The 276,085-nt window shown below is 43.4% G+C and overlaps 2 protein-coding genes, 3 long non-coding RNA genes and 1 other non-coding gene across 14 annotated transcripts; 4 read left to right on the top strand and 2 right to left on the bottom strand.

The window, feature by feature from the left end:
* Nucleotides 1-86,429: 86,429 nt before the first annotated feature.
* Nucleotides 86,430-165,127, bottom strand: GK (glycerol kinase). Of its 7 annotated transcripts, XM_030306081.1 has the most exons (22): nucleotides 164,933-165,127; nucleotides 153,565-153,638; nucleotides 151,303-151,409; nucleotides 142,211-142,288; nucleotides 132,454-132,537; nucleotides 128,008-128,084; nucleotides 125,922-126,059; nucleotides 123,583-123,692; nucleotides 123,117-123,183; nucleotides 121,996-122,013; nucleotides 120,289-120,324; nucleotides 119,609-119,676; nucleotides 113,726-113,768; nucleotides 112,574-112,654; nucleotides 100,160-100,238; nucleotides 99,291-99,387; nucleotides 98,650-98,734; nucleotides 97,303-97,423; nucleotides 97,036-97,179; nucleotides 94,351-94,431; nucleotides 89,781-89,867; nucleotides 86,430-88,016 (listed from the first exon to the last, which is right to left on the bottom strand). In XM_030306081.1, the coding sequence occupies exons 1-22, from the start codon at nucleotides 165,008-165,010 to the stop codon at nucleotides 88,006-88,008; spliced, it is 1,764 nt and encodes a 587-aa protein (XP_030161941.1). In that variant the 5' UTR covers nucleotides 165,011-165,127; the 3' UTR covers nucleotides 86,430-88,005. The 7 variants fall into 7 exon arrangements, with proteins under 7 accessions (XP_030161941.1, XP_030161944.1, XP_030161942.1 ...); XM_030306084.1 differs by lacking the exon at nucleotides 89,781-89,867 and having other exon boundaries at nucleotides 164,933-165,126; XM_030306082.1 differs by lacking the exon at nucleotides 121,996-122,013 and having other exon boundaries at nucleotides 164,933-165,126.
* Nucleotides 165,128-165,456: 329 nt separating this feature from the next.
* On the top strand, nucleotides 165,457-175,993 carry LOC116737906. Its single transcript, XR_004343247.1, has 3 exons — nucleotides 165,457-166,062; nucleotides 172,097-172,157; nucleotides 174,345-175,993. It is a non-coding gene; the product is annotated as an uncharacterized LOC116737906 (long non-coding RNA).
* Nucleotides 175,994-176,059: 66 nt separating this feature from the next.
* LOC115507641 lies at nucleotides 176,060-178,960 on the top strand. The gene is made up of 3 exons (XR_004343254.1): nucleotides 176,060-177,253; nucleotides 177,648-177,714; nucleotides 178,520-178,960. It is a non-coding gene; the product is annotated as an uncharacterized LOC115507641 (long non-coding RNA).
* A 9,918-nt stretch (nucleotides 178,961-188,878) lies between these two features.
* On the bottom strand, nucleotides 188,879-210,300 carry LOC115507211. Of its 2 annotated transcripts, none has more exons than XR_003966581.1 (3): nucleotides 210,193-210,300; nucleotides 204,351-204,353; nucleotides 188,879-188,889 (listed from the first exon to the last, which is right to left on the bottom strand). It is a non-coding gene; the product is annotated as an uncharacterized LOC115507211 (long non-coding RNA). The 2 variants fall into 2 exon arrangements; XR_003966580.1 differs by lacking the exon at nucleotides 204,351-204,353 and adding an exon at nucleotides 203,167-203,170.
* On the top strand, nucleotides 196,154-196,256 carry LOC115507958. The gene has a single exon (XR_003966869.1). It is a non-coding gene; the product is annotated as a U6 spliceosomal RNA (small nuclear RNA).
* Nucleotides 210,301-239,346: 29,046 nt separating the features above from the next.
* On the top strand, nucleotides 239,347-255,363 carry TASL (TLR adaptor interacting with endolysosomal SLC15A4). 2 transcript variants are annotated; one of them, XM_030305690.1, is made up of 2 exons: nucleotides 239,347-239,563; nucleotides 254,283-255,363. In XM_030305690.1, the coding sequence occupies exon 2, from the start codon at nucleotides 254,284-254,286 to the stop codon at nucleotides 255,172-255,174; it is 891 nt and encodes a 296-aa protein (XP_030161550.1). In that variant the 5' UTR covers nucleotides 239,347-239,563; nucleotide 254,283; the 3' UTR covers nucleotides 255,175-255,363. The 2 variants fall into 2 exon arrangements, with proteins under 2 accessions (XP_030161550.1, XP_030161551.1); XM_030305691.1 differs by lacking the exon at nucleotides 239,347-239,563 and adding an exon at nucleotides 252,109-252,255.
* Nucleotides 255,364-276,085: the final 20,722 nt, after the last annotated feature.

Raw genomic sequence — 276,085 nt, 5'->3', positions numbered from 1 at the left:
TATTATCAAATATCCAGTGTTAAGTTTTCCAAGGAGCCTCACAATGGTTTTTTCAACAAGCATATTTAAATTAGGGCTTGTGTAGAATACTTGAAATTGTCTTTTCCATCTTGAGTCTGCATACGTGTTTTGTCTGCGTATCTGAAATCCTAAGGAAACTTTCTCTAACTATGTACTTACCTTCCCACCACATCTTCCAGTACAGTAATGCATAGAAAGAACAGCAAAGTTAACTTTAAAAGCAGCATATACACTATTTTTTTTATCCCCCTTTCTCATGATTTCCCACAGCACAGGTTGTCCCTTTTAAATAATGGATTTAGTGGGGTGCCTAGGTGGCTCAGTTACGTGTCCGATTTCGGCTCAGGTCATGATCTCGAGGTTTGTGAGTTCGAGCCCCACATCAGGCTGTCAACATGGAGCCCGCTTCAGCTCTTCTGTCCCCCCCCCCCCTCTACCCCTCCCCCACTGGTTCGTTCTCTCTCCTCTTTCTCTCAAGCTTTAATAAATAATGGATTTGTTTTGAAATAGAAAATTACTTCAACTGTGTTAACAACACTGATTCCTTACAGTGCTCGTTTTTGGAATGAAGAGGCATCTGTGAGAATTACACTGTAATCCCACTCTTGGTCCAAGCCTCTCCGGGTATGGGGGAGCTTGGTTTCCCACACAGAAGGGACACGGGGCACCTGGGGTCCGTCTCCCCTCTGCATTCCTCCAAGGACTTCTACTTAACCTTGGCTTTTTGGCCATTTCCTAGGACACTGCCCCGGTCACGTTTTGTGATAGGGGTTTCATAGGGTTTAATAAAGGTATATAAATACATGGATGATATTCTGATTCACCAGTTCCAGGGTCTCCCATCAGGCAGACCACCTCCCCTTTTTCTGCCCCTTAAAGGGTGACGGCTCGCCTTTGACCGCCTTTTCCTGACCTTCTGCTGGTTCAGAAATACAGAATGTTGGGGGGAAATCGGGTCATTTTTCCACAGCCTCACTTCCTCCAGTTTTGCATTGTGGTTTGCCAACCAAGTGCTCACTATTCTCTATTACTGTGCTTGGTGTTCACTGACCTGTGTGTGCATGTACCCTCCTGGGGACACAGGTTGTTTTAGGTAGTACGGTGCCTCTGTTCAAGAACCACGAACACAGCCTTTTTAAAAGCCCATCCTCTAATTTTGATTTCTTTTAAATCGCTAAGAATGGCCTGCCACCTTGCGTTTATTTATTCAAAAAAAGATCTTTATTTGAACGGCGTTTCGGGTTGGGAGGGGAAAATTGGGTGAAGCATACCGAAATCGCTTCCATTCCCTGTACGCTCTGACAAGGAATCAAATGGTCACACGGGGCAGGGGAACGACCTTAAGATGACAATTTGAGTGGTTCTTCCCACCTTGTAAAGTAGGTAATGAAAACGTCTTTAGTGGCTGAAGAACGGGGAAAGGTTGTCGGGGTCAGAAATGACAGGCACAGATGGGGGCACGCTGAAGGTGGTAAGCCATGAGTATGAGCCAGCCCACAATTCCGGTCACGGATGAAAGCCATCGAGGAAAAGTGGCAAAGCAGGGCCGGGGGGTTCCCCAGTAGAGCCTGTGCAGACCCCCAAACCCTGGGCAGAACACAAATGGGAGAATGCTTGTGCTGGACAGGAAGCACGGAGACAGCAGCTTTTGTCTTTCCCTCACTTGCGGCATGGCTCATTCGAGAAGCCAAGGCCCCTGGGTGGCTCAGTCGGTTAAGCGTCCGGCTCTTGGCATCGGCTCAGGTGATGATCTCGTGCTCGTGAGATCAAGCCCCTTGTCAGGCTCTGTGCTGACAGCGTAGAGACTGCTTGGGATTCTCTCTCCCTCTCTCTGCCTTTCCCGGGCTCCCATGCTCGCTCTCAAAATAAACATTAAAAAAAAAGAAAAAAAGAAAAAAGCAGCAAGGCCCATAAAGGCGTGGTTTGGTCCCTGAGATAAGGGGCAGGACGCATTGAGTAACTTCAAGGTCCCACGACCAACGTGGGGGAAAACCTGGTGTGGCCTCGCTAAGGATTCCAGCGAACAATTTTCAACCTCCCAGTAAACACCTAACGCGGTACCCGTGCTGCTTGCCTACTGAGTGGCTAGAAACAAGTGCCTAGGAGAACAGGAAACTTCCTGAACTTTCCCATACTCTGTAACCAAGCACCTTCTCATCAAGGACAATCCCCAGGAACAAAGGAGAAAGCTCTGAGCTTCGTTTTTCATCAAGGATTAAGAGGTTAGAACAGTGTGACCCACATAATCTTTTCTAAAACTCCTTAAAAATGAGTAACCGTATGGAAAGATACAGCCCTCTGAAAGAAGGAGTTCATCCTCCAGAATCGGAGCCCAAGAGGCAACCTGAACTTCCGACGTCAATCCCAAACACAATCGACAGCAATGAAGAGCTGACCCACAACAAATGTGAAATCCAGACCTCGGAGAAGAAGTCGTTAAAAACGCAAGACGGAATGAACAGCAAACCAAGAAGCAATACATAAAAACGGGGGGGTGGGGCAGTTAAACAAACACCTCCAGAGATGAACGCACGTGGTATCAGAATCGTCCCACATTTCGGTACAACTTGAACGGGACGAAGTTTGACGTGCAAAACAGACAAAACGACGTATGGGAGTCAGCTTAGTTCCATCTCCATACGATAAAATTACCTAGCTCACGTGAACTAAATGTTCTTTCCAATGTTTGCCGATTCTTTTCAATCGAGAGAACCCCAATCTTTCAAACACTCAGGCCCCATGGTTCTGACTGCAAGACACGGTGTCTGAAAACCAATCAAGCCACCAGAAAGAAAACGAAAAATTCTTCTACCCAGCTCTTGATGAAGAGCTGGAATTAAACCAGATTTAGAGGAGGCAAATCCTCAACAAGGGGCGTGAGGCCAGATGGTGTCTCCGACTGACAAGGCGGCCTTCAGGTCCCAGAAAACGGGGCAGAATGAAAGATGACACCGTCTCTGTTTCAGAGAACGCACCTGTTGAAGATCTACATGCAAATCAACTGTCCACACCCGTAACAGAACCAGTCGCACCAAGACACGATCATTCCGAACTCAGTGAAAGACATTTGTGGCACAAGGCGTCTTGGTGGCGACTCTTAACAGCCAAGGAGACATGCGGCAAGTCGCAGGTCGACTGCGCTCTGAAAGAACGCGCTGCATCTAATGTGACCAGTGTCGGGAATCCTGAGGAAAAGCCGGATCAGAGTCCAGTTTTCCTACGAAAACCTTTGCAAGCCAAGATGGCAGAGAGCAAAGAAGCGGCATTTCTCGGCAACGGTTTTTGAGCCCTCCCAGACCCCCCCCCCCCCACCCGCCCGGCACCGTCTCCCAAATAACATCTTTTAAGGTTCTTCTGATACCTTTCGGACACATCTTGCTAACAGACGCACAAAATAAATCGGGATCGAGCACAGGTGCTCCCACTTTAAAGCTATGGTTGGCTCGACTCTGAGCTGCTGAGTGTGGTTCCCAGGAAGGGGGCTTGGTGGGGCCCCTCTCACCACTTGGGTTGCATGCCAAACACTTGGTGCTGCCTTTTTTTTTTTTTTTTTTTTTTTGATCAGAGTTCAAGTCCTCTTCCCGATTCTTTCCGTCAGCAAAAACCTGTATGAATTTTTTAAAACCGAAGCGGGACATTGCACAAAAGCCAGCGATCCCCATATTCCAAGGCCAGGCTGATGCATAACATATGGCAAAGTGTTTATACAAGCCCAGAGCTTGAGAAGGTATGTGAATAAATACAAAGGAGTCACATTCTATGGCTGCCACGTGTGTGGAAAGATAGTCACCCATGTAACCAGCTCAAAAGTCATGTCACGAGCCAGCCATACACTTGAGAAACCATACGAAAGTGAATTATGTGATCAAGTCTTTGCTAAAAAAAGCTGGTTTTTCGGGGCGCCTGGGTGGCTCGGTCGGTTAAGCGATTGACTTCTGCTCAGGTCATGATCTCGCGGTCCGTGGGTTCGAGCCCCGCGTCGGGCTCTGTGCTGCCAGCTCAGAGCCTGGAGCCTGTTTCGGATTCTGTGTCTCCCTCTCTCTCTGACCTTCCCCCCCGTTCATGCTGTCTAAAAAATACAGAAACTGTAAAAAAAAAATTTTTTTAAAAAAGCTGGTTTTTCATCCAGAATCCAAACATTGGGGTGAAAAAAAACCCCCATAAATATGATGTATGTTATCTACAACTTACAACTTCTGCTAATCTCAAAATTCATGCAGGGACACATGGCAGTAAGAAGCCATAGGTCTATGACAAAATATGCCCACGCCAGCACACTGGCCTATCAGGTCACAGGAATACTAGACGGAAGCCCTTCGTGTGTCATACCCACAGACAGGCATGTGTTGTCTCTAGTTTTCCTCTCACACACATATAGGAAAAAACCATAAATAGGCGATTATCTGTGGAAGAACTTCAGTTCCACCAAAACCACTGATCTCATCGCCAAGAAAGGCTCGGGGCCCCGTGGGTTAAGCGTCCGACTCTTGGTTTCAGCCGAGGGCCTCGTCACAGCCTGATACCCTGCACTGGGCTGTGCTGGGGGTGGAGCCTGCTCGAGAGTCTCTCTCTCTCCTTGCCCCCCGCACCCCAGCATGTGCTCACTTGCAGCGCGTCCTCTTTCTCTTTCTAAAAAGAAAAAAAAAACAGAGAAAGAAAGAAAAAGAAGAAAAAGGAAAAAGAAGAAAGGCTAGACTGCGGGGAAAGATAGCAGAGTAGGAGGATCCTCAGCTCATGGCCTCCTATGGACACAACGAGACACATCCATGTATGTGCCTAACTCTGCAAATGACCTGGAGACTGGTAGATCTTCCAGTTAATCGTAGAGAAGAGGCCGCATCAAAAAACACAGGAATGCGGAGACGCAGCTGGGAACCCAATCCACGGTAAGACCAGCCACCAACAGGAGAGACACCACAAGCCCACACCACCAAGAGCAGACCCCACACCTGGGGTGCCCCCGCCACTGGGGACCCACACTGGGAAGATGACTCCCCTTAACATCTGGCTTTGAAAAACAGTTGGTTTTTTTTTTTTAAACGTTAATTTATTTTTGAAAGAGAGAGAGAGAGCACGAGCAGGGGAGGAACAGAGACAGAGAGGGGGACACAGAATCCGAAGCGGGCTCCGGGCTCCGAGCTGTCAGCACAGAGCCTGACGCGGGGGCTCGAACCCACAAAAGCGAGATCGTGGCCTGAGCCAGAGTCGGGCGCTCAACTGACTGAACCACCCAGGCAACCCACCCCCCCCTTTTTTTAATTATTTGTTTTTGAGAGAGAGAGAGAGAGAGGGAGGAAAACCAGTTTGGTTTGAGAGCTTTAAAAATCAGAGGGCTTACCTCCAGCAGAACAGGAGGGCTCTAAGAAACGGAGTCCCTGCCCTTCAAGAGTCAAATAACTGCCCCCGAGACACAGCACAGAAGCGGCAGTTTGAAAAGCGCGTGGGGCTTATGTGAAGGAGAGGTGTTGACTAATCCTAGAACATGCTGGAGGGGCAGGGATCTTCGGGAAGTATCTCCAGGAAGACAAGTGCTAGTGGGCGCCATTTTCCTTCTCCTCCCCCAGCCTAGATAGCTGGAAGCCCATGGTCCCACACGGACTCATCCCATCCCACCCACGTGCCAGAGTAAATGTCCCCTCCAAAGCAGCTCCTGCCCTGCCACAACCTCAGGCAGCCCTAGCACGGACCAGTGCCACTCCCAAGTGACTCCTGCCCTCGGGAGAGGTGGTACAACCCCACACGCCAGAAGTTTCCGCAGCCTTGCTTCTTAGCTGGCTGCCCAGGGAGCAAACCCTGATGGTTGGTGCATCTGTAACTGTGGCCTAGAGGCTAATTACAGACACCGGGGCGGACTGCCAGCCTTGTCCACCGAAGAGCTCACGGTGGCCTCAGACCTGTCGACAACGCGGGGACCAAAGCCAGGGCAGTGCACCCATAGCCGTCGAAGGAGCTCACTGCAGCTGGCTCAGCCGAGGACGATCAGGGCCCAGCTACCACAGTATTGTCTGTGTAGCCCACAGAACGGATACCCCAGGGAGCACCTGATTCTGCCGACTGGGGGGTGGGGGATGGTAGGCCACAAGAAACAACAAGGCCACTGCTTTCAAGAGACCAACACCGAAAGAAAGACCACACAGAGGCGGAGGAGTATTTCCACAACAAAAGAACAAGACAAAACCAGAGTAAAAGAGCGAAATGAAACGGAGATCACCGATGTGCCTGGTCCAATTCAGAGTAACGGTCAATGGTCATCAAGATACTCACTGGACTGGAGAAAAGGTTGGGAGATCCCAGCGACAACTTCAGCCACGAGACGGAAATGTAAAGAAGAGCCAAATGCAATTAAAAACAATACACGAGAAGGACTGGACAGCAAATCAGAGGATACAGAAACAACCGGGCGGCCATCTGGAAGACGGGGGAATGGAAAGCAACCGAGCTCAAGAGCAAAGGCCAGGCCAAGAATGCAAAACGGGAACGCGGCGAGTGAAGTCAGCAACGTCATCCAGCACAGCCACGTCTGCGTTACAGAGGTCCCAAAAAGAGGAGCGGGAAGAAGACTTGCTTCAAGAAGTAATACCTGAAAACTTTCCAAATTACCGCGGAAGGAAAAAGACCACCAGATCCAAGGGGGAGAGAGAGCCCTCGATGAAATCAATCCCAGGAGGTCCACACCAAGACACGTAACAATGAAAATGGCAAAGAGCCATGATCGAGAAAAAACTTGACAAGTGGTAAGAGAAAAGGGCAATTCCATCGCATACAAGGGAAAGCCCCTAAGGCCGTCAACTGCTTTTTTTTCAGCGCTTTGCCGGCCAGAAAGGAGCGGCAAGATATATCCTCTGTGCTGACAGGGAAATACCTACAACCAAGAACACTCTTCCGGGCAAGGTTATCACTCAAACTAAAAGCAGAGAGAAAAAGTTTCCCCAACAAAAAGATGAAGAGTTCATCATCACTAAACGAGCCTTGTAAGAAATATTAAAGGAGATTCTTTGAGGGAAAAACCCCAAGTAGAAAATTATGCAAGGAAAAAAATTGCACACGTAAAAGCAAACATAAAGGTAGGCGATTAATCACTTATAAAGCCGATAGGGAGCATAAAACACAAAAGTAGCAAAATCAAGAAGCCCTACAAAACGTAGTCAAGGAATACACACAAGAAAAGATGTAAAACGTGACATCAGACTGGTAAAAGTCAGAGGGGGGAGTAAAAACGCAGTGCTTTTCGGGGCAACTGGGTGGCTCAGTCGGTTAAGCATCTGACTTCGGCTCAGGTCATGATGTCGTTGTTAGGGGTTTGAGCCCCACGTCGGGCTCTGTGCTGACAGCTCAGAGCCTGGAGCCCACTTCAGATTCTCTGTCTCCCTCTCTCTGTGTCCCTCCCCTGCTCCCACGCTCTCTCTCTCTCACAAACAAACATTAAAAACATTAAACATAAAGCAACTGAATGCTCCAATCAAAACACTGAATGGTTAAAAAAACCAGACCCACGTATAGGCTGGCTAGAAGAGATTCACTACATACCTAAGGACACATACAGACTGAAAGTGCAAGGTTGGAAAAACATAGCATACAAATGGTAGTGAAAAAAAAAAGGGGGTAGCAGTACTTAACATCAGGTAAAAAAGGAGAGCATTATGTAACAACAGAAATATCAATCCATGTACAGAACAGAGGAGCACCTAAATACATAAAGCAACTTTTAACAGATCTAAAAGGACAGAAGGAGAAAATGACAGTAATAAAGTAGTAATAGGGGACCTTCGCACCCCGCTTACATCAATGGATAGATCATCCCAATATAACATCAAGGCAACGGTGGCTTTGAACGACAGATTAAACCAGATGGAGCTAACAGATATATAGAAATATTCCATCCGAACGCAATAGAATGCACATTCTTTTCAAGTGCACGTAGAACATTCTCCAGGACAGATCACATGTTAGGACACAAAACAAGCCTCAATATATTTAAGACTGCCATCACACCAAGCATCTTCGGCAACTGCAACAGTATGGTACTAGAAATCGATTACAGGGGAAAAAATCCGGAGAAAACACAAATGCATGCAGACTAAACATGCTACTCAACAACAATCAGGCCAACAATGCGATCAAGAAGGAATTCACAAAACACATGGAGACAAATGAAAACGAAAACATAAGTGTCCAAAATATTTGGGATGTAGCACACGCTGTTTTAAGAGGAAACTTTATGGCGAGACAGGTCTACTTTAAGAAACCACAAAAACCTCCAACAAGCTAACCTTACACCTGAAGGACCTGGAAAAAGAAGAATAACGCCCAGAGCTAGTATAAGGAAGGAAATAATGAAGATCGAGCGGAAATAAATACAGACTAAAAAAAAAACAATACAGAAGAGCCATGAAACCAAGAGCTAGTTCTTTTGATAAATGAATGACTGATAAACCTTTAGCCAGGCTCATCAAGAAAGAGAGAGAGAGGACTGAAATAAACGAAATGAAGGTGGAGAGGGGCGCCTGGGTGGCTCAGTTGTTTGGGTGTCTGACTCCTGATTCTGGCTCAGGTCATGATCTCATGGTTTATGAGGTCAAGCCCCAAGTCAGGCTCTGTACTGACAATGCAAAGCCTGCTTGGGATTCTCCCTGCATCTCTCTGCCACTCCCCTGCTCACACTCTCTCTCTCTCTCTCTCTCTCAAAAAGAAAATAAGTAGGGGCACCTGGGTGGCTCATTGGGTTAACCGTCCAATGTTGGCTTAGGTCAAGATCTCACAGCTTGTGGGTTCTCCCTCTCTCTGTGCCCCTCCCCGACTCAAGCTCTTTCTCTCTCTTCTCTCTCAAAAATAAATAAACGTTAAAAAAAAAGAAACATTAAAAAATAAAAAAAGATAGGCTTTGAAAAAAACGAAATAAATGTGGAGAAATAAATAACAATGGCTACCAAGAAATACAAAGAATTGTAAGAGGATGTTATGAAAAATTATATGCAAACAGATTGGACAGCCTAGAAGAAGTGGATAAATTCCTAGGAATGTACACTCCTTCAAAAGTCAATCAGGGAGCAATAGAAAATTTCAACAGACCAATTGCTAGTAATGAAACTGAACGGGAATAAAAAAACTCCCAACAAACATAAGTTTAGGATCACATGGTTTCAAAGGTAAATTCTAGCCAACATGTAAAAAAGAATACCTATTCTCTTCAAACTCCTCCAAAAAATTAAAGAGGAAGGAAAATAGCTAAATTTGTTGTGTAAGGTCAGCATTACTCTAATACCAAAACCAAAGACATTACAAAGAGGAAAACTACAGACCAATATGCCTGATAAACACAGATGCAAGAATCCTCCTTGAAATAGTAGCAAACTGAATTCAGCAATACATTAAATCATCATTCACCAAGATCAAGCAGGATTCATTCCAGAGATACTAAGGTGGTTCAAAATTGATAAATCAACGAATGTGACGCATCGCATTAGCAAGAGGAAAGATGAAAACCATCTAATCGTCTCAATAGATGCAGAAAAACCACTTGACAAAATCCAACATGTACTTATGACACAAACTCTGAGCAAAATGAGTTTAGAGGGACCGCGCCTTAATGTAATCAAGTCCATACCGGAACTGTTGTTATTTTTAATGGGCATTTAAGAGTTTCATTCTAATTAGTATCAAGAAGTGTACGGAAAAATGAAGAGGTGATGTGGGATGGGACTGTCCTCGTTTAGGAATCTGTGAGACACCATTACAGGACCTACCCAGATGATCAAGCAAATGGTACCTTTCCTACCTTACTAAATCTCGTCCATTTTATTTTTAATGCGATAGGGTAGTTCTCTAGGGCCCAGAAAGTTACAATTTCTGACGATCTATCCCAGAACATTTTCATCTCAGAAGTGAGTCAACATGCTAGTTTCCAAGAGCAAATACGAATTACCCTTAGGATTAACGTTTAGGTACAAAGAACCGAAGCGTACCCGCCAAACAGCTATGATGAATCAAGCATCGCATTCATGCCTCCATTTGTGTTTGCTCTCTAAAATAACCATAGTCCTCGACTTACAAGCACACAAACTGTATATATCGATTTGATGCCACACAATTTCTCCCAATGGTGTTTTGTCTTTGTTAGAGGATCTTCTCCAAACTGCTTTGGTTCATTCAAGCTCAGTCACCTCATCTGTGAAATATGCATAGTAACAGCACTCCATTTCCTTGGGTTGTTGCGAAGAGGAAATGAATTACTGTATTTGAGGCCCACAGAATAGTTCCTAGTATAATCTAAATCCTCAAAAGCTGTTGGCTATTATCATTGTGTCATTTTTACTTTAAAAACGCTATTCTTGGGGCGCCTGGGTGGCGCAGTCGGTTGGGCGTCCGACTTCAGTCAGGTCACGATCTCGCGGTCCGGGAGTTCGAGCCCCGCGTCAGGCTCTGGGCTGATGGCTTGGAGCCTGGAGCCTGTTTCTGATTCTGTGTCTCCCTCTCTCTCTGCCCCTCCCCGGTTCGTGCTCTGTCTCTCTCTGTCCCAAAAATAAATAAATGTTGAAAAAAAATTAAAAAAAAAAAAACGCTATTCTTATTATGAAACCTATGAAGCAAACTTTCAGAACCAAAGGGAGAAATCGTTCAGCAAACAGTTGGAGACTTCAGTCCAACATCGTACGTTATGGATAAAACATCCAGACAGAAACTCAATAAAGAAATCGAGAAAAGGAACAACATTATCAACTATCTACACTTGACAGACACAAAGAACACTCCATCCAACAGCCCTGGAAAATATGGTCTTCACAGGTGCACATGGAACCTTCTCCAGGATGGATCATATGTGAGGCCACACAACAAGTCTCAATAAATTTTAAAAGACTGAAACCACAGAGAGTATCTTCTCCAACCACGATGGAGTAAAATTAGTCATTACATTTAAAAAAAAAAAAAAAAAAGGAAAACTAGAAAATTCACAAGTATGTGGAAATGCACACTCTTCAACAACCAGCGCATCAAAGAAGAAATCACAACGGAAAAGAGGAAATCCTTAGAGATGAATCGAAGAGAAAATACAACTACCAAAGCTTTTTTTTTTTTTAACAATTAAGATTTGGGGGTTTTGGGTTAAGCAGCCAAAGCTGATACAGTGACTTGGTAGTTGTATTTTCTTTTTGATTCATCTTTAAGGATTTGGAGGAAGTTAGAGCCATCAGTACCTGTCTTAGGAAAAAAAAAAACCTTGCCAAGATCTCAAGTCAGTAAGCTAAATTTCCACTTTCAGGAATATAAGAAGAACAAACTAGATGAACAGCTTGCAGAAGAAAGTAAATAATACAGACCGAAGCAGAGATAAACCAAGTAGAGAATACAAAAATACGTGAAACGAGACCAAAATTTGGCGCTCTGAAAAGAAAAATAAACTTCAGAAACCTTTAGGTGTAACAACAAAGGAAAGGAAAGAAATCCAAGTACGTAAACGAAGACATTAAAGACACACAAACTAACGCAAAGACATTCCATGCTCACGGACTGGAAGAATTACCATCACTAACGTGTCCGTACTACCCAAAGCCACCTCCACTTTCAATTAAATCCCTATCCACATGCCGACATTTGCAACAGAACTAGAAGAAATAATGCCACAATCGGTATGGGACCAATAAAGACCCCGAAGAGCTAAAGCAAACTTAAGACAGAACAAAGCTGGGAGCATCACAATCCCAGATTTCACGATATACTACAAAGCTGTAGTCATCAAAACAGTATGATACAGGCACAAAAAAGAGACACGTAGATCAAAGGAACAGAATAAAAAGGCCAGAAATAACCCCATGCTTATATGATCAATTATTCTACAACAACAGAGGCCCGGTTAAAACGGGGCACCTGGGTGGCTCAGTCCATGAAGCGTCTGAGTCTTCCGCTCAGGTCACGATCTCACGGTTCGTGAGTTTGAACCCTGCGTCTGGCTCTGCCCTGTCAGTGGAGCCTGCTTGGGGCTCTCTCTCTCTCTGGCTCTCAAAAAACAAAGAAAAAGAAAAAGACAAAGAAAACTTAAAGTTGCATGCTCTCCCAACTTAGCCAGCCAGGCGCCCCTTGAATAAACCTTTCTACAAAGAAAAGAGACAAATGGCCAGGAAGCACATGAAAAGATGTCCGACATTACTGATTATTAGGGAAATGCAAACTAAAATCACAGCGAAGATACAACCCTCAAACCTACTAGGATGGCTATTTACGAAAAACAAAACAAAAACAAAAACAAAAAAACCCCAGAAAATACCAAGTGCTGCTGAGAATAAGGAGAAATTGGAGCACTTGTGTTTGCCAGCAAATGTCCACCGGTGCAGCTGTGCTGGGAAACCGTCTGGTGGGTCCTCGGAAAGCAAAACATGGAGGCACCTGGGGGGCTCAGCTGGTTGAGCAGCCGACTCTTGATTTTGGCTCAGGTCATGAGCCTCCGACGGTGAGGTCGAGCCCTGCGCCTCGGGCTCTGCACTGAGTGTGCAGCCTGCCTAAGGTTCTCTTTCTCCCTCTGCCCCTTTCCCCTACTTGTTCTCTCTCTAAAAGAAAAAGGAAAACACATAAAATACACTATGACCCACCAAATCCAGTCCTGGGCACGCATTCCAAAGGAATTGAAGAGACACTCAAACAGTTACTTGCACACCAATGATCCGTGCGGCATTATTCACAACGGCCAAAAACACGGAAACACCAGCAGAGGAATGTGGTATATCCATTCAACAGATACTTCGCCCATTGCTTTTAAAAAAATTTTTTAAGGTTTTTATTGTTTATTTACAAAATTTTTTTAAACGTTTCTTTGTTTTTGAGAGACAGAGAGTGAAGGAGGAGAGGGAGACATGGAATCCGAAGCAGGCTCCAGGCCCTGAGCTGTCAGCACAGAGCCCGACGCGGGGCTCGAATTCACTAACCGCGAGATCATGACCTGAGCCAAGGTCAGACGCTGAAGTGACTGAGCCACCCAGGCACCAACTCACCCGTTTTGTTTTGTTTTTAAAGGAATGAGGTTCTGATACATTCTACAACATCGATGAACCTGGAAAACGTTATGCTAACTGAAATAAGCCAAACAAAACGGCAAATATCGTATCGTTCCAATTACATGAAATACCTAGCGTAGGCCAAATTAATCAAGACACAAAGTAGACTTCATGCTACCGGGGGAATGCTCAAGGATTACAGAGTCTCCATTAAAAGTGAGGAGAATTTTTGGAAACAGTGATGATGGCTGCACAGCAGTGTCAATATTATTAATGTCCCTTAATGGTACACTTCAACATCGTTAACAAGAGGCACCTGGCTAGCTCAGTCAGAGGAGCATGATCACAGGGTTGTGAGTTCGAGCCCCATGTTGGGTGTAGAGATTACTCAAAAATAAAAGCTTAAAAAATGGCTAACAAGGTCAATTTTGTTACTTTTATCATGATAAAAGATGAAAAAAAATTAAAAATGCAAATAATCAGGTCCCACTGTCGAGAAGGCTGACTGAGTATATCTCAAGAAGGGCCCAGAATGTTCATTTTAGGAAGCCGCTCTTCCCCAAGCGATTCTGATCCAGGGAGCACAAAGATCTCACCGGGAAACACGCTACTATTTCCTCTGTCGTAAATAGCAGCTGAGTCCCTTGGCCCATGGGACTCGTACCTTTGCCTCTTCTACCGAAACTTCTTATTTCAATGTTAAAAAGAAGGAAAACGTATTTTTTTTTTTTAACATTGATTTATTTTTCGGAGGCAGAGACACGGAGCGTGAGCAGGGGATGGGGAGAGGAGAAACAGAGGGAGACACGGGATGAGAAGTGGGCTCCCAGCTCTGAGCTGTCAGCAGAGAGCCTGATGTGGGGCTCGAACTCATGAACAACGAGATCATGACCTGAGCCGAAGTCGGACCCTGTACCGACTGAGCCACCCAGGTGCCCCCGTACCTTATTTTTATCAGAGATGATAATTTCTTAACATTCTACCAAGTTCTATTTGTTTAAAAGAGTAGAGAGTAACCAATAATGGTCTTTTGATGCCCTTTTCCACTTCCCAGAGATCACCACTGTTACAATATATGGCGTGTCCTCCAGAGAAGAAAAGGAAAGTCCTCTGCTGCAGGCCTTCTCAGAGTATTGAATGTGCTAATTTGCACCAGGATTCTCCAAAAGATGGGGACGTGGGGATCTCTAAAGACTTCTGGATCACGAGTCCTATTTCTTCCTGATTGATATGCGCAGAATCAGTGTTCCATGAATTACTCTTTGGGACAGGCTAAACCAAGTATCCTATACACATATGGTATTCCCAAGGGTATATGCGTTACTTCTGTCCCAGATATTGCCAGATAGCACTCGGCATTTTTTCCGTCCCTTCTCTATCCCTTCTTCTCTTATAAGAACTTGATTTTTTATTCAACAGATAGCCTTCCATTAAGGCAGTGGATGCAATTCCCCTTTAGCAAATTCATGTGGCATTTGGATGGCTGAGGAGAGAGAAATCTTGCAGCGGGGTGGCTCAGAGTTTCCAGCACGTGTGAGTTTTTGCAGTGGCCAGATGCCACGCATCACTGTTTACACACCAGCTGTGCGGGGAGCAGGCTGTGAAATCTAGATGCTTATTTGGCATCTCCTGGACTTTCATTTCTGGCGCGCAGTTGATCTAGAAGATGATGCAGACCCTCTGGACTTCCACACTTCCAGCTCTCCCAATGCGCGTGTGAGCATCTAACTGCCTCTATGAAATAACTTTCGGTTGGTGTCACTCCAGTGGTTGCCGTTTCCAGCTGCAATGCTACAATTTCTGAAATACTCATTTCAGAGCGTTTAAACTTTTATTATCTAGCATTTCTTTCTTTCCTGGCAAATTCAACTTATCTCTAGCAATAACTATTTCAGGTGATACATTTCAAAATGCTAAGGAAAGCAATATATATATATATATATATATATATGCATTATACATATATATTATATATATATAAAAGCAGGCTTTGATACAGTCCAAAATAAGTCAATACCATGATTTCTTTTCATCAGAAGAGATTTCCTCTGTCCTATGAAAGTATTTTTTTTTCCCCTTGATCCAGACTATGTCCCAAACCCCAGCCAGAGGCGTTGGCATACCACCATCCATAAAATGCTGACATCAGCTCCGTGAAAATCCCCGATGTAAAAGATGTGTCTTTAAAATATGGTTGGAGGGGCGCCTGGGTGGCTCAGCCGGTTGAGCATCTGACTTCGGCTCAGGTCACGATCTTACAGTTTGTGGGTTTAAGCCCCGCGTCGGGCTCTGTGCTGGCAGCTTGCTCAGAGCCTGGAGCCTGTTTCCGATTCTGTGTCTCCCTCTCTCTCTGCCCCTCCCCGGCTCATGCTCTGTCTCTCAAAAATAAATAAATGGTAAAAAAAAAAAAAAAAAAAAAAAAGCAGTGAATGAAAACCAAGTTCACTGCATCCTTACCGTATAAAAATAATAATAAAATAAAATATGGTTGGAATTACCTCGAACTCTCTTGGTTACATAAAAAGGTAAAGCAAATGATGGGTTCTAAACTGGGGACATTTTTTTCTACCAATTAGTAGGGTTTTCCTTCCTCCCCTTGCAAAATAAATGCACAGGTCATACCAACACGTTTAAAGGTTCAAGTTATGGAAAACCATGGATTTAAAAATGGAAACATGCTTCCCTAGGACCTTGATGGTTGTCAGTTTCTCTTTAACTTTTCTGGTCCCTATCAATAAGGTCTCAACATCCATAAAAGGCAAATTTAAGATGTCTACAGAATAGATTATAAACTAAGATACTGGAAATCTGACCTCTTTTCACCCATCTTGTGGATAGGTTGCTTTGCCAAAATATATATACTTCAATTAAGCCGATATCGAGTAGTGAATATAATGATTATTTATACTGAAATATTAATCTATAGGAGTGTCATTAGGTTTTAAACTGTCACATCATCTTAGAAGAGCACAGTTTATTCTACAGAATTGAATGTCTTATGACATGACTTAAGGATTATCACGTTAATTATAGGCAACCGGATATAGAAGACATTCAACTAAAATTCTGAGGACAGGGGCACCTGGATGGCTTAGTCTGTTAAGCCTCCAACTCTTGACTTCAGCTCAGGTCATGATCTTGTGATTCCTGACTTCGAGCCCTGCATTGGGCTCTGTGCTGGCAGTGCGGAGCCTGGTTGGGATCTGTCTCCCTCTCCCTCTGTCCCTCCCTGCTTGTTCTCTCTCTCAAAACGAAACAAAACAAAGAAAAGCTTAAAAAGAAAAAAAAAAAGGAAACAGAATGCTCTGTAATGCTGACTTTCAAAACTCTTAATTAGACCCAAGTGAATTTCATGTTAATACAGGGAATCATAAAAATTTCCATGCCAATTTAAAAAAAAATTTCACTTATTTTGAGAAAAAGACACAGTGCGATCAGGGGCGGGGGAGAGAGAGAGAGAGAGAGAGAGAGAGAGAGAGAGAGAGAGAGAATCCCAAGCAGGCCCCACGTAGTGCAGAGCTGGACGCGGGGCTCAAACTCACCAAACTGCAAGATCATGAGCTGAGCTGAAACCAAGAGTTGGACGCTTAACTGACTGAGCCACCCAGGTGCCCCTCCACTCCAATTTCTAAAGTTAATAACAGATATTTCCTACTAAACGACATACTAAAATTATTTCATTACTCCTTTGTCAGTTCTAACGGTTTTTTTCAACTAAGGTGCTTAATCCCACCAGTAAAAAGAAAGAAAAATTATGTACCACTACAAGAGCAGTCTTATTACTATATGTAAATGTATCAAAGTAAATGTAAGTAAATGTATCAGAGACCAGAGCCTGCTTCGAACTCTGCGTTTGTCTTTCTCTCTGCCCTTTCCCTGTTCGTGCTCTCTCAAAAGTAAGTAAACATGAAACATTTTTTAAAAATGAATTAAAGATGTGAACATAAGACCTTTAACCATAAAACTCCTAGAGGCAAAGAGGAGATAAGCTCCTGGACGTCGGTCTCGGTGATGATTTTTTGGATCTGACACCAAAAGCAAAGTGGGACCCGCCTCAGACAAAAAAGGGAGCCACCAACAAAATGAAAAGGCAACCTACTGAGCGGGAGAAAATATTCGCCAATCATGTATTTGGTGACGGGTCAATAACCAATATATATATGAAGAACTCCTTCAAGTCAACGGAAAGTCAATAATCCAAGTTAAAAACGGGCACACGTGAAGAGACATTTTCCCACAGAAAACATGCAGATGGCCAGCAATCCACGAAAAGACGCTTGCTGCCCCTCATCATCAGGGCAATGTCAATCCAAACCGCAACGAGAACTTACCGTACACCTGTCCGGACGGCTAGAATCAAAAGGACAAGAAATAACAAGGGTTTGTGAGGGTGTGGAGAAAAGGGAACCCTCGCGTGCTGTTGGCAGCAATGTAAGTGGGTATAACCACCGCGGAAAACAGTATGAAGCTTCGTCCAAAACTTAAAAAACAGAACTACCATATACGACCCGGCAACTCCCCTTCCGGGCATTTACGCAAAGAAAATGAAAACACTAACTGTAAGATAGCTCCGTCCCTCCATGTTCGTTGCAGCATTATTTACAAGAGCCAAGACAGGAGAATAATCTTAGTGCTCACCGACAGACTGGTGAAGAAAATGTGATGTATATGTACAATGAAATATTACTCAGCCATAAAAAAGGAAGTCTTCCCATTTGCAATAGCATGTATGAACCTTGGAAGCATTACGCGGAGCGCAATTAAGTCAGAGAAAGACAAATACCGTGTGATCTCACATGTGGAATTACGAAAGGAAAAAAAAAAGCTCACATACAGACGACAGATTGGTGGCTGTAACAGGGTCGGGGAGGCAAACGGGTAAGGGCAGTGAAAAGGCACAAACTTCCACTTTAAACTAATTCATGGGGATGTAAAGTACACAAAGGCAACTATACTTAATACTGTATTGCGTATTTGAAAACTGCCAAGAGAGCAGATCTTAGTAATTCTCAAGAAAAAAAAAATCTGTTATTATGCGTGGTGAACTGAACTTATGGTGATCACTGCAAAATGTATATAAATATTGAATCATTAATTGTACCTACCCTGATAAAAAAACTTTTTGAGAGTGGGGCGGGGCACAAGTGAGCAAGGGGCAAGGGGGACTCACTCAAGGCAGGTCTTGAGCTCACCGGAGGTGGGACTCGAACTCACAAACCGTGAGATCACGACCCAAGCTTAAGTGAGATGTTTAAACGACTGAGCCACCCGAGCACCCCCTGCTAAAAATTCTTACAGACTATGCCTTACTTCCCCACTTGGCAATTCATTCTTTCACACGCTCCATCCCGGGGAAGTGAAATCGGAATGAAGCCACTGTCCTCACTTAAAATGTGTCTGGATTTTTAGGGCCTTTGAATTGTTTCACCCCCCCCCCCTAAAGTTTCTAATTCTAAACCTTGGCTGAAGTCCATGGTTTAAAAACCAGGCAAAAAAGGATTATAATTGTTTACAGGAGGGGGACTGGCAGATGACTTCACAAATGTGTGAAGTTAGGACTATCCAATGGACTGCTTTTTCAGGTTTCTGAGTTCGATCTAACTCTCACACGTGAGTATTTTGACAAAACCATCTACTGATGTCATTTCTGCTCTCTAGGTCTCCTCTGAGGGAGCCCCATGTCTCATCTCCAGCAGTGGAATAGAACTGGCTCATCTAGCCTCTATGAACTTGACGAGATTAAGTTTTGCCCCGTCTACTTTGCGCAGATGACCTTTGTCCTTGGTGGGGTCTTTAAGGATGTCTGCCTGGAGCATGATAGCTAATGATTATGTCTCCTAAGATTGCTGGACTTAGGGAATTTCAAGTGATGAATGGATTGTTTTATTCCTTTTATTATTTTTTTATTAAAAAATTTTTTTAATGTTTAGTCATTTTTGAAAGACAGAGGGAGACAGAGCACAAGCAGGGGTGGGGCCGAGAGAGAGGGGGACACAGAATCCGAAGCAGGCTCCAGGCCCTGAGCTGTCAGCACAGAGCCCGACGTGGGTCTCAAACCCACGAACCGTGAGATCGTGACGTGAGCCCAAGTCGGACGCTCAACCGACTGAGCCACCCAGGCGCCCTTATTAGCTTTTTAAACGAATGTAGACAACTCTGATTTATTCCCCAGTCATAGAAGTCACAGTGCTGTTCTCCAGGAACACCCTAGTGTGCGTGAACCAGAAGTTATGAATGGTCGGGCCCAGAAGTCAGCATTTTAACAAAACTCCAAGGGTAGTTCTACTTTCCAGCCAAGGATGAGAAACGACTAGACTAGGCTAGCCTATTTAGAAAGTCTGAGCACCAGCATTTTATCCTCCCGATACATCGCGTATCTCAAATACCTGAGATCTAGTGAAATATCAGAGATCCTGTGTGCACGAAGCAACGGTCTCGATAATTTGACTTCGCCGCTTCTGTGCGAGTGAGGCTTACTCCCTGCGAGACTTAAGTGTATGTTCATCGGAAATAAGTCATCGACTTGGTTGAATCACAGGCTTATCAGAACATATTTGGCCCAAAGTACCTTTAAACCATTAAGTCTCTTTTTCAACTCTGACAAATTCTGCTGTTTTTGGCACAAGAAAGGGTCAAATTCAGAGCACTCCTTCTTTCTCCCTTTTGTTTCATGTACACACACACACACACACACACACACACACACACCGTTTTTAATTTTACCTTCAGAATCCTGGCTTGGTTTTTGATCATCAGTTATTGGGACTGCTATAAACACGTTACGTTGAAGCAATGAACAAGCTCTCCAGGGGCGAACATTCTAGATTTTCTCTCCCTTACATGAAAACGTAACTGAGCATTTGGGCTACCTTGGGGCTAGGCCTTCAAGCTTCTCCTGGTTAGGTAGATTTAAGCAACATCTCTCTACCGCCTAATTTCAGGCCCTGATTTACATACTGCAGAGGGAACAACTCAGGACTAAAGAAAAACTCAACCAGGGTCCCCAGAGGTGTTTTATAGACACATATACCTGTGCATAGTGCCCGGCAACCAAGAGATGCTTAATAAAGACTCGGGTCAAAGATTGTCAAGGATATTTGCGTTAATGAGTGTAGCCAGCTTCCGGGAGTGGGGGTAGGGAACGTACAATAACCATATTTTATGAAGGAACATCAAGACCACGGAGAGACTGTATCACAAGGGACACAGAAGCTTGGGATCACCAAGCTGGTTGCAGATAAGGGTTGAAAGGAAGCGATGGCCTTGACCCTCGGGCTGAAAGGCAGGCCCAGGGCAGCCCTGGACTAAGCCACCAAGGAGGTATGCTGTCCCCTGACAACGAAGGGGGCACGCGTGAACTAAACTAACAGCAATGTTTTCAGGCGCAGGCACCCTCGTATGGGGTCACCCTCCTACTGAGAAAAACACAGACACAGAGAGTGTCCTGTGCCTTTTTTTTCCAGAACCTCAATGGTGGGAGCAATGTTTAAGTCACCTGGCAGAACTGTGGATCCTCGGGAGGGGTCTTGACGATTTCCACAAACATGTGGTCGGCTAGCGCCCTGTAACGGTCCCACCGGATTCATTTTCTATCTCTTCCATGGTTATAGAAACCCCCGAGTTCAAGTTTATGGCAAAAAAAAAAAAAAAAAAAAAAAAAAAAAAGTGGATGGCTTCTGTTTGTGGTAGGTACCAGGGGTTTTATCGTCTAAAAGAGATTTTTTTTTCTCCGCACCATTCCCACCTACTTCAGAATTTCTACCATATTACCACATCAGGAATTTTACTAGTGTGCTATAACGCAAAGCTGAAGAAAAGGTTTTGATGTCAGTCTTGATTTGAAAACAAACGTGCACAGGTCAGTAAACACAAGATTAAGTGGAACAACCCTCGAGAAAGACCAGTAGGCGCAATTCGGACACTATCTACCCAAAGACAGCAGAGGGTCCCACAGATCAAGAGCTCCGTCCCGAAACGATGCCCTGCCCCTTCAGACACCTGTCCCAAGTCCAACTCTTCACGCACGACCGGCCGGCCGTCGGAGGTTCCCACGACCCGCTTCGGAGATTCAATTAGTTCGCCAGAGCAGCTCCCAGAACTCAGACATCTTCCTTCCCACACGAGCAGTGTGTTAAATAAGGACAGGACTCGGCACCAGCCGGACGGAGGAGACGCTCCGGCCAGCACACGACTTTCCCTCAAGGTCCAGCTTTTCACCAGTTCAAAACCTCTCGGAACCCCACCTTTCGGGTCTTTACAGGGGCTTCTTTACATAGGCAGGAATGATTCACTCATTGGCCACTGAACTTCAATCTCGAGCCTTTCTCCTCTCCCCAGAGATCAGGGGGTCAGATTGAAAGATTCAACTCTCCCATCGCCTGGTTGCTTCCCCCTGGCGATCGGCTCCCTTCTTTAGGGGCTTCCCCCCAAATCACTTCATTAGCATAACAAAGTGCTCTTATCACAGGAAAGTCCAATGCTTTTAGGAGCTCTGTACCCAGAAAGGGACAAAGACCAAATACGTAGTTCTCACGCTAAATCAAAATATCACAACTAGTAAGAAAATATTTTAATATTTTCGGCCCGTTGGCCGATTTATGTTAATGATGGTATGTAAAAGTACATAAATCTTCAGTGTACAATTGGAACAATTCTACATATATAGGCATTCAGATCATCACCAACCACATCAAGAGACGGAACGTTTCCGGCACCTACGAGGCTCCTTTGTGACCTTTTTCTGTTCGTTCTCCCTCAAGGGTCATCATTATTTTATTATCATCGATCGATCTTTCCCATTTTGAATTTCATATGAAGAAATGATACGGACTGGGTGTGTGTTTTGTTTTGCTTTGTTTTGTGGAGAGGACAGTTTTTTGTTTTTTTTTAACGTTTATTTATTTTTGAGACAGAGAGAGACAGAGCATGAATGGGGAGGGTCAGAGAGAGGGAGACACAGAATCTGAAACAGGCTCCAGGCTCTGAGCTGTCAGCACAGAGCCCAATGCAGGGTTCGAACTCATGGACCGCGAGATCATGACCTGAGCCGAAGTCGGCCGCTTAACCGACCGAGCCACCCAGGCGCCCCATTGTGGAGAGGACAGTTTTAGCTAAGAATACTGTAGCCCAGAGAACATGACATGGGCTAGGCGGGTGATGGGTAGTAAGGAGGGCACTTTTTATGTTGGGCACTGCGAGTTACGAATGAATGAATTTCACTCGTGAAACCAATAGGACACTGTAGCCTCCCTAACTGGGATTTAAAAAATTCCCCCCAAAACCCTTCTCATAGCAGGTAAGGAAGACACTCTGCTTAGTTGAAAAGAGGGATTTAGTTACAACTACAGGCTCATCGGCCGAAAGCGACTTTTTAATATTTCAGGGGGATATGGATGTATCTGCAGAAATAAATGGGATACAAGCTAGAGCCATTAAGACAGTTGCTCTGATTTGTGACTAGAGACCGGAAGCTTTTATGATCAAAATGCCCAGTCTGCACTGACGGGTCCCAAGGGTTTAAAGCGATTCTTGGTGACCGAAGGGAGGAAGATGGTAGAAAAGAAGGTCCCCGAGCTCAGCTCATCCCACAGACACAAGGGAACAGCGATACCGAGATGGGCCACCAAGGCTCTTCTTTCCAGGAAGCAGCCTTATTCGTGCTGGAACCGGCTCAGCAGGTTAAGACCCCAAAAAAGGCTGAGCCCCGGATGCAGCAGGGCGTAGCCTTTTACACAATTTCTACCTCTTTGTCTCCCCTATACGGTGACACATGTCGTCTGAGTAGACACGGTCCAAGTCAGGGTTGTGTCAGAGTTATGCCATCGTGTATATGAGCTGATGGGGCCAAGTGCACGTTGCCTTCCTTTGTGCTAGGAAGACCTCCACCACGTTCCTTAGGGAGGGGCTCGACTACACAACTAACTCTAAAAAAGACCTGAAGACTGGGGGGGGGGGGGAGGAGCTTCCACAATTACAGGATGATAGATAAACCAGCAGAGAAACGGCCTAGAAGCCACAATTTATTTGTTTATGAATGTGATTTATTGTCCAATTGGCTTACCTCCGACACCAGCGCTCATCCCGACAGGTGCCCTCCTCCCTGCCCATCACCCAGCTTCCCCTCTCCCCCACCTGCCATCAACCCTCACTTTGTTGTCTGTATTTAAGAGTCTCTTGTGCTTTGCCTCCCTCCCTCTTTTCTCCCCCTTCCCCTCCCCCATGGTCTTCTGTTAAGTTTCTCAAGATCCACACGTGAGTGAAAACGTAAGGTATCTGTCTTTCTCGGACGGACTTATTTCACTCAGCACAACACTAGAAGAGCCCTTTAAAAGGTACTCAGGGTAAGGGTGCCTGGGGGGCTCAGTGCATTAAGCGACCGGCTCCTGGTTTCAGCTCAGGCCCTCTCCTGACAGCGTAGAACCTACTTCGTATTCTCTCTGTCTCTCTGTACCTCCCACATGCTCTCTCTCTCCAAGTAAACAAACTTTAAAAAAAAAAAAAAAAAAAAAAAACGTTTTTCACAAGTACCTGGGGTTTATGTGGAGGACACTTCATTGCCTTAGAACATGCCCAGGAGGGGCAGGGATTTCCAGGAGAAACTTCCAGGAACGAAAGTGCGGGCAGGTGCCCATGTGTTTCCCGTCCAGAACCAGTGCAAACTCTCCACCTACCTCGCGAGCACCGTGGGACCGCCCCCCGGGTCCGATCCACCCACACGGGCACGTGTCCCTCCAAAGCAACGCTGCCCAGCCACACCCCGCAAGCCGCCAGGGCGGGGACCGGTGTCATTCCAGACTGACTCCCGACCTGGGGAGAGGTGGGGATAACCACACACCCCACTGCGGCCACAGTTCCAGCAGCCCCGCCTCTCGGCCGGGCACCTGCAGGTGTCGTGCAGAGGCCGATGACAGACACCGAGGCGACTGCCACCGACGAAAGCCTCTGGGGAGGGCGAGTAGGGGTAGCGCCCTGCCGTTCAGGGCACAAAGCGAGTCAGCAAAGCGGACTGGAGACGAATGGGGCTCAGCCATGGTCGCAGGAACCACGCAGCCCACAGAGGAGACACCCCTAAAGGGCCCGGCAACAGAGAGCAACACACACGGGGTTAGACAAGCTGAGGACACAGAGGAGTTTTTGTTTTTGTTTTTTTTTTTCCAATAAAAGAACAGGACAAAATCCCAACAAAAGAAGCTAAAAGGAAATACAGAGAAGCAATATACCTGATAAAGAATTCAAGGCAGGGGCGCCTGGGTGGTTCGGTTGGTTGAGCGTCCGACTTCGGCTCAGGTCACGAGCTCCCTGTTGGGGAGTTCGAGCCCCGCATCGGGCTCTGTGCGGACAGCTCGGAGCCTGGAGCCTGATTTGGACTCTGTGTCTCCTTCTCTGTCTGCCCCTTCCCCTGCTCACACTCTGTCTCTGTCTCTCTCTCAAAAATAAAGAGCTATTGGGGCGCCTGGGTGGCTCAGTCGGTTAAACGTCCGACTTCGGCTCGGGTCATGATCTCGCACTCTGTGAGTTCGAGCCCCGCGTCGGGCTCTGTGCCGACAGCTCAGAGCCTGGAGCCTGTTTCAGATTCTGTGTCTCCCTCTCTCTGACCCTCCCCCGTTCATGCTCTGTCTCTCTCTGTCTCAAAAATAAATAAACATTAAAAAAAAATAAAGAGCTATTAAACAAATTTATTTTAAAGAATTCAAAGCAATGGTCGTAAAGACACTTAATAGACTTGAGAAAAAAGTGGAGGATACCTTCAACAAAGAGAAAGAAAAAGAAAAAAAAAAAAACAATCAGAGAGGAAGAATTCAGTAACTGAAGTAAAAAAATACCCTAGAGGGAACCACCAGCAGCCTCAATGATGTAGAACATCATCGGTGATCTGGACGACCAAGTAGTGGAAAGCAACGGAGTTAAACAGCAAGAAAAGCATCTCAAAATGAGAAGAGGTTAAGGGAACTCAGCAACATCAACCAGCCAAGTAACATTCGCATTTAGGGACCCCAGAGGAGAAAGGGGGGAAGGGTGGCCAACATAGGTGACGACCTATGTGAAGACCATTCGTAGCTGAAAATTTCCCTCATCGGGGGAAGAAAACAGACATTCACGGCCAGGAAGCACAGAGAAGCCCTTAACAAGATTAAAACCAAACAGGTCCACAGCAAGACACGTAATAATTAAAAGGGCAAAAGGTAGTGATAAAGGGAGAATTTTCAGGGCAGCAAGAGAGCGGCAACTGGGTGGCTCAGCGAGTTAAGCATCTGACTCTTGATTTCGGCTCAGATCGTGATCTCTCGGTTTGCAGGTTCGAGCCCCTCATCGGGCTCTGAGCTGACAATGTAGAGCCTGCTTGGGATTCTCGCCCTCTCTCTCTGCCCCTCCCTTGCTCTCTGTCTCAAAAATCATCAACCAAAAAAATAATAACAATAACCAAAAAAATTTTTAAAAGTAAAAGCACCAAGAGGAAACACAACAGTTACATACAAGGCTATCAGCTGATTTTTAACAGAAATTCTGTAGGCCAAGAAGAAGAGGCATGATATATTCCAAGTGCTGAAAAGCAAATACTGCAACCAAGAATACCCAGTAAGATGATCATTCGGAATAGAAGGAGAGACAAAGAATTTCCCGGACAAAAATTGAAGGAGTTTATCATCACTAAACCAGGCCTCCCAGAAATATTGAAGGGAATTCTTTGAGTACAAAGAAAAGGCTGTAGGGGATCCTGGGTGGCTCAGTTAAACGTCGGACTTCAGCTAAGGTCACCTTCTTGTGGTTGGCGAGTTCGAGCCCCACATCAGGCTCTGTACTGACAGTGCTGAACCTCCTTGGAGTTCTTTCTCTCTTCCTCTCTCCTCTCTCTCTCTCTGCTGCTCATGCTCTCGCTCTTTCTCTAAAATAAATGTTAAAAAACTTGAAAGAAAGAAAGAAAAGGCTGTAACTAGAAGAAAATTAGGAAAGGAAAAAATTTCACAAGTAAATGCACACATCTAAAGGGAGGAGATTCATCACAAAACCAGTGTGGAGATTAATACACAAAAGCAGAACAAATAAGTATTAGCTTAAATACATCAGTCATGAGATTCACAAAACAAAAGTATGTAATGTATGACATTATGTACATAAAATGGGGAAGGGGAGTAAATATTTAGTGCTTTTAAAATGGGTTCAAACTTAGTCACCATCAACTTAAAATAAACTGCGATATGCAACGCATAAGAGGTTATATATGAACCTAATGGTAACCACAAATCAAAATCCTATATAGATACATACAGGAAAAAAATAAAAAAGAAAGGAATCCATGCCTAACACTAAAGAAAACCATCAAACCGTATGGGAAGAGAGCAAAAGAGAAGAAAGGAACAGAGAGGAATTACAAAAAAAAATGTTTGTTGGGGCGCCTGGGTGGCTCAGTCGGTTGAGCGTCTGACTTCGGCTCAGGTCATGATTTCACGGTTCATGGGTTCGAGCCCCGCGTCGGGCTCTGTGCTGACAGCTCGGAGCCCGGAGCCTGCTTCGGATTCTGTGTCTCCCTCTCTCTCTGCTCCTCCCCTGCTCACACTCTTGTCTCGCTCTCAAAAATAAATAAAGATTAAAAAAATTGTTTTTATGTTTATTTTGACAGAATGTGTGAGCAGGGGAGGGGCAGACAGAGAGAGAGGGAGAGATTCCCAAGTAGGCTCCACAGTGTCAGTGCAGGGCCCAAGGTGGGTTATGATCTGAGCCAAAATCGAGAGTTAGATGCCTAATAGACTGAGACATCCGGGCACCCCAATCAATAATTACTTTCTATTTGAACAGACTAAGTGCTCCAAGAGAAAGACACAGGGTCACATGGATAAAAAACAAGACCCATCTATATGCTGCCTACAAGACACTCCCACGAGACCTAAACAGACATGCAGACTGAAAGGGAAAAGATAGGACAACATTTACCATGTAAATGAAAGCAAAAACAAAAACAAAAACAAAAACCCAAAAACCAAAACAAAACAAAAACTGGGGAAGCAATACTTGTATCAGAAAAAACAGATTTAAAAATTTTTTGAAATGTTTTCTCTATTTTTGAGAGCGAGAGAGACAAAGAGCATGAGTTTATTTCACTTTTGAGAGAGAGAGAGACAAAGTGTGAGCAGGGGAGGGGCAGAGAGAGAGGTAGACACAGCATATGAAGCAGGCCCCAGGCTCCCAGCTGTCAGCACAGAGCCTGATCCGGGGCTCGAACCCATGAACCGTGAGATCATGACCTCAGCCGAAGTCGGAAGCTTAACCGACTGAGCCACCCAGACGCCCCAGAAAAAACAGATTTTAAGACAAAGCCTATAGAAACAAAAAAAGGCACTACACGATGATAAAGGGAAAATCCAACAAGAAGATATAATAATGGTCATTATTTAGGCATCCAAGATGGGAGTACCTAAATACATAAAGCAACTATACAGTAAAAGCAGAGAACTTTAACACCCCACTTACATCCATGGATAGATTATCGCAAAAGAACATCAATAAGGAAAACAGTGGCTTTGAATAACACATTACACCAGATCAATCTAACAGATATATACAGATATTCCCTCCAAATACAGCAGAATACACATTCTTTTCACAAACATTTACCAGAATGGATCCCATGTTAGGCCGCAACGCAGGTCTCAGCAAATTCAAGAAATCTTATTATGCACCTCTTCCGACCACAATGATATGAAACTCAAAATCGATTCTAACAAAATATCTGGAAAGAACATCAGTACACTGGGGCGCCTGAGTGGCTCAGTTGGTCAAGCGTCTGACTTTGGCTCAGGTCATGATCTCGCGGTCCATGAGTTCGAGGCCCGCGTCGGGCTCTGGGCGGACAGCTCGGAGCCTGGAGCCTGCTTTGGATTCTGCGTCTCCCTCTCTCTCTGCCCCTCCCCTGCTCGTGCTCTGTCTCTCTCTCTCTCTCTCTCTCTCTCTCTCAAAAGTAAACATTAAAAAAAATTAAGAACATCAGTACACGAAGGCTAGATAACAGGCTAGTCAACAACGAATGGGTCAACCAAGAAATGAAGGAGCAAATCGCCCAATGCACAGAGGCAAATGAAAATGAAAACACAATGGGCCACCATCTTCTGGGGTTGTCGCAAAAACACTTCTCTGAGTAGAGTTTATAGTGATAGAGGCCTACCTCAAGAAAAAGGAACAATCTCAAAGAAAATACCTAAGCCTTACACCTAAAGGAGCTAGAAAAAGAAGAACGAAGCCCAAAGCCAGTAGAAGGAAGGAAATAAAGATTAGAGCAGAAATAAATGAGATAGAGAAAGTACATACAATAGTACAGATCAATGAAACCAGGAGCTGGCTCTTTGAAAAGGTCAGCAAAATAATAAACCTGTAAGGAGACGCATCACGAGAAAAGAATACTCAAAATGATAAATGAAAAGGTGGATAAATAGAATTATAAATAAAAGGGTAGAAATAACAACCAACCTAACAGAAGTACAAAGAATTTGAAGAGACTACTACAAAGAATGATAGGCCAATGAGCTGGACAACCTAAAATAAATAGGAAAATTCCTAGCACCATAAAATACCCCACGAGTCAATTAGGAAGAGACAGACAAGGTGAACACATGGATTATTAGTAATGACATTGAATCAGTCATCAAAAACAACTCCCAACCAACAAAAGTCCAGGACCAGATGGCTTCCCAGGTGAATTCTACAAAACATGCAAAAAACAAAACAAAGACAAAAACAAACGAACAAACAAAACATTCTTCTCCAACTATTCCAAAAAACAGAAAAGGAAGTAAAACTTCCAAATTCATCCTAGGAGACATTACCACGATAGCAAAACCAAACAAAGACTATAAAAAAAGAGTAACTACAGGACGTTATCGCTGATGAACATAGACACGTAAGTCCTTAACAACTTATTAGTAAATTGAATTCAAGAATACATTTTTTTTTAAATCACTCACCACAACTAAGCAGCATTTATTCCTAGTATGTAAGAGTGGTTCAATATTCACACATCAACATGATGTATCTCATTGACCAGAGAATAAAACCCTATGGTGATCTCGACAGAAACAGCAAAACACAGTACCTATTCCTGGTAAAAAACTCTGACAGTAGGTTAGAGGGAACACTCCTCAACCGAGTAAAGGCCATAAATGTCAAACCCACAGCTAATATCATTCTTAATGGTGAAAAAGAGTGTTTTACCTAAAATCAGGAAGAAACAAGGGTGCCCACTCTCACTGGTTTTTTCAACATAGTACAAGTCCTACCCATAGCAATCAGACAGGAATTAACAGGCATCCAAATGGGTAAGAAAGAAATCAAACTGTCACTATGTACAAATAACCTGAAGTATATAGTAACATAGAGATCAACGTAGTAATCAACGTAGAGATCAACGTAATAATAGATCAATACTAGTATATAGTATATAGAATATACTAATATGGACAAAAACCGAGTGACTCCACGAAAAAACTAGTTCTGATATATGACTTCAGTGAAGTCACAGGATACAAAATGCACAATATGTTGCATTTCTATACATAAATAACAAAGTATGAGAAAGAGAAAATAAGAAAACAAACCCATTTACAGGTACATTAAAAAGAGTAAAACATCTAGGAATAAACTTCACCAAGAAGGTGAAAGCCCTGTACTCTGAAAACTGTCAAAAAAAAATTGATGAAAGAAATTGAAGGCAACACAAACAAGTGTAGATATCCCATGCCCTTATATTCGAAGAATTACTATCAGTAAACTGTCCATACTACTTAGGGCAATCTACACATTCAACACAATGCCTAGCAAAATATCAACAGCATGTTTCACAGAACCACAACAACTAGTCCAAAAATTTGTACGGAACCACTGAAGACCCAAAGAGCCAAAGGAATCTTGAGAAAGAAGAACAAAACAGGACCCATCACAATTCCAGATTGCATCATATTCTACAAGGCTATAGTCGTCAAAAGAATATGGGACCAGAACAAAAAGAGAAACAGAGGTTAATGGAAAAGCACACAGAACCCAGAAACAAACACATGCTTATAAGGTCAATTAACCTATGACAAGGGAGACAAGAAAATACAATGGGAAAAGAGGGTGCTCTTCAAGAGCTGGTGCTTTAAAAACAAATGCATACAAAAGCTACACGCAAAAGAATGAAAATGGGCCTCTTTCTTACACCATACACAAAAATAACCTCAAAATTGATTAAAGGCTAAAAATGTGAGACCTGAAACTATAGAACTCCTAGAAGAAAACATGACATGAGCCATACAAACATTTTTCTAGATATGTGTCCTCAGGAAAGGTAAACCAAAGCAAAAATTAAGTATTGGGACTACATCAACATAAAAAGCTTTTGCACAGTGAAGGGAACGTTGGACAAAACAAAAAGGCAACCTACTGAATGAGAAAAGATATTTGTAAATGAAACACTTGGTACGAGATTAAAAATCTAAAATATATCAAGAACTTACACAACTTAACATCCAAAACCCCAATAATCTAATTAAAAAATAAGCAGAGGACCTGACGAGCCATTTGTCCAAGGAAGACATCCAGAAGGCCAACAGGCCCACCAAAGAATGCTCAACATCACTAATCATCAGGGAAACGCAAATCAAAACCACAGTGAGATAGCACCTCATGCTTGTCAGAATGGCTAGAATCAAAAAGACAAGAAATGACGACCACTGGTGATGATGTGCGGACAAAGCGAACCTTCGAGCACTGTTAGTGGGAATGTAAATTGGAGCTGTGGAAAACAGCACGGATGTTCCTCAAACAATTAAAATTAGCGATACCATATGACCTGGTAATTCCACTACTGGGTATTTACCCAAAGAAAATGAAAACACTCATTTGAAAAGACATATGCACCCTTATGTTCACTGCAGCATTATTTACAATGGTCAAGATACGGAAGCAACCATGTGACCATCAACAGATGGGTGAAGAAGATGTGGTATATACGTACATGGCGATACTCTTCAGTTATAAAAAACAATGAGATCTTCCCATTTGTGAGAAGATGGACGGACCTAGAGGGTACAATGCTACGTGAAATGAGCTCTACAGAGAAAGATATATTCTGCATGATCTCACTCACATGTGGCAAATATTAAAACAAAGAAACAACCCAAAAAACAGACTCTTGAATATAGATAAGCAACCGGTGGTTGCCAGAGGGGAGACAGACATGAGTTGCACCAAATGGATGAAGGAGAATGAGAGGCAGTTTACAAACTTCTAGTTATAAAATAAGTCCATCATGGAGATGCAAAGTACAGTATAGGGAATATAGTTACTAGGATTGGTTGGTGAGAGATGGGGTATACACCTAGTATGGTGAGCAATGAGTAACATATACAATTGTTGATTCATTATGCTGTACACTTGAAACTAGTAAAATACTGCATGTTAATTATACTTAAATAAAATACACACACACACACACACACACACACACATCATAAAAAACAAGAGAAGCAAAGAAGAAGAAAAATTTAAAAAAAAAAAAAGTGCACCTGGCTGGCTTCATCGGTAGAACATGCAACCCTTAATCTCAAGGTTGGGAGTTCAAGACCCACATTGGGTGCAGAGATTACTTAAAAATAAAATCTACAGGGGCGCCTAAGTGGCTCGGTTGGTTAAGCGTCCAACTTCAGGTCACGTCATGATCTAGCAGTCTGTGAGTTCGAGCCCCTCGTCGGGCTCTGTGCTGACAGCTCGGAGCCTGGAGCCTGCTTTGGATTCTGTGTCTCCCTCTCTCTGCCCCTACCCCGCTCACGCCTCTGTCTCTTTCTCTCACAAGTAAGTAAACACTAAAAAAAAGTAAAAAAAAAAAAAATCTTTCTAAGAACAGTTCAATTTAAAAGACCTAAAGACCAAAAAAGTGGGAAAGAAAGGGAAAAATAGTTGTGTTCCGACAAAGTATTGATGAGGCTACAGATGTAACATTTGACAATTATGAGCCATATTAATACTGATTTCCTTGACCAAGGAACTTGTCAAGAGGAGCAACCATCAACTACTTTTCAGAATGGTCAGAACATTTTTTTTATTTATAATATACAATAGGTACCATAACCAAATGGTACCATAACCATAACATCATCCAAATGTTACAGAAAAGTCTAGAACAGAACATTGTCTTCTCCACCGCTGGCCCTCACCTGTGTAGCTCTCCCCAGTGACAACTTGCTACCAGTTTTGGAAGGGGCTTTAGATTTTAGAAGGACTAAAGTAAAAGAACATGAATGATCTATGAATCAGGTCTATAGTTTTCGATCAACAAATTAATGACATGCCTGCCCTTGGGATGACTCCTGCTTTGTACGATACTTTTGGGGTGCCTGTCTGGCTCAGTCAGTAGACCATGGGGCTTTTGATCTCAGGGTTTTGAGTTCAAGCCCCTCGGTGGATGTGGAGATTACACAAAAATATTATCTTTAAAAACAAACAGCTTATAACTTAAAGAGTAAAAACAATAGCTTGATAGTAGAGAAACCCATCAGACAGTGACTTAAGTGATCCAAGTTAACATCAACAGGAAAAGGTCTACCTGGCATGAGGTGGCTCCTGATAAGAAAACATCACTCACATGGTATTCTTGCCACAACCGTACGACTCAAATCATCAGTAATTATCAGAGCAACCCAGTATTATGAGACTTTCTGCAAAATAATGGTCACAAAATATTAATGTTATGAAAGACAAAAGAACCAGAAGAACCATTCTATAAGGAATAGAAATCGTAACTTGGGGCACCTGGATGGCTCAGTCAATTGAGCGTCCAACTCTTGATTTAGGCTCAGGTCGTGATCCCAGGGTTGTGGGATCAAGCCCTGCGTCAGGCTCTGCTCTGAGTGTGGAGCCTGCTTGGGATTCTCTCTCTCTCTCTCTCTCTCTCTCTCTCTCTCTCTCTCTCTGTCTCCCCTCCCCCGCCCCACCCCACCCCCTGTTCCTCTCCCCTGCTCTCTCTCTAAAATAAAAAATAAATAATAAAATCTTAAAAAGAGAGACATTGCAACTCAATGTACTGTGTAAGATCTTGAATTTGCTCCCAGACCGGGAAAGTTTGCTATAAAAACGTTATGATGAAAACTGTTAACACTTGAGTATGGAACAGGAGTTATATAATAATATATCAAATCATTTCCCAGATTTTGAAAATTATACTGGCTTTTTTAAGAAGATGTCCAATTCTTATGAAATATATACTTGAATTATTTAGTGGTAAAAAAGAGGGTATCCATGTATTTTCAGATTTTTTCAGAACAAAAATGATGGACAGATGTGTGTGTATACCTACGAGAATGATAATGCAGACGAAAAAAAGGATTTGGAACTTTGAAATCACATCCTTGTAAGAAGTGATCCTCCCCAAATCTTCCAGAATAGGAGTTCTGAGTCGTTGAACAAGCACACTTCTTTAGCTTCTCACCATCAGGACTCCATTAAAATGATAATAAAGGGGTTAAAAAGGTACAAACCCCCGAAACACTCAATCAACAGAAGGGGGGTTATTGAGGGACAAGAGTTGACAACAAATACCGGTAGGTAGTTAAGAGTGGACTGACGACAGCAGTTGGGAGGAACCTGCAGCCTACAGTCTATGAGGGGGCAGGTGACCTGTCCACCAAGTGTAGAAGACGTCTTGGGTTCAGTCTTGAGGTCCTGGAGATGACAGGAGGGAGAAGTGCAATGGAAAACCATCATATCCCTGCCATCTCCACCCAAAAGTCAGCTCAAAAAACTGCTTATGACCACGTGTTTCATAGTCCAGCAACGAACAGCAATAAAATGGAGGATTTGGGGCGCCTGGGTGGCGCAGTCGGTTAAGCGTCCGACTTCAGCCAGGTCACGATCTCGCGGTCCGTGAGTTCGAGCCCCGCGTCGGGCTCTGGGCTGATGGCTCAGAGCCTGGAGCCTGTTTCCGATTCTGTGTCTCCCTCTCTCTCTGCCCCTCCCCCGTTCATGCTCTGTCTCTCTCTGTCCCAAAAATAAATAAAAAACGTTGAAAAAAAAAAATAAAATAAAATGGAGGATTTTTCTCCAAAAAAAGGGGAACAATCTGGAGCTACTGGTAGCTTCCTGCCAACTCACACTGACAGACAGATAATAAGTCCCGTGTCCCGTCAGCCCTAGAACAGCCCCAACAATCAAGGATCACCAGGCAGTTGAATAAGCCTGCAACTCAAAACAAAGAGAAATAACTAACTCCAGCAAAAAACCAAAGATAATTCAGGGATAAAAGCAAGCTTACCGGAACAATCTCATTATTTCTCTAAGAGAAAGAGGAATGGAAATTGTACTCATGAAGCTAAAACATGATGCTGTAACATCACGGAATAACTACCAATAGTACACCTTCGAAATTAAAAAACACTATGAAAATAGTAAGCATCTATATAAAAGCTGTAGTTGAAGACCTTTCCCAAAGGTGCAGCTCAACTGAAGGACAGGGAAAATAGGAGAAAAACTAAGACATCTATAGACTCAATTCAGGGGGCTCAATCTCCAAATACTGAGTTCCAGAGAGATAACGGAGATACGGAGGGAGAAACTTATCACAGAAAAGACACTAGAACATTCCTAGAGTTTTAGGAAAATACTAGGGTTGACTCCGTGATATTCAAGATACACAGCGTAAGACTTGCACCACTCACAATGAACTTCCCCAATGAGGAGACTCCTGGACAGCTGGGTGGCTCAGTGGGTGCAGCATGCAACTCTTCATCTCCGGGTTCTGAGTTCCAGGCCCACAGTGGGCATAGAGATGACCTTAAATACAGTAATAGGAAGACCCAAAAAGCTTTCAGGAAGAATAGACCCATCGCTTTAAAAAAAATAACCACCGGCCTGGTTTGAGAATTCTCAACGTTAATACCTCATGGGTTTTCATCCTGAATTTTGAGTAAAGGTGAGCTCCAAATGAAAATCAATTGTGGAAGAAAAGAACAAAGACCTTTCTGGTCAAAGCCACGATGCAACAGTTTACCTTTTCCATACCCTTTAAGAAATTTCTGGAGAACATGCTCTGGCAAAATGAGGGGGTAAACGAGAAGAGGAGGAGGAGGAGGAGAAGAAATGCTAACTAGGAATTAGACGGTTCATCGTAACAGAGCAATCAAAGAAGCCCCTGGAAGAAAGGTACGTTGAGGCAACCAGTTCAGATTCCAGCAGTCTCAACTGTGAACACCAGGCTCCAGGAGCGAAGTGTTCTCGTTTCTTAGAAACTCCAGGAGGTAACGCATTAATATCCAATGTGGTTTTACAGTTAATAAAGCCATAGCAATGTGAACACTACTGATGCTTAGCTGGGAGAATCAACCCGGAGACAAAGTCAGAAGGAGTGCACGGTGGGTAGAGGAAAGGGTGTAAATGTTCTCAATCTGGTCAGCGTGCAAGTGTATGGACATGAGCAGGGAGGTGGAGTAGTGACGAACAGAAAGCGGGCATTAGCACTGATGTCCCAATCCTATCAAGTGGAGAGACAAAGGGTACCAGCTATGTTGGTGACCTATGCAGAACTCTATTGCACAGGATTAAAATTTTCAGAGACAATGAGGAAGTGAAATAGTAATCGGACTGTACTGGGAGGAGAGGGGAGAAGAGGTATAGGTGTGAATGAGTGAAATCTTCATCTATGGAAAAGGAAAGTCACCAGTTATTATCACAAGTTGGTAGGTGAAGAATTTATATCAACATACGATTTACAAACGTGACACAGGACAGAGAAACAGTTACGAGTGTTTACCTCTGGGCACAAGATGGGTGCTTTTCCGTAGTCATCCTTCTGGATCATCTGAACCACGGGTATGGATTTTTTTTAAATGTACTTTTGAACGTCCCAAACACTAACTCCTCTTCTCTCTCTGCCCTGTTCCTTTCACAGGGACATTCATAGCTTCATACCAGCTTTGTGCTCTTTCCCAGCGACTGATCCCTCTGCCAAACTGCCTGCACAAAGTGATTTTTAAGTTGAGAATGACATGGTCTCAGGCCTGATCTCCCTTGACCTTGTGATGTGAACCACTTCTCCTTGCCCTCCCTTGGGCTGGCCTTTAGGACCTCCCTGGTTTCCTTCTACTATCAATGATTTGCCAAGTCTTCTTCCTAGATGCCTCCTACCCTGCCCACCATATTCATGTTGGTAACACCGGGTTTAACCACTGGCCCTGTTTTTTGCCTTTAAAAAAAAAAAAAATTTAATGTTTATGTTTTGAGAAAGAGAGAGAGACAGAGTGCGACTGGGGGGAGCGCAGAGAGAGAGGGAGACACAGAATCGGAAGCAGGCTCCAGGCTCTGAGCTGTCAGCACTGAGCCCGATGCGGGGCTCAAACCCAAGGACCACGAGATCACGACCTGAGCCAAGGTCAGATGGTCAACTGACTGAAGCACCCAAGTGCCCCTCTTTCCTCCCCCACCCTTTTGGTTTTCCCCTTGGATAAATCCACTCACTGCCCTCAACTGTCATTCAGGCACTGAAGACTCCTATCTCCCTTCATCTCTCTTCTTGAACTTCCTCTTAAACGTCAGGACAGTTTTCAACTTCCTATTGAAACTGCTACATCTAAACATCCAATCAATACCTCAAACTCAACACATTCAAAAGTGAAAGATATCAAAACTTATGGGGTGGAGCTAACCCAGGGATTAGAGGGAAGTTTATAGCTATAAATACCTATATTAAAAAATAATAAAGATGTCGAATCAATAACCTAATTTTCCACCTAAAGACACTGGAAAAACAAACTAAATCCAAAGCAAACAGAAGGAAGGAAATAATTACAGCTGGAGTAGAATTAAATGAAATAGAGAATAGAAAAACAATGGAGTAAAACCACTGAAAAGTTAGTTATTTGAAAAGATGAGCAAGGGGAGCCCGGGTGGCTCAGTTGGTTGGGCGACTGACTTTGGCTCAGATCATGGTCTCATGGTCCATGAGTTTGTGCCCCACAATGGGCTCTGTGCTGACAGCTCAGAGCCTGGAGCCTGCTTCCGATTCTGTGTCTCCCTCTTTCTCTGCCCCTGTCCCGCTTACACTCTGTCTCTCTCTCCTCCTCTTTCTCTCTCAAAAATAAACATTAAAAAATAATAAATAAAATAAAAACACTTACCAGAATGACCAGAATAAAGAGATTAAGAGAATTCAAATCACTCCATCAGAATTAAAGAGGGGCCAACACTACTGAAATTACAGAATTAAAAATGGTTATAAAGGACTATTATGAACTATAAGCCAATCAATTAAGAAACTTAGACGAAATGGACAAATTCCTAGAGAAACACTAACTACTGAAACTGACTCAAAAATATATAAAAGCTTAACAGAAGTATAAGAAGAAATTCAATTACTAATTAAAAACTCACAAAGAAAATTCCAGGTCCAGATGGCTTCATTAGAAGATTCTACTGAACATATAAAGAATTATTACCAATCCTTCACAGTCTTTTCTAAAAAAGAGAATAGTAAACAACCCTGTCAACTCATGCTATGAAACCACTATTACTCTGACATCAAAGGTAGACAAAAATACCACAAGAAAACTATAGATCAATATCCTTTATGAATACAGACACAAAAACCCTCAACAAAATACTAACAAACTGAATCCAACAATATAGAGAAATGATTACACCCTACAACCAAGTGGGATCTATCCCAGGAACGTACGATCGATTTAACAACTGAAAATCAATGTAATACATCATATTATTAGTGCAAATGACAAAAACCACATGATGATCTCAATGGATGCAGAAAAAGCAGCTGGCAAAATCCAACAGAGCTTTGTGATAACACCACTGAATAAAATAAAAATAGACAGGAACTTCCTCATTGTGATAAAGGACACTTGTGGAAAACCCATAGCTGATATTATACTTAATGGTGGAAGACTAGAAGCTTTCGACCTAAGACCAGGAACAAGACAAGGATTCCCACTCACCACTTCTATTCAACATTGTACTTGAGGTTCTACCCAGGGTACATAGGCAACAAAAAGAAATAAAAGGCATCTATATTACAAAGGAAAAAGCAAAACCATAATTATAGACAACATGATCTTGTATACAGAAAATCCTAAGGAATCCAAGAAAAAAACGATTACAGGTCATAAAGGAGTCCAGCAGTGTTGCAAGACAAGACATCAATGTTGGAAATCAATCGCATTTCTAGACACTAGCAATGTGCCATATGAAAATCCAAGTAAGGAAACAACTCCGTCTATAATTGCATCAAGAATAAGAAAAGTCTTTTTTAAAATGTTTCTTTATGGGGCGCCTGGGTGGCTCAGTCGGTTAAGCGTCCGACTTCAGCTCAGGTCACGATCTCGCGGTCCGGGAGTTCGAGCCCCGCGTCGGGCTCTGGGATGATGGCTCAGAGCCTGGAGCCTGTTTCCGATTCTGTGTCTCCCTCTCTCTCTGCCCCTCCCCCGTTCATGCTCTGTCTCTCTCTGTCTCAAAAATAAATAAAGGTTAAAATAAATAAATAAATAAATAAATAAATAAGCAAGCAAATAAATAAATAAATAAAAATGTTTCTGTATTTCTGAGATAAAGAGTATAAGCAGGGGAGGAGCAGAGAGAGAGAAAGCGACAGAAAGACAGAATCTGAAGCAGGCTCCAGGCTCTGAGCGGTCAAGACAGAGACCGACACAGGGCTCAAACCCACAAACCGTGAGATCATGACCTGAGCCGAAGTCGGCCACTCAACCAACTAAGCCATCCAGGAACCTAGAAAAAGAAGACAAGTCTTAGGAATAAAATTAAACAAGTCTAAGACCTGAACATTGAAATCTTAAAAACATGGTTGAACGAAGTCATAAATCTAAGTAAGTGGACAGACATCCCACTGTGTATGGATTCGAAGACTTAATATTGGTAACATGGCAATACTCCTCAAGATGATCTACACATTCCATGCCATACTATCAGAATCACAGCTGATTTCTTTGCAGAAATTGACAACCTGATCCTAAAATCCTTATGGAAATAAATGCAGGTTACCAGGAGCCAACACAATCTTGAAAAGAACAGCAAAGTTGGAGGATTAATACTTCCAAATTTTGAAGCTTACCACAAAGCTGTAGTATGGTAATGTCATTAACATAGACATGTAGATAGATCAGTGGGTTAAAATTGAGAGTCAAGAAATAAACTCTCACGTTTACGGTCAAATGATTTTCAACAACAGTACCAAGACAATTCAATGGAGGGTCTTTTCAATAAATGGTGTTAGGAAGAAAATTCAACCCGTTCCTTATGACATACACAAAAACTAACTCAAAATGGATCTTAGACCTAAATGTAAGAAACTCTTCGAACTCTTAAAAGAAAACATAGGAGTAAATCTTCCACCTTTGGATTAGACCACTGTTTCTTTTTTTTATATATTAAATATAATTTATTGATAAATTGGTTTCCATATAATACCCAGAGTTCATCGCAACAGGTGCCCTCCTCAATGCCCATCAACCACTTTCCCCTCTCTCCCACCCCCCCCCATCAAGCCTCAGTTTGTTCTCAGTATTTAAGAGTCTCTAATGGTTTGCTTCCTTCCCTCTCTAATGTTTTTTTCCCCCTCCCCTCCCCCATGGTCTTCTGTTAAGTTTCTCAGGATCCACATGAGTGAAAACATATGATATCTGTCTTTCTCTGTATGACTTAGTTCACTTAGCATAATACCCTCCAGTTCCATCCATGTTGCTACAAATGGCCAGATTTCATTCTTTCTCATTGCCACGTAGTATTCCGTTGTGTATATAAACCACAATTTCTTTATCCATTCGTCAGCTGATGGACATTTAGGCTCTTTCCATAATTTGGCTATTGTTGAAAGCTCTGCTATAAACATTGGGGTACAAGTGCCCCTATGCATCAGCACTCCTGTATCCCTTGGGTAACTTCCTAGCAGTGCTATTGCTGGGTCATAGGGTAGATCTACTTTTCATTTTTTGAGGAACCTCCACACTGTTTTCCAGAACGTAGGCCACTATTTCTAGATACAACACCAAAAGCATTAGCATCAAAAGAAAAATAGATCAATTGGATGCCTCAAAATCATTAACTTCATTTTCTTGATGGTATTGCTTATAACACAAAGGAGACTCTAGGCAAAGATGGCAAGGCTCATGAATTTCTCTACTCCCACAGATGCATTGAATATACAGCTCACACAGACCAGTTCCCTCGAAGAGAAATCCACAGAGTAGGTGAGCAATTCCTACACATCACACAACTGAGCAAATGCCCACATGCAAACAGGTAAGAAGGCTGAGACTTGCTGTCACCCTAATTCCTTCCCCATGCCATGCAACTGGGAGGAAATCCCCAACTTCCAGCTTCTCCCTGAGGAGTGAGGGGTTTGGACTATGCACCTAATGCTTCAACTTTTAAGGATGCTACTTTAAGGATGAGTCCCCAAATCACCTACCTCTGAATGCAAATGGGGCTTGTAATTACAAGTCCCACAGGACTATCTATTTTTTGAAAAGCTGTTATTTAATAGGCCAGCTACCAGAAGTGCCCACCTCCCAGGATTTCCCTGCAAGGGGCTTGAAAGCATACTCTCCAAGCTGCTGAGGGTTCAGCTTCTCAACAGTCTGCATCTAGGTGCTAAAAGATATCCTCCCCTGTGGGACACCGATGGGTCTTGGCACACCCTCAACTACCGGGAGGCATGGAGAACAAAGATTTCAGAGGCAACCAGGAGCTCTGGCCAGGCCGACTGATGAGGTCCATTTGATGACAACACCAGCCTTGTGAAGACTGGCAGGGGTTTCAACAGAAAGCAACACAGAGAATCAAGAGCCAAGAAGAAACAGGGATATGTTCCAAAAATCAATCTCCAGAAACCAATCTTTATGAAATGGAAGTAAGTGATTTACCTGACCACGAGTTCAAAGTAACAGTCATGCCCACTCAAGTCAGGAGAGCTACGAACAAAGTAAGAATTTCAACCCGAGACAAAGAACATAAAGAAGTACCAAAAGGCTGTTACAACTATTGGTGAATTCAGCTAAGTGGCAAGATACAAAATCAATTGCATTTCGGTACACTAACAATGAGCTTTGCCGAGAAATTGAGCAAATAATTCCATTCACAATAGCATCAAAAAGAATAAGATACTTTAGAAAAAATCTAAGATGGCTAACGATTTGTATACTAAAAGCTGTATAAGACTAACCAAACAAATTGAAGACACAAATGGAAAGATACATGCTCATTCATTGGAATGATTAGTATTATTAAATTTGTCCATACTATCTGAAGTGACCAGCAGTTAAGTGCAATCCGTAACAAAATTCCAATGGTGGGGTGCCTAGCTGGCTCAGTCAGTAGAGTGTACAATTCTTGATCTTGGGGTTGTAAGGTCGAGCCTCAGGTGGAGAGATGACTTGAATATACAATCTTTTTTAAAAATTCCAATGGCATTTTTCATAAACACAGAGAAGACTTCTCAATTTTGTATGCAATCACCAAAGACCCAGAAAAGCCAAAGCAATCTTGAGAAAGAACAGAGAGGCATCACACATATCCTGATTTCAAACTTTATCACAAGGCTATAGTCATCAAAACAGTGTTGTACTGACATAAAAACAGACACATACATCCACTGAAAGGAATATAGAGCCCAGAAACAGAGCCGTGTATATGTGGTCAGTTAATTAACAACAAAGGAGCCAGGAATAAACAATGGGGGAAAGTGTAGTCTCTTTAGCAAACGATGCTGAGAAAACTGGATATCCACATGCAAAAGAATAAAGCTGGACCACTACCCTGTATCACACACAAAAATTAACTCAAAATGGACTAAAGACTTGAAGTAAGGGGCGCCTCAGTGGCTCAGTCGACTGAGCGTCCGACTTCAGCTCAGATCGTGATCTCACGGTTCGTGGGTTCGAGCCCCGCATCGGGCTCTGTGCTGACAGCTCAGAGCCTGGAGCCTGCTTCGGACTCTGTGTGGGTCTCTCTCTGCTCCTCCCCTGCTTGTGCTCTGTCTCTCTCTCTCTTTCAAACATCAAACAAACATTAAAAAAATTCATTAAAGAAAACTTGAAATGAGACCTTTCACCATAAAACTCTGAGAAGAAAACATCAGCAGTCAACTCTGTGACATAGTTCCTGGAGATAATTTTTTGGATTTGACACTGAAGGCAAAGGTAACAACCATCACAATGAAACCAGTAAGCACTGCTACCTAAATCTTAACATCTTCTGTAGAACAAAGGAAACAACCAACATAAATGAAAATACAGCCTAGGGAAGGGGAGAGATGATTTGCAAACTACATACCCATTAAGGGGTTAAGATTCAAAATACACAAGGGCCTCACGTAACTCAATAGCAAAAACCTAAATTACCCAATAAAAAATAGGCAAAGGACCTGGACGTTTTCCCAAAGGAGACACGCAAATGGCCACCAAGTATAGGAAAAGGTTGGCAGCATCACTAGCCATCCAGAAAATGACCTTCTGGGTAACCTTACATCACTGTGGCCCATCTGCGCAGTAAGCCTGTGGAGTAAGGATCTTTCCCGCTCCTGTGTTCTAGGCCTCAGGGGAATAAGGGAGCCCAGGGCGGGAGGTCCCCATCCCCAGATGGCTAGGTAAGGGGCCATGAGAAGCCATGATACGCCTCCAGGCCCCACCTCCTCCTCCACAGGTTCAAGGGTAGCAGACCACTGTAGGGACTGGACAGACCCTCAAGAAAATTGAGTGGACGGAAGCCAGAAGGCTCTGCAGCCCATGACCTGAGAGGGAGCAACGTGGCCGGCTCACATCTGCCTCTTCCTGTGGCCTCACCCCCACCCGCCTCCACTGCAAACTGCCCTGAACGCTTTCCACGCAGGACACAAAGCTCACAGGACCGGGCCAGAGCAAGATGTTCTGAGGACCGTCCCCTCGGGGTTGCCGAGTGACAGCCCCCAACTAGCAATACTCAGTGGGGCCTCCGGAGGGGGGTTGCGTGGAAAGGGCTACAGGGGGAGAGTCCGCCTGCCCGGTTCAGTTTCTACCAGGCTGCCCCTCAGGGCCCAGGCTGCAAGGAGTCCCCAAAGGACTTTCTCTGGACCAAGCAGAGCTCACAGCCGGGCAGGGGTTATACCCGTCGAAGCTCCTGGATGGCAGCTTCAAGAATAAATCTGTTCTTGGGCACCTGGGTGGCTCAGATGGTTAAGGGACCGACTCCCGATTTCAGCTCAAGTCACGATCTCATGGGTTCGTGAATTCCAGCCCCACATCAGGCTCCGTGCTGACAACGCAGAGCCTGCTGGGCATTCTCCCCCTCCCCCTTTCTCTCCCCCTCTCCACACTAAAAAAATAAAAAATAAAAAAATAAAAAAAAAAGAGGGGCACCTGGGTGGCTCAGTCGGTTAAGTGGCTGACTTCAGGTCAGGTCAGGATCTCGCAGTTCACAGCCTGGCCATCGACACGGGTACCTGGCCGGCTCACGTTTGTGAGTTTGAGCCCTGCCTCAGGCTCCCTGCAATCAGTGCGGAGCCTGCTTTGGATTCTCGGCCTCTCTCTCAAAGGTAAACATTAAAAAAACAACTACCAAGGTCATTCAGCTTAGTATACTAGCGGTCAGCACTTTGGCCTGGTCTCAACAGGGAGCATCTGACGCTGGCTTCACACGTTTCTGTAGTTGATGGCTAGGCTGACTGGGGGGGGGGGTGAGGGGGGGGGGCTTGTCCTTGGTCTTGGCGGGGGGGACCTCGGCTAAAAGAACTTTACTCTATTTTGTCACATCTAGCAAGCTAGTCCTGGCTAGATCGTATGGTGGCGGAAGGGTTCCAACAGTCAGAAGAAAGCAAAAAAAAACCTCTACGACCTCTTCAGTTCTATGCCCAGGATTTTGTCTCTCGTCCATTACATGTATCAGAGCTCGTCACTCGCGCCGCCTAGAATCAAGGGGGAAGGAAACAGACTTCATTTCTTGGCGGACACAGTAACAGAGTATGGCAGACATTTTTGCAATTTACCACGTGAGCACAACAGAAAAACAACAACAACCACCACATGTGTGTAAATACGAACTTTACTATGTAACAAAATTATCTGAACTGACCCAGACAAAGCAAGTACTCATTTCGTACGGTTCAAGTATATAAGCCATGGGGTGCCTGGTCGGCTCAGCCACTAAAGCATGCTGTCCTTGATCTCAAGGTCATGAATTTGAGCCCCATCGTGGGAGATAGAGATGCCTTAAAATCTTTGTTAAAAAAAAAAAATAATAATAATAAGGTATAGAACCCAGAAAAAAAAGTTATGGTTACATTGTGGTACATTACACGGAGGGAAGAAAAGTTTAAATTACAAGAAAAAGTCATAAGCTCCATTTTGAAAAGGGAAGCCTCCTATGTAAATGCAGGGACCAATGGGTTTTAGACTCAATACCAGGATCAATAAAATTGTTAGCCTACCATCCAACTCCTGGTTAGTCATAGGATGTGAAAGTGACACGTTCTCCCAGAATACAAACGAGATGGGAGACGAGGAGCCACACTAATACTTGGCCTATCATAAACATAAAATGAGAGTATTAAAAATATGAAACCATTTATTTTAATTATAAAAATGACGGGGCACCTGGGTGGCTCAGTTGGTTAAGCAGCCGACTTCGGCTCAGGTCATGATCTCGCGGTCCGTGAGTTTGAGCCCCACGTCGGGCTCTGGGCTGACAGCTCAGAGCCTGGAGCCTGTTTCAGATTCTGTGTCTCCCTCTCTCTGACCCTCCCCCGTTCATGCTCTGTCTCTCTCTGTCTCAAAAATAAATAAACGTTAAAAAAAAATAAAAAAAATGAAACCTGAGAAGTTTAGACTATTTATTAAAAAAAAAGACTCATTATTCAAAGGCTTGCTAGGATATTTTCTTCAAAAAAACCGTTCTCTACTCAGTTTTTGTCTAACAACTCTATTCTTTAGAAGGAATATTAACATGTCATTCCTACTTACATCGTGAACATGTTACCTTCCTTTCTCAGTTTTTTTTTCCTAGTCTCGAATTCATTAACTTATAATAAATTGCATAATTATTCCAAGATACCATATTGTCATTAAGTCAATTGTTATAAATATCTTAATTTTTTTCATGTTTCTTTTTGAGAGAGAGAATGCCGGCAGGGGAGGGACCGAGAGAGAGAGGGAGACACAGAATCCGAAGCAGGCTCCAGGATCCGCGCTGTCAGCACAGAGCCCGATGCGGGGCTCGAACCCATGAACTGTGAGATCATGACCTGAACCGAAGTTGGTCGCTTAACCAACTGAGCCACCCCGGAGCCCCGATCTTAGTATTTTTATATTCTGATTTCCTGACATTCCCATCTGTGCCATTGATGACCTAGATTATCAGATTTTGATTAATTTGCCTCCAACTCTCAGATTTATCCCTAGCTTTCGAAAATCCTCTCTGGTCCTTTGGATGCAAAAAATCTTCCTCCAAATGTTTAGGCTCAATTGTGTCACTATTATACAAGGGTAGTTTTGATCTCCTTATGAAAAGAAAATAAATACAGTGAACACCTAATGAAAAACAGTTATTCTGAATTGGGGCCAACTGAATAAATTTCAATTAGCATATAGCTTCTAAGTCATTTATGCGGGAGCCTGGGTGGCTCAGTCAATTAAGCGTCCGACTTCCGCTCAGGTCATGATACTGTGGTTTGTGGGTTCGAGCCCCACGTCAGGCTCAGTGCTGACAGCTCGGAGCCTGGAGCCTGCTTTGGATTCCGTGTCTCCCTCTCTCTCTGCCCCTCCCCTGCCGGCATTCTGTGTCTCTCTCAAAAACATTTAAAAAATAAATGAAAAATAAATAAATCGTTTATGATTTCATACTGGATCACGTATCTGGGGGAAAAAAAAAAACAACCACCCAAAACCTCAGCCTTCGCTGAGGCAGATCTCGGTTGATTGCACGTCCCTCTTGAGATCATGCACATAAAATACGTATGGAGTATGGGGATCAGTGTCTCCCTAAGAGAATGACCACATTGTAAACTGGTCTCAGCATGCCAGTTAAGACTGTTAAGTTCAAGCATGCGATCTTTTTGATTAGAGGCACATGTGACTTTAGTCGCACATCTGAAAGGTCCCCTCAAGTTCATCACATGGCTAAAATCCACCTGGCTGCAAAATATTTCTACCAAGCCATAGTTGTCTGTGGCCTCCTAAGGCTATGGCCTTATGGTAACGATAATGCCTGAGCTGTGGCAGACATAGTCCTCCCGGGACAGGGAGACCACGGTAGGAAAAGGAGCTCTCCTCACGATGCCTATTTCCTTCGTGGGGGGAGGGGCATCTTTCCCAGGAGACACCTCTAATTTCTCTTGTACCTGATTGCAAAGGAGACAGGATTGAGGATTTGGCCTTTTCAGCCTCTATAGGGACACAGGCAAGGAAGGAGGGGGTTGGGAATGGCAGTCCGTTAGGCAGCCAAAAGTCTGCTACAATCCAACTCCCCGGTTTTACACATGATGAAAACAGGTCTAGAGAAGGGAAGTTGACTTGTACCAATTGAGCGTTAGGGCCTGAATCTGGAAACTTTAAGCTCCGACTGTGCACTTTCTTAAAAATATGTTTGTTTTTGAGAAAGAGCATGAACAGGGGAAGGGCGGGGGGCGGGGGGCGGAGGGAGAGAGACACGGAATCGGAAGCAAGCTCCAGGCTCTGAGCTGTCAGCAAAGAGCCCATAGCGGGGCTCGAAACCACGGACTGGGAAATCATGACCTGACCTGAAGTCAGATGCTCAACCAACAGAGCCACCCAGGTGCCCCTCCTACTGTGCAGTTCTAAGCATCCCCCACGAGCCACAGACGAGGCAGCTGACTAGATGCAATTACCCAGCAATGTATAAATTGCCATTAATTAGGCACTTAATATATTGCATGCACTGAGCAAGGGGCAGGAAACACACATTTAAGAAAGAAGTGGTTACTTCGCTCAAAATCTTAATGATCTCTAATGTTCCAGATTCACAGAGGACAGAATTGTCAAATAATGTTTTAAACAAGAAAATGATTGGGGTGCCTGGGTGGCGCAGTCGGTTAAGCGTCCGACTTCAGCCAGGTCACGATCTCGCGGTCCGTGAGTTCGAGCCCCGCGTCGGGCTCTGGGCTGATGGCTCAGAGCCTGGAGCCTGTTTCCGATTCTGTGTCTCCCTCTCTCTCTGCCCCTCCCCTGTTCATGCTCTGTCTCTCTCTGTCCCAAAAATAAATAAACGTTGAAAAAAAAATTTAAAAATAAACAAATAAACAAGAAAATGATTACAGGACCCATTCCGAGCACAAGTTTGCAAAGTACATGTAAATCAGAACATATCACAAGCCGCTTATATAATTATCTGAGGCAGAGGTTAGCCAACAGCAGCCTGTGGACCCAATCCAGCCCCCTGTTTGGATATAAACGAAGTTTTATTGGAACACACCCATACCCGTTTGGTTACATACCTTCTAGGACTACCTTCCCGTGACAGTGACAGAGTTGAGTAGTTATAACCTAATTCAATAGATGCGATGGAAACTGCGTAGCCTTCGAAGTCTAACATATTCCCTACTGGACCTTTAACAGAACAAGGAGGCCAACCCTTTACTCAAGAGAAATACTATTTACATGAAATATCAAGCAACATTTATCTCATCAAGTTCTCCAAACGTTTTACCTGCATTGACGCTCTGGTTCCTGGCTTCCTACAAATTCAGCCACGAGCAAATCCACATCGGTAATGATCTCCCAGCAATCCAAACTGCCATGATACATTGGATATAGAATTAAGTTTTAATTTGTTTAAATGGAATGTGTGTATGTATGATTGCGCAAGGCACGTCAGAGGCAGCAAACTCCAATTTGCTTTCTGATCTCCCCCACGACCCTGGGGAGCCCCGTTCGTCCTGGCGGCTGGACAGCCAACCGCGAATGGTGGCCAATGCCTCACAGGCGACAGGTTACCACCTCCCCGCAATTCATCCCTCCATGTTTGTTTTTTCCTGTTCGTTCTTGACAGAGAGACCAAGTGTGAGCAGGGGAGGGGCAGGGAGAGGGAGAGAGAGAATCCCAAGCAGGGAGGAGCCCCGGGCAGGGCTTGAGCTTTCGAACCCTGAGGTCATCATGACCTGAGCCGAAATCCAGAGTCGGTCGCTTAACTGACTAAGCCGCCCGGGTGCTCCAAACCCTTTGCAGTTAGTTACTTGAGTCATTAGATATTCCTTTCATCTGTGTGAAAGGTAGCAGGAGCCGATAGGTGGTTATGATATACAATAAAGAAAAACCACCATTTCATAGGGACCAATATCCAATCCATGTTTGGTCACCGTATCCGTTTTTTTGTTTTGTTTTGTTTTTTTTAAGTAAGATTACTTGCTTCCTCAAGATTACTATACCCAAAGCGGGGCTTGAACTCCCGACCCAGAAATCAAGAGTCGCGTGCTCTCCTGACTGAGCCAACCAGGCGCCCCAAGTCGCTGTATCAGCTTTTGCTGCTTCACCAAAAACCCCCAAATCTTAATCATTAAAAAAAAAAGGGGGGGGGCGCCTGGGTGGCTCAGTCGGTTGACCGTCCAACTTCGGCTCAGGTCACGATCTCGCGGTCTGTGAGTTCGAGCCCCGTGTCGGTCTCTGTGCTGATGGCTCAGAGCCTGGAGCCTGCTTCGGATTCTGTCTCTCCCTCTCTCTCTGACCCCCCCCTCCCCCGCTCATGCTCTGTCTCTCTCTATCAAAAATAAATAAAACATTAAAAAATTAAAAAAAAAAAGAGCTTTCATTGCAGCTTACAGTTCTGGGGAGCTGCTGGCTGGAGGGGGGGGCTGGCTCAGCTGCTGTCGGGGTAGTTGATCTACTAGGTCTCACCTGGTATAGCCCACCCCCCCCAGCTCTCCAGGTGGGTTCCTCTTCCAGGTAGGCCAGCCCAGGCTTCTTCACGTGGGAGGCCCATGGGCCCAAAGCACAGCCAAGGCGGCCGACCCTCAGGGCACCACCGCTTTTCAAGCCCCCCATTGTTTCTTTACTAATGTCCCGCCGGACAGGGCAACTCACGAGACCCAGCGTCAACGGCGAATCAAAGGACATAATGTGCTTTGGGGCCGATGCCGCAACAATGTAGCCCAGCTACCGACTGCTTATGTGCCAGGGGTCAAGTTATTTCCCCCACTCAACTTCAGTTTCCTGAACCACTAAGCACATGGCCTGTTTCTATCGGGGTTGGGGGGGCCCTGGCTGGCTCAGTTGGGCGAGCGTGCAACTTGATGTTGGGGTTGTCAGATCGGGCCCCATGTTAGAGATAGACACTACTGAAAAGAATAGAGGCGAATGTTTACAAAGTAACTATATCAAAGTCTTGTAAATACAAATAGGTCAATTCTTTACCAGGATCTACAGGCTCACTCTCCCTGTAGCTCTACGAGCGCTTAGTACCTTACCTTACACTTACCCCCTGTCTTAGGTTACCTTACTACGAAGTCTGCTGGATATTAACAAAGGGTGTCAGTGCATATCTGGTTTTAGAAGCGAAATGATGGCCCTGAGAAACGGACTGGTTTTAATAGGGTTTTTAATCATCGTCTCTTTCCGTGTTAATGTCTTTTTCTTCTGATTTTGGGCTTTATCCTCAGGGGGGAAGAATTTAAGTGCCCAGAGCAAACCAAGTAAAATGAACGGAAATCCCATTCGTGAGAGAACCCGTCAACATCTCAGACTCCTCCTCGACCTTGTTTTCTACGGATGTTTTTCTGGAGGCTTCCATCTTGGTAACAGCTTTTCATTTTCAAACATCGTCCGACAAGAGCAAATGGATTTAACTATCCCCCAGTTTAAAAACTTATTAAAAGCATTTCTGGGTTGGAACAAAGACAAACTCACTGACATACCGTTTAGTTTTTGTTAACAGGGCTCCAGGAATGGAGACAGAGATCACCAGGAGACAGAGAAAAACATACTTGGTTAGCAGCAAACAAGAAGTCACAGCCATAAAACTCGCAGTTACTGGCAAGTTATAAATAAGTATGCCCTATTTTCTTTGTTCAAAAAATTCCTCACATAATCAAAAACACTTCCCTCACTTGACTCATTACAACAGCCGTTAGCCAAGAGTACCTCTCGTGTTCACGGGTGAACACCAGCGCCCCTTTTTGAGACAGAGTTTTCTTTTTTTTTTTTTTTTTTAAACACACTTTCTCTTCTTGAGCCATTTTCGTTCTTTCGAGTGCACCTTATCTCAGCACTTGGTTCCCCTGATCAATTTCCAATGGGCTTTCTTGTTGAACTTCTACCAACTGTACCGGTCGGTCCTTGGGGTCCTTCACATTTCCAATTGCTACAAATACACGAGGCCACATGAACGCAATTTAAATAGTCTCAGTCTACCAGATTTCTACTTCATTACAGAGACGTGACACATGATTAAAAAAAAGTATTGCGGAGAGCTGTGTGGCTGGCTCAGTTGGTAGAGCGTATGACTCTTGATCTCGGGGTTGTATGTTCGAGTTCCACATTGAATGTAGTGATTACTTAAAAATAAGGTCTTTAAGGGGCGCCTGGGTGGCTCAGTCCGTTGGGCGTCTGACCTTGGCTCAGGTCATGATCTCGCGGTCCATGAGTTCGAGCCCTGCGTCGGGCTCTGTGCTGACAGCTCAGAGCCTGGAGCCTGTTTCCGATTCTGTGTCTCCCTCTCTCTCTCTGACCTTCCCCCGTTCATGCTCTGTCTCTCTCTCTGTCTCAAAAATGAGTAAATGTTAAAAAAATTTTTTTTTAAATAAGGTCTTTAAAAACAAAGTATTATGAGCAAAAAGAACTTTAATCATAAATCCATCAGTGAGGTAGTGACCTGCTACTAACCTAAGAAAATAATAGAGGCATTACATGCCTTACCAACTTACTGGAAAAAGGACGATTTAAGGAAGAGAGGGGAACAGGAGGAAGGCCTAGTGAGTGAATTCTAACGTGCCTATCATGAAAGTTCAGGTCATGTTTCTATATTATCTATTTCTATAAGCATCTTGTTGCAATCAATTCTGAAAGGTTACCCAGCGAGCTAGGGTTCCTCAGTTCAAGTGTCATCATTAGGATAGAAGAAGTCCAAGGAGCCCAGAGAGGCTAAGGTATAGAATCACAAGTCAAGATTGATTTTAGAAGGGATGGAGAAAAAATTGGAACAGGGACACCATGTCGATTATTTGGATGGGGCAAGGTTACACATAAATTTTCACAACGCAAAGACATTGGCTGAATAGTCACCAAATCTTGACTTTATGTTAATCATTTTCCCTCATCAAGGTATCTGTGATTAAGTGAGGAGCATTGCCCAAAGTTTTTGTGCATGATTTTTTTAATTTTATAATGTTTATCTTTGAGACACACACACACACACACACACACACACACACACACACACACACACCATGAGCGGGGGAGGGGCAGAGAGCAAGAGAGACACAGAATCCAAAAGCAGGCTCCACGCTGTCAGCACAGAGCCTGACACAGGGCTCGACCTCACCAACCGTGAGATCGTGCCCTGAGCCAAAGTCGGACGCTTAACTGACTGAGCCACCCAGGCGCCCCTATACACTGTTATTTTTAAAAAACAGTTTCGGGGCGCCTGGGTGGCGCTGTCGGTTAAGCGTCCGACTTCGGCCAGGTCACGATCTCGCGGTCCGTGAGTTCGAGCCCCGCGTCGGGCTCTGGGCTGATGGCTCAGAGCCTGGAGCCTGCTTCCGATTCTGTGTCTCCCTCTCTCTCTGCCCCTCCCCCGTTCATGCTCTGTCTCTCTCTGTCCCAAAAATAAATAAACGTTGAAAAAAAAAAATTTAAAAAAAAAAAAAAAAAAGAACAGTTTCAAGTGAAAGCCCGTATGCTAATCTCTCCTGCCCAGTTTTATTCCCATCCAAAATATACGTGATTTGGTTCACTCTCTGAACCTTTCTGGTACGCTTTTTTTCTTCTTCCTATTTTTTAGCTCTCTGTTCAAGGGTCATTTTACCAGGAGCGTACTTGGCCACAGGGGAAGGGAGCTCCTGCTCAACTACATTTGCTCAAAAAACACCACCTACAGGATACGGATTTTGGGGTTATGTTGGTATTTGTTGCACGGATCAATTTTTATACATTTTGTGTTTGCAAAGAGTATGTACTTTACCCCTGTTGAGTGGAATATTTCCATTAGGTCCAATGGGATTAGGTGGTTCAAATTGGCTGCATCCTTAATGATTTTTATCTTCTGGATATATTAAACTACAATAAATTGCTATGTCCCACTAGGCTTGTGGATTTGGCTACTAACCCTTTACCTGCCAATTTTTGCTCTATGTATTTGGATTCTATTAACACATGCATGTAAATTCTAGCGAGGACTTCTTGGCATGCTGATACTTACAAAGATCATTAAAAAAAAAAAATCTTTGAAGGGGTGCCTGGGTGGCTCAGTTGGCTAAGTGTCAGACTCTGGATGTAGGCTCAGGTCATCATCTCCCATCTCGGGAGTTCGAGCCCCTCCCTGCCAACAGTGCGGAACCTGCTTAGGACTGTCTGTCTCTCTCACTCTGCCCCTCCCATCCTTGTGCTATTTCTGTCAAATAAACAAACTTAAAAAACAAAACAAAACAAAACAACTGTGGAAAGGCTTTTTTTTTTTTTTTTTTTTTTTTGCATTGTATGCTATTCTGTGCCTTTCGATCTCTTGGCTCACAACTAGACCATAGATAATAAATGTTCTCCAGATCAGATCTTACTCAAACAATGATCCTTTGCAGGAGCTGCTCCTCCCTCACCAAATCCAGTCTTTTCTTAACCTGCCCACGAAAGTCTCTCCTTCCTGTTGTCCACACTGAGGAGTTTGAGGGATGGGCAACATGGCCTCACCTGGGGTAAAGTTCCTCCTCATACACTGCTGGTTGGTTACGGGAGACGGATGTCGGCTTCACCCTTTCCCCCTCACCCTCACCCCTCACGGTAAAGTAGTTTGATCTGTCCGTTGTTTTAACTGCGTGTATTCACTGCATTCATGAAATACTTTAAACGGTGCTCTGGAATATTCCGGCCAACGAGCACGGAGTACCAACCAAGAGCTGTCCTCGGGATATTCATTCTTCTAAAACATGACTTGGAAAGAATGCTTTTCTGTTTAACAACAAAAAGTATTCATGCTTATAGGAATTCAGTGATAAAAATCTTTGAAATATTTAATATACCTGGGTGTAGCAGTGCAGGTCATTTGTACTTGAAATAGACCGGACAAAGACTTGAAAAAAAATAAATTTATCCCAAGAGACCGTTATAAGCTAATTTAAAAAATATTTTTATGAGTTTATAAATGACATCATTACTTTACCACTTACATAATAGCCACGGGGCGGGGGGGGAACCAGACTCTGGGAACAGTGATGCCTAGATGATATGAAACAAGTTTCTAAATAAACTGTACTCAATGTATCCAGGAGGCCCAAGTTTAAGTTATTAGTAGCATAACATATGCCAACGCTCAGGAAAATGTCCGATGAAGCCAAGCTGCCCATTTTTACAAGGACACATCTATTGAGTGAATGGATCATCGGTAATTTCAAACTCTACTCCTTAGCCAATACGGGCATTTTTTGACGTCAATATGGAAAGCAATCCAATGCTTTGTGTGAAACAGCTATTCAGTACGTTAATACATTCCTAGGGTTACACTTTTTATTTTTAATTTTAATTTTTCAGAGAGAGAGGGAGGGGGGAGCATGTGTGCACACACGAGCAGAGAAGGGGGCGAGAGAGAGGCAAAGAAAGAGAATCTTAAGCAGGAACCACGTTCAGTGCAGAGCCTGATGTGGGGCTCGATCCCACGACCCTGGGATCACGACCTGTGCTGAAATCATGAGTCGGATGCTTAACTGAACTGAGCCACCCAGGGGGCCCTACAGTTTTTAATAGACAGATTTCTCTTTGGGGCACCTGACTGGCTGAGGCAGTGGACCATGTGACTCTTGATTCCAGGGTTCTAAGTTCAAGGCCCACGTTGGGTATAGAGATTACTGAAGGGGTGCCTGGGTGGCTCAGTTGCTTAAGTGTCCGACCTCAGTTCAGGGCATCATCTCATGGTTCGTGAGTTCGAGCTCCACATCGGGGTCTCAGCCCACTTTGGATCTTCTGTCCCCCTCTCCTTTTGCCCCTCCCCTGCGCTCTCTCTCAAAACTAAATTAACAAACATTACAAGAAAAGCTCTCGCTTTTTTTTTTTTTTAATTTTTTTCAATGTTTATTTATTTTTGGGACAGAGAGAGACAGAGCATGAACGGGCGAGGGGCAGAGAGAGAGGGAGACACAGAATCGGAAACAGGCTCCAGGCTCTGAGCCATCAGCCCAGAGCCCGACGCGGGGCTCGAACTCACGGACCGCGAGATCGTGACCTGGCTGAAGTCGGACGCTTAACCGACTGCGCCACCCAGGCGCCCCAAGGCTCTCGCTTTTTTTTTTTTTTTAATTTTTTTTTTTTCAACGTTTATTTATTTTTGGGACAGAGAGAGACAGAGCATGAACGGGGGAGGGGCAGAGAGAGAGGGAGACACAGAATCGGAAACAGGCTCCAGGCTCCGAGCCATCAGCCCAGAGCCTGACGCGGGGCTCGAACTCCCGGACCGCGAGATCGTGACCTGGCTGAAGTCGGACGCTTAACCGACTGCGCCCCCCAGGCGCCCCCCAAGGCTCTCGCTTTTTAACACACAGTATCCAAATCAAAAGTAATTTACTAAAGGAAATAAAGACAACTCCTTGGTAAATGTGGGGTTAACAAGCATTTTTTGGTTCTTCTCTATGGTGATTGTACATGACCATTTATTTATGAGCTCGGTGTTAATATTCTAATGATTCTTGCTTATCATCACCTTCTCCCTCTCCTTTTTTTGGCGGGGAGGGGGCTTCTATTTTCTCTCAATGCCAGAGAAAAGGGATCAAGAGAAGGAAATTAATTGCCAGACTCGAGGTAGCCTGGAGTATTGCTTCATTCGGTTTGTGCCATTAGAATCCTTTTAAGTTAACTGAAACCACGGAAATCTAGGTCATTTGTTATTTGTAATCCACTTAAAGCAATACTTCCATTAAGTTATTCAAATCTTGAATGCATGAAATGAAACTTTCACTTTTTTTACTTTTTTTCTTTTTGCATCAGCTTTCCGATACAGGCACACTTTTTTTCTTTTTTATTATTTTTTTTTTTTTAAAGTAAGCTCTCTGCCCAGCATGGGGCTTGAACTCACAACCCCAAGCTCAAGAGCTGCGTGCTCTACCAACTGAGCCAGCCAGGCGCCCCAGGCACACCTCGTTTTATTGTGCTTCACTTGATTTCGTTTTGCACCAATTACGTTTTGTCAGAATCCTCCGTCGGTCAAGTTTATCAGTGTCATTTTTTTTCCGACAGCGTTTTCCACTGTGTCTGCTACGTTTTGCTAATTGTAGCCGTCTTTCCAACTTCTGCTATTCCTCTATTTGTTAAGGTAATCCGTGTTGAGTGATTACAACCTGCTGAAAGTTCACATGATGTTCGGCATTTTTTTTAGCAATAATTAAGTATACACATGGTTTCTTTTAGACCTAATGCCATTACACACTTAAGAGATGACAAAGTAATATAAATTTAACTTGCACACGCTGGGAAACCCGACAAATTCAGCTAGCTTTATTCCAGTATTTGCGTAATTGCAGCGGTCTGGAAACAACCAAAGTGTCTGAGGTTTGCCCACGCTTTTTGAACAGGCAGGAACATGTCCCAGAAGTAATCTTCTATAAACCAACGTGAAAAGTAATTTAGCAGTTTTTAGCTGGTTTTCTACTCGCGGGTTTGCTATTCATGGCAACCAGATCAGTAAGAAAGCAAGCTTTGAGGTAAAGGACGTTATTCTTTTGGCCTAAGTCCTCTCTTCCCAACTTGCTCATGCATTTCTATCATCGGAGGGTAAGCCAAGTGTCTACAAAGGCTGTGAACCTCCACGGTATTATTAGCCAGGATTAGCCAAGGTATTATGCTGTGCCGACGACCCCTCAATCTTAGCTGCTCAACACAACTGAAGTTTATTTCTGGCCTCTGCTCCCGGCAGGGACCTCAGGGGCCAAGGCCGAGGGACACTTCATCAGGAAATTTGCTTCTACAATCACATCAGCAGGGGGCCAAGAGGGACTCATTTAATGACCAGTGATAGACATGATAACTAAGACCTGGGCCATTGCGGCAGTCCCCGTTTATACCTGATGGTGATCCCATCCGGGCTACCATGTAACCCTAAGGCTCAAAGACCTTCCCGTCCTTGGGGTCCGAGGTAGAACCTGAGGGTTATTCAACAAGTGCATTTGTTCCCCTTTAGCTACAGCTAGTTTCTGTTGCTTACGACCCAGGGCTCTGGTCCTGAATCCAAGCATCTCCTTACCAAACGCCGTGAGCTGCTGTCGTAGGCAGCTCGGAACAAAATGAATCACGTACAGATGCAGGTACCTTTTTTTCTCTGAACTATCTTAGTGTATTTTCTTACAGACCAGGCACTTTCCCCCTCAGTTTCAGAGAGCAGAGCTTCTGTCATTAGTGCCCAAATTAGAAAGGTAGCTGAATGTACTGCGTATTTAGTGTTCCGGGCCTTTTGCTAAGTGCCTTACGGTTAGACTACAGCTGGTGAAGTCCAGTGTCCCAGCACACTACGGTGGCATAGGTCATCTTGAATTACGGTCTTCTAAATCTCAACCTACCGTAGATATCTGCGTCGGAAAACTGAAGATGCATCCATTTTTTTTTTAAGTTTATTTATTTTGCGAGAGAGAAAGAGAACAGGGGAAGGGCAGATAGAGAGGGAGAGAGAGAATCCCAAGCAGGCTCTGCACTGTCAGCACAGAGCCCGCTGCAGGGCTCAGTCCCATGAACCGTGAGATCGTGACCTGAGTTGAAATGAAGAGTCGGATGCTCAACCGAGTGAGCCACCCAGGCGCCCTCACCCCCCCCTTTTTTTTTCTTTTCAAAGATTTTATGTTTCAGTAATCTTGACACCCGACGTGAGGCTCAAACTCACAACCCCCCAGGTCAAGAGTCGCATGCTCTACAGACTGAGCAAGCCAGGCGCGCGACAGACGCATTTCTACGTTCTCCCCGGTAAGACTGGTTTTTATTAAGAGATTTCAAAGCATCGTGACTCTGTAACATATTCCTCCCTTCTGTTCCCCTTTTCGAAGAAATCGAGGGGTCTCCAAGAACACAAGCGCCACTGTGAGAGTTGTGGGACCCAGCACCACAGACCAAGGTGCCCCGAAGCCTCCCCGACCGCAACATCCAGGAGAAGGAAGACACCCTCAGGACTGGCGGGAGAACAAGCAGACAGCCACTGTGTCCCAATTCCTCTCGTCGCAGTTCAGAAAAAAACCCGGAGAATGTGGACCTGGGCCGATTCCTACCGACAACGGAGAACTTGTTTAAATCCAGTCTTCCCAACGCGAGATTCCGGCCTGCCATCGCAGGGAGAGGAAAAAAAACTACCAGTTTGGATGCAGAGGACGCAGTAAGAAGTTTACCAGCGCCGTCCCTCCCAGCATCCTTCCTCCACCCCAAGCCAACGCTGCACAGAACAGAAGCATCAGGCGAAGCCTTCCTCTCCCCCCAGCTCTCTCACGGTGCAGGAGGGCGGGGAGGGAGGGCCCAGCTATTCCAGGGGTGTGGAGTGCAGATGGACCGTTCGATTTATCTCCAGCAGGACCGAGGGTACACGAGCGGAAGGTGTACACGTGACGGGGAAGAAGGTAGAGTAGAGCCAAGAGGCAGGTGAGAATCCCCCAAAGCATGAGAGACACGGTTTCCGCAGAGGACGTTCATCCCGAGTCCACCCCTGAGCCCTGGGGGGGTTGCCACACTTGGGGATCTCCCTCCCAGGTCAGAGGATACCCACCACGCCCCGAGGGGCAAACACACACGTTCTCCCGCTCTGCGACTGGTTTTGTGTATACGGTCCCGCGTGCAGTACGAGTGAGCTCTGGTAGAGAGGGAGTGTGCTCAGAAACCAGGTTCCTGTCAATGTGCAAGGGAGAAACCACAAACTTCAACTACAGTGCCACCTTCTGGGAAACGAGAGGTTACCAGTAGCTAGTCCCGTGAGTTCTAAGGAACAAAGACAGAAAACCTTAACGATTCTGCTATAAGGAGCAAGAAGAATGGCTCAGGTATGTTGATATAGGAGGAGAGAAAATGCCAGGTAACAGCACAAGCCAACACAATAACGCACCTGAAGTCACCTAGCAAGGATTAAAGGTGTCTGCTACCTCAAATGTGCAAGCAGGGGTCTAAAACGACAAGGGACATAGAGAAATTAAGGAAATAGTTCATTGCCACGAGGTCATTCTTCAGTAGCCAAGCTCTAAGGCACGGCATTTTATCACGTAGGTGATCAAGAACACACAATAGCTGTTTTGAAGAAACTCCAGAAAACTCAGAAAGGTAACAAAATCACCACAATACTCAAAAGGAAACATGTATCAGGCAGAAATCTTAAGGAAAAACCAGCCCAAAATTCTAGAGCTGGAAACCTCAATGAATTAAGTGAAAGATACGACGGAAACCATCTGCAATAGAGTACAGCAAACGGAAGACAGCGTAACTGAGAAAATAGGACGTTTCAAGTAATAAAGATAACAGAGTCAACAATTTTAAAAGGAGAAAAAAGCTTATGTGATCTGTGGGATTCCATCAAAAGAACACGTGAGACTCATCCGAGTTCTAGAAGAGAGAGAGAAGGGGAAAAGAGAGCATAAAGCTTACAGAAATAGTAGCTGAGCACGTCCCAAACCTAGGGCATGAACTGGACATCCCAGTTTATGAAGGTAATAGACAACCCTATTGTCTCAGTGCAGAAGACCTCTCCCAATATTGTAATGAAACCGACATCAAAAAGAGACAATCCTCAAAGCATCCAGGGAAAACCAGACTGTCATCCACAGAGCAAGTCCCATTAGGCTATCAGTGGATTTCTCAGCAGAGACCAGAAGAGAGCGGAATGATACTTTTAAAATGTTGAAAGAAAAAAAAAATTGGCCAGGAACACTCTAACCTGCAAAGTTATTCATTTTTTTTTTTTTCCAATGTTCACTTATTCTTGACAGAGGGAGAGAGAGACAGAGCGTGAGGGGTAGAGGGACAGAGAGAGAGGGAGACACAGAATCGGAAGCAGGCTCCAGGCTCTGAGCTGTCAGCACAGAGCCCGACGTGGGGCTCGAACTCACAGACGGAGAGATCATGACCTGAGCCCAAGTCGGACCCTCAACCGACTCAGCCACCCAGGCGCCCCTGCAAAGTTATTCTTTAGGTATGAAAGAGAAATCACCAGTTTCCTGGACAAGCAAAAGCTTAAGGAGTTCATTACCCCTGACCTTGCAAGAAATTCTGAACAGAGATCTGCAAGCCGAAATGAAGATACTGATCAGTGACATGAGAACATATGAAAGCATTTAACACACTCGTAAAGACAAATAAATATGCAGCGAGACTTCGAAAACTACGCAACAGGACGGTGTATTAACCACTCAACTGTATTAAAAAGGCCAAAGTATTAACATTTACAGATACTATAATGTGTTAATGAATAAACAATATAGAAGTAAATAATGACCTCAAAAACGTAAGGTGGGAGGGAATACAAGAGTGAAACTTTTGTACATAAAGGGAAGTTGCTGTTAGCTGAAGATGAAGATTTTATTCATGGGTTCCCGAAGCCTCCAGGTAGCTACAAAGCAATACTTAAGAGCAGACGCATAGATGGGGCGCCTGGGTGGCTCAGTGGGTTAAGCATCCGACTTCAGCTCAGGTTCTGATCTCGCGGTTCGTGAGTTCGAGCCCTGCACCGGGCTCTGTGCTGACAGCTCGGAGCCTGCTTCAGTTTCTGTGTCTCCCTCCCTGTCTGCCCTTCTAAGCTCACTCTAGTACGCTCTCTCTCTCTCTCAAAAAGAAAGAAAGAAAGATGCATAGAAGATCAAGAAAGAGCTAACAGACCTTATCACCAAAGGGGGGAAAACATCACTCATTTACAAATGTAGACAGAAATGATAAACACAATAGAAATACACAACAACTGAAGAACACTGAGAGCATTCAAGTTTGTACAACTAACGATTGAATTCTGCAATCAAAAGGCAGAGTGGCTAGGTATATGATAAAGAAAAGAAAGGTCCAACTATATGCTGCCTACCAGAAACTCACTTCAGCTTTAAGGACATACAAAGGTCCCAAGGAAAGGTAGGGAAAAGGATATTCTATGCAAGTAGAAACTAACACTGTGAGCACAAGTAACTGCTTGTATCCGCCAAAAAGGCTAATGAGAAACAAAGGATCAGTCATCACAAATATATACATACAATCATAAATATATAGGCATCTAACATCATACCACACACATATATTAAGCAAATACTATCAGATCTGGAGGGAGAAAGAGACAACAATAAAGTAATAATAAGGGAGCTCGCTACCCTATTTTCAGTGATGGATAGGTCAAGACAGAAAGAAAGTAAACATTGGACTTGAACGATACGTTAGACCAAGTTAACGTGACATTTATTGAACATTACATCCAAGAGCAAAATACATTCTTCTCAAGTACATGCATAACATTCTCCATGATAAACCATAGGGTGACAAAAACAAAGGTAACAAGTATCAGTAGAGTGAAGTCATACTGGGTGTCTTTTCCATCCACAATGGTAGGAAACTAGAAATCACCAAAGGAAAGCCAGAAAAAAAAAAAAAAAACTACCAGTATGTGCAAATTAACCACACTCTACAACAAACTGTCGCTCAAGTAATACATGTTTATAAAGGATCCAAAAAGAAACCCAAAGATAAACAAAACACACCAACACTTACGGGATGCTGCAAAAAGTTTTCAGAGGGAAGTTTACAGGGATAAATGCATTTATCAAGCAAATAGGAAGATCTCGAACAATCTAACTGTCTACCTCAAAGAGCTAGATGAAGAACAAAGCCCAAAGTTAGGAGGAAGGAAATTACAAAGATCAGAGTGGAAAGAGAAGAGATCAGAAAAATAGAAAAAAAAATCAATCTGGTTTTTCAAAAAGAAAACCGACCTTTAGCTAGACTAAAAGAAGATTCAAATAAAATCACAATCGATAAAACAGAAATATAAAGGATCAACATATTATGAACCATTATCCGCCTAGAAACAGGACAAACTAGAAAAAATGGATCAATTCTTACTAACATACTACCTATGAAGCCTAAATCAGTAAGAAACCAACTCTAAAGAGACCAATTGCTAATAAGAAAGTTGAAACAAGAGCCAGAGATCTCCCAGCACAGAAAACCTCAGGCCCAGATGCACCTTCACGGCCAAGTTCTACCCAGCATTTAAAGAAGTCCTACGAATTCTCAACCTCTACCAGACAATTCAAGAGGGAAGACTTCCTAACTCACATTACCAGGCCACCATTACTGCGGTACCAAAGCCAAGTAAGGACACCACAAATAGAGGCCAACATCCTTCATCGACACAGATGCAAAAATGCTCAAGGTATCAGGAAACAAACAACTTCAGAAGGGTTATATACCATGACCAAGGGGGATTTATCGCTGGGATCCAAGGCTGGTTCTACATACACAAATCGATCAAAGCGGCCCAGCACAATAAAACGAAAGGTAAAAATCCTTTCGTTTCAGCGGGAACACAACGACCGCTTCACAAAATGCTAGGTCTCCTCCTGATAAATGCCTTCAACGGGTTGGTTACAGAAGGAACACGTAAAAGGACATTAAGCACAAGACCCACGGTTCATATTCTGCGCCAGGGTAAGGAGCTAAAAGCTTTTCCAACAAGGCCAGTAAAAAAAAACAAGGACACCCACTCTCCCTCATCTTCCTGCACGTAGCCCTGGAAGTCTTAGCTTGAGGAACGAGTCCAGAAAATACAGTAAAAGGGAGGCAGGGGAAGGCCGTGAGCTCCCATCCTCCACCAGCCAACGGGGGCAACGACCCCGTGTAATTCGACACACTCTGCCAATGCCTTCAAGACCATCAGCTTCTTCCACAACTAAATACAGAGAAGGTCACAGGGACAAGGGCAGGAGGGGCACAGATGCGGTGGGAAACCACACGCCTGACTCAGCAACCCACAAGAAGGGCAGGGACGTGGTGGCGGGGCAGGGATCTCCCAAATGCAGGGGCGCGAGGGCATCAGGCCTGCAAGCCAGGCACCCTCGGCCCCAGGGGACTTGCACCAGGGAGACGTGCCCCTAGAAGGTCTGGCCTTGAACATCAGTACAGCCTGACCCTGGCCGAGCTGGAGAGTTACAGGAAATTGTCTGCTTACTCTTAAAGGACCAGGACGCTCTAGGACCTGGTCCCCGACCCAGCAGAGGAGGAGCAGTTTGAAGAGCACCTGGGTTGTGTGAGAGGGACCTTTAGGGACTCATTTTAGGATCTTTGCCGGAGGAACAGGGAAGTGCTGATGGCTGGCTGACATTTTTCATTTGTATTTTTCTTTTTTATCTTTTTTACCTTTTTAACGTTTATTCATTTTTGAGAGACAGAGAGACAGAACATGAGCAGGGGAGGGGCGCAGAGAGAAAGGGAGACACACAGGATCCGAAGCAGGCTCCGGGCCGTGAGCCGTCAGCACAGAGCCCAGGGCAGGGCTCGAACTCACGAACCGCGAGATCAGGACCTGAGCCGAAGTCAGACGCTCGACCGACTGAGCGACCCAGGTGCCCCAGCACGGCATTTTTCTTGCCCTACTTTAGCCTACCAGTTGGCACCTGTCCACCTTGCTCACACTGCTTGCCCAACCCCCGCATGCCCGTGTGGACCCGCCCCACCCAATCCACCCACCCTCCCAAGCAGCTTCTGCCCCACCACACCCAGTCTCTGTCAGGACCAGTGTCTCCCCGCCGTCCCTCCGGTGACTACCTCCCTACCACACCCAGCAGGTGTTGGATCATCAGGTTGTACACCCAAAACTACTAGAATCCTGTAGGTTGATTATATTTCACTCAAGGGAAAAAAAAAAGTAATTGAGCCGAGGAACTGAATATACTTTTTCTTCCCACCCCCAAGACCTACAGAGGGCCCGAACAGGCACATGAAACAATGCTCAACATTACTTACGGGAAAAACGTAAATCAAAATGACCATGACCTGTCACCGTATGGCAGTCAGAATGGCGACTATCAAAGGCCCACTTGACATCCCCAGCCACAGTGGAAGGCAGTACGGAAGTACATCTTAATTACATGTCAACTATACTTCCATTATAAGAAGAAATAAAAAGCATTCAAATTGCAAAGGGAGATCGTTATTATTTGCAGAGGAAAGTCGAGAAAACCCTCGAGACCCAAGAGAGTATGTTTCGAACTAATCAAGGATTTCAGAAAAGCTGCCGAAGACATGTAGAATATCACATGATCGCTATTACTTACATATGGAAGTACAATAGAACATCAGTTATGTTTCTACACGTTAATGATCAAACGTCTGACACTAAAACTAACCCATTTATAATAGCATCGAGAACAGGGCTTGTGGGGGGGGGGATGCCTGAGTGACTCAGTCAGTTACGCGTCCAACTCTTTGATTTCCGCTCAGGTCATGATCTCAAGGTCACGAGATTGAGCCTCCACATCCAGCTCCGTGCTAAGCTCCCCAGCTTACACTTGCTAACACTCTGAAGAGATAGAAAGCAACAAAGAAAACCGTAAGACTTTGATGAAAGGAATTAAACGCAAATAGCAAAATACCCCAAGCTCATGGATTTTAAGAATGTGGTCACGAGGTCCATAGACCCCAGACCACCTGTCAATTCAGTGTCATCTCTATTAAAACTCCAGGGGCATTATTCACAAAAATGGCATAAACCATGTTAAAATCTGGAGAGATCCACCAAAGACCCCGAGGAGTCAAGGTAATCATGCAAAAGAACCCACTTGAAGAACCCGTCCTGATTTCTAACTGTATTGCAAAGCTATAGCCATTTCCACAGTATGGGACTGGCAGAAACAGACATATGATCAATGGGAGGGGTTATTTCTGGGTACTCTTGATCAGTCAACTACTATTTGACAAGGGAATACTCAAAGGGCCAAGTACAGTTTCTTCAACAATGGTGTTAGGAAAACTAGGTTAACTCCATGTTGAAAATTTAAGTCGTACCCCTCCCTGTATGACACCAGTTATAACTAGGAGCAGATACTGTAAAACTAGAAGAAAACTTAAGGAAGAACTCCCTGACAGTGGTTTTGGCATCGATCTTTTTTAAGGTAAGACGACGTAAGCACGAGCATTCCAACTACAAAGTGGTACTTTATCAAGTTAAAGAACTTCAGTACAGGGGCACCTGGCGGGCTCAGTAGGTTGAGTGTCCAACTTCGGCTCAGGTCACGATCTCGCGGTTCATGAGCTCAAGCCCCGCATGGGACTCCGTGCCGATGCTTCAGAGTCTGGAACCTGCTTCGAATTCTGTGTCTCCCTCTGTCTCTGTCTCTCTCTCAAAAATAAATAAGCATTAAAAAAACCCCACTTCATGACAGCAAAAAAGAAACCAACAAAAATTAAAAGGCAACCTATACTTAGCATCATAGCCTCTAGGTTCACCCACGTTCCAGCAGATGTCAAAATTTAATTTCTCTATGGGTAAGTAATATTTCATGGTGTATGTGTCTGTCTCTACCCACATACATTGTATCTTTATCCATTCATCTACTGATGGACACTTGGGTTGCTTCCATACTTTGGCTGTTGTAACTAAGTCGGAGAAAGAAAAACATCATGTGATTTCAGTCTTATGTGAATTTAAGAAACAGAGAAAAAAGAGACAAACCCAATAAGAGACTCTTAAATACAGAAAACTGGTGGTTGCCAGAGGGGAGGTGAATGGAGTGATGGGTGAGGTAAATAAAGGAGATTAAGAGTACACCTCTCTTGATGAGCCCCAAGAAATGTATAGAACTGCTGAATTCTGATATTGTACACCTGAAGCCAATACAACTCTTTAATTATATTTAACAAAACAAGGCAACCTCTTGAATGGGAGAAAATATTTGCTAACTATTAAATTAGGATTTCATATCTAAAGTATACAAAGAACTCCTACAACTCACCATAATAATAATAATTTTATTTAAAAATGGGTAGAGGACCTTAATAGACATTTTCCAAAGATATACAGACAGCTAACAGATACATGAGAAGATGCTATCATTCATCATCAAGGAAATGCAAATCAGAACCATAATGAGCTATCACCTCACATCTGATAGAACAGGGATCATCAAGAAGAAATAAATGCTGGCAAACATTTGGAGAGAAGGGAAACCTTTCACACAACTCCTAGAAATGTAAATTGGTGTAACCACTTACATGGAGGTTCCTCAAAAAACTAAAAATAGAACTACCCTACGTCCCAGCAATGGCACTACTAGGCATTTATCCACGGGATACAGGGGTGCTGTTTCGAAGGGACACATGCACCCCCATGTTTAGAGCAGCACTATCCACAAGAGCCAAAGTATGGAAAGAGCCCAAATGTCCATCGATGGACGAATGGATAAAGAAGATGTGGTATATATACACAAAGGAGTATTACTCGGCAATCAACAAGAATGAAATCTTGCCATTTGCAACTACGTGGATGGAAATGGAGGATATTATGCTGAGCGAAATTAAAGACAATTATCATATGACTTCACTCATATGAGGACTTAAAGAGACAAAACAGATGAACATAGGGGAAGGGAAACAATAATATACAAACAGGGAGAGGAACAAAGCTTAAGAGACTCCTAAATATGGAGAACAAACAGAGGGCTACGGGAGAGGTTGTGGGAGGGGGGATGGGCTAAATGGGTAAGGGGCACCTGAAATCACTGTTGCACTATATGCTAACTAATTTGGATGTAAATTTAAAAAGTAAAATTAAAAAAAAAACTTTAAAAAAAGATGTCATACACACACACAATGCAGTACTACTCAGCCGTCCATAAGAAGGAAATCTTGCCATTTGCAAAGACATGGATGGAGCTAGAATGTATTTGCCAAGGGAAATAAGTCAATCAGAAAAAGACAAACACCATAGGATTTCATTCCTATGTGAAATTTAACCAACAAAACTCATGAACATATGGGAAGGCAAAGGAAAAGAAGAGAGAGGGAAAGAAACCACAAGAGGCTCTTAGAGAGCAAAGAGAGTTGATGGACAGAGGGGGGAATGGGCTAGATGGGTAATGGGTACTAAGGAGAGCACTTGTTGTGATGAGCACTGGGTGTTGGATGGAAGTGATGAATCACAGCATTCTACTGCTGAAACCAATATTGCACTGTAAGTTAACTAAAATTTAAATTTAAAAAACCCCAAAATTTAAAAAAAAAAGGAAACTCATTGGAGCAGTGCTTGGCTGCCGCAGCCAGTAAGGAATGCAACTCTTGATCTCAGAGTCTTGAGTTCAAAGCTCCATCTTGGGCACAGAGCTTACTAAACAACAACAACAACAACAACAACAACAACAACAAAGCATTCACAACGGAAGTAAACGCACTTTTTCTTAAAAAAAAAAAAAAAAAAAGAAAGCAGAGAGAGTAAAAGCTATCCGCAGTCCCATGTTCATTGCAGCACTATTCAAAATAACATATGAAAACGCCTTACCTTTCTATAAAGGGATGAACGGATAATGGTCATGGGACGTATATATACACAGTAGATTACTCAGCCGTGACAAATCAAGAAATCCGACCATTTAAGACAACACGGATGGATCTTGAAGGCATTATACGGAGGGAAGTCAGGTAAAGACAAAGGATAAAAGAACTCTAAAAGAGCCAAACTTGTAAAATCAGAGTAGAATGGTGTTCACCAGGGGTGGAGGGGGAGAGAAATGGGGGAGATGGGGTTTCAGGGGACAGATGCCACTGATAGACAGGTCAGTCCCGTGCACAGCATAGTGATTATAGCCAGTCGTATCCTATTATAAACCTCTCAACTGCTAGGACATTAGCTCTTCCATGTTCCCATCACAAAAAAGAATTAGGCGATAGGATCACGATGTTATACCTGTTGTTAGTCATATTGCAACATACACATATATGAAATCAACAAGTTGTGTCCCTTTATGTTCATCAGATTGCGATATACAGATGTATGAAATCAACACGTTGTAGACCTTAAACTGACCTCGTTATAGGTCACTCCTATCTCGGTAAAAATAGATTAAAGAAATTACCGAAGCCCCCGCTCATCAAAACAGTCACTTTTACTCATTAGTGTGCATTACCAATACAAGTTTTATTTTCGCCTTCTGAGGCAGTGCCTGAAAGCATTGTCCTTTTTTTTCTTTTTAAAGCCCATGTGGCCCACGTAGTGACTCGTATGTATTAAAGAAGATCCAAAGGAAACAGTCGGATAGGCCCAACAGCTTCTGCAGCAATCATCTATTTGCCTTTGCTGAAAACTCAAACCAGCTTCAGGACCCCAAGGTGGTCAAGGTTGCAAGTGCGTGCTTGAGGATGTGCATGGTGGGGAAAGGGGGCAGAAGGAGGGAAGGAGTGAGAAACTTAGGTTAGGCTCCACACTCAGCATGGAGCCCGAGGAAGTGGGGCTCGATCCCACAATGCTGGGAGCATGACTTGCACCCAAGTTCAGAGTAGGACTTTTAACCGACTGAGCCACCCAGATGCACCAGGCAGGGACTATTTTTAAAAGCGGATTTGGACTTCTATTTGGGTAAACACTGGAGGGCTTTATATTATTATTGCTTACCGGCTACCTGCACCTTTCAAAGTGATCTTCATGCTAAATGACAATTTTATTTCGTGTTGACATTCAAGCCCTTGGTACTGGTTGTTCCTAAGGCTCAAGTTTATCTTGTTCTTCCCTCCACTTCCTTCAGCCTCAAAACACACAGGAGTCGTCCAATGCATCTTTTTTGGCTGAAGCTACGCAGCAGTTAGTTTTTACTGCTTAACCACGGCCCAAGTCAGCAGCTGCAAGCCAGCATTTATTCAGCTCCTGGGACTGTGGGGTAGCTAGATGATCCTGGGCTAGGCTCCCTTTGTTGGTTTCACTTGCTTTCACTCATGCGGTCAGCTGAATGATCTAGCAGAGGATCCCCGCTTAGGTCCGGCAGGTGGATGGCTGTTGGCTGGGGTACTAGGTTAGTGACCGGGCCACATGGTTCCTGGTGCCCCCCACCCCCCGGCCAGCCTGGGCTTCCTCACGTGGCATTGACAGGTGAAGTCCAAGAGAGTGCAAGCCTAAATTGTGCCAACCGGTGGCTGCATCACATTGATCGCGTCCCATTGTCCAAAGCAAGTCATAGGGCCAACCCCGCTCCAAGGGATGGATACATTACACGTCGTGAAGGAAGGAAAAGGTTTTGGCCACATTGGCCATCTACCATAGCACTTCAGACTGTGTTTCCAGCATCCTAATTGGGTTCCTATCCATCGCTTGTGATCAACTACTCCCTAAACGCTAATTTTTACCAAGTGTTACTGTGGGATAACGTTTACACTCTTATCTCCTTAACATAACTACCACCTCACTAATCCGGCAAACTTTCCAAGTGCATCTCAAAAAGAGAAACCCACAGTGACTTCAAAGCCACCCCCGGCTGGCATTTTATCCGGGCAATCCCATTTCCAAAATCTTTAGTTAAGACATTTAATCATCTTGGCGACCTGGGGATACAAAAACAGTTTGAGGACGATGTCGGTTTAGGCAGTAATACTCCCAAGCGCTTTGCGGCTAGCAGGCAAGGAGGGACAGTTCCATCGATTGCTGTTCGTGGCAAAGATACTAACAGCTCCCTCATCCTGTGGCAAGAGAGAGCCGTTTTGATTACTTTGTTACACTTGGTGTGCGTTTCCCCAGAAATGCCTGCGGCCTCGATGTAAAACCCCTCCCAAAGCGGTCCAAGTGGCTCAGCACGTATTATTTCATCTTCCGGCTCAATAAAACATTCCTATTTCCTCAAGCACTGATGAGGCCATCTGGAGCCCAGAATGACCAGACAAATGGCAACATTGGTTACTACTGCCTCTCCTCAAGGAACATTAACTAAAACGTCCTTTTAAAGTAAAGCATCTGGACCTATTCATCACTGTTTAACAATGGGAACCGGGCTGCGTCCCAGCCCCAGTGCTGCACCGAGACGCCGAGTGCGCGGTGGGAGGAAATTCAACTCGAAAGGTCTGCTTCCCTAGGACTTCTCCCTCTCTGGGAGTGCCGTGTGTGGCAAAAAAAAAAAAAAAAAAAAAAAAAAAAAAAAAAAAAAAAAAAAAAAAAAAAAGAAAGAAAGAAAAAGAAAAAAGAAATCCCCCATCCCGGATTCCTCATTTGAGAGTTTTTGACATTTAAAAACACGCTGAAAAGTTGTTCCTGTATTAGACTATTCCCAAGTATATGTCATTTCATGGACACCCGGCCTTTCGCGGACCCACTCAAAGACAGAGACACACACACACTCGCACCCGATTTCATGGATGAATCTTGAGTTTTCTTCTGAGAAGCCTCCTCATCCAGTGCCTGACCCCTCAGAGTTGAGGACTCCTTTGTCAAGGCCACTAGTGAAACTTGAAGGCCTGTGAGTAACAGACTCACCTATCAGGATCATGTTTAGAGAACGGTGAGGGCGGCAAGATTGGGCCCATTAGCTTTGACTGTGTAGACAACCCCCCAACACAGACTTGAATCAGCCATTGTTTTATGCTCATGATTCTGTACACAAGACAAGTCACCTGGCCATGCACTCAGTGCACATGGGGACCCAAGGTATGGATACGGGAAGGTCTGACGACACTGGGGACGGTCAGGGGCCATTCCTGCAGCTCCATACGGCAGAAGGTTGCTTTCCTCTGTGAAGGACTTCACACCTTGTGGACCTTCTGTGACCCCTGTGATTTTTTCCTAACACTTGTTTTCCTCCCCTTTTAAAAAACGTTTCATTTTATTTGAGAGAGAGAGAGAGAGAGAGAGAGAGAGAGTGTGTGAGACCTCGAGCAGGGGAGGGGCAGAGGGAGAGAGAGACAGGGGATCCAAAGCAGGCTCTGTGCGGACACCGGAGAGCCCGATGCAGAGCTGAAAGTCACAAACCCTGAGATCATGACCTGAGAAGTCGGATGTGTACCTGACTGAGCCACCCAGACGCCCCCTCCCGCCAACCCCCCGTTTTTTTTTTTTAAAACGCTCCTATACATTTGAGAGAGGGCACTTTCGACAAGGTCAATAAGGAGGACCATCAGGGGACAAAACAGTATTTACCTTCGGTTTTGATTTCGACTTGTATTTAAGAAAAGGGGACTTCAATTTATGCTCATTTTTCTACTGGTCAGAGTTTAGTGTTATACATACCAAGAGAATTCAGAGAGACATTCAGGAATTATCATCACCAGGTATTAGCCCAGAGAACTTCACCACTGTTTACAGATCCACATCCACAGAAATACACATTTGAATTTGTTGTTTACAAATTAGTTCCCCAGCTACACAAAGGAAACCACGTAATTGATTATTTCAAGGATAAAGGAAACCTTCTTGTTCTTTCTGTCCGTATTCGGATTTATCCCTTCCCAATCCTCTAATTAGGTTACTCATTCATTCTAAGAAGAGTTGTTCAGCTATTACGTGCAAAACCCTGCAAGGCATCAAAGATAGCATTTTCCCATTTGCTATCCCCTCCCTATCCAGGCTTACTCACTCAGCAGCCCTTCACCCAAGTACGTACTGAGTAGAGGTCATCCGCCAAGTGCAGTGCTAACTCTGCCTATCAAACTCACCCAATCAACAAATACATTCGAAGCGTCTGTTACATGGCAGGGACCGGGCTAAGACATTAAGGCGCCAAGGGGAGCACAGTTCAGCCTTCCTGACTTTCTGGAGTTTCTAGTGCAGCTGGGAAGAGAGGCAGTCACTTTAGACACGGCACAAACCTGAGTCCGCTCAACCACCAACTGAGAGAGGAGGCCAGCCCCATCAAAGAGAAAGAGGATCACCTGCTTTAGGGCACCCGAAGAGCCTTCCCTAAGCAAGCGATGCTTGAGGGGAGGGGAGAGGAGCAGGTTGGGAAAAGTCAGAAGGAAGACACGGCCTGTTATGTTAACGTAAATGAGTGCGACTGAAGGAGTTTAAGAGTGGGGGCGGGGGAAGCATTGTCCCATTTGCTTGAAAATGATTGTTCTGTCACACGGGACAGCAGATCTGAGTGCGGCCAGGGGCAGGGAGAGGAAGAGGGGGAATCCCTGTGTCTGCTCAGGGCGAGCCTGGACCAGGGGGCGGCCTTTGCAAAGCAGAACCGGAACAGGGGATGCATTTCAGATTTCTAGCAAGTAAAAACAAGAGACTTTGGCCATGGATATGGGCAGGCTGAGGGACAGGAAGTCACCGCAGCAGACGCACAGATCCCCAAGTGGTTCCATAATACCTCTAATAAGGACTCTATCTATGACTCTGCACCCAATTCCCGCGTGTGGGTTCGCCCCCCTCCCTCACGCTACCAAGCGGTTCCGCGATACCGGCTGGGCGTCCTACAGTTCAACTCAATTCTGACGAGTATCTACCGACAGAGGGCATAACATCTCCCAGGTGAAGGGTCAATCCCACCAGACCGCCACCCCCTACCCCGCCTTCAGACGCCAATCACAAATCCAAGTGGTCACCGAGCTTCTCAGCGACCAGCTACAGATGAGAAATTTCTGGAATCCCCTCCTCAGGTTCAATTAATTTGCGAGAGCGGGCCCACAAGACGCCCAGAAACAACTTACTCACCGGATCGCTGGTGAATTACAAGAGGATGTGACTGAGGAACAGCCACATGGAAGAAACGTGCAGGACAAGCCACGTGGGAAAAGGCAGAGAGCGCCTGAGCTCCTGGAGCGCGCCTCTCCGCGCTGCACCTCTGGGCCCTCGCCACTTCGGAAGTTCTCGGAACGCCTTCCTTTCGGGTTTTTATGGAGGCTTCGAGATCCAGGTGTGATCGATTCAATCACTAACCATCGATGACTGAGCTCGATCTCCAGTCCCTCTCCCCTCCCCGGAGGTCCGGGGGTGGGCCTGGAGGTTCCCAGCGTGTAAGCACATGATCGGTTCCACCGGCAACCCCAACCCCGTCTTTAAGTGTTTCCCCCCCCAACATCACCTCGTTAACATAATAAAAGACACCTTTCCCAGTCTCCTCGCAGGAAATTCCAAGGCTTTTAGGAGCTGTGTGCCAGGAACCGCATATATTTGTCTTATTACAAGACACATTTCCTCTTGGATAAGACTCGCGCGGGCCATCCATGAGGTTCCTCCCGTGGTGCGTCGGTTAGCTTTTACTGTGTCAGCAACCGCTCCCCTCCAATGTCGTGGCTTGAAACCACCATCACTTATGCACTGACCCTTCTGGGCTACGCCGCAAATAGGTGGTCCGCTACCGCTGGCCTCTGGGCTCTTGCTTGTGAATGCAGTCGGCTGGCAGTTCCCTTAGCTAAGTGCCCTTGGCCGAGGAGACTTACTGACTGTACCACCTCTTACTGTACCACCACTTACTGACTGTGATCTCCTCTGGGGCAGGCGAGCCTGGCTGGCTGACATGCGGATCTCGAGGTTCCGAGCAATAACGAGAGAAGATACCCCGAAGCGCCATCGCTTTGCCCAGCTTTTGTTTACACCCCTTTTACTGTTGTCCCATGGACAAGAGAAGTCACATCGTCAAGCCCAGCGTCACCGTCCAAGAGGATCACTCAGGGCCTCGGACAGAGGGAGAGGGAGCTGTGACCGAGTTGGCAACAATTACAGAAACAGCCAACCGCACATGATTTTGAGGGGAATGAGAAATTCGTTCTCTACCCTCCAAGTCTTCCGGCCGGACTAAGAATTAAATGTATGTGACACGCATTACCAGGAGAAAAAACCCAAAGCTTTACTCTGCGCACAGAGGCCCGATGCTGAAATTGAGACCTAAAGAAATGACCAAGGCGGGCAGTTGTTTATCCTTTTTTTAGAGAAAGACACGATAAATTTGTCAAGGATTGACAGGACAGAGAAAACTTAGCTTTGGGAATTTTCAATTACCAAGGAATTCCAAACAGAATTTGGACTGTGGTAGTAAATTAGTAAAAAGGGATTTTTTTTTTTAAACATTTGACATTAAAAATTTTTAACATTTCAACATTTTTAACATTTAAAAATTAAAAAAAATAGATATATTTAAAATAGATATATAGATATAAAATTATATATATATAAATATATATATTATATATATAAATATATATATTTATATATATATAAGTTTATATATAGATATAAAAATAGATATATTTTTTTTTAATTTTTAAATGTTTATTTTTGAGAGAGACAGAGAGAGACCGAGTGGGGGAGGAGCACAGAACGAAGGAGACACAGAATCCTAACCACCTCCTGCTTCAGGCTCTAAGCTGCCAGCATAGAGCCTGAGGCGGGGCTTGAACTCATGAACTGTGAAATCATGACCTGAACCAAAGTCCGATGCTCCACTGCCTGAGTCACTCAGGCACCGAGAGAGAGAGAGAGAGAGAGAGAGAGAGAGAGAGAGAGAATTTACGCAGGCTCCACACTCAGCACAGAGCCTGGCGTGGAACTCGATCCCACAACCCTGAGGATCGTGGTCTCAGACGAAATCGTGAGTCAGGTGCTCAACCCCCTGAGCCACCCGGGGACCCCACCTTAAGTAAATATTTATTTCGGATCATCAATATGCCGAAGTGGCCCACCTTGGGATGGCATGCCCTTGGCTCTACAATTTTATGGTTTTAACCCGGAGTGACTTCAGAACTTGTGGGAGGATTTACTATGATCTCAGGGATTTATTGACATTTGTATAGAGTCAATACATTATTATCGAGAGCTCTTCTCCTGGATCACCGTGGCTTTGATGCATCGATTCCTTAGCAAGCTCTCCAGCCTCTGCACGATCGCTTCTGGCAGACATTACGCTTCTAATGTGGACGCTTGGAATGGTTTTTTGGGTCTCCATTATCTTGTATTTGACTGAAGCTGTTTCGCGGATCACTATCCGTTTGCTTGTGTAAGCTTTGCGTTTAAAAATGTCCTTTCTTAGGAGCAAAGGGGCCTAATATTTCCAACTCACTTCCAAATGGTTCAGAAAACTAACATTTTATATCCATACCGTATTTGGAGAGAAACGATAAGGCAAATGAGGCAAATATAAACAATTAATGGGCTTTTCCGAAGGTTTGAAATTCTAGAAAAATCAGGAGTGCTAGAAACAGAAAAATATAATGAAATAAAAATGTCCTTTCTAACAGACACCATGATCACGACAGTCAGCTATTGGTATGTAATAACCAGTGGGTAAGAAATCTGTTCACTAAACTAAGTTATCAAGTGTATCACTCGCTGTGCCCTTTTTATCCCAAGTATATCAAGACATTCTCTCCTTTTCGGGCATTATTATTCACAGAGGAATGATCACCTTCTGTCCTTAACTTTAAATGAAAGTTCTAGACGTTTATCCAATATCCAGCACTTTCAAAGGCTGCTCAGGCTATTTTGTTCTGAAATCCCCCCAGAGAATCAGTGATAAAAAAGTGAATTAACTCCTGGAACCCATAAGTCTTCTTCAGTTGATGGAATAGGAATTTGCTAATTTAGGATCACCTACTTAGGTACAATTACGTATGCTTTATGGATTAATAATAAATATTAATGGCAGAGGTTACTGAAGTAGAAAATAAAGGCTTGCAAGCAAATATACTTGCAAATATTCATCATGGCAACTTTATGGAGTGAAAGCGGGCTGCATTTCCAGGAAGCAAGCCTGTGTCATAGACAGCAATACGGCGTCAAAGTGAACCCGGTAGGATTTCAGAGCAGACAGCTGAATCGCACATACCCATCACCTGTCCCGCTACCATTTCTTGGTAACATTTCTCAATATATACATTTGGGGCCCAGGAGTGCATGTGGCAGGACAACAGTTAATCATGATCAGAAGAGTCAATGATGCTAAAAAGTTCAGTAGAGTGGTGAAGAGGTTTACCTTTAGACTCTGCCACACTTGAGCTTGAATCTTAGTTCTGTTACTCGTTTGCTCTTTGACCTTGAGCAAATCATTTACCTTCTCTGGCTGCCTCTAAGGATTCCAAGTGCTTGTCTCTTCCTACGGAAGATTCCACCATCAGCCTCCCTGAGCACCACCCTGCTACCCGCTCCTCACCTACCCCAGGTCTTGGTAGGGAGAAAAACCTGAGTCTTCCCTCTTGGGGAGACTCGGGGTTCGGCCCCTTTGATTTCCTTTCTTGCCTCCCTGGCCTTAGAAGCATTTATATTTTTTTCCTTCTCTCAAGCACAAAGTCCTCCAATCATTAAAAGGAAAAAAGCATAGAGGGGCGCCCGGGTGGCTAAGTCGGTTGAGCGTCCCAGTCTTGATTTTGGCTCAGGTCATGTTCTCACGGTTCATGAGATCGAGTCCCGTGTCAGGCTCTGCACTGACAGCACAGAGCCTGCTTTGGGGATTCACTCTCTCCCTCTCTCTCTGCCCCTCCCCTGCTTGCACTCTCTCTCTCTCTCTCTCAAAATAAACTTAAAAAAACATTTTTTTTAAAGGAAAGAAGCATAGAGCAAGGAGCAAGCACACTCTAATAGCTGAATAAACTATCTCATAGAACGGAACTAGTATTAACTAATTTAAAGGGTATTTATGAGAATTACATGTGACAAAGTATGTGAACCACTTAGCTATATGGGAACAATTCCATAATAATTATTGTGATTATTATTGCTTACCTATCATCATCATCTCACGTGAACAACATTTTATTAACCAGAACGTCAACGCTTTATGTGAAACCTCTTAGGCATTCAATATTTTTCAGGCTTTAGTCACCTACGTCCCAAGAGCTTCTGAATTTAATGTAGTCTATTCTTAGGTCCCAAGTGTCTACTTTATATGAGTAGGGTGGTGCTAATTAAGATATTGCAACAGGGGCCAACAACCCCCCACCCCCATGGCAACAATCCCCACACAGGCAGCATATGTGGTCTCTGTTTCTACAGAGCCCGGTCTCTCCCTGCTTGCTTTCCTTCTTCCTGCTCTACGGTTTTTGTCTGGCGTCTCCGGGCATTTGCCATTTTGCCATGGGCACAGGGCACGAAGGGACCGGCTTCCTTTGTAGGCTCTCTTCCTTTTATCATACCCTACCTTTACTATTTTCCCTACCTCTTAAATGATAATAAGAGTTACCATTTAGTGAGCATTTCTTCCGTGACCCCCTTGTTCTAAGCAATGTGTATTATTTAATTGAAGCCTCATAACTCCAAGAAGCGAGGACTGCTATCTTTCTTTTCTACATGAGGGACTGATGCAAACAAGTTGAACAATTAGTCGAAGGCCACCCGACTACTGACTGTGGGTCAAACCCAGGCAGAGAGCCCAAGATCTTAACCAGCATGCCCCTTCCCCCATTGCCTTCCTCTGATGTTTTCAGAATGCATTCTTTTCCTTAAAGATTCTTGCAAGTTGTGATTTGCTTTCAATATCTCCTCTGTGGTTGTAATTCTTTTTTTTTTTTTTAAGTTTATTTATTTATTTATTTATTTAAAAAAAATTTTTTTTCAACGTTTATTTATTTTTGGGACAGAGAGAGACAGAGCATGAACGGGCGAGGGGCAGAGAGAGAGGGAGACACAGAATCGGAAACAGGCTCCAGGCTCTGAGCCATCAGCCCAGAGCCCGATAAGTTTATTTATTTTTGAGACAGAGAGAGACAGAGCATGAACGGGGGAGGGTCAGAGAGAGAGGGAGACACAGAATCGGAAGCAGGCTCCAGGCTCCGAGCCATCAGCCCAGAGCCCGACGCGGGGCTCGAACTCACGGGCCGCGAGATCGTGACCTGAGCTGAAGTCGGACGCTTAACCGACTGAGCCACCCAGGCGCCCCTGTGGTTGTAATTCTTTACTAAACCTTTTAAAAACTCAAATACTACACAGGTATATACAGTAGAAGTGAAAAGTCCCCTTCCCCACGGTCCCCTAGGAAAGCCCTGTTAAGAGTTTACTGTAGGCCTTTCTTATGAAGTCCAGTGGTATTCGCTGACATCACGTGGCCAAAGCAGGAGAAAATCAGTCTCACAGAGTTTATAATAGGATGCGTGTAATATGCAGGAACTGTGTTCGGACCTGCTCTGAGTTCTGATCATTTCTGTTAACCTTTCTCACTTTACCTCAACCCTTAAGGGAACTGCATAAGCAGAAAAATGACAGCAGACGCTACTCCTAGGGGACAGAATGGCCCATGGGCCTTCCTTCACGCCAAACTCCGTGGGAAGCCCAACACTCCAGTGACTGATCACCAGGTACGTGATGAAAAATCATTATCTAAGCCACCGGGAGGCCCATCATTCATAAAGTGGCATTTGAAGATGGCCATTCCCAGCCCGGCAGAACAATAGTCTCTCCTGTAGCTAAAGGTTAATTCTTAGAACGCCGCTCATTTATTCACTGATTCAACACATATATATTCAGCACCTAGCATGGAGGGATTAAAAAATAAATCCAAAAAAAAATCCCAGTGTTCGGGAAAAATGCATTCCAGATGAAGGTAAGGGAAATGGGGGATGACGTCATCTACCAAAATACATCACGTGTCGGATGGTGATAAGTGCTATGAAGGAAAAATATCAGGGGAGACAGGAAAGAGTGTGATTTTTCCCCTTGTGCTTTGTTTTTCACTGAAGATGTTTTCTTCCGCGGTCCGTTAGATATTTTATATTTTTAGCCTTTTTTATTGTGAGAAATAATGTACATACAGAACAGTACATAAAACATAATACGTAGCTGAACTGATTAAGTATCACCATGAAGTGAACATCCAGTCACGAGCCGGCATGGCCATCATCGTGGAAGCCACTGACCGCTGCACACCGAAGGTTTGTATCCCTCCTAAATTCGTATGTGAGAGCCTAATCCCCAGTGCGATGGTGTTTGGAGGTGGGGCTTTGGGTCATGAGGGTGAAGGCTTGGTGAGTAGGATCAGCGCCCTCATAAAAAAGATCCCTGGGCTTCCTTGCCCCCCTCTGCCTTGTGAGGACACAGAAGTGTCTACGAACCAAGAAGCAGGCCCTCTCCAGAACCTCATTCTACTGGTGGGTGCCTTGATCTCGAACTCTCCGGCCTCCAGAACTGTGAGAAGTGAATGTTTGTTCTTGAAGTCACCAGTCTAGGGTATTTTTTGTTACAGTAGCCTGAATCAACTAAGACACTGCCCAACCACAAGCCCCTCCACACACGTCCCAAAGTAACCACTGTTCCGACTTCTATGTTAATCACTCCCTTGCATTTTTAAGTTTTACCACCTATATACGCTTCTCTAAAAAAAAGTACAGCCTTTTGGATTTCCTCTTTGACAGTCTCTCATGCAGCAATCGATAACTGATACACCCAGCTCACTCCCAAAAACCATAACTACCGTAACTGAAACGTCCATGTTGTGGACATTAGTGAAACCGTCACTAACTTCATTTTTTTGTCATTCATTATTTTGAGAAGATATTCATGTACAGTTCGGTAATAATCGAAGTATATTTCACTTTAGTAATCAAACATTTAATGGCAGAATTGGATTTAAATTTTTTTCCCCTTCGATTTCAGAGAAATCTTTAAGCATACATGGTTAGAATGGCCAAGTTCATTTGGATATTCTAAAGTCAAGAGATCACTAAAGCATGGCAGGAAGAGCCAAACCTGCCTTCCTCCAAACCTTTTCCCCGAGTGGACTAAGACGAGCTCCGCCAAAAGCAATTTTAGAAACAAAACTCATTATTCCCTAACCTAGAAACCTGAGGGCAGAGAAAGGAATAGTGTAGCTCTGAGGCCATTCACTTTATTTCAAGTTAACATGCTACTCACCTGTTTTGGATAAAAACCTTTTCAATGTCTTTCTACGGCACAGCTCCAAAAAGAGCGCTGGGAGCAAGATGGTCTTTCACTAGGTTTTACTGCTTATATATTTTTAGCGTCTATATACCCACAACTGGATTGTTAATAGTACAACGCAAAGCAAAATACATTACTTCCCTCGGCTAAAAAATAATTTGAAACGCGCAATTGCAAAGTTGTGTATGATCCTTCCGAGAGTAGTTTATTCGAATAAATTTCTTTCAAAAATATTTTATACAAAAAGAATTCAATTTAAAATATATACTTTCTTCGGTGCGCCTGGCTAGCTCACTTGGTGGAACTCTTGATTTCAGGGTTGTGAGTTTGAGCCTCACATTGAGCGTCAACAAATAAATAAAATTTAAAACAAAAACAAATACACTTCACTCAAAAGATGCCAAAGAATTAGGATGTTAAAATTGTTGGCTCAATAACTGTTTTGTGATTAAAGGACTTTAATCCTATTTGCAGCTGATTAACATTGATACGAATCTAGAGCGTGATTGGTTTTTCAAAGTAAACCCTTCAGTCTCATGCAACTGTGGAAAGGTTTTTTTGTTTTTTGGGGTTTTTTTGCTACAAAATATGCTATAAATTTGATTTTTCACCATTTTCTAAATTAGTCGTTTTATTTTAGTTGGATGCTAAAGTGCTTATGGTGCTTAGAACAAATGATCTAAATGCGGATGGGTTGCAGTGATAAAGAACATTTTCTTAATAACGTTGTAAAGCTTACTATGTTAAAAGCTAACGACATCCACAAGAGTTAAAAAAGATTTGTTTGGCATTGAGGCAATAATCATATCAACATACGGTACAATTAGCAACCTTTGGTCTTGATTTGATCATGTTTGTGGACTGTTATGAGATTGTTTCGTTATAATTTTCTGGAACCAAATAGGTATAAAACAAACAGAGTAGAAGAAAAATGAAAAGCAGTTGGCTTGGTGTTGGGAAAATGGGGGCACGATGATTCTACCATGTCACTCCCAAAGCCAATTATGAATGGCCACGTTTGAAAAAAATAGCTTTTAAGATAACGGGTTGTAAGATCTTTTTGAATAAATTTAGCAAAAGCATGTAACGTGTAATTACCAGAGATACTCCAGTTTTTAAATAATTGATACATGTTAAACCATAGATTGCGAAGGGAATTATAAATCTAACTTTACGGTGACCTGAAAAGACTAAGGAAAATCAAAGCTGCAGGAAGTATACATGAATTGACTTCGTTTAAGCCTTTGGTTTCTGTGATCCCCGCACGAAAGCGTCACGGACATCTCCCGTGGTCCCAGTGCTGTCATTTAACTAGGATTCCGAGCGGTCAGTAGTACCCCAGCCAACTTGTGCAGTACACATTACAGCTGATGGGAAAGAGGCCGGAGAAGACAGAGAAGCCTGACTGTGGAGAGCAGCGCCACCTAGGGGTTAAATTTGCTCCTAACAAGAAACAGCCCCAGCTTTCCCATAGATGACCAGGCCACCGGATCCGGTTCCGCATGGCTTTTAGCAACCTGATCAGAGGGTGAGACTACAAGTCATGCACTTGGAAAAGACAGGGGAAGCTTGTATGCTACACGTGGCTTCATAAACCGTGACCGGATGTATGAGACGTTTCAGGAGAGATGTCCATGTTATAATCCCTTCATGGTGGCATTAGGGTGTCTAAAATAGAACTCAATAAAAAAACCATTATGTTTGACATCCTGTCTTCTATGATCAGGTGAAAGAAATCTATGTGGACACTTGTAGCTTCACCAGTTCTTCTTCCAGTCGTGGGAAACAAATCTTTCGTTTGGCCCAACCAAAGAACCTGCATGTGAAGGGAGGATTTTCTTTCCTTGGTTTTGAAAGGCAACCTTCGGGGCGCCTGGGTGGCGCAGTCGGTTGAGCGTCCGACTTCAGCCAGGTCACGATCTCGCGGTCCGTGAGTTCGAGCCCGGCGTCAGGCTCTGGGCTGATGGCTCGGAGCCTGAAGCCTGTTTCCGATTCTGTGTCTCCCTCTCTCTCTGCCCCTCCCCCGTTCATGCTCTGTCTCTCTCTGTCCCCCCCCCCCCCCAAAAAAAAAAAGAAAAGAAAGGCAACCTTCTTCCTGGGACGCCTGTGCAGTTGCCAGGGAGGGCAGTTCAATTAGCCAGCTTGCACTAATGGACACGGAGGGATGGGCTTAGACACATACAATTAGGAGGGCAATACGCCTTAAACTATTTCAAGCACACAGAAGAGTCGAGAGTAAATACGTGTGTCCGAAGTGGCAGAGCTTAAGATTTTTCTATATCAGCTTTAGCTCTCTTAGGTTTTCAAGGAAACACAACTTTGCAGGTTCCCCGATTCCACGGTCTCCCTTCCAGAGGTATTTACCATCCCTATGCAAGTTTTAGATTTCTCTGGTTCACCTGTATGTGTCCATACACACGACACCTCCTGTTGTTCCATGTGTCAACATTTTTACATAAAGTTTATGAACATTCAAGATCTATGAACACATTCACTGAAAGTTTGGGAAAAAAAAATAACCAGAGGCATCATTTCAGGATTACTGATTATTTCCTACTCTTCTTTCTAATCTATTTTCCAATTTTTCTAAGAGCAGTATTATTTCCAAAAACCTAGTTGATCCAAAAAAAAAAAAAAAAGCACAGGAATGCTCAGAGTTTTTTTGTTTGGTTTTGGTTTTAAGTGTTTTGTTTTTGTTTTTGTTTTTTACTAGAGAGAGAGAGACAAAGAGAGAGAGTGAGCAAGCACAGGGAGAGGACCAGCGGGAGAGAATCCCAAGCAGACTCCACACTGAGCACTGAGCACGACCTGGGGCTCGATCCCACAGCCCTAGGATCTCAGCCTAAGCCGAAGTCAGAGTCACATGCTTGACCAACTGAGCCACCCAGTCATCTGTTTCTTCTCTCTCTCTCTCTTTTTTTTTTTTTTAAAGCAAGCACTAGGCTCAACTTGGAGCTTGAACTTGGGACCCCGGAATCAAGTCACGCGCTCTACTGACTGAATCAGCCGGGTGCCCCAAGGAATGGTTTTACAAGGAGCTCCCTGGGGGGTGCCTGGCTGGCTTAGTGCAGCATACGACTTTTGATCTCGGGGTCGTAGAGTTTATTTAAAAAAAAAAAAGAGCTCTCTAGGCAGAGAAACCATTTAGACTGTAACCTGGCAAATATTCACTGTCCTCTGAATTAGATTTATATTTAATTGAATAGGTAGATTACAAACAGACCTACTGTTTCTTCCTATAACGTCTCGAGTAAAGAAAAATGTGGTGGTAAAACCACGGGACCCCTGGGAAGGTGAATGGAAGGCCAGATCTTTTGTTTCATCGTAATCTTTTATGTATTAGTAACTAAAGAATTTTCCTTATTTCCAGTATTAGATGCCTGAGAAAGTAAATGAAAGTAGAACGAAAAGGAATTAAATTTATTAACCTCCATTTTTTCAAGGAGCCTTCCTTCCGAGGGCTCCTTTTAGAGATTATAAACTCACGTGCCATCAGGGACTGGTCATACGCCGATTTAACATAAATGCAAATGAAAAACAATTCTGCTGTTTTAAACAAGCCTGCAGGCTGAATTTGGCCTGTGGGTCACTAACTTATGCCATAAATACACCCCCTTTAAAGTGTAAATTCAGTGATTTTTAGTATATTCACAAAATTGTGCAATCATCACCACGGTCTAATTCCAGAACATTTTCATCCCCCCCCCAAAAAAACCCGTTCCCATTAGCAGTTGATTCACATTTTCCCTCCTTCCAGACTCTGGCAACTACTAACCCACTTTCTCTCTACGGAATGGTCTATTCTGGACATTTCATATAAATGGAATCATACAATATGTGGCTTTTTTTAATGTTTACTTTTTTTAACGTTGATTTATTTTTGAGACCGAGAGAGACAGAGCATGAACAGGGGCGGGGCAGAGAGAGAGGGAGACACAGAATCAGAAACAGGCTCCAGGTTCTGAGCTGTCAGCACAGAGCCCAACGCGGGGCTCGAACCCACAGACCGTGAGATCATGACCTGAGCCGAAGTCGGACGCTTAGCCGACCGAGCCACCCAGGCGCCCCATTTAATGTTTACTTTTGACACAGAGAGCGCACGCAAGCTGGGGAGGGACAGAGAATCTAAAGCAGGCCCTGTGCTGACAGCATTGAGCCCGGACGTGGGGCTCAACATCGCAAACTGCACGATCGTGACCCGAGCCGGTCAGACGCTCAACCAACTGAGCCACCGAGGTGCCCCCACACGTGGCTTTTAAAGTTTCTTTCCCTTTGCATAGTTTTCAAGGTTCTTCCGTGTTACAACATGAATGTATCAGTGCTTTATTCATGTTCATGGCTGACTAATATTCCACTTGATGGATATACCACCTTTTGTTGAGTGGATATACCACTCATCAACAGATAGACGTTTGAATTGTTTCCTCTTTTTGGCTACTATGAATAGTACTGCCACAAACATTCATGTACAAGGACCTCTGAATTTAAGCTAAAAATTTTCGATTTATAAACAGTTAATACATGAGCTCGGTTCAAAACTACACATATGAACAATCATATATATTTAAACTAGGTTAATTGCTCTCACACACACCCCGAAAAGTTGTTTTCTCACCCTTGTCGCTCACCTGACCAGTTATCACTGCTTTCTTTCCCAGTAAGTGAACACTATCAAAGGCTTCTTAGTTGTTCTTGCAGCATGGGCAAACCTCCTAGTTTTGTTTTGTTTTTTTAGTAGAAAGAGAACACGCCTAGGTACTCGTCTTTTCACTCTTCCTGGATAGCTTGCCATGTTTCTACAGTGTCATTCTTTTGTCATTGTTTTGGTGACAAACGAAGGAATTGGATACTTATGAAATCTACCTGTAAACTAGTTAGACAATAAGGAAGCAATGAGAAAAATACCAGGTTTCATAATGAGGAATTTAAAAAGCTACTTAAGTGTAATACTGAACAAGAAAGGACAAAGGCCTGAGGCTACTTTTTAAAACGAAGTATTTAGGGGGTGCCTGGCTGGCTCAGTCGGTACAGTGTGAGACTCTTGACGTTGGGGTTGTGAGTTTGAAACCCATGTGGCACGTAGAGGTTCCTTAAACAATTTAGAGAGAAAAAGAATAAAAATATCTTCATGCTGTCGGCTATTATGCTGTTAGATAGAACTAGTTACCTGAACTAGGATGAAAACTGGCAAATAAAGATATCCATCTAGTTGAACAGCTCGTTATTTTTTTAAAAGATTTTATGTTTTAAGTAATCTCTATACCTTACATGGGGCTCGAACTCACAACCCCAATATCACGAGTCATGTGGTCCACTGACAGACGCAGCCAGGTGCCCCCAAAGTCACTCAGGTTTCTATTATATGACCTTATGAAAGTTGTTCGGTTGCAAAAAACAATGGATCAAGAAGAGTTCGTTATTTAAATATTTTTATATAAAATAAGCTATAAAACTTCAGTTAAAAATAATTTTTGGAACCCTTGCACATGGGTGGCAGCAATGTAAAATGGTGCCTCCGCTAAAAAAAAAAAAAAAAAAAAACAGTAGGGAGGGGCGCCCGGGTGGCTCAGTCGGTTGAGCGACCGACTTCGGCTCAGGTCATGATCTCACGGTCCGTGAGTTCGAGCCCCGCGTCGGGACAGAGAAAAATGTGGTACATACATACAATGAAATATTATGTAGCCTCAAAAAAGAAGGAAATCCTACCATCTGCAACATCATTGGACCTGGAAGACACTGTGCGAAGTGAAGTAACGCCAGAAACCGAGAGACACATACTACGTGATCTCACTTACATGTGGAATCTAAAAAGGAAAGAAAAACATCGAACTCATAGTAACAGAGAAGGAGCTGGTGGTTAGCAGGGGATGAGGAAAGGGGGAGCTGCTGTTCAGTAGGTAAGAAGTTACAGTTACACAAGAAGAGTAAGCTCGGGGGCGCCTGGGTGGCTCTGTTGGTTAAGCGTCCGATTCTTGGTTTCAGCTCAGGTCACGATCTTGTGGTTCGTGAGTTCAAGCCCCGCATCGGGCTCCACGCTGATAGTGTGGAGCCTGCGTGGGATTCCCTCTCTCTCCCTCCCCCGCTCGTGCTCTCTCTCAAAATAAATAAATAGATAAACTTAAAAAAAAATTTTTTTTTTTTTGCAGGAAGAGTAAGTTCAAGGGATCTGCTGTATAACGTCTATACAGTTAACAGCACAGTACCGTGCACTTAATACGTTGTTAAGAGGGTAGATCTCCTGTTAAGCATTCTTACCACACACACACAAAGCAGAGGGAAACGAGGAAACTTCTGGAGGAGGTGGATATGTTTATTCCCACGATTGTGGTGATGGTATCGGGGGTGTTTGCACGCATCCAAACCCGTCCAACTGTATACATTAGAGATGTGCGGTTTTCTGTGTGTCAATTACACCTCCTTAGAGCCGGCAACAAATTTTCTGTACTTCCATTTACTATTGGGTAGACACCGTGAGTTAAATACTACCTACCCCACTGTCAATGCTGCTGGTTTCTGTGCTGTGACACCTCTGGCTTGTCGGTTTGTCACAAGTAGCTATCACTCCTCATTCCCACACGAGAGAAAACACTCAGAAACCCAAGAACCGAGCTTGGGCACCGCAAAAGAGACACTAAGACTTCTAAGATGTCCTTATAGAAGCACAGGTGTATTACTTGTCCTCCTGATTAACCAGAGAACAGAAGACTGGGGCACTGGCTGTCAGGCTGAGAGAACAATGACATACTGGATGCCAACGGCCAACCCAGGTAGAGAGAAGAGAATGAATGAAGCTGGCAGAAAGGCATGGTGAACCGCGTGAGACCCTACTGATGACTGCTGACCTCACCGGGTATTTTCTGGATGCTGACGTGGAACAGGGAGTCCTTTTCCCATACGATGATTAAGGTGCCCTTCATTCCAGAAACTACTTTGTAGGCTCTTGGTTCATTCTTCAGAGTGTGCCTTTTCAAGGGCTAAGAGTGGAGTTGCGGGTTTCCTGAGACATCTTTCTCGATTTAACTCTGATCTAAGTTCTAGTCTATAAATGAGAGATGCAAGTAAGAATGAGGGGTCAATTTATTTTAAGTCAATTTATCATTCAATATCAATGTGCACACCTTCAAACATTTATAAATATTGCCATTTCTAGAAAATTAACGTCATCTTAAAATTATTTGAACAGCGATTTAACAATTATGTACAATTAACTCAACCTACTTTTGTAGAAACAGAATTATGTGTAAAAGTGCCCTCACCACCCAGTAATGATTTCACAGTACCTTTCCATAACACTTTGTCACGAGAGCGGCGGCTGCATTAATGGAATCCAAGTAGACTCCCTAATTTAGCAACGGCGCAATCAGGACCGCAAATGCAAGCGACCGTTCATTCCAAACAACACCTGCTATGCTAATATATACATATTTGCCCATTTTCGGCACTGGGTGAGGAAAATAATTAGGAGGCAGTTATTTTCTTATTGGTGGTAAGCAGAAATTACTTTCACGATTTAAAAAACTGACATCAAGAGGCTAGATTATGTTGGTTTTTATAACATGTAATACTACATATTTTAAGAAGTTCTTGGTTTCATTGGCAGCCGTTTCTAATTGTAAACCTTACTTCAGTTGTAATAGGACAGGAAGTGGAGATATCTCCCCGGGATCTCAAATAGAAATTATGATTGCTTACCAGCAATGAATCACATATTTGGATAGAAAGAGAGCCTTGGCTTTATTCCTAAAGTTTTTTTCTACTTACGTGTTTAGCCTTTTTTCATATCCCCTCAAAAGAATCCCAAATATGTCTAAAACTATGTCAAAGGAAAGTAACTTTATATGGACTAGAGCTTGTGTTGGAAAACAAGGTTTACCATAGCATTCCATAGCTTTTCTCTTTTTTCCTTTTTAAGGAACATATCCAGCCAAAACAATGAAATAAAAAGGTAAGGTAGAAGAAATATGGGTGAAGTCATAATAAAGTACATTTTCTTTTATTGACATAGAACATATACTTAAACTTCAAATGCTGGCTCTTTAAGAAAAAGTTTCTCCTGGTAAATATGCATAACTGTTGCCCAAAAATGTACACAGTGTTTTCCCCAAAATATTTATACACATAGTGGTCCACTTAAGACCAGTCCCATTATACCGTACTGGATACAATGTGCTCTTAATTTATAAATGGGCTACCCTCTGTATATAAAATATAAAGGCATGTATGTTATACATACAAAGTAAGAAATATAAAAAGGAGATGGAAAGAAAAAAAAGTGTTCTTCCCTATAAGATCCAGACAGAAATTCAGTGTAATTAGTGAGATCGTGTAAAATGTACTCTTAATTTATAAATGGGCTACTCTCAGTATATAAAATAGACAGGCATGTATGTTATACATATAAAGTAAGAAATATAAAAAGGAGAGATGAAAAAAGAAAGAAAAAAGGGTCCTTCCCTGTAAGATCCAGACAGCAATTCAGTGAATTAGCAAGACCACGTAAAATGTCTGAAGAGTTTCAGTTTTGGCCAATACCTTTCCGAAAAATATCTAAGCTATGAGAGCACTAAGTTTCCATTTCAAGAATTTAGCAGAGGTTTCCAGTTAAACATTCAGTGAAGATGCTGTGGTCTCCTTAATGTGCAGAAAAGAGGCCTTTGAGGGTCTGTCAAACAGAAACAAACAAAAAGCCACTCATTTGTAGCTGGTTAGTTATCACCTCTGAATCAAGTGTGTGTAGTGCAGAGAATCAAATCCCAGACCATCAGCGTTTGAATATGTTTGATGAAAGATTCCAATGAAGGGTCTGAATTCTTCCTAGATCTCAGAGGGGATGGGGCAGGACGTGATGGCAATCCCCAAACCACCCCAAAGGTGGCTGGTCCAATCTTAACTCTTGAAGTTAAAAAACACACCAAATGTTTCTATAGCATTCTTTCTGCTGCATTTTCTTTATTTCAAGCCACAGGTCTACTTGGAGGGTCATGCAGCAAGTGGCTTATAAATAAAATCAGAGTCTATGAATAGTGTCATCACATTAAGAGACAATTGTTGGATTCTCTCATTAGGCAAAGAGCTCGCATCTTTGGAATCCATGAGTTGGTATTATTTATGGGATACCTAAAACGGGGGACAAAAACCACATATATCAATAACAACATACATGCAGTTCAAGAATTAAGGCAATGAAGACTATTTAATCATTTCTGGAGCTACCAATTCCACATGATTTCTAACTACTGCTTCAGAGTTAAAAGGTAACAAATATAACTAGGCCAATTCCAAACTCAGCAAATATTAACACTATTGCTAACTGTTTACCAAGGCAAACAACCCCCAGTGTTCTCAAATCTCAGCATATGTTACCAAGAAAGAACCTAAAGGTGGTAACCTTATCTCTTTGGAAGCCTAAGAATTCCGCAAGTAACGTACCCCCTAACTTAGAGATAGGCTATATGTCTCAATTTTCAGGGAGAGCAGGCATTTTTGTCCTGTCACGGTACCAAGAGGCAAACAGGAGAAACAAAAAAAAAATCAGTGAAAACATTCAGTTGCAATATTTTTCTCCCTTTTCCAAACCATCCAGAAAAACTGAGGATAATGAAACAATAATAGAGCCTTTCCTAAAATAGCATCTCAGTTTCTTTATAAATCTAAATTATAGTTCCAGGGAATAGGTAGACTTTTCCACCAAACATTCACAAGAAGCAGAAAGAAAAATGGACACCTGCTAATTCCGTAAAGGCTTAAGTATATCGAAGCCCTTTGTAAGGTCTTCTAGAGCACTAATACCAGTATGAGGCATTGTTTTTATGAAAGCAAAAGATTTGAACACATTTATCCTGGGTAGGAAAAATATGGAAAAAAGGTAATCTAGTTTTAAGTTCTCATGCAAGTAACCCGTATTTTTATCATTAACAGGTAACCTCATGTTCTGCTGATGTCAGTAATTTTCATCCCATATTTATATACAGCTCTAAACTGAGGATGCCCAGTGGAGTTAAGGCTTGTCTGATTTCTACAATCTGGACATTCCCTCCATATCAGTTAACTTTACATTTTGTACGTGAAACCCAGGCCACCATCTAATTCGGAGAAATCATTCAAGTCTTTCCCTAATTATGAAACTTTAAGAAACATTTCACTTTCTTGGTAACATATGGAAGAAGTCATTGCCATCTAAGCCCTTCCAAAAAGGATTATTAAATTCAACTTAACCCAGGTGATGCAATGTATTTTACAACATGCTGAGCAATTGTACATTTCTAAGAATATTCAGAAGTTAATGTGCAAAAAATAATTCGGCTTTAATTTCAACTCCAATTTCTTTTAGCAATAATTTTTAAAACTGCAGTTCACAAAACACAGTCTTGCAACTAAAATAAAAGTCACTATCAGGTTTCCCCAGTTCTAGAGTTTTCCGGAGACTCTGCTCAGACATACTCTGGATGAAACTCTTACCAGAACTGAAATATTAAGACTCGCAGAGCAAACTTTTTGAAGCGTGACCAACTTCTGGACGTTTGAAAGCCAATGCAATGCAACGTCAGAAGTATACTTAAACGGTCATCTGTCACTCTGGAAAGTCCTTCCATTTAAGCATTCATAAGACTACTTTCACATTGGCTTTACTGCTGCAGCTGCCGGCACAAAGTACCCCCCCAAAGAAATTGCCGTTTACTGCAAATAAAAGAATGAAGCAGGGTCGCAGACCTCAATTCTGACCGCCTCAAGGATTAAGTGGTCTAACTAATTAGACCTTTCGTGGATTTTCCAGGTTCCTACGCATAGGGAGAATGAAAAACACTGAACATTTTCTGCTGAGTTATACACAAATACATTAGCGCTAACTAATAAAATTGTCTAATTTAAAGAGTAACTGACCTGAGATGTACCTTGCTCCGATTAACATTACCATGCTACTCACTATAAAAAAGCCCAAGGGTAGACTACAGAAGATACTAGGGTCACCTGTGGTCATCCAAGTAGAAGGGGATTCCAGTCAAGCAAACCAAAAGAGAGACACATAATTACAATATTTGTGTTAAGAATCACATGACAGCAAAACAAAATAAGTTATAAAAATAGTATATTCGTAAAAGCTAGCAAAGAGTTATTACTTTCAATCAAAAATATAATCAATATCGAAGGCTTATGATAGTTAACAAACAATACAGAGAGCATGCCGCAAGTAGCCAAGAACATAATACATATAGACCCGCATAAGCCTTCTACTGGCAAAGCAAAAGAGAGGTGATGGAGAGAGAGCTTTTTGGGAGGCTGTTGATTGTAGCTTTCCGGACTCTTCCCCCGGAGATACTCAATGCGCAATCCAATTCCCCCAAGGTTCAAATTTACAGATCCTTTAGCTATCAGAAAAGAGTTATAGTGCTCTGCTGAAAGTGAACTTCGAACCCTACTTTATGCTAAAATATTCGTTTTGTTTTCTTTTTTCTCTTAATTTATTTTTCATTTAAATCCAAGTTAGGTAGCATACGGTGTAGTAATGATTTCAGGAGTAGGACTTAGTGGTTTTGTTTTCTTTTATACATGGAACTTTCTGTGTGTAAGGAAATATACCTGACAATATTACTGTAATTATACACTAAATTGTATGAGCCAATCAATCAATGTATTGATCTAGCTTTTTATAATAAACCCTACACCCAACACGGGGCTCAATCTATCTGTTTATTCATAGTAAAAACTCTACACCCAACATGGGGCACAAACTCATGATCCCAAGATCAAGAGTCACAAGCTCCACCGGCTGAGCCAGCTGGGTGCCCTGTGATTTTACATTAAAAAAAAAAAAACTGCCGGGGCGCCTGGGGGGCTCAATCGGTTAAGCGTCCAGCTCTGGGTTTTGGTTCGAGTCATGATGTTGCAGTTTCGTGAGTTGGAGCCCCACACCGGGCTGTGTGCTGATGGTGCGGAGCCTGCTTGGGATTCTCTCTCTCCCTCCCACTCTTTTTTTTTTTTTTTTGATTAAAAAAAATTTTTTTTGACGTTTATTTATTTTTGAGAGACAGAGATAGAACACGAGTGGGGAAGGGGCAGAGAGAGAATGAGACACAGAATCCAAAGCAGGCTCCAGGCTCTGAGTTGTCAGCAGAGAGCCCGACGCGGGGCTCGAACGCAGGAACCGTGAGATCGTGACCTGAGCCGAAGTCGGACGCTTAACCCGACTGAGCCACCCAGGCGCCCCTCCCTCCCTCTTTCCGCCCCTCCCCTACTCATGCTGTTTCTGTGTCTCTCAAAATAAATAAATGAATAAAATTAAAAAATTAAAAAATGTATATAAAAAATAAATAAATTAAAAAAACTCCCCGTGGATGCCTGGGTGGCTCAGTAGGTTAAGCATCTGACTCTTGATTTTGGATCAGGTCATGGTCTCCTGGTTCATGGGATCCAGCTGTGTCTGGCTTTGCACTGACAGCACAGAGACTGCTTGGGATTCTCCCTCCCTCCCTCTGTCTCTGTCTCTCTCTCTCCCTCCCTCTGCCCTTCCCTTACATTCATGCATGCTCTCTCAAATAAATAAAGTTAAAAAAATAATAAAAAAATTGCCGGAGAATATGGTTGTTTTGATATTTCCTAACCTGAATTCTGTCAAAATCCCTTCCGTTAAAGAATATTCTTTATACACATATGCTTTTCTTGAATTTAAAAATTATGTTTCTGTAATATTTAATGCTCTTTATAAAAGAAGCCTATTCAAAATTAACCTCCAAATGTTAAGGATATACAACCACTGGATTGTCATTTCTTTGCCTTTTTGGGAGAGGATTTTTTTCCCCTTGCCTTGTATTTCTCTCTCCTTAGAAGGTAGATTAAAGAGGGATATAAACCATTTTTCTTCATTTTACCATTGCTCATGTTATTTTCCAGATAAAAACAAGGTTTCTTTTTGTTTCCACATTTGTGGAGGCCACATTTTAACCTGATTTTAGGAAAGGGAACATATATTCTAGTTCTTTTAGAGCAAGCCATCAGTTATGCTAGGTGGTTTTTCTTGTTTGTTTGTTTGTTGTTTTTTTAGTTACGCTAAGTTCTGAGAACTGCTTTCCTGACATGGCTACAGTGAGTTCTAGTTTGCGAAGAAGATCGTGAGCAGGGCCTGCATTCACAAGTCCGTACTAATTTAGGTGGCATGGATTTAATGGAAATGTATCCTTTTTGGTGACTGACCGGTATCTCCACACACACGCTGGTTATTTAATAGCTGTGTGCATTTAAACACATTTAAACCAATGTGAACTGTTTCCAAAATGTTGTTTTGGCGTGTCTGGAGTGCAAACGCGGAGTGCAAAGCCAAGCTCATCATTTATGATAAGCTCTCTCCAAAAAGTATCAAATCTCCAATCACTTCTACATTTTAAAGACACACAAATGTATACTAAAAATTGTTTACGGTATATTCAAATATAGTTAGAAATAAGAAATATGACTTCTTCGAAAGTGGCAAACTGCATCAGAAATTAAGAGAACATACTATTTTTTCCAGAATAACAGCTTATTGATATATGGTTATATGGCTTACACTGCTTAAAGAAATACAATTAGCATGTCATTGGCTGAATATTATTATTCTGATTTAATGTACTGCTTAGAGACTCAACATATTATATACATTAGAGTGATTTTCATAAATCGACTTCACAACATTTACAAACTGGCTTAAACGCACTGCGGTCTAATTGTAACAAAAAAAAAACAATGTAAAAAATCTACAACTCTCAAAAAAATCAAATTACTTTTCTCATCAATGCTGACAGCAGAACTAAAGAAATCATGTAATTTTCTTTCATCAACTTTTTCTTTCATTTGAAGTTTATTGACAGTAAGGTATGCAAACAAAGTGAAAGGATCAACTGGTCTTGTGGTAATTTTGCAATTAAAATTTTATCTTCAACTGCTACTAAGAAGTGAGTGTGTGTGTGTGTGTGTGTGTGTGTGTGTGTGTGTGTCTCGCACTGTGGTGCAGGGAGGGACACAGGGATGATTGTGCTATTTAAAAAAAAATCCAGGGGCACCTGGGTGGCTCAGTCAATTAAGTGTCTGACTTCAGCTCAGATCATGATCTCGTGGTTTATGGGTGTGAGCCCCGCATCGGGCTCTGTGCTGACAGCTCGGAGCCTGGAGCCTGCTTGGGATTCTGTGTCTTCCTCTCTCCTCTGCCCCTCCCCTGCTCACACTCTGTCTCTGTCTCTCTCTCTCTCAAAAATAAATGAACATTAAAAAATGAAATAAAATAAAATACGAGTCAGAGAAATCATATGACTCAACTTCTCATTAGCCATTGATTAAGGACAACTAGAAAATAAAAGAAATCAGGGTGCATGTATGTTATATCTTGCACAGCAAGTAGCACTGTGCTAGGAAAATACTTATGATTGAGAGGTTTAATTACAAAGGGTCTCAAAATTGCAAAAGGTATAGTAAGAAAAGCTTTGCCACCACCTTATAAAACGAAGTGTGTCTAAGAACAAAAGACTTAAAGAAAAAGGATATTAAGCTTATTTAGGAGAAAAAAAAAAAAGCTGCAGGTAGGAACGCCCAGGACTGAAAATACAGATCAGTGATCTGTGGTAACACATGGTTTCAGGAAGCATTTCCTAAAAGCCAGATACATTGAAAGTGGATCTACGCTCACTTTTTGGGTTAGAAGGCAGGTAATATTTCATTTATAAACTCTTCTCTCTTAAAGTATGTGCTTCAATATATTACTGGACATCATTCTATTCATGATGTTCTAAATCTTGCATTTAGCAAAGAATTAAAATATTATAGCACGTTAAAGATGTGTTCAAGCCTGTTTAATGATCGAGCGCATAGTAACAGCAGCTTAAGTCTGTTTACAACTAAATGGTTTACTTAAGCCCAATACCTGCCTGCTTAAGGGACTGAAAAAAATGGTCCTGTATTTTCTGCCAAGAGCATTTCCCAATCTGTTATGACACTTCTAATTTACAGTTTGGTACATTTCCTCCTCTCTAGCCCAATGTACATTCGCTAAGAACTTGGAATCAGCCTAGGAAGTAGTGACATAGATTGAGCAATTAACGTAAGTTTTGGTTGGTTCAGGTCATGAAGACAGCCCCCCAAAAAGATAAAAGAAGACACTAAGTGAAAAAAAGAAATAAAAAGAAGAATCTAGTTGATTTTCTTTTTCATTGAGGAGAAAGAAATCATTTTACTTTTAGAAAACTAAGTTATCCACTGAAGTCCCAGGAATAAACTTAATAAGGAAAAAACAGGCAGGACACAATTAACTATGTATATATCAACCTGATAACCTACATCTCTAAAGTGTTCTGAAAATGTTAGAAACTCTGGACAGAAGCCACTGATTTTCTTCATAGCAGCCTTGCAAAGTGTAAACGGTTAGACACTTAAATAAGTTATTTAACGCACTAAGACAAAGCGGCAAGAATAATAAAAACATTTTTACCACTTTCTGAAGACTGAGTTGTGACCCAACCCACTGACTTCATCACAGCTTTCTTCCACGTAGAGTACCGAATTTCACTTTCTAGAAATAGAAGGTGGGAAACACATAAGTCTGAAAGTAGTTTACTGAGCTATTCTACACACCATACTCGTGTTCACTCAGCATTTTGAACAAATTGTGACACGTATTAAAGTAAAGCCCCTCGCATGGGGGGCTTTACCAGAACTCAGACTCAGGAGAGTACGGGTGCTGGCGACGGCCAGGGACTGGGAGAGACGCACGCTTGGAAGGTTAAGGGGCAATTCAAATTCAGCATGGTGTGCAGGTGGAGGGAGGCTGGGACACAGGCTATCTGGGAGGACCAGGCCACTCACAAACAAGTAGTGACGAATTAGAAAGGGAAATCCCATTTGACGTCTTTTATCTTTTTTCAGGGGGTACGGTGGAGGGGGGGGGATGTGGGATACAGGGTATACTGGAATATGTTAAGACTAGAAGGAGAATTACTTTTGGTCTAGCCGAAGGACTGAACAAGTATGGATTTCTCACAAGATTCAAATTACATTCCTGTGAGGCAGGGTTTCTGTAAGAAGGAAATCCACGATAAGAGAACTAAACAAAAATGGCCACCGGTGCGTCCCTGTCAGGCCTCCCAGCCTTTCTGTAGCACCTGAAGCCTGTGACACCTGGGCGACGCTGCTCAAATATCACTTGCTTTAGAAAGCTTTCCAGGGCCCCACTATGCCCCTCCTCTGTCTTCCCACAGCAGTTCACACTTCAGGCTGTCAGCTGACCACAGTCAACTGTCATGGCTTTGTCTGCCTCTCCCAAGATCCAGGAGTCTCCTGAAGGGCGAAGACTTGCTCTTGTTCAGCTCTATATCCCCATGTCGCAATTTCTGGCCTGTACTCAGCTCTAAAAAAAAAAGTTTCCTGGAGAATGAACTGTTTATACGTAGATGCCCATCACGCACGTGTGTGTGTGTGTGTGTGTGTGCGCGCGCGCACGTGCATTGTTTGCTGTGGGGAGAGGAGTAGGGCTGGCGAAGGGAAGGACAGCTGACCTAACTGACCCACTCTGGGCCAAGGCCAAAAAAAAATAGCAAAGAAGGCTCTCCTCAGAAAACAAGAGACTCTCTGGTCAAAACTTCCTTGCTAAAGAGTGGGATTAGCATCTCGAGGCCTTATACTCACTCTGACGACTGTTTACTCAAAAAATGATTTTGTTCAGAAGTAGAAAAATGTTTTGAACTCCACATTTCACGCAATGTGAAAAGTTAAAAATTACCTACATATAGAACATCAGATTTCGAAACACATTTCTACACTGAGTTATATGGTACGCCGTCTGACTATAAAATTACTAGTGTTACAATCCATTTTCTCATCTGTGGAAAGGAATAAAATTCAGCAGCGCTGGCTTAGGCTTCCAGAAAATTACACACAGGTACATTTGGAAGCTTATTTCCCAGTAGTGTAAAAGCCACTTGGATGCTCTATTACACTAAGTTTTTAAAAAAAGTTCTAAAACCAAATTCAATATTGCAGCAGGATTCTCGCGCAGAGAGTCATGACATCGAGGCTTTTCTTCCCAGGAAGCAACTTGACTCATGCCAGCACCGCTCAGTTGGGGTAGTACCCGAAGAACTGAGCCCCGAATGCCACGTGGCGTAGTTTTTTATATATTCACTTCTTTGTCTCCCATATATGGTAACACACAAACATGCAGTCTGATGAAATGGTTTCGTGTTACAAGGTCGCGAGGGATGTTGTCACATACGCATATAACCAGGTTGCTTTGAGGCTTTTTTGTTTTCTTTCTTTCCTTAGGGAGGGGATCCTGCCACAATATATATAAAACCTTATCTTTATACTCACGTTTATTTCAACCTGAGAGATGCACCACTATATTTTACTAAAGGTGTCGGTCAGAGCTTAGTTTGTTATAAGAGTGAGTCAGGTATTTAGGTATTTAAGGCTCACTTATTTACATTGTTGCTACTTTTGTCGGGCTAGGCCTGCTGTGCTTAAGAGTTACCAGAATGGCCCTTAGCCTAGCTAATCATGTCCTAAAACTAGACCCCTGGCACCAAAAGATGGTCAGTTATCTCCCTTCTTACTTTTAAAAAAGGCTGTTAACAAGTTAGAACTGATAGTTTGGCTGTGTTATCCTTCTGCATGAAAATATTGTAAATAGAAGTGAATGGCAAAAGAAGGGATTCTGGAAGGTTTTTTTAATATAAGGAACTTCTGGGGTGCTGGGGTGGCTCAGTCGGTTGAACGTCCGACTCTTGATTTGGGCTCAAGTCATGATCTCGGTTTGTGGGATCGAGCCCTGTGACGGGTCCCGCACTGAGCATGGAACCTGCTTGGGATTCTCTTTCCCCCCCTTGTGTCCCCCCCCATGTCAAAATAGATAAATCAAGATTTTAAAACCATAAGGAGCTTTTTCTCTCAGCCATACCCAGCGTAGCCAATCTAACACAGTGGTGTTTGCTATTTTACTTAGTGTCTTAACCCACAACAAACACAAAGGCAAACTCTCTCTCACTAAGGTCCCCTCCACAGGATACCATTACATTTTCATTTTTAAAAACGATTTTTAAGTAATCTCTACACCCAACGTGGGAGCTCGAACTCACGACTGCAAGATCAAGACCCCTAAATTTCCATCTTTTACACATACCCTCAGCATTGATCTGGGGTTCAAACCGCTCCATCGTAACCGCTGACAAATCCTCGGGCTCGAGGCTCCAAACACCAACTCCTTCCGCAGCCCCCGCTGCCATGGCAGCTCCCAGGGCGGTTGTTTCGGGCATCGAGGGCTTCACTGAGGGAAGAGGGCAACAGCAACAGCTTTCATCAGCATCTTCGCAGCTCCCTACGCCTAAAAAACCCGTTCTTGCAAAAGAAATACTACTTTTGGCATGTAAAGGACCCAACGCTTACTGACCTACTGGGATGTACAGAATGTCTGCTTGTAGCTGCATAAGGATTTTGTTGTTGGTCATCCCTCCGTCTACCTGCAGGTGGCTGAGTGGTATTCCACAGTCGCGGTTCATGGCATCCAAAATCTTAAAGAAACCAACGCAAGGAACATAATGAGCATAATTAAACTGCTACTTCGTAGTAACATCTCTGAAAATGGCAGTCTTCTGATCAAGAGCTTCCCAAAGTCTACAGAATAAAATTTAGATTTCCTGTCAGAGAAAGACAGATATCGTATGTTTCCACTCGTATGCGGAACTTGAGAAACAAAACAGAAGACCATGGGGGAGGGGAAGGGGAAAAAAATAGTTTCAGAGACGGAGGGAGACAAACCGTCAGAGACTCTTAAAAACAGAGAACAAACTGAGGGACGATGGAGGGGTGGGGGGGGAGGGGGAAATGGGTGATGGGCATTGAGGAGTGTACTTGCTGGGATGAGCACCGGGTGTTGTGTGTAAGCGATGAACCAGGGGAATCTACCCCCAAACCAAGAGCACACTGTATATACGCTGTATGTTAGTCAACTTGACAATAAATCATATATATAAAGAAAATGTAGATTTCTTATTTTGGTCTTCCAAGCCTTCCTTGATCTAGACACACCGATCTTTTCCCTCACTACACCTCTGCCCTCACCCTTAGAGCCAGCCATGCCAAACACCTCAATTTTGCACCCTGGTTTCCTGCCTCGATGCCTATGTTTGAGCTATTCATTTCCTTTGCCTAACATGTACCACTCAGCATCCGCCCCCCACCCCCCGCAAGGGTCAAACACCCAGCACCTGGCGGATAATAGGAATTCCAAAGGTTATGGCAGCAGGGCGCCTGGGTGGCTCAGTCGTTCAAGCACTGCATCAGGGTGTCTGCTGTCATTGGAGAGCCTGCTTTGGATGGTCTGTCTCTCTCTCTCTCTGCCCCTCCCCTGCTTACACGCACTCTCTCTCTCTCTCTCAAAAATAATAAACATTTTAAAAAAGGTAATGACAGCTAAGAAAAAGAGGAAAAAATTTGCGAGCAGGGGAGGAGCGGGGGGGGGGAGAGAGAGAGAGAGGGAGAGAGAGAGAGAGAGAGAGAATCTCAAGCAGGCTCTTCAGGGTCAGTGCAGAGACCGACGTGGGGCTCAAACTCACCAAACAGTGAGATCATGACCTGGGCAGAAATCAAGAGTCAGGTGCTTAACCGAATGAGCCACCCAGGCACCTCTGATAATTTAATACATTTACGTTATTTAATAAACGTTCAGCATTAATATATAATTTGTTTAAGAGTGACAAAAGCACATTAAGCACAAGAAAAAAGCCCATATTATTACCTCCCGGGTTTGGAAACAAACAGCTTCTAATGCAGCAAAAGCAATATGGCATTTATTGGTGAACTGAGTGAGTCCACAGATGATCCTAAAAACACACACAAAGAGTTGTAAGATTAAAAAAAAAGACTTGTAAGATTAGAGTGGAGTAAACGAGTCACCAATCTGAAATGTCCTGAGTATGGAAAGGTTGACCTCGGTAGATACAGATGTTCAGGGGGGAAAAAAAGCACATAAAAAAAAAAAACGGACATAAACACGGAGCAGCTTGGAAAAGTCATAGAGTCCGCAATCCTGTATCCACATAGGAAAAAGTCCAGGATCCAGATGAACAGATGACAATAACATAACACCAAATCAGAATTCATTTGGACGATGTCCCTTGTGCGTAGCTTGCAGATGCCTTGAAGATAAATGATCACAACACTGACATGAACATGGACGTGGCAGGCAGGGCCTTATTGTCAGATGATTTGTAACCTCTCGGAATTTAAAGGTTCTGAAGTTATGCTCTCCAAACAGAAGAGGTTTCCTCGACACTTTAAAATCATTTGAAAATAGATAGGAAACTAGGAACTAAGTCATTAGTGACTTTAGTAAATAAATCAAGACCCACAAAAGCATACCTCGCATGCAGTTCTTACCCTCTGGCACTGGGCTCCCAGTAAGGCGCATACAGCCCTGAAAACGCAGGGACGAAATAGCAGCCGTAAGAAGTACCTACTTCTTTAGCGAGTTTTTCTAACATTAAAAAAAAAAGGGGGGGAGAAAAACAAAAATTACTCTAATATATTCTATTATTTTAGTCAATAAACACAGCTGTATAAAAAATGAGGATAGGGCTTTTGATTTCTTACTCACTAGTGCGGCACAATGTTCCTAATTCTGGCACTAAGCGAGGAGGGGCGAGAACCAATTTGCCCGCACCGCACCGAGAAGTAAAGGAGCTGGATTGCTTTCATTAAGGTATCGTAACTCATTTCCACTCTTTTTAAGGTTGTTGACTAGGAGATAAAAAAGCGGCCTCCAGGGCGTCCCCAGTCCACAATGTGTTTCTGATCGTCCCCCCCTTCGGGCTGAAGTAAACAAGTAGATGAAAGAGAGGGTAATGAGATCACATAATTATCCGTAGATGGGAAATTGCCATATTACTACTTAAATGATAGGCACTGGGGTTTTAACGCTCACTCTAATCTCAGAGGTAAAGCTCCTTCTCATCAGATAAATTTAAATGGACCACTTTACCTGCAGATTCTGGCAATCTTTGCTGTTGGATTTTACACTTGGGTAGTTTTTATGCCCTACCTTGCCAGTTTATGAATAACCATCACTATTTATGTCAATTTGTTGTTTTATAAATCTTCACAAAATAGTCTTTTGTGTATAAATCAAACTCATAATAGGAATTCATTTCATTTAATGTCACATATGGCTCAAATCACAAGTATTCACACAAAGCAAAGGTAAAAATTTCCATTATTTAGATCCTAATCCTTTGTTGGAACATACTCACCGATTTCCTCTGAGCTCTTTATAATTCCAAGATTATCCCTCAGCCAGCGAATAACAGCACCAGCTATGGCTACAGAACCCTACGAAAGAAAAGGAATCCGAGAGAGAATTTATATTTTCACTATAAAAAGATTTTATTAGGTATTTCTCTATGTATGACAAGATGGACACAATTTAAAAGTTTCGACGTTGGGGCTCTTACAAATATCATAAACTAGGTCTATTAATGCAAACATGGTTTCATACAGGTCATTACCGACATTTTTCATGAGCTAGGGAAAAGAAGTGAGCCCCCCAGTACACCCTTGGGCCTCTACGATCTGTTGTTCTATGTACTGTTGCTAAACTATGAGGTATGTTATCACCCCGAAAACATTCCCGCCTTATCCACTGAGTTATCAGGAGAGGCCACATTAACAGGATTTTTCAAGCCCATTTGCTGTATCTAACAGTATATTAAATCAAGCAACAATAGCAAAGTTAGCCAAGAAACTACAAAGTAATAACTCAACAAAACCACTAAGGGACGGAGCCAGCCGGGGGAGGGAGAGGGGGCTGTGGCAACAAGGAAGAAAACATGTGCTTTGGAGCCGGACGAACAGGCTTTGGGTCCAAGTTCGAGCTCTTAACTGCTGTGCGATCTTAGGCAAATTAGGCTTAGTGAGCCTCCTCTCCGTCACCTAGAAAATCATGGTGACTATACTAACACCTGCTTAAACTACGATGAGGCTCGATAGGAGAATGCAGGGGAAGGTTAGTACCGAATGTAAATATTACCTTCATCATTTGTTTCTGTGTTGAAAAAGTATAATCCAAATTCCACTGATTGATGAATGGACAAATATAGTATATCCATACAATGGAATATTACTTGCTCACACAAGAAGGAATGAGGTTCTACTACAACATTAAGCTTGAAACTATTACGCTAAGTGAAAGGAGACGGTCACAAAAGACCATAAAGTGTATGATTCCATTGATGTGAAATGTCCAGAATAAGCAAATCCACAGAGACGAAGAGTAGATTAGGGGTTGCTGAGGGTTGGGGTGGTGGGGTTATTCTTTGGGGTGATGAAAATGTTTTAATGTTGGATTGTGGTGACGGGTGCGTGACCGAATACACTGAAAACCAACAAACTGTCTACTTTAAAAGGATGAATCGTGTGATAGGCGAATTATATCTCAATAAAGCTATTGTAAAAAGATCTTGAGGGGCGAAAAAATGACCAGCACAAACCGTTAGGAATTCCAAAAAAAGTTCTTTGGTTCTGACTTTTCATTTCATTCAGGCTATTAATGTAAATTTTTTCCACAGAGTTACCCCAAACCCAAGTATCAGGTGATATTAAGTGCAGGAAGCAGAATGTTTTTATCTGTTGCCTACGACCCTGCCTCCAGTTTAGTTAAGTGAATTACAAATGGTCACCCCCTCTTGCTGTCAATTTCCAGGCTGTAAACAAACGAGATGTAGCGTACGTTGATTCATTCTGTCATTCAGAGCATCTATGAGAGTAAGTCACTACATGTTACTGCAAAACTGCAGAACACTGCTACTGTCCTCTTTATACACTGGCTTTTTAGCTATAAAAAATTGCTGAGGAAGAGAGTTGACATTGATGTGCAAATTTAATCAGGTTTTGAAGATGGGGAAAAAATTCAACACATACCAAGGTAGGTGAGGTATGTAAGACTCTAACCCACCGTCTCCCTCTGGCAAAGTTTTCGATACACTTCCTAACTTTGATACGTTATATAGTTAGGTCCTTAGTGGAACCATCAAGGAAAACTAAGTGAATTTTTTTTTGCTCAGAGAGACTTCAGAATTTACTCTCGAATTCCCTTCAGGAGCAAAAAATTCAGAGATAGTAGTTGCTAAAGACAAGTAAATGCGTAAGATTTTCCAGACCAACGAGGTTCGGAAGAAATACAATGTGAGCCACGTATGTAATTTAAGTTTGCAGTTACCATATTGAAAAAGTAAAATGAACAGGTTAAATTAATCCTAATACATTTAAGCGAATATATTAAAATATTATGACTGCAACGTGGACTCAATATAAACATTACTGAGGTATTTGATATTTGTTCACGAAGTCTTGGAAATCAGGTATGTATTTTACGCTTACACCACATCTCAGTGTGGACTAGCCACGTTTCAAGGGCTCAATAGCCACCCGTTCCCAGTGGACCACACTGTTGTACATCTGATTGGAAAAACAGGTGTCCTCCTGATACTCTCAAAAGACACTGGCCGCACATCATATCTGACCAAGAAATGCATACATTTTCAATAGTTTCAGGGAGTAAACTATGAACTTTAAACAACTACTGTGCTTAGAAGTCTAGCGGAGGGGTTTTGGGGCCGTTAGCTAGCGGAGGTTCATACGTTGGGAATCCAAATGCCGATGTACCTCATTTCCATGGAAAAGGCAGGATGTTATAGGCTTGAATATTTTTTGGTTTTTTTTTTTTTTTTTTTGAGAGGAAGCAATACGGTTTTAGGAAAAGGACTGTCAAGGTTTTAACAAAAAGAACTGGTTGTGGACCAGAGGGCATTGCTTAGATTGAAACCAAAGGAAAAAAAAAAATACAAAGTTACTATCAAAGCTCCAGAAGAACATTATTTTAAATCTGGTCATCAGGGGGCGCCTGGGTGGCGCAGTCGGTTAAGCGTCCGACTTCAGCCAGGTCACGATCTCGCGGTCCGTGAGTTCGAGCCCCGCGTCGGGCTCTGGGTTGATGGCTCAGAGCCTGGAGCCTGTTTCCCATTCTGTGTCTCCCTCTCTCTCTGCCCCTCCCCCGTTCATGCTCTGTCTCTCTCTGTCCCAAAAAAATAAATAAACGTTGAAAAAAAAAAAAAAGATAAATCTGGTCATCAGGAACGTACAGGGCTGTTTAGTTGTAAGTGAAAAATAAATGTAATATAAGAAAATAAGAGGTAGGTTGAAAACACTTATCTGAAAGAAGAATATCGTTTTGGTGCCAGGATAGAATACATGGTATTCGCTGGCCTTCTAAAGAATTAATTAAAAATGAGAGAAACCTCCACACTGAGCAAAGATGTGGTCTTTCGCATTCGGAGGCAGGGGATAAAGCGGAAGGTGCCGTAATGCTTTCGAGATGGGCGGGAAGAGGAGCACAGGAACAGAAAGCTAACACGACAGATAGAAGGCGACTGTCTGCTTGCTATCAATTAAGTTCCGCTCAGTCATGTCCTACATATAAAGATTCAGTACTTCAGAGCATCATCTACAGATAGGAATGCACTCTAAGATATGACCTATGGGAAAGGTGCACGCAAGCCGGTCGTACCCTAAGAAAGACATTAACAGAGATGAGAGGGTAGAAAGAAAAATAAATGAAATGATGAACAGGACAAGAGGAATAAATCTTGATACTAGATACATAGCCTGGAAAGTGGAAGCTTAAAAAACAGGCTACGGGAAGAGGGAATTAAGAACAATGATGTAGGGGCGCCTGGGTGGCTCAGTCAGTTGAGCGTCTGACTGCTGATTTTTGGCTCAGGTCATGATCCCAGGGTCATGGGATCAAGACCCGCATCAGGCTCTGTACTGAGGGTGGGGCCTGCTTTAGATTCATTCTCTCTCTCTCTCTCCCTCCCTCCCTTTGCCCCTCTCCCCAGCTCACATGTGCTCTCACTCTCTCTAAAATAAAGAATTAAACTGTAAAAAAAGTAATGAGGCAGATCTAATATAGTGTCATAGCAGACAAATATACTTCTCAAGAGCTCCTCGCCATGCATGCCATAGCCACGAATAGTATCTGTGTAAAGGACACATTTCAGGATGTGAGGCAGTTATGGCTAAAAACAGAGGGTATGAAGAAAAATTACGTGAAATTAAGATTATCCATAAATCGCTTAAAATCATCCATTAGGCACAGGAAACAAAGCTTTCTGTATGCGACAGTAACACGTATCGCTACGTACATAATTTATAATGTGCTAATTTGTGTAAGATCACAAATGCAAAATCTAAGTCCACAGCATTTTTAATTGCGTAGAAGAGAGAACGGGAACCTAGAGGTAAAGTGGGGGAACAACATCATTTTTAAAATGTAATCGATACTATTAATGCTTCAGTAACAAGTTAGGGAGTTAAGATAAACAGCGTTTACGGTTCAGAAAGTATACTTCCCAAGAAAGTACGTTACTCAAGTCCGGAAACAACGTTTCCAGGCCGTGGCAGGCAGATTCTTAATGAAGGCGGCCTCCTCCACCGTCCCCCCCTCCTGGTGCTCGTGCTGGCGTGCGATCCTCTCTCCCTGAGCACGGTGGGACTTAGGACATGCTTCCAACCAGTAGTGCGCGCCAGAGGCGACTGGATGCGTGTGAGGGAAGTGTACGGGAGGAAGCCAAATAAGATTATCAGGGGTCCTCTGGTGGGTCTTCACATGAGAAGAAACTGCAGGCGGCCTCTAAGAGCCGAGGGCAGCCTTTGGCTCCCAACTACCAAGAAACGGAAGCCCTCAGCCCTACAACCACGAGGACCCGAATTCAGCTGATAATCCGAGTGAGCGGGCCTGGAAGGAGAGAGAGTGTTGGACGAGACCATAGCCTCAGCCGACTCCTTGACTGTAGCCTTGTGAGACAAACGGGTATGGTTGCAAGCCGCTTATATTTGTGATTAAATTGTTATACAGCAATAGAGAAGAACACAGGCTCATAACACAAATGATTATCTGGCGTTAAGAAGGCTGAAAGAGTCTAAAACAGAAGTCTCCACACTATCATCATAAATCGTACGAAAGAGATGGGACAGGGGACATTTAAAGAAACCAAGGGGGGGCATACAGGGAAGCCCTTTTCGAAGCTCATACTTATTTTAAGATTTATTTATTTATTTTGGAGATTCTCCACGTCTAAAGTTTCCATGCTCAGCCCGGTGCCCGATATGGGGCTCGATCCCACGACCGTGACGTCATGACCTGAGCCCAAATCGAGAGCCAAACACACAACTGACTAAGCCACCCCGGTGCCCCCGAAGCTCATATTTAAACGGAGAAAAAATGGCCTAAGATTTGGTATGTCGACAATATTGATTAAGTATCTCCTACGTGGCAGTCCATTCCAAGAGATGGGGAACCAGACAGGCATCGCGGCCCCGGGGAACTGGCATCCCGGTGACAGAGTACAGAACAGGGAGGTCTCAGATCCTAAGCGAGATCAACCTCAGAAATACTAAAGGCCCCCGAAAGGATTTTTTTTGTGTGTGTGAAATAATACTTGGAAGAAGATAAACGAGGAAAGAGAGAAGCATGGCTTAAGGCAGGTGGGTCCTATGAGCAGGTGGCAGAGAAAGGGCAGAACCACACAAATGCTCCGGTTTGCTTCAGCCTCTCCCGCCACCAAGAAAAATGTTCCAGTGGGGGCGCCTGGCTGGCTCAGTGGGTGCAGCGTGGGACTCTTGACCTCGGGGCTGTAGAGTTTGAGCCCCACATCGGGTGTAGAGATTGCTTAAAAATAAAAAATCTTTAAAGCAAAGGGAAATTTTCTAGTGAAAGAGTGGGACAAATTAAAGCGGTGTAGTAGGAGTTGAAAGTTTTAGAACAACTCAAGGATCACGTGCCCCAATTCCTTTGCACCAATAATGAAAATTGGAGCTTAGAGATGGTAACACGTCGGGCCTGGAGGCGTCACATGCCAGGGAGCAGGGAGAAAGAAAAAGAATTCTCTTGGTGATGTCCACATCAGAAATGGTGAGTTTGCACTTTAAAAATCTCCTCTCTCTGTTCTAGACACAGAGGATAACAGGGCAAAATGTAAAAAGGGAACACCAAAACAGCATGTGCTGACTCAGATGCAGAGCGGCGGTGGATGTGGACAGAAAGAGAAATGCACCAACTGCACGGGGCTTGAGACCGCAAGGTTCTGCTTAAGTTTTCTGTATGCGTCAGGAGGCAGGAGTGGTGGCCGGGACCCGGCTCCTCCAGAGGAAAAGGGTCCCAAATGTCTTGAGTGACACAAGGAGTAGCATCGGCTTCAGTGCCTGACGCCAAGGGCTAGGTGGCGCTCTCCCGCTTGTGTGGGGAGAACTACGGGCTGACAAAGGCTGTGGCTTTAATACATGAGACTAGAAGTAAAAGTTTCAAGACACACGAAGAAATCTATTATCAGGAAACCAGCAAACTAAACTTAACAGCTGGAAAAGAATTCACCCCACTCTGGGGCGCCTGGGTGGCTCAGTCGGTTGAATGTCCGACTTCGGCTCAGGCCATGATCTCACAGCTCGGGAGTTCGAGCCCCGCGTCGGGCTCTGTGCTGACAGCTCGGAGCATGGAGGCTGCTTCGGATTCTGTGTCTCCCTCTCTCTCTGCCCCTAAACCACTCGCATTCTGTCTCTGTCTCTCTCAAAAATAAATAAACATTAAAAAAATTTAAAAAAATTCACTCCACTCTGACAAAGACTTTAGAGTAAGTGCTGAAAGCATTCAAAGAGATAAATTAAGGCACGATTTCTATGTTAAAAAACAGCCATTAAATTATGAATCAAAAGAAAAGACAAGCAAAATAAAATCAGGTGGATATGAACAAATAACCAGTTAAAAATCTTGGAGGGGCTTGGGGTGCCTGGGTGGCTCTGTTGTTTAAGCGTCCGACTTCGGCTCAGGTCATGATCTCACGGTTTGTGGGTTCGAGCCCCACGACAGGCTCTGTGCTGACAGCTCAGAGCCTGAAGCTTGCTTTGGATTCTGTGTCTCCATCTCTCTCTCTCTCTCTATGCCCCTCGCCCACTCACGCTCTGTCTCTCTCTCTCAAGAATAAACATTAAAAAAAAAAAAAAAAAAAAAACAACCCGGCAGAGCACCTGGGTGGCTCGGGTGGTTAAGCATCTGGCTCTTGGTTTTGGCTCAGGTTGTGATCTCACAGTCTGTGGGTTCGAGCCCGGAGTAGGGCTCTGTGCTGACAGCTCGGAGGCTGGAGTCTGCTCCGGATTCCGTGTCTCCTGCTCTCTCTACCCCTCCCCCAGTCTCTCTCTCTCTCTCTCTCTCTCTCAGTCTCTGTCTCTCTCAAAAATAAGTATTAAAAAAAAAAGAATGTAATAGGTGGGATCAACTCTAGAATAGACGGAAGAGAGGAGGCAGCGTTCCCATACACTGCCCATGACAGTGTAACTTGATGCCTTTGGTGTGAAAACTGGTTTGCGTTTATCTACTCAGAGGGAAGATACTCGTAATCTACTGCCTACAAATTCTACTCCTACAGAAATACGTACACAGGAGATGTATACAAAATTGTTCACGGTAGCATTTTTCATCATAGACGAAAACAGAAAACAACTGAAAGGTCGTCGACAGTTGGATAAATACTAAACCGTGGCATTTTCGTTTGGTAACAAAAAGGAGTGCTATCACAGCTCTGTGTAACAACGCGGACGAGCCTCACAGGTGTGATACTGAGCGCAAGAAGCCACATCAAAGGATACATACTGTATGACTTGATCTCTCTCACTTTCTCTTTTATATTTTTTAATATATAAAGTATTGAAAACACGCAAAACTCAACTTCGGGGTTCAAGGTTGCGCATAGTAAGTGTCGGAACTCTAAAGAAAAGTAAGGAAGTGATTGTAATAAAAGCCAGGACGCTGGTTCCCCTAGGGGACAGGGAGAGGCTGGGGGTGGGAGGGGCGCACAGGGGGTCCTGGCTGGGGGCGGTGTTCTGTTTCCCGACCTGGGCCTTCTCCTTATAATCATTTGTCAAGCTGTACTTTGGTCTGTTATGCATCCTTCTGTACGTGTTTCATATTTCACAATAGAAACAGTTCTTGTTTTGTTCTAAAGAGAGGATTTGGAATGTAAGGTAGGTAGTGAGTAGCTCCCTGGAGATGCAGCGCAGAGAAGCCAAGGGATGAAAAATACGTAAAAGAGCGGTTCAGGGACATCGAGGCTGGGTTGAAGGGTTCCAACACCCATACGCTAGCAGTCACAGAAGAGGGCAGTGGCAATGGTAGAGTAGCAGTGTTTAAAAGAGACAACTGCTGAAGATTTCTCAGACCTCGAGACAGACTTGTATCCAGTTTATCTAACAGGATGAGTGAAATCAAATCCAAACCCAGGCACATCATAGGAAAACCGGAGAACTTCGATGATGTTACACGTTCAACGGTGTTCAATGATGTTAGAAAGATGTTGGAGAAACAAGTCTTTCGTCTAAGATTCTGTTGACCCACCCCAGAGAGAGGGCAAAATAAAGATAAACTTGGGGCGCTTGGGGGGCTCAGTCGGTTAAGTCATCCAACTCTTTTTTTTTTTTTAATTTTTTAACGTTTATTTATTTTCGAGGGAGCGAGAGTGACAGTGGGAATGGGGAAGGGGGAGAGAAAGAGGGAGACGCAGAATCTGAAGCAGGCTCCAGGCTCTGAGCTGTCAGCACAGAGCCCGAGGAGGGGCTCGAACCCATGAAACGCGAGATCATGACCTGAGCTGTAGTTGGACACTTAACTGACTGAGCCACCCAGGCGCCCCAAGCATCCAACTCTTGATTTCAGCTCAGGTCCATCTCACAGTCCGAAGACTGAGACCCAGGTCGGGCTCCGGTGCGGAGCATGGAGCCTGTTTCAGATTCTCTCTCTCCGCCCGTCCCCCACTCACACCTTTTCTCTCTCGCTCAAAATAGATAAACGTTAAAAAAAAATACAGACAAACCTAAAAGGACTAGACCTTACTACCTCAGATTCTGAGTAAGAGAACTACAAAAGGATGGCCCTCTGCAAGGAAAAAATGGGGGTAGGGCCACGAAAAGTTTCACCCCAAAGAAATGACAGTGGACACAGAAAATGATAAAGTAAGCCAATAAGTATGATATACAATGGACTAGAAAGAAAACAGAACTTATTCCTGCATGTTTAAGAAAAAGGGGAAATGAAAACTTTACTAAGCTCAATGACATGATTGCTGTTGGAGGTGACAGAGGAAAAGCATTCAAGGTCATCATCATGGGTGGGACGTTAAAAATAAATACTAAACAACTATAAACACAGTTAGGAAAATATATAGTTAAGTAACATCTTAAAAATGAAAAGGTGCTGGGGCGCCTGGATGGCTCAGTCAGTTGAGCGTCTGACTTCGGCTCAGGTCAAGTTCGAACTTCAGATCCTCTGTCTCTCTGTCTCTCTGTCTCTCTGTCTCTCTCTCTCTCTCTCTGTCCCTCCCCTGCTCATGCTTTGCCTCTGTCTAAAAAAATAAACACTAAAAAAATTTTTTTAAAAAGTTTAAAGGTGCCCACAAAAGAAATGAAACCCAAAACAACAAAAGCACAGAGAAATGCATTATGTTCCTTCCAAATCAGCAGAGGGACAGTGGAAGACTAAAAGATGTGAGGTACACAGCTATCGTTTCAGTTTTTAAAAAATGCAAAGTGAAATTTTTTTTATAGATTTTTTAAATAAATTTTTTTAATGTTTATTTATTTTGAAGGAGAGAGAGACAGAGTCGAGCAGGGGAGGGGCAGAGAGAGAGGGAGACCCAGAATCCGAAGCAGGCTCCAGGCTCCGAGCCGTCAGCCCAGAGCCCGGCACAGGGCTCCAACTCACGAACCGTGAGATCGTGACCCGAGCCGAAGTCGGACACTTAACTGACTGAGCCATCCAGGTGCCCCACAAAGTGAAATTTTAATACCTCAGGTCGCCAAGCCTAACAACAATCTGTCAAATTAAAGCAATGATCATCAACTATATACTCTGTAAGCACTTACGAAACATGGAAGTGGTGTGACCCAGTGGAATTAGCAGGAATGTAGTGAGAAAAAGTTTTCCCAAGGTAGCTTTCTCCTTTGCCCTCTCATTTGGTCTGCTTCAATGTTTTTACATGTCTGTTAACTGAAAAGAAAGAAGACACAGAAAACAAAATCCTATCTACTACTGTGAACGTGTGTGTGTGTGTGTGTGTGTGTGTGTGTGTGTGTGTAAGTGTACATGTTGTGGCTCAGGCTGCTAGGTTAGGAGACGAAAGAAGTGACCTGAGATGCAGTGAAAAGAACACCGGACTCAGGAGAACGGCGATGGCACAGTGGGTGGCCCAGGGGGTCTAGATTTTGACGTCTAATAACCTGAATTTGCATCCTGGATCTGCTACTTACTAGCTTTCAAAAGTTAATTTGGCCAAGTGACTCCGATTTCACTTCTGACTCTCAAATTCCTTGTGAGGGGGTAGGGAAGCCTGTTGTCATCTGATCTACTACTGGCCATGTCAGCTTTCAAATTCTCTGAATCTTTTAAAAAAAATTACACGGATTGAAACAAAATCATAAAGCATGTGCCTGTTAAGTCTCCAGATGAGGCAAAGCTGGAAAAATAACAAAGAGTGAAAAGGAACCCACAATGTCACAATAGGCTGAAATCACTATCATGAAATTTAACAGGAAGAAGCAAAGACCTGAATTCAGATTAACAAAAGATCTGCAGGGACGCCCGGCTGGCTCAGTCATGAGAGCATGTGACTCTTGATCTCGGGGTCTGAGTTCAAGCCGCGTGTTGGGTGTAGAGATGACTTAAGGAAAAAAGCAAGATCTGCCCAAATACGGAATGGAGAGGACTTGGCTTGATAAGGAGTCATTTGAGAAAGTGCCAGATATTTTAACATCTGCTCCCGGAGGCGATGATATGGTGGGGTTATTAGACTAAATGAATGAACTCTCAGGTTAGAGTGGCAAAAGCAGGGTTTATGGTCAGAGAGGAACAAATCACACTAGTGAGTACAGGTCTGACTACATGCGGAATATTCTATTCCATTGTGGAAGATGCCGACAAATTGGAATGCATCTAATGAAGGGAGTCCAGAACTAGAAAGGATCCAGAAACTGTATGACATCAGGGCACTGGAGGAGTTTATCCTAGAGCAAGAAGACCCAGAAAAACCAACAGGTGCCTGTTAGTATTTGAATGCTTTTGACAGCTGATCTACGTCTAAGGAGCCTTTTTGGGTGCCATCTTCAAACAGAAGTTGGAAGGCTATCGGTGAGGGAAAGAAGATTCTTCATATTGGGAGGGAAGTTGAAACCAGGTAAGCCCTACCGCAGCATCCCTTTCCAGGTCTAAGGCATCTATAATTCTAAGCGACTGTCTCCAGTATAAGGGGAAAAGACTCTTTAAGCTGTTCGGCTTACTTAATTGCTATAGGGTGACATTTATCAGATAGTACATATCTGATGTGCCCAGCGCTGTACAAATAAGCACTTTGCACAGCAGGAAACAGAGCAGAACAGGGCTTGTAGGAATTTAACTTCTGAGAAATGATACGATACCGTTATTATTCCTAAATGTTTCTATTATCCATAGAAAAGGGGTTGGGGGAGAGAGCACAGTGCTTATGCAGGGAGGGGGGGCAAGAAAAAACCCGAAAATTCTTTGTGCTCTAGGCATAGCAACTAATACAATGTTTGAACTCTAAACAGAAGTCTAACGCTTGTGACCAAATTATCATCAGATCCTTTAGGAAAGAAGCCTCAGTAAATCTTCAGATCCATTGTATATTTATACATTACAAGGGAGCCATTTACAATGAACTGCAGGGGCGCCTGGGTGGCTCAGTCGGTTAACTGTCCGGATTCGGCTCAGGTCATGATCTCACAGTTCGTGACTCCGAGCCCCATGTCGGGTTGACTGCAGTCAGCCTGTCAGCGCAGAGCCCGCTTCAGATCCTCTGTCCCCCTCTCTCTACCTCTCCCCTGCTCACACTCTCCCCTAAATAAGTAAGTAAGTAAGTAAATAAATAAATAAATAAATAAAATCTTTAGAAAAAAAGGAACGTACCTGATTTTATAAAAAGAGTACTGCTTCTTCGACCTTATCTAGAAAAGTTACTAATGTTCCTAATACAAATTCACCATGCCCTACAGGCTTAGGCTGATATATTCCTACTAGGATTGACAAATGTATTCGGAAGAAACGCTTCCACTGAAAACTGGCATCAGTCTCCTCACTTTCTTTCCCACGTCAAAATGTGAGACAAAATTTATTTTTATGGGGAGACACATGGAGGGAATTCATCTGCGTTTGCCCCCGGTGGTGCTCTTTGGAACACCGGGGCACTGCAGTTACAAAAAACACAGCATTTTCCAGCTGACGGGAATACTGGCGAGCAAGTCAACACCTGCACTGAACTTCACGGGCAGAAAATCTTACACCGTGCCAAGCGGCTGCAAGGTGCCTCAAGTGACCGGCAAAAGATCCAGGAGCCGACGTCCTCCAGATCCCCTGGGAGTGCTGACCCCAGCTCACTGCCAGGTTCCTTCCACTTAACCAAATGCCAAGAAAAAAAAAATGAGGTTTTTTTTTTTTTTTTTTTCCCAGTCTTATCATCTATGAAAATTTACCAGAAAAGGTGTTAGGAAGCACTGTGACTCTCCCTGGCTGTGACTGTTCGTCATGTTATCCACACTGATTGAGAGGTACTTACTTCCAACGCATAATACACCGGCTTGTCTCTGCCGAGCTTGTAAGCCACTGTGGTCAGAAGGCCGTGTTCAGAAAACACACACTGCGGGACACAGAAAAATACTTCAGCCGCCAAGAAATTAACAGGTTGGCAGAAGACTATTTGGAAAAGCTAAGAGGAACCAGGTAGAAAACAATTCAATAAATATGTAACAATTAAAAAAATAAATCTAAACAGCTAAAATTACTAGTATTAAGGACAGTACACTTAAAACAGTATAAAAAGCTTATCCCTTGCTCCAGATTAGATTTGCATTAAGAGTCTGACAAGGTCAGGTCCGAGCGTAGCTATCCCACCACAATTAAAGACACACATGTAAAATTCAAAGAACCTAAAATGATTCTTACTAGAGCCACTGAAATTTAGTGATTGTCGTCATTTTTATTGAGCTCTAAATTAAACCCCAATGAAGAGTTAATAACCCAGCAATCGCACTACTAGGTATTTATCTAAGGGATACAGGCGTGCTGTTTCGAAGGGGCACACGCACCCCAATGTTTATAGCAGCACTATTGACAATAGCCAAAGTATGGAAAGAGCCCAAACGTCCATCGATGGATGAATGGATAAATGTATATGTATACACACACACACACACACACACACACACACACACAATGGAGTCTTACTCGGCAATCAAAAAGAATGCCATCTTGCCATTTGCAACTACGTGGATGGACTAGAGGGTATTACGCTAAGCGAAATCAGTCATTCAGAGAAAGACAAGTATCATATGACTTCACTCATATGAGGAGTTAAGAGACAAAACAGATGAACATAAGGGCAGGGAAGCAAAAAGAATATAAAAACAGGGAGGGGGACAAAACATAAGAGACTCCTCAATATGGAGAACAAAGAGAGGGTTCCTGGAGGGGGTGTGGGGGAGGAATGGGCTAAATGGAGAAGGGGCACGAAGGAATCTACTCCTGAAGTCACTGTTGCACCATATGCTAACTTGGATGTAAATTAAACGATACATAAATTTTTTTAAAAAGCAAAGATTAAAGAAAATCTGCAGAATCCTAAGTAACTTAATAGCAAATTATGCTCAAGCACTACTGATATGAAGTTAAAGAAGACTTTCAGCAATCTTTTAATCGGAAAAAAACCAACCTTACGGCCTGTATTACACAGTAAGAAGCAGCCTGTTCCATACCTGTAGTTAGGAGAAGAACGAACAGCGTGACAATTTTATTAAAAATACATCATGAAAGAATAATACAAATCATTCAAAACGACGTTTAACTCAGCACGATAAAAGTCGTCATCTTCAAGTTTTAGAAAAGTTCCCAAAGTTAAGAAGCATTACATACTCCTTTTGGAATAACGTTTTAAAGATAAGTCTAGAAGAAAATGTACTTAGTGAGATCCTAATGGAAAAATGCAAGCATGGTCTTTAGTACTTAGTCATGGCCCAGGACCGTGTTTCTAAAATATCAGCCAATCCCAACAAATTCTATGTCCAGTCACAGTTACATTGCTACTAACCCACATGGAATGAGGCATTTCCCTAAGCGGGCTGCTTAGGTCCATCATTAGCACAGTCGGGAAATGAGACACAGGGCTATCTCCGGGCACGGAGGGGAGGCTAGGTCCAGAGTGCAGGGAAGTGCAGCTGGACCTCGGTGACAGGAGTGGCATGGAGGCACATATATCCTCTCTGCAGGATAGGGCATTCTAAACAGGTGGCAGAGACAGAGCCAGAATGGGACACCGCTGACGTGAAAAAGTGCATTTATTTTATGGCAGCCTTATTAGCATAAGCCTTGCACTCGGCGACAAGTGTGGCATTGGACGTGAGTGAGTGGTTATGACTTGGGCCAGGGAGAGAAATTATCCAAACTGATACCAGCAGGGGTCACGGGGAAACAGTTGGCTGCGACTATCAACCCTGGCTCTCCACGAACAGGCCTGCCCAAGCTTGGGATTCCCTCCCCACGGGCAGCAGGGCCCTGCTGCTGTGTTCTCTGACATTCCAGCAGGTGGGAGAAGGGGGGAGCATGCGGTCCCGGGGCGGCCAGAGGGATCCCAGCGGAAGCTACTACCAGTTAGCACTAAGTCAGCAGACCTTATCGGCTGCGTTTGTCGTGCGGAGAAAACAGAAACCGAGGGCAATTTTTTCCAAAAAACATTTTTCCACGCACCGCTGTCGTGAAGAAGAATGAACCCGAGACCTTCTATCCCTTCTCACTCGAATATATTCTCTGACTGTACGTGAACAGTTAACACATTCAAGGAGCGTGTGATAAATGAATTATCTACATTTTTCCAAAAGATTTTATTGGAGCACCTGGGGTGGCTCAGGCATTTGAGCATCTGACTCTTGATTTCAGCTCAGGTCAGGATCCCAGGGTTGTGGAATCGAGCCCGGGAATGGGATCCACACTGAATGTGGAGCCTGCTTACGATTCTCTCTCTCTTTGCCTCTGTCCCTCTACCCCACCCGTGCATTCTCTCTTTCTAAAATAAAAAAAAAATTTAGGGGCTCCTGGGTGGCTCAGTCAGTTAAGCATCTGACTTTGGCTCAGGTCATGATCTCATGGTTCCTACGTTCGAGCCCCGTGTCGGGCTCTGTGCCGACAGCTCAGAGCCTGGAGCTTGATTTGGATTCTGTGTCTCCCGCTCTCTGCTCCTCCCCCACCCACACTCTGTCTCTCTCTCAAAAATGAATAAACATTAAAACAATTTTTTAAAGTAAAATTTTCAAAAAGATTTTACTGTTAAGTAATCTCTACATTCAACACGGAGCTCGAACTCACAACCCCAAGATCAAGAGTCACATGCTCTACCAACTGAGGCAGCCAGGCGCCCCAGCGAATATCTACATTTTTTTTTTAATTTTTTTTAACATTTTATTTATTTTTGAGACAGGGAGAGACAGAGCATGAACGGGGGGGGGGGGGGGTCAGAGAGAGGGAGACACAGACTCTGAAACAGGCTCCAGGCTCTGAGCTGTCAGCACAGAGCCCGACACGGGGCTCGAACTCAGGGACCGTGAGATCATGACCTGAGCCGAAGTCGGCCGCTTAACCGACTGAGCCACCCGCGAATATCTACATTTTTAAAGACACCAGTCAAATAACTAGGTACAGGCAATAATAAACTTACGAATTAAAACACATAAATCACCACACCCTTTTACTACCACAATGCTGAAAAGGCTATATATTTTAAATGAATCTCCTTTAATAATTATTATTTTTTTTTAAATTTTTTTTTTTCAACGTTTATTTATTTTTGGGACAGAGAGAGACAGAGCATGAACGGGGGAGGGGCAGAGAGAGAGGGAGACACAGAATCGGAAGCAGGCTCCAGGCTCTGAGCCATCAGCCCAGAGCCCGACGCGGGGCTCGAACTCACGGACCGCGAGATCGTGACCTGGCTGAAGTCGGACGCTTAACCGACTGCGCCACCCAGGCGCCCCAATAATTACTCTTAAAAATGGAAGTTAATGACCGGTTTCATGCTTTTTAAAGGAGAAATCTGTACCAATTTGGCCCCCATATACGCACTCTGTATACCAAACAGTAGTGTACAAATCTTAAAGTACCAGAATGATGCAAAGGCTCGAGGCATTTAATAAAAGTGAATTCTTCAGTTAGTATGCTTAGTAAATAATTAACGAACCTTATCAGTGTATGGAGAGACTCTTGCTACACAGAGGCCACAGCTTTCAAAACAGGACACAGGCAATTATTTTTCTCTTAAATGTTATTATTTCTTCTTCCCAGTCATTAAACATATATGGAGCTTTCAGCATTTATATGGTATACCTATCCTTTCTCAAGATCGTGCTGCGTTTGAGCATCCCAGAAAGATGTCTGGCTTTTCTAACCTCTGTGATGGTAAAGGCTGCCTGCTGTCCCTCACAGAGGAGGGCGCCCTCTGAAAGATGGCGCCCAGGAGGAGGAGAGGGGCCCTGGCAGAAGCTGTAAAGGAGGTGAAAGGCCTCCTTTACACTACTTAATGCCTCTGGGGAGAGAGGGCATCTATCTTAGGTTCTCGCCCTGAAGAGCAAAATTTAAAGTTCAAATAATCCCTGTTCATTCAAGAAAAAGTAGAAAATTTGGAAAAGCTGAAAGAAAAATGACTATCACCCATAATCAGTTCCTCCACATCAAAACAGAGATGGGCTTTCCACCGAATTCGGAGATGGCGGTCATTTGCTCCCTGCTGAGGTTTGAAGGGACGGACTCACTTGACCCCACTATCTCCAACCTCTCAGGACTTCATTCTGCCCATCACTTATCTCTCAGTCATTTTCAAGTCCCAAATGCCCTCTACTCAGACTCCAAAGAAACATTCTCTGGTCTTGCTCGAACTTAAAAACACAAACGCCCCAAACTTGCCATGATCTTGTTAAGTAACAAACCGTCTACTTTGCCCACCACTTCTGGATGGTCATTTTTGCAAAGTACATTCAGTCTGGCTGTCCCTGTTTTCCACCTGCCCACGTCTCTTTTGGCCCTGTGCCACCTGGCTTTCGTCCTGAGCATTCTACTGAAGCTTCATGCCTAGAAGTCACCACTGAGGACCTACCTTCTACGTAGGATGGTTGCTTCTCATCCTCGGCCTCCGTGACCTTTTTGTAGTATTTTGTACTGCTGGCCGAGCCTCCCTCTTAAATATCTCTACCCTGGGTTTCCACGTGAATGAGTGAATGGCCCATCCCTGGGTCTGTTACTTGTCCTAAGTATCTCCTGTACCTGTATACTTTTTCTTGGCATATCTATTTCCACTGCTTTAAAAATCACCTCTAAATAAGGGAAGTTTAAAAGCCCTATTTTGATACTGAACTCATTCCATATTCACAGGTGTGTGCAATGCACAGCCTACCAGGACCACAGACAGGTCCCAAACAGAATGCATACTATTCAGACCAGTTTCTTACTTTGGCTCAGCCTACCCACTGGGCCCAGGTGACTAGACTCAACACCTATTTCCTGTCTCTCGTCCTTCTCCAGTGCCACGGATATCCACCTACAGCCTCCTGCTCCGTCCCCACTCTTTTTCGTCCTTATCTTCGTTATCGGGATGCCTACGTGGCCTCTTGGCGTTTAGTTTCTCCTCGCTTTGGGCAAGGACTTCAGTGTTATCAACGAATGACTCTAGTCACTCTGAAAACCAGTTCATAAACCTTCAGAGGTGTCCCACTGCCTAATCAGGAAAAAACTCCTCAGTCTGAAATTAAGGGCGTCACGACACGATCCTAGCCTTATTTTCTACCACTGCCCTACCCGAATGCTCACTACATCCTCTAAACACAGTCTTCCATTTCCCTCTTTGCTACTAGTTCAGTGTTCTGTGCGCTTGCCAATATAGCTCATTCTTCAAAACATCTCATTATTAACATAATCTTCTGTGATTTTCCTCCCCTTCCTTTGGAACCCAACAACAGGCTTTCAAAGTTTCTTAACGGCGCAGAAGTTCTGATCTGTAACATGATGAACTGTGTACTTCTGTTCTTTCCCCCTCAGGAAGAGAAATACGGGCCCGGAGATCTTACCATTTGCTATTTCGCGTCTCCAACCGGCAGTGGCCGGAGAGGTACTCGCTAAGCCCTCCAGCGCTTAAATTCATCATTTTAGGACTTGGCTGGTTAAGGCTTACGCGGGAAGGGAGTAGAGAGGAGGAAAAGCAGACGATTTTATCGGGCACCTCCCACGTGCTCTACACTCGGTTAGGGACTTGACAAATAGAGTCAAGTATTTACCAGCGTTAGTGTGCCTGGCAGAGCGGGGAAGGTGGGGGAGAAACAGCCTAGTTGTCTATCATTTCTCTTGGTTCCTGATGCAGCTGCCCGGAACCCCGAATGCAGAGCGTGTTTCCAGACCCACGCTCAGTCAGGCTCTCTTGATCATACCCACAGGACACCATGACCTGCAAAGATTTTTCACATCTCTTCTCTCTCCTCCAAGAAAAAACTCACACAAATAATGTCACACTCTCACATGGGGACTGCTGACCCTGCTAGGCTACAAAATATTTAATTACAAATGTGAGACATTCCATTATTCACAAAAGAAGAACATAACCACTGCGGTTAACATTGATGAGAGAATTAGGAAATTCCCTACAAAAGAAGAATTCACCGTAGAGAGTCTCCTGCTGGGTCTACGGGAATCTTCTCTGCATGGGGTACGGTAACACAGAGAGGTTAAGAGCCCCGGCTAAGTCCAATCCGATCCACCTGGGGTCAGAGGTGATGTCTTTCACTTAGTAGCTTAACCACTCCTGAGCATCTGTTTTTTCATCTGAAAATGTGAGAAACCTTATCGCTCTGAGATATGGCGCTGGTTGCAGACTCCCCACGTATGAGTAGTAAGGAAAAACGTGCACCCAATCTCTACTTCCATCACTGCTTCTGCTTCTTGTTGAAGGAGAAACTCCCAAGTAGTGAAGGGGGTGGGGGGAAACACAATGCCAGGAAAACAGCACGGAAGATCCCACAAAAACATAACTTTATAGTTATAGTGAGCAAGTCTAAGATAGGGACGGTAGGTTGAAAAATATAGTCTATTTAATTAAATTTATTTAATTTTTTTAATTAAAAAACATTTAAAGTAATCTCTATACCCAACGTGGGGCTTGAATTCATGACCCCGAGATCAAGAGTCACATGCTCCACCAACGGAGACGGCCAGGCGCCCCGGAGAAATGTAGCTTAAATCATGGCTCTGCCTCCCCTCTGCTCTGCCCTCCTCCACGCCCCACCATGAATACTTTAAACCAAAACTTAGTTTCTGGATGGAATATGTATCGAATTGTATAAATTAAGGCTTTACAAGCCTTAGCAGTGTGTACATACAGCATACATAGAGCATAATGTATTTCATTTGAAGGAGATAAAGAAAACCAAATGGCAAAATCTTAATGGAACTCTTAAGCTATTGATTTTCAGCCTGGATGAACTTCAACGGATTTTCCTCAAAGCACCAAAGGGAGAAACAAACAAACAAAACACCATCGGTTTTTTAATTTATTTCTTAAACTCACGTATTTTTGGCTTGTCCATCCTGGAAGCACATTTGTCCCACCAATGCAGCAGACTGGTCCCCCAAACACTGAAAGTATAAATGACAATAAAGAACACTAAGACAATATTATTAATTTTCCTTTTAGAACAACCATAGGATTTATTTTTCCTTTTTTTTATTTATCAAGGAATTAATTGTCTTCATTTTTACATTGCTTCTCTTTGGTCTTTTTTCCATTTCTTTTTTTTTTTTTTTTAATTTTTTTAAATGTTTATTATTTTTTTGAGATAGAGGGAGAGCGGGGGAGGGGCAGAAAGAGTGGGAGACACAGAATCGGAAACAGGCTCCAGGCTCTGAACTGTCAGCACAGAGCCCAACGCGGGGCTCAAACCCACAAACTGCGAGATCATGACGTGAGCCGAAGTCGGACGCTTAACCGACTGAGCCACCCAGGAGCCCCCATTTTCCCATTTCTTAAAGCCCCTATAAGATAGTATGTATGGGAACGAAGAGCTAGAATTTAATCCAAAGATTCTCAGTGGCCCATACTGTGCCACATAAGAACAAGAACCAGCCAATTTTGCGGCTTTTATTTGTTTTCCATAGTTTAGGATGGGGGAGACTGATTCAGATATAGGAAGAAACCCATGACATGGAAGGGGACTAAGGTTGGGGAGGTAGCAGGAAGATGAAACTTACCCCCGATATTGGCACACCTTCCAAGGCCCCAGCTTTCTAATAAAATTTGGGAAAAAAGGATTATGAATAATCACAAACTATTGTCTCTAACAAAACTGCAACAGGAATGAACACGAATAGCAACATGCCAGAGCATGTGGGCAGACAAGACAAAGCAAGTGATTCAACTACATATGTGGTTCAGAGACAGACACTAGACATTTCTAGAATGACAAGAAGAGACACGGCATTGGAGAATGGACGTCAAACACTGGACTCGGACTCAGGAGACGGGGGGTCTACTCTTGGTTAGTCAGCGTTAAGCCACTGAGCAGGCCGCTGAAACTTCTCTTTGCCTCAATTTCTTGATCTACAAAATGGAATCTAGGTAACAAGAAAGCCTGGGTCCGATAGTTCTTTCTATTATTGCCGTTCATAAGGAAAACGAATGCATCCTTTAAGATGAACATACACATAGCTATCAAACCAGCACGGAACATTCTCGTTTTGGAAGGCTGGATTTTACCGACTATCCTTCCTACCCAAACTACTCGAGAGAAGAAACACAAGCGCGTCTGGGTATTGGGTATTATTTGTTTATAGAGCCAACATCATTCTTCAAGTTTAGCTAAGCAAGAGTTCAATTTAGGTCACGAAGAGCGGTTTTTATTTTGATCAAATATGGCCAGCATTCTAGAACAAAAATGAGATATAAGTGGCTGTGTATGTTACAGAACTTATTTTAAAAAAAAAAAAAACATATTCAACTAGGAAGAGCGCCAAACAAAAGCTTTGGACTGACTGACCCCTTAGTCTGCCCTTTGGGAGCCAGTCCCCCAGCCTCCGGGAGCGTAAGGTTCCCTATCTGCTCGAATGAGGGTAAGAACGGAAGCCACCTCACAGGGCTACAGTGATAAGGAAACAACAGCGTATATTTTTATGCTTCACTAAATAGAAAACATCTTCTAGATGGTGGATATTATTTTATTTCTTTCATGCTTTCTGCTTAATTCAAGACCTGCCATTTTTATGTACTGTATACATTCTTAGAAAATCTGGACCTGGATAATAAGTGAAGGCTAAATTTCGCGAAGAACACAAAGTGAATCTGTAGGAAACCTAGAGGCTATATATATATATCTTAATATACTAAGAAACTAAAAGAAGCCATTGCTTATACTATTGGAAGTTATTATCAGACTACCAGCAGGATCTGCTAATGTGCATTCAGGCACATAAAGCGCTCTTTTTTTCTTCTTAGGGAGGGATCTCTGGAGGATTCCTGGGAATGTCCTCTGGTGAAGCATGCAGAAAAAGGGACAGTGCATTTCCAACTAACTAGTCTGAAAGGCTGGTCAAGTTTCCTTTAAGACAGGCATTTAGGACATTTAAAAACTACATCTCATTTCCCTGTTATGCTAAAGTCCAAAGCACATCACAACTGTACTTTGTCACGGGGAACATCCGAATTTCTCACTCTGGAAAATTACCTTAGTCTTTTATTTTCAAACACCACTTTCAGTCTTAGGGCAAACTTAAAAACAAACAGATACGAATGACTTTAAAGAAAACCTAAAGCTTGCCTAGAGCTTACAGTAATTTGGAGGGTCACGAGATTCTAGAAGAATCTGTTTAGTAAATGGACTTCTGTTTGTCTAAAACTAAATGGAAATGCACTGTATCTTTTCCAAATGAATGGGTAGCATAATTGGTGGGCAACCTACTCACCAGACTATGAGAGATTTTCTATAGTCAGCAAGGGGGAAAAAGGGGGACAGAAGCATAATATTTTAAATGCAAGAGAAAAAACTAGGCCAGTAAATGCTTTTTCAACCGTTCTCTAAAACTGTTTCTCAAGAATAAGTTCTTTTTTTCTGACCCAAGTCAGTGTATAGACAGCTATGAAGTCATCGAAGCACTTTTAGTATAGATGAGCAGTGCTTCCCCTTAAAAAAAATTCACGGTACCTGAGAAAGCTTTATTATAAGTGAAATATTTAAGAAGCCTGCTCAAGCTTTAGCCAGAGCACTCAGTATTTAACTCAATTTTTATTAACTCTGTAAGGAGAGTTTCTAATATTTGTCATGAAATGTCTAAACAATATTTTTTTTTTTTTACAATTTATCTTAGACATATTTTTAACTTTTATCGTAAATTCTAGATTTCTGTGTTCAAATACCAGTTCAAATCCTCCTGGAGGTTTTTCATCCCTGATGCGTACTCAGAGATACTCAGTGATAGTAAGCACACTTTTTGCTAAAATGACTTTTCTCTCGGTTTCAGTGAAATCGACAGAAAAACGTGCATTATGGAAACCTGTTTAATTAGCAATCACAAATCAGAAACAGACTGTTTGCTTTCAGTTTCTTTGCTAAAGTTTTTTTTGGGCTGACAAAGAATCTAATATAAAAAACATGGTTTGGCTATTCAAAGAAATTCAACAGGAAAAAGAACACTAAAATGTGAAGACACCCTCCCATAAAATAGAAGCCGACACCACAACTACTAAAGTTTTTTCAATTAAAATAATAAACCAGCTCAAACATTCGCAGGCCACCCTCTGTAGTTAGATTATTGCAGTAATACTTTAAAAGCAGAATATTCAAAGAAAAGCCAATTAAAGTTTATAAAATGCAAAATCAAGTGGTAAGGAGGATTCTAAAATTTTTAAGTTATTAAACTATACAAACAGCACTAAAATCTCGTCTTACATACTACCAACACTTACAGAAAAGTCACAACTATCAAACTAGGAAAGCTAACACAACTGCCTTTGGAATTTTGAATAGTAAAGCTTTTTTAAAAATGAAATTTAAAACACTTTTTTTTTTTTTTTTTTTTTTTTTTACCATTAAGCCGTAGATCTCAGAAGAACTCCGAACATTTGGAAGAACTTTCATTGGAATTTCAAAAAATCTGAAAAACAATTAAAAACTGCGTATTTAACACTATTTTAAATAAATACTTGGACGCATTTATATGTATTTAGAAGCGAAAATGTAAATAACTATTAGAAAATGAATGCATTGGAGTGCAGAGTTAAATAATAAGCCAGCAGACCATAAAAAACAAAAAGCACACAACACACAAAGTACTTTTCTAAATAAGCCTAACCTTCCTAATCAAGACACTTAATTTGGCCTGTCTGTTATATACGCAACAACAGTCTCTTGTTTGAATACACAGTATATACACTGTAGTTAAAATACCAACAATTAAAGTTTGGTGCTCTGCCGACATCGGAGAAGAGTAAGATTTAGGTTATAAATAGGTAACGTATCTGGCAATTGCTTTTTAGGGCAAAACCCAGCTCACTCGCAGAGCTCTTTATCCCACTCCAGAGAATGAATGTTGAAAAGCATCGTCCTGCTTGCATTGGTTACATCCGTGCAATGGACACCTCCGTTGGCCCCTCCCGTCAAACTCTAGACAGAACAAACAGGACAGGACATGTTAAATTTGCACCAATTTGCAACTTAAATTACATGTCGTCAAGGGCTGTAATCAGGAGCAGAGTGCAGAAAGCAGGAGAATGGAACGTGCCAATTGCTGAATGTTCAGGTTTCGGGCAGTGTCTCACAGAAATATAATGCGAGCTACATACCTAATTTTACACTGTCTACTAGCTACATTTAAAAAGTAGAGCGAAGTGACGAGCACTGGGTGCTGTACGGAAGCCAATTTGACAATAAGTTATGTTTGAAAAAATTTAAAAAAAAGTATAGAGAAGCAAGTGAAATTAACTTTAATGATAGCATATCTTTTATTTAACCCAATATCTCCAAAATATCCTTTTAATATAAAAAATTCTTTCGGAGACATTTTACCTATTGATTAATAAATTATTTTATTTTTAGGTAGTCTCTATGCCCAATGTGGGGCTTACACTTGCAAGCCCCAGATCAAGAGTCACACACTCTAGTGACTGAGCCAGCCAGGTGCCCCAACACTTTACCTACTTGAATACAGTATATATGCTACCGTCACGGCACATGTTGATTCAGACCTGCCACATCTGAAGCTGTCAGTGGCCACACACGGCTAAGTGGCCACCATGTTAGTACAGCTTCTAGTCCATTGGTGGTTACACAGAAAAATCAGTTTTGTTGTCATCTGTTATCTTTGCAAAATGCAGTCTTCTCAGATTTGGCAAAGTGAACTATATTGACACGTCTGCCTCTTCAGGATCTTCCAGAACTCTGTGTTGCTCTTTCTTTGTTTTTGTTTTTTGAGAATAACAACTCTCATCGGGCTGCGCCGACCCAAGCATATATCCCAAAAGCAGAGGTTTAAATTCCCTAGTGTTAATATCCTCAGAGCGGAGCTGAAAGGATCGCCGCTTTCTTTCGTGTGCGAGCGGTTAAGAGGGGAGGCGGGAACTGAAGCGGAGAAAAGGCATCTCGGCATCCCGTGAGCAGGTCCCCCTCGACCCACAGCAAGACGCGCTCCCTTGTCTCCTGCGGCTCACAGTTGCCACAGCCTGCCTCACTCTGGTTCCAGGCAACTGATCGTCAGAACTATGTCAACTGTGACAGGCGTGAAAACGGTGGGCCGTGAGAGCGCCACCCACGGCCGGCCCTGGCCAAGCAGAGAAGGCGCCGCTTCCTGGTACTGGTTCTGGACCATCTGCTCAGTGGGTGCGGTAAATGAGAACAGGGACAATATCCTCGAGACGTTCTCTTGAACGTTGAAAAAGATAACCGTACACTTACTGAAGTAATTACAGATGAAAGTGTGTGTGGGGGATTTGCTTTAAAATGATCCGTGGGGAGCTAGAGTATGCGAGTATAGTTGAAACAAGATTGGCCAGAGTTGACTGCTGTAGCTGGCCCACTGATGTAGAGGTTCATCACGCTATTTCCCTCAACCTTGGGGTATATTTGAAAACGCCCACGATAAAAATGACAGAGAAAGGGAGAGAGAACATGTACTTTTAAGATAAATCTGGGAAATGCCCAAAATGTTAGTTTCTACTCATCCGCGTTCGGCTTAGGCCAAAAGATTAGACGGTGAAATTTCCACCATGATTTTTTATATTCTGGCTTAAATAAGAGACAGCTGTGCAATACTGAAAGCAAATGATAAAAGTCACGTAGATGTTTATCATGTTAAATAGTTGTTGCATTTAAGAATGGCCGGTGGAGGGGCACCTGGGTGGCTCAGCGGGTTGAGTATCTGACTCTCGATACTCTGCTCAGGTCGTGATCTCACGGTTGGGGCATCGAGCCCTGTGTCGGGCTCCGTGCCGAGCATGAGGCCTGCTTGAGATTCTCCCTCTCTCTCCCTCTGTCCCTCCCTCACTCATGTGAGTGCAAACGTGTACACCCTCTCTCTCTCTCTCTAAAATAAAAAATGACCGGTGGAAAAGAATATATGATAGGCAAGAGAAAAAGACTACCTTAATTACTAATTACTAATCACCTAAATTACTTATTCGTAAGAGAATAGACAGGACACATGGTTTTGGCGATCATCCTCCATTTTTACGGAAATAAAGCAAGAAAAACTAAGGAGGAAGTAAGGAAAAATGCCTCTTAAATGGAGGCTGAAATGTTAATTTTGCCAACTAAAGTGTTTGAACTCTTAAGAGAAAACAGGTGGTATAAAAAATTTCTGAAAAGCTTTCTCCATGCATACGTTATATTTGAACATACCCAAATAAGCCATGAATCAATGGTCCCAAAAAGAGCTCTATCCTCTTCAACAGCCTTTTGAACTTTTCTCACATTGTCAAGGAGCCAACGAAGTTTCACGGCACTGAAGTAAGTGCTGAGTGGAAGGCCTGTCTTGGACTAAAAACAGTTATGAAGTTCAGCCAGCAAAGTGAATTCCTAGCAGTTTAAAATAAAGCACCAACCCCCCCAAACGCAACAAATCCCAAAACATTCAATGGCGCTAAAGCCAAGCCCCCTGGTATTATGGATAAAAAGACTTTTCCTATCTTGTGGCACAGGAAGGCGTGTTCACGAACAAAGATCAGTGTGACGTGTTTGCAGTTCAAAGAGCATCCACGTTGCAAGGTAAAGAGAAAATCAAATGACACAGTACCCTGGGATCTAGAGCGTGAACACGTAGATGTTAGCTTTTGTGATGACTAGTACATGCAGAACCTAGTCCAAAACTCTGCTTTTCATTTTGTATTTCCTAAAAGTGATAGTTTAAACTATTAAAAATCAGGGAGCACATCAAATCATAGACTAACGACCACACCAGAGAATTTTGTTTCAAAACATGGACGACTTAACAGCAATAGACTTATGTGTGTAAAAACTATGTCATAAACAAGTATATATATTTACACACATACATATTCAAATACCATAACATAAAGTAAGTGGAGAATAAAGTCGAGCTCAAGGACATGCCAGAGGAAAGCAACACTGAGTTGTTCTAGAGAAGAAAAGAGTTGCCTCAACTCAGCAAGGACATGGAGCAAAGAGACGGTGGACCGACTAAAGGGTAAAGGGTCAGTATTCCTTTAGAATGGATCAGTCCAGCTCCTATTTTTGTTAGTATATTAAATACTAGATTTATTTATAAAGGCTAAATGAAAGTGGTAAAGAAGATACATACATCAAAATAATGCAACTATCTTTCCCCTCCCCTAATCTTTGGTCTCCTCATTGATCACCTAACTACAGAAAATTCAAACCAAACCATTTAATACTTTAATGCACCCTGCAAGTTAAGACTCTCAACTCATGGTTTTCTGGCTTTCCTAGAAAAAATAAATCAATGCTCAAAAATAATGAAAGGAAATAATTTATGGGATCATTTCTCTTTGAAGGACCAAGGATCATCCCACAGAGCCAACAGTGAGGTAGTCCGTAATATTTCATTGTTATGACTTGGGTAGAGAGTGTAAAAGCGGCCTACAGTGGCACCGAAGAGAAAAACATGCATCCCTTGAAGCAAAGTGACTGGAGGTGGGGATGAGGGTTGGGCAGGGTGACAAAGAGGAACAGAATAGGAAGTGGGGGAGGGTATATTCAGGACTAGCCTGAAGTTATTCGGGCGGGTGAGGGTAGGCAATGGTCTGTTCAATTGCTACAGTTAATGGGATCTGAACGCTAGTTTCACAACCAAGAACCACTGCCCTAAGGGTCCTGCTGACCAATAAATATCAAGGGGATAAGCAAACAAACACCCCAGAACTTCCTTTGGATGCTAGGAGAAGTTGGCCTTGACCTTGCTAAGAAAAATACCTTGCCAGTTTCAAAAAAATTCTCTCTCCCTTCATTTATCTGAAGAGAGCTCTACATATGGACTGAAATATAGGCAATTTTTATAAGCTTCCTTCATATGAATAAAGTGGAAGAGGAGTTCGGGAGGAGTTGGAGTGACTTTTACTTTGTCCCTCTGAATCCAGATGCCTAAAAACTCCAAAGCATCCGGAACTTTCTTTGACAGATAGTAGAAACCAAGAAGGACAGATTTTGAAAGCATGGCTGAATTACAGGAAGCACGCCCTGGGAAGCATGGCTTAAGCCACTGGGACACTTTATCATCCCCTTCAGCCTATCGACCTTGGAATATGAATCCTCAAATCCACCACAGGGCAAGAAGACAGAAAGGTAAATACTTGAGGTACCCTCAATTATCTGCGGATAGCCTATAAAATGTATCCAATAATTACTGTGCGATAGGATATAGGGCCTGAATAGTCTTTCAGGTGAAATCTCTAAACCCTTTTTTTTTAAACAAGCATTCTTATAGTATACTTTTGAAGACATCTCTTACCTTGACAAAGTTATTATTTCCTGGAATTCTTTTACTAAGATTCTCAACGGTAGACTGGGTTCTTAGATCAAGCCACACTATAGACCAAAATATAATAATATATATGAAAAACTTCATTTAAAAAATCAGATCTTAATGAAATCACTGTCAAGGATAGGAGATCGATTAGTTTCCATAAGCAATTAAAATGCTAGAGCTTTCAAAAGAAATCAGAAAATTAGAAATGAATGGGCATATTGTTAGAAGAAAGAATAAATTTATGAGGAAGAACTGAAAGGTTTTATGCAAAATTACAGACCAAGTTAGAAAAATACAAACCTTTAGGGCCCTTATTTTGTATCCTTTTTATAGGAAAAAAAAAAACCACAATGAAAAAACGTTTTGGATAGGCGTTTTCTAAGAATGCAGGAGTACGGAGAAAATGTAAATGCTCGTCAGGCTAGTTGCCAGGGCAGAATTCACAGCTCAGGATCACCGTGCTGTGTACAAAACGGGTATCTTAGAAAACCTGGGAGCGATCTGTGACAGAGCAGAGCACCCGGTACCACTTACTGGAGGAAGAAGTAAGATTCAGTCTCTCACGTATGAATTGCTTATTTACATCAAACTCTTCCATTTCAAAAGCAGGCTACTGGCCAGAATCATTACAAGAACTGTTTAAAGGTCACCATTCTTGCTCCGTGCTAGACTGTAAAAAAATCTATTTTAAGAGCGCAACATCATGTATAGTAAGCAACTATCGTCCCCTTTCTGACCGTCTAGGAGAAGACATTTCTGTTCTGCTTCACGACAGAAGGCCTGAGAAAGAGAAGGTATCGGGTAGTGCATAAAGCCACGACGAAGGGGAACCAACAGGACCGCAGAGTTTTGTTTGTCAGATTTAAGTTTTGTACTTAAACTTCTTGCACTTTTAATCTGTTAGTGGTCACGTGGTATTTTTAGGCACCGACTATGCTCAGGTGCCTCCTGAAAAGGCTCAGGCCTGTGGTTTATTTAAAGGGCACACAGGCGGGGCGCCTGGGTGGCGCAGTCGGTTAAGCGTCCGACTTCAGCCAGGTCACGATCTCGCGGTCCGTGGGTGCGAGCCCCGCGTCGGGCTCCGGGCTGATGGCTCAGAGCCTGGAGCCTGTTTCCGATTCTGTGTCTCCCTCTCTCTCTGCCCCTCCCCCACTCATGCTCTGTCTCTCTCTGTCCCCCCAAAAAAATAAACGTTGAAAAAAAAAAAAAAGGGCACACAGGCTTGCCCACCACACACGTGAATGTTGGCCACTCAACACACAGTCTGGTGCACCCTGAACTAGCCGGTTGCTCTCTGTTTAAAAACCAGCTGTTGTTTTGTTTTTTCATAAAAAATAAAACTAAAAAAATAAAAAAACCCGTTCTTTTCTGTAGTGAATTTTAATCCGTTCTTCCGGATCCCTTAAATTGTCACTTCCCGGGGCGCCTGGGTGGCGCAGTCGGTTAAGCGTCCGACTTCAGCCAGGTCACGATCTCGCGGTCCGGGAGTTCGAGCCCCGCGTCAGGCTCTGGGCTGATGGCTCAGAGCCTGGAGCCTGTTTCCGATTCTGTGTCTCCCTCTCTCTCTGCCCCTCCCCCATTCATGCTCTGTCTCTCTCTGTCCCAAAAATAAATAAACGTTGAAAAAAAAAAAGAATTAAAAAAAAAAAATTGTCACTTCCCTCGTGGAGGGCCATCTGCGCTTGATTTTGACCGGTGGCTACCTCGGGACAGCAGACTGGTTTCTACGGGTGTGAAAAGCAGCAAGCACAGGCTGGTCACCACCGAGGAAACAGGAGGCAGAGAGGAAGACCGGGGGTTCCGAGGCCTAGAGGGCACGTGTTGCACCTCTGCCCACCACGCATCCCTCTCGCTCCCGAGGGCAGGATCTCAAACTCTGTGAAGCAACTCGTCCCTCCCTCATCCTGAGCCGGGCGGTCGGCCTGCGATGCGACCCTCCCCCCAGCTCCAGCATCGCGTCCGCATCCCAGGGACTGGCTCAGCGGAGCGCGTGTGGTCTCATCAGCCCAACGGAGATCCGTGCTCAGTCTGCCGGACTCGCTTCTCCGCAGCTCTCCTCGGCAGTGTGGCCGGGCCTGCGGCCCCCAAGAAGAGAGAGCCGCATCGGCCGCATCTGGAGCCATCCCAAGAAAAGACAGACTCGTGCGGCATCCAGGTCATAACGTCCGAGTCTAGAATCAAAAAGCACCTGAACTAAGCGACTCTTGCGCTGCTGGTTCCATGAACAAAAACATTCTTGGTTGTTGTTGTTTTTTAAACTTGATTTAGTTCAGGTAGAGTCTTCCGTTACTTGCACTGTGATTGATGTAAGCCATTAGCAGCAGCCGCGTGGACTTGGCGAGAACTGCCATGCCCAGGGAACCGAGGCAGTCCACTTTTCCGAGGGGCAGTGTTGCCGGGCTCTGACAAAAGCGGACCTTCCTCATAGGCAAGCAACCCCAGGAGGTATTAACAGGAGTAACGGGGAAAAGGAGAGGAATGCAAGAGAGGGGTTTTGAGTCTGTGAATTAACAAACACATGTCAATTTTCAGTGTTTCAAGCTCCAGTGGGCCGGGGGTTCTCAATCACTTGAGTGTGTTTCAACTACCTACTTTTAAAAAATGAAACAGGGTGGATTAGAATGGAAACTAACAGAGTTCACGGAACTCAGTAAGGTAAGTATTGTGAAACTTCTGTTTTAGTTATGGGAGTTTGGTGAGTCACGGTGTAAAATGTATTTCTTATCAAGGGACATGAACAAAGGACATGAAAGTCATTGTTCTAGGCTGTTGTTGAATGACTCAGAGCCTCCTAGATGAGTGCTTTTCTGTGTTTTAATGCAAATAATCATTAGGGAAGTTAAAGATGGACCCCATTCCCAGAAATTCTAGGATAGTAGATCCAGGGAGGGATCCCAGAAATGTGCCTTTTACAAAGGTGCCCCCTTCCAACCCCCGCTGCTTTAAGAAACACTGCTAGACTCCACAGCAGTGGTTCTTACCCCGAAAGCACATGAGAACCACCTGGAAAAATCTGAAATTACACATTCCAAGCCCCACCTTGCAGGATTCTGGTTGCAGGTGTATGCAAGGAAGGCCTGACTCTTTGTACTTTTGTTATAAACATCCCAAGTTATTCAGTATTATACTAGAACTTGAGAGCCTCTTGTTTAGGGCCTGGTCTTTAGGATATGGAACTTGTCCCAATTATTTCTTTAAAAACAAAACGACAGAGGGGCGCCTGGGTGGCTCAGTCGGTTAAGCGTCCGACTTCGGCTCAGGTCATGGTTTCGTGGTTTGTGAGTTCGAGCCCCGCACTGGGCTCTGTGCTGACAGCTCAGAGCCTGGATCCCGCTTCCGATTCTGTGTCTCATTCTCTCTCTGCTCCTCCCCCACTTGTGCTGTCTCTGTCTCTTAAAAAATAAATGTAAAGGGGTGCCTGGGTGGCGCAGTCGGTTAAGCGTCCGACTTCAGCCAGGTCACGATCTCGCGGTCCGGGAGTTCGAGCCCCGCGTCGGGCTCTGGGCTGATGGCTCGGAGCCTGGAGCCTGTTTCCGATTCTGTGTCTCCCTCTCTCTCTGCCCCTCCCCCGTTCATGCTCTGTCTCTCTCTGTCCCAAAAATAAATAAACGTTGAAAAAAAAAATTAAAAAAAAAAATAAATAAATGTAAAAAAAAAAATTAAAGAAACAAAAACACAACGACAGGTAAACTCGTGCCCAGGTGTCTTCTCTGAGTCCCAGTGGCTCTGTGACTCTATTGCTCCTTGACAACGACCACTTAAGTAACTGGGGCACTTTACTCCTCACTTGAGACCTTGTGAGTATCCAGAATGGAATGCACAGAATCAAACTCTCACCAAAAAGAGTCAAAACACTGGATGTCAAATCAGGAGACCAAAGTTGTTTGTCTTCTGACTTTGCCACCACCAAGCTACGTGACTCAAGCAAGTCATTTTACCCTTTGTGGCCTTGGTTTCCTGAGTATAAAACGAGGCAGTCAGACTAGATGGTCTCTGCAGTCTCTCTGCTGCCATTATTCCATGATCACAGAAGGCTGGCAGGTTCACTTTGTTTTCATAGCCCAAGAGTTTAAGGTAATTAGAATACATGGAATGAATTAGTACAACTGCCAAAGAGAAAAATGTCAGCGGTTGATACACTACCAAACAATTCACAAATGCTGAAAATTAATTGAATTAAGAACAAAAAAAAATTAGAAAACTCATTAAAGAAGCTAAGATGGCAGAATTAGATTGGCAGAATAAGAGACCAAAAGCCAAAGAGAAGGCCCCAAGCTGGAGGACTAAGCCCCTTGTGGAGGTAATTTCTGAGAACAATCAAAGGTGCCAGATCCACATCCGGCAGCGGTGGTCAATTTCAGCGGTCAATTTCCCCCGTCACGTCTGAGTCGGAAGCTGGGAAGGGAGCAGGAGCCAGAACAGCAATACCTGAGGAAGCGCCAGCAGCTGGAACTGAAGAGCCAGAGGGGACAACGGCAACCGGATCGGAAGGGCCAGGAGAAACTGGAGCGGCTGGAGCATTAGGAGAAATAATGGCAGTTCACGCTAGAGGCGGCCAGATTCAAGGTCTGTGTTCTCTTGCTGACCGCTTAGGAAACGGCAGATCACTTGGGCAAGTTCATCAGAACGAACACTTTCTACACATTTGAGCGTAGAAAAGGAAAAGGAAGAGACATGGAGCAGAAGGGAAACAAAGGCAGTCTGGTCAGAGTCTCTGGTTCGGTGGACCCCGTCCGTGTGGACAAAGACCAGGTAAATAGGTGCTTCTTGTTCAGGATGACTCTTCCCCACCTGGCCACCCATCTGCGTCCTGGTTAGAAAAGTGGCCCAGGCTGGTTACTGACTGTTCGCCCAACCAGTAAATTGAAAGGCTGTGCGATGTAGTGAGTGAGCATCCCTCACAAAGGAAGGCTAAGGAGTGAGCCACGGTCACTGTCGGGGCGATCCACGGGAAGACATGAAAAGGCTGCTTTGGGAAGCCATGGCCCCAAGAAAGCACTTCCCCGGGAGGCTGGCAGGAGGGGAAGCCCACCACCACAAACGGGAGAAGCGTGTCTGGAGGGCACAGGGAATGGCTAAGTTCCAAAGTGATTTGGAAAAAAATAAGAAGGAAAACAGACGCTCGGGAGTCCCAAACACTACATAGCCTGCTTCTATAAGGTATGTCCCTTATTTAGACCAAGGAAATCTGATTCAGATGGTTCAAATCATCAAATAAACAAGTAAAAAAAATCCAGTTTGGATGACGTGATAATCTTTCATTTGTACTACATACAGTCGCATCCACTAGCTGTCTGTCAGACTGAGTCAGGTCTGAACAACATAGTTTGCACAGTGAAGAGAGATGCGGTTGCCTCACTGCCCACGGACCGGGGTTAGTTAGGCGACGCAGTAACAGTCCAGAGGAAGAGACGACATTTAGAATATTTAGAAAGGTGCATCAGTTTGGGTTTGTCATAATGATAGAAGGGAAAAGGACCTAAGAAAAAACTTCAAAATTAACTACAAACAATCTTCATTATTTTCAGTTGACCAGAAGCCGAGGCACACAGCACGTCTCTGAGCGGGTTTGCTACGAGCACGCGAGGAGCTGCCGGCGGGCCGAGGAGGGAGATGAAGGCGAGGCGCCGGGTTACCGAGCGCACCCCGAGCAACGGCTTCTGGCCGTTCCGCAAGGTGTTCTGGGGCTGTCTCCCCAACAAGAAATATAATAACAGTAAACCAGATGGGACTGCTGTGCGTTACCGCTGGCCAAAAGTTATTAATTAAGCGGGGCAAGAGGTCACTTGCAAAGGAGAAGAGACCGTAATCGATGACTGTCCTTCCCCTGATCACATTTTCAGAAGTCACTGGGGCCAAAAGAAAAATGCAGAGTTGCGGGGGCGGGGGGGGGGGAGGCGGTGATTTAAAACGTGTATATGCCACAACGTGGGGGGCTGAACGTATTTCGGGTCTTAGGTGTATAAATGCCGGGACGCCAAGGACTGACACACGCGTGTGTGATCCACGTAGGCTCTGCATGTCCCCTAAGAACACCTGTCGTGTAGAAATCAATCATTCCATCTGGCATTCCTGGGTGAAAAAGACTATCAGTCAATTCCGAACAGCGGCCGTGGCTAACACTGAAGCCTTCTACTCTGCCAGGCACTATTGTAAGTACTCTACGGGTATTAGCTCATTGATCTTTGCCTCGTGCCTAGCAAGTCCACACTGTGAATTTCTCCAGTCTAAATGTCAAGGGAAGACACAGAATGGAGAGAAGTGGAAAAGCCAGGATCAGAACCCAGAATCTGAATGCAGCATGAAACCCCTATGACACAGGTAAGCCAGGATGAATTTAAAGTCTTCGGTGGAATATAAACAGTAAAGATCAGAAACCTCAAAGTTGAAATCAAATTCAGTTTCTTTTTAAACTGGCCTGGAGTTGAAGACTTGAATAATTACAAAAACAGCCGTATTTTTTTTTTTTTTTTTTTTTACCCCAAATGGAGGAAATGGAAGGCATTCAGAAAACCCTGTTATAAAGGACTGGACATAAGGAGAAATGGAAGGAGATCTTGATAAAGCCGAATATTCTAGATTTGACAAAAGTAAAAAAAAAACTTCTCCCTTCCAAAGCAAAACAATAAAAATGAAACGAAACGAAAAAAATATGTTTCCACGTTTTAGAGAGTTGGCCATTTATGGTTTTCTTTCATGCTGATACTCTGAAACCGAATCCAGGTCCAGACGAGGTTAAAAAAAAAAAAAAAAAAACAAGCTCAAGGTTCCTTCAGATCTCAACAGATAATTACACAAGTTTAATCATTGGCCCAGGGTTAACCAGTACATAAACATTAAAAAAGGCAAAGAGGATGACCAGTGTTTAAAAGTGCAACTCTCTGCAGAAAAGAGTTTATACATCACAGGGAACTTTTTTTTAAAAGATCTCACTTGAAGTAATCTCTATAGCCAACATGGGCCTCAAGCACCCCTAGAACTCACAACCCCGAGATCCAGAGTCACATGCTCCACCGACTGAGCCAGCCAGGTGCCCCATAGGGAATTTTAATTTTTTTTAAATATTTTTTTAACGTTTATTTATTTTTGAGACAGAGACAGAGCATGAATGGGGAAGGGTCACAGAGAGAGGGAGACACAGAATCTGAAACAGTCTCCAGGCTCTGAGCTGTCAGCACAGAGCCCGAGGCGGGGCTCGAACTCATGGACAGAGAGATCATGACCTGAGTTGAAGTCGGACGCTTAACCGACTGAGCCACCCAGGGGCCCCTTTTTTAATTTTCTTTTTTTTTTTGCCCCATAGGGAATTTTAAATGCAACAACTTAGAAAAAGATGTTTGCAATAACATTTAAATAAGGAAAAAATGGATCGGAGACCAAGAATGTTTGTCGGTGGTTTTCTCTAACATATAAAGATCTTAAATCAATGACTCTTGCCTCCCTGGATATTCGTCTTTAATATGAATGATATTTTGATATGAAACCATGAACCACAGAAAGCTACTGGAGCCCGGGTCGTATCGCAGCAGGCAGCGATCGTGAAATGCGCACACGAAGATATGAAACACCCCGGATTCAAGCCTTTCCCCACGTGACACGCACACCGCTTCGGTGCTGTGGGGTTTGGGTGCGTAACTGTAGTTGTGCTGGGCTTCATCTATGGTGTGTTTGTAACCCCCAACCTTTCTCGTCAGTAATACTCGGGAGACACCAAGGTGTGTGGACCCCTAGTAAAAGCGGGTTTGGGACGGGAAAGGTTTAGAAAAAGGGCGAGGCTTGGGGTGAAGGGAAGTCTTCGGAGAAGAATACCGATGAAGAGGACGCTAACGGGGGGAGAGAAAAGCACCGCCCGGGGTCAGGGACACATCAACTGCAACGTTTACCTCGCTCAGCACACAATTCACGCATCAACTCTCACACTATTTGCAACTTCTGAAACAGGCCATCTGTGCCTCAATGGACTGATTTAAACTTTCTTTCCGTGCTTGTATCTGTTATAAAATATGTCAGTAAACAAAGACACGTTTAAAAAAAGCCTTGCTCAGCGTTAAGTTTCTTCATCGAATGTGCTTCGGGTCCACTGATTGACCCTGAAATGCTCCTACCGGTCACCGTTCCGGGGGCGACTGAGCTGACTGCGTATCAGGAGACCTCGAACCGTAAAAAAGGAGGCCACATAAAAAGCAATTTTTAAAAAAGGGAAGTGTAGACTGCTTCTCCCATTTGCTAGTCTATAACAAATATTGCTCATCAGTTACATAACCGAGTTATGTAAGTAAAGCGAGAGATGAAGAGAAAGACAGGCCTAGAGCGACAGATTTACAAGAAAGGGACAAAGAGAGGGTGAGAGAGACTAAAACCCACAGACTGTGATATCCACAAAGACGAAGCTCAAGGACAAAGATCTGTGAAAATCTGATTCTGTTTCCACCAATCCCACCTTGTGTTGTTTTCAGAGAAAGCTGCCGAAGGCTTAATACCGTGTAAATATTCTCAGCTCAGATTTGCATGGAGACAGGACACCTTGGCGTTTCCCTGGGTGACATAAAACTGGAGGCAGAACCTATATCCTTGTCATGACCGAGTGGCTTCTCTTCCCAGCTCATGACTCCTTCTCTCTCCCCTGTCTCTATTCGCCTGCCTTCTTCTCACTTCCGGCTATCGATCCCTAGGCTCCTGACTCACAAAGGCAAGCATGGTGTCTGCCTCCTGCCTGGCTTGTCACTGTGTGCGTAGGGGTCACCACAGAACCTACACACAGAAAGGCACTTAAACTCTTGTTGAAGGATGTACATTCATTCCTCTAGTGAAGTCATCCACAATAAACTGAGACTAGCACCTTTCTGGTACCAACTTTCAATCTCCATCTAACATCTGGACAATCTCTTTATAAAAGAGCCACAGACCTACTTGCCGAGGGATGAGCTTTGATTCCAAGTCCGGGACTCACGTTGCTCAAAGAAGCGAGCCATTTTTCTCCCAGGCTCGCACCCCTTAAATACTAGTTTTCTTCTGTTCTCTCAGGCTAAAAATCTTGTAGCCCTGTCCCGCACCCCCCACCACCCCGCCTCATCTTTATGCTCTATCTGATTTACAAACCTACAGGTTGTGTCTTTCCTCGAAAAGGTCTCTCGGGTTTGCCTTCTCTCCACTATTCCCATTAACTGATGAGCAGTCTCAACCCCTTTGCTAGATGTTACTGTGGAGAAACGAAATCTTGTCCTTTCTAATATATTTTTTTTAAGTTTATTTATTTATTTTGAGACAGAGACCACACGAGCGGAGGAGGGGCAGAGAGAGAGGGAGAGAGAGAGAGAGAATCTCAAGCGGGCTCCACACTGTCAACACAGACCCCGATGGGGGGCTTGAACTCACGAACCGTGAGATCATGACCCGGGCCGAAGTCAAAAAGACACTCAACTGACTGAGCCATCCAGGTGCCCTGAATCTTGTTCTTTGGAATATACTTACTTACATATTTGGATTTAAGTGCTTTCTATTTGTCCTTCCTTCCCATTTCACATTCCTTTTTCTTTCCTTTCTTGCCTTTTTCAAAAAAAAAATCATTTAATTTTCCCCCTTTATAAGCTGGTTAATTATACATCATTTTACTCTCATTGCTTACCCTAGAGATTATTAAAACATGTATCCTTGACAATACAAGGACCTCAAAACAGTTGAAACTCATCTACCCCCAATTCCTTTCAGGTACAACTGTTGCCATGTATTTTAATTCTTAATACATTTTGAACATCTTAATGTTATTGTTTTATGCAGTCAAAATTCATTCAGACTGACCTACATATTTACCCTTTCTAGGACTTTGCATTGCCAACTTTCTGCGTGAGAACATTTTCCTTCTGTGTGAAAAACAGCGCTCACTTTTTCTTTCAGTGGGGGTTTGCTTGTAATGATTTCTATCAGTGTTTGCTTGTCTTTGCTGTTATGTTTCACTTTAATTACTTAAGACGATTTTCACTGGGTATAGAATCGTCGGTGGAAGTTCCAGTTTTATTTGAGCACTTTAGAGACTTCATTCTTTTGTATTCTGACTTACTTTGTTTCCATCGAGAAATTAACTGAAAGTCAATGTGACGCTCTCTCTTTGTTAAAGATTCATTTTAAGTAGTCTCTATGCCCTACGTGGGGCTCAAACTCACAACCCCAAGATCAAGGGTCGCATGCTCCACTGACCGAGCCAGCCAGGAGCCCCTGCAAGTCAGGGTGGCCCTCTTGAAGGTCAAAGCTTTCGGCTACTTAAAAATTTTTACTTTTTGGGGCGCCTGGGTGGCTCAGTCGGTTGAGCGTCCGACTTCAGCTTGGGTCATGATCTCACAGTCTGTGGGTTCGAGCCCCGCGTCGGGCTCTGTGCTGACAGCTCAGAGCCTGGGGCCTGTTTCAGATTCTGTGTCTCCCTCTCTCTCTGACCCTCCCCCGTTCATGCTCTGTCTCTCTCTGTCTCAAAAATAAAGAAAACGCTAAAAAAAATTAAAAAAAAAATTTTTTTTTACTTTTTATCTTCAGGTCTCCGCATATGTTTACATAAGGCTTTCTGTGTATTTATCGTGCCTGGGAATCACAGTGCTTCCTGAATCTGAAAAACATTATCATTTCTTGTTTCTCCTGGGACTCCAGTTACAAATGTGTTAGACCTCCTCACCTTACTCCATCTTTCTCCTGGAGTCTTTTCTATATTTTCCAAACCTTTGTCTCTCTGTGCTTCACTCTCTTCCAGTTCACTAATTCATCTTCAGCTGTGTCTAATCTGATATAAAACTCATCAACTGAGTTTTTAGTACGGTTCTAGAATTTCTATTTTGAAACTTCCAACTCTTTACTAAGGTGATCATTCTTGTCAAGGAATTCCTTGAACATGTTAATCATGATCAGTTGAAAGTCTGATAACTCTTGGGCTGCCTGGGTGGCTCAGTTGGTTAAGCGTCTGACTCCGGATTATGGCTCAGGTCATGATCTCAGGGTCGTGGGATCGAGCCCTGCGTAGGGCTCTGCACTGACATTGTGGAGCTTGTTTTGGATTCTCTCCCTCCACCCCTTCTCAAAGTAAATAAACTTGGGGCGCCTGGGTGGCGCAGTCGGTTAAGCGTCCGACTTCAGCCAGGTCACGATCTCGCGCTCCGTGAGTTCGAGCCCCGCGTCGGGCTCTGGGCTGATGGCTCAGAGCCTGGAGCCTGTTTCCGATTCTGTGTCTCCCTCTCTCTCTGCCCCTCCCCCGTTCATGCTCTGTCTCTCTCTGTCCCAAAAATAAATAAACGTTGAAAAAAAAATTTAAAAAAAAAAAAAAAGTAAATAAACTTGAAAAAAAAAAATGAAGTTTGAAAATTCTAATATCAGGATTTCCTATGGGTTTATTTCTAAGGTCATTTGTTTCTGTTGGTCTTTAGTCATATCTTGTTCTGTATGCTTGATTCTTTTTATAGAAAACTAGAAATCATACATGAAAGCCTCTAGAGAGAATTTTTCCCCAGAAAGGGTTCATTTTTGTTTCTGAAAGGAAGTTAGGCTAGAAGCATTAGCAATGTTTGATCACCAGAATCCACCCAGTGCTTTAAATGACCTCAATCCAGGCTGTAGTTCCTGTGAGGGTTCGTGTATTTCCAGTTTTCCTCACTTCCAGGGTCGGCCCTTTGCACTTGCAATCACAAGTCGAGGATTTGACCAACATTCATCTCCAGCCCCGGCAGCCTGACTACCTTTGACCTCCCTATGTCCATCGACCTGTGAAAATGCTGCTCAACTTCAGCTACTTCTTTTAGAAGCTACAGGTATCTCTATAGAATAAGCAACACCAAACGCCAGGCTTAACTCTCTGGGCTTTCCTTCTCTCCTGTAACGTGGCCCCACAATTCCTCACTGCCTTGATAGGCTTCCAGTCCCTCAGACAGAGTTTTGCTTTGTTTTGTACAACTTCTTGAGCTGTGCTCAGTAGACATGTGAAACAACCCATTCCACCATATGGGAAGCTAAACTCTCCTTTATTATTCATTTTGTCATCCCAGGTCACGCCGTGAATGGCTTTCAGAGCCCTCTATATCCTCACCAAGCCCTCTTTATCCAAATGAGAACACAGGCTTTGGGGTTGGAGGGGTTTATAAACGTCCAAACTGTGGCTTTACCTCTACTTTTAGCTAGGTAGCGCTGGACAAAATATAGAGCTTTTCCAGAATTCACTTGTAAAATAAGGCAAGTAAAACCTGCTTCGGGGTCACTGAGATTAAATAATACAGGTAAACAGTTCAGCACAATCCCTAGTACATAGTAAGGTTAGCACTTACTGAGTGAGCATTATCATCACTATTAGTTTTATTAATAATAGCTCATAAATAAATCCTCCTATCCTCGAAACTCATCAGTGTCTTTACTCTTGGTGAAGTATGTGTACACATTTTCACATTCAGAGCTCGTTCACACTAGCCTTCAATGTCCCCTTTTCCTAAAGTAATCCAGTACCTTCTTCCAGACCTAAAATGGAGTTCAACCTCCTCAAAAGGTATGCCCTGAATCCAACATCCATACTAACGTATACTTGCTCTAATTCCCATTCAATTTGGCAGCATAGTTCGTCAACTATTCCCTAATTCTGTGTTAGCGTCTTCCTCAAACTAGATTACAAAGTGCTTACAAAACCGGCCAGTAATTCCTATCCTCTATAACACATCCGGGATAGCACCAAACCAGGAGGTTCCCAAACATGTGCACGCTTCAGGGATTGACAAAAGTTCTTCATATCTCATAGGTGCTGTATAAATTAATATTGCAAAGCCCAAAGAATGGGGCACAGAAGGACACAGGTAGAAGAAAAGAAAATGAGTAGATCAGCACATCAGAAAAAGAAACTATTTCCGGTAAGATATTTACTTAAGTCTTTAACTATAACTTCAAGTAACCTAGTCGCATTATTTTAAAATGACAACTCAAAGTCCAAAGTTGCATTTTTACGATTCAAAGTTTAGAGTTTAACGGGAACTTTCTGGTTCCTTTTAGATGGTCCCTCCACTTCCCTAGGGGAAAAATAAAATAAAACCCTAACTAGTTCAAGAAGTTGGCTAACAGTGATGCAGGAAAGAATACTCCCTAGGTATCAGTCACGAACACCGTGATATCCTGCTTTACTGATACTCAAAATTACTTGCTCAGGAGAATGAGAACAAAATAAAGATTTAAAACATGCACTTTTGTGAAAAAGGACCTGTGGTTGCAATTCGTTGACATTTTTTGAAGTCTTTAATTTTTTATCACAAGTACACACGACATCCTACATGCTTCCTGATAACACGATAACGTGAAATACCTTAACATTTTATAAAGATTATTTGCAAAGGATTCATGCTACTCTTACAAGGCACGTTTTTAGTATATTTTCTGCTTGAATATCACTTTCTTCCAATCAATACTAAAGGAACTATACCACTAAAGTAACTCTAAAGGAAAAAAAAGCTCACTCTATCGATCATCCCATCTCTGACAATTTCTGCCTCCAACGCCAGCCCACAAACGTGGTATTTTATGGACAAAAACTTGTGTTTCGCTATTTGTAAATACAACGATGCCTTTTAGTGACCATAGTTACAACAAAATTTTACTTTCGGCAAGTGACAGTGTCATTTAGCACAAATGTCATGTGCTAAGAGTATGCTAAAATATACTCACGGTCATTTACATTTGAATAAGATGGGATACCTAACGTTGGTGTATTTGAGATTTTGAGGGTTTGAACCCCTGCTGAACGAGCCAAATGCGTAGCAGAAGGAGCTCACGTTTTGAGATTTTATTGTCCTGACCTCAGATGAGTCCATTAAAATTACAAACGGGAAGAACGAGATGACTGCGAACACGTATAATGTATAATTTGGAGTTTTGAAGGGGAGGAGGTGAGATTTCTTTTAGGTGTCAGAAACAGCAGGGACTATGAAACACTTCTGGCTACACTGAACCACTTGTATAATACAAATAATCGGGAAAAGGGGAAAGCAAGGTAAACAGATAATTCAAGATGTGAATGAATATCTGTAAATAAATAACAACTAATCTCTTAGAGGACTCTTCTGCCCATCCCATCAGAGTAGAAGAAACATGACTGCATGCTCTTTTAGCCAGACAGTTCAGTGTGACAATGTTTGCCAGTGGAGAAAGGCGTTGCATATGACATCAATGAACAGCAGCTTACCCACAGCGTTGTAGAGAGGCTCTCCAGTTAGCTTGTCCCAGACTACAGTGGTTTCCCTCTGGTTACTGACACCAATAGCTTTAAAGAGAAAGTTACACAGAAGGGAGTAGACAATTAAACAAGTAAAAAACTACTTCAGGAGAACAGTTCTTTAAAAAAAAAAAAAAGGTTTTTTTTACATGCGTAACTAAACTTAACAGTTTGAAAAAACATTTGTCACTTTTGTAGTGGTGTTGCAAGCACTTTGAGCGGCTCCAGGAAAAGTGAACAGCCAAGGTCAACAAGTGCTTCTTTTTATTTCCACAGACTGCTTCCCACTTCACTACCGGCACATGACAACATGGACCCAGACTCAGATCAATATCCAAATGAAAGGCTCCCAGGTAACCTTATAAAAAGGGAATACAATAATTCGAAATTTAGAATAGCCAATTCGTTATTCTATAGCGACCCGCAATCACCTCACTCATTTGTTTACTAACTGCCATGAGCCATTTCTCTGTGGGTGTGCACGTGCGCATGCCTGTGTTTTGAGAAAATAGCTACAGATAAAATTCTTCCTGCCAGGCAACCTCATATTGTGGTTCTTGACAAATTGTTTCGGTCCTGTATTTTAATAATGTAAGACATACAAATTTAAACTGGGCATAAATACAATACGTGATGGTATTTACATTATACTGACCTCTACGGAACTCAAATGCTAAAGTTACAGTTATTATAAGTAAAATACTAATGCATACCATTTTATTCAATTCAGCTTATTCAGCCAAATCAGAGGTTCTCAGACTTGGCTGCACATTAGCATCAACTGGAGAGCTTCTGAAAAAATATCAATGTCCACTTCATGGTCCAAACATTCCAATTTCACAGACTGGGATAGGAGCTGAACGTTAGTGTTTTTCCTTAAACTCCCCCCCGCCAAGCGATTTCTACTATGCAGCCTAGGATGAACGCACTGACCTAAAGGATCGAGCTCTTCCGGAATGTACGGTGAGGACCGACTTTAAAGGCTATATAATCGACAACACATCTTTTGCTTAAATCTTCCCGAGAACCACTTGTCACGTGACCATTCAGCCAGCACTTCCATTGACAAAATCCTCTCTACCTCTCTCAAAACAGATCAATCTCTATTCACAACTTCGGTGTTTTAAAAACAACAAAAAAAATCCTTTTCCTTGTAGCTTTAAGTACTCCCTTTGCCCAGCACGGGGCTTGAACTCACAACCCCCAGCATCAAGAGCCAGCTGCTCTACCGACTGAGCCGTCCAGGCACCTTTCCACATGGCATGATTTAAAGTGCCTTCACCAACTCTCCAAGCAACACGCAACTTTCTGTTCAAGCTGCACGCCCAGAATAAAACGCTACGGGAATGCTCTGACCGGCACAGAGCGGAGGGGGCCCAACAGTTCCTTTGTTCTAAGTAATCTTTTTTTTAAAGCTCAAAACAACAGTTTATTTTTAAAACAATACACTAAAATCTAAATTTAAAAAAGCAATTACTTAGATTTTACTGTAAGGATATTTTATGTGTAATAGAGAGCAATGAAAACTGGTCTATGGAAAATGAATATATATATTTTTTACTGAGGTGTAACTGACAATATTATACTAGTTTCAGGTATATCGCCTAATGATTGGATACATGTATAGGCTACAAAGTGATCACCATAGTAAATCTAGTGTCATCCTGGCACCATACAAAGTTACATAATATGCAACGCAACATTGTTGACCGTAGTCACGAGGCTGGACATTATAGCCCTATGCCTTATCTATTTTATGACTGGAGTTTGTACCTCAACTCCAGTTTTGTCCCCCCTCCAACCAGGAACCACCAGTCTATTCTCTGCATTTACGAGTTTTGTTTCATTTGTGTTGCTTTTTGAATTCCACATACAAATAAAATCGTACAGCGTCTGTCTTCCTCTGTCTGACTTTGGCATACCCTCAAGGTCCGTCCACGTTGTCACAAGTGGCAAGGTTTCCTTTTTTGTGGCTGAATAACATCCCATTGTCTGTATATACACTTTTTCCATTCATCCGTCAACAAACACTTGGGTTGTTTCCATGTCTTGGCTATTGTTAAGAACTGCTATGTACATAGGGGTGCGTGTATCTTTTTGAATTTGTGTTTTCACTTTCTTTGGATAAAGACCAGAGCGGACTTGCTAGGTCATATGTTAGTTCTATTTTTGGGTTTTTGAGCCACCTCTCTACGGTTTTCCACAGTGGTCCCACCCAGTTACATTCCCACCAACAGTGCACAAGGGGTCCCTTTCCTCTACATCCTCACCAACAGCTGTTTTGAAAGTAGCCATTCTGACAGGTGTGATGTGATATGTCATTGTGGTTTTGACTGGCATTTCCCTGATGATGAATGATGTTGAGCATCTTTTCATGTGCCTGTTGGCCATCTGGAGGTCTTCTTTAGAAAACAACATTCAGGCCCTCTGTTCATTTTTTTTACTTAGACTGTTTGCTATTGAATTGTAGGAGTTCTTTGTAATTTTGGACATTAACTCCATATCACATACATGATTTGCAAATACATTTTCCCATTTAGTAGGTTGCCTATTTTGTTGATGGTTTCCTTTGCTGGGCAGAAGCTTTTTAGTTTGATGCAGTCCCGCTTGTTTATTTTTACTTTTATTACTACTGATTCAAATTCCTTACTAATGGTCGGTCTATTCAGATTTTCTATTTCTTGATGATTCTGTCTAGACTCTGTTTCCAGGAATGTATCAATTTTTTCTACTGTTGTCCAATTTGTTGAGCTATCATTGTTAGTGGCACTCTCTTAGGATCCTTTGTATTTCTTTGCTATCCGTTTTAACGTCCACTTTCGTTTATTTATTTGAGCCCTTTGTTTTTTCCTTGGAGAGCCTACTAAATGTTTATCAAAATAATCTTTATCCAATGCAAATTTACTTACTAAAACACCTTTTCTAAGGGTACAAAGATGACTACAGTCTACTTCTAAGAAACTTGGAGGCATAGGGTAAAAGGAAGAGATTTGTTTTTTGTTTTTTTGTTTTGTTTTGTTTTGTTTTTAATAGAAGACACTAATGTTTGCAGGATTCAAGATGGAAGGCAAAGGACAATGTGGCAGACAGGGGTGCTGGGAAACAATGACACATGGTCCTGATTCTTTTTTTCTTTAACTTTTTTTTAACGTCTATTTATTTTTGAGAGAGAGAGAGAAAGAGAGAGAGAGAGAGAGAGAGAGAGAGAGAGAGAGAGAGAGAGAAAGAGAAACAGACCATGCACAGGGGAGAAGCAGTGAGAGAGGGAGACACAGAATCGGAAGCAGGCTCCAGGCTCTGAGCTGTCAGCACAGAGCCCGACGTGGGGCTCATACTCACGAACTGTGAGATCATGACCTGAGCCCAAGTGGGCCGCTTAACCGACTGAGCCACCCAGGCGCCGCAACATGGTCCTGATTCTTACAGTGACAGGAGGCGAGGAGATTAATGCACTGGTGGAGGGAGGAGCCTCAAGTAAGACAGAAGGGTATCGCTTTCCTTGTGATGGAGGGAAATGGATAAGAGTTCTAGATTTTAAGTACGGAAACAGGAAATGAGGAATTAAGGTCCCAGAGTCTCAACTTTCCCTGTGAGGTAGCACACAAGGTTATCTGCTCCAGGGGAGCCAAGCACAAGTAGAAGCAGGAGCTTTGGGTACCATTTAATACAGCTCAGGCTCTGAAGCTAGACCGCTGGGGTTCAAATTCGAATTCCTGTTTTCCTAGCAACATGACCCTCGACCTCAGTCTCACTTTTATCTTCTGTAAAATAGAAACAATCATAGTTTCGCCCCCCTTCCAGGGTTACAATGAGGAATCCCAGAGTTAGTGCACATTGTAACGGTGCCTGGCACACGGGAACCACTCAATACCTGTCACTTACTGCTTCCACTCATTGTGATCAATATCACTGAGGAGAGAGTCGTCGAAAAATTGCAGAGTGGGACGGAGCTAATTAGGACACATAAAGGAAGTGCCCAGCAGCACTGTGGATACAGCAGAGGCCAGAGAACTCAGCGGGACCTCCGCAATGGATTGCTCAAGCGGAATACTGTCAACACGATACTTGGAGCGGCAACTTTCCAATGTGGGATCACGATGAATTCATGGTTGAGGAAAATCCCCTCTTCTCCCCCCACTACATTAATTTTCCGTCAACAGACTGGCTGCTCGTTGAGCTGCAGTCTCTGAGTCACTGTCCTATGCCCTTCAGGCTATCTCTCTTTATTGGCTCATTCTAACTTGTGCTCAGGATGAAATCTAGAGTTATCTCTATCTGATTCATGGGTTACAGGTTCCTCCCTCACCACTCCTTCTTTCCCTTCTATCTTACTTTGATTCCTTTGTGCCAAGTAAAATTGCTTTTCTTGCAGACACCCCAAGTCTGGTGAAATAGGTTCTCAGGATTCTCTTGCAGCCATAAAAACATCTCCATTACTGCCCCAGGGCACATAGGTCTTGGGCAGCACCTCTGAACTTTCTCAGCGTTCCAGCTTCTTGTCCTGTTTACCCTAAATTCCTGGGGTTTTTCTTTTTAAGTTTTTTTTTTCAATGTAATCTCTACCCCCAATGCCAGGTTTAAACTGATGACCCTGAGATCAAGAGTCACATGGGTGGCTAAGTCAGTTAAGTGTCCGACTTCGGCTCAGGTCATCCTCTCACGGTTCATGAGTTCGAGCCCCGCATGGGGCTCTCGGCTGTCGGCAAGGGGCCTGCTCCAGATCCTCTGTCCCCACCCTCCTCTGCTCCTCGTTCTCTCTCTCTCTCTCAAAAATAATAAACATTGTTTTAAAAGAGTCATATGATCTATTGACTGAGCCAGCCAGGTGCCCCTGTGTTGTTTTTAAAGCAAATTTTTGTGACTGCTAATCCCAGCACCTGTGCCTCTCTTAATCTTAATTCCCTCTTCCTCAGAATAACACATTCAGGTTCTGTAATTGTCCACCCTGGTTTATCACCCACTTAGGAGCATATGAAAGTTACAGGCATGAAGCATATATAATTTCCTGGCCCCTCAGTCATTTAGTTACAGATATTAGCAGCAGCAGCATATATGCAGCCCAATGTAGTACATTGTATCTAGCCGGTTCCTGCTTCACCTGTATGTTCCTTCTCAGGAGGGATTTTTCTCAACAGTGAGTATTGCTAGTAAAATGAACGAGTTAACTGCTAACTTCAAAATCTCTGGTTCAATTTTGCTTAACACTGCCTGTGGAAAGTTATAATCGCTGTTAGGAAAATATACTTAGAAAAAGCCTTTGGAAATACTACCGGATGTTGTAATTGTTGTTGGTGGAATTATGGATGGCATGCATCCTTATTTAAAAATAAAGTCAGGGGTGCATGACTGGCTCGGTCGGTAGAGTCTGCGACTCTTAGTCTTGGGGTCGTGAGTTCAAGCCCCACTGGCCTAGAGCCCGGTTATAAAAATTAATAAAAATAACATCATAATTTATAATTGGAACATGTTCAGGAAAAAAACCAAAAAACAAAAAAACAAACCCGGACACTACGCGTAGCGAAAAATAAGAGTCCCGGAGGAAGGCTACTAAATTTGCCAGGTGGGAGGAGGGACAAAGCTTCAAAGAAAAACAGTCTCTGGAAGATGTGTGCTTCAGGGATGTTGTAACAACAGGAAATGAGAGGCAGCCACGGCTGGGTATCTATTTGGGACAACGAGGTGCCTTGCTGAGCCCCCCCCCCCCCCCCCCGAGAGACCCCTGAGAGTAGGAGTCTGACGGTCTGACGGAAGACAGAAATGTGTGTGGATATGTTTGGCAGGGTGAGGCAGTGGGTATGGGGGGGGTCCCCTTCTCTAACAGTGTGGCAATTACTTTTGATACAAGAGAATTTAAGTGCTGAAAATTTTATGCTTTCAGATTTTTTTTAAAAAAGATTAAGTAATCTCTATACCCAGTAGGAGGCTCAAACTCATGATCCTAGCCAGGCACCCCTATGCTCTCGGCTTTGAAAGTGGCATATGTCATGCTTTGCTTCTATCACAGGAGGATGAGCGTGACCAGTACTTCGAGTTTTTATGCTTCGTCGCTCCTTCAGTCCAGTGACAGGCAAACAGGGCTAAGACTCCCTAAGAAGGAAAGAAGCAGCCTATGTACCTGTGTGGGGCCACGCGTGCTGTCCAGCTACAGAGTGAAGGTTCATCTTGGAGACATTGCTCATACGGACCTGAAATCAATGAACTTTCTGGCAGATGACAGATAACACCGATCAAACTGGAGTTTGCAAAAGAAATACAACCAGCCTTAACGACTACCGGGTGAAGACTACAAATAAATCGCCCTGCAGCTGCAAAAACTGATTTATTGGCCACACCGGAACCAAACGGTGAAGCGGTGTGTGAGGTTCTCAGCGTGGCTCACGAAAAAGAGCACTGGCCCAGAAGACAGGGGAGCTGTGCTTTATTTTAATGTGATCTGCTGCTATGTAGCTACGGGACTTCCAGTAAGTCCTTTCCCCTCACTTGTAGCTAGCTTTAGGTGACGGAAAATCCTTTGGAGCACCAGCGTTCTGAGATCTAGAGTTCTACCTGGGGAAAAACATTAGCACAAGTGGCCTGGTATGGAGGGGGTTGTGGAACATCATCTACCTAGCTCACCCGCCGGTGTTTGTTGAGAAGGAAGTGCTGGGTCACTTTGGCTCGGGTATGGGTTTGCCACGGAGGAGTGTAGAACAGAGAGCCGCATTAGGGCCAGGGGAAGACGAGTCACTTCGACTGGAGTTGTGTGTCACTTTCACAGATATCACAAAAGCCAGAGGGAAAGGAACGCTCTCCGAGTCCCACGGTCCAGAAGGCCAACACACTGCAGCCTACCTGACCGATAAGGGAGATAGAATGAGGTCAACACCAAGGCTGACCACCCTGGAATCCATATCCTGAACATGGCTTTATAAGCCACCTAGATCTTTCGCTTCTTCGGTAATGGATATCTTAGTAATGGGTGCACTACCGAATGCCTCTTACACGTGTAGGTTGTTCACACTGCAAAGCTGCGAGGACAGTTCAAGGAGACAACCGGCTGTCACTTTGATACACAACTCATCTAAAACCTGGTGAATGCAGCTCTAAAAGAAGTTTGAGGGGCGCCCGGGTGGCTCAGTCGGTTAAGCATCCGACTTGGGCTCAGGTCATGATCTCACGGTTCATGGGTTCGAGCCCTGCATTTGGGCTCTGCACTGACAGCGATACTGTCTCCCTCTCTGCTCGCGCTGTCACTCATTCTCTCTCTCGAAAATAAAAATAACCATTAAAAAAGAAGAAATGAAGTCTGAGGCACGTCCACAGAGACGCAGGGACGAAATGAGGGTACGATACTCCACTAAGGTGTGATGGCACTGACACCTGTTTCCCTCACTTGGCTGTTAGCCGCACGACCCTATTTGTACTCCACTGTTGCCCTGGCATTCCTCGCACGTGAGTCTTGCTGAACGAATGGTTTTGATTATGTTTAGTCTCTCGTCCCCTCCCCCTTTTTTTTTAAAGATACAGAACACAGATGCGTGAGTGGGTGAGGGGCAGAGGGACAGAGAGAGAATCTGAAGCAGGCTCTACACCCAGCGCAGAGCCCGACTAGGGGCTCGATCTCATGACCAACCGTGAGATCATGACCTGAGCAGAAATCAAGAGTCAGACGTTCAACCGACTGAGCCACGCAGGCACCCCTAGGTTTAGTCTTGTTAGGGTAAGTTTTATGGATACACATGGAGGAAAGGTTGAAAAAAAAAATGCAACTTTCTCCCCAGTATCTCCACCTAAACCGATAAGTAAATTGATTGATTGGGTGTTGGTAAATCTCAGAGTCGACAGGATGTGAATCAAGAAACCACCACTACCAATTGATGGTTACCCTTATCTAGAGTCAAATTACCTAAAACAGAAAAACATGGCCCTTGAATGATGAACCTGAAATTTTTAAACTGTAAAGAGACGACCATCACCACGCGATGTTTCCACCCTTCAGGCTAGCATTATCAATCGTTGATAAGCGGGTGATTGTTTTCTCCTGGAATGAATGACGCAAACGCAAACGGAGATAGATGGTCTATGAACACTGCCTGGAATTAATAGAGATCTGTAATAATCTACCTCTGTCACTGATTTCAGGGAGATTCTGGAAGTGAAATGTTTTGATTTCCAGTACCGCTCCCCCAAGCTGTTCCCCGACAGATCTAGGAGCTCCAGCAAAAAACCCAAGCATCGTCTCTGGCCCATCACTTCCCCGGACAGCGCTACCGTCCCTTCTACCCTGACATCCAATCTATCAGCAAGTTCTGCCCCTTCACTTCGCCTCCACTGCTGCCACTGTCCGGTCACCATCCTCTGTCTCAAGACTTCCACAGCAGCATTGGTCTCCCTGTGTCTACACTCATACCTTTACCGTCCACCCCACACACAGCTCCACACCGCAGTCAGGAAGTTGTCTTTAAACTTCAAGTCAGATCCTGTCATAATCCCGTCGCCTTGCTTAAAACCTTCCTGCAGCTGGTGGCCCTAGCCACCTCCCTGATTTCGGCTCCTACTGAAACCCCTTATCCACCCCCGCCCTCATCCTTCTGTTCCTCCCCTTTAGACATGCTGGTGTTTTCCTGATCCAGGAAGATGCCAAACTTATTCCCACCCCAGGACCTTTGCACACGCGGTTTCCTTTTCCTGAAACTCTCTTCTCCCAGATATTTGCATGATTGCCCCCTTTTGGCTTTTGAGACCTCAGCAAAACTGTCACCTCCTCAGAGAGCCCTTCTCTAGCCATCCAACCTAAGGTAAGCTTGTCTAGGCACGCCCCACCATACCACGCAGTTTTAGTTTCTGCATCCGACTGATCAGTATCTGAAATCAGCTTGTATCGGTGTGTTCTTACTGTTGGTCTCACACCCGCCGAAATAAAAGCTTCCTGCGAACGGGGACCTAATCTTCCCATTTACGGTCCCATCCTCAGTTCTCACAGAAATACTTGCTACGGCACAGGCACTCGATCATGCACTGAATGAACGAATGAACTTGATGGAGATAATCATGCACGGAGAAAAATAGTCTATTAAAAATACCTTTTATGTTGGAAATGTCAATATTGAGCTGTCCAAGTTTCTCACATGTTTTCTCTATACACTCATAGACAGACTGCAGAATTTCCTTTGGGTCTTGTTCCACCCATCTTTGAACAAAAGAATGTATTTGGTTAGTCCACAACAAAGCAACACGAGTATAATTTATTTGTCTAGAAATGTGCACTTAAGAGGGTGTGGCTGGTGCATGAATCAAAAAAAAAATTAGATTAGCAAAGCAAAGCACAGCCAATATTCCAAAGAAATGATTTCAACAAAAGCCTAGTTCCCTTGCATTTTTATTATTCTTCGTATAGTAATTAACCATTTGGAAGAAGGCAAGTAATCACAGTCCACAAATGGCACATATTCTACCTGCGTTTACATATTTTTTTCAAATCCAGTAAGAAATTAGTTTCCCAATTTGTTATATCCTGTGGCTTTGATGAGTTTTGACAAACTCTCTGCATGTTTCACTCGTCACTAGCTATTTCTAAGTAGACTGAGAAATACATACATATATATATATATATATATATATATATATATATGTATTACTCTTGGGATGGATGGATGGATTTATCTACTTACTTATTTATTTGTCTATGTACTTATTTATTTATGAAGCAAAAGGAATTCTGAAAAGCCAAATAAGTAAACTAATGTCTTTTGCCATTTTCTCCCAAAATACTTTGTTAAAATTTAGGGGAAAAAATTTCAATTTCTTCCAGTAATTATTTCATGTAGGCAAGTGACTGATTCCGGTTTTCAGACCCAATCCCTGCGCCATTATGGTAAAGTACGAGGACCTCAGAAAGATGAAAGGGACATAGTAAATGACAAGGAAGAGAAATGTGGAAAACACAAATGGCAGTTGAGGAAAACCACGAGTAGAAAGGGCCCAAGCTTACAAAATCCTAGCCCACAATCTGGAAGCCTTCTTTGCCTTCCTGCAGCCTGCCTGGCTTTCCTGAGCTTTGAGTTCTGTTTCTAAATTTTTTCTAAAACCTAAGCTCCTTCCACACATTTCTAACTTCTGTCCCTCCAAGACCCGGGCGCTCTCTCTCCAAATTGCACTGGGATTAGGCCTGCGGACAGTCATTCTAATGCTGGTCCTATATCAATATCTTTTATTGGTAAAGAAATTCTCTAAAATGGAGGAGAACATTTTTTCATGGAAAGAAAACACCAACATTTCGTAAGACATCGGTTTTTGTCTTTCTTAAATCGAAAGTAAACTTTAAAGTAAAATAAACAGATCAAAAGCGCACAGTTTGTTGAGTTTTAACGAATATATGTACCCATCTAACCGACACCCCAGTCAAGATATAAAATATTTCTATCACTCCTGAGAGGTCTCTCATGCCTGTTTCAAGTCAATCACAAACTCCACAGGCAACCAGTTTTTGATTTCTATCATCTTAGATTACTTCAGCCTCTGCTTAAATTTCAGACACAGCCCTGTACGTGTCCTCCTTGGTGTCCAGCTTCTTGTGCTTTCCATGAGATTAGTAAGACTCAACCATGTTGTTGCATGCATCAGTTCACTTTTTCAAAATTGCTGAATGGTATTTCACTGTTACTCATTCTACTGATGACAGACATTTGGGCTGTTTCCAGTTTAGGCTATTATGAATAAAGCTGCTATAAACACTCACGTATGTCTTTCTATGGCCATATGCTTTCAATTCTCTTGGACAGATTCCTAAGAGTGCAATGCTACAGATACAGGGCTGATTTTGTAAGAAACTGCCATGCAGTTTTTCCCACTGGTTGCATCGTAAACATCATTAAATTTTCAATAATATACTTAACATTCTATTTAATCACCACTACCACATATGCAAGTTCTTCCCAAGGAGGATGACTCTCATGACAAGATAGGTGAACGCTTTTTTAAGCAACAGGTATCTTTACTTAAGGAAAAAGCCCTTCCACTCAAATCAGCCAAGCAGTGGTTTGGCAGCGATGGAGACACAGAACTAAAGGACTTCAAGGTCCGTGTGGACTTTCTGATATTTAATACTCCTTTGCCTTACTACCTGATTATCCCTTCCTTTTCCGTCACGGGATTCCTAAGCCATCAATCCCCCACACGTTTTTGCCGAGCCACCAAGGTATTGTCTCCTTCCTTGACTGAAATCTATCCCTCCAGTCTTCTCAGGAGGGACTTGGTCAAGTTAACTTTCCAAAGCCACAGGGCAGGTAAGGTGAGATAGAGTAAGAAACAGGAGGTATCTTTACATATTAAATCGGGAAACATACCCTTCTCTTGGAAACTCTTGTTTTATTTCCACTTGGTGATGACTAAGTAGTTCAGCTGTTTTTGAATTGAAGACCTGAAAAACATATCGCAATGTTAGGGTGAAGAGGCAGGTAGAGAGCGAAGATGTTTAAAGCTATTCAGCCGCCAAAGTTCCCAGTCGCTGACAGGAAAAGTCTAATCGCGTGAAATGCCGCAGAAGATGTGCTACCTTCTCTTCAGATAGAATCAAGATAAAGAGAAATCTAGCGAAGGTGAAGCTAAAGAGGCAACTCCTTCGTCTTTAAAAAAATTTCACACATCAACCAGTTAATAGTATGGATCTCAAAAGAGAATGGGATGGGAATGCAAGCTGGTGCAACCACTCTGGAAAACAGTATGGAGGTTCCTCAAAAAACTAAAATTAGAACTACCCTACGACCCAGCAATCGCACTACTAGGTATTTATCCAAGGGATACAGGTGTGCTGTTTCAAAGGGACACATGCACCCCAGTGTTTATAGCAGCACTAGCAACAGTAGCCAAAGTATGGAAAGAGCCCAAACGTCCATCGATGGATGAATGGATAAAGAAGATGCGGTACATATATGTATATGTGGGGGGATGGGCTAAATGGGTAAGGGGCATGAAGGAATCTACTCCTGAAATCATTGTTGCACTGTATGCTAACTTGGATATAAATTTTTTTTTTCAACGTTTATTTATTTTTGGGACAGAGAGAGACAGAGCATGAACGGGGGAGGGGCAGAGAGAGGGAGACACAGAATTGGAAACAGGCTCCAGGCTCTGAGCCATCAGCCCAGAGCCTGACGCGGGGCTCGAACTCACGGACCGCAAGATGGTGACCTGGCTGAAGTCGGACGCCCAACCGACTGCGCCACCCAGGCGCCCCTCTTGGATATAAATTTTAAAAAATAAACAATAAAATTAAAAAGAAAGAGAGAGAATGGGAAAACCAAAAAGAAAAGAGAGCTGGCAAAATGCTGATGGTGATGGTACAAGCTTCCATTCTGCTTCCCTCTTGGATGTGGAGACACAAAGAGTCATAGAGAGCCAGGCAGGGGAGGACACTGCGTCAGTTCCTTTGAAGGGAGGTGCCCCCATGAATCTAGCTCTTATAAAGGTAAACAGAGCTGTGTATCAATCAACAGGGGAGAAGTGCATCCCCACACCCATCCGGCTGAGTGCTCTCTGTGACATACCTGCCGTGAACTGATGACCCTTGGTGCAAACCGTGAAGACCAATGGACCAAAGCTACCAAAGGAGTGCCATACGATCCTCCACAATTTTAATACTACTAAAACGATACTTAAAAAAAAAAAAAAAACCTGGTAATCCTTTCTCCTCTGTATTTTCACCTGCGTGCACCTCCACTTGAGTACCAAAGTACTTAGTCTTTCAGAGTAAGGATTCCTATTTTAATTAAACTCAACTTCCGGAATCACTGTAATTACAGCAGTAGAGTTACATCCAATTAGGTAAGCGTTTCCATGCCTGGGTTTCCTGTGGGAGAAAATTACCTGCTCACTGCAGTCTAAGAAAGGGAAAGGAAGAGAAGACACACGAGGAGTCGCTGCTGCCCTCTCTCCCCAGCACACTACCTCCCCTTTGGGGAGGAAATGATAAATATAATGAGAGCAAAAAGCTACATATTCTCAAGTCCTGTGAAGAGATAAAATATCTTTTTAGTCAAAGGTTAACTCGGCGCGTCATAAATAAAAGGCATGTCACAGAATCCTAAATGACACCCCCTCTGATTTACAACTTAGCCTTAGGGTGTACTTTGAGGATGTTCCATCCATTTGTCGGGTGTTATTTGTTGGACTATCTCTAGGGCCTAGAATAGGTTCCAACACCTACTAGTTTTAACTAGGCTGACTTCGGGGCCCCCACACTAATAACGGATTTGTAGACCTTTGGAAAAGGCACAGCAAAGGGGAGAATGTTGGTAAATTCCATCTGACTTACTAGACCGTGATGCCGGCCTTCCCTACGTCTTCCGAGCCCTGAACCTGTGCAGAATATGGAGACCACCTTTAGATGTTTGCGATCTGACCCTGGGCAACACTTCCACGTCTGTGGGACACTTTCTAGGTCTAGTATTTGTAGAATCTTCAACTTTCTGAGGGTTGCACTGTCCAACCGAAATACGATACAAACCACTTGTGGAAATTTAAATCAAAAAAAAAAATTTTTTTAATGTTTATTTATTTTTGAGGGAGAGAGAATGTCAGAGCATGAGCAGGGGAGGGGCAGAGAGAGAGAGGGAGACCTGGAATCCAAAGCAGGCTCCAGGCACTGAACCGTCAGCACGGAGCCCGACGCGGGGCTCGAACCCACGGGCTGTGAGATCATGACCTGAGCCGAAGTCGGACGCTTAACCGACTGAGCCACCCAGGCGCCCCATGAAATTTAATTTCTTTGAAAAAAAAAACAGTAAAAAGAGGCAAGTGAGATTAGTTTGAATAACATTGTATTTAAGCCACTGCGTCTAAAAAATTAGCATACTGACATGTGATCAATACAGAAACTATTAAGGAGATCTGTTATTTTTAGAAGTCTCTGAAATCTGGTATATATCTTACGCTTATGGTCCATCTCAATTTGGACTGAAAGTGACCACACTGAAAGTGGTCAATTGCCACGTGTTGCTAGTGGCTATTGGACAGGGGAGTGAAGTTCTGGACTACTGTTTTTCTCATACATCTAGGTTCATGTGAAGAGTTTTTAAAAAAATTTTTCAACGTTTATTCATTTTTGAGAGAAAGAGAGAGAGAGAGAGAGAGAGAGAGAGAGAGAGAAAGAGACAGAGCATGAGCGAGGGAGGGGCAGAGAGGGGGGAGACACAGAATCTGAAGATGGCTCCAGGCTCTTAGCTGTCAGCACAGAGCCCGATGCGGGGCTCGAACTCACGGACCGTGAGATCATGACCTGAGCTGAAATCTGACACTTAACCGACTGAGCCACCCAGGTGCCCCCCAGTTTTAATTAAGACTGTCCGTTTGTCTGCAGATGGGCAAATGTACAAAGAAGGCTAATGATGTTTCCACAATACTTTCTGCCCGGAGGGTTACTAACACTATAAGAGAACACAAGGCCCAGTAGCCAGAATGCTCGTCTGATCTTTTCCAGTAGATTTCAAAAGCCATGGTCAACTGAAGATGGCAGTGGCTATATAGTTTGTTTTACAAAAGGTCAAGCATGGTCATTTGTTTAAAACTCATTAGATGGCAAAGAAGAACGACCCCAGAATTACAGATGCTCCTCACCTCTTTTTCTCCCCTTTCAAATTTGAAATTCACCAAATTTAAAAGTCAGTTAAAACTTCAGATGCACAGGGGTGCCTGGGTGGCTCAGTCAGTTAAGCGTCTTCACCTCAAGTCATGATCTCACGGTTCATAGGTTCGAGCCCCACGTTGGGCTCTTCGCTGACAGCTCGGAGCCTGCTTGGGATTTCCTGTCTCCTCCTCCTTCTCTCTCTCTCTCTCTCTCTGCCCTCCCCCTGCTCGTGTCCTCTCTCTCTCAAAAATAAACATTAAAAAAAAGACCTCCAGGTGCACAACAGCACAGAATCGAAGGCTCTCCTTAAGAAAATTAATTAAAAGTAGTATTTGAAGGCACAAAGAGTCCCTGGTTCCTGGAAGAGATCCTCGAGATCCCATGGGCTAGCCTTTCCAAAATGTGCTCCTTGCATCTCCGGGGCCCTTCAGAAGCTGGGAAGGAGGCACAGGGAGCTCCAGCTGAGCCCCTGGGCCACGCTGACCTTAGATTTCACATGTTATCGCCTCCAGCTTCCAGATTTGGACCTATCCAGAAAAGAGCTTACCAACAGAGCTCCAAGGCAAAAAACGCAGGACAACACAACACAAACTGAAATATATAATATAATGCTCTAGTATTCCCAAAGGGAGCTCCAAGAAGTTGGATAATACTGACAAATAGGGCTAAACTCTAGGTTTTCTAAATGCTGATTCAGTGCTTTTCCAATACAAAATCATGCTAATACCACTTACGATTTTTTTTTTCATCCTTCATTAAGTGGCAGGAAATACAAAGTTTTAGGACATAAAAGGAGAAAGGCCATCAAACTCAGACTACTGGGGGTCTGAGAGGGGCTATCAGAAGAGGGAACTTCTCGACTGGGACTTCAGGTTGCCTAGAAGGGAGTGTGTGAGCGGCAGGGAGCGGAGGGGAGGCCAGGCTGAAGGAGAGCAGCCACCAGGTGTCTGTGGGGACCCGGGGAATCCAAGGGGATCCAGTGGTCTCCAGGGGAGACAACTGAGGGCTCTAGTCAAAGGGCCAGCAGCAGGGGGGACTGAAAGAAATGAAGTGCGCTGCTGAGAGAGATCTAATTAGGATATAAGCAATTAGATGCGACAAGGGCTTGGATGGAGAGGAGTAAAGAAAAAGGAGGAACGCTCACAGATGACAGGTGACAGGCCAGCCAAGACAGTGTTTACCAGACAAAGGATAGGGTGGGAACAGCAGTGGTGGCACAGAAGGGGGTTAAGGAGATGGCAGAGTTCATCTCCAATCATGTGTTGTTGGGGTGTTACTGGGGCACATGCGTAAAGATGCCCAGCGGGCCGTTGCTTATATTTGAGGTCGGAAACCTAAAGAAAGAGATCTGTTCAGGTTAGAAACTTGGAACTAATTGATAGAGAAGTTCTGGGGATCTAATGCACAGCAGTGATTCTAGCCAAGAATACTGTACTATAAACAGCCAAGAGGCTAGATCTTAATTGTTTCCACCGCAAAAAAGAAATGACAATTATGTGACGTAAACGAGGTATTAATGCTACCAGGGGTAATCGTATTACAATACATAAATGTATCAAGCAACACCCTGTACATCTTAAACTTACACTCTGTTACATGTCAGTTATATTTTAATGAAAAAAAAAAGAGGGGTGCCTGGGGGGCTCAGTCAGTTGACCGTCCAACTTCAGCTCAGGTCATGATCTCACCGTTCGTGGGCTCGAGCCCCACGTCGGGCTCCGTGCTGACAGCTCGGAGCCTGGAGCCTGCTTTGGATTCTGTGTCTGTCCCTCCCCTGCTTGCGTCTCTCTGTCTAAAAAATAAATAAGTAAACTTAAAAAAAAAAACTCTTTAAAAAAAAAAAAGAGAGGAAGAGATCTGTTCTCAGAATCCTGTGTTGGCCAGAAAGGCAGATGAGGAGGTCACACTTCGTGTATCATGGAGTCAAACAGCACAGGCCTGGGGAGCACAGAGCTGGGGGTGGGGGTCAAGCTCCAGCCCTGCCCAAGTCAGCTGCGGGACTTGAACTTTTCTGAACCTCAACTTTTCCATCTGTAAAAGGATTAGATAAAAGAATTTATAGGAAGTATTTCACACAGGGCAGGCGCACCGTAGGCATCCCAGACATGTGACCACTGCTGTCCCTGCCATGACTGCTATTTTTATTACCGTTACTACCACCGGCAGCCACCGGCACAACTGGCCAGTGATAGTTAGGATTCAGAGCTCCCAGTGCTATATTCATCTCTAAGCCCAAATCATGCATCTGTTCCAGATTCTGTTTTGCGGGGAGGCCAGTTACAAACTGAAAAAGGGAGGGAACGTACGAGATTAGTGGGGTGCCCGGGTGGCTCCGTCGGTTGAGCGTCCGACTCTTGATTTCAGCTCAGGCCATGATCCCAGGGTTGTGGGATCGAGCCCTGCAGTGGGGCTCTGTGCTGACTGTGGAGCCTGCTTAAGATTCTTTCTCTCTTTCCTTCTGCCCCTCTTCCCTGCTGGCTTTCTCTCTCAAAAAAAAAAAATAAATAAATAAAATAAAATAAAAAAGACAGGGGTGCCTGGGTGGCTCAGTCGGTTAAGTGTCCAATTTCAGCTCAGGTCGTGACCTCACGAAGCCTAATTCATAACTCAATTCCCGCTCTGGAGGAGAGGGATAGTTTAAAAACTGAAGAAACATGGGAAATGACTTTGTTTTTTTAATATGTAAGGCCTTTCTAAAACAGTGCATGCCTTCTCTGTCTTAGAAGAAGGAGAACGGGAGACGGACCACACGCCATCGTCACTAAGAAACTGTCCCTTAGCGTCCTAAGCTGAATTCACTTACCTCTGCTCACTCATCCTGTAATTCGGCCAGCCCACGAGAAACATGCGCATTCACTTCCCTCCCACGTGACTTCCCCCGCTAGCCTGCGCTTCTACACCGCACTCAGCTTGAATAAAACAGTTTTCAGGAATGAGAACTCCCTCTCTAGAACTCTGTGATGCTATATAGATTTGAGTGACCTAAAACAAAAGCTCCGGCTACAAATATATGGCGAACCTGACCACAAAAGGCACAGTGGCATGTTCCAACAAGCCAGAGAAGGAAAACATGGCACAGGGCATTATATTTTCCTTAAAAAATGAGGCCACATGAAATAGCACATACGTATGTCTGATGCGGCGCTAGGTGCCCCCTGAGGACTTTCTCCAAGACTCCGCGAATTAACCTCCCTAATCTTCCGATCGCAAAGTTCTAGTCAACGCCTCTGAAGGGCTCGGGTACGCAGTCGGGTAATGAGCGCCTAACACATGCGAGATGCTGTGTTAGGCTTGGGGGGAGGGAGAGCTCTTCACACATGATGTTTGTGAGAGACAAGACAGGGCGGCGGCTCCGTGAGGGGACCGTCTTCTTGCCATCTGTGTAAGGTGATGGGCGAGAAAATGAGCCAACTTGGTGGAAAAGAAGCAAGCACAAACATAACACAACCGTAGTTATCACAATGGCGGCCTCATGCTGCCTAAGAGCCGCATCAGTTTCACTGCGTTTCCGGTGCATTAGTCCCCTGGCCCCTGATGGGCGCTTAATAAATAGGCGTCGAATAAATACATGAAGGGAAGAAAGCGGAAATCCGTCCCTAAGCCTTATGGGATCTCTAAGGATGAGGCCGCTGGGGCCAAGGCAGTGCTTCCTGCCAAAACAAGCACCGAACTACAATTCTAGTCACTCTTTGGAGATGCTGGCTGTCGGAACACGGCGGTTGCGAAACCGTCATCCACCGTGACTACACCTGGGTCCAGCCCAGGACCCGCTGGATCTGAGTCACAGGGCGATCAAAACCAGGACTTATTCAAAGGCAACGTTTTCTGTTTGTTTTTTTTTACGTATTGCGAAACCCGTGTGTGCATATGTTTTCCTTGGTGAAGATTCATCTGCGATTATAATCAGAACTGACACCCGAGAAGTGGGTAAGCGGCCTTTCCCCAGCCTCTCCTCTTCCCTTCACAGGGCTTCAGGCAGCCGGGGAGCCTAGGGCACGATTTAGGGCAGGCTTCTGGGCGCACGCGACAGGCCCGGCCTTGAATCCTAGTTCCACCAGTTACCGTGATCTTGGGCACGGTCCTCAGCATGGTCCGATGACCTGTGGAAAGGAGCTTACCAATGCCACCTACATTGAGGTTGCTGTGTGGGTTAAATGAGATAAAGCTGGAAAAATCCTCCCCTGCAGCATCGGACACATTTCAAGTCGTATCGCGTTCCAAGTCTTTGCTTTTCGTAACTTTCAACTTAATGGGGAAAAACAAAGTTACCAAATAAAGAGGGAAGTTGACTGTTTAGGCTGAAACTTTGGTCTTATAAAGAAACGGCCCCTCCTTAAAACCTGTTACACTGATTCTCTTTCCAAGAAGTTCCTATTCTGTAATCTGAGTAATCATGTGCCAACCCCAGTTCACTTTCCTATCAGACAAGTATGAACGTTTCCCTTTAGTACAAAGCATATGCCTAGGGTCCCAGGGTGAACTCTTTGGCAACTAGACGAAGAAATGAACATGTTCTCAAACTGTCTACTAAAATATAAGAAACTGGGGCGCCTGGGTGGCTCAGTCGGTTAAGCGTCTGACTTCGGCTCATGTCATGATCTCAGGGTCCATGAGTTCGAGCCCCGCGTCGGGCTCTGTGCTGACAGCTCAGAGCCTGGAGCCTGTTTCCGATTCTGTGTCTCCCTCTCTCTCTGCCCCTCCCCTGTTCATGCTCTGTCTCTCTCTGTCTCAAAAATAAATAAACGTTAAAATAAATAAAATAAAATAAAATAAAATATAAGAAATTAAGTAATGAAACACACCCAAGTCAGGAAGTTTTAAGATATTTTTGGGACAAGGCAAAAGAGCTAACCATAATCAAAATTCAGTTGACCTACTAAAGGGAAATAAAAATCTATGGAATCAATATGTATAAAGTGCTCCCTGTAGACAAAACACGTGTTCAAAAAACAAACAAACACATGTTCATTTGTTGCATGGACCAAGATTTTTCTTAAGTTTATTTTTATTTATTTTGAGAGAGAGAGAGAGAGAGAGAGAGAGAGAGAGAGAGAGAGAGATAAAGAGCAAGCAGGGGAGGGGCAGAGAGAGAGGGAGTCAGAATCCCAAGCAGACTCCACGCTGATCTCACCGTGAGACCTGAGCCAAAGTCAAGAGTCGGACACTTAACCGACTGAGCCACCCGGGTACCCCCGGACCAAGATGTTTTAAGGAACACAGAGACCAACAGGACCTAAAAGGAGGTCCTGGCTCTGAAGTACAGCAGGTATACAATTATAATACAAATCAAGTGATCAGAGCTATTAATAGATGTATAAGAAAAGCACTATAGGAAGAGGTAGAAATTCTAAGGGTTTGAGGAAGACCTGCTAAGAGATGGCATCTGAGGCACTATTTGGAGGCAGAGTTGAATTTCAAGAAGCAGATCTAGGGACGGGGGAGGAGACAATTCCCTCAGAGGAAAGAACATGCATCTCGAAATGTTGTGTCCGTTAGGGGAGAAAGTTAACAATGGTTAGTACAGAAAAAGGAAGAAGAAAGCTTGGAGAGGTTATTGGTCTCGTGAAAGTTGAATGAGATATGCAAATCTAATGAACACTGATCAGGAAATTACTCAAATACCTTTAACTTGATAAGGTTCCTTATGACAGCTCTTATTGTATTCTTCCCTGAGAAGGTAAGCAATTATTTGTGAGTCATAATTACAACGTGGAACAAAATGACTAGAACCCTTGGGAATTACCTTGTGATCGAAGCACTTATTCAGCAAATCTATTATCTGCATTTTGCAGGGAGTGGTTTAGCAACCTCTTTCCTTGTATCTGAAGGAGAAGTTGACTGTTAAACCATTCCTAAGTTTTGTTCGACTTCACGCATGATCTGGAAGTCTTTTGTCGACCCTCGAAGCATCTTTCATAGTTGTTTCCCAAGAAGCGGCAAACCTGGCCGATCAACTTTTACGCATCACTCTATGAGCAGGATGGGAATCTTCTGAATTTGCACCTCAGCTTACTCAATGAGACCATACTACACCAGAGCTCAGAAAACACAACCCAGGGTCAGCAGGCTTGTGACGTTCATGTCACACACTGAATGATTCATGTCACGCACGCAAATGATTGCGATAATATGAAGTCGATTAATTCTTCCCCCACCAATGCAGAAAGATGCCCCTTGGGCAACAGACTCCGAGGGACCAGGAACAGCCTGCAGTAGGTAAAGAAGCCTGCCGGGCTACAGGGACGGCAACGGTGAAGAGTCAAAAGAAAGAGAAGCACACTAAGGCTGGTTCCTAAAAGGGAAGGCATACCAAACTGAATAAGGTAAGGACATGAGTAATAATAGTGAAATGAAACATCAAATACTTTACCCATGTTCACAGCGGGGAGAAGCTGTATCAACTTGAGACCAGTCGCCCCGTTCAGTGTGGCCCCCACAATGCTTAAAGAAGTAGTTGGCCAACGTTAAAGAATAGCGAGATTTCACTGCAAACTCAAGACGATCAGCATTTCTTAAAGAATCTGAAGATCTGGCAACACTGGGCTTGTGGTGCCGCTTGGCTCTAGGCTGTCCCCTTGGCCTGAGTCGGCTCTCCACCTTCTACCTGGCTGGCTCCTGCAGGCACTTGTGTGGGCAATTCTTGAACAGGATTTCCAAAATCAACCCACAGTTAGTCAGGACACAGGTCTTCAATGGCCTTTCTTAATTTGGGAAGATGGCAATGATGATTGTGTGTTTTATAGATTCATCAAATCCAGTTAGGCAGACTATCTTACTTATGATTCAGGATTCCTTTACAAACATTTATATGAGAATAGGACAAAGTGAAACCTGCCCGGGGTGATCTAAAGATAAGCAATGTAAGAGACGGTGGTTTGAGCTTGGCAGCTCAAACCTGGTTAAGTCATGAAATAGGATTCAAACTACAAGTGGACAGAAAGCTTTTCAGTTCAGACAAGAGAGACAAGTATCAAAATGCAGGCACAAATGCAGGTTTTAGTCAAGTGGCCAGTTAAGCAGAACTTGGAAGACATGTACTTACTGTACAGACAACGAATACATGTAGTATACGCCCACATACATATACATACAGAATAATGCACGAAAAAATGATTTGAAGTCAGTGAAGAGCTAAATAATCATTCAGTATTTACATCAACCTGCTAAGTGAGCCAAATGTCCACCGAAAGCATAAGTTCTTAACCAACAAGCGTTTATTTAAATTACTTTGAAATCATCTTACCAAACTCGGTGCTAGATCGCTTTAAGAGCAAGTTTCTTAATTGCACACGACATTAATAAGCAGAGTCCCTTAAATAGCACTCCGTTGTGATAAAACTGCTCTCAGACACGGCAAATAAAAAGAGGAACAGCATTTTCCTGTCACTTTAAGTTGTGAAGCACGGAGAAAACAATCATCTGTTTGTGACGGGCAAAGCATCCGAACTGAAATTTGCGAGTCTTCGGAATCGAATAAAGATGCCGGTAAAAACACAGTAGCGTTGACTTTTTCCTAACGTGTTCAGCACCGCCCCCCACCCCACCATGCCGGCCTTCCACCTTCTGCAATTTGTGTGGGAGAGGATGACAGCGCATCATCACGCTAATACTATATTCGTTCTACGGCTCCAAAGGACGCCGTGTGAGGCTACCAAAGCCGTGACACAGCTTTTGCCCCATCCAAGGACGTCCTGCGCCCCGCAGGCCAAATGCTCCTGGGGAAGACCGCAGTAGCGGTCAATGTGGCCACCTGTCCCTGGCTACAGGCGGGCCGCTCTTACGGATGCTCGGCGAGTCCCAGCTCCCTTTGGGGGTGGAGTCCCCCTATGAGTAGGTGATTCGGCTCCACCACCGAGGCCGGGGCTGCTCAACTCGGCCACGGGGGTCGCGAGAGGCCGAGGTCCCCCAGGCCCACGGAGGGCAGCTCCAGCGTGGCGGGTCCCGCTCCGGGGGCCTCGGCCTCCACCCCCTGCCTAGCGACTGGGGCCCGGGGTCGGGGGAGGCGCGGGATGGGGACGCGACAGCCAGCCCCGAGGTCCACGGGCGCCCGCCCCGGCTCAGCGCCTCCTCAAATGTCACCCTGGGCTCACCAAAAAGCGCGTGGAGCTGGTGCCCTGGTCCACTGCCCCCACCAATGGCCCCAAAACTGCTTTCTTCGCGGCTGCCATGAAACCAGCTTCGGGTCAGCGGGCTATCGCGGCCCGTTTCCCGGGAGACGGCGGCGGGCGGGGGAGGGGCAGGTCGCGAGCCGGGCAGGCGAGGCGGCGTGCAACAGCAGAACGCTGGGATCGCGCTCCAGGCAGCCCCTTTACCCGCGCGGAACCTTCTCACCCCGCCCCTTCGGCCCAGGCCCCGCCTCCAACCGCGTTCCCCATGACTCCGGGGGCGTGGCGGGGAGGGGGCGCGGCCCGCCGGGCCAGCCAATTAGCGAACGTGGAAAGAGGCGGAACGTTCCGACAGTCAGAGGGCGGTGAGACGTCAGGGAGGCGGGGCCTGGGCGCGGCGGAGGCGGTGGCCCGCGCCGCGGGTCACGTGGGCCCCTGCGGCCCGGCGGTCGAGCCGGCCTGCCGCAGGGCCGGGGGCGGAGGACGGTGCTGCCCTTTGGCGGGGAGCGCCACCGGCCCGTGGAAAGGGCACAACCCCCACGCCGCGCTTAGGGGCTCCCTCCCGCGAAAGGTCCCAGAGGACAGGACTGCTTGTTCCCCTGGTGGGCTGTGCAGAGCGCGGCGTGAGTCGCTCGTCGGGCCGACCCGGCCGGGCCTTCCCGCGCTTCCCACGCCCCGCCCACCTCCCCTCTCCTTGCCCTGGATAAGAATTCCCTGCAGGGAACCGGCCCCGCGTAGTGTGGCCCCCGGGAGCACGGCTAATCCCTCGTCTTCGTCCGCTTTTCAGGGACAAGGAACGCGGAAGTTCTTTCGGTTTAGCATGTAAGGCAAGAGCGCAGAATCAACCTCGGGTCCCTCAGTTGACAATCTGGCATCTGGCAACTCCCTGTCCCGAACCGCCCTTGCTCCTCGCTTGACCTCACTCTGGTGTCCCCTCCCTCTCACGCCATTTCCTCTCCCTCCATTAACTGCTCTACATTGCAAAGGGAGAGCAAAGGGGCTCTTTGATTTGACCTTGAACTTACCTTGCCAGGATCCTTTTGAGTCCCGCGCGTTTCAGGAGCTTTTCAAACTTTGAATGAAGACCCACCGTGAGAAATAGTTTACGACTCCAGGTGTGTGCGTGCGCATGTGCATAAGTTTATTTTCTATGTAATACATATAGATACACATAAATATATTTTCTGTATATTTACATTATTGAAAAATGTTTCCGAAACAATTTATCCTTCCGTGCTACGCATTCTGTATTGCTTTATTCTATTGCTGATAATTTTATCAATTGAGTAAAGGAGGCAAAACTGAAAGAACAAAGGCCTTTTTTTTGGGCGGGGGTCTCAGAATTGCAGTTTCGGTGCAGGTTCTGGAGGACTCAGAAAAGGGTCTTGTTCATGTGGGGAAAGCAAGGGGTTTTTACGGGAAAGAAAGAAGGGGTGATTACATGACTTAAGTAAAAGAAAAAAAAACCTACTGTGGTGCTGACTGGTGGAGCCACTTCTCATTACTATCTTACTGATTATTTTATTGTTGCTGTCAAATAAAACTGTCCCTGGTATGTATGAATTCACTTTGCTGTCCTCATGTGATCTGTCAGTTGCTCTCTTTAAACTTTACGATCAACTGCTTGTAAAACAGTTGCTGCTTCTGGCCTAGTTCAAGAGTTCATTGGGAAGAAAAATGCAGCTGCAAAATGGAGAACCGTATGGCCAGAAATTTTACACAATTCCACAGTTCCCTTTTGATCCAAGATTTTTTTTTTTTTGGAAAAATGTCACAGATCAATACTATTCCCTGGTAGCCCGTTGAAATGTTCTGGACCTTAAGGAAGAGGTCCGGTCCAAATCTCATGAACCAGCCCTACTCTTGAAAATGTCAGTTCAGGGGCGCCTGGGTGGCTCAGTGGGTTAAGCGTCCACTCTCAATCTCGGCTCAGGTCATGATATCACGGTTTGTGAGTCTGAGCCCCACCTATGGCTCAGCGTTAACAGTGAGGAGCCTTCTTGGGATTCTCTCCCTCTCTCCCTCTGTCTCTGCCCCTCCCCCACTCATGCTCCCTCTCAAATAAATAAATAAATAAATAACTATTAAAAAAAGAAAATAAGTCACCTCAGTTAAACACTTGTGTCTCGTTTCAGGAAGTGGGCTTCGAGGGGGTTCCCCAAATTAGGCCCATATTGTGCAAGCAGTCAGGTAATTAATAAGAGGCATCTGTACGGAAACAAAAGAAAAACAAAGGTTAATGGTTGGAGCGTATTATAAACCCAGCGTCTGCGTCCTGAGTGTGGCCAGTGAGAAGATTTTCTAGATGCCAGGCTCGAAGCATCCTCAGCTGGAGTGGGAGCAGGCAGTGGCGATCTGACAGATTTTCCTGGCTTGCAGTCTGAGTACCTCTGGTGATCTTTCTGAGAGGCCCATATAAAGCAACGGGCACGAAGACCGTCTGAACATGGGCTGTCGTGGCAGTTCCTCTGAAGTTTATCTCAAGTTGTCTAGCTTCAGTTTGCACAGCTTCGGGAAAAATGGCAGTTTTAGCTCTCAGCCATTCCAAGTCAAAAGAATGAAAGAACATTGGAAACCTTGGTGTGAAGAGTCATAGTCAGATATTGGAGGAAACCAGGATTCAGGATCCAGCCCAGTTTTAAAGGCAAACAACAAACAGTCAAAGACAATTAATTAACCAGAACTAGAATTTAACATCTACACATGTGTGTCATGGGAATACAATTTTTTTTCTCTTTTTAAAAAGAAAACCACAGGCCCCAAATGGTGTTGCTTAGGCCGAGTTCCCAAACTGGGGCTTACTACCTAATTTAATTGCAGTTTCAACCTCTCCCAGAGATGTAATCTTAACTGGTCAGTCAGGAATTTTCCAGATCAGCCCACTGAGTCTGTCCTATGGGGCCTCTCTATCCCCCAAAGGAAGATGAATAATCTACATGATAAGACCCCTCTTCTTCTCCCCCACTAAGGGAAAGTGACCTTTCGGGAACAATCCTTTTCATTTACTAATAACTTTCTGGCCCCACCCTCCTTCCTATAGACACTTTCCATTTTGTACAGTTTCTCAAAGCTTCCCTCTACTTGCTAGATGGGATATTGCCTGACTCAGGAAGCATTTAATAAAGTCCATTAAACCTTCAGATTATTTCAGTTGGATTTTATTTTTTAACACTCTCTAAAATCACCCTCATTTCCACCAAAGATAGCCAAAGGAATACTAATTTGTAAAATAAGTCCAATTTCAACACGTTGGCCTGATTATTTTCAAAAGTGTAGCAAGAATAGTGATTGATTATATAGGTTCATTTATTTTATTTTATTTTTTAATTTTTTTTAACGTTTATTTATTTTTGAGACAGAGAGAGACACAGCATGAACGGGGGAGGGATAGAGAGAGAGGGAGACACAGAGTCGGAAGCAAGCTCCAGGCTCTGAGCCATCAGCCCAGAGCCCGACGCGGGGCTCGAACTCGCGGACCACGAGATCGTGACCTGAGCCGAAGTCGGACGCTTCACCGACTGAGCCACCCAGGCGCCCCTATATAGGTTCATTTAAATCTGCTTTGCTGGAACTTTTCGTAAGACATTTTAAATTTTTTTTTTCAACGTTTATTTATTTTTGGGCCAGAGAGAGACAGAGCATGAACGGGGGAGGGGCAAAGAGAGAGGGAGACACAGAATCGGAAGCAGGCTCCAGGCTCTGGGCCATCATCAGCCCAGAGCCCGACACGGGGCTCGAACTCACAGACCGCGAGATCGTGACCTGGCTGAAGTCGGACGCTTAACCGACTGCGCCACCCAGGTGCCCCTCGTAAGACATTTTAGATTGAACTTTCAACAGCCTCTCCAAGCTAAGGAACCACGCCAAATACTTGCCATCAGACTTCTGTGTAATTAATCGCTAAGGATTTGGGTGAATTCCTCCCTTTTTGAAGTCCCCCCAAATAGACTGAGGTTCCTGTGCCTGCCAGGAAGCGACCTTCCATCCTTATCTGGTAAGGCTGCTGGGAACCCTGTAAGCAAAGTGTCAGGATGATTTTTCCAAGGGGCTTCATTGGCTCCATAAAGTCAGCCTTAGATCCTTCAGGCTGTCTGGTCATATCTGAGTCTATGCATGTCTCTGAAATACGACATTCCAGTCAAAGCGTTGGTAATATAACCAGTGTGTCCAATGCTGTCCTGTTACAAGGAGAACGGATTCTTATTAAACTTATACAAATAGCTATAATTGCCATGAAAATAGGAATACTCACTGAGAGTTTCTAAATTCTGGAAGGATCAGGTAGGGAGAAAAAGATAAATGTTTCAGATCTGTTTACAAAGGAATAGTTTACCAAATTTCTGTAAGTCAAAGATAGCCGAAGAGAGAACATTTCTTTAAATCTGGAAGAGAAAACATTAGAAAACCAGCTCCCTCAGTTTATTCAGGCCCATGTTATTAATTCTTGGTTTTTTTTTTGAATCCAGATTTCCCAATAGCTGCAGAAATTCTTATCCAGTTCAGTTTTGTGATTTTAAGGTTATCAGAAACCTGTATTTGTCAAAAGTCCTTTCCATGAATCTCCTTGAAGCTGAAACACATGTGCAAGACCATCAAGAATAAAACAATAACTGTAAATGACAAGGAGACTCAAAACGGCCACAGTTAAAGATCTGTTGGGAGCTCATTATGATACAATTGAAAAGGAAGTTTGGTTATTTCTGTGACACACAACACGTTAATAATTAGAATTACAAGCAATAACACTGTACCAGGACATATTAAAACCTTAGGAATTTCATATTCTTTCTAGAACAGTTACATGAATAGCAGTTCACCCATACGATGTAACGTAAGATGGTTTATCCTCACTTAGTGCCTGACAATGCTTTGGTAATTTGACAATTCCTTTGGTAATATAATATACCAGATAAATAAGCCTAATTAGCCAAAGAGACTTCATTTAGAATTTGAGTTTGGGGAAGTTTGTGAAAAATATCAGAAGGTTTTAAATTTAAAGCACATGACTAAAGAGGATCCCAGATCATTATAAAATTTAATACTTACCTGTCATCCCAGGCGACGATAAGATCCTAAAGGCAAATATAGAGGATTACAAAGTCGTTAGCGAAAGTTAACTCTTTTAATAATGGGAACATTCAGTGTCCTTAAGTAATTAAAGACCTGATAAAGACAAAACAGAAACTTTGATTTTCTTACCTGCATTACATTAAAGAGAAAGAAAAACCTTTGTTTATAATTTTATATTAAGAGTAGACCAATAATTTAAGAAAACTTGGGTGTTTTAACAGTGAGACAAAACCAGTTCTAATCTTGTACCTTTGACATTAAAACTCACCCATTCCAATCATAGTTCTGACCCTGCATAGACTTTTTTTCAAAGATTCCTTTTTTCACAAACTTTCTATGACGTTCATTCCTACATTCAGATTTTGCCTGATTTCCCTCTTTAAATAACCGGCCTTGCCTTAGGTCAAAAGTTCTTCCTTTTCCCTCAAAAAAACCACATCTCCATTTCTAATATCCTTTCCTACCAAAACACATGACATCCTATTTGACTGGCATGTGGAGATGTTTTCTTATTATTTCTAGTAGCTTAAATTATATTTAGCAAAATTCTTAACTTTTAGAGACCTTTTTTTTTTTTTTAAGTAATCTCTACACCCGACATGGGGCTCAAACTCACGACCCTGAGATCACGAGTCATACAGTCCACCAAATGATCCAGCCAGACGCCCAGTTTACCTATTTCTAATGAAAACTAAGAAGTAAGCAGTTGTGAACTGTTATACTAGCATTCTGTTATACTAGCATTCTTTTTTTTTTTTTTTACATTTTATTTTTAAGCAATCTCTAACCCCAACATGGGGCTCAGATGCACAACCCCAAGATCCAGAGTTGCAACTCCACTAACTAAGCCAGCCAGGCGCCCCTATATCAGCATTCTTTAGACTCGCAACTTTATGAACACATTTCATAATTTTTAGAAACAAATGCCTTCTTATAGTAAACTTCTCAGCATGGCACAAAACATATTTAGCAATAGACCCAAATATCTTTAGTTTCTCTGTAATAGGAAGTCAAAAGTAAATAAGCTTACGTTTAGTAGTTAATGTTTCAGGATTTCATCTTATGTGGAAATGATCTGGATATTTCAAGACTACCCATTATGTAACTTAATTTGACAAATCCAAAAAGGATTTGGGGAAACTATTCAAGTAGACATAAATATTGCTGAAAAGTTCATTTACAAACTTGTATTTTACTTACATCAATTTAATTCACTTGTTCTTAATAAATATGTTTGGATTAGTCAGGAAAATTTCACAACACACTCAACAGCTAACCATCACCTTTAAGTTACATTTCTTGCTGACCAAGTCTGTAACAGAGATAACATGAGCTAATTTGACTTTTAGCAAACCTAGGGAGAATAATAGTTTTATATTTACTGCTGACAGCTCTAAAAACATGCCTGTTTTAATTAAACCAACCAACTTCAATGAACTTTTATATATTAAAGATTAATCTTAGAGCACATGAACTTGAAATATATTTGGGTTCATTTCTATTGTCTGAGAATTTAATTTATACGAGCACTCATTTTCTTTAAGCCAATTAAACAGAGCTCTTTTATAAATTAATTTCGGCACTACCATTCAGAGGTAGAAAATACTACACATCTATAACACATTTGAACATAAAGACGGACACAAACGGAAACCTTATAGTTATTGTTGTAAAGTTTTTAGCCACGAGGGGCACCTGGCTGGCCCAGGAGGAAGACCGTACGACTCTTATCTTGGGGTCAAGAGTTTGAGCCCACACTGAGCGGAGAGATTGCTTGAAAAGAAAATCTTTGTAAAAAAAGTAATAATTTTTTTTAGCCGTGAGGCTGAAAGTAGGATAATTCAGAATTCACTAGTTTAGAAAAGAGCATTTGGATGCAAACTGTTTTTCTGGGAGATGGAATTAGTTAAGGTTATGTGCCCAGATAGCTAAAACTTTTGCCACTGATATTTGTGGGGAAGACGATTACCATTGGTATTTATCCTTGCCCAGTAACCTTATGGAAGCTATGGGCTAGATTTGGGGCAAGGGTGCTTCTATAGCCATTTGTAACTTTAAAAAACTTCTCCCCAACCCCAGGTTTTAGGAATAGAGGATGATCTGCACATGAGTTCCCAGAGACGGTTATGCGACTTTTGAGGTAAATAGTGGATGTTTGGGATTGGTGAAAAGGGGAGGGTGAAGGATTTTCAGTTGTTTCTGGGCCTTTATTTCTGGTTTCGCAAAGATTTGTAAGATAAGGGCAGTTGCTTTTCATCCTTCAAGGAACTGGGTTGCAATTTAAATGACATTCTACGTTGATCCACCCATCTGACTACATTATCCTCAGTTTGCTTCTTTCCCTCTGGGTACATAGTTCTAATTTTAACTTAGGGGAGAGGCCTTAAAAAAAATTCTTATCAGGTGCTGAATATCAGCTTCCAATCTGGCCAACTTTGGACTACAGAGCCACTGTAAAATACATTCTTGCCAGTTTTGAGTTTTATGCTTTGGATGTAAGACGAGTCCCCAAAGAGGGTGCAAAGATACTACCTTTCCAAGATCTAGAGTCACTCCCAAAGATAGCCGAAAGAAAGAAATGACAACCTGCATGCCACAGCAAGGCAGACAAAACGAGTCAAGCGGGAAGATAATGGCCATTTGTCCTGAGCGACAGGGTCTCAGTGGCCTTCAGCTCAAAATGCCAAAGTGGCACACTCCAGGGAGACTTGCTCTGAACCCTTTCAGTCTCCTTCAGTCTTAAAGAAGTTTGACTACCCAGAAGCTAAGTTACATTTTCTATGTGCTGTTCCACTATTTCCAAAAATATTTGCCTCTTTTGAGGGAAAGAGATGTGTGCCGATACCTCCCCCAAAAATTGAGGTCTAACAGGTGAATGGGGTCTGCAGGGACCAGAAGGAATTGATGAGTGCTGTAAGGGCCCCAGCTGAAAAGAAATGGGTAAAAATTTTAAAACTGTCTTGGGATATTAGACACTCCCACAGCTTGTAGTGTTCGGTACTCTGGGGAACGCGGGGAGGCAGGTGGGTGGGGTTTAAAACTGACAGTGTTGTTCCCACGTCTAGAGGGGGAAAGGGAGTGGGAGGTACAGGCTTCCAGTTACGGAATGAATAAGTCATGGGAATAAAAGGCACAGCACAGGGAATACAGTCCGCGGTGTTATAAGAGTGTTGTCTCGTGACACAGGGTAGCTGCACTTGTGATGAGCATAGCATAACGTATAAACCTGTTGAATCACTGGTTTACTCATGTAAACTCATGTAACATTGTGTGTCAGCTGTACTAAAAAAAAAAAAAAAAAAAAACCAGAGAGAGAGAGAGCGCTCCTTGCACCTCATTCCCAGTAACATCTACTTCCCCTGAAGTATTGGGTAGAATTAACGGGAAGATCCCCTTTTGTCCTGGGAGCTGCGCTATTCGGTCATATGAGCATTAGTTCCCCTGCTGTTTGTGCCCTTCTGCTCGTAGGCTGTTGGAGCCAATGCTGTCTCACAGGTAACAAAGTTGGAGTTAAATTAAAAAAAAAAATTTTTTTAAAAATGGGTTTTCACGATTTTGTCAATACCAAAGTATTGTTTACAAGTTTTTCTCTAATCTATCATAATAATCAAAAACCAGATCGTTTGGCCACTGATTACATCGTTGCTTTGTTTCTCCAATCTATAGTCTTTTGGAAACCCTGAAGGACAGTTTTATGTAAATCTTCAGCTAGCTTAAAAGCTTCTGTTTTACCTACAGCTTTTCACTTAGCAAAATCAACAGGCTCTGTCCGGCCTACTTTTCCCATTCATTCCCTTACGTGACCTTCATTTACAAGCATGCGTAGAAGTTGATAAAGGTCAGAATTACCAGGTTTATGGGTCTGAATAACTAAAGCGAATCCCCTAGCAAATCCTAGAGGGTCTTCAAGGGCATGGGGAAAGTCCTTGGCAGTAAGTAGTTCATGGTCGTGCCTTGGTCCACGGAGTATAAATGACTGATAAAGTCTTAGAGCGTCCTTCATTGGGTTTAAGTTTAGAAGGAGTTCGGATCGCTGGAGGGTCTAGAGGAACCTCCGGGATGATATTAGAGAATGGAAGTTCTGTGCAACTCGGATCGCCAGGGGGAGAGCAGGAGGGAGAAGGTGAAAGACAAGCAATGGGTGTAGCGTTTCTCAGAAGCTCCTTGAGCTTAGATCCTCGCTGAGAGAGGTCAGAGTCAGCTTTAGAAAGTTTAGGTAATTTCGTTCCTGAGGAAGCAGGTTTAGAATCATTTGATTGGTCAGAGGCCTCCAAATACGAAGGGAACTGTGCTTCTACTCAAGCTGCTTGGTTTTTTCTTTTTCCAGTTGTGCCCGCAAATAAACGAATTTTGGAATCTCCAAAGATCCCCGAGTGGCCACGGTAATGACAAGTCACAGTGATCCCACAAGACAGAAACTTACAAAAAATGGACCTATAACAGACACCCAGCTGGGGTTCCAGTCAGGGGCTGCTCTCCAGCAGCAATTTTCCAAACCAGAGGCCCCGCTGAGTATGCACCGGACAGACGAGAGTAACTCCGTAGTTCAGACAGACAGACAGACAGACAAAAGCCCACATAGGAAAGACAGACACCCAAAACCTGGGCCTAGGCGTCAACTGAAAAGAGGGAGGTTGGGGCATGCGTGGCTCGCTCAGTCCAGTTAGAGCCCCATGTTGGGTGGAGAGATTACTTAAAAAAAAAAAAAATCATGATAATCGTGAGGTTCAGAACTGAGAGGACTCACCGGCAGAACCCCGAACCGCCTGCTTAGGCAGGTACCATGTTCAAATCCAACGGCAGTCCCAGAATCGGAATGGTACATCGCTTCAGATCCCCTGCTGTTCTGATACCATTTATGTTGACTGAGAAAAGGAGGCAAAACTGAAAAAGAAGAAAGGCCTTCGTTTGTGATCTCAGAATTGCAATTCGGGCACACAGATTCCAGAGGCCTGAGAAGAGTGTCTTGCTCACGTGGGGAAAGCAAGAGGCTTTTATAGGAAAGAAGCAAGTGGTCATTACATGATTTAGAAAAAGAAGAGAAAAAAACCCCTGCTATTCGGGTGCTGACCCGTGGGGTCGCTTCTGATTACTATTGTTTTGATTATTAGTGCGATGAAACAAAACTACAAAAAAGTAGTTAACTTTACTGCCCTCATGTAATCCGAATGCCACTTACTCTGTTGAAATTTTATGAGCAATTGCTTGTAAAAGAATTGCCACCTCTTGTCCCGTTGGACAGTTCCTTAGCTGGAAAGCAAAATGGAGCTTCAAAACGGAGTCCCTTCCGTCCAGAAACTTTATACAATTCTACACTTTTTAAAAGATGCTGATTGAAAATCACCAGAGTAATTATGCAAACCGCTAGGCTATCAATTTCAAAGGCACTCTATTGTCACTCTCTCATTTCTTTCCATCCTTTTCCCTAATCTCTCGGTGTTCTGGAGGAACATCATTTCTATTTTTTTCCCCCTCTGGCCCTTACTCTACAACACACTCTCTTATCCATCTCTGTGTGTATAGTTCAACCACGTTTGCTCTGGAAGGCAATTGTCCTGTACTCTGTGTAGACATCACTCTGGTGTTCTATGTGATGCCTGCGTATAGAAATGCTGGACTTCATAACTACTGATAAACTGGCCTGCTTAGGAGAGGAGGGCAGATGAATCAGTATTTCTGAATTTCCTGGAAGAAGACACAGAGAGGCATTCAGGCAGATGTAAAGGAAGTAGGCTAACTGGCCTCTGAATACCATGAAAGGCATTAATTAAATGATATAGATAAGGATTTCCTTGATTCTGGAAGGCAGTAAAAAGGAAGCCACCAAACCTACCATATCAATCCATTAAAAAACAAACAAACAAACAAAAGTGACCGGGGCACCTGGGTGGCTCAGTTGGTTAAGTGGCCAACTTTGGCTCAGGTCACGCGGTCCCATGGTGCGTGAGTTCCGAGCCGCACATCGGGCTCTCTGCTGTCAGTACGGAACCCATTTCGGGTCATCTGTCCCCTTTTCTCTCTGCCCCTCTCCCGCTCACACGTTCTCTTTCTCCCTCTCAAAAGGAAATAAACATTAAAAAAAAAAGTGACTGACATCGTTCTAACTTCCACAGAGTTTTGACCCTCAGATTCTCACAGGACAGGGTCACACACTTCTAAGCTCCCTCTTGGAGTTCAGGGAAGGTCAAAGGGAAGAGTCTTAAACAGAAGACTCTAGCTCAGTGTATCTAATCTCCACACTCTAAATATTTACTCTGAGCCTCCTAGTCCTGTTTTGTCGTATCCAACTGGAATGACCCCCATTTCTCTGCTCTTTCTCATCCCTTCAAGCCCTGGCTGCAGTCTGAAAACTCAAATTTATTCAAAGGTACAAACTAACCAAGAGATATTCTGCTTTCATTTTCCATACTATCCCTGAGGCAGAGTTGGAAATAACAACGGGGCACGTGCGGCCCGGAGAGCGTGAAGTGACGCGTCTGAGACTCGCCCGCCTTCTGTGGCAGAACCGGAACTAGAATTTCCGTCTCCTGACATCAAGCCCACTGCCCTTTTGTAGCCGTCTGAGGGAAGGGCAGCCAGGAAAATAAATATAAACGAAGAAGGTAGGATATGCTGGTCCACCTCGAGCTCCCCTCGACCCATTCCAGACCTGAAGGTAAAGCAGTGGGAGAAACACTGGATTGGACAGCTAAGGAGCTCTTGGCCTTGATCTTGGCCTTGCCATTCAACACTTGATCTTCCTGACCTGGAATAAGTAATTTTCTCCCCTGGCTTCCTCTTGCTCAGCGGTCAAACAGGGAAAATGTCATTGACCTGGATGGCATGATGTGTGAAACCACTCTACAAGCGAATGATTTAAGTAGCTTGAGTTATCTCAAGTTCATCGTGATGATTTCGGGCTGGTAGGGCAAGAAATCAACGTCAACTCCCATTTGGAGAGAGTCTTGGGGTTTCAATTATTCCCCCTCTGGTGTTTCCTGTTAATTTACACAGAATTTATGTAAGTAGAAAGACTGCATTGCCATAGAGATTCTTTTGTGGGGGGGGGGGGGGGTGGAAGGAGGATCCAGTCATGTTTCTTGGCCTTCTCATATTTGCCTTATTTTTTCTAGTCTACTCGGAAAGCTAGCTCCTTAATCTCTTCTCGCTATTCGAACGATGACTGGGATACGGACCGACATGGACATGGAAAGGATAACATGGAAAGTTACCGAAGGAAAGGATTACAGTAAATAGGTCAGGCATTCCTTTATTTTATGGGACTGGGATGATTTAGGCAGATATAAGAAGTGATTTGCCCAAGATAGCAGAGGGAGTTAAAGACAGATTAAGAACTTAAATACAGTTGATTTAAAAAAGCCACATTAGGACGCTTCCTCACCCCCCATGCAAACTGGAGAATCCACTCACGTGCATGTGAATAATCCAGGTGTAGCGACCTAAAAATTATGCATCACTCTCTGCAGTGTTGCAAGTGTAATAGAATTAGGATATGGCGACGATTCTCCAACTCTACCTATATCAGAACCACCTACAGGACTTGTTAAAACCCAGGATGCTGGGCCCCAATCCCAGAGTTTCTGGTTTAGTAGGTGAGGTCTGATAATTTGCATTTCTAACACCCTCCCAGGTGATGCTGGCCAATGGACCATGAATATGCTGGAATGTCTGTTTTTCTAGAACTTGGCAAAACTGTGGTAAGAGAATCTTTTGACCTGTGACTTTTTTCTCCCAACTATTAGTTCTTTGTTAATGAATAATCCACTTAGCATACCGGTAGGGGCGCCTGGGTGGCTCAGTTGGTTGAGCATCCAACTCTTGATGTTGGCTCCGGTCATGATTTCAAACCCCATATCAGGCTCTCGCTGGCAACGTGGAACCTGCTTGGGATTCTCTCTCTTCCTCTCTCTGTGACCCTCCTCCTCTCTCTCTCTCCCTCTCTCTCTCTCTCTCTCTTAAATAAATAAATAAACATTAAAAAAGAATGCTGGTGGAGAAAGGCTTTAGGCAGACATTCTCAGTTATCAGTCTGTCGCCTAGGGCACTTGTTCCAGATGGAGGTTCCTGCTACTTTCTCCCTCCCCACCCCCTCGGAATGCAACAAGCGAGGCTCCTTGATGCCTCGGTTTCGTCCTGATCATTATTTTAGCACTAGGGGCTGGGTGTTGTATAAGCAACTGCTGAGCGAGTGAAGGAATGAATTAATCAATCAACGGAATCATACCTTCTGGTAATAATGTCAACCGGGCATTTCTTTTATTGTTTTAAAGTTTCACTGCAGGCTTTGCCGCCAGATACAAAAAGGCATACAGCTGTCACAAGAAGGGCACTGCACACAAAGTCTCAGCTGTAAACACCACTTCAAAATAGAAACTCGCTCTTTGGAATACATTGTGTCAAAGGCTTCCCATATGAATACCGTTGTTATAAAACGGCGACATTTCCTTTGATAAGCAGACAAAACGCACCCGTTATCTTACACACATTTCCATCTCCTTGTAGCAATTCCCGTCTCTACCTGCGCTACTCTCATCCACCCATGCAGGCACAGGCCACTTCTATTCCTTCACAAGGGCGGAGGAGACTGGGCTTGGGCCGTGTGACTTGCATGGCCATCAGCAAACATGGTGCGGAGACTTGATGGGTGATGTACAAAAGTGAGCCCTTCCTCCTTGGAACCCAGCTGCCATGCTTTAAGAAAGCCAGTCTAACCGGCTAGCAGATGAGCAACTCCGCACTCTCGCTGACCAACGCCAACTTCCGGAAGTGTGAATGAAACCGTCTTGGATGTTTCTATTTCGGCCCTAGTAGAGCTCCCATCTGTTTGCAGCGGCTGAACGAGCGACCCAGGTGAATGAATGACCTTGGTCAATATCGCCCGGAGGAGGGAAACCACCCAGCCGAGCGCAGATAGTACACAGAATCGTGGCACATAATAAATGGTTATTGTTTGGAGACGCTTGGTTTTGGAGTCGTTTGTCGTGCAGCAACAGGGGGATGACACAACGAGTACGTGTTGGTGTGATCTCCATTCCTCACAGAATTTAGTGTTTGGTCATATTTGGTTACAGCCAAGACACTGGGTCTTTTGGAAAGATCACCACATGACTATCCAAAAATGTTCTCATTTGCCAAACATGTTTGGAAAACCTGCCATGGATGCAAGTCGACAGGTGTTTCAGTTTGTCCCGCTGTTCCTGAGAACGTTCTGAGGCAGGGATTATACCCACAATGCCCTGAGGACCCACAAAAATGAAGCCAAAGTACCCCCGATTATGTTCACAATTATGTTTAATTATGTTCATGATTATAAATTATGTGTCACACTCATCATCACGGGGCACTGCCTTCTCAAGGGCTGCATTTACAGTCATATCATTAAAGAAAAAGAAAATTTATTTAGTGCCTTCCCTGAGAAACCACACAGAAGGCACAAGGCATGTTGAATGAAGGGAATTCACTGATCTCCATGGATTATAATCGTACATTTGCTGATTCCTTTTTAGAAAGCACACTTTTGAAAAGAAAAGGTAACTTCCCAGTTTGCCTGCTTAGGCTTCATATTGAAACTTGATTAGGGAAAATTTGGGAAGACATTATATCATGTATCATTCAGTAAATGGCATGTGAGTAAAAGGGAACAATGATCTGAATTCACGTACATTCATTGTGTTTTTTAAACTTTATTTACTTTGAGAGAGAGAGAGAGAGAGAGTGAGCAGGGGAGGCCCAGAGAGAGAGGGAGAGAGAGAGAATCCCAAGCAGGCTCTGTGCTGCCAACACAGAGCCCTACACGGGGCTCAAACTCATGAACCATGAGATCGTGACCTGAGCTGAAATCAAGACTTGGACGTTTAACTGACTGAGCCACCCAGGTGCCGCCATTCATTGCCTTTTTAAAGGGGAAACTCTCCTTCCTTTGCAAACATTTCATTAATACCACACATCTTTGGGGGCACTTCTTATGTGGGAAGGAACATAGGAATGTAATTTCTTAAAGGACTCAGAAGAACTTTTCAGATCACCTAGCTCATCTCCATTTATTAGAGCTGAAGAAAATAAAGGCAAGAATCTGGGTTACTTGTCCAACGTCACTTACATGTACGAAATGTATGAAATGTATGAAATGGGTCAGCAAGTGGTGAGGTGCACATGTGTGTCTTATGAATGTATTGCTATTGATGAAGAAAAGAACTCAGAATATAAGCCAACCGACAATGAATAAACGGTGCTCTTTTCCCAAAGACTCTGTAAATATATACACATTACATATATAAATAATTAAGCAAGCCATCACTGGGGAAGAAAAAGCCGTGGTCTTCTTAATTTTATTTTTTAAAGTAAGCTCTACACCCAACACAGGTGCCCATGTGGTCTTTTTCCAGAGTTTTCTACGGTACTTTTTGTAGTCTATCCTCCCAAGGCCCCATTTCTCACCACTGTACATAAAATCTAGATCTTGTTTTAATTTCGATTCCCCCCCCCCAATTTTTAAATTGTAGTTAGTTAACATATAGTGTAATATTGGTTTCAGGAGTAGAATTTAGTGATTCATCACTTACATATAACACCCAGGGCTCATCATAACAAGTGCCCTCCTTAGTACCCATCACCCATTTAGCCCGTTCCCTCCCCACCTACCTCCCTCCATCAACCCTCAGTTTGTTCTCTATCGTTAAGAGAGGGTTTGCTTCCATCTTCCTTTTTTCCCCCCTTCCCATACGTTCATCTGTTTTGTTTCTTAAATTCCACGTCTGAGCGAAATCGTACGGTAGTTGTCTTTCTCTCACTGACTTATTTCGCTTAGCATAATACACTTTGGCTTCATTCACCGTCATTGCAAATGGCAAGATTTCATTTTTCTTTTTTTTTTTTTTTTTAAATTTTTTTTCAACGTTTATTTATTTTTGGGACAGAGAGAGACAGAGCATGAACGGGGGAGGGGCAGAGAGAGAGGGAGACACAGAATCAGAAGCAGGCTCCAGGCTCCGAGCCATCAGCCCAGAGCCTGACGCGGGGCTCGAACTCACGGACCGCGAGATCGTGACCTGGCTGAAGTCGGACGCTTAACCGACTGCGCCACCCAGGCGCCCCAAGATTTCATTTTTCTTAATGGCTGAGTAATATTCCATTGTGTATACACGACATCTTCTTTATCCATTCATCAGTTGACAGACATTTGGGCTCTATCCATAGTTTACCTATTGTTGATAATGCGGCTATAAACAGTGGGGGACATCTATCCCTTCAAATCTGTATTTTTATATGGTTTGGGTAAATACCTAGTAGTGCAACTGCTGGACCGTTCTATTTTTTTTAAAAAAATTTTTAGTGTTGACTTATTTTTGAGAGAGAGACAGAGAGACAGAGTGCAAGTGGGGGGAGGGGCAGAGAGAGGGGAAGACACCGAATCCGAAGCAGGCTGTCAGCACAGAGCCTGACGCGGAGCTCGAACTCACAGGCTGTGAGATCATGACCCAAGCCGAAGTCGGATGCTCAACCGACTGAGCCACCCAGGTGCCCCCGGATCATTCTATTTGTAACTCTTCGAGGAACCTCCATACTGTTTTCCAGAGTGGCTGCACCAGTTGGCATTCGCACCAACAAGGCAAGAGGGTTCCCCTTTCGCTGCACCCTTGCCAACGTGTGTTGTTTCCCATTGTGACAGATGTGAAGTGGTATGTCAATCGTGGAGACCTGGGTCTCTATCTCTATCATCCATGTCTGTTAGAGAACGAGGAATTAAAAACTAGAGAGAAACGCCAAATGCTGGCAAGGATGCGGAGCCACGGGAGCTCTCATCCACTGCTGCTGGGCACGCAGAATGCAACAGGCACTTCGTGCGACAGTTTGGAAGTTTCCTACAAAACTAAACACACTCTTACCCTATGATCCAGCGGTCGTGCTCCTTGGTATTTATCCAAAGGAGCTGAGAACTTGTGTCCACATAAAACCTGCAGCAGATGCTTATAGCAGCTCTATTCATAATTGCCAAACTTGGAAGCAAACAAGAGGTCTTTCAGTAGGTGAATGGATAAATAAACTGTAGTACATCCAGACAATGGACTATTATTCGGTGCTAAAAGGAAATGAGCTATCAAACCACGGAAAGACCTGGAGGAAACTTAAGGGCATAGTACTAAGTGAAAAGGCTACATGCAGCATGATTCCAACTAAAGGACATTTTGGCCAAGGCAAAACTTTGGAGACAGCAAGAAGATCAGCCCTTGCCAGGGGTTGCTGGGTGTGTGTGCAGGGGGCGGGGGGAGTGTTAGGGATGAACAGGTGAATAGAGGACTTTTCGTGCAATGAAACTACTCTGTATGATACTGTAATGGTGGATACATGTCATTATGCATTCGCCTCAACCCATAGAATGTAAACACTAAGAGTGAACCCTAATGTGAACTATGGCCTAGGGGTGATGATGTGTCAATGTAGGTTCATCTGTTGTAACAAATGTACTACTCCGGTGGGGATGTTAATAATGGGGGAGGCCGGGGATATGGGGGCCGACGGGGGGGAGGGGATACAGGAACTCTCTGTTCTTTCTGCTCAGCTTTCCTGTGAGCCTAAAACTGCTCTAAAGAATTAAGTCTATTTTTAAAGCCTGGAGAGATAGTTTCAGCGTGTTTGAATGGTTCTGTCCTCTATTCCTCTCCCTTGGCTGACTCCACATTACTGGGCATTCTTCACCTTGGTTGAGAAATCACCTGTTTCCCTCCATTGCCATTTCGATCTTGCCCTTCTTTACTTTTGACCACATTGCTTGTGTTGGCCTATTTCCTTGCTTCTGATAACATATACCTCATTACAGTTCTTTGTATTTGTAATTTAAATAAGCTTACAGAGGGGCGCCCGGGTGGCTCAGTCGGTTGAGCGGCTGACTTCAGCTCAGGTCACGATCTTGCGGTCCGTGAGTTCGAGCCCCGCGTCGGGCTCTGGGCTGATGGCCCAGAGCCTGGAGCCTGCTTCCGATTCTGTGTCTCCCTCTCTTTCTGCCCCTCCCCCGTTCATGCTGTCTCAAAAAAATAAATAAATGTTAAAAAAAAATTAAAAATAAATAAATAAGCTTACAGATTTTTAAAAGGTTATTTTAAAATTGTGTGAAATATCGGCACACATGAAATGACTAACTTATGGAGACCAGAAGGTTTTCTCCTTCTTCAAAAGGGGCTGCCTGGCTGGCTCAGTCGGTAGAGCACGTGACTTGTGATCCTGGGGCTGTAAGTATGAGCCCCGTGTTGGGTGTGCAGATTACTTAGAAATAAAATCTTTAAAAAGATAAAATGAAAACAGTTGGGCCCCGAATTCCCGCTCTTCAGGAAATTTTCATATACTCTGTACTTAGATTTTCAAAGACAGGATGCCTTAACTTCTCCACCTCCCTTCATAGCTTTTTCCCTGATCGTTGGTTAATAACACTGCAGTCTACAAATGGAAATTTTCTCTTTGTAGTTTGCGTCTGCTGCCTGGAAATGATGGTGATGTCACCACTGTTGGTTTGCAGTTAGGCAACACGGCAAGGGGAACAAGGTTAAAGGAGAATGATCTTATGTTTGTAAATTAGCATTTGCATAATGAGGAAAGTGTAAATTTCTCTGGCTCTCCTTTGATGACTCCCTCTTCCTGATGGGGTATATCAACCCCATCAGCTCTGCCTATTCAAGAGAACTTGCTGTGATCTAGTCCCTATGTCTAGACACTTTGGGATGGCTGCATATTCCACAGGCGACAGCACATAGTGCTTTGACCTTTGCAGGTCCCCGGTCTGCCAACCTCACAGATATGGATGCCCAGGCTGGCATATGTGTTCAGGAATAGGGAATAGAATGATCACTTTTAACTTATGATTCGCAGCTATGTGGTTATGATACTCAAAGGGACGCGCTCCATTTCAAGTAATGGCTTGGTGCTTTCGGTGGTACCCCCAGGGAAGTGTTTGCAACAGAAGAGTCCCCCCCCCCTCATAAATATGTTCATTATTCGGGAGCCTTCTCTGCCGTCAAGTACAAGGGAGCTTGTTATGTAAATTATATTCAGGACAAACACTTTATTTTCAAGCTTCTGATATTTGCCCCCTGTTAATTCTACCGAAATGTTTCTTTTCTCAAGGAGGGAAGGAAGGTTAGGCATTCCAGCAAGAGTGAAATACTACAGATGCTTATTGTATATTTTAACTATTTAGACGAGTGTTTCCATGACGGCAGAATAACAAGTCACTGAGTTAAACTCTTGGACTCTTGGGGCTCCTGGGTGGCTCGGTCAGTTGTGCATCTGACTTCAGCTCAGGTCATGCTCTCACGGTCACGAGTTCAAGCCTCTGTGTCGGGCTTGCTGCTGTCAGCTCCGAGCCTGCTTCAGCTCTTCTGTCCCCTTCTCTCACCGCACCTCCCCTGCTCATGCTCGCTTGTTGTCTCTCAAAAATACACGTTAAAAAAATAAATAAAATCTTGTACTCTTCCAAAGGTACACAGGTCAAGCTATAGCAAACTGGAGGTTTTCTTAGACTCATTCCCTTGAAAATACCACCCTCCTGGCCTTTGGCCCTTGCACACAGGCCGTTCTTGGCGGTGTTCCTTTCTGCATCCCTGTCCGTTGTACTTTTGCTATGTTGTTGCAATAAAGACTTCCGAAGTGTTCGCTCCTCCCTGTATCTAAGCCCTTGCTCAGTCTCCATCACCCCGAGTCTACACTCTACCAAGTGATTTGTTTTGGCTAAGGGCCACTAGTAACGATGACATGAGCAGAGACTTAAAACGAGCTTCCTCATTTGGGTTACTGCTCTTTGGCTTCTTCTAGACGTGTGAGACCATCCGAGAACACCCAGCCTCAGCCCAGCCGGATAAGACCAGAAGTACCATCACAGATGTCCCAGATATCCCAGCCATCACAATCCACAAAATTGAGAGCAAAATATTGCTGTTCTACACTTTTTTTTTCTTTTAGAGAGAGCGAGCGAGAGAGAGCGCATGCACGCAGGCATGAGCAGGGAAGAGGGGCAGAGGGAGAGGGAGAGAGAATCTCAAGCAGGCTCCGTGCTCCGCGTGGGGTCCAACGTGAGGCTCGATCCCATGACCTGGGATCATGACCTGAGCTGAAATCAAGAGTCAGACACTCAACCGACTGAGCCACCCAGGTGCCCCTGTTGTTCTACACTCTGAAACTTCAAGATGCTTTCTTATACGGCAAAAGCTACACGATGCACAGTCCCACAGGCAGTCAGTTTGGTTTTCTATCATGGGAGGGCATAACCAGTTCTTTACTTGCAAGGAGCAAGATCCATTTAAGCTAGCTAAAAATAAAACTCTCGGTGTGCATACGTGTGCGGGCGTGTGCACACGTGCACACGCTGAGTGGGAAGTTAAGAGATGGTTTTGATGACGCAATTGGCAATGCCTCAGACACAAGACCTGCAACCCAACCAGGCCTCAAGTCCAGGGGTGCTGAGAGCCTGTGGGAACTGAGCTCACTCTAATCACCCTTCCGTTATTTTCTCTTCCTGGGACTCTTCTCTGAAGCTCTTTGAACACGTGCTCCGTTTTCCTACTTCGCTCTCAAGACTGGCTTTCTCTGTCGCTTTGTCAAGTTATATGGGGTTCCAAATGGCACCTCAGTTTCCAAATCTTCCTGACTCCGACCCTTACCGATTACAATTTGTTTCCACGTGCAATCCCTCAAGTGGTCACCCAGATCTGATCAGCGGTGGTGACAAGTGACAGGGGAGGCAAGAAGACTTTGCGCGTCTGCTGTTTGGCTGAAGGTCTACCTATTGAGGCCGGGCTCAGCTGGATGTCACTGCTGCAGGCTGGGGCACTTAGGGTGGCCCTTTTTCTCACTTCAGGTTTTCTGTTGGATAGGGTGGTTTGGCTCCGTGCGTGTCCTCCTTTTTCTCAGTCCGTGTGGCTCAGTCTTAGGCATGTTCATCTTGTGGTGATGTTATACGTGCAAGAGAACAAATGGAAACGTGCAAGGCCTATTAAGGCCCAGGCTCAAAATGGCCACAGTGGCGCTTCCATCCAGATATCGTTTCACCGAAACAAGTTACACGGCCGAGCCCAAAGTCAAGTGGCAGGGAAATCCACTCCACCCGTGATGAGACGATGACAAGTGTCTGCTTGCCGGTCGGGGTGGAAACGGGGGCCAGCAATGAAACCTAGTATACTGTTCCCTTCTCGTGCCACCACCAGATGGTGAAGAGCTGGAAGAGAGGCGTCCAAGGGCGAGAGGAGCTAACTTATCTCTAAGAATGTCCTCTAGGACTGTCGGCAGTCAAAATGGCAGTTTAAAGAGAGATGGTGGGTATTGGCTTGCTCTGGATCAAAACTGTTATTCCAGAAGACCCAATCTGGTGCCACAGGGGCAATCCCTAGGCTATGACATGGCCCTATAGTGGCGAGGGCCAGCCAGGTTGTTCAGGGAGGAGCTGTACTCCCTGGAATGAACAAGCTGCTGTGCACATCAAAGAAAGCAATAGAGATACACGGCCATATGTCTGGCCAATGTCGAAGGGGTCAGAGGCAAGGTTTGTTAGCATGACAGTAAGCACTGGCCTGAGGCTAATTGGACAAGACTACTTTAGGCCCCAGAAGGTCTGCTTTGGTCAGGCTTGGCAGGGGTCAGAGATGCAAGGTTACTTAAGGTCCTCAGGGCAGGGCAAGAAAAAAAAAACAAAACAAAACCATGGCCCGATCCTGTTGGCTCACACTGCTTTTTTGTCTTGTAAACCCACTGCTTCCTTTTTATTTATTTTATTTTTTTTAAATTTTAGTTAGCCAACATACAGCGCAATGTTGGTCTCAGGAGTAGAATTCAGTGCTTCATCACTTACATACAGCACTCGGTGGTCATCACAACAGGTGCCCTCTTCAGTCCCCATCAGCCATCTAGCTCATCCCCCCACCCCACCTCCCTCCACCAGCCCTCAGTTTGTTCTTTATCCTTAAGAGTCTCTTGTGGTTTGTTTCCTTCTCTCCTCTTTCCCATGTTCGCCTGTTGTGTTTCTTAAATTCCACATATGGGTGAAATCATATGGTATTTGTCTTTCTCTGACTGACTTAATTCACTTAGCATAATACATTCTAGTTCCATCCATGTCATTGCAAATGGCAAGATTTTATTCTTTTTGATGGATGAATATGTGTGTGTGTGTATTCCATTGTATATAGATTCCATTGTAAACATATTCCATAAAAATCCTTCATCCATTCACCAGTCATGGACATTTGGGCTCTCTTCATAGTTTGTTGATGCTGCTGCTATAAACATTGGGATGCATGTACCCCCTTGAATCTGTATTTTTGCATCCTTTGGGTAAATACCTAATAGTGCAACTGCAGAATCGTAGGGTAGTTCTATGTCTAGGTGGCTTTTTTTTTTTTTTTTTTTTTGCGGAAACTCCATACTGTTTTCCACAGCGGCTGCACCAGTTTGCATTCCCACCAACAGGGCAAGAGGGTCCCCCTTTCTCTGCATCCCGGCCAACACCCGACGTCTTTTATGTTGTTAATGAACCCACTGCTTTCTGCAGCCAACACAACCATCCCGCTTGTCTAAACTCCGTTGGCAATTCATCACGCTTCACTTTATGTGTTTATTTCTCATGTATGGTTCATGTAAAAATCACGTAACCATTTCGAAAAATAAAATTCAGGGCAGACTGATGTCCACAGCGTAGATTCTGATTGTTTAAATCAGGGGGACCGAGTCAAAAGAGCCAGCAGGTGTAAGGTGAAGGTAGGAGGAAGAGGCAATGAAAGGAACGCACTGGCAGGGCTTTACTCTGATAGAGCCCCAGAAGAGGCTCCGGAAGCAAGCTCGCTCCTGATGGCGGAGAGGGGGCTGCGGCCTGACTGTAAGTGGTAGGAGAAATGGAGGAGGAGCTTGCTCTGAGCACTTAGGGGAAGAAATGGACGAGGGCCAAGCAGCAGTGGGAACTCGTTAAACTTCCTCATCTCTGACTTCAGAGTAAGCTCCTATTTACCTTTCCAGCTGCACCCCCGCAACTTCCGCATCTGCACCCTACCCCTTGCCAATGAGTGTGCTTTTTTTTTTTCCCAATGAGCGTGCTTTTTGTTCCCCAAACGCACCCTGCTCTTTCCCCTATTCCGTGCCTTTGTGCTGTTCCCATCCTCTAGGAGGCTGGCTCTTCTATATTTGCCTATCAAATTGTTCTCATCCTTCAAAGTCCATCTCCAGTTTCTCTTCTTCCATGAAGTGGATTCCTTAAGCAAATACGACCTGTTCCTACTTCACCTCGCACAGTACATCTCATAGTCTGGTATTATTTCCCCTATACTTGTTTCATCCATTCTTTCCCTCCTCTTCCCTGTGTATTAGTTAACTATTGGATGTCTTATATTTTATCTGCACCTATAAAAATGCACGGCCTCAAAGTCTCTGCTCCCAAAAGACTCTAGTTGGTCTAGGGAAACGCAGACAGGTAAATGGGAATTGCGACGTGTGGTAAAGACTAAAGGGAAGTAAGCATGAGTGCTATTGGAGCCTCTAAGAGGGTTATTTTAACCAGCCTTCTAGAATCAGAATCCTCAAGGTAAAAGGCAGAAGTCATTCTGGCACAGCCAGCAGTATGTGCAAAGGTCCTGGGGTGATTCACAAACTGCTGTAAGGAGTAATACATAAAATACTCATGTGGAGATCTTCGTCTATGAACAACCTAAATGTATAATTACAGAAATACTTTCCTATTTGTTTTATCTTGTGGCAACCTTCAAGAAGTTATCATTCATCCCTGTTTTTAAGTGAGGAAACCAGGTAATCTGGGGTCAATCAAACTCAAAGTATCAGAGTAAGGATGATGACAGAGTTTTTTTTTTTTTTTTTTTTTTTTGATGCCAAAGCTGTGCTCTTTCCTCTAAATTTTGCCTCTCAGATCTGGCTCCTCCTGGTAGGAGAGATCTGGGCAAAAGGTCAAGGAGAGGGTCTAGGAGAAAAGATAGGAGCCGGAGGGTAAATGACATAACCCTTCACAATTTTTGCCCAAGACTAACTCTACTTACAAAAGCATACAAGATTCAGTGGCCACTGGGTAGCTCAGCGCCTTAATCCCTTCCCATAGACTCTTCTTTTAAAGGTTCACGCTGCCATTCACATGGGCGACAAAAAAGGGACGTCTATGTGCAGAATGGCCTCTAACCTACTTAAAGAACTGACATGGATGAAGCGATGACAGCCAACAAAGATGTCGTAACATGCAAGTGTAAAGAATTGGCTTGGAGTGGCAGAAATCACCTGACAGGAATCCTAACCTCAGGGCACGTGACACCCCCATGACGCACCTTAAAAAAAAAAAAAGAAAAAGAGGATATTGCTATATCCTAACATATTCACTGTGTTTCCACTTAAACATATACACTTGCCAAATACAACACGCAGCAGACGTAATAAGGGTTTTGTGAAATCTAACACGATCGTTGTAACTCCAAAAATTCTGGTGTCTACAGAGACAAGCACTGCCACCCTCAGTAAAAGATGGAAAGTGCAATTGGCAAGTAAGAATACTGTAACTTAAATTACATGTAAATTGCTCCCCTAATGAACAGCCTGGGACGACGGAATGTTTGTGTTGGAAGAAATCTTGGAGATCACTCACTGTCTGCATTAAACGTTGTGATACAGAGAAAATTCGTGATTTTGCCTGGTAACCTTTCACTGGGATTTTCATATATATGATGCCCATTTTACCTTTGAAACCTTGCAGAGTGGACGTGAAGGGGGGGGGTTCTGGTTTCACAGATAAGAAAACAAAGCTCCAAGAGCTGAAGCCTTGCTTATCAGCACAAACGGTCCAGTTACAGCCGTAACAAATGGCAGTGCCAGGATTTTTGTGCTTTTTCCTGTACCATGTGAGAATTCATGAGTTTTTGTTGATCTAAAGGAACTTTCAGGAAGGAGTAATAGTAACAAAGAAAACACTTGGTATTTCACTGTTTTCTTAGGCGATCCAAAACCGAAGTTGAGACGGGTCTAGATTGAAGCTTGAGACTTATTTTCAGCAGTTATTGGCTCAGTGACCTTGGGCTAACTTCTTCCATGTGTTCATCCCTGGAGTCACAAGTCTGGAACTTGTCCTGCCCGACAGGGGTTGGTGTGAGGCTCAAATGAGATAATGGATAGGAAAGTAGCTGTTGCCCTTATTAACCCGTATCTCTCTTGCGTACATATTTTTGGGCTTCAGAAATGTAGGGGATAATAAAAACGTTAACTGTTTAGGTACTCATCTGACGAGGGTCATCTGTAACCTATGAAATAGGATTGGATACCTTTAAGAGCAGAAATGAGAATCTTGACCGCAAGAAATACACACGCTCTTGTTTGGGAAGGCGATATAATAAGGAACGTATTTCACAAGCTGATTTACGGATTGAATAATTTACAATGTACAGATATAATAAGAAAGGCAATGTTTTCCCACAACAGTGAGTGCTAAAATGAAAACAACTGGATGAGAAAGATACTGGTAACTGACGTGTATGAACAGAAATTTCAGCCCAAAAATATGTACGCAAGAGAGATACGGGTTAATAAGGGCAACAGCTACTTTCTACTGGAAGTGTGGTTAAAGAATACGAATGTATGGTTATGTAAGAAGAAATCTATCAAATGTTATTCAAAAGTTAAGCTTCCAGAAGAATTTCAAATTTTGTGAATTAGAGCAACTGTGAGGTGTCATCTTAGCTATACTTAATTAGTAGAAATAAATCAATTTAAATAGGTCTTTGTTGACAGAGTTGGGGGAAAGAAAGCTATGTTTTATACTTGGCTAATAGAATTCCAGTCAAAATTGGAAAGTATGTGAAAAACCACCCTGCAGCAGTTGCTAGGTAAACTGTGATACGTTTAGGCAATGAATTAATATTCCCACTAGAAATGACAAATGCTAGGACCATATCAATATGTGGAAGTAAAAACCTAAAACACTATAAAGTGAAACAAATAAACAATGGATACAATTGGACAATGTTGGTGCCAGCCTTATAAAATTCTTTATAAAACAGTATAAGCCACAGGATTGGAAAGAATCCTGTTAATAAATAAGAAATAATTTTTTAAGTTTATTTATTTATTTATTTATTTTGAGAGAGCGAGCGAGCAAGTGGGGAAGGGGCAGACGAACCATGAGATCGTGACCTGAGCCAAGATGAAGAGTCGGACACTTAACTGACTGAGCCACCCAGTCACCCCAAAATAAGAAAGAATTTTGAAACGAGGGTTTACTCCTTCCTGTAAATATTTTGGTTTGACTTTATATAACTAAAAGTGTGAAAATTCTCTTAAAAAGCAGGCATCAATAAGATTCTCCCCCAGGGCTGTGCAGTGTTATTCTCCTTAGTTTTTTTTCTTTTTTCTTTTTTTTTTAAAAAAAAATTTTTTTTCAACGTTTATTTATTTTTGGGACAGAGAGAGACAGAGCATGAATAGGGGAGGGGCAGAGAGAGAGGGAGACACAGAATCGGAAACAGGCTCCAGGCTCCGAGCCATCAGCCCAGAGCCTGATGCGGGGCTCGAACCCACGGACCGCGAGATCGTGACCTGGCTGAAGTCGGACGCTTAACCGACTGCGCCACCCAGGCACCCCAGTTTTTTTTCTTTTTACATCTATACCTAGTGGCTTATTTACCGCTATAGACTGAATGTTTCTGTCCCCCCAGATTCGTATACTGAAACCTAATCCCCAATGTGATGGCGTTGGGAGATAGGGCCTTTGGGAAGTGATTAGCTCATGAGAGCTGAGCCCTCATCAATGGGACTGGGGCCCTTATAAAAGTTCCCGGAGAGCTCCCTTGTCCCTCTTACCATGTGAGGTTTCAGTGAAAGGACACATAAACCCGGAAGCAGACTCTTATCAGACACTGAATCCTGGTGCTTTGATCTTGGACTGCTCAGCCTCCAGAACTGTGAGAAATAACTTTCCGTTTTCTATAAACTACCTCATCTATGGTGTCTCATTAAGGCAGCCCACGCAGCCCAAATGGACTAACACATTTACTGTTTGTAATTGTGAGTGGCTTTGATCCTTTTTAAAATAAAAAAAAAAATCATTATTACTATGTGTAAAGTAATCTCTATGCCCCAAATGGGGCTGAAACTCACAACCCTGAGGTCAAGAGTCACACACTCTACTGACTGAGCCAGCCAGGGGCCCCTGATCCTTTTTTCTTTTATCCACTCGATCGGTAGATCTGGAACTAGATATGTTCTTAGAGCTTCTCTAGCCCAACCTAACTGTGAGAGTGAGGACACTGAGACCCAGGGCGATCTGTTCAAAGTCACAGAGCTCGTCAGCTGCAGACGAATTTTTAGATCATATACAAACGTTACTCGTTTTCTCATAAACAGATTTGTCATGCTTCCAAGTATTATTACCTCAACCTTGCTCATAATTAAAGAAACAAAAATCAAAACAGAGGCACCTGGGGGGCTCCTTTGGTTAAGCCTCCGACTCTCGGTTTCAGTCCAGGTCATGATCTCACAGCTTGTGGGTTCCAGCCCTGCATCGGGCTCTGTGCCAACAGCGTGAAGCCTGCTTGGGATTCTCTCTCTCCCTCTAGCTCTGCCCCTCCCCTGCTCATTCTCTCTCCCTCTCTCCCTCAAAATAAATGCAACTTAAAAAAAGAAAATCAAAATAATAAGATGCCACGTAGGACTCATACGATTAATCAGACGTTAAAAATATATTATGGTATCTGGTGATGGTGAGGGTTTGGGGAAATGAGCATTGCCATATTGTGTGAGAGGGAGTATCAGTTGATGCAGTGATTCCTAGAGGGCAGTTATTTAAATGCACTTTTCATCCAGAAATCCCACTGCTAAGAATGTACCCTAGATGTACACTTGCCAAAGTTCCCCGAAGTGTGTTCAAAAGGATGTTCACTGCAACATTATTGTATAGGAAAAAAAGAAATCACGAATGCATTCATGAATCGGAAACCGGCCAAAGAAAGTGGGAATAGCCTTCGGATGGAATCCTGTACGACCGTTAAAAATGAGGTTGTGTATGTCAAAGTGGGAAAGATTTATAATATTAATTAAGAGGAAGAAAGCAAGGTACATAATCACGAATGGTCTCTGGGATGTGCGCACATACAAATACGTTCCAAAAGAACACACGAGAAACCCTGAATTGTAGCTGTCTTTGGAGAGAGGACTATGGAGGAAGGAAAAGAAGAAAGCTTTTACTTAATATCTTGTACTAATTTGTACAATATGGATTTTCTACCCATTTACATCTACTACTGATATTTTAAAATTACCAGCCGACTTTACGTAGGTCGTAGAGTCATGGGTTAATATTTTTTTCTTTGTTTCTTGTTTCAGCTTTATACTTTTCCATATATCTTATTAATATTGCTCTGATAAAAAGAATAAATATTTAACTTGTATATTGAGTTACGGCTGAACTTACCTAAAAAAATGTCCAGAGAATTTTAAGTGACAGAGACAAGTTGCAAAGTGAAATTTTTCATTTAAAAAAGCCGGGGAAGAATAAATAGTACATTATAACCTTAGATGGGCAGGACTGGTGAGGAAGGACAGAAAATCTCTTTTTTAAATAAAAGATCCAATAAAGTAAAAACATTAAATGAAAAAATACCATCAACCAGCCATACGGGGCCTGCTTTAGTTTCCTACTGCTGCCGTAACAAATTATCACAAACTGAGGGGCTTCAGGCAACACACATTTGCTACCGTTGAGTTTTGAGGCCAGAAGTACAAAGTGGATCCCACTGAGTTTAAATCAAGGCACTGTCCAGGCTGTACTCCTGGGGGCTCCAGGGGAGAATGTTCTCTTGCCCTGTCTAGCGTCCGGAGGCTGCCTGCGTTCCTTGACTCGGGCCATTTTCAAAGTGAGTCCAATCGTTCTCATATTGCATCAATCTGATACTCTTTTTTCCATTAAAAAAAAAAGTTTGTTTATCTATTTTGAGACACACACACAGAGAGAGAGAGAGAGAGAGAGAGAGAGAGAACACATGAGTGAGCAAGGGAGGGGCAGAGAGAGAGGGAGAGACCGAATCCCAAGCAGGCTCCACGATCATTGCAGAGCCTCACAAACTGTGAGATCATGACCTGAGCCAAAATCAAGAGTCAGACACGGATCGGACTGAGCCACCGAAGCGCCCCTCTGTTTTCCATTTTTAATGACTCTTGCGATTACACTGGGCCTACTGAATAATCCAGGAAAAGTTCCTTAACAAAATGTCAAGGGATTAGCAATCTTTTTTTTTAATGTTTATTTATTTTGAGGGGGAGAGAGAGAGAGGCAGACTGCAAGCAGGGGAGGGGCAGAGAGAAAAGGAGACACAGAATCCGAAGCAGGCTCCAGGCTCCGAGCTGTCAGCACAGAGCCCGACGCAGGGCTCGAACCCACAAACCACGAGATCATGACCTGAGCCGAAGTCAGACGGTCAACTGACTGAGCCACCCAGGCGCCCCTAACAATCTTCAACCCCCAACCTCAATTCCCCTTTGCCAGGTAATAGGATATCGGGACAATGATGACTTCTGGGACGACACAAGGATGGTCCCAACGTGAGCCAGAGGGGCTGGGTTGCTAGTCATTTATCTAGAGAGGATGAATGTGACTTTATAATGTCACGCTGACAGTATCTCAGTCTAGCGTAGCCTGATGGAAAACCTGTTAGGCTAGTTTAATCCCTGCGTTGAACCTGGAAGCCAAGAGGACTCCCAATTGCTTCATCCCTTTATTTCCCCTCCCCCGTTTTACGCTGTAAGATGTATTTGCTGGCCCCACGTCTGCATCGGGGCTTTTGCTCTTTCGTGGAGCCCTTCATCCACCAACACAACCACATCCCTAGGGTGAAAATACCCAGAATACACCATCCTCAGCATACCTCCTGAGAAAGTTCTATCACTCACCAGAACATGTGCGGAAACATTTATCATCACTCTTCACCGACAAATGGTGTGAGTTAGCAACACTTTTTTGATGTATATATATGTGTCACACACACACACACACACACACACACACACGATCTACTCTGAAGATTTAAGGAAAGACACGAACAACACAATTTGACTTGAAGTAGAAATCCCATGCAAAATTAAGTAATTAAAAGTTAATTTGAGGATAATAAGAGAAATTACCTCTATAATTAAACAAAATCATACCATTTAGGAACATCACTTCTTTTCTAAGGTCTTAAGTGTACATTTTTGTGAACAAATATATAATTTTCCCCCTAAATGTAATCATCCCTTCTAATTTTGTGGCATTAGTAGTATTCAACTCCGAATTTGACGAGGTCAGAAAAAAAAAAATCACCATCTGAAATGGAGCTAATGTGAACCAAGATGGGAGAGATTAATCACGAACAAGAGTGATCTACTTAGAGAAGTGGTAAGGGTTTTGAGGGAACTAAGCCAGAACTTAAGTGCATGTCTTTGGACTCCTAGCTCCAGAGGTTTTACCCTTTAAGGTGGAGACGAAATGCTGATCTGTTGGCATTTCAGAGGGATGGGCAAAGCCTCAAGGTCGGGGTGGCTGTCCCAAACAGGAGAGTTCCTCTGGTCTGCGAAGAACAAGGTTAGAGACTCCTGTTGGGAGGGCACTTCCCGGTTTGATGTACTTGATATCAGGTAAAGGTGTGGACCCATCACAGTCTCTGAGCAAATATTCACTTGCTGATGATGTGGGTTTTTTCTCCGGTGTAATGTTCTTTTTAATTGGGTTTAAAGGTGAAAAGAATCAGAAACCAGGTGACAGCTCCACGGTGGTTGATTCACAGGGAAATGATGTCGGGAGAGCACAGGCTGGAGATGGACTGGGGTGGGATAAGGAGTGGAAATTTTGTGTGGCTTTGGGCATTTAAATCCAGGGAAAGGCAACAGAGAAAGACACAATCACTATGTCATTTTCAAGGCAACATAGAGAGCTCCTTTCGTCTGCATGGGGCGCTTTGTGTAATTTGGGTGTGTGTGTTGGGTTGGGGACACGAATAGGGAACCCATGCCTGCCTTTCTGCAAACAGGCCTACTGGAACGTTCCTGTCATCCTTGCCTCTCTCTTCCATTTCCTCCCTCTCTATCCACCACGCGGAAAGAAGGCAAGCAGCAAAGCTCACGTCAAACTACACTTAGTGAAGAGCCAAGTATCCCCGTGTGGTTAGCCTGTGTGATTGAAGTACAATACAGAGGGATTAGCTCGGCCCCTGAGCAAGATGACACGCAAATCTGTGAAGCGTTCCAGATTTTTCTATGTTAACTAAACGGAATGAAAATAAAAACTTAAGAGGTGCCTGGCTGGCTCAGTCGGTAGAGCATCAGGCTCTCGATCTCAGGGTCATGAGTTGGGCGTGGAGCCTACTTAAAATAAAAAATAAAATAAAACAAAATAAAAACGTAAATAAAAAAACAAACGTTGTTGCTGATGACCTATCCCTGAAAGGTTATGTAATCTGCTTGTGAAACGCACAACAAAGAAAGGTTATATCTTAATTAGCAATTGTGTGTAAATTGCATACCTATTGTTTGCCCGGCACCCAGAGTGACTGTATATCAACTCGCCCAGTTCATCAGCTTTGGAGTCCAGAAGGGGCACATCAACTAAACGAGAGAAGAGTTTTATTCTGTTAAAGAATAAAAGAAGGTCAACCCTAGTGACTTCTATAAAGCTTTATTTCCTGAATTAACCGAAAAAACGCTTTAGCATTAGAAATTTAATGGTGCCCTGCTTTATTTTCTCTTTTCCAAATAAGATTTATTAATTTTTTAATGTTTATTTATTTTCAAGAGAAAGACGAGTGCGAGCGGGGAGGGGCAGAGAGAGAGATAGAGAGAGAGAGAGAGGGAGACACAGAATCCGAAGCAGGCTCCAGGCTCCGAGCGGTCAGCACAGAGCCCAACGTGGAGCTCGAACCCACAAACTGTGAGATCGTGACCTGAGCTGAAGTCACATGCTTAACCTATTGAGCCACCCGGGCACCACCCAAGTGAGGTTTATGTTGTGGCTTATCTTTTCTGTCTGTGTGTCCTTATTGTTGCCCTCTGTTTATCCTGATTACAGGTCAAAACTAGTTAAATGTCCTTCCAGCAAGAAAGAATACTGAGCAATCACAAATCAATGTTCCGTTTACATTCCTATCATAAAAGTTAAATATTTGTTCCAAGTCAAAGATTATTACTTTCAGTCACTTCTTTTAATGAAAGCCATTTAGTAATGATACTCCAAAGCTATGAGGACATGCAAATTCTGTCTTGTTCTTATCCTATTTTATAGAAACCATCAGAATTCAGTCCATGCTCTAACTTGCAGAGACCCCTAACTTAACACAGGACTAGATTTTTTTTTTTTGTATTTTGTCTTTGTTGGACAATATTTAATGAAGTTATTAAATGTTCTTTGGAAATCAAGAGGTAGTTCTAGAAAACCAACGGGGCAGGGGTGGGGAAAATAATTGGGTGAGGAAGTCTGAAAACTTAGTCTGAAGGCCATAACTTATTTCCTGGATGACCTTGAGCAATGGATTGATCTGAATCGCCTCTCTGGTCTGAATTATATGAATTGCATATGAATTGGAGGAACAGTAGCTGTAAAACCCTAACAGGGGATAATGAGTATACTAATTGGGTCCTAAAAAGGACTCTGGAGTCAGGCTGCCTGGGTTCCTATCCCAGCTCAATTGCCTACTGCATTGTAACGTGAAGTAACTTACTTAACCTCTCTGTGCATCACTGCACCGGCTATAAAATGTGGCTGAAAATAGTACCTCCCCAGTCAGAGAAAGACAAATATCCTATGACTTCACTCGTATGTGGCATTTAAGATACAAAACAGACGAACATAAGGGAAGGGAAGCAAAAATAATAGAAAAAGAAGGAGGGGGGGACAAAATGTAAGAGGCTCTTAAATACAGAGAACAAACTGAGGGCTGCTGGAGGGGTGGTGGGTGGGGGGATGGGCTAAACGGGTAAGGGACATTAAGGAAGACACTTGTTGGGGATGAGCACTGGGTGTTATACACAGGGGATGAATCACTGGAACCTACTCCCGGAATCATTATTGTACTATGTGCTAACCTGGACGTAAATTAAAAACAAACAAGTAAATAAATAAATACATAAATAAGAAAAGAGCACCTCCCTCACAGAGTTACCATGATTTAATGAGCTGGTAACACAGAACAGACCACGTAGAAGTTAGTTATTATGCTGAGTAATCTTCCTATTGAAATTGGTTAATGATCATTCCATTAACAGAATAACTTGTCGTGCATCGTGCTGGAATTTGACCAGCAGGAAGGAGAAAAGAAAAACCTTTATGGATGACAACCCAAACCATGCACACGGACAGAGCTTACCGTCTACACTCATTCATGTGACTTTATTACTTCACTGCCATCGCCACCTTAATTACTCTTGCCCAAGAAGATAATAGTTGCAAGTAACTTCAGCGCTCATTCTGGGAACTTCCCGCAAGACACTTTACTCCCCCAGACTCTTCGAATTCCTTGCCTTAAAAATCTTCCCCTTGTGGTCACCAATCCTCAATGACATCACCACCCTGACCTAATCCTAACCAAGACTCCTCACTGAAAGGACTTCCTAGGGGCGCCTGGGTGGCGCAGTCGGTTAAGCGTCCAACTTCAGCCAGGTCACGATCTCGCGGTCCGTGAGTTCGAGCCCCGCGTCGGGCTCTGGGCTGATGGCTCAGAGCCTGGAGCCTGTTTCCGATTCTGTGTCTCCCTCTCTCTCTGCCCCTCCCCCGTTCATGCTCTGTCTCTCTCTGTCCCAAAAATAAATAAAAAATGTTGAAAAAAAAAAAAAAAAAAAAAAAGAAAGGACTTCCTTAAGCCAGACTTGGACATCTCATAAATATCCTGGCTTTCCCCCCCGACCCAAGATTCTGTGAAGGTTGCTCTCTTTTACTGCAGTTCAGAATAAACTCAGCCCCGTCCTCTCGGCAAGTCGTCTTGGCGATATCTATGGGGAGCCAGCATTCCACGTAGATTGGTAAATCAAACTCTGGAACTGGAGTCAGAAGGTACGAGTTGAAGTCACAGCTCTGTCACTTGGACAAGTCACTAATTCTCAGATGCCTCGTCTGTAAAATGGACGTGTACCAAATATATGCATATATGCGTAGCGTATACACGAATGCCTACGCGGTCGAGAACACTTCAACGTTGCTTCCATTTCCCTTCCTGTTCTTCTGGGTTGCCCGCTGGGGAAGGGTACGCTATGGGTCTGCTCACACCATCACTTTCGGGTCAACGCTTGTCGGCCCCTAGTAAACCACCTTATACGCAGAGCAAGTACTGAACTGTTTTTATCCGCAGACAGCTAATAGGTGATCCAAAACCTTACGGCCAGAGGGCTGAGGAGGACCAGCACGGGGCTCCTGTGTTCCTCAGAACCTTGTGGGCAGGTGGGAGGCATGCTATAGGGTCATTTCCCAGGCCTTCATCCCACTTCCTGTCCTCTGTGCCAGTTTTGATTCCTTGACTCTCAGGTCCAAATTTACCCTTTTCACGCGCGACGGGTAAACGGGTCACGACCCTTTACGTTGTCCTCCTTTGCTAGCTGCACACTGTTAAGCTTTGTCAGGAAAAGGTGGTGGAGGAGATATCGCAGGAGGAAAAAGGATCATGGGCTGCTGTGCTTGCTCAGCAGGCTCCTTTATTTATTTATTTATTTTTTTTAAAGTTTATTTATTTATTTTGAGAGAGAGGGCGCGGGACAGGGGCGGAGAAAACGGAAACCGAGAATCCCAAGCAGGCTCTGCACTGTCAGGGCAGAGCCTGATGTGGGGCTTGAACTCACGAACTGCAAGATCATGACCTGAACCAAAGTCGGACGCTTAACTGACTGAGCCACCCAGGTGCCCCTCAGTGGGCTCTCTAGATGCTGGGCTTCACCACGGCAGCTTCTTCGGTATACAGGGCCCACAGGGCACAGAAGCTGGCAGCATCTATTGTCCAGAAGCTTCTCCTGGCACGCATCTCGAGCAGTTTTATAGCAGAGCGCCTCTTAGAAAACACTTCCTATGAAAAGCTTCCCAGGAATCCTAGAGGATAGATTTTTCCCAGCGAGTTACTGGTGGGCTCCCGGGGACTTCTTCTGGCATGACACCACAATGACCTCTCTGTCATCCAGTGAGTCATGACCCTGACTTCTCAACAAGATCTGGATTTCAGCCTTGAGCCTTCAGTCTTTTTGAGTCTGGGTACTCTATTTTGAGTCTAGGGGTGGTAATGCTTCTGTATTTATTCTTATCTTCTGTAGAATTCTCTTTGCCTTCTTTAAACAAAAGTTTTTAAATATGTTTTAATTTTCTTTTTTAATTATTTTTATTTTTAAATAGGCTCCACACCTAACATGGGGCTCGAACTCATGAACCTGGGATCAAGAGTCACATGCTATACCAACTGAGACAGCCAGGCACCCCACCTTCTTAAAAAGTTTTTATTTAAATTCCAGTTAGTAGGGGCGCCTAGCTGGCTCGGTCGGTGAAGCGTCTGACTCTCGATCTCTCAGCTCAGGTCATGATCTCATGGATCTTGAGACTGAGCCCCGCGTTGGGCTCTGGGCTGACGGCGCGGAGCTTGCTTGGGAATCTCTCCCTCCTTCTCTCTCTGACCCTCCCCCGTGCTCTCTCTCTCAAAATAAATAAATACATCAACATTAAAAAAATAAATCCCAGTAAGTGAACATGCAGTGAAATATTAATTTCAGGTGTACAATATAGTGATTCAACACTTCTGTACATCGCTTGGTGTTCATCACAAGTGCCCTCCTTAATCATCTCCATCACCTAATTCACCCATCCCCCACCCCCTTCCCTCTGGAACCTATAGTTAAGAGTCTGTTTCTTGGTGTGCCTCTCTCTCTTTTTTTCCCTTTGCTCATTTGTTTCTTAAATTCCACATATGAATGAAATCATATGGTATTTGTCTTTCCCTGGGTGACTTATTTCACATAGCATAATATCCTCCACATCCATCCATGTCATGGCAAACGGCAAGATTTCATTCTTTTTTATGGCTGAGTAATATTCCGTTGTGTGCGCATCTATCTATCTATCATCTATGATATAAAGATTACCTTTTCCTTTGTTGATTGTTTTCATTGTTGTACAGAAGCTTTTTAGTTTGATGTAGGACCGTTTGCCTATTGTTGTGTTTGTTGCTTGAGCTTTTGGTGTCATATCCAACATATCATTGCCAAGACCAATGTCAAGAAGTTTTTCCCCTATGTTTTCTTCTAGGACTTCTATGATTTCAGGTCCTATGTTTCATTCTTCAAATGATCTTGAGTGAATTTTTGTGTATGGCATAAGAGTCCAATTTCCTTCTTTTGTAGGTGGATATCCAGTTTTCCCACTGCTAATTACTGAAGAGGGTATCTTTTCCCCATTGTGTGTTCTTGGGACCCTCGTCAAAGATTAGCTGACCATATGTATGTGGGTTTATTTCTGGGCTCTCTCTGTTCTGTTCCATTGTCTATATATGTCTGTTTTTGTATCATGATGCTATTTGGATTAATGTAGCTGTGTAATGTATTTTGAAACCACGAAGTGCGACGTTTTTAGCTTCGTTCTTCTTGCTCGAAATTGCTTTGGCTCTTTGGGGTCTTTTGTGGTTCTGTATGAGTTTTAGGATTATTTTTCCTATTTCTATTAAAAACGCCTTTGGAAAAAAATGCCACCGGGATTTTGAGAGGGATTTTGCCTTAAACCTGTAGAACCCTTTGGGTAGTATAGCCAGTTTAACAAAATTAATTATTCCAATCCAAGAACATCGGATGTCTCTCCATTTATGTGTATCTACTTTAACTTCTTTGATCAGAGTTTCACAGTTTTCAGCATACACGTCTTCCACCTTCTTGGTTAAGTTTATCCTAAGTATGTTATTCTCTTTGATGGTATTGTACTGAGACTATTACCTTAATTTTCTTTTTGGATAGTTTTTTGTTGGTGTACAGAAATGCAAGTGATGTTTGTAGGCTGATTTTGTATCTGACAACTTTATTGAATTTATTTATTGGTTCTAACAAGTTTTCTGGTGGAGTCTTTAGGGTTTTCTACATATAAGATCATGTCGGGGCGCCTGGGTGGCGCAGTTGGTTAAGCATCCGACTTCAGCCAGGTCACGATCTCGCGGTCCGTGAGTTTGAGCCCCGCGTCAGGCTCTGGGCTGATGGCTCGGAGCCTGGAGCCTGTTTCCGATTCTGTGTCTCCCTCTCTCTCTGCCCCTCCCCCGTTCATGCTCTGTCTCTCTCTGTCCCAAAAATAAATAAAAAGCGTTGAAAAAAAAAATTTTAAAAAAAGATCATGTCATCTGCAAACAAACGATTTTACTTCTTCCTTTCCTATTTGAATGCTGTTTATTCCTATTACTTGCCCAATTGTTCTGCCTAGGACTTTCAGGGCTATGTTGAATAGAAGCGGTAAAAGTTGGCTTCTTTGCCTTGTTCCGGATTTTAGAGGAAAAGCTTTCATTTTTCACCACTGAGTATAACGTTAGCTGTGACCTTTTCATACATGGCCTTTATCACATTAATTGATTTGCATATCTTGAACCATCATTGCATTTCACTTGGTCGTGGTGTATGATATTTTAAAATAAGCTCCTAGGGGCGCCTGGGTGGCTCAGAGGGTTAAGCGTCGGACTTCGGCTCAGGTCATGATCTCGTGGTTTGTGAGTTCGAGCCCCGCGATGGGCTCTGTGCTGACAGCTCAGAGCCTGGAGCCTGCTTCAGATCGTGTGTCTGCCTCTCTCTCTGTCCCTCCGTTGCTCGCTCGCTCTCGCTCTCAAAACTATATAAACATTAAAAAAAACATAAAGTATGTTCCTCAGAAAAATTGGTCTGTACTTTCCTTTCTTGTGGTGTCTTTGTCTAGCTTTTCTCTTTTTTGGAAGAGTTTAAGAAAGATTGGGATTACTTCTTCTTTATGTATTTTGTACAATTCAACCGTGAAGCTATCTGGCCCTAGGGTTTTGTTTGGAGGTTCTTGATTATTGATTCAGTCCCTTTACTAGTAATTGGTAAACTCAGATTTTCTATTTCTTTATTATTCAGGCTTGCTAGGTTGTTTCTAGGAAAGTAGCCTAGTTTTCTAGATTATCGAATGTGTTGGCATATAATTGTTCATAGCGGTTTTTTACGATCCTTAGTATTTCCATGTTGTCACTTGAAACGCCTCTTTCCTTTGTGATTTTGTGCCTTTCCTCTCCTTTAGTCGAGCGAAAGGTTTGTCACTTTAGTTTACCTTTTAAAAAAATCAGCTCTTAGTTTCACTGATTTTTTTTCTTTTGTCTTCCTCGCCTCTTTTTTGTTTATTTCTGCTCTGATGTTTGTTCTTTCCTTCCATATACTAACCTTGGGCTTAGTTTGTTACTTTTTTTCTAGTTCCTTGAGGTGGAAAGTTAGATTGTTTATTTGAGATCTTCTTTTTTTTTTTTTTAACGTTTATTTATTTTTGAGACAGAGAGAGACAGAGCATGAATGGGGGAGGGGCAGAGAGAGAGGGAGACACAGAATCGGAAGCAGGCTCCAGGCTCTGAGCCATCAGCCCAGAGCCCGACACGGGGCTCGAACTCACGGACCGCGAGATCGTGACCTGAGCTGAAGTCGGCCGCCCAACCGACTGAGCCACCCAGGCGCCCCGAGATCTTCGTTTTTAAGGTAGGCTCTAAATTTCCCATCCAATAGTGCCTGTTGTATCCCATAAGGTTTCATATGTTTTGTTTGTGTTTGTGTATGTGTTGTGCTATTTTCTAATTTCTCTTATGCTGTCTTCTTGGCCTCAATAGTTGTCAAGTGTGTGTTGTTTAATTTCCATCTATTTGTGAGTTTTCTCATTTTCCTTTTGTTACTGATTTTGCGTAGATGATCTACCCATTTTTGAATATGGATTACTGTAGTCTCCTATTAAGTACGTGCTAAATTCCCCAACAGAAATAATGAAATCACAGTCCCCATCAGTCTAGGCTGGAGCTTTGCAGATCTGTAGTTTCAGGTACTTCTAATTTCCATATGCTTTTCTATTCCTTCTAAATTACCACTGCCTGGAGGCAGATAATCTCAGACTCTGGTGGTCTCTGCTGAGAAAGCTGGGGTCATGAAGAGTGAGGGGCTCGGGCTGATCTTGTAGAGAATTTAAAATCAAATACATGCTGCTTGCACAAAAATTAATACTCTTCCCAAACTCTGTCTATAAGAGACAACCAAAATGCATATGAGAGAAATCCATTTTTCCCTCTAATACATATGTGACTATTGAAAAGTAACAACCTTGGGGCACCTGGGTGGCTCAGTCGGTTAAGCGGCCGACTTCAGCTCAGGTCACGATCTCACGGTCCTTGAGTTCGAGCCCCGCGTCGGGCTCTGGGCTGATGGCTCAGAGCCTGGAGCCTGTTTCCGATTCTGTGTCTCCCTCTCTCTCTGCCCCTCCCCCGTTCATGCTCTGTCTCTCTCTGTCTCAAAAATAAATAAATGTTAAAAAAAAATTTAAAAAAAAGAAAAAAAATTTAAAAAAAGAAAAGTAACATCCTTGTTTTATTACCTTAAAAAAAATTTGCCTTCTCTCAGCCCCAATTTACATTACAAAGCATGCGACAGTATCTGATAATAACTGGTCACAATGGTTGCAATCTCCTTCCTCATTGAAACGGGTGCGTGTTTTTCTTTTAAATTTTAAGTTTAAAAAAAAACTTTCATTTTGAGGAATAAAACAGGTTACGCACAACATATATTTAGAAATAGTTTATGAAATGAAAAACAATTAGCATTTATTTCCAAAATTGCTTCCCCTTTCTGTACTAACCTGTCAGTTGGCTGAAGTTATTTTTACATTCTTTTTACCCACAAGGCAGCTGCCCTTTGACCATGTTTCTCGCTCTGTTCAATACTTCTCAATCTTTTGTACTGACGCCAAAGCACCAAATGCAACAGGAGACGTCCGACTTTTAGAACACAGCAAGCCAGCGTACTGCAGAAGGAAAAATAATTATTAAACGGTATGACCGAGCTGTAATTAACATACGGTGAACTTCGCATATTTGAAATGCATACATTTGATGACTTTTGACAGATGTACACACATCACCCCAATCAAGATAAAGAACGTTTCACTCCCAAAAGCTTCTTCACGCCCCTTGGCAATCCTCTCCCGCACTCTTCATCCGCTTTCCCCAGGCAACCACAGGTGTAGTTTTTTGTTGCTCTTGATTAGTTTGCATATTTCAGAGTTTTATATAAGTGGAATCACACAGTATGTACTCATTTCCATTGGGTTTTTTTTTTAATACAGAAAAAGTATTTTGAGACTCATCTTTGTTGCTGTAGGTACCACTAGTCTATTCCTTTTTATTGCTTTTTAGGCAGATTTTACTTTTAAGTAATCTCCACGCCCAACGTGGGGCTCAAACTCACAACCCCAAGATCAAGGGTCTCATGCTCCACTGACGGAGCCGGCCGACCCCCCTCACCTCCTTTTTATTGTTAAATAATAATCCACTGGGTGACACGTCACAATATTTTTGAAATTCATTCATTGATGGACATCTGGGATATTTCCAGTGTTTGATTATTACAAAGCTGCTATGAACATGTGTATTTAAGTCTTTGTAGGGATATATGCTTTTATTTTTCTTTCACTGGGCAAAAAGCCAGGAGAGGAATAAAGGAATCATATGGCTGGCCTATGTGTAACTATTTGATAAACGGTTAACACTTTTCTTAGGTGATTGCACTGTTTTACATTTTCACCAGCAATGTGTGAGAATCCCACTTGGTCCACATTCTCACCAAAACTTGGTATGGTAAGCCATGTGAGTTTTAGACATTCTAATAGGTGTGTTAGTAGGAGTAAATTTTTTTGCCCACTTTTAAATTGGGTTGTTTTCATATTATTGAGATCTGAGAGATCTTTATACATTTGGACGCTATTTATCGGATATGTAATTTGCAGATATTTTCTCCCAGTCTGTGGCTTTTTAAATTCCCTCCACAGTGTTTTTTATTCATTGATATTTTATTAAAAACATTTTTTTAAGGTTATTTATTTATTTTGAGAGAGAGTGCACCCAAGCGGGGGAGAGGCAGAGAGAGAGAGAAGGAGAGAGAATCTCAGGCAGGCTCCGCACCATCAGCACAGACCCCGATGCAGGGCTTGAACTCACGAACCGTGAGATCATGACCCGAGCCGAGGTCAAGAGTCAGACGCTTAACTGACTGCACCACCCTGGTGCCCCATATTCCCTTAACAGTGTTTCTTAAAGAGCAGAAGTTCTTAATTTAGTTGAAGTCCAATTTATCATTTCTTTTATGTATCGCGGTTTCAGCGTCCTGTCTATGAAATTGCCTAACCCAATCTTGCAGATTTTTTCTTTCATGTTATTCTAGAAGTTTTATAGTATAGGTTTTGCATTTGCGTCTCTGATACATTTTTAGCTAATTTTTAGCATATGATGTGAAGTATAGAATGAAGTTTGCTTTTTTTTTTTTTTTTCTGCATAAGGATATCCAACTATTCCAGCACAATTTGTTGAATAAACTCATCTTTCTGTGCTGTACTGCCCTTGCACCTTTGTCAAAAATCTATTGACCATCTAGGTACGTGTCTACTTCTGGATTCCCTATTCTGATCAATTGATATATTTACGAATCTCTATACCAATACCAACTGCAACTTTACAAGTCCTGAAATCAAGTAATAAAGGTCTTCCAACTTTCCTCCTGTTTTTGAAAGTTGTTTTGCGTATTGTAAGTTCTTTGCATTTGAATATAAATTTTAGAATCACCTTGTTAAGTTTGACAAATAATAATGCTGGGATTTTAATTGGGTTGCTTGGAATCGACATCTTTACAATACTGAGTCTTTCAAGCCATGAACATGGTATATTTCTCCTTTTATTTAGGTCATTTTTAATTTCTTTAAGTAGTGTTTTTGTAGTTTTCAGTCTACAAGTATCACACATCTTTGTCAGATTCATTCAGAGTTATTTTATATTTTTTGTGCCCCTGTAAATTGTATTTTTATAATTTCAATTTCCAATGTTTCGTTGCTACAATACAGAAATGCAATTATTTTTTTTGTATATTTATCTTGTACCCTGATACTTGCTAAACTCACTTATAGTACTTTTTTTTGTGATTCCAGAGGATTTTTTTACAGAGAAAAATATGTTACTTGTGAATAAAGACAGTTTTATTCTCCCCTTCCAGTTGTTGTCTTGACTTCTTGCACTGGCTATAACCTCGAGCACAATTTTGAACACAATTGGCAAGTGGGAACAGCCTTGCGTTGCTCCTGATGTTAGAGAGAAAGCATTCAGTCTTTCACCATTAAGTATAAGGTTAGTTGTAGGTTTTTCATAGATGCCTTTTATAAGGTTGTGGATGTTCTCTTCTATTCCTAGTTTGTTGAGAGTTTTTACCGTTTACTTCTTAATGTGAAACCAGCCTTGTATTCCTGGGTGAACCCAACTTGATCATGATGTATAATTTTAAAAAATATTTATCTTTTTATTTTTGAGAGAAAGAGAGAGACAGAGTGCGAGTCAGGGAGGGGCAGTGAAAGAGGGAGACACAGAATCTGAAGCAGGCTTCAGCCTCCGAGCTGTCAGCACAGAGCCTGACCCGGGGCTCGAACCCACAAACCACGGGATCATGACCTGAGCTGAAGTCAGAGGCTTAACCGACTGAGCCATCCAGGTGCCCTGATGTAGAATTTTTAAAATATATTACCGGATTCATTTTTCTGGGGCAATCATAGGGCTTTCCTAGTACGTTTCCTATTTTGGGGGGATTATTGTCCTTCATCGCCTAATGTGCAATGTTTTAAAAACTGTTGTTTCATAACTTTGTTCTTGTAAATCCAGACCCTGTTACTCCATCTTTGCTTGAAGCAGAAATCCAAATGATGTATCATTACTATAAACTCTAAAGGAATCGTGACAAAAACGGTCTCTTTTAGATTACAAGCCAAACAAGGTGTATGTTTCCATACTAAGTCACAGCAGAGACTCAGGAACAAATAAAATGGAAAGAAAGAAAAAATCAAGGCTCAGGAGACATCTTCAGGTTTGAGGAGGTCAGACCCTGAAAGCATTGCTAACACTTCTGTTCGGACAATAAATGAAACATACAATGAAAGTAGAAACAGTCCTTCTTTCACTGGGATTATTTCTATTTCCTTCTTTTGGAAAAATCTTTATTCAAGGTTTATTTAGTTTTGAGAGAGACAAAGGGGCAGAGAGAGAGAGAGGGAGACACAGAATCCCAAGCAGGCTCCAAGCAGTCAGCACAGAGCCCGGTGTGGGGCTCGAACCCACAAAGCGCAAGATCGTGACCTGAGCCAAAACCAGGAGTTGGATGCTTAACACGTTGAGCCACCCAGGCGCCCTTATATTTCTATTTTAAGAGAATATATTTTTGGTGCGTCTACACACACACAGACGCGCGCGCGCACACACACACACACACACACACACACACACAGGGTTGGAGAAACCACTGAAAGTAAAATAAAATTAAAAACTGTGTATCAATTGGTGTACCTCATGCTGAAATCCTTTAAATTGAACCTAGGCCCTCCAAGAAAATCAATCAAGAGTGGTATCATATTGGTTAAAAACGCATTGAACGTTCATAGAACTGCTCACCACAAAACTTCAATTTTTAAGGTAAGTATACTTGTTGGTGTGCCTGGGGCTCAGCTGGCTAGACGTTCAACTGTTAATTTCAGCTCAGGTCATGATCTCACTGTTTGCTAGTTCGAGCCCCACGTCCAGCTCTGTGCTGACAGTGTAGATTCTCTCCCTGCCTCACTCTCTGCCCCTCCCTCGCTCATGCGTGCGTTTTCCCGCTCGCGCTCTCTCTCTCAAAATAAATAAACTTAAAAAAAAAAGATGAATATACTTGTTACGAGTTGATCCCTAAGTTCAGGGGTACTTCAGCTTCGAGAATACATTCAAACTATTCCGATATTATGAAATTGCGAGGCAAAATTAAACCTCCCCGGCAAAAGTGGTGGTTCCAGAACTATCTGGTGTCTATAAAGAGAAGCTTGTGGGTGAAGACCATGTCTCCCTAATTTGTGATCAATTCAGTGCCGCATCGATAGGCAAACTGGAGCTAGAGTTTCATTATGTTGCCCTAATTTAGCTACAAAGGCATCGTCCTACAATATTCGTTTCCTTTTCCTAGGAATTTTGGGTTAATTTCACCTTTCAGTGATCTATTTAGGAAGTCACAAAATGATGCTTTCACAAAGGCCTTGAAATACCGTCTCAGGATCTGTGTGAGGGCTCAGGCCCAGCAGGAAGAAGAAACTACCACAATAGCTTCCTCTAGACACATTCTTTTCATCTCTGCAGTAACTCACTTTTCACAGCGTGAATTGAGCTCCCTTTGACGGGGGTGTATAAACCCTTTTTGCTTCAGTCATACTTGACTGTCTTATGAGGCAAAGGTCCAAGTGTGGGCTACCATCATAATTCTTTAAATCCTACATTTAATCTCCTTTGAATAGAACGGAACCTCAGCCACTGGAGCACATTAATACAGCACTTTATCCACATGACAGTCTGGGATCTTCTGGTTCGCATTTTCCTTCAACGAGCTTTCCATTTTTCCAAAATTTAGTATTTATGAAGCAGCTAAATGTCTCTGCTCAAAAGACCATTAGGAGAATGACAACACAGTTGAAAGGATATTAACAAGAAAGCATACTTTGAGCTCGGGTTTCAGATTGACCTGAATTTAAATCTTGGCTTTATGGCTTAACGGCTGTCTAACTGCCTCAGTTTCCTCCTTTTTTAAGTTTAAACGCGGTTTCTTTTTACACAACCTTCGGGACATGTTTCCTTTTTTTTTTTTAATTATTTTTATTTTTAATTTTTTTTTCTTTCCATGCTTATTTATTTATCCTTTTCGAGACAGAGAAAGCATGAGCAGGCGAGGGGCAGAGAGCGAGGGGCGCAAAGGATCTGAAGTAGACCTGAAGTCGGACGCTCAACTGACCGAGCCCCCCAGGGGTCCCTCTCTTCTCCGTGTTCGCCTTTGATTTCATTTCATGTCATCTCTGAAGGACTTCTCGCAGGCTTCTTTCGGGAAGCTGGTTTCCTGTAAGCGATGGTTCACGACAACACCAACACCAGTGACATCTGTGCTTTCTGTACCCTCACCCTCAGGGCCTTCAGCCGAGGCATTTCCACCCATGACTGAGCCATCGGTGTTACCCTCTGTCCTCCTGACCATCCTCCCCTCCAGCTCCAGGCACAGACCCTCTCTAACCTCCCAGACCTTGTAAACGACGGACAACATCTCGTCCTAGCTGATGAGATCCCAAGAGAGGATCATGATGGTGGCTGGAGAGCAAGAATGGTGATACTAGCTTAGCAGGTGCCCAGAGCTGAGGTGAAGACAGGTTACAGCCATAGCCATCCTGGGAAGACGGTGGAGAGGGTAAAAAAAAGGCTCAGTTTCCTCATTTTTATTTGTTAATTATTTTCTAATGTTTATTGATGTTTGAGAGACAGGAAGAGTGGGGGAGGGGAAGAGAGAGAGGAGAGAGAGACAATCCCAAGCAGGGTCCAGGCTGTGAGTACAGAGCCCGACGTGGGGCTCGATCCCACAAAGTATGAGAGCATATCCTGAGCTGAAATCAAGAGTCGAATGCTTAACTGACTGAGCCACTCGGGCGCCCCGGTGTCCTCATTTTTAAAAATGGGAAATGACTAGCGTCTAACTCATCAGCCTATAGAAACGAATAAATGCAATCAACTACGCAAAGGGCTTAGCAGTGTGCCCAAAACATGGCAAGTGGGAATGTTTTTAAGGGAGTGTAGCGCCTTTAAAAAGATAAAAAATTCTGATTTTCCTGAGACAGTAACAAATGGAAGGAGGCTATCGGAGTTTGGTGACTTTCGCCCTCTGAAAACAACTGTCTTGTCTTAAACCATACTCTGCTCATTCCATCAACACACCATGCTTCCTCTCACCTCTGAGACCACAAGCGTGTAGTTATTCCCGCTCAGTTTCACTTCCAAGATGTAGCCTGGCAAAGTGCTTCTCATTCATACGCAAGCATACAGGGAATACGTTGACTTCCGCGTGACATCACTTTCTTCCTCACTGGGGCATATGAAGATCCAGAAAGATCCGTGTCACGGAGCACACAGTACACATGGAATCAGTCTACATTCATGTACCATTACTTCAGGGATCCAAAAAAAAAAATCCACGGCAAAGATTAGGACGCGAGCATCTTGAGCACACGATGCATGTAACCATACTCCGTCTATTTTTAAGGGACCAAAACTCACTTCTACATTCGAATGGACAGAAAGGTCCATGGTGCAGACTGTGATGTGAACGGCATGAAAGGAGTATGGAGTGCAATAAACAGCATACGGAATAAGCCTAGCTTATTGTGGCCATCACATACCTTCACGGTAAGAAATGAGGAGTCCACAAATATCTGTGAAATACGTAAGATAGTGAATAGCACTACTTCCGTTGTTCGGTGCCCTGAACTGTGCGTGGAAAAAGTCTACTTTCACGCGGGCATTACTAACTACAACTTTAAGAATAGAGGAGTCTAGAAAACATCATGGACTAGACCAAATAGTCAGTTAAATCTATTCATTTGCGCAGCACCTGCATGTATGTATTGAATAGAGCTTTCATTTGGTAATCTCTTACCTCTGTATGAACCAGAGGAGATCAGAAATATACATTGTATATAATAGTATATGAATGGCACCCTGTGAGTTGTGCACTGTAGCCAAAGTCCAAGGAATATTTCATTTTTATGATGCCCTGAGTTAGTTCCACACTGACCATATTTAGGAGCCTAGAAATATCCACGGCACCAGACTGTCGTATGAACGGCAGTGCTTGAACATGCAGGACAAAGAACCATTCAGGGAAAAAATCTAGTTCAATGAGGCTATCATTTTCCCCTACATTGGGCACATAAACAGTCAGGAAAGATCCATCATAAAGGGCTATGTGAATGGCAACCTTTGAAGGTATAGTGCACACAATTTTTATGGCGCAATCCTTTTTAAAAAACGGATGCAACGTTATATTAGTTTCAGGCATAGAATGTAACGATTTGATATTTGTATATAGTGCAAAATGGTCACCACAATAAATCCAGTTACCATCCACCACCATACACAGTTACGATTTTTTGTCTCATGATGAGAACTTTCAAGAGCTACTCCCCTACCTACTTTCAAATATGCAATATACTACTACTAATTACAGTCACCACACTGCACAGTACATCCCCATGACTTATTTTACAACCGGAAATTTGTACCTTCTTTTGTTTTATTTTGAGAGAGACAAAGAGAGCAAGCTGGGGAAGGGCAGAGAGAAACAGAATCCCAAGCAGGCTCTGTGCGGCCAGCACAGAGCCCCACACGAGGCTCAAACCCACGAACCATGAGATTGTGACCTGAGCTGAAATCAAGAGTTGAACGCTTAACCGAATGAGCCACCCAGGCACCCGTGGCCATTTGTACCTTTCGACCTCCTTCACCCACTTCACCCACCACTACTCCCCATCTCAGGCAACCATCAGACTGTTTTCTACACCAGTGAGCTCATTTTTTTTTTTTTAAGATTCAACATACAAACGAGATCATATGGTATTTTTCTTCTTCCACCTGACTTATTCCACTTAGCAAAATGCCCTCAATGTCCATCTACATTGTCATAAATGGCAAGATTTCATTCTTTTTTATGGTTGAATAATATTGAGCCATATACATATTATATATATACACACATATATATGATATAAACAAAATGTATTATGTATATACTATATGTATGGATTATATGTATGTATATTGTATATTATGTATATTATATGGATATATGTATTGTATATCTATATTATGTGTAATGTATATATATAACACATGTAATATGTATATGATACATATATACGTTATATATACACACACAGAGACATATAGATACCACATTTTCTTTTAAGATTTTTCTTTAAGATCTTTCTTTTAAGATTTTATTTTAATTCCAGTTAACACACAGGTTAACACATAGTTTCAGGTGCACATTATAGTAATTCAACAATTCCATACATTACCCGGTCCTCATCACAACACGTGCACTCCTTAATCCCCATGACCTATTTGACCCATCCCCGCATTCACCTCCCCTCTGGTACCCGTGAGTTTGTTCTCTATAGTTAAGAGTTTGTTTCTTGCTTTCTCTCTCTCTCTCTCTCTCTCTCTCTTTTTCCCCTCTGCTCCTTTGTTTGTTTCTTAAATTTCACATATGAGTGAAATCATGATATTGGTCTTTCTCTATAGTATAGTATACTATACTATATCTATCTATACATACTATATATATATATACTATACTATATATATAGTATATAGTATATACTATATATACTATATATATATACTATATACTATATATATACTATATACTGTATATACTATATATATAGTATATAGTATATACTATATATACTATACTATATATATACTATATAGTATACTATATAGTATATAGTATATATATATAGTTTATATATAGTATAGTATATATATATATAGTATGTATAGATAGATATAGTATAGTATACTATACTATAGTATAGTGTGTATATATATATAGTTAAATATATATATAAATATATATATAACATTATATATATATAGTATATTATAGTATATATAGTATATATATACTATATATATAGTATATATAGTATATATATACTACTATATATAGTATATAGTATATATAGTATATATATAATATATAGTATATATAGTATATATATAGTATATATGTATAGTATGTATAGTATATATATATAGTATATATGTATAGTATATATATAGTATATATATAGTATATATAGTATACTACACTATAGTATAGTATATATGTATATAGTTATATATATATATAAATATATATATATATATATATATATATATATATATATCACATCCTCGTTGAACACCTGAGCTGTTCCATATTGTGGCTATTGTAAATAATACTGCCAGAAGCATAGGGGCGCATATGTCTCTTTGAATTAGTGTTTTTGTACTCGTTGGGTAAATACCCAGTAGTATGACTGCTGGATCATAAGGTACTCCTATTTTTAACTTTTTAACAATTAAAACAATGTCTTAACATTTATTATTTGAGAAAAAGAGAGAGAAAGAGAGAGAGAGAGAGAGAGAGAGAGGCAGAGGGAGAGGGAGAGGGAGAGGGAGAGAGAGAATCTTAAGCAGGCCTCATGCCCAGGGCAGGGCCTGATGTGAGGTTTGATCTCATGACCATGAGATCTCATGACCTGAGCTGAAATCACGAGTTGGACGCTTAACTGACTGAGCCACACAGATGCCCCTATTTTTGACATTTTGAGGAACATCAATACTGTTTTCCAGAGTGGGTGCACCAGTTTGTATTCCCACCAACAGTCCAAGAGAATTCCCATTTCTTCTTCACATCCTCACCAACACCTGTTGCTTCTTGGGTTGTTCATTTTAGCCATTCTGACAGGTGTGAGGTGATATCACATTGTAATTTTGACTTGCGTTTTCATAATGATCAACGATGATGACCATCTTTTCACTTGTCTGTTGGCCATCTAGATGTCTTCTTTGGAGAAATGTCTATTGATGTCTTCTGCCTATTTTTAATTGGATTATTTGTTTTTTGGGATGTTGAGTTTTATGAGTTCATTATATACTTTGGATATGAAATCTTTATTGGATATGTCATTTACAAATACGTTCTCCTGGGGTGCCTGGGTGGCTCGGTCAGTGGCTAAGCATCTGATGCTTCATTTCTGTTCAGGTTATGATCTCATGGTTCATGGGTTCAAGCCCCATGTTGGTCTCTGTGCTGACAGTGCTGAGCCTGCTTGGGAATCTCTCCCTCTCTCTGTGCCCCTCCTCTCTTTCTCGCTCTCAAAATAAATAAATCGACTTAAAAAAATACGTTCTCCCACTCAGTAGGTTGCCTTTTAGTTTTGTTGATTATTTCCTTCATTGTGCACAACCTTTTTATTTTGATGGAGTCCCAACAGTTTGTTTTTGCTTTTGCTTTCCTTGCCTCAGGGGACCTATCTAGAAAAAAGTTGGTACAGCCAGGGTCCGAGAAATTACTGCCTGTGTTCTCTTCTAAGATTTTTATGGTCCCAGGTCTTACACTTAGGTCTTTAATCCATTTTGAATTTAGTTTTGTGTATGGTGTAAAAAAGTGGTCCAGTTTCATTCTTTTGCTCGTTGCTGTCCAGTTTTCCCAACACCATTTGTCGAAGAGGTGGTCTTCTCCCTGGTACCATATTTTCTTCATCCGCTGATGACATTTAGGCTGTTTCCATATCTTGGCTTGGTTTCCATGTAAATAATGCTGTAATGAATCTGAGGGTGCATATATCTTTTCAAATTGGTGCTTTTTGTATCTTTTCAGTTGAGTATGCAGAACTGTACTGATTGGATCACTTGGTAGGTCTATTTTTAATTTTCTGAAAAACCTCCATACTGTTTTCCACAGTGGCTGCACCAGTTTACATTCCCACCCACAGGGCACAAGGGTTCCCTTTTTTCCACATCCTTGCCAGTACTTGTTACTTCTTGTCTTTTTGATGACAGCCACTCTAACAGATATGGGATGTCATCTCACTGTGGTTTAGATTTGCATTTTGCATAATTCTTCTTTACTGTAGAAATCATTTACTTCCTCACTGAGCATACGAGGAGTCCAGAAAGATCTGTCTCAAACTAGGATGTGACTGACAAGCTTAAATTTTTTGGTGCGCCAAAATTTACACAGAATCCCTTTACGTGAATGTGGTATTTACCCCCCAAAACATATAGGTCCAGAACTCATCATGTGATTGGCAGCTAAGACAGATGGCATAGATTAGAATGAGGCTCTCACTACTATTTGAGTAGCACAACATATCCAACTGTCAATGAAATAAGTCTACATTTGTATGACCGTCATTTACCTCCACATTAACATATCAAGAGTCTAGAAGTAACTCTGGGATTTACCAGGAGGTGAGTGCTACCTCTTTGCTTGTACAGCGTATCCAAATATACAAGGATAAATTTGCTTCCATGCAAGCATTATTTACGTCCACAGTGAACACATGAAAAGATTAGAAACCTCCACGGCACAGACGAGGATACGACTATCACCACTTCCGTTTTGCAATGCACCCAAAATATGGCACAATCTAATCTCATGTGGCCAACACATACTGCCACATTGAATATATGAGGAATCCATATATTCCTCATGACGTAAGATTCATGACGTAGACTGTAATATGAAGAGAATCCCTTAAATTGTGGAGTATACCCACAATTTTTTTACACAAGACTGTCACTAACTACACAGTAACCATATGAGAAATCCCAGAAATTTACACGGTATATACAACATAAGTGACAGCTTGTGTAGTGCCAATATCCATCCATCCTTCCTTCTTCCCTGAATTCCAAAGTTCAGATTCCCTGAAGTTTAGCTGGGTAAATTCTAGACCATGTGCGTAAGACACATGAAACTTCTAGGAAGGGTCCTTAAAGTGAACCTGAATGGGAATGTGACGGTTGAGGCTATAGCAGCCATCATGGGACATGAGGCAGAAGCTATGAGTTGAGGATAGTGGAGCAACGAACTGGACTGGGCCAGGACCCTTAATGACTGTTGACTCGCTATACAAGCTCTGGGCTGCTGCTTTTGACCGGTGACTTGAAAGCTAACTTGCTTAAGCCATTGTTAATTTAGGGTATGAGTTACGTACAGCCATTCCAAATCCCAACAGCCATGTTTAATCTTACGTGCCAGGCTATGGGATCCACGACTGTGTGACCAAGTATCAGGGTAGATGTGGCTGAAGGTATTTTTTAGATGTGATTGACATTTAAGTAGGTACACTTTGAGTAAAGTAGATCACTCTCCATAACGTAGGTGGGCCTCATCCGATCAGTTGAAGGTCTTACGAGAACAGACTGAGGTCCACAGCAAAGGAAGGAATTTTGCCTCCGGATGGCCTTTGAACTGAAGACATTAATTCCTGTGGGAATTTGCAGCTTCTCAGCCTGCTCTGCAGATCTAGGACTTTCTAGCTCCTGCTACCACATGAGGAAATTCCTTAAAATCACTCGTTGTCTCCAGAGAGAGAGAAAGAAAAAGAGTGCTATCTACATACCTATATCTATGCCTATGTATTCTGTTTCTCTGAAGAACCCTGACTTGTACACCAACGGATTTAGTTTCCAACTTTTTTCACTTCATTGTAGTCTGTTTTTGCAGGCTGACGACAAATTCAAAGACCACTAAATGCTGGAGAAACCAGCTATGAGCCAACAGTGTGACTTGTAGCAAGGGGCTTTCTGGCTCTAAAATTGGGTACAAATAGGTGCTAATTAGGTAATGATACTCTACATTTATCACAGAAGTGCTCTGAGAACAAAACAGTTGTGTTCTTTGGAAAACAAAGGCATTCAGGAAAAGCCTCTTCAAAATGGTTAGGTACTTAGTAAATGTGAGACTACTATTTTTTGACATTGAAAACAAGTAATTTGTCAAGTGTCAGGTACACTTGCGTTTTTGCGAAACATTTGTGTGTTTGCAAAATTCCATTCATAACTGGGGGATGTTGACCTGTTATTGGGTCAAATAGAAGGGTGAAGTGTATACTAGCTGCTCGTGCCCAGATGCCCACCGTCGTGATTTTGAAGGGTTTTGGAGGTCTTGCCAAAATTGCTTAGCAAGGTGTACCTGGGTGGCTTAGTCTGTTTGAGCATCTGACTCTCGATTTCAGCTCAGGTCATGGATCGAGTCGTGCGTCAGGCTCTGTGTTGACTGTGCAGCCTGCTTGAGATATTCTCTCTCTCTCTCTCTCCACCCCCCTCCCCCCGCCACCCCGTCTCTCTCCCCAACTCACACGCACACTCTCTCTCTCTAAAATAATAATAATAAAAAAAGTGTATACCAAGATACATGCCTTCTTCACCTCTACCTATATGGCTGGATCTTAGCATCAGAAGTTCACTAGCTAGAGAAGTATCACTTGTCCTTGACCTAAATGGTAGCCTATGTTTCAGGACTCTTCCTACGACTTCCCTTTATTATCAACAACCACTTTAAAAAAACAAAACCAAAATTCTCTTATATGATGTATTCTATATACGTAATTATCCATATTTGGAGTTTTGCCTCACTGTCTTTGTTGCATCCCCAAACTCCTTCTCTCATAGGGTTTTGATGGCCTCTGTCTATTAAGACTCCGACCCTCCCTGACACAAACCGTTTTCCAGCATTCTTCTGTTAGCCCTATTGGTTTCTGCCACATCAATGTCTTTGTTGTTCCTATCAAGTCCTCCTCACTATGCACGCCCCCATCACACTCACCCTTATTTTCTGGAGCATATCGTTGTTTATCATCTTCTTGGGTCTATGTGTTTTTTCTTGCCTGTACACGTTCTGGATTGCTGTAATTCCTTTTCTTCCACGATTTTATTTAAATTTAAGCTACTTAACGTATAGTGTAGTACTGGTTTCAAGAGTAGAATTTAGTGATTTATCACTTACGCGTAACACTACTGTCACATATTTTATGAGGGATCTCTTCTGCAGGGGAAGTCTGGGTTTCACCTTCTTAACCTTAGGTATAATTGCGACCCTCGCTATTCAGGCCATTCTTACAATTGGAAAAAAGGTCAAGGGCTACCTCCTGAAATGCAGTATTTGGCACAAATCAGCAACAATTTTTAAAATTAAGGGTTTTTTTTTGGGGGGGGATAGATAACAGGGACTCATGGCACAAAAAGGGAAATAGTTCCTCAGGCACCCAATTCCTTTTGCTAATGGTAATGAAAATTACCATTTTCATGTGAATTCTTCCAGAGATATTCTTCCATTTAAAACACACACACACACACACACACACACACAGTCCATGCTGCTGGATAGGAAGAACAAATATTGTTAAAATGTCTACACTACCCAAAGCAATCTATACATTTAATGCAATGCCTATCAAAATACCAATAGCATTTTTCACAGAACTTAGAATAAGGAATCCTAAAATTCATGTGAAACCACAAAAGACCCTGAATAGCCAAAGCAGCTTTTAATTTGGCCAATTAATCTTTGACAACGTGGGAAAGAATACCCCCCCCCCCAAAAAAAGAAGACAGTTTCAAAAAAAATGGTGTTGGGAAAACTGGCCGGATGCATGCAAAAGAATGAGACTTTCTTTCGCCATACACAAAAATAAACTCAAAGTGGATTAAAGGCCCAAATGTGAGACTTGAAACCATAAAAATCCTGGAAGAGAACACAGGCAGTAATGTCTCTGACACTGGCTGTAGCCACGTTTGTCTACGAATGTGTCCTGAGGCAAGGGAAAACGAAAGCAAAAATAAACTATTGGGACTGCATCAAAATACAAAGCTTCTGTACAGCGAAGGAAACAACCAACAAAACTAAAAGGTGACCTAAGGAATGGGAGAAGATATTTGCAAATGACTTATCTAATTAAGGGTTACTCTCCAAAATATATAGAGAACTTACAAAAGTCACCACCCAAACAAGAAATAACCCAATTTAAAAATGGACAGAAGACACGAATAGACATTTTCCCAAACAAGACATCCAGATGGCCAACAGACACATGAAAAGATACTTAGCATCACTCATCATCAGGGAAATACAAATCAAAACCATAACGAGGTATCACCTCACACCTGTCAGAACGGCTAAAGTCAACAACACAAAAACAACAGGTATTGGCAAGGATGTAGAGAAACGGGAACCCTCTTGCACTGTTGGTGGGAATGTAAACTGGTGCAGCCACTCCAGAAAACAGTATGGAGGTTACCCAAAACGCTAAAAATAGCACTACCCTACGATCCAGCAATAGTACTACTGGGTATTTACCCAAAGAATACAAAAATACTAATTCAAAGGGATACGTGCACATCGATGTTTACAGTAGCGTTATTTACAACAGTCAAATTAGGGAAGCAGCCCAAGTATCAATCCAGAGATGGATGGATAAAGGAGAGGTAGCAAAATATACTGAAACATTATAATGTTACAAAAAAAAAAAACCAGTGAAACCTTGCCATTTGCAACAACATGGATGGAATGGTCGGGGCTATAGTATATAATGCTAAGTGAAATAAGTCGGTCAGAGAAAGACAAATATATGATTTCACTCACATGTGGAATTTAAGAAGCAAATGAGCAAAGGAAAAAGAGACAGCCAGACAAATCAAGAATTGGACTCTTAATGTAGAGAACTGATAGTTACCAGAGGGGAGGGGGATTGGGGACGGGTGAAAACAGTGATGGGAATCAAGAGTGCACTTATCATGATGAGCACCGAGTAACGTATAGAATTTATGAATCACTATATTGTACTCTTGAAAGTAATGTAACAGTATATATTAACTATATTGGAATTAATATTAAAAAAACAGAAAGAGGGGGAGAGAGAGGATGTATATTGCATCCACATAATTCAAGTCCTTTTTTTTCATTTAACAATATATCTTGAAAATTGTTTTATATCAATAGCCATACAATGGCTTCATCCTTTTAAATAAATGTGTTATGTTCCATTATACAGATGGACCGTAATTTATCCAATTCCTTATTGGAAGACACTTGGGTAATTTCTAATCTCTTGCGGTTATAAAAAAGCTACAACTTTTTTGGATACACCTACACACTGAAAATTGGATAAATTATAGACGAACCATAATTTATCCAATTCCATACTGGGAAGCACTTGAGTTAATTTCCAATCTCTTGCTGTTATAAAAAATGCTACAATGGATATCCCTATACACCCATCATTTCACACACACACGTGAAGATATCCATGATAAATAACTAAGACTGAAACTGCCTAGTCAGAGGGTTTGTGTAATTACATTTTTGTGTGTGGGTATCTTCGGTCGTTTGTAGAAGGGAAAATGGAATCACTTTCTAGTTCCAATTTATATTTCTTTGATTACAGGAAAGTCGAATATCTTCTCTCAGCAAATTTTATAAAGACTTCAGGTCGATTGTTCCATGGGCTATCCAGCTCCAGTCTTCTCCACTCCGAGCAAGTTCTCCAGTGTTCTAGAAAATCATCCTCTCTTCAAGGTTCCCTTAAGGAACTGGAAAGAGGCTCAGGGCTCCTAGGCTGAAGGGTCCCTACTAGTGAGACCCAGATGGTATAGCGTCACCATTGCATCTGTTTTCTGCATTTCCTGTCTTCTGATTCACTGATGGTTACCTCGGTTTCTTCCACCCAAGGGCTACAGCATTCTCAGCCTGTTGCGGAAGGAGGCCACTAGACATTCCTTCTATTCGTCTTGGCTGGCCAGGGTTTTCAGACTCTCTGTGTTAGTCAGAGAAGCAGAACTAGTAGAATGTTCTGCACACACACAATCTGAGTATGATATGTAATTTGAATATTATACCTATAACCTGGATGCCGTACATGGTATGTATGAATTATATATTTATTATAGGGATCTGACCTCATCCAACTGTGGGACCTAGTTAAAAAATCGACATATGTCTATTGTTTCTAAGGCTGTTGATGACGAAGCCCGAAGGCTCAGGAAGGCAGACGGGAAGGAAACAAACGTGAAATGCGAGAACCAAGAACAAGCTGGAACCTTTGAGGCTCGACAGGGACCCAGGAAGGGAGACTGGAATCTTCATTAGTCTCTCTAGCCTTGAAGCCCCCAGTCTCGATGATGGGGGTGTCCCAAAGGAGAAGCTGGTACCTCTGGCAAAGCGTTAAGCACACAGTTGGCCTGGGAGTGAGAGCAGCAGGAGGAGGAGGTGACGGAGGATGGAAGGGCTAAGGACCCTGCTGCTGCCGTATGCCAAGCGGGCAATCCGGCAGACAGGTGACCCATCTTGTGAACAAGTCGCAGAAGGTCTCGTGATCCCCGTCGAACTGGAACTCTGCAGGAAAGACAGGTCTGGGAAGTGGCCTTTGCAACAACAGACATTTAGTATTGATGATTTCTCGGGACCACGCGGGCCCATGGGGCAGGTGTCCTTCCCTGGCCGGGATGTGCTGGAGGCAGAGTGGTCTGGGATGTCTTCACCCATGACCTCAGACTGTCCTGAAACGTACGTGCAGCCACTCCTTTTTGGAGGCTTGACTGGGGTCTCACAAAAGCTTATCACTTGTCATCTTGCGTTCTTCCTTTTCAGTACACCTGTGGATATGTCTCCCACGAAGACACTGCACGTGTCACCTGCACCCGACCACATATGGGGAGGCCCTCACTCCATGATAATACGGCTGTTTGCATCAAGGGAACGCGCCTCCTGGGTTCTTCATGCTGTGAACCCTCAAGGTATCAACACATCGTCTCATTCTCTGGAGTCCTTGATGTACCAAAGCCAGGCGACTGTTACGTGCAGAAGCGGGGAAAATGTCCACTCTCCCACTCAATGCTTATGTCCTGGACAGAGACCAAGACCTGCCGGTGCCTCTGTGCCAACAGTTCCTTTTGTTTTATTTATTTATTTACTTAAAATGTTTTTTTTTAATTTTTTAACGTTTATTTATTATTGAGAGACAGAGAGAGACAGAGCGTGAGCAGGGGAGGGGCAGAGAGAGGGGGAGACACAGGATCCGGAGCAGGCTCCAGGCTCCGAGCCGTCAGCCCAGAGCCCGACGCGGCGCTCCGCATGAACTGTGAGATCATGACCGGAGCCGAAGTCGATCGCTTCACCGACTGAGCCACCCAGGTGCCCCCTTACAATGTTTTTTTGACATTTATTTATTTTTGAGAGTAAGAGACAGAGGAGGAGTGGGTGAGGGGCAGAGAGAGAGGGAGCCGCAGAATCCCAAGCAGGCTCCAGGCTCCGAGCTGTTCAGCACAGAGCCCGACGCGGGGCTCGAACTCATGAGCGGTGAGATCATGACCTCAGCTGCAGCTGGACGTTGAACCGACTGAGCCACGCAGACGCCCCCGACATTTCCTCTGAGAACCAGTGCCTCAGCTTCTGTCCACAGGCCACATCCCCCAATGGTACGTCACGAGTCCAGGGGCAAGGAACACATCTCTGGGACAAACATCGGGCTGTTCTTTGCATTTCCCGAAGGTATCCTTGTACAAATAGTCCTCCTGACCTTACCAGTTCATCAGGTAAGCCCAACCCCCAACTCCAGCGAAGGCTTTCCCGGGCCCTTCTCCTTCTGTTCCCTTTCCATTCGCCCCCACCTTGTCCCCCGCTACCTCTGGGTCTTTGTGCTCTAGATACAGCAAACTATTGGCTCTTCCCTCAATCCGCATCAGTGTTCACATCTCCTTAATTTCACCCATGCTGCTCTTTGCCCTTGGAATATCATTTTACCAATTTCTACTTGGAGATCGCTTCTTTTTTCTTCATGACTCAGCTCCAATGTTTATTCCCCTGTCAAATTTTCCTCAAGGCTTTGGCCGTAACTAATTACTCCGGGAGCACCTTTGAAATGGTGTCTCTACTCAAGTATTGATGATATTCTGACTTGAGACTCTTTATGACTCAACCTTGGCAGTCTCTAACTACGAAGTCCAACCCAAACAGTTGCTTGATGATAGGCGCCTATCGTCCAGCCTCTGACACAAAGGTTAAGAGGAGAAAAATACCTAAGATGGCAATCATGAAATCACTGAAGGAATGATTAGGGGCGCCTGGTGGTTCAGCCGGTTGAGTGTCCAACCTCGGCTCAGGTCATGTTCTCATGGTTTGCGGGTCGAGCCCCACGTCAGGCTCTGGGCTGACGGCTTGGAGCCTGGAACCTGCTTCACATTCTATGTCTCCCTCTCTCTCTCTCTGTCCCTCCCCCACTCGAGCTCTGTTTCTCTCTCTCCGAGGAATAAATAAGTGTTAAAAAAAATAATTTAAAAAAGGAGGAATGATTGGAAGGTAAGACAGCCCGTGGGAGCTACACGGCAATGCCATGGTTGAGGGCACGTACAAATGGCAAGCGTGGCCCTGGTTCTGGGTGTGACATGCTATTTCAGGACACTCAGAAGGGAATGTGCTGGAATCCTTGACTACCTGGAGAAGGCGCTTTGATCAGGTACATTCAAAGCAAAGAGGCACAGTTCTTCAAACCGGAACTTGTCCCCATCTGGGCACTTGGCTGAAGGTATTTGTGCGCCAGGTATTCCAGATGTCCTAGGTGACCCTGAAATAAGAGTGTCCTGAGGGGGCTCACAGGTCTTGGTTCTCAGAGGGTTGACGGGGTCTAGACCGACACAAAGCTGTTCCTGGTGGGCGTGTGTTTACAATAGCAAACGAGGCACTCCACTGGTACATTGAGGGGATAAATAATAGAAAATAGTTCCAGCTTTAAACTGGGCAGCTAGATACATAGTGGACTGTGTACGATACATTTCTGTAAACGGCCTCTTTTTCCCTGCCTTTTATCCTGTTCCCTGAATTTCTATAATTTTGTCTTTTACGTACGGCAATATTCCAAGCCTTTTTTAAGACTTCGTTTTTTAGAGCAGTTGTAGTTCCACAGCAACATTAAGCAAAGGTTTCCCATTTACTCCCTGCCCATTCATGCTCGTTTTATTTTCCACTCTATTCCTTTTACTAAATAGAACACAGAAACCCCGACTAAGCGAAAGTGGAGAGGGAGAACATTTTTTTCCCCAAGTAGCATCTTTGAAAGATAATCACTGTTAATTTTTTGATGGCTACCCTTACGCGGATAAGACTTTCCCGCAGTAATCTTGCTTATGACCTGAGTGGAAAATAACTTTCCTCACACACCGTAACTTTTTAAAAGATTTACTCCCTTATGTAGAAAAGGTCACACATATGCATAATACAAGTTTCCAAAGTCACCGAAGGATATATAGCTCTTCCGTACCCTCTCAGAGATAATATAGATAAAAATATAATAATAATCTCTCTCTCTCTCTCTCTCTCTCCTACAAATGGCAGCAGACCCCAAACCTTACACAACATCTTGTTTGTACAACTTACAGTGGATCTTGGAGATCCGTTACATTGCAGCTCACTGAAGCGTTCAACGTTTTGGCGACGTCGCAAGGACCAACACAGCTGAAGATCCCCCTTTTTTATTAAGACTAAGACAGTTGGACAAATTAAGAGAAGCTAATGCCTGCTGACGGATACCGAGAACTGCTAACACCAAGGGGCACGGGGAAGAGAGACGAAGCAGAGAATGCGAGCTACGGAGTGGGCGGTGAGAACTGACCAGAGGCTGGGAAATGGCGGGGCAGGAGTGGTTTGTTTTGTTTTGCCTCGAGGTGAGAAATCCTGCAGAATTAATGGCTGCCCCATGAATTTTCCTAAGAGAACAGGTTCTACGAGAACAGGTCTTCTGCCAACCCTCCAAGGGGCCCAGGCTACACTTTGTGTTAAAATTCTTGGATCTGGATCGGGGCAGGGATTTCTGCTTACCCCCAGCGACAGATCTCCAGGTGGATCAAAGGGCTGGTCTCCTTTATGAAAGTTGGGGCTGTGTTGCGTACAATGCGTAAAACAATTCTCAGGACAGGCCCCGTGTTCAACCACAAAAACTATACTGAGTAGCATTAAGGGGAAATAATAAATGAGTAGACAGAAATGTGGTTAGGTTCCCAGGCTAGCAAAGAGCGGCTGATTCCGGCAGGATGGAGGTGGGGCCTCTGGGAGGAGAACTACAGATCAGAGCCACTAGGCAAATAGCTTCAAAGGTTTCTGACCCGTGAGGCAGCTCTAAATGGGAGAGTAGATCCTTCCAGTTCCAAGCTCCAGGCGGAGTCATCTGGGCAGGGACTGCAATTCTGGGGCTGGGGAGTGAAGACTTTAATGGCAACTGGGAAAGCTTCAGGAGGGAGAAGCCCATACTGGGCTCGGAGCTGAGGGGCTGCAGGGGCAGGATCCGGGAGGCGATGAGCCCCGGGGGGGGGGGGGGGCGGAAGAAAAGCTCCTGTGGAGGGAGAGGTTGCTCGCCTCTTCCTTTCTCATCCATATCACTGGGGAGTTTCTTCCGGTGAAAAACTGAAACCTCACAGGGAAGAGGGCGCGGCAAGAGAGGGAGGAGGAAGAGCAGCTGAGAAGTTGTTTTTCCTGAATTCCAGAACAGGATTTTCTCTTCCCTCCTTTCGTCCTGGTAGATTCTGCCCACGCAAGTAGGGTTTCCTGCCCCTGAACGCCCTTCCCTTCTTGCGGACACGTTCCACCCTGCTTTGACCTGGGAAGGCAGGAAGGTTGGCAGAAGCCCTGTTCCAGAGAGAGGCATTTTCTGGAGCACACGTGGGCAGAAGGACCGAGTGGGGGGCAGCCAGTTGGCATTTTCACGCTTTTTCACAGATGAAAGTGACTAACTTTTGTTACTAGATGAAGAGTCTCTCACTGGCTGGAGAATTGCAGTTCCCCTTAGGAAAACCACCTCTTGTCTTGGAGGTTAACATACGAACCCATTTTAGTGGAATGAGTAACAATTTAGTGGAAGGCTGCCATTATTTTTAGAAAGAGGAAATATACCCCAAGACGACTAATTCTTGAGGTCGTAAACGGTAAAGGAAATGGTTCTATTGTTACACCCATGAGTGTTCCAGTGCCCTGGCCTTCTCCAGGAACAGGTGTCCTCTTCAACGGGTGTCTGTCATATGCTCAGTGTGACAGAGACCACATCATTTTCCCATCTGCAGCCTTGGTCACCACATCCTGATCTTGATAATCTGAAATGTAAACTGAACCCGGCTCCTTTTAGGACTCTATTCTTAGTGACTTATGTGAATTAACTTCTTGCCTAAATTTCCACAAACTTCAGATTTTTCCCTGCGTGCTTTTTGCCTCGCCTGAGGAAACGAAACATATGAACCAAGACCTTCTGATCACGTGATCACGTGATACGCAAAGGGGCAAGAGTATTTGTTTCACGTGCTTCAGTTGTTTCGTATATATCATTTTAGGTCCCCCCCCCCCGGTTTTAAGTTAGGGGATGTTTTCACAAAATGGCTGTGAAATCAGTCTTCTTGGGTTAAAATCCCAGCTCCAGGAGGGATTTTATGAGCTCTGTGTCCCTGCAAACCTCTCTGTGCCTCTGTTGCCTCGTGTTTAAAATAGGGCTAAGCTGGGCCCTGTTGGGAGGATGAAAGGAGCAAATACAGGTAAAGTTCCGAGAACAGTTTTTAGAGCACAGTAAGTGTTCATTAAATAAGTCTCGAACCGGTTATTCGAACCCCACTCAGGTCAATATAGGGAAAATGAGTCGGGGCAGTGGCAGAGGAATGAGCTTAGAATCCCAAAGACCTCGATGTTCATCTTTCAACCCTGATCCTCGCCTCATCTAGAAAATTATTTAACCTTGTTGAGCTCTAATGTCCTTACATGCAAAATGGGAACAACGGTATCCACTTTGTGACTGTTGCCGTGAGGCTTAAATAAAATAATAAATAACCACGTGTGGTAGAAATCCTAGGCTCAGCAATATGTACGTAAATGAACGCTAAACTCGCTCTACCCAACTGCCCCGCTAACACTGCTCTCTGCTCTTTCTAGGTCGGTAGTTGTCCAAGTATGGTCCCCAAGGGTCCAGGAGGTCAAAACCACGTTCACAATAGTTCTAAGACGCTCTGTGCCCTTTGCACTGTATTGACATTTGCACTGAACGTGCAAAAGCAGGAAAAAAAAATTCTGGCCCCTTGGCCCACGTCAAGCCAGGGGCACCCCATGCCATGAGTCATCATGTGAGTCTTTATCAGCACACACAGTGAAAAAAAAGGTGTCTAATAAAAGCGTGCCCTTGATGAAGCCGCACGAAACATTCCCTTTACTACACCCCAACCCTTGAGTCCATTTTAACAAAATGATCTGTCAGGAAACGTGAAGTACAAATGCAGCACTCGGGCCACGTGCTGAAGTAGGATCGTTGCTTTCAGGAAAGGATGCGAGCGAGTCACAAAGCCGAAGCAGCCGCTCTTCTCATGGAACACCATTTTCACTTGAAAGAACAACGGACACACTACGGCTATTGAGACTTGGGATTTGGGCAGAAATTTTCTTGACAAGGAACAGAGTCTGTCGCTTCAAGGAAAACAGCTGGCAGTATATGTTGCCGCTGAGAGAGTTTTCAAATGAGAACGAAAATTTGAGAAAACGTGATCCGCCGTTACGATCTTGACAACCTCCCAATACTTAGAGACGTCCTAATGAGATGGATCGTGATGTTGATGTGATTTTTTTGATGTTACACAACAGGAAATGCGCCAGCATTGGCAGGAGCCACGTAACTCCGTGAACCAGGAATTTTTCAAATGGCCAACGCATGACATTACAAAATAACGCGTGAGTCAAAGATGCATTCGAAGCGTAAGATAGACCAATGGGTCTTAATGGAACAGCGCATGAAAAATTCATTGATGTGGTTTCAGACTTCACATTCAAAAAACCTTCAAGAAGTTATCATTTAATGAAGTTTGGTGTTATGTCAAAGAAGGGCATCTACGATGATCTGAAAAGCCTATTAAAATACCCCCCCCCCCCTTTTCAATTGCTTGTTTCTGAGAGGCTGGATTTTCTTCATATGCTTCAAGCTGAAGTTTCTTTTTTTAATTGAAATGTTTAAAAGATTTCATTTTTGGGGCGCCCGGGTGGCTCAGTCGGTTGGGCGGCCGACTTCGGCTCAGGTCATGATCTCGCGGTCCGTGGGTTCGAGCCCCGCATCGGGCTCTGTGCTGCCGGCTCGGAGCCTGGAGCCTGTTTCCGATTCTGTGTCTCCCTCTTTCTCTGACCCTCCCCTGTTCATGCTCTCTCTCTCTCTCTGTCTCAAAAATAAATAAATGTTAAAAAAATTTTTTTTTAAAAATAAAAGATTTCATTTTTAAGTAATCTCTGCACCCAACGTGGAGTCTGAACTTACAACTCTGAGTTGAAGTCTGTAACCAAAACGACGGTCTGACGGATTAAATACAGAAGCTAGCTGTCTTCTATAAGCCAATGTCGATGAAATTTATAAAAATGGAAGATAATTCTACTCTCGGTGCTTTTAGAAAAGTGTTTTTCTTAAAAATCATGTTATTCCCCTCCTCCCAGCTCTTTCTCTCTCTGTCTCTCGAAATAAATAAATAGACTTAAAAAAAAGAGACTTTCTCTTAGTTTTAATCTCTATTATGAGAAACATCAACACAACCCGCCTGAACAGAATCTCTTAGGCATCCTCACTCATTTCTAGGTGTATAAAGGGATCCCGACACCAAAACATTTGACAGCTGCTGCTTTGGAGCAAAAGTTCTGAACGTTTAAAAAATGTTTAGAATCACCTGCGGAACTTTTCAGAAACACTGGTGCCTGCCCCCACCCCCTAGATAAATTAAATCAGAATCTCCGGGGCTGGAGCCTGGGCATTAGGAAACAGGTTTATTTTGAAACCCTCCAAATGGCATAATGTACACCCAGGGTTAAACACTATTGCCCCAGCGGAGTGTTTTCCAAACGCGTCCGATCATAAAAATCATCTGAGACTCTTGTTACGTGTAGCAGCCCCAGGTCCCTTCCTAGATTTAATGTAGCCCGTCTCCGGGGGAAGTGGCCGGGAAATCTGCCTGTTTTTTTCAGCATCTCAGGTGATTCTTAAAATGAGACAACTTGGGGAAACACCGCACCATTCTCTTCCTGACCTCCTCATTCTTTTTTAAAAATGTTTTACGTATGTATGTATGTATGTATGTATGTATTTACTTACTTATTTAACATTGATTTACCTTTTTGAGGGGTGGCAGAGAGAGAGGGAGAGAGAAAATCCCAAGCAGGCTCCTCGTTGTTGGCAAAGAGCTCACCAAGGCTCACGAACTGTGAGATCATGACCTGAGCCGAGATCAAGAGTTGGACATTTAACCAACTGAGCCACTCAGGCGCCTCTATCTATCTATCTATCTATCTATCTATTTATATTCAAGTTAGTTAACAGACAGTGTAGTATTGGTTTCAGGAGTAGAACCCAGTGATTCATCACTTCCATATAACACCCTCATTTGTGATGGCAGGCTAGCTAAGGCGTTAGCTGTTAACAAAGGCATTACTTGACTAAGTTCAACCCACAAAGTTTGGAGCGCACACCTTAAAACTTCCCCTGGGAAATTACCTTCTAATGTGAGATGTGGCATGCGGAAATGCCTTTCGAATGGCAAGGAATAAAGAGAGAGTTACTGATTATTTGCATGGAGGGACTTCCTCCCAGGTCACTCAAGTTGCACACAGTTTTGTGGGAAGTGCTTTCTAAATTTGGGCTGGGCTGGGTGAGTGGATTCTGCACACAGAGCCGACTTTTCAGGCCAAGTGTCTGGAGGGGCCTGTGTCAAGGGGACTGGCAAGAACCAGTTTTTCTTGATTTGATCGTCTTGTACCTAGGATCAAAGCTTTGTCAATACAATAGTTGCATTTCCTCATGAGTTGTAAGGAGGCCAAGAGATCCTAGGAGAGGTACAAATGGATGGATTACCTTGAAGAAGAGACAGGAGAGCGGTTTATGGGAATCACTGTGGAGAAGTGAAACTGGCCGCAAGAGAATACGCCCTCAAATTCCTACTTTTTATCTTTGGGTGAAACAGGAAGAAGGCACTGCCAGTGTTAAATAGTAATTTCCTGTCTACAACGCCACAGTCGTTCTTTTTGCTGGTCCCAGAGACTAGAAATCACTGAAGTACGAGTGAGCAGAGGCAGAAATTGGGCCTTAGTAGTTTTCATGTACTAAATGACCAATGTCTGGCTCTCATCATAAACGTTCAATGACAGTCGTGATCACTTGTCTAGAGCTCACTGTTAAAAAGTTCCAAAAATATTAAGAAGTCTATACAGAGCATCTCTTTAACGTAACTGGCGAGTGATGAAGCAAACTTGCAAAAACCTATAAGAAAAACAGGACAGTCGGAAAAGATAACCATAAAGCTGACAACAAGATTTTCCTCTGGGGAGTGGAAAGGATGGGACTAGGAGAGGAGACTTTTCCCTTTATAGCTCTCTGCCATTACATATTTTTAACTGTGAGTAGCTAGTCTCTAGACTGTTTCTAAATGACACGTTTACAGTTTGAGTTACGTAATCCTACAACAGGAGCCCTTCTAGGGACCTCGGAGACTGCTCCGTCATCCCCAACCCCAACCCTCTGAATTGCTCCAACTTCCTGTTCACTGGTATCTACAAGTGGCAGCGGTTGGGATGCTGACAATTCTCTTCCACCAAGAGAGAGAATTTTTTTCAAAAAAATCTTAATGTTTACTTTTTGAGAGACGGAGAAAGACAGGGCGTGGGCGAGGGAAGGGCGGAGAGAGAGGCAGACACGGAATCCGAAGCAGGCTCCGGGCTCCGAGCTGTCTGCACGGAGCCCGACGCGGGGCTCGAACCCACGAACCGTGAGATCGTGACCTGAGCCGAAGTCGGACGCTGAACCGACGGAGCCACCCAGGCGCCCCGCGGTAGAACCTTTTGAACACGGGTTGGCCACGTGGTTTGCTTTGGTCAATGGGAATGTTAGCAAATATGCCGCAAGCAAAAGGTTAAAGAACACTGGTTCGCCGGGGTCTGTACCGTGGTGCTCTTCTCACCTGTCTACCTGGTTGACGACGACAGACGAAGGCCCATGTGTACTCACTGCCCTAGCCAACCACTACACGTGCGGGCAAGGGAATGGATTCTCTGATTTTCTGACTGACCACAAGCACACGAGCAACCCCAGATGAGATCAGGCTGGCCCAGCCCAGGAGAAGCCTCCTACAGAAGGAGGAACTGAATCAATGGTGGTTGTTTTAAATCTCAAAGTTTTGGTATGGTTTGTTATGCAGCAGCTGATAACTGAGACAGCCTTCAAATGATCAATTCCCTGCTCTAGTCAAATAGGTCCATTCAATCTCCACCACAAAGCACTGTGCATACGCTTTTGTTCGTACCGCGTCCCTGTGTATGTTCCCTATCTTCGCTTTTTATCCGAGACCTACCTGTCTTCTTCCTTTTTTGTAAATGTTTCTTTTAGTTTTGAGAGAGAGAGAGAGAGAGACAGAGAGTGCGCAAGCCGGGGAGGGGCAGAGAGACAGGGAGACAAAGGATATGAATCGGGGTCTGTGCTGACAGCACAGAGCCCGATGCAGGGCTCCAACTCACCAACTGTGAACTCATGATCTGAGCGGAAGCTGAACGCTTAACTGACTCAGCCACCCAGGCGCCCCCATCTGTCTTCTTTGAAGATACTCTCGATCCCTCTACCTTTCCATGACCAAGAGCTTTCTTTTCTAAACTTTTGAAACATGCTTTTTATCTGCTAAGCGTGTCTGCTGCCACGAGATTTTGAATTCTACTGCGAAGACTTCTGTAGTTTAACACAACAGAGGTCGATGAGAGGTAGTCCAAAGTGATTTTACAGAAGTGCGCTGATTAAATTTTTCCTTTGCAACTTTATTACTATTAAACTCAATAGTCTATACTTCTTCGATACTCACACGACACTCAAAAACTGTTATCTTTATATGTGTGCGTCCAATCTCTGCCATTATATTGTTGACTCGAAAGGGTAGAGATGCTTCTTTATCTCTGTCTCAAAGTGCTCTGTACAAGACCTTATTTATACGACATAGAGACTAGTCCTCTGGCTTTGGGGTCAAAAAGCCTGAGTTCAAATCCCTGGCACCTACCAGCTGGATGACCTCGGGCACAAGAATTAACTTCTCTGAAAGCCAACCTTTCCTAAATTAAAAAAAAAAAATCACATTTACCCGACCGAGTTATGTTGAGGATGAAAAGACAGATTTCAAACCTTCTTTTTGGCATTGCACGCACAGGAGTCACGCTACAAATGAAAACTTTTGCTAGAAGTGAAGCGTCATGTTAAGGCGCAGCCCGCAGTTTCCTTAAAACCTGGCTACTCTAAGCGTGCTCCTATGCAGACGAACAGCACGGTCTGTCAGGCCCCGTGAGATTACTAGAAATAGACAATGTCAGACCCCATTCCAGATCTACTGAATACGAATTTTAAGAAGATTCCCAGGTAATTCCTGTGCATGGTAAAATTCGAGAAGTACTCCTTTAAAAGACCTTAAAATAAAGCCAAGAGACCTGTAAATTGACTTAACATGATATCTGGGCAATTAAGCACTCATATCCACTGGATTAGGTGCTCATCTAATCTCATTATTTGATGGGAACTTCTGATAATGAGCCCCCAAACCAGAATTAATTTCTGCTAAATGTGAATGCAGAGGGACTTAGAGGTTTAACACTTACCTTGAAAGGTTTGTTGTTGCTGTTGTTGTTAGCCTCCAGCATCTTTCTTTTCATCCCTAGGAGTTAAAGAGCAAGGGAAAGACTTAGAAAGAATAGAAATTACTTTGTTGATGTAAATGGTTATCTGTAAAAACAGGTTGCTTAAACAGAGCTAGCTCTTAAACCCACAATCCGACATGTACATTACTTGAATTTTACCCAGTGGGGACAAGAACCAAAGGAGGGATGGATGTGACTAGCAGGAGACAGAGATGGAAAATTTCTACCCCAGAAGACTCTCCACAAAGGGAGGAAATCTGGAGACTTAAAGGGCTCAGAGGCACTATTTTCACTTCCCTGTTGCTTTGTGAAATGTTTTTGGACTGAAGTTCTAGTTTCTTCTCCATAGGCCTCATCTGTTCCTGGCTGCCTTTATAAACATGAGTCAGTACAATGGCATGATAAAAATAGAATTGAGGGGGGGGGGAACCCTAAGAACACACATTCCAAAGAGAATGCCCATTTTTAAAAATCTGAAACTTTCCCCCTTGTTTCAGATATCTGCCCGGATTGCACAAGCTGGTGGGATCAGAGCACACAAAGGTTAGGTAGGTTTAATTTTGCTAGGCCCTTTGACCGTTGGGCCAACATCTAAGAGCTGTTCTGTTGGCTTTCGTGAAGGAATCTATGACCTTCTAACTGCTTTGGAGCAGAAACTAAAATTTTCATTAGAAGCCTGGGTATAGGGATTTATTTATTTATTTATTTACCCTTTTTTATTTTTTTAATACGAAATTTACAGTCAAATTGGTTTCCATACAACACCCAGTGCTCATCCCCAACAGGTGCCCTCCTCGATGCCCATCACCCACTTTTCCCTCTCCCTCCCCCACCCCGCATCAACCCTCAGTTTGTTCTCAGTTTTTAAGAGTCTCTTATGCTTTGACTCTATAGGGAATTATTTAAATTGTTTGGGAGCTCTGCCCTCCAGAGCCACTGTCCTCGGTCAGGCTGGGAGACTATGATGTACTTGGATTTGAACTTTTACTACGCTCATTCTTTGTATTATAGTTCAGATTATCCTAAGAGAATGGAATCCATATCTTATCTCCAAACCCAATTTTTACCTATTGGTTTAAGATATCCTTTTCCTCTAATTCACTCCTTTAGGGAGGCATGAGTAGCAAGGGAAACTGACAGATTCAACTTTCTCCTTTCTTCCCTTCTTTTATACAAGTCTGAAAGGCGGAGGCGCCCGGGTGGCTCAGTCCGTCAAGCCTCCGACTTTGGCTGAGGTCATGATCTCGCAGTTTGCGAGTTCCAGCCCTGTGTCCGGCTCTGTGCCGACAGCTCGGTTCATGGAGCGTGCTTCGGATTCTGTGTCTCCCTCTCTTTCCCCCGCTCACCCTCTGTCTCTGCCTCTCTCTCTCTCTCTCTCTCCCTCTCTCTCTCAAAAATAACTAAATGTTAAAAAAAAAAGTCTGAAAGGTAGACGAAAGAAAGAATGAGATGCACGTGGGTTGAGGATTAAAACCGATGCATAAAAATTGAAATTCTCCACAGGTGTGGTTGAGTCTTTGGCCTCTTGGTCCTAACAGAAATAAATTAGGAGGCGAAAGCAAAGTTCACGCAAACACTCATTTGTGTGAGCTGCAAAGAACAGGTAAACAGACAACATCAGTAAAATGGAAATTCTCAGTTGCTCAACTAAGGAACAGAACAAGTTTTTCTCTTCAAGACCAATTTATGGTAGAGGAAGTGAAGCATTATCTTGACTCGAGGGGGAAGTGTCTCTGTGTCCCGAGACCTGAACCTTCGATGGGGTGGGGGGGAGAGGTAAGAGGTTAATAGAGAAAAATATGAAAACTAGGGAAGAGGGGCACGAGTGTGTACAAATGGTCAAAAAGAAGCAAGAACTTGTAGCCAAACCCTGTCCGACGTTTCTGGGGTAATTTGTTTCAGAGTAAATGACTGGGATTTCAAGTTTTGGTGTTAGGAACTTTTTGCTAGACCGTTAAGGGAGAAAATGTCAAGTAACAGCAAAGACGAAGAATTAGAAAGCAGAAACCGAAATAGTTCACGGGGTTGCGAACCCCTTAAGCCTTCAGGTACTTGACTTGCTACCTCTGATTAATGCCAACCACTGGGCAACAGCCAACAAAAATGAGCCGTTCGATATACTACACAGGATTTTCAAATGACACGTACGGGGTGGAATGCAATGTGCCCTTTTAATTTATATCTCCTTTCCAGGTTGAACCATTTTGCAACTGAAAGAAATTCAAATGCTTCAGAAACTTTACAGATGCAGTACTCATATGATTTGACGCCGAGATGAAAGTCTCTCTGAAGTGGAAAATGGGAGTTATTCGAGAGCAAACAGTATACATCACCATCAGTTGTATCCTAAATAACAAAGTCTCTGGTGCACAACAAGCCATTACAGCTTCGTAGGCATTCCGAATGTTGTACTTAATAAAGCAATCATAATCTGTCATCCCGTCCTCGGTAAGCAGTACTGCTCCACAGCTTATGTTATGGATTTCTTCGGTAGAAATGAGACTTACTGAAGTATAACCAAGAATTTTAAAATGTCATATTCATTTTACGCCATGGAACATGTGACGTGCTCCTAAACTCGAACATGTTCACGTTAATTTTTATAGAATACCACTTAAGATTGATCTTCTATGGAGGAAATGGATTACAACTGTATGCATAATACTCTTAACGGTGTCTTCAGGAAACGGTGATTATAAAAATGGCTAAGGTAAACTGTGAAAATGAATATGGGAAGACAGGGCTGTTTCTAAAGACGCCGTGAGTTACACGCTGTTTACCATTATGCACTGTCAGATGGATACTAGGGCTTTTGTTTTGTTTACTCTCCCTAGAGGCACAGATCAAATTGAGTTATAAACCACCGTGGTCTATTGAGTCGAGTTGGCAGGCACTGGTGATTAATTTTGGGGGGAGATTAGGGATAAAGTGGAATTAGAGAGAATTTCAAAGTACTGAGCCTGAGTAATGCCATAAAGATAAGTATACATGTAAATCCTGGGGTCAAAAGATTTAAGATTTGGCCTCGTTTACGTGAAGTAGATATCCACAAATGAAAACCTGGAGATCACAGGAGACACATGAGGGACTGGAGATACAGATTCACACATCATCCAAAGAATATAATGGCAGATATGGCAAGCGATGAGTTCACGAAGATAAGACACTGGCGGGAGGGGGATGGGTGGGGGGGAAGCAAGAATTTCAGTTCTAGGAAATGGAAGGTTGGTAGGAAACCAATGAAAGTTCTTAGAAAGGATGAAGTGGGGAGGTAGGAGAATGAGTAGCAGCGTGCAGTGACACAAGACCCACCGGGTGACGGCAGGGGGATCTTCCTAAAGGAGGGGTTCTATCAATAAAGAACTGGATAAATACATTATCACTGGAACGTGCTTGCACTGAACGTCTATGTAGGTGTCAAGAAGGATGAGGTCAATCTACATGTACCGACAGTGAAAAATTAATACAAAAAAAGCCAAGGGACAAAATAGCCTATGTAGTATCCGAAATTAAAGTAGATACACATAAATGGAAAGACATCCGATGTTCTTGGATTGGACTGAGCCACCCAGGTGCCCCAGGAATAATATCCTTCTAGAGGCACAGAAATCAAGGCAGTAACTCCTTACCTACCATCCAATAGATTGATAGAAAATCTCATTATAGGATTTTAGTTACACAGGATATAATTCTCCTTTATTTCAGTCAGCAAAGAGAAAGCAATGTAAAGCCAATTTCATAAGCTCAGGTCTTGTCAAAAGAGACGTGGTAAGCCAACTTGACATAGTGCCAACTTTTTGTGTTTTTTAAATTATTTTTTTTAAGTAGGCTCTACGCCCAAGGTGAGGCTGGAAACTCACTACCCCGGGATCGAGAGTCACATGCTCTACCGACTGAGCCAGCCAGGCACCCAAACGTAGGGCTAACTTAAAAAAAAAAATTTTTTTTAAGTTTATTTCTTTATTTAAAGAGAGACAAAGACGGCGTGAGCGGGGGAGGGGAAGAGACAGGGATAGAGGGAGAATCCCAAGCAGGCTCTGCGCTGTCGGCACAGAGCCCCACGAGGGGCTCGAACTTGCGAAGCTGTGAGATCGTGACCTGAGCTGAAACCGAGAGTCGGACGCTTAACTGACTGAGCCAGCCAGGCGCCCTTGGGCTATCTTTTCGATGACGGAAAATATATCCTACAAAGGATGATTTCCATAAAATGAATAACTTGAGAGACAAAAATCGAGAGTGAGGATGATACAGAATCGCCCCATAATGGCTACTGAATGGCGTTGCCAGGTGAGCTCTTTGGGAACCCGTGAGAAAGTGTTTCTGGAGGTAGGTATGGCCCACCCTAGAATATCCTCAGTCTAGCTGGTTGTGGTTGAATCCGCAATCAAAAGAAACAAAACAATATCTGGCTCTCTAGTTATGACAACCTCTTGCTCACAACTCAGGGCTTGATGGTCCAATTCGACAGTAATTCATATTAGGGCTCACATGTGGGAACCTGCCTTTTCAACTGGATCTAAGTAATGCCCCATGAAATAATGCAGAAAACATGTGGACCCATGAAGTGGACAGATTCACATAGTGAGGGTTTGGAACTGAGCTTTGATCAGTTAGGTAGAAAAAGACAATAGGAGTAGCTACTATTTGGGTAGCATTATTCTTTGTGGGGTGGCTAAAAGCAGTCAGGGTAAACCAGATCAATTATTTCCAGAACTCTCAACATTTGTCTGCTTTTGGGCAAGAACAACAGACTCGTTTGTAGATAGACTTGTCTGTCCTCCAGGAAAACAGATTACAATACGTTTGGGCCGTAAAATCAAATAAAACTATAGAGAACTTAAAAATACTGATTTGTATTTATTTTTTAAAAACATTTCTTTATTTTTGATGAGAGAGAGAGAGAGAGAGAGAGCGAGCGAGCTGGGGAGGGGCAGCAGAGAGGGAGACAGAAGATCTGAAGCAGGGTCTGTGCTGACAGTGGACAGCCTGACACGGGGCTTGAACTCACAAACCATGAGATCATGACCTGAGCCGATGTTGGATGTTTAACTGACTGAGCCACCCAGGCGCCCCCAAATATACTGGTTTTTAAAATGAAAAAGTAAAAAAAATAAAAAATAAAAAAATAAGTAAATAAAATGAAAAAGTAATACATACACATAGTAGAAATTTTACAAGGGGATGGAGTGAAAAGTAAGTAAGACTCATTCTCAAAAGGCAATTGTTTCTTTCCAGTTTCTTGCATATCCCTATAGAAGTATACTTATTTCTATTTATATAAATTGGAGCATATTATGTGTTCCTGCTAAACAATGTATCTTGGAGACCTTTTGCTATGATTAGATATAAAGCCACATGATTCTAACAACTGTGTAGCATTGTATACAGTTCTACATTTATTTAGCATACTGTCCTATTTATGACTATTTTTTCCAGGTGTTGACTTTCTTAATGCTGCCACAAATACCTTTTCACTTTTTTTGTGTGCCCAGGTGTAAACCTGTGCCATGAGTGAATTTATACAAATGGAATTATTGGGTCAGAGGGTACGAATATTTCAAATTGGGGAAAAAAAACTTCAACAGATACTGGGAAACTGCCCTCTAAAAATGTCTATAATCTCATCACTAACGCAGGAGAGTGCCTGTCTCCCTACAACCTTGCCCACTGGGTGTATTATATCATTTTTTACTTTGGTTAATTTGTGAGGGAAAACGGTTTTCGTTAGCATTTTTTAAAATTCTGAGTACAAACCTGAGAATACTCCTTAAATATTATAGCTCAGCGAGCTCAGTGACGAGACAGAGAATTTTTTTAAATCCCATTGGACTCTGGCTCTCTTTTGGTGAAGGGATCCCAGAGAATTTACTGTTAGAGTACATTTATGCGGATAGGGTTCTTCTATAAAGGGTAGCAGTCGACTATTTTAACAAGAGACAGTTTCATAGATAGGTTTCATTTTTTGAAAAAGGGGAAGAAACACCATTCTGTGGCTCGATGTGGGTTTGTCAGTTACTGCCTCCCCGCTTCCTGGGACTTCCCACTGTTTTTGAGCACAAATCAGACTCGAGCAAAAACAACTCTTTCCATGGGATCAGCTATAAGAAGAATGGCCGTACAAAGAGCAGCTTAGTTTCTTGGAAGGCTGGTGGACATTTCTGGAAAAAGCACAGCTGACTTACTTGTCCCTATATGGTCATTTGCTGTTTCCTCCGGACCAAAGGAGCAGATTGGTTCGCGAAGGTAAGAGAAAGGAGGCAACAGGCCCTCTAACTGCCAATCCTTCTGTCACCTCTCCTCTCACTTGTTGAGTCGTTTACCACCAGAGACCAGATGCCATCGCCTCTCAGATGCTTTCCTAGTTGAGCAAGTCACAGGTGAGCGGGAGGTTCAGCAAGCATTCGAGGGAGTGGACGACAGTCGGGAGAAATGAAGCCAAATGCTCCCTTCTCTTACCCCCTTGCGTTCACATTTTGGGCGGTTCTGAAATGTTGTGTGTTTTTTTTACCCCCCAAATTGGACGGGTCGGATCACGTGTTTGTTGTGTAACTGATACGGTGCTTGTTCAGAAATTGCTGCACAGAACCAGCTTCCACGTTCTGAAAAGCAGGCCTCAAAACCTGACCAGAACTTTGCAGGGACAGCACATCTCTAGAATACAGCGATAGAGTTCTAGAGACGAGGACAATGACAGTAAGCTCCAGTTGGCTTTGACTCTCGATGATTCATTCCGAGAGCTTGAGCTAAGAGTTTTCCTGTGCGGCAGGGCACATTCAAAGCCAACGTGACAGCCAGGGCTGTTACTTTCCGAGTTGCCACCGGGCTCATTTGGGGAAAGTCTACCTGTTGGTATCGAAGGCGGCACGTACAGGGGGGCTTTCGCGTGAACTATCGTTACATCTGCTCCAACGAATTCCTTCTTGCGCACATCCATCTTTGTTGTGGTATGGACCTGACTTGGCCAGAATATTCGTACTGATATTTTTGGAACATTTCCTGCAAAGGTCAGTGTAAGAACAGTGTGTTTCTGGGCTTGAAAAGCTTCTCGTCGGAGTGGAGAGTATTTGAAATTTGGGTGAAAACCGTTCACATTGTAACGGTAATTCAGGGGATGTACAAAGGCAAGGGCGCTAAGTCTCATATCAAAGTGGTGTTTCAATAGCTACGTCCGCTCCAGCTACTGAACCGTTTCTAATCACACGTCGCATACTTCATGATTAGCTCAGATACATAAGATAACATGGATGGAACTGGAGGGTATTACGCTAAGCGGAAATGAGTCAGCGAGCGCAAGACACATATCTGTGATTTCACTCACATGTAGATTTTAAGGTGGGTGGGGGGGGATGGGTCCTCCCAGTTTTTCTTTTGCAAAGTTTCAAAACCTGTATTAAAATGCAAAGAATAGTACAACGAACACCCATGCTTCCATCATGTAGATTAATCGGTTGTAGCTATGTTGCTATATTTACTTTCTCACTCTCTTGCTCTCCCTTCATCTATATACACACACGCACACATATATATGTACACAGTTCCCTTGGTGACTTTAGGACATGTGTCACCCCCAAATCCTTGAGCCTGGATGCTAAGAGAAAGGGCAGTCTTCCCCATAATTACACTGCTAAGGAAATGTAACACCAAGACCATTCTTTCAGATATGATTCATACTGAAATTTTTCTTCCCAATTTTATTTTCTTCCCAATTTTGTTTTCTAAATTTAGAATGCAGTCAAGTACACGGTATGGCATTTTGTTGCTGGGACTACAACGAAGTAAATGATAGTGCTAACAGACGCAAGATAATTCCATTAATAATGATTAGCAATTATAACACCAGAGAAATTTAACATCAGTCAACATTATCAGCATCACTTATCTTTTGATTCCTCTCATTTTGTGTCAATCCAAAAAAGTGATCGTGGGCTTTAATCTTTTTCGTTTGTGAGATGTCAAGACCCAGCATGAAGAAAATCCCAACTAAGACAAAAACATATTTACAAATTTTCTGCCTCCAAATCTACAGTTTCTGTAAATAAGAAAATTCACACACCCAGAGAAAGCCCTCGGAAGTAGAACTGAACAAAAAATTATTTACTTGGTGAGGTTCATATGGAAAACAGAGGCCTTTGGACTTTATGATCTTAGCCATCAAATCAGACCCGCACAAGTTAAGAATCACTTCATATTTGAAAGAAGAGATGACCCCCCAATGATTTCTTTTGTTAACAGGAATTGACATATGGATGAGATACTTTAGAGCATTTGTCCAAAGAGGACATAAGAGGAATGAATATAAACCAAGGTATATGATGAAGAAAATGCTTATTTCTAGCTCTAAACTATGTGTACTTTCAAAGGTAACGGTAAGCAAACTACGGGAGCTTTTTAATGTGGGGAGATCTCTCCTGAAGAAACTTTGTTTTGGGTAAAAAGTTCTCGTCTCGTTCGCTGGAAAACCAAACGCATAAGATAGATTTACCGATGATGGCGAAACAAAAGAACATTCAAGTTTTTCAGGGATAACCTTTTGGCGGTTTATTCACAAGATTCAAAGATCAAGATTTTTAAAAAATAAGGGCTGGAATTAGGGGATTTAGGATTTAGACTACAGGAAAAACAGGCAAAGAGATGAAACGGAGTATTTTGAGGATTTGGGGGTATTAAACAAAATAACATCTCTGATAGGTCACCTACACATAATCCTAATAAGACAGTGCTTCATCCTCAAATTTGAGGCAAAAATAAATTTGCTCATCCGATCGGCAAATTAACAGTAATACTCTGTTGAAGGATGTCGGTGCAACAATTAATCTCAAACCCTGCTGGTCGGAGAATAAGCTGGCCCAAGCTACTTGAAAGGAAATTTGCAAGAGCTGTGAGGCAGTAATTCGGCTCCTTCACATCTGGCCTAAGGAAAAACACTCACGGAGGTACATGCAGTGATTACGCATAATAAAAAAGCAATAAAAACCTCAATGTCCAGTTTCAGAAATGATTTGCTGACCTAAGATGTGCCTGTTCCTGTATTTTGTAACTGCTGCCTCCACGTGGCTCTGGAGATCTTTTTTTTTTTTTCTTTTTAAAGTTTATTTATTTTGAGACAGAGAGAGAGAGAGAGAGAGAGAGAGAATCCCAAGCAGGCTCTAGGCTGTCAGTGTGGAGCCCAACATGGGGCTCGATCTCATGAACGGTGAGATGGTGACCTGAGCCGAAATCAAGTCGGACGCTTAACTGACCGAGCCACTCAGGCGCCCCTGGAGGTCTCCTCTGCACCCGTCTCAACCGTCCCTCAGATGTCTTAGTTCACGTGGGTGCCAACTGCCCTTCGAGAGACGATTCTGTTTTGCCACCCTATCAGCCCCAACCCCCCAACCTCCCACCAACCCCCAAACTTCTTGCTTTCCTTTTGCTGTTTCCAGTTACTCCTTCTTTCAAAGGACTATCCCAATGACTCATTTCCCTGATTTATTTAAGGTAACAGATGATTTTGCTCAAATTCCATGCAATCCTGATAAACATCTTGGGGGCAGGGACAGAAATAACCTAGAATCTCTAGTTCCAGGGCAAGGATGCTGAATGGATGGCCAGGGGCTCTGAAATGTTGATAAATGAGATTTGAAGGGTATGGGTGGTGAAACAGGGCCTGGATAGGGAAGCAGGGCTCTCAGGACAGAAACACACACACACACACACACACACACACACACGAAATAAAAATGCACAAATGCTTACAGAGGGCGCGAAGGTGTGGAGAACTGGGAACACAGATAAGGACCACGTAGCACGAGGGCCTAACATACGGGGACTTTCTCCTGGAGGTCATGGGGTAATGTTGATATTTAAGTGGCACATCTCTTTGTCGTGATGAATCACTAAATTACACACCCCTGAAATGAATATTATGCTGTGTGCTAACTAAAACTTCAATAACTTGAAACATGAAAAAAAATAACGTATCTGTAATATTAAATTATTCTGTGGTTGTAAAATTAAGGGCGAGATGATGCCACCTTGCAGCAGGGCGAGTGGTTAGGGAAAATGTTGACACAGATGAAAAGACCAGAGAGGATGAATTATTTGTGTGCCTCGGGCCCACTCTGGGGCACGCGTTGATGGCTTTCTTGGAGCTTTTCTTTCTGTATTTCACTGTTCCCAGAACACTTTGGGAACACTTTGTCCCTAAGTGTTGTTGTTATCCTGTACTCTTTTTTTCTTTTTAAAAAAGTTTATTTATTTTGAGAGCATGCATGCATGCAGAGAGAGAGAGAGAGAGAGAGAGAGAGATAGACAGAGAGTCGCGAGCAGGCTCTGTGCTGTCAGTGCAGAGATCAGCGTGGGGCTCGAACTCACAAACTTTGAGATCATGACCTGAGCAGAGGTCAAGAGTCAGATGCCCAACCCACAGAGCCATCCAGGTGCCCCCAAGTGCTGTTCTTTAGAGTCAGAGTCAGGGTTGTTGGAGTCAGGGTGGACACCCCTCTCTGGGAAGGACTAACTGCTTGTCACGACTGCTTGACGTTAACTGCTCTCAACAAGGCAGTAGTGTGATATATTTGACAAACAGACCATGTCCTTTGAGTTCGTAAATTTGGACTTGAATCTTGCCTCCAGCACTGAGTTCTTTGTGACCTTGGGAAGGTCATTTTTCAAACCTCAACCTCAGTTTCCTCATTAGGAAAATCCAAATTATGATAAAAGCGAACATGCAGTGTTATTGAAAAATTGGGCTTAGGGGCACCTGGGTAGCTCAGATGGTTAAGCGTCTGATTCTTGATTTCAGCCCAGGTCATGAGGTCATAGCTTGTGGAACTGAGGCCCGTGTGCGGCTCTGCGCTGACAGCCCAGAGCCTGCCTGGGATTCGCTTTCCCTCTCTCTCTGCCCCTCCAGTGACTTAGGTCAAAACCATGGCAACCATGGCTCATGAATCAAATTGGCCTTTTGCCTGTTTTTCTTTTTCTTTTTAATGTTTATTTATTTCAGAGACAGAGAGAGACAGAGCATGAGTGGGGGAGAGGCAGAGAGAAAGGGAGACACAGAATCCGAAGCAGGCTCCAGGCTCTGAGCTGTCAGCAAAGAGCCCAGGGCGGGGCTCGAACTCACAGACCGTGAGATCGTGACCTGAGCCGAAGCCAGACGCTCAACCGAGGCGCCCCTTGCCTGTTTTTCTAAATAAAGTTTTATCGGAGCACAGCCACATCCATTTGTTTACATATGGTCTATGGCTGCTTTCCTGCCATGATGCAGAGTTGAGCAGCTGTGGCCGAGACTTAAAATGTTAAATATGTGGCCCTTTATAAAAAAAAATTTCCTGATCCCTAACTTCGGTTTTTCCAAATGTTTCCTGTTGTAAAGTTCTCCCTTCTTTATGTTTTCTCTTTGAACTCACGCTTGTCTTGTTTGCGTGCAAATTAAAAGTATTTCCATGTGCAGAGTATAACAAGAGTTTTCTGAGAAACGCTGTAAATGCTAGCACAGAAAGAAGAATTTATATTGCAGTTTCTTCTGAAATGCAAGTAAATGATTTAACAAGGTACTGCACTTTAGCACATATTTCTAAGATGTGAATTTGCAACTAAGGTTAATTTTGGTATTCCCCTATTCTGGTAATGATTAATGTAGGCTAAATTTGCCTGGAACATCTCATCTGCAAAAGTCCTTGGATGTCTTTTCCGTCACACCTAGTTATGGGCAATTCTAAATATATCTCTCTATCTTCTCTGTGATGAGAAACAAAAATTCAATGATAAAATATCTTGGAACAATTAAAATAATCCATTGGCTCAAGTTTCAGGGTGTCAAATGAAATTCACTGTAAAACATGGCTTAGCATTTGTTTGGAGTATACCTTTCAAAATACCTTTGAAGAGATTAATGTCATAAGAATTTCACAAATAGTCAGTGACATTTTTTTAAATGCTAACCACCAAAATCAACTCAAATAACATTCTTTATTTCTCTACTTTTAAATTTTAGGATGTCACGATACGCAGTATTGTTTTCACTCTAATGGTACATTAAAGGATTTTATGAATATTAAATGAGTTAATGTAAGTTTAATTTTTGTTGATAAATTTCACACATTGCCTAGCTTTAGAGCAGGCTTTCAAAAGCTGTTTTAGCATGCTCTCTGCTGCCCTCTGCTGCTAATTTTCAGAAACTGATTTTTGATTCCGAGCAACGCTCGCTTACACTCTCTTAATATATGCTTATAAACTCATGCAATATTCAAGCTTGAGGTGACTCTACCGATAATTTAATCCTACATGATTCATCTGCAGATCAGAAGTTGAGTCTCTGTGATCTGAAGCAACATGTGAGTGTGGGCTCGTTTTCTGACTGCCAACGTTTGAACGTCTGGTGGTTTTGGACATGTTACTTAATTTTGACCTCTATATAATGAGCATAATAATACTACCTACATCTTGGAGTCTCTGTGGGGATCCAGTGATGTAGTACGTAAAAAGCACTTAGGATACTTTGTGGGTTGTAGCCACTAGTAATGTGAGCTATTTTATTGACTTGTCATTAAAAAGACTAAAACCGTAGCTAATGACAAGGTCAAAACCAGAATTCTGGTCTCCTGACCACTAATTCAAGAATTTTCTTTTGCACTAGTCTGAAGATATGATGAAACTTGACCTTTTTAAAGTAGGCTCCACGCTGGGCATGGAACTCAATGTGGGGCTCGAACCCACGAACCCTGAGATCATGACCTGAGCCAAATCCAAGAGTCAGACGCTTAACCGACTGAGCCACCCAGGCTCCCCTCCCAATATAAAGTTCTAATGCGCACACTTGGAAGATGATTTCACTGTCGGTTGTAAGGAGTCTCTCCAACGGGCTCCCCGCCTGAATCTCCAATGCACCGTTAGACACTTGCACTCAGAAAGTTCATCTCGTGGGAGACTCAAGAGGAACTAAACCGAACCCATTAGCTCACTTTCCAGCCTTTCTCCTGATCTCTTCATTTGGGTCAGCGCTGGTGCCATTTCCCAGCAGGCCCGGACTCAGTCACTTTTTGTTCCTCTCTCTCCTTCATTTCCATGTCCAGGGATCTCGGTCTCTCAAGTTCATTCCTTCTCTTCCTCTTTTGCTACCTCCCTCCCGGGTTCCCGTCTCAGGCTCCTCAAGGGGGGATGAATCCAGCACCCGACTGACAGATTGCATGAGCTGTCAGAGCTTGCCGTGGCCCGCCGGGTACACCGCGTGTCTTCAGCCCTGCGTGTCCCAACTTACCTCCTCCACCGGACGAGTCTTTTCCTTTAGCCAGGAGTGCATCCCTCTCTAGAAATTAGGGCCTATTTTCCGCTTTTTCATCACTGGACTTACCGCTTTCTGCCCTACTGGTCTGCCTTGGGCCCCACACATCAGAAAGCTAGCATTCCTGTTCCATCAGAATCAAGCTATCGACAAAGCTCTCGGATGATGACAAACAGTGCAAAGGGCCCATTATTCCAAACGAAATCCTAGACCCTCCTCCTTCATTGCTATGAAGGAGATTATCTGGACTACTCATAAACATCAGCCGCATAAAATGCAAGAGGACTCCAGTCGCGCTGATCATTTGGTCTGAGAAGAAATAGGATACATAGTGGGAGACTTGGGGTAGGGCTGAATGGGAACAAGGCTAATAAAGAGTGACTGTGAAATTTTAGTAAAAGCCTTAAGTGACCGTGACTTGGAGAAATAATGCTTGCATCCCACCTAGATTGGCGTCCGTTACTGACGACGCGAGAATCACACAGGTCTCTGCACTTTCGTGGACTTCTCCTCTCTCTGCAGTGACTTTTCCCTTTTCTCATGCTTCTTCAGATCTTTCTTGTTCTTTGTTGTTGTTGTTGTTGTTTTAGAGAGAGAGTGAGCGGGGCAGAGGGGCAGAAGCAGAGAGAGAAAGAAACCTAAGCAGACTCCACGCTCCGCGTGGAGCCCAATGCCAGGCTCGATCCCACGACCCTGGGATCATGACCTGAGCCGAGATCAGGAACCAGACGCTCAAGTGACTGAACCACCCAGCCCCCCCCCCCCCCCCCAAATCCTTATTGTTCTTTAGGACCAAATAAAAGTTGACATTTTACACAGTGGTTTTTTTTTTTCTCTCATCTTCACCCTCAGGATGTGTTGTATCTTTAAGCACAAACTCAGCTGTACAGGAAGGGCCCGTGTCTTTCCCCACCCTCTTTGTGACTTTAAAAATATCTGTGTTTAGTTTTTATTTTAATTAAGAAACTAACCCAAGTTACACAGGAACATAACTGGGGTCAAACGATCCTAAGAACAGAAATCCCTGTACCTCTTTTCCAAAAGCAACTACTTTCATCTCCTTTTTACGAATTATTTAGTATTTACCTCCATTTCTTTTTAAGTAGTATGCTTGTATTCCAACTTCCGGATTTTTCAGTTCGGGACTTTATTTGTTGACTTGTCACTAACCACATAATGATTGAGTTTTTTTTTTTTTTTTTTTAACTCCCCTCGCTTCTACCAAGAACATGCAACCTTGGCCTACCAAGTACAGGCTAAGTCAGTGCCCCCTGACTACACGTACTGGCCGTCCAGTCTGGACACATAGGCCGATGCCTAAGCCAATTTTTATTGATATCTCATTATTGGACGTGATAGAGTATTTTAATTTTTTTTAATGTTTATTTATTTTTGACAGAGAGAGAGAGAGAGAGAGAGAGAGACAGAGCATGAGCGGGGGAGGAGCAGAGAGAGAGAGGGAGACACAGAATCTGAAGCAGGCTCCAGGCTCCCAGCTATCCGCACAGAGCCCGACACGGGGCTCGAACCCACAGACCGCGAGATCGTGACCTGAGCCGAAGTCGGACGCTCAACCGATTGAGCCGCCCAGGCGCCCCAATACGTGATAGAGTACTATCTTTGTCTCCCGATTTGTTGTCATCCTGTGACTCTAAAACCACACTCTTTTCTTGCACCATTTTTCTTAAATTTTGAGTTGGAGTTTCTAATTGCCTGGATTTGTGTGGGCGGATATGGTGGCCCCATGTGGCAATTTAAATTAAATGAAAATGTCACTCAGACTAGCTCCATTTGGCTCACTTACTAGTCATAAGGGGCTCTCGGTTTTCATATTGGACATATTGCCAGAGAAACCTATGTTAGATGCTACCTTCACCACCTCAGAGACGACCCAAGAAACCACACTATTCAAACAAAAATAGCTTTAAAAAATTTCCTTGAACCATTCACACAGGGGTTCTAGACTTCCCCCAACAGCGATGGAAATATTAAAAGGAAGTTGCACATAATCTTAGTTTCAAAATAACTAAACAAAAAGTGTCTCAGGTGAGGGTCCCATGTCATTACCAAATAGCTAAAAGTTTACGCCCCTGATTTTTTTTTTTTTTGCTACCTCCTCTCCAACAGCCCTTGAAAGGAGTACAGAGATGAATGAATCAGATGTTGCTCCAGAATTGTTGCCGTGACACTGAATGACAGTGGTCATCTTTAAATTTCAATTCGACTTGCCTGTCTTCAGCATTTTAAAGTTTTGTTGTCAACTTCACTATCTTCTAAGCCTGTACTGTCCAAGAGAGCGCCACACGGCATTTTAAATTAATTTATTTTTTTAAGTTTATTCATTTTGAGGGAGAGAGAGAATGAGAGAGGACATGTCAGGAGGGGCAGAGAGAGGAGAAAGAGAGCATCCCAGGCAGGCACCGAAGTGCCACTACAGAGCCCGACGTGGTCCCTGAACCCACACAAGCCATGAGATGGTGACCTAAGCCGAAACTAAGAGTTGGACGCTTAACTTCCAGGGCCGCCCAGGCACCCCCTGAATTAACTGAAATAAAACTGAAATTCAGTTTCAGTAGCTACATTTCAAGCGCTCAGCAGCCATTCAGTAACTGGCTACCGGTTAACATTCTGGACAGCACAGACAGAGATCATTCCGTCGTTTCCGAAAGTTCTGTTGGACAGCACGGGTCCAGATTTTTCAGGTGCTGACACCTTCCTAATTCACCCCCAAGTCCACAGCCAATTATACAAGTCTTACTTCATGGTGCTCAGACTTACTAAGTTGTCTTCGATTTCATCTTCCAATCCAGAAGCCTTCGGGTCTGTTCCAACCTGACAGCTGGCCTTTTGACCCGTGATGCAGCTTTCATGCCACACTGTCCTTCCACTTTCCTCCCGGGCAGGACGCTGGCACATCCTGAACCTAGGACAAAACACAGGGGGCCTCAGTCCGGAGCACTCCCATCTTCTCTTCCTAGTCCTGGATACCCCTCGCCCTCAGCCCCCACTTCTGACCTCAGCACATGGCCCCAACAAAAAGCTACCCCTTCAACACCTGCTGGGTCTGGGCGTGTGTGTGCGCCCAGTCCCTAAGTCGGCATGAGTCTTAACGGATTAGGAGAAAAGCCTGTGCCAACTTTCAGGCTGTCCCTGGGCAATGTGAGCGGACAATTCTGAGGTCCGGAGTTCCATGACAGCTGGTTGGGCTTCCTCACGTTGGCCTCTAGAGCGCCATACCACGTTGGGATGGGCATACTCAAGGAGGGACAGAGTGGGGTCCTTTACACTGCAGGGTTTGATAGAGGGGCTCAGGCTATCCTACTCTGAGGGCTCCCTGTTCACTGATTCACTTACTCCTTTCAGCGGAGCACATCTTCCACTGACTTCCTGAGAAAGGTGTCTGGGAGATGAGCTATTTGAGACTCGTGCTTAAAAAAAAATGTCTCTATTATTTTGGGACGCCTGGGTGTCTCAGTCAGTTGAGCATCTGACTCTTGATCTCAGCTCAGGTCATGATCTCACGGTTCGCGAGATCAAGCCCGGCGTCAGGCTCTGCTCACAATGCGGAGCTTGCTTGGGATTCTCTCTCTCCCTCGCTCTCTCTCTCTGCCCCTTTCCTGCTTGGGCTCCTCCTCAAAAATAAATAAACTTAAAAAAAAATCTCTATTTTATCCATCTACTCGATTGATACTTTGGTCATGAGATTCTAGATTGAATACAAATTTCATTCAAAAGTTTTAAATGATTCTTAAAAATTTATTTATTTTTGAGAGAGACAGAGACAGCATGAGCTGGGGAGAGGCAGAGAGAGAAAGAGAGAGAGAGAGAGAGAGAGAGAGAGAGAGAGAATCCCAAGCAGGTTCCACGATGTCAGCACAGAGCCCAATGTGGGGCTCGAACTCACGAAACCGTGAGATCATGACCTGAGGTGAAACCGAGAGTCAGACGCTTAACCAACTGAGCCCCCCAGGCAACCCTCTTTCAAAACTTTTTAGATATTGTTACTTAATCTTCTTGCTTCTCATGTTTCTGTGGAGAAGTCTAAACATTCTGGGTCTTAGGTTTTTTTCTTCTTTTTTCTCTCTGGAAACGTAGAGTGTTTTCTCTTTTTCCCAAGTGTTCGTTTTACAATAACAGGAAGGGAAGTATAGGGAAAATGGGTATTTATCCAGTATTTTGTAGACTCACAGCCTTTCGTTGTGGAAAATACTCTTTAATTGTGTAAATTTCACTCTTCTTTCCCTTCTGAGCCTTCTAGTGCTCAGATAATGAATCTCCTGGACTGGTTTTCTAGTTTTGTCTCTACTATTTTTCATCTTGTATTTTTGTTCTTCTTTGAAAATGGGAGTTTGCCTCAACTTTGTCTTTCAATCTTTCTACTGAGTTTTAAAATTCTCTAACATTTTTAACTTGTAAGAGGTTCAGAATGTTTTTCTATAGCATCCTAATTTTAAAGATTGTAATGTTACTAACCTTTCCCCCTTGAGATTATTGACAGTAGTTCATGCTCCACCCACCCAGAATTCACTCCTCTAAGTGGCTGTTTCTGTCTCTCTCATTCAGAGCTTTCTTTGGATATTTCAACATTCTACCCACAGTTAAGAATGGAGATCCAAAAGGCTCAGTGGGCTCTTGTGTTCCCCAGAACAGCCTTCTCCAAATCCCGCCTAGAACGTGGATGCCCCTGTGCCAGCATTCTGGAAGCTAAGAGGGGAGGTCATGGATCTCACGATCCAACATGCATACGTTCACGTACTCTATTATTGGGTAATTCTACCCTCAGTTGGTATCCCATACTCCCAAGACTCTGTATTTTATTCTTCAGAGACTATATTTCAACTTTTCCTTTGGGGTTGAGAAGGGGAGACGGTCACCTGGTTATAGGGAGGGAATGAGAGAACCCTATTCCCAAAAGGTACATGGGACCACCAACTCCTGGACATGTAGGGGAATTTCAACAAGACTGGCTCTTGGAATTTTCCATGGTTCTTGTAAGAATCAGTTTTCTCAGGTCTCCAAAGACATTAACCTTTGGCTTCCTTCTTTTCAGCTGCTGAAATGTTATTGAGCTTGTCTCTTCTGTTCTCACTTTTCTTCTGAATATTAACGTTTCAAATAAATAATTTACTGTTGTTTTATTAAAGTTTGGGGAAAAAGAAAAAAAATACACAGATAGGCCTTACTTCCTGTATTTTCCTGGAGATCTTTGCTTTCCTCTACCTCAATTTGATCTTGCTTTTGAGCTCACAGTCTCCTGAGTGATCACTGCCAATCAGGATTTCTTTAGTCACTTCAGGGCTCCCTCCTCCTTGGGTTCCCCTGTAAATTCTAGCTTGTTCGCATAGAGCTATAGGGTCAGTGATGGATATGGAAGTGCGGCCATGTTTGGTTGCCAACATGCAGTCATACTGGCATCCATGGAAACTTATCATTCCGTAGTCCCTGGTGAATAGTCTATAGATGTGTCTGCAATCTTCCCACCCCAAATCTTGGTCTTCTCCAGGTCTGGAGGCTCTGGGTGGCATGCCGGTTCGTGAGCAGACGTGAGGAGGCCACCACAGGCCTGTCCACTCCAGCAATCGACGCGGCTGGCTCTCCTCCTTCTCCCACGCCATACTGAACAGGACAGAATTCCCTCAGATTCTCTGCTTCCCCAGATCCTATGTGGGAGGTAGGGCACAGAGCTCGTCTCTTCCCAAACCTACCTGGAGCCATACCACCTTCGTCCATAGGGGATTATATCCACTAGCTTGCTGTTGATGCATAAATACCATGCCCTGAATCCCTTGGGGGCTCTGGGTTCTCAAGTTGAAAAGCTCAAGCCATGTTGTCCCAAAAGCCATTTTTCTAAAACTGAATTCTGCCCAGAGCTCCAGGAGCTTGTTCATGAACTCGAAAGGAGAGAGTTACGTTGTTGTTCTTCTTTTTTTTTTTTTTTTTTTTTTTGGGATTTTTTTTTATTTAAAATTGTTTATTTTTTTTTTTTTTTTTTTAAATTTTAATCCAAATTAGTTAGCATACAGTACAACAATGATTTCAGGAGTAATCTGGTTTTCCACAATGATGTTCTGAGACCTTGAAGGTTGAAGTCCCCAGCTGCAGTCGAGTCGCTAACTTATCACCGTTAAGCCTTTAGGATACACTCTTTTGCCCTGAAAATTATCTGCTTCTCATGTATGTAAGATTTGCCTTTTCATCTTGATGTTCAGTTTGCAGGCAGAACTACACGTAGAAAGCTTCTTCAGGAAACATTTTCTTTTTTCTTATAATTATGTCTAGCATATAAGAATTACCTCACAGATTTGTGGGAAACCTTTAACTTTGTATCTTTGTGGTATCTAACAGTGGGTAGAATATAGTAACCATTTAATTGCTATATTTACTGAATAGATCTCCAGGTAGTTCCAAAAGGGAAAATAAACACTGAAGGTACGACCTTTATAAAATTAAAACAATTATACTAATTTTCTTAATCATATTCTTTTTATAATATTACCCTGGCACAATTAAAAATTCTCTTGGGAAATGACTCTGAATACATAAGACAGTAAAATGTAAAAATAGGACCCTCTGTTAAGATACAATTATTTCCTAATTTCACTTTTCAATTTCAGGCTCAAAATGCCGCAGCGTTCCTTTTTTAGCAAATGCAGCTGCTAGTTTCCAGTCTGTTCTAGCCACTCCAGACTCCAGGGACAACCGTGGAGCGTGGGGAGGGGAGGCGGGTGTAGCCAAAGCCCGAGGTCAGGAAAGCTCCCTGGTAACTAGGGGAGAGGTAGACAGATCAGCTGGGGACAGACGTTTCTAGGATATGGTAGGGTGAGAAGCAGGCGGGAGAGAGCAAGAAACTTATCCCGGGCTGCAAAGGTGGGGGAGGCTCCCCGGTCCCTCGTGACGGGCTGGTAGTGAATTATTTTCCTATCTGCCAGTGCTGTCCATTATTTAATTGAAGTTCACCAATATCTTTTAAGTCGCTACAAAAATGCAAACAATTGTGCTAGCTGCCAGGGATAAATACAAAGAGGAGTAAGACACAGCCCTTTTCAGCAGAAGGTGCCACAAGTTTCTCAACGTTTTCCCTTTAACGCACTAGCCGCTTCCCCGCTTTGCAGCTTCTCATTCTCCATTTTCTCTGGGGCGGAAGGCAAACTCTGCCGCCTCTGACTCCCAAGGCGCTCCAAGCCCCAAATCCAATCTCTTTCCCAGCCCCTTCTGCTTATATTCAGCATCTTGGTATATGGTGAACAGGCTATGCCACCATATTCTCTTTGAACTCCGTGTGGGGCTGAAACTCCCCCTTATTTTTCACCATTTAGCTAAAAGGCCACCTTCTCTAGGACACGTCCTTTGACTTCTCTGCCTTTGCCCCAGGCTGTGTTAGGGGCCCCTTTCTGGACTTCCACGGTGCCCATCCCTGTTACAATTCTCAGTGATATCTCATTGGCATTGTTTGTCCCCCAGTTGTTGTCGCCTGGTAGAACCTTCTTGAAAGACGGGACTATGTCCTACTCATCTTTTGATCTCTAGCATATGCCACAGTTCTGGCACACAGCAGGCACCTAATTATTAATGGTGTGGTGGATGAATGAATCACTTCCTTTGTTGTCATTTTTCATCTATCAGCTACCTTTTTTTTTTTTTTTTTTCACAATTCCAATCTTCATTTTCCCCGTCGTTACTTATCAACTCTCTTTCCAGGATGCTGTCAGAAGGGTATCTCAGCGGACTTGCCTACCAGAAGGACATCCACTGGAGCTGTTCATCTTATAATGAGCAGGTGGCCGAGGAGGAAGAAGAGACAAAATCTGCCACTCATTCCTACTGCTCTGTGGATGAGACTCAAGTCCGAAGTCTGTACGTGAGCTGCAAATCCTCAGACAAGTTTATGTCTTCAGTGCACGCGCGAGAGAGCCAACACAGTGGAAAGCAGAGAACCGTAATGCTGCAGACAAACCCCAATCCTGTGTTTGAAAGCCCCAGCTTGGCTGCAGTGGAAATATGTAGAGACTCGAGCAGAGAGACCTACTTGGTTCCACCTTCCTGTAAGAGTATTTGCAAGAATTACAATGACTTACATATTGCAGGTGACCAGGTGATGGCTATTAACTCAGTGACGACGGATTTCCCCCCTGCGAGCAGTTTTGACTATGGCCCTTTGCTGAAATCATCTGAGATTCCTTTGCCCATGGAGGATTCCATTCCCACTCAGCCCAGCGACTTTCCCCAGAAACCTATCCAGCGGTATTCGTCGTACTGGAGAATAACCAGCGTCAAAGAGAAAAGCAGCCTGCAAATGCAGAAGCCAGTTTCTAACGCAGTGCTGAACGAATACTTGGAGCGGAAGCTGGTAGAATTATACAAGCAGTACATTATGGACATTGAGTTTCATGACAGTTCTCCCACCCAGATTCTGGCGTCTGAACTCATCATGACAAGTGTGGACCAAATTAGTCTCCAAGTGTCCAGAGAGAAGAATCTGGAGACCTCCAAAGCCAAGGACATAGTCATCAACTGCCTATTACAGCTGGTATCGGGTGAAATTAGCACACCTAGTCTCCGTATTTCTCAGTACAGCAACGTCAATCCATAGAGAGAAGGCTGGCGGCCCTCCTTCTCGACTCCTCCAAATGAGAGCAACACTTCCTTCCTTTATTCTGAGAATGTGCAGGAGGTGGGGGTGAAGGGGAGTCCAGAGCTAAAAAAAAAAAAAAAGCAAGGTTGGACAGAGGTCAAGTGTGAATTCAAAGAGCATCCAGAAAGACTCATTGCAAAGCGAAGGTCGCATAGCAACAAAGCACAAATAAAAATGATCCACGGGCGCCTGGGCGGCTCAGTCAGTTAAGCCTCGAACTTCGGCTCAGGTCATGATCTTGCGGTTTCTGAGTTTCAGCCCCACGTCGGGCTCTGTGCGACGGCTGGGAGCCTGGAGCCTGCTTGGATTCTGTGTCTCCCCCTCTCTCTGCCCCTCCCCCGCTCATGCTCTGTCTCTCTCTCTCTCTCTCTCTCTCTCCTTCGAAAATAAATAAAAACATAAAAAAAAAAGATCCAAAAAGTAAATGTATGATTCACTTAAAGAGTAGACGAGGGGCGCCTGGGTGGCGCAGTCGGTTAAGCGTCCGACTTCAGCCAGGTCACGATCTCGCGGTCCGTGAGTTCGAGCCCCGCGTCGGGCTCTGGGCTGATGGCTCAGAGCCTGGAGCCTGTTTCCGATTCTGTGCCTCCCTCTCTCTCTGCCCCTCCCCCATTCATGCTCTGTCTCTCTCTGTCCCAAAAATAAATAAACTTTGAAAAAAAAAATTAAAATAATTCTTCACCAAAAAAAAAAAAAATATTTAAAGAGTAGACGAGATGAAAAAGCAGCCCAGCCAAAGAAGAACATCCACCACGGAAAGACAAAAATGCAAAGGTTTCAGGGTAAAGAGTTATTGTTTGTTAACCCAATTAATTCCTCCAAGTTTTTTTTTTTTTTCTTGAGAGAAATGGACTTCAGAAGGGTGCTGTATATGGGTAGAAAGACCAGTTGAAACAGTTTTGAAAATATGTTTCTACTTCTTTTCTGTTTTTTACAGCCTATCATTTAAAATTTATAACTCTTTATAAACATTCAAACAGTAGCAAATTGCAAATTGTGTTTTTTTTTAATGATTACTTAGCAACAGTCATGAAACAGCCACTCTCACCTCCTAGTTTTATTAGTGAACACGAAGTATTCCAAATGGAAAATAGCACATCGTTATTTCTTTAAAAAGGGATCTTATTTTCAAGTAACCTTTGTACCCAATGTGGGGCTTGAACTAGCAACCGTGAAATCAAGAGTCACGTGATCCACTGACTGAGCCAGCCAGGCCCCGCGAGGTTCACACTGTGAAAACTAAGACAATTCCTTTTATTTTGCTCTGTATGATTTTCTTGGTGGTACTAAGCTTCAAAAGAAGTTAGGAATGGGAATTCCACACGCCCCTCATCTTTTTCTCCATGCTTCCCTTGACCCTTCTGGAGCCAGGCAGGGGTCTTCTGTGTCCTCCCAGCAAAGTTGATTGTTCTAGGGCCTCATGATAGCCCATTCTGTCAACGCAAGCACTGGAACAGTAGCGTCATGAACACCTCACCGCTCTACCCAATTCTTCTAGCCACACAGGATGGCAAAACACGACTCACTGGCCCTATCTAGCCTGATGCCTGCTTTTTAAAAATTCAGATATAAGTGACCTAGCACATTACATTCGTTTCAGGTGTAGAACATGTATCTCTTGCGCTGTATGCAAATTGCAATGCGTCCCTGTATCTATTGCAAAATGACTACAATAAATCTAGCTATGCCCTTTTTGAACCCCCACGAGCTAAGAATTTTTCTCGCCTTCAAAAAAGGTAAAACCAAGCAAAGAATATACATATTTTTAAATGTTTATTTTTCAGAGAGCACGTGTGCGTGGGGGCGGGGGACACAGTATCCAAAGCAGAGAAGCAGGGTCTGTCTGACAGCAGAGAGCCCAATATGGGGCTTGAACTCACCAACCTGGAGATCATGACCTGAGCCCAAATCGGATGTTTAAGTGACTGAGCCACCCAGGCACCCCAAAGAATTTTTTTTTTTGTAAATGAGCCGTACCCATTCATTTATGTATTGTTGATGGCTGCTTTCACGCTAGAATGGCGGAGGTGAGTAAATGAGACAGAGGGCGTCTGGCCCACCGGAGTCTCAAACGTTATCTGTCTTTTTACCTAAACAGTTTGTCAACCGTGCTCCTCAGGAGTGCCTGCCCCCTTGCTGGATGCTCGCTGGACTTAAGGGACCGGGAGGAAACAGAAAAGGTTTCCAAAGAGGCCTCAGGCCGTCTCAGGGAGCACGGAAGCTGGGATGGCCCTTCACAATAGATCCAAACCGAAATTAGAGGGTTGGCTTTGGTTCTCCAGCTTGACCAGAAGGGGGCGTCACTTGAGCTGAGGCAGTTCAGCTCAGGGCCAAACTCCCCAAGTGCTGGGGAAGCAGGTGCTGGGGAAATGAGCTCTTCATACAGAAGAAGGGATCTGGCGGAAGCAAAACACCACCTTCTGCATTTCTCAGTGTTTATTTTTATACATTAATGTTTTACAACCTACAATATGGAATAAGGAAACCCGGTTGTGAACTCATCGTTCAGCTGTGGTATCCACAGTTTTAAATTTATCAAGGTAACAACTGCTCTTTATTCATTGCTTCCTATGTGTCTGGCACCATGTTACGTATTTGCACGAATTAGAGAATTCTCATCACCTACGAAAGAAAATGCCCATCATCCCCTTTTTAGAGGTGAGCCAGCGGGGCTCAGGGAGAGTTAAGGAACTTGCGGGAGGTCAAACCATGAGTGGTGAACCTGGATTTGAATTCAGTCCTGTTAAAATGCAAAGTCCTGCTCCTCAAGTATTACCACCTGCTTTCCTATTGATCACCATGTTTTTCTCATGAAAGACTGGTTTGGCTGTTCGAGGGGAAGAGAACTCATGAGTCCCTTGACCCTGATGCTGCATCGTTTTTTCTTCGGTGTTTTGCTTGATAATATTTGCGTATTTTCACACCCAGCCAAGAACTTAAGCTTTGATTTACTCATTTGTTTCTCTGGTCTCAAAGGGTATTTACACACAGTAGGCGTCCAATTAATGTACGTCAAACGGTTACCTTTTGCTGGGTTGGATACCGCATCTGGTGGGTGAAGTGAAAGACCAGCAGTATGAAAAAGCACCTACTTCTGACTAGAGCCAAGGGCTATTCAGAGTTTCCCTTCAGGAGACAAATAACTGAATGAGCTTATTTTCGGAGAGCATGTAAGTATCCTAAAGTGCATTATAATAAAATATCGCGGGCATTTCCCCTTTTGCTTATTTACTGAGAACTAATTGGCTACAAAAGAGACTGCTTCCTCTTCTCCAATGAGCATGAACTTGATGCTATTTGGGGGGTAGGGTGGGAGCACTGTGCATGAAACGTGGGTAGACATACAGGGGAGCAGACCTCTTCTTTGCCAGCTTGCTGTATTGGTGGAAAGACCCAGCAAACAACTGCGTACCAAGTAATGAAGCCACTTATTAGGCAAGAACTTGCAAAGTGGCCCCAACAGGAATACAGTTGTCCACGACGGCAAGTCGAGTGTGATACGGGCTAAAAGTAGGCAGGTTGAGGGGGTAGTGGACGGTCGAGGAGCTCAGGGCTGGCAAAGATGCCAAAGGGAAGTGAGTCCTGAAGACCAAGATAGGATCCGGGTAGATGCATCGAAGAGGTGTTTCATGCAAAGGCGTGTGTTTGGTGCAACAGGACTGCGGGTCGACGGCTCCAACGGGAGCTGCACGAGTGCACGAACCGCAGTATGTTAGTTTGCTACCGCTATTGTAACAAATTACCACAAAAGCAGTGGCTTGAAAGAAAACACACGTGTTACCTTAGGGTTACGCAGGTCAGGAATCCACAAGGAGTCCCACTGGGCTAAAATCGAGGTGTTGGGAAGGCTGCGTTCCTTCTGGAGGTTATAGGAGGGAGAACCGATTTGCTTACCCTTTAGAGCTTCTAGAAGACGCCCACATTCCGTGGCTCCCGGCTGCACACGAATCCAGCTGCGCCACAATCGACAGAACTACCCCAGAGCCGCTCCTCCTGCTGCCTCTTTAAAAGCACCCTTATGATCCCATTGGGCCCAGCTGGATAATTGAGGCTAATGTCTTCGTCTGGAGATTCTTCAAGTAACCGCGTCTACAAAGTTCCTTTTGCCTTGTAACCTAACCTATTCACAGGTTCCAGAAATCAAGATACGAATATCTGCCAGGGTGGGGGCAGGGGAGGACAACAGTATTCTGTCTACCACAGAAAGGACCATTTTTTTCCTCCCGATTGTCAGAAATTTGCCTCTCCACAATGTATCAATTCTCTTTATTCACGATGAATACGCCCATGTTTGCTTATATTTAAAAATGGTTGGTTACTTTTCTGCCTGCTGTCATCCCATGCTGTATATTTTGACTTGTCCGTATACATTAATCCACTGTTTCTCATGCTCATTTTAGACATCCTTTTCTGGATTCTAATTCCATTTTTATCTTTCTTCTGAAATACGTTTCTCGGGGCACCTGGGGGGCTCAGTCGGTTAAGCGTCCGACTTTGGCTCATGTCATGATCTCGCGGTTCGTGAGTTTGAATCCCACATCAGGCTGTCTGTTGTCAGCACAGAGCCCGCTTTGGATCCTCTGCCCTCCTCTCTCTCTGCCCCTCCCCCCAGAAACTCTCTCTCTCCCTCTCTCTCTCAAAAAGACAATTAAAAAAAATATGTTTTTTTTTTGTCACTATAAATGTGGTATCTGCTCACTCTAGAAGACATAACACCCTAGAATAGAATTCACTCTAGAATAACACCCAAGTAGAAAGTTGAAGTCCTCAGTCCCCAAATATTCAGGTAACATTTTGAATGAATTTATTTCCTGTCTTTTCTCCATGTACTTTTAAAAAATGGGAGTAGAGTTAATTTACAGTGTTATATTAGTTTCAGGTATACAATATAATGACTCAACAAATCTATACATGACTCAGTGCTCATCAAAATTCCATGTACTTTTTTTGTTTTTCATTTCTCTGAGCAGTGATCATGTTATCTTTGAATAAAATATTTTGTCTTTATGTGTTTCACTGACACTATAACAGATCAGAAGTTCTAAAACTAGGAGATTTGTATTGTTTGCCTGGGACAATCTGTTAGTTTTTCTTCCTTCCTCATACACTGTTTGAGAATGTCCAATATTCTGTGGACATTTTTGCTATTGTAGACCATTGGGCCAACAGGCTCAGGAAATTGTCTCCATTAACAATAAAGTCTCTTTCTGAGTTGTCACTGTGCACCTGAAGTTTGATATTCAATCAATATAATTTACATTATTTTCCTTCTTCTATTGTACTTGTCCACACTGAAGATCGCCTGCTAGACTTTCATTTACTCACTTTATTTTTGTTATATGTTTTTGAGAGAGAGAGAGAGTGTGTGAATGAGCATGGGGGGAGGGGCAGACAGAGGAGGACAGAGGCTCCAAAGCGGGCTCCATGCTGACAGCAGAGAGACTGATGCGGGGCTCGAACTCACAAACTGTGGGATCATGACCAGATGCCCAAACGACTGAGCCTCCCAGGCGCCCCTTTCACTCACTTTAAATTCAAAGAAATCCCACGAATACTCAGTGAGCATGAACTATTATACAACGATGAGACTGACTCTGCCCCCGTATACAGAGCTGTGGTTGGTGCGGTACAATATCTAACAAGCGGTGGAGTGAGACACGTGCGATGACGAAGAATGTTGACGGATTTCCTTTCGATTTATCCCAATTCAGCATCTGCAGTCCTTGCTCATATCTCCTTAAATTTGCTTTCTTGGTTTTTGACCCCCAGCCCCTATGCGGGGCTATAACCAGAATCTCCTCTAAGCACACCGAGAAGCAGGAAAGGGATAGGAACGGGCTACCTTCAGTACGGACTTGAGTAATCAACCCTGGCTTTGACCTTGACTAGGCCTTAATCTCAGAGTTGGCATGATGTGTGGCTAAGGCACATGTGGTAGTGAAACCTCTCCCCTCCCTCCCACAGCACTGATTTCTGTCTCTCTGTGCCCAATGTCCCGCCAGGAACAAGTTCAATGTTCGCTAGGGACCTGCAGAGAATACCTGGTAAAATTGTTTTTTGTGATTCGCTAACTTTGGGGATCTAGGAAGATGAAAAAACCAAATCAAGTGTGAGACAAGTTTTTACAAATTGTCTTCCGCAGGATAGAATTCACTTTGTTTCCTCTTGGAAAACAGAGACGAAAGTCACAGTTCAGGAAGTGAATACTTCAGCTTAAACTGCAAGATGAATTAAAAGATATTTTGTGCCGTCAGGATGTCCTAGCCAAAAGGTTGTGTGACTTTATCAGACTGTTTTCTTTTTTCTTTTTTTTTAAAAGTTTATTTATTTTTGAGAGAGAGAGAGAGAGGATGGGGGATGGGCAGAGAGAGAGGGAGACACAGAATCCGAAGCAGGCTCCAGGCTCCGAGCCGTCAGCACAGAGCCCGACGCGGGGCTCGAACCCACTGAGCGTGAGATCATGACCCGAGCCGAAGTCAGACGCTTAACCGACTGAGCCACCCAGGTACCCCCAGACTGTTTTCTTAACTAAAATAAAGCTCAGGGTTGGAGGAAGAAGAGAAAGTGGAGTTTGGGCTCTAGAAAGTCAGGAACCTGGACCCACTTTGGGACAACCTCTCGTGACCCCCCCCACCCCAAACACACACACATCTGGGGAGGTGGCATGGCTTGAAGGAGGACCATTTTGTGGCAGATGGGACCATAGGAGGCCCGGAAAATGATTTCTGGGTCCCATCTGTAATCTAGAAGCAGCAGACACTTGCGGACCCAAAAGGTAACATTTTCGGCTGCCATGGGAAAATGGACGTTTGCGTTCAGAGAAAGTGTTATTTATTATGCACGTGAGTTTGTGAAGTTGTCGACATGAGACCCCTATTCCTCTGGCCTGTCCTAGGAAGGAATAAGCTAAAGACAGAAACCTCCATCTCTGAAGTGACAGCGTCATGAGAGGGACCAGGAAGAAGCTAGCTTGAGGGCCTGTCCGGGGGAGGAAGTGGACAGGAGGAGGCAAGGGAAATAGGGAACTTTCCTCTCTCTTCCAACCCCCCTCCCTTTTTCCTCCCGTTCTCTGCTTCCCTCCCTTGCTCTGTTCCCCTTTCCTTTTTTTCCTCTTTGCTTCTTTTCTCCCTTCTCCTTCCTTTCCTTTCCCTCCTTCCTTTTCTTCTCCCCCCAACTCTCTTCCACTATTTATTCGGTAAAATGCAAATTTCTGAGATTTCTTTTTTTTTTTAAAAAATTATTTTAATGTTTATTTATTTTTGAGAGAGAGAGACAGAGCATGAACGGGGGAGGGTCAGAGAGAGCGAGACACAGAATCTGAAGCAGGCTCCAGGCTCCGAGCTGTCCGCACAGAGCCCGACGCGGGGCTCGAACTCACGGACCGTGTGATCATGACCTGAGCCGAAGTTGGATGCTTAACCGACTGAGCCACCCAGGTGCCCCGCAAATTTCTGAAATTTCAAATATATTTTTCCATTTTATTTGATGAGATGCTAACGAATAAGAAGTCAATTCGTGCACACTGCCTACAAGAAGTTCAGGGGCGCCTGGGTGGCTCAGTTGGTTACGTGTCTGACTCTTCATTTTGGTTCAGGTCATGATCTCACGGCTCAGGGGATTGAGCCCCACACTGGGCTCCACAATGTCAGTGCGGAGCCTGCTTGGGATTTTCTCTCTCTCTCCCTCCCCGGCTCATGCTCTCTCTCTCTCTCTCTCTCTCTAAATAAATAAATAAATAAACTTAAAAAAAACTTAAAAAAAAAAAGGAAGGTCAAAGAGTGAACACTCCTTACTTCTGCACCTCCTTGCCTTTTGCTCTCCCTAATCGCGAGTCTCATACTACTCTACATTTATACCAATGTATAGGTTGGTATTTGTAGACACAGGGTATTCTACTATCTTGTCCTGGCTTTTGTCACTTAACGATACGAGCTCCCATAGGAAGGAGCACTGGAAAAGGTTTAAGTCACAAACACCCTGTGAGGAGGATGCTCCGAGACCCCACGGTGCTCTCGCTTTCTCTGGGATGGGAAATGTGGAGACCTACACAGCAAATGTCGATACAGAATAGAAGCATTTAACACTGCCTCCTTGGAAGCCGTATCTTTTCCAGGGGGAAGGCTATCCTCACCAAATAAATGAGACTCATTGTTTTTTAGGCACCCAGTGTTATGTGGAGCATAATTCAGTTGAGGCATGGTATTACCCTGAAAAGGACTCCGTGTAAGTCATTCTTTTGCGACAGGCCTCCTACCATATTGACGCTGGTCCATCAACAACATCCTCATCTGTGGATCGACGCTTCCAGACTGCCTTCTCATCTAGCCCTTATTTCCGTGTCTTGTCCACAAGGATACCGTGATGATTAATTTTATGTGTCAACTAGACTGGGCCACGGAGTGTCCAGAGTTTGGTCAAACGTGATTCTGGATGTGTCGGTAAGGGGGTCTGGGCGTGATGCAAACGTTCAATCAGTAGACTGAGTAAAGCCAATTGCCCTCTCTTCTGTGTGTGTGGCCCTCAACGAGTCAGTTGGAGGCCCGAATAGAACAAAAAAGTCAACCTTTCCCCCAGATAGGAGAGGGCTTCTCTTCCTTGACTGACCTTGAAGGGGGACATTGGCCTTCAGACTCAAACGGAAACACGGCTCTCCCTGGGTTTCCTGTGGGCCAGCCTTCAGAGTGGAACTAGCCCAGGGGCTCTCTTGCTTCACACGCTCTCAGACTCAGGCTGGAGCTCTCCCGTTGGCTCTCCCGGGTCTCCAGCTAGCTGCCTGCAGATCTTGGGACTCGTGAGCTTCCCTAATGGCATGAGTCTATTTCACACTATTTTTGCAAAAAAAAAAAAAAAATTTATTTCGTTTTTGAGAGACAGAGAGACAGAAAGGGAGAGCCTGAGTGGGGCAGGGGCAGAGAAAGAGGCGGACAGAGGATCCGAAGGAGGCTCTGCACTGACAGCAGATAACCCTAATCGGGGCTCGAACGTAAGGACTGTGAGATCACGACCCCACCTGAAGTCAGATGCTTAACTGACTGAGCCACCCAGGCGCCCCTGTAATACATTTCTTTATGTGTGCGCCCACACACCCTGTTGGTTCTGGTGCTGTGGAGAACCTTAACATAGACAGTATGACACATTTTTCAGATGCCTTCCTGAAAAGACATACTACGTCTATGGCATTTCTTGAGCTATCGGCCTAGTGACTCTCCGAGAGCACAGAGTTTGGTCAGACATAACGACTTCTCGCTGCATGGATGGCGCCACCTAGTGTTCACAGTCTTCATTTGTAGGCACGCCGCTGCTATCGTTTTAATAGCCTGCTTAATGCCAACTTCAGGATGTACATTTTTTAGACCTTATCTGTATCTTCTACTCTTAACAAATTTGGACATTTATACCTCCCAACTTCGGAAACTTCTCCCGTTTTCCTTTATTTCTGGAGGATGACAAAAGCAGCTACGCCATCATAGTGGATAAGAACTGATAATGCCCTGGGTGATAGCATCTCTGAGTTGGGAGGTTTTAATTCATTGAAAGTGGCTTTTTATACACACATACACATACGCATATACATATTTGTGTATTTTTCGGTACAAATGCAACACTTTGCGTTGCAAATCCTTTTAAACTATATTTTTATTTAAAAAAATTTTTTTTTAACATTTATTTATTTTTGAGACAGAGGGAGACAGAGAGCATGAGCAGGGGAGGGTCAGAGAGAGAGGGAGACACAGAATCCGAAACAGGCTCCAGGCTCTGAGCTGTCAGCCCAGAGCCCGATGCGGGGCTCGAACTCACGGACCGCGAGATCGTGACCTGAGCCGAAGTTGGACGGCCAACCAACTGAGCCACCCAGGCGCCCCTGAACTATACTTTTTAAAGTTTTTAAAAATTAATTTTTTATTCTTCCAAATATAGTCAAACTACATGTTCAAGGTGTTTTAAGTTACCTCTGCTTGTTTTAAAATTTACATTATTATAGGATTTAATTATGTCAGAGGAAGATGCGGTATTCATATTCTGGGCACAGAATCTGAGATTGAAATCGCATCATGAAACACAAAAGGGAAGGCTTCACCAAGGTCATGTGGTGTGGATTCTACTCCTTAAAAAATAGGGTAGAATTTACTTTTTTAGGGTAGGAGGAAACATTGCTTTTGTCATAAGGCATAGATTAAATATAAAAAAATATGCCATTAATTTCTGAAAACATATAGGGTTGCCGCCAAAAAAAAAAAAAAAAGCAAACTTCTCTAAAGTAGCAAATAATACAAAGTCTGGACTCTGCCATCAGTTTTCCTGGAACACAATTTCCCAATAGTTTATAAAGAGAAGTAAATCACAGGTGTCTCACAACTTTGGGAAGAAAGATTCGCACGTTCAGCAACTTCTAAAGTTTGCCCACAAAGGACACAGGTAAGTCTGACACTCTCCTGATCCTATGTGGAAGACTAATTACTTAAAATTAATAACTTAATAAGGGTCAGGATAAAGTCTGTTAGATTCTAGGCCATAGCAATCCTGCATCCAATGCAACAACAAGACCCATTATCACACCATGTGCCCCATTCACAGTTTAATACCAAAGAAACTGCCATGGATGTTTCAAATGTAATCTAGGCTTTCCACTCATTTAATATCAGATTAATTGCTTCAAAAATTTTTTCTATTACATAAATTATATACTTATATAAATGTTACTGTATGTAATTATTTCATTTGTTCATGAAAAATGGTAGAATTAAAATATCACTACTGGGAATCCTCCAGTGAATTAAAAGGAGCTACGAACTGGGCACCCGTGTCCGCTAATGTCAAAAGAGAGAGAAACCTGGGGCGCCTGGCTGGCTCAGTCGGTGGAGCACGTGACTCTTGATCTTGGGGTTGTGAGTTTGAGCCCCGCTCACTTAAAAATGAAATGTTAAAAAAAAAAAGAGAGGAGCCTGAACCTTATATACCTCCCGATGGAAAAATACAGTGCCACACCACGTCAAGATGCCGATTTTCAGAAAACACAAGGAAGAGAGGAATATGTTCAAGTGCACCATGAATATGCAGTTGGCAAAATCTAGACTAGAGAAAATATTGCAGATCGAATGTGCCAGGTTCTTCAGTCGATAAATGGTAAGGAAAAGAAGGGGGGAAAGGGGAAAGCTGTAGATGCAAAGACTCAAAAGACATCAAATTATTTCTGAATGGGCAGGACTACACTAGAGTGTCTATGGGTGATACAATTATTAAGAAGGACAAGGATACGATTAGCTTAGAGGTCAAGATTGTGGTTACTTTCAGAAGGGAGGGGAAGCTGGGATTAGGGATGGACACATGGAGTGGCTTCTGCAATGTCTGGCAAATTTCTTTGAAACAAGAGTCAATGAAGCCAATGTATTTTAATTGGCTGACGTGTCTGAAGTGTCTTTGTTTCATCCTTAATTGTTTTCCTTACGGTTTGGAAACTAACTTAGTCACTTTACTTGTCCTGTAGCGTCCTAGAATTTGCTGATGGCATTAACAGAGTATTTTTGTCTTTTAAATTAGTAGTTAGCTCTAGAGGCTTAATCAGATCGAGGAGTGTTGTTTTTTTTTTTTCAAGAATTCACGGGTAGTGTTGTGTCCTTCCATGAGAAGGCACATAATGGCTGGTTGCCTAATATTTTTATTTAAGATAATATCCTCCCAAATGCGAAAATGCAAATATTATAATTTTTAAAAATACTGGGGCACCTGGGTGGCTCAGTCAGTTAAGCGTCCGACTTCGGCTCAGGTCATGATCTCGCGGTTCCTGAGTTCAAGCCCCATGCTGGGCTCTGTGCTGACAGCTCAGAGTCTGGAGCCTGTTTCGGATTCTGTGTGTCCCTCTCTCTCTGCTCCTCCCTTGCTCCCACTTTGTCTCTCTCTCTCAAGAAGAAATAAATATTAAAAAAAATAAAAACAAATATTGAAAAGTATATTTTCCAGATGCTGCCTTTAACTTTTCAATAAATAAACAAGACAAAATGGGTCCAGTACACTGTCTATGATACTTGGGAATGTTTTGCCAAATTTCAATACTATAAAATTAAAGTCTTCTAGGTTTGAAAAAAATTTTTTTTAATGTTTTTATTTTATTTTTGAGAGAGAGAGAACGAGTGCGAGTGGGGAAGGGGCAGAGAGAGAGGGGGAGACATGGAATCCAAAGCAGGCTTCAGGCTCTAAGCTGTCAGCACAGAGCCCAACGCGGGGCTCGAACCCACAAACTGCGAGATCATGACCTGAGCCAAAGTCGGACGCTCAACTGACTGAGCCACCCAGGTGCCCCTAAAGCCTTCTAGGTTTAACATTTTTTTTTTTTTTATTTCTGAGAGACAGCGAGCGGGCGCAAGGGAGGGGCAGAGTGGGAGGGTGGACAGAAGATCTGAGGCAGGCTCTGTGCTAACAGCAGAGAGCCTGACGCAGGGCTCAAGCTCATGAACTTAAACATCATGACCTGAGTTGAAGTCGGACACTGTTTAACTGTGAGCCACCTAGGAGCCCCTAAATCCTTCTCGGTTTTATGCTGATAAAGGTAATACATGTATCCATTTAAAAACTAGACCTCCACCAAAGGATTCTTTCCACAAGTTGAACTATTCCAAAGCCCCAAAACAGAATATCAAATTTAAATCTTTTTTTTTTGCAAAAATAAATTTCCAGTCTTCTTTTTTGTAATTTTCATTTTTTTTCAACATTTATTTATTTTTGGGACAGAGAGAGACAGAGCATGAACGGGGGAGGGGCAGAGAGAGAGGGAGACACAGAATCGGAAACAGGCTCCAGGCTCTGAGCCATCAGCCCAGAGGCTGACGCGGGGCTCGAACTCACGGACCGCGAGATCGTGACCTGGCTGAAGTCGGACGCTTAACCGACTGCGCCACCCAGGCGCCCCTGTAATTTTCATTTTTAAAATCGTTTTCTAGGAGCTCCAATGGTTTCCAAGGGGAGACCACTGCATTTTGGACAAAATGCAACCAAATTTGAGAGGGCCAATTTACATAAAAGTTCCATATTAATGAAGGTACTTAGATTGATGCACAAAGAACTGCTTCAAAAGTGCCAGCATTTCTACAATCTGGTTAATGACAGGAAGCAGAGAAAACTCATATTGCCATGTTAAAGTATTTTTAGTTTTAGAAGTCAGCTTTATTACAAATATTTTAGAGTTCACTTATTCTGTGTCTTTATTAAAATACTTAAAAATATTTACAACTTTCATTTCAATCGGTAGAATACTACTCCTCGTTTGAATGCAGTCATGAATTTTGTGTTCACTATGACCTATGCTCAATGTTTCTGTTTTATAGGTTTCTTAATTTAGTGAGAACATTGTTCTTACCGTGATGCTGTACCCTACCAAGATTAGTAAATATTTTATCCTATAAAAGGTAAAAGCTTTGTCTTCAAAGTTTAACTTTTTATTTATTATTTTTTAATGTTTATTTATTTTTGAGACACAGAGAGAGACAGAGAAAGAGAGAACACGAGCAGGGGAGAGGCAGAGCGAGGCAGGGGGGGGGGACAGAGGATCTACAGTGGGCTCTACACTGACATAAGCGAGCCCCATATGGGGCTCGAACTCATGAACTGTGAGATCGTGGCCTGAGCCGTAGTCGAACGCTCAACCGACTGAGCCACTCAGGCACCTTGCCTTCAAAGTTTACCTTTTTAATTGAATTTGTAATACCATTGATCTTAATGTCAGATGTTTATCTTTAACAGAATGAGCACTCAAAGCTTTACTTTAATTACATAAATTGGATGGAAGAAATTGAACAATTATTGGAATTAATGGCTTTTCTACTTGAAGCATCTGGGGTCACTAAGAAATTCCTCTTCCGTTCACGGCACAAGCACATTTATAACAATTACATTAGCTTTTTTTACACATGCACAAGAAAATGTGGAACTGGAAATTAGCAGAATTAATTTAGAATAGGTCTTTGATCTCAGTGAAAAGTGGTATGTCCCGTTCCTTCAATCGTCTGCAGGTATGGTCTTAAATAACTATAGAATTTCGTCGTAGTTGCTCCTGCTTCTTGAGCAGATTTCTATTTTCAGGTAGTCAGGGATACCTTTGTGACCCCCGCAGCCAATGACGCATGTTGACAAAGGTTTCTTCTAAAGTGGCACGGTTACCATTTTTGCTTGAGTAATGAAAATCCAGGTCCTAATTACACTTGATATTCTTCCTTTTTTTTTTCTTTTAAGTTTTTATTTATTTTTGAGACAGAGACAGAGCATGAACAGGGAAGGGGCAGAGAGAGAAGGAGACACAGAACCTGAAGCAAGCTCCAGGCTCCGAGCTGTCAGCACAGAGCCTGACGCGGGGCTCGAACCCACAGACTGCGAGATCATGACCCGAGCCGAAGTCGGACACTCAACCGACTGAGCCACCCAGGCGCCCCCCTTTTTTATAGACAAAATGGTTTAGCGCGCAAAAAAAAAAAAAAAAAAAATCATCACGATACGGTAAAACACACATGCAATAAATGACACAACTGTGAAGCCAGAGTGTCCCGTGCGTGTTTCACATAAACCTCACCGATGACCGTCTAGGTTTCGCACTGACCTCACTAACTGTCGGCCTGGTGGCACTGTCGGTGGGTATCGATGAGTTTCTCATGGAGGCACACCTAACAGCTGAATTGCTGGGTCACGGGCTACATGAATTTTGCAAATAAGGTGAGAAGTCCACTCTCAGCAGCAACATACAAGACATCTGGTCAATCCACAGCCTTGACAAATCTGATCGTTTCAGTTTGCATGAGATTGTGACGATCTCTTCTGGGCTTGGGGGCTGCTTGAAAGGAAGGTTTTAAATTACTGCTTCAGTAACTATAATATTAGCAAGACAATTCAAGCTTATAATACGGTCCTCAAGTCAACTCTGGTAAGTTCTATTTTTCTAGGAGTTTGTCCATTTTTGCCTAATTCATTACAACGGATGTGCACTCACACTCATCTTTCTCGTCTCTGCTTTAGCGGACTTAGGTTCCTCTTTTTCATTTATCACTTTAATTTTGCTGCCTCCTCTCTCTCTCTTGAATCTCGCTGGGAGTATGTCTATTTTGTAAATTTTTTTTTTCTTTCCGAACGACCAATTTTGGTCTTTGTTTCTCTTCTGTGTCATTGTTTTCTCTTTCATTAATTTACACTCTATTTTTATTCTGCATGCTCTAAGTTTAATCTTACTTTCAACAGTCTAATTAATTTGCAGCTTTCCTTTTTCTTTTTTTTAATGCTTATTTCTTTTCAGAGGAGGGGAGGGGGCAGAGGGAGAGGGGGGAAAAAGAATCCCAAGCAGGCTCCGTGCTGTCAGCACTGACACTCCATCTCATGAACTGTGAGATCATGACCTGAGCTGAGGTCAAGATTTGGACGCTTGACCGACTGAGCCACCCAGGCGCTCCTCCCTGAAGTTTTGATATGCAGTATTTTTACTAGAATTTACTTTAAAACATATGACGCTTTTCATGAGGAGTTCTTTAGCAGTGTGTTTTTAAAATTTCTGAAAATATGGATGCCGATCAGCACGAAGGATCTGACATTGCACCCTATGTACAAGGGAGGAAGTTAACCTACCTTAGTTTCGTGGATGGTGAGAGAAGATTTGACACATGGGTCGGAGACAAAGGGATTCTCTCTCTCTCAAAAGAAATAAACTTCAAAAAAGAGGATATTTTGTAAAAGTTTATTACTCTGGTTTTTAAAACGATTGTTCTGTGTGTTGTAATATTTCTTTCTGCTTCAGATGGAATCTTTTGAAATGATCTTTCTTGTGAAATTGTCCTGCGCTGCAGATACCTCGATGTACTCGCTTGTGGACCCACATTTCTTGCGATGCGGGATACTTTTTCCAGTACTGGCGATGGGGAAAGGGTCAGAGGCCAGGTCTCACTATGTGTTTGTTCAAGGGAGTTCAGAGAAGTCACTATGGGGGGAATAAGCCCCCTAGAATGGGGAGCCCCACATTTGATCACTCCTCACTCCACCACACTATTTCTTCCCGATGAAGCTTGACCCTCTGTGAGTCCCCCCGCCATACAACATCGGGAGAAGGCACCCGCCCCGGAGGTTGGGAGTCAAGTGGGAAAGTCAATGCGGGAGATGACTCAGTCTGCACCTATTTTCCTCTGATCCTCAGCACTGTCAATGCACTGCCCTGATTTAACTGCTGAAAAGCCCCATGCCAGGGGTCCGAAACTCCGATGGGGTGGTCCACAGTCTTCTCTATACCTGGAGAGTCTCCCTCAGAGAGCAATCTTGGCTGAGGGACCCAGGTGTCCTAGTTCAGCAGCTTGGCTGATACTGAAACTTGAACTTGGGATTATTTTGGAGGAATGAGTTTCATAATCACTGTACCTATTCATGGCCCCTCTGCGGTTGAGAGCATGTGAAATACTCAAAGTGCTGTAAGGTAAAGTGTTCAAAAGAATCAGTTACACGAAATTTCTTATTGCAACTTTAACCATTTGAGGAAATTTAACTAGGACAGCATTTAATGTCCCTGCGTTTAAGAAAAAAATGACTTTCCCTGTGTCTTTCACTCGACATATATGTTTGATATGGTGAACATCAAAGTCCAGGGAGGGGTGATTCTTAAACACAGAAGTCACTCAGGCTTTAAAGGTTTCATTAACAAATGGAAACACATTTAGTTTAAATAAACATTGTAAAAGGTTAAAGTAGCTCAGTGATCAAAAACGCAAAGTGAGGCGACGAGAAGAGACCACCATTTATCAATCAAATTAGAAAAAACTCTGTCAGGATTCTTATTTTGGGCAAGTGTGCAGTGGATGAAAGCTTGGAGGGAATCTTATAATGGCACGGAAGCGAAATATATAGGTGCAAAACTTTAGGTAATAGTATGAAGTAAGTGTTCCGAGTGAAAAATGCAGGTGACACGGTTTCATTTCTGGGACTGTATCCCAAAGAAATAGTAAACAGTTCTACTGTGGTTTAAGCAAGTCTTATTATCTGGATTTAAACGGTGAATCTTTATATAATGACCAAAAAGATACATTTATACATCTGAGAAATTTCATAACTTCCAACTAAGGACCTATGTGACTTTTCTCTCACCTGTCTAGCCCCCTCCTTTCATGATCACTTTTGATTTGTGGCTTTCCAAGCACACTTACTTCGTGTATTTAGGTGTATGGGACTTCCCCAGCTGGTCTGATGCACATCAATCTTTATTTTATTTTCTTAATTCTTTTTTTTCCTTTTTTAAAAATTTAAATTCAGGTTAGTTAACAGACAGTGTAGTCTTGGTTTCAGGAGCAGAACCCAGTGACTCATCCCTTACATATGACACCCCGTGCTCATCCCCACAAGGGCCCTCCTCAATGCCCATCCCCCGTTTAGCCCATCCCCCCTACCCAGCTCCCCTCCAGAAACCCCCCGTTTGTTCTCTGTAGTTAGGAGTCTCTTATGGTTTGCCCCCCGTCTCTGTTTTTATCTTATTTTTCCTCCCTTTAGCCTGTGTTCATCTGCTACGTTTCTTAAATTCCACATGAGTGAAATCATGACATTCTTCTTTCTCTGACTTATTTTGCTTAGCATAATACGCTCTAGTTCCATCCACGTTGTTGCAAATGGCAAGATTTCATTCTTTTGGACTGCCAAGTAGTATTCTGTTGTGTGTGTGTGTGTGTGTGTGTGTGTGTATGTATATATATATATATATACACACCACATCTTCTTTATCCATTCATCAGTCGATGGACATTGGGGCTCGTTCCATAATTTGGCTATTGTCTATAGCGCTGCTGTAAACGTTGGGGTGCATGTGTCCCTTCAAAACAGCATCCCTGTGTCCCTTGGATAAATGCCTAGTAGTGCAGTTGCTGGGTCATAGGGTAGTTCTATTTTTAATTTTTTGAGGAACCTCCGCACTGTTTTCCAGAGTGGCTGCACCTGTTTGCATCCCCACCAGCAGTGCAAGAGGGTTCCCCTTTCTCCATATCCTCGCCAACATCTGTTGTTTCCTGAATTGTTCATTTTAGCCACTCTGACCGGTGTAAGGTGGTATCTCAGTGTGGTTTTGATTCATATTTCTCTGATGAGGAGTGATGTTGAGCATCTTTTCATGTGGTCGGTTGGCCATGTGGATGTCTTCTTTAGAGAAGCGTCTATTCATGTCTTCTGCCCATTTCTTCACTAGATTATTTGAATTCTGGGTGTTACATATGGTCAACTGTTTATGGATTTTGGACTAACCCTTTATCTGATAAGTCATTTGCAAATATCTTCTCCCATTCCATCAATTGCCTTTTAGTTTTGTTGATTGTTTCCTTCACCGTGCAGAAGCTTTTTATCTTGATGAGGTCCCAATAGTTCATTTTTGCTTCTGTTTGCCTTGCCCCCAGAGACATGTCTAATAAGAAGTTGCTGCTGCTGAGGTCAAAGAGGTCGCTGCCTGTTTTCTCCCCAGGATAAAAAACCCCACCTTCAAGTTCTGACTACTAAAATAGCATTTTTGAGTGAAGAAAAATTTCCAGTTGGTTTGATCGTCACGCCAACTGAGGCAAAAATCTCATCATTCACATATAAGAAAGAAAAGCACATCGATGCTTTTTCTTCTGGGAGAAAAAGATTTCAACATTCTTACAGTTGCCATTAGTGCGTCCCAGAATTCTAATCGTAAGGGCGCCTGGGAAATAGTTTTTGCTTTCCAGCCACCACAGGACAGAAAGAGGGTCAAATGGATACTGAATGCCAAGCCACTGTACCATCACACATAATAAAATCCAGCCCCAGAGGACTGCATGATATTGATAATGAGAAGATACTGTTGCTTCCCCTCGATCTCCTGTGACCCTTTTAATTGTTTCCATACACCCTTCCATCAGCTTTTGTGTGCTTAGCTTTCAACCTCCTTTCTACCTGTCAGTTGGAAGCCCGCCATTGGACTCAAGTCCGTTTTGCCCACAGGTGCGGAGACCTGGAACTGTGTAGGAGTTTCTGTACCTCTAGGGTGGCCTGTTAGGGACTGAACGTGCGTGCTGTTCCCCATCACCCAATTCATTTGTGGAAATCCTAACCCCCAAGGTGATGGTATTAGGAGGCGGGATGTCTGAGAGGTGGGATGGGGGGGGGCCCTCATGATGGCATCACTGCCCTTATAAAAAAAGACCCCGGAGAGTTTTCTCATCCTTTCTCCCAGGTGAGGACCCGGAGAGATGGTCTCCTGTGGGACTTCCCGAGCTTCCAGAAGTGGGAGAAATAAATGTCCATTGTGTAAGTCTCCTAGTCGGTGGTATTTTTGTTATAGCGGCATGGAGTAAGACACAACCCTCAGCCAACAACAGCCGAAGAACGCACTCGTGGGAAAGCCTCACCCCCTCGTCTCTAACTGGGACAAACTCCAAGGCCCTATGCTCGCAGAGTTGCGCTGCGGGACCAGGCTGCAGCTGTCTTCCTAAGCATCTGGCCTGCAATCGCAACCTTGCTCGCCTTCTCCCGCTTTTTTATCCTGCTGCCTTGTTCCCACCCTTTTACCCGTTTATCCCAAGAGCACTTCCTTCTTCAATCCAATGCACAGGGATCCTTGCCCTGGAATACGTTTCTAGGGAGCCCAACCCCCAAATGCCCCATCCATCAATAAGGATCATAAGAAGGGTAGCAGAGGTGGATACGGAGGGAGCAGGTGGTCGGGTATGCATTCTGATCTCCCTTGTCTAACGCTGGAGCGTAAAACAGGAAGTTCCGATAGACACAGCAGATTATGTCACTTAGCATCCATTGCAAACGCCTTTGAGCTTACTTCCCCGTACAAAGCTGGACATCTAAAAACGGCATTTCTCAGATTTCCCCGTCTCTGGACTTCTGTATGTGACCCAGTTCCTTGAACCCATTAGTGTGGAAACTGGAGGCGGCAACATCACCTAATGGTTGCACAGGAAGAGTTGTTTATCTGGAAAGTACAGGGGCTGACGCATTTGATGTTCGGCTGTGACAGAGTTTCTGGCACCCAGTGCCAAAGAGCTCAGTGGTGGGTCCGTGATAGAATTGAGTATTTTATTTTCCCAGAATGTATTAACTCTTTTTTTAAGTTTGTTTATTTTGAGAGAGGGAAAGAGGAGACACAGAGAGAGAGAGAGAGAGAGAGAGAGAGAGAGAGAGAGAGAGCACGAGCCTGAATGGAGGAGGGGCAGAGAGAGAGGGAGAGAGAGAGAATCCCACAAACGGTGGCTTGGGGCTTGACCTCACAAACGGTGAGATCATGACCTGAGCTGAAATCAAGAGTTGGATGCTTAACAGACTGAGCCCCCCAGATGTCCCTGTATTAACTCTAAATACAGTAAAACCTTGGTTTGTGAGCATAATTCGTTCCGGAGACATGCTTGTAATCCAAAGCACTTACACATCAAAGTGAATTTCCCCCTCAGAAATAATGGAAACGCAGATGATTTGCTCCACAACCCAAAAATATTCATATAAAAATGGTCACAATACTGTAATATAATAAAAACAATAAAGAAAATCAAAACATAAAGAAAAAGGAACAAATTAAACTGCCCTCACCTTTGAAACCCTTTGTGGCTGGTGTGAGGGTGACAAGAGAGAGGAGGGTTACTGTGCAGGGCCACTTTCACTATCACGAAGGGATTCACTGCTATCTGTTGGCTCAATGGAATCTTTTTTCTGCGCAACTCTAACAAGGAACCTACCGGATGCCACTTACTTTTGCCTCCTTTTGAGGATTTCATGGAAATGTGACCGTGCATTGATGATTACCCACAATCCTGCAGAGAGAGAGAGAGAGAGAGAAAGAAAGAGAGGGAGGGAGAGAGGGAGAGAGAGGAGAAATAGAGAGGGAGAGAATTCAAGTAGGGAAAAGGGGCAGAGG

Source organism: Lynx canadensis, chromosome X, assembly GCF_007474595.2.
Source record: "Lynx canadensis isolate LIC74 chromosome X, mLynCan4.pri.v2, whole genome shotgun sequence".
Lineage (NCBI taxonomy): Eukaryota > Metazoa > Chordata > Mammalia > Carnivora > Felidae > Lynx > Lynx canadensis.
This window is presented reverse-complemented; position numbering and strand designations above follow the sequence as displayed.

What these genes read in the sequence shown, in the direction of transcription:
- GK (XM_030306081.1), bottom strand. Translation starts at nt 165,010, where the DNA reads ATGGCAGCCGCGAAGAAAGCAGTTTTGGGGCCATTGGTGGGGGCAGTG. An exon ending in GAAATAATAACTTTGTCAAG is followed by an intron (nt 126,060 to 128,007) that starts GTAAGAGATGTC and finishes AACTGTTTTTAG; the next exon opens with TCCAAGACAGGCCTTCCACT. An exon ending in ACCCCAGATCAATGCTGAGG is followed by an intron (nt 94,432 to 97,035) that starts GTATGTGTAAAA and finishes TTCTATTTCTAG; the next exon opens with AAAGTGAAATTCGGTACTCT.
- TASL (XM_030305690.1), top strand. Translation starts at nt 254,284, where the DNA reads ATGCTGTCAGAAGGGTATCTCAGCGGACTTGCCTACCAGAAGGACATC.